This window comes from Diceros bicornis, chromosome 7 (genome assembly GCF_020826845.1).
Source record: "Diceros bicornis minor isolate mBicDic1 chromosome 7, mDicBic1.mat.cur, whole genome shotgun sequence".
In the NCBI taxonomy this organism is placed as follows: domain Eukaryota; kingdom Metazoa; phylum Chordata; class Mammalia; order Perissodactyla; family Rhinocerotidae; genus Diceros; species Diceros bicornis.
In genome coordinates this window covers 67,399,574-67,677,828 of record NC_080746.1, presented here as the reverse complement: position 1 = coordinate 67,677,828, position 278,255 = coordinate 67,399,574, and the positions used below count along the sequence as shown (strand labels likewise).

Below are 278,255 nucleotides of genomic sequence, written 5' to 3'. Positions count from 1 at the left end.
ATTTCCCAGAAAAGCTCCAAGACAGAAACCTGAGATTTTCCCAAGATAGCTGCATGTGTTAGCTGTGCGTGTGTCTGGAACTTCGGAGCCCCAGCACTAACAGTCTGTGCTGCTTTCTTTTAAAAACTTGTAGGCAATTTCTGCACACACGTCCAGCCTCCACCAGGCTTCCCGTCTCGATCCTCTTCATTCCTGCATTTTTCATTCTATCACTCTGTTGCGTTGTGGTTAAATTTTCTTCTTTGAATAAAAGAGAATCATATTTAAATGCTACTACATTATTTAAATGCTATTACATTAATTGGTGAACTTTTTGGAAATGTTCAACAGAAAAAGCTTCTCATCAGAGCATCTCCAGAGACACCAGGCTCTTTTTCCATGAATTATGCAAAGTCTTGTTAAAGCCGAGAAACTTTTAATCACCTGTGGCATATACAAATTACTCAGATTTCATCTGAGTCAAGATTTAAGATATTATTAAAATTATCTGTCAGGGGTAAAACCATACCCAAGGAATTCTTGTGTGTAATTGGCTTTGATGACATTGGCTATCCTTGTTGGTACCCTGTTGTATCAGTTCTGACTTGTTAGCCATAGGCAGAAACAAGGCTCTGCTGTTCTCAGAGATGTAGTAATACCGGCTCCATACCCATTGTACCATCATTTTATAGTTTCTGCCATAGATGTCCTTTTTATCTCTTACCCTTTAGAATTCCTGGCTTGGGAATTTCCTAACTCTTTTCTCTCAGCAACTCTTTTTTTTTGACACAATCTTGGCTAGTTTTTAATCTGCCAGAGATTTTTGTTTTATGTTAGTTATTTTAGGCCATTTGCTCAGTAATTTGGAATCTCTCATATCCTGTTCCTCGGTTTTGATTGTTAATTGGACCCATCGCACTTATCTCATTCCCCCACGCCCACTCCCTCTATTGGGAAGAGCGTTTCCTGGCATTTGGTCCTTTTCCAGCCTGTTTCACCATGACTTCTTATAACCCTCCCCACCCCTCACTCTCCCTGCTCCTCACCCCTACCCCTCCTCCCCCACCCCCTCCTCTCCCACCCGCTCCTGTACTTTCTGTTTTCAGTCATCGTCTTTTCAGTGGCCACGCTAGATAGGATAGGCTTTTCACAAGAATTGTAATAAACTTTATCACTCTTGAATTCTGTTGCTTAGAGACTGCTCCTCTTGTTACATAGTGCAGCCTGCAGGGTTTTGCTGTGCTCGGTTGAGAAGCAAGTGCCAATGTTATCTAATCTCACCATAAACATTAGGGCTGGTTTTTGTGGAAAAAGAAAGACATATTTCCTTCTTTTCTGGAGGCCCACAATTAGATTTCGTGTTGCTTTTCCTTTTCTGTTTCAGGTATGTTCTTCATCTCTCAGCAAATCCACTTTGGATAGATCAATGTTTGATTTTCCAGTGTGGGGAAAATATAAGCCAGGTTTTCTATAAGGTGCAGTTTAGGAAAGGATGCTGCACAAGTATTCATCTGTTAAGAAAGGAAAGAGGAAAAGAACTAATGCCTGGTGCATTATATATTTTTTCATTTAATCCTCACAACCACCCTGCAGAATGGTTAACATCTCAGCTGGACATAGGAAAAAGCTGGAGTTCAGAGAGGTTAAGAAACTTGCCTAAGGACACACAGCTAAGGAGGGGCAAAGCCAAGACTGAAACTTGAGGGTGTTAATGACTGAAAGAAAAATACTCTTTTCCTACAGCACTTCCCCACCTCCTAGTTAACTGGTTAAACTGCAGTGTCCCTGTAAAATGTGTTGTGACTACATTATTACAGTCAAAGGCAAAAAGTAATGGTGGTTTAATAAATGAGATGGATGCAGACCTATTCAGAAAGAGGAAATGTGTTGGTGTGGGACCTCTTGGGGTATAATACTTTATCCTTATGTTTCATTTAAAAAAAAAAAACTAAATACAGATGCACTTTACTCAATATATTTAAAATTCTAAGTAAAAATATATATAATTTTATTTATTTATTTTTTCTCCCAAAGCCCCAGTAGATAGTTGTATGTCATAGTTGCACATCCTTCTAGTTGCTGTATGTGGAACGCAGCCTCAGCATGGCAGGAGAAGCGGTGCATCCGTGTGCGCCCGGGATCCGAACCCGGGCCGCCAGCAGCAGAGTGCGAGCACTTAACCGCTAAGCCACCGGGCTGGCCCTAAGTAAAAATATATAAATTGACTATGTTTTAAATGTGTTAGGGAAGTTTCTCATTTAAAGCAATCTTAAAGTGAATTTTTAAGAGCAAATGACTTCTTTCTCACTTTTATATTCAGTTTTGCCCCTGGCATAATAAGAAGGCTATGCCTGTGAGATTGCATGATCACCAAGTAGTTTGTAATTTCTCCAACGTGTATTTGAATATTGTGGTGTTTTAGTGTTTCCCAAACTTCATTATTTGCATATACCTTCACAACTGTCATTATATCAGTATTCCACCTGTAGTAATATTTACTTACTATTTTTCTTAAAATAAATTCACTTTTTTTTTTTTTGGCTGGGAAAGATTCGCCCTGAGCTAACATCTGTTGCCAATCTTCCTCTTTTTTATTTTCCCTCCCCAAAGCCCCAGTATGTAGTTATATATTCTAGTTGTAAGTCCTTCTAGTTCTTCTATGTGATCCACCACCACAGCATGGCTACTGACAGATGAGTGATGTGGTTCTGCGCCCAGGAACTGAACCCGAGCCGCTGAAGTGGAGCGCACCAAACTTTCACCACTAGGTCATCAGGGCTGGCTCTAAATTCACATTTTTTACTGAAGTAAATTTATTTTTAAAAGAAATTTTATATCTCTACTGTAAATGTGAAATCAGTATAATTCACAATAAATAGAAATTAACAGTAAAAATATTATTAAATTCTAGCTAGATACTATCTCTTGTTGAAGGCTTCCATCTGAGGGGGATTAGGAAGCATTATAGTAGCGTGAAGACACATTCTCACCAGACTAAAGCTGTATCTTTGTCATCACAAGAATTGAAAGAAAACTGAAGGGGAGTAACTTTCTCACAAGGTGATTCAATGTTATTTAATGCTGCTTTTGTATACCATCAAAAATCTTCTCTCTTACTACCCACAGAATATTGTAACCCCATCTAGTCTTCTGAATGAGCTCAGAAACTATTCATCAAAGCGGAAAAGTCCTGGGCCGGCCCCATGGCTTAGCGGTTAAGTTTGCGCGCTCTGCTGCTGGCAGCCCGGGTTCGGATCCCGGGCGCGCACCGACGCACCGCTTCTCCGGCCATGCTGAGGCCGAGTCCCACATACAGCAACTAGAAAGATGTGCAACTATGACATACAACTACCTACTGGGGCTTTGGGGGAAAAATAAATAAATAAAATTAAAAAAAAAAAAGCGGAAAAGTCTTTAAAACATTGATCTCTGAGAAGGCCAATGAGATCTGTTCTCTGGCCAAATTAATAAGCTTGGTTTTCTTTCTAGGTTAAAGAGGAAATGATGGACAATAGAAACCACTCTAATCTGCCAGACAAACTGCCTGTCTTCACTGATTCTGCCCACTTGCCACTGACTAGGTCCTTCTATCTGGACCCCATGGTCACTTTCCACTTGTACCCTGAGGCCCCAGTGCCATCCCCTTACTCTGAAGAGCTGCCATTGCTGCCTTTTTCCAGTGACTCCTTAATCCTGGAAAATTATGGTGAACCTTGCCCCTTCTCCTTCCCAATGACTTATCCAAATTACAGAAGGTGCGAATACTCCTACGGGCCAGCCTTTATCCGGAAAAGGAATGAGCGGGAAAGGCAGCGGGTGAAATGTGTCAACGAAGGCTATGCCCAGCTCCGCCATCATCTGCCAGAGGAGTACTTGGAGAAACGACTCAGCAAAGTGGAAACCCTCAGAGCTGCAATCAAGTACATTAACTACCTGCAGTCTCTTCTGTACCCTGATAAGGCTGAGACCAAGAATAACCCTGGGAAATGTTCCTGCATAATGGCAACCGCCAGCCTCCACACTGACCCCATTTTTAGAATCATTTGATTGTTTCCAAATAGAAACAAATAATTTCACAAAAGGGGATCCCTTACAGCATCATTCAGTAGTTTTTCCTAAATGTAATCTCTGTGTAAGCAGATAACAGCTCAAATGCTAACCTATGCTGGATATTTCTTACCTGGGTTTCAGATGTACTAAACATTATCTTATGTAGATTGAGACAATGCTTCTTAAGCTTTGGTGATTTCTTTCAAGAACTTTAGGGGAGCAGGAGTCCCCAGGATTCCCTGTACCTCTCAGCTTGCCCTTCTCACTCACTTGGCTAGACTCTCAGCTGCAAGAAACTCTCACAAAAGTAAAGTATGACTAATGACCATTCAATGTTTGTTTGTTATGCACTTTGCAGACGCTTCACGCTAAGCAATCACAACGAACCTCCCCTGATTTGTCAAAGTTTGGTGGTTTTTATTATTTAGGGTTGACAAGAAATCTATACCTTACTCATATCATGATGGGAAAGTATCTCAGGGTTAAAGCAAAAGTAATTACCAAAACCTTGTGTCGTTTGAAATTATTTCAGAGTCATCTTTTTCCTGCACACAGGAGACTTCCTCAGGTAGCTTAGTAGAGGCAGGTAGCTTAGTAGAGGGGTTATGGGGGCAGGCTCTGGAATCAAACTACCTCAGCTTAAACTAGGATTCTGCTACCTCCTCTCTCTGCCTTCTCAGTTCCTCATTCACAGAATGAGAATAATGACAGCAGCTATCTGTATGTTTATTATGAGGATTAACAGTGCCTGCCTGACACGTAATAAGTACTCATAACCATTATTAATTACTATTATTATCCTCCTCTTGTTCTGTCCATAGCGTCACCATTCTCCAGGTTCTCTAGGCCAGAAAACGTGCAGCTGCCAGGCCTTTCCTTCACTCCTGGGAAGGACAGTCACTGCCCCGTATCTTGGAGTCTGCCTTCAAAATGACTCTATTTTTATTCCCATGACCTAGCTTCAGCTCTTCTTTCTCTCTTAACTCCCAGGTCCCATCCGTCACCACGCCCAGTCAGGACTTCCTATGCACTGTCACTGTCATGTCTCTGGGAAGTCTTCCCACCCCAGCCATTACTTGTTCCTTTAGGTAGTATACATATTTCCTTGCTGTTCCTATCCTGCTGTCTTTGCACGCCTTACACACCTATCTTTGTGTTCAGGGGACTGTAAGCTCCTTGAGGATAGGCACCATTCTTATTCATCCTATATTCCTAGCACCCAGCAAAGAGCCTCAAATCAGGGAAGTGTCAGTAAATATTTGGTGTTGTTATCTTCCTATCCAATCTTGTCACTTTGTGTCTGGGTCACTGTTAATAGTCTCCTCTCTGGCCCCTGGGCTCTGTTCTCAACTGGCTCCAGCCTCACTCTGATGTTCTTCCGTAAAGCATTTCATGTCACTTTGTTGCTCAAAACCCATGACGACTCCCTTTTGACTACCATGTTGTTTACATTTATCTGCTTGGTTTTCAAAGCTCCCACCGATCTGGCTCCTTCTCAAATATCCACACCATGATCTTCCCATGAGACCCCATTTCCCCCAAAAAGAAAAGTTACAGTCTTGCTGGTGCATCCTTCTCTCTTAGCTCTTGCTTCCTACCTAGACTGGATGGAATATTCTCCTTTTTCCCTTCACCATTGAAATCCCATCTGTCTTATTCAGGAATCCTTCTCTTACTGCCAGAGACTTCACTGGCCTTTCTTGGAGTCTGACTTTGCGCACCAAACAACTCAGCCTTTAGGGCAACAGTCGTTCTTCTGACTACAAAGTTATGCTCTGTGAGGGCAGTCATCAGTTAGGATGCTTTTGGTTGCAAGTAATAGAAAAAATCCAATCCAAATTGGTATAATCAATACAGGGAATTTATCAGCTCCCATAATGAAACTGCTAACAGTAAGCCTGCCTTCTGTCACCAAGAACCTGTTTTCTTTAGGTCTATCCTCTTTGCCTTTCTCTGGGAATAGCATTAGTGTCCCAAAAAGTCTGTCAGAAGCTCCCAGAACTACACAATTTCTTATTTATCTATAGGAGGAAAGAGAAAGTCTACAACCCAGGAGTCACAACAAAAGTCTTGAGATGCATTCTGAGAGTCTCGGGAACGTGCCCATGCCTAACCAATCTCTGTGGCCAGGGCATGGGATGTGCCTATTGACACCTGTTCCACCCCGGGAGCTGGGAGTACAGTCAGCCTCTCTGAACCACATGGATCCACAAGCAGAAACAGAAACTGGAGGAAGAAGGGGAATGGATGTGGGAGAGACACTCACAAATGTCCCTAGATAGTTGTTTGGTTTTCTCCACTTAACACAGTGCCAGGCATCAGATGCCTCCTCCTATAGATGTTCAAGTGAGAGCAGAATCTAGGCTTCTGTTTCTTTGGTCACCATTTTCCACTCCCACCACCCCAGGTTGTCACCCCCACCTCTGCTCCTCAGCAGAATCCTGTCTGTTAAAGACAAACACGCCCACACTTTTGGTTATTTTGTTTTAAACTACTGACAAATTCTATCTTAGGGTGCCTAGGCCAGCCAGTGGCTCCCCCCACTCCAGCCTCCTGTCTGTACAGCATGGAGGCAGATCAACAGCCCTGAGTCTCTGCAGGGTCTGCTCCCTCCCTCACAGGACTCTCCGGGGATCCAAGAGGGCTTCCCACCGACCTTTGGGGAATTGAGGCTACACTGACTTCCTCTCCCCCTCTTCAAAGAGAAAGATGGAGAATAACCCCCACCTCCTCCCCCTCCCATGCCTCCCAAGGCCTCCTGTCACCCCTCTGCACATGCTCAGTACACTCACTCGGCCCACAGCCTTCCTGCTGGCTCGCATCCATGGCAACCTGCTTGGCAACCAGGAGTCAGTTGGGCAGAGGCCCTGAGCCCCAACTGTCAGAAGGGCCGAGGCTGAGGTGGAGGAGTTTGGGGGCTGTGGGTAAGTGCGCTTGGGGTCAGACCTGTGGACTTGGGCAGGGGCAGACTCTAACAGGGCGCCGGTGGGCTGGGGCAGCCGAGTGATCTTGGGCCGTGGGTGGCAGCTGTCACCTCTGAAGGGTCTCCGGAGGCCGAGGCTCTGGGATCTCAACTGGGCCTGGGGCCAGAGTTAGTCCCGGAGGTGACTGGGTTAGGAGGAGAGTCTGGGACTTGGGTTAGGGGTCAGTTTGTCATCAGGGTTAGGATTTGGGAAGGGAAGAATGGTCTTTCCCCCGAGAATCCCTACTATTGGGGAGGAGGAAGGAGAAAACTAACTATATTGAGCTACTTATATGCCAGGTGCTTTCCGTATACTGTCTCTCGAGCGGTAACTGAAGCGCGGAGGTGAGGATTTACAGCTGGCTTTCTCTAATCGCAGCTCTGGCTCTTTCAACCCCTCCCCCATTTCCTGAGCTGAGGTTCCCGGGGCGGGGGATTCAGAGGACACCCTGGGCGGCCGTGGGGGCGGCTGGGGCCCTGGGAGGCCGCTGACCGCCGAGCTGAGCCGGGCCCCAGCCAGGCGCCCTCTGCTGGGCGTGGGCTGCAGCTCAGTAACGGTGGTGCTCGTTCTCAGGTGGTTTCCCCGAAGACCACGGAATCCTCCGCAGGGCCTGGGATGTCTTGGCCCAAATACTGCAGCGTGGCCACGACCTTGAAGGCCCCTGCCTGGGCCGGCGCTGCTCCTCCCTGGGACCTCTCGTTCACCTGCCCCTTTGTCCTCCGGGCGCCCTGGCTCACCTGGCACAACCCCCTCACCAGGTACTGGTCTCTGCCCCTCTGGCGGAAGTGGTGTGCTCCTTCCTTTTTCCTCTCTGCTCTTGGCTCTAGAGGGTGTACCATGAGGGAGAGAACTTGCTTCTTGGGAAGGCCGAAAGGGTCTTTTACTGTGTGGGCTATGATTTGCTTGGGGTATTATATTATCCCTGTTTAAACTGTGCTCCCCGGGGGCCTCAAGCGTTGATCTGGCTTTTGTCCCCCCTTGCAGCAGAGTGGCAGATGTCAGAGTTGGCAAGTGTGAGAGAAGGCAGTCAGGCATCACCAGTTATAAAGTTTCTAGATCATTTTACCATCACCTATGAGACCTGCCCTGGCACCACGTGAGAAATTAGGGTTTCTGCAACCAACAGCTAGGATGAGGTCTCCAGGCCCCTCCTCAGGTTCCCTCAGTTCCCTCAGTTATCCTGGCTTTTCCTGAATATAGTACCCTCAGTCAGCTGTCTAAAGTGTGGATACAAGAGGAGAAAGGAGGCTCAGCCTGAAGCACAAGCAAGTTGTTTAAATCCCGGGGATTCATGTCCATGCTACTCAATTCGTCTGCCCAGGTTAGGGACATGCTGGCTTGAACCCTTAATAGCCCCCTTTCTTGGTCCTATGTGGACCATCTCGTTCAAAGCCAGAGTTAAGCATCCCTGTATCCAGGCTTGCCCACAAATAAACACCTTCTTCAGAAACCCAAACCCTAACTCAACAGTTCCCACCCCCGCCCTGGCCTCGGCCCTGTCCGCAAAATTTTCCGGAACCAGCTTCTCCATTTTTCTGTCCCACAGCCCCTTAGTCAGCTCCTATGTGCTACCCCTGCTCAAACACTTCCTTCTCCCTTCTGATCCCACAGTGCCAAGTGTTCTTACAATTTTTTTCATCTGAACCTCCACGCATCATCCTGGAATCCCACACACCACCTTAGGATTCTCCTTCCTGGTACTCTTTCGTGGTCTGCTGTCTAGTCTCAGAACCAGCATTAATTAACTTGACTATATCAAGGCTAATCACATTTTGATTATCTTTAAACAATTCCCAATCTTCAAACGATGGTTGCCTTCACTGTCCTCTCCTTCTGCCCCTTCTAATAGTTTACCTTATCTTAGCAGAAGTCATAGATTGCCACTTTTTACATGGATTTCTGTTCCACATAGCCTTGTATGTCCTACACATGCTGTGGTGCTGCTCAGACCTAACAGTGAGAGGTGTTTCTTGATGTTTTTAGGGCTTGGTCTTCTCCACTGCCTAACTCCGTGTGCTTTTCTCCAGATACGCATCTTACCACCCGTGTCTCCACATTGCTGACCCAGCATGGCAGGGGCCTGGCTGGCTGGGAAGAGTTGGAGATGTTGCTGACACATGGGTCCTGGCAAGAAGGGAACCAGATGGCTTTTATTACCGGGCTCAGATCAAAGCTGCTCCAGAGGCAAGTCCCTAACTCCCCACATCTCCCGGGCGTGCTCCTCTGGGTGTGGGTGGCCCTGTCATACCTGATACGCCTCGGCTGTGTGCGCCCAGCAGTTCAGTTTCTTGGATGAGCACAGATCTTCCATGGCCAGGTTGTAGAAGTGAAAATGTAACGTCTGTGAGTGTACTGGTTTGCTAGGGTTGTGTAACAAAGTAGCACAAACTGAGTGGCTTAAATAACAGAAATTTGTTGTCTCTCAGTTCTGGAGACTGGAAGTCCAGGTGTTGGCAGGGTTGGTTTTTCGGAGACCTGTGAAGAGGAATCTGTTCCATGCGCCTTTCCTAACTTCTGGTGGTTTGCCGGCAATCTTTGGTGTTCCTTGGCTTGTAGAATCATCACTCTGATCTCTGCCTCATTGTCACATGGTGTTCTCCCTTTCTGTGTTCAAATTTCCCTGTTTTCTAAGGACAACAGGCGTTAGATTAGGAACACACCCTACTCAGCCATACTTCAGTATGACTGTCTTAACTAATTATATTTGCAATGACTCTATTCCCAAATTAGATCACAATCTGAGTTATTAGGGGCTAGGACTCCAACATATGAATTTTCAGGGGACACAGTTGAACCCATACCAGTGAAGAAAATGTACAGTAAAAGTACTTTGTTCAGGAAAATTCAATGTGTCAAATTATGGGCACCAGGCTATGGAAAGAGGAGCAAAATGTGTTTGTCCACGTGCATGCCTGTGTGCCCGTATACACAGAAGCACGGTCCCCTCACGCTGGGAGCCAGGCCGGGGCTTTACTTCAGTGGCTGCTGACTTCTTTGGGATTTTTCTCTTCTTTTCAGAGTCAGACTTTATAAATATGGATCCACAGAGGGAAGACTAATGTGAATTCTAAAAAAACATGAATAATAGAATTTGCAATCAGAAGTCATTTTGTCATTTTCAAGTAACTAATATGTGAATTCAAATGAAATATTAGCAGAGTTTTGCTCGAATATAGGTTCTGTCTAGTGATTTGATAAAAGTAATTTGTAACCAGACTTTCTCTTCAAAATCATATTGAGTTCTCAAAACAGCTCATGCTTTAATTAGCGTAAGTACCTCTTTTGCCCTCTCCTCTCGTTGATGCTGTTCACTTGCTTAGCCAAACCTTTCCTCACTGATATAACGGCAGTGCTGAGACTGCCCTATCGGCCACAGCCACTCCTTCCCCATGTGGGCCTGTGGATGAACACGCCATCCCTAGTTGGTCTTGACACAGGGACAACACTTCTTGGAAGTGCTGGGAGGAGGGGGAATGCATTGGGGAAAGATCCAGAGGACCCAGGTTACTCCTGGGAATTGCTGGCCAAAAATATAGGTAGGAGAAAAGAAAAACAGGAAAAGGAAGCGAACAGGAAGGGAGAGGCAAGAAGCGATCAAGGAGAGAGGCCCATGGCAAGAAGAGGTGGAGGGAAGAGCATCCACACCACAGCCTGCCTGTCTCTGCCATAATCGGCGCTCAGCAGCACCTGTCCCTGCCCCTTGAGGAACCCCCTGGGCCTGGTTCTAGGGCATTGTAGGGAACCCTGTGCTCCCTGTTGTACCTCCTCATGCAGGTCTCATTCTAAGTGTTTTCCTTCCTACAGCTGGAGAGGCAGGGGGCCCTGCTTGTAGAATTTGAGGCTCCCCTTGTCACAGGCCCAAAGCTGCCAGCCCAGCAGCAGAGCGTGGTCTTAGAAGAAGATGTCATTCTGTTCTCGCCATCCGTGGAATACTCACTGCAACCTGGGGACAAGGTGCTGGCACCCTGGGAGCCAGACCAACAGCGGTATGGCCCTGGCACGGTTCTCTTGGGCTTGGAGGCAAGAGACCCCGAGAGAGGTAAGGGAAGCTTCTCTGACTTACCAGTCCCCAGAAGGAGCCGGGCTGGTGATCAGGCCAGGGGAGAGAGCAAAGGGTGTCTCTATAGCCTAGGAGTCTGAGAGGCATTAAAAAAAATCCTTACCCCCTCACTTGCAGCTTAATCCTGGGGGTTATATGAATATATATATGAGATATATGAATCATATCTTTAAGATTATAAAATATTTTTTATCAGGGCAAGATAGCCTAAAACTACCATGTCTATGTTGGTTAGCTAACCTATGGTGTGTGGGGTTATCCTGGGGTCTCACCAGTACTCATGAGCTGTCCCCCACCAAGTTGTCCAGGCACTGGGACAGTCCCATCCTGCATGGCTGGCCAGTCAGCATCATTGTCATTCAAAGAATGACAGAAGGAGGCTTCTCCTTCCCTTCCCCCACCTGAGGATGCATTTTGGTTTTGACGGGAAAATTGAGACAGGGAGGCAGGTGCAAGTGCGCTGGGAAATGGTAGTAAATATGGAGCAGGTGAGGGAATGTTCCTGGCAGGCTCTCCAGGGAGAGGGGTGCATGAGGGGGCAGGCAGAGCAGAGTGGCTCACTGAGGCTTTGCTTTTTGGCATAGGAGAACCCTTATGCCATGCTACAGAAGAGGTAATTGTTACAAAATGTTGATCTTTTCTGTCATGTAGCATCAAAAGAAGAAGAAATTACTGTTCACTTCTGGAATGGCAAGATAGCTACAGTGCCTCTAGGTGGGGCCTGGTGGGTGCCCCCAGCTGTCTGGAAGAAGGCTATGGAGAGGCTGCACAAGCCTTTCACCAGGGAGCACCCCAGTCCCCTTCTCTGGGCCCCTTGCTGCCCTCTGCTGGGGCCAGTTGCTGGGTATGTCACCAACGGGCTTCCTCTGGGCACTCCGTTCCTGTGCCCTCCCTCCTACCCCTACGCCTGCTGCCAGCTGCTGTGCCAGGGCTGCCTCTGCTGCTCCCCTTTGGTTGGACCCACCTGGTGGCCTCTCACCAGGACCTCAGGGGTCACAGCCACAGAACATCCAGAGGCCGAGCTGAAGCCCACAGCACAGCTTTTGCCCCTAGAGGGTCCTAAAGAGGAGGAAGTAGCAGTGCAAGCTCCCGTGGCTGTTTCTTCCTCCTCCTCCTCTCCTGAAGAGGATTTGGAGAATGATCTGGAGATGGGCCTCCCCCAGAGGCTGATGGTGGACAGCACAGTCAACACAGACCCCATCCTTCTTGAGAAGTCTCCAAGGAGGCAGAGTGGCTTCTGCCAGCCTGAGTGGAGGTACTGGAAGAGAAACAGGTCTGAGCCACATCCTGGGAAGCCAGGTATTCTTTCTTCTAAGGCAGGGCAGAGGCCCCTGCTCCTTCCCTCTCATGTGTCCCTTAGGAATCTGATGCACACATCCACTGTGCCGGGATTAGAAGTGACACTTAGGAGTGTGGTCATGTCGAAGGGGAGGCTGTGATAAGAAGGAAATGGTAGTTTCCACTTAAGCAATAACACCCAACAAGAAAGGACAAGCTGATCTTTGTGCTAAGGTTTGCATCTGCATTTAACGCCTGTCTTCTTCCTCACTAGTCTCCACTGGCAGGGCACTGCCACTGTCTGTTCTGCTCCCTCCCTTTTTTCTTGGAGGCCTTGATTTTTCTCTAGATGAATAGTCAAAATGCCTCCAGGTGTGGATTAGAGTCTTCAATGCCCCGAGAAACACAGAAACTGGTCTTTAAACATTGGTCATCAGGCCTTCCTCTCCAGGTGGGCCCTTCAGTAAGTCAGAGTGGGAAGAACAGGGCACTGCATTGTGCTGCTCATCCTGTACAGCTAAGCGGGGAGGCAGTGTTATTGTCCTTGGCAATCTGCAGCCGTCTCCAAACTTCTTTACCTTGAAGTGGGAGAGGTTTCTGGGCTTCTGTGAAATAGGTCACTCCCATCTCACAGTGGGAGTTGTTGGCCGAAGCTACTTGGAAACAGCTGTTTCAACTAGATATGCCTGCCCAATAAATGATGATATAAAGAAAATGGTGCCCAAATCTGGAGTTTTCATGCTAACTTCTCCATAGCTTCCACCACCTCCTGCTTCAGCACGGACTGGAGAAAGAAAAGCTGTACCTATCCAAAAGAGAGGAGTCTGTGGGGAGCAACTGAGAAGCACCAGGCCCAGCCTCAGGGAGAGGAACGCCAGTGGGTAACCAGAGGGGCCCTGGTGGTCAGACATGCCCCAGACAGCAGGCCTGCCTTCCTGCTGCCATGGCTTGCTCCATAGCATTCTATCTAGACTAGTTCCAAACCTGATTCAGTCCAAACAAATTTTCCCTGGCCTTGAGCATACACTGCTCTTATCTCCATTGCCCAGTCACCTACATTTAACATTCAGTCTCTCTCCCCATCACCATATTTAAACAGACCCACTCTAAATTTTTTCCCCCAAAATAAATTCTAATAATTGGTTATAAAGAAGAGAAGTATAGTACCTTCAGGTACTTGGTCTGGCTTTCCTTCAGGTACTGGATCATTTGTTATGCTTCAGGCAAAGGCTAATTTTTGGAGCTAAACCCTGAGAATCAGTGGATCTGCCCTCTGCCAGGTCCCAACCTTGTGCCCAAAGTTATGGAGAATATGCCCGAGATGGGGTGTGGAGAAAGGGGCCACCCCTAGCCCTTGTCACAGATGGGGTATCGAGTGCCACTAGTGAAGGGGAAGTGCGTAAAACCACGTGTGCACCAAGGCTGGAAACCATGGCAAATACCAGAGCTGTGCTCTTCTCCCCTCCAGATTTTGTGTCCTTTTAAGGCAACGTGCTGCTCTGCCTCTCCTAACTGGGCTTGATAGCCATCAAGTGCTGATGCCTGACCATCAGCTTTAGGCTCTGCCTCTTAAGAATCCTGCTGCGTGGGGCCCTCTGTCATCCACACTTTCTGCTACTTTTAGTTACAGGCAATGAGGCTACTGTATGATCCTAACCTAACGATCCTAGAGAGGCCCGACTGTTGGCTGCCAGCAGTCATGTTGCTCTCCTTCCTTCCTTAGGACTGAAACAGCATTCAATCTGTAGTTTTAAAAGTCAGGGAGGGGATGGATTCTTTTAAAGTATTCCTTCCTTTTTATATTATTGTCCTTTTCCTCAGGAAGTCACATCTCCCATAGTTTTGTTTTGCCTCATTCAACCTGTGGGAGATCAAAATTGTCCACCTCAAAATATGTCTCTTTACCTTATGTTTTCTGCCGGACATTTGACCTTCCCCACTAACTGCCTAAATGAATTTAACTCTGGGGATGGATAGACTGGCAGGGTCCTCGCTAAGCCCATTCTTATCAAAGTTCTGTTTACCAAACATTTACATTTGTAAGGGAAATCTCCATTTGTTTAGGTATCTCCCTTTCTGTACTGGGAAGGGGGGAGGGAGGATGACCCTATCTCTGGAAACTCTCATCAGTACGGAGAAGACTTAAATCTGCATACTCTTGATTGCTGTGCTTTCTGGTAATGTCCCATAGCTGTCTCCCTCTGCACCCCCAACATCCTCCTTTGTCTACCTGAGTATGCTATTTAAGGTGAAAACCACCATTTGTCGAGAAACTCAGTTTCCCTGGTTTCTCCCATGTATACATGTTATTAAACTTTGATTTTCTCCTCCTATTCGGTCTCATGTCAATTTAATTTGTAGCCCAGCCAGAAAGGACTCAGAGTGGGTAGAGGATACTCTTCCTCCCCCTTCAAACCTCTTAAAACTTGTTTTTCCATCAGCTTACTATCTCTTTGTGATCAGTGTGATTTATAAGCTCCTTCGACTGGTGGCCGTTGGTTACCTTTGCTTCCCCTACTGGCTGTTTTGAAAAACACGTCTGATAATTTCTCCCACCCAATTCCAAATCTGGTTATCAGATATAGCCTTTCCCAAAAGCATAATGGCCAGAAATGACTAACAAACTTTATTTCTCTTTAAAAGCAGAGAACAATGCTTGGAGCTTACAGATAAGAGATTCTGTGATCCCTGATGTAGTTCTACTTAAGTTATCGCGACTAATCTCAACGAAATGGTGGCATACTTAACATAACTAACTGAATTTTGGGTTTAGGAACAAGATGTTGCAACATCCAGAAAGAAAAGGGCAACAAACCACAGCGAGTACAAACTGTAGTCGTGGGGAACACCAAGGAGCTGATCCTGGAAGCAACCAGCACTAAGCCACTGCAGATCCTGCCAGAAGAAGCTGAACGCAGAAAACTGAGCCAGGTACTCTGACACATCAGAGGGGCCAGAATTCCCCTTAGACTAAAAGCCCTGAGGATCTAGATAAAGCAGAGTGACTGGGAAGGAGCTTCGTAAGGACTCCTTACATGGTTCTTTGACCTTTTGGGGTCACACCCCTTTTGAAGATGATAAAATCCATGGCCACTCTTCCCAGGAAAATGCACATACCCACAATGTTGCATACAATTTCAGAAGGCTTCCAGAACTCATGAAGTTCATCATAGGCTTCCTGGGGGTGCAAGGATCCCTGTTTAAATGGCCCTCTTTTGTGGCCATTTGATAGGCATGGGTCTGCTTTACTAGGCCCTCTGTCGGTGGGAGTCTTCCTCACTAGGAATGCTAATATAGCTCTATTTATAAAATCATCATATAAAATACTGGTATTTTTCCTGAGGAAAGACTTGTTATGTTCAAATGAGATGAATCAATCACCAGTCAACTAAACTGAGAGATGCAACAAGACTGTGGGTTTGGTAGCTTAAAGAAGTTCAGGACACATCAATGACTTTTTAACATCAGTGACTTTTGATCCTTAAAATTTTAGTCAGCATAAGACTCTCAGGATGTTTTTCTCTTACAGGAGGCTAAAAAGTAGTGGTGGTAAATACCTGAGGAGGAGTCACACAGTGGCTGACAAGACCTCTTCAATGGAAGGAGGTAGCGTACAGGCCACAGATGACAGCTGAATAAGCAGCAGCATCTTCACCCCACTGGGACTTCCCTGCAGATGAGCGGCAGGAAGGGGCACAGGAGCATGGCGGCCCTGGCCAGGGCTCCCTGCCAGGAGCCTAGTCAGATCTGCTTGAGGATGCCTCTTCCACAGAAGCTGCAGGGTGTGGTCGGCCTGCTTTGGACAAATGTGTCCCCAGCCTCTCTGCCATCTTTTCATAAAGCCTACAATTGTACATGAGCGATGTTTGGTTTCACCTCTTAATACCAATAAAAAGGAATTCTTGGGCCAGCCCTGATGGCCTAGCGGTTCAAGTTTGGCACACTCCACTTTGGCGGCCCAGGTTTGATTCCTGGGTGCAGAACCACACCACTTGTCTGTCACTAACCATGCTGTGGTGGTGGCTCACACAGAAGAACCCGAAGGACTTACAACTATGATATACAACTATGTACTGGGGCTTTGGGGAGGGGAAAAAAAAAGAAGATGGCAAGACATGGTAGCTCAGGGTGAATCTTTCCCAGCAAAAAAAAAAAAGGAATTCTCTTTATTTCCAAATCTCTCCCTTTATTATCATAATGAACCTTTACTTGGAAAGCAAGCTGTAAAAACTATTCAGACAGCATCATTACATTATTACTTTCAGGCAAAAGAGGGTGGGGGGACTTCTACACTTTCAAGTTAAAATAGGCACCGAAAGAGATGAACTCCAGGTCCCAGGAAGGCTGACCCTCTCCAGTCGGCACTAAAAGCAAGATTAATGTGTAAATATTAAGAGAATCATATAGTGGCTTTATTCTTCTTGCTACTTAAAAAAAAGGTGATGTGATGGCTGTGATGGTCAACCTCACACGGGGAAGACCAAGTCCACACTTTGTCCTGAATCAACTGCGACCACATGAGTCTTCTTGGTTAAGTCATTTGCACCCACAGTGACAGAATAGGTCCCTGGATATACTTCTATGTAGAGGTCCTTAGAGATGTTCTCAGCCTAGAAGGAAAAGCAGATATTAGCAGTTTAAACATTTTATATCCCAGTGCTGTCAGGACACCTCCACCAGGCTACCTTTGTGTGCCAGAGGTGGGATGGAATGAAGCACTCGTGGGAGATGGAGGTCCTGCTCGAAAGCTCAGCTTGGCCACATAATAGGACTGTCATTTGGGTAAGTCTCAGCCTCTCCTTACGTTTGTTTCCTTATTTCTAAAACTGATAATACCTACCTCACAAATAAGCATGTATGTGAAAACACTGTAAATGCTAAAGTGTTATAGGAACATGCAAGGTCATAAAAGGAGCACTCTAGTTGGAGTAGAAAGATAAGAATTAGGTAGAGGGAAGGGCTAATGACCATTGTTTTGGGGACCAAAAGCAGACAGTGGCACTTGTTAGCACAGATTAGCAGTAATGGCAAGGCACGGTGGAATAACGAGAATCATTCTTTTTAACTGAACTTCGCTAAATTCATTATTAGGAAGATGAAACACTTCTTTTCTCCTAAAGCTGAGACGACTAAGAGCAGATTCCATTTTATCATGCAGCAAGACAGCTGGTTGGCAAAAACTTTCCCTTGGAGGATTGGTTCTGCTATAGTGCAAAACTGGAAGCTGGAGCTATTGGAAAGATGTTTACAGCTGAGCTGAGCACAAACCATCCTCCAAGGACAGACTTCACACATGGCTGGGAAGTGGGTCATGGCAGGTGTGCAGGCAGAGGAGTTCAAATGGGAAAAGAGAAAAGTCTCAGACCAGAAAAGAGCCTGTAATTAGCCAAAGCTCCTACCCCACAGCTAGGATACCACTACGTGCTTACTCAATGCTCAGGAGCCACAGGCAGAAGTTGTCGTTTCTACCACCACACTAGGGGGAAAAACCAAACTACTGGCCAGCAAATTCCACTATGAGGAATAAATGATAATATTTATACTGTTATGAAACTTCCTCCCCTTTCACCTTGCAGATCTGAAGCCATTTTTTCCAAAGCTGCTTCATGTTATATCCTTTCATGCCCAGTTACTACAAAACTGGAGGTCTACTATCATTTAACTAACATGAACGTAAGTAACAATACCACAACTATTTCTTGGTCATCAACTATGAAAGTGAACAAAAGTAGGTTTCAGAAAATACAGCTATATCAGAATTGCAGAAAGCCGATGCTTCATTTGTCTGCATAAAAGGAAACACTGGAGGTACGACTGGCATTTGTGATTCCAATACCATGAACATCAGGAAGATTAGCATGAGCAAAATCTAGCACGTGTTGGAGGCATCTAAGCCTAACAACTTACATTTGTACTAGAAGCAGAATATTCTTAGTTGCTATTAATTCTAGTATATTCTGAATCCTGGCTAGTAGCACACTGCATACCAACAAAAATTAAGCAAACTACTGCAGCAACATGCTGGAGTTCCTTTCCACAGAATTCCAGCCCTTCCAAGTTCCAGAAGATTCCCTGGGTTCATGAACTGATAAGTACTTTATCTTAAAAATGAAAAACTCATCACTATATGTTTTTATAGAGAAACATTTGTGGAAAATGGGAACAAATTCCTTCCAATGTTTTGGAACCCGATCTAACCAAATGTATATGTTTCAGAATTTCAGCAATGGTTTTCACTTTGTAAGCAGGAAGGTCAAGCCCCTCCTGCTGCTTGAACAGACAGTGGAATTCCAGCAGGACCCAGTGCCAGCCCAGCTGAGCTGTAGGAACTGAGATGTGAATACTTCACATTCTTTCCAACCACAACTATGAGTTCATGCACAAAGAGTATCCCTGAAGCTTCAAGCGAAGGAAGGAAAAACATAATTTTACACTGAACCAAAATGTCATACACTCTCCCCAAGGGTAGAAACATCCCAGCTTAAAAATACTACAGATCCAGTACCAAGAACCCTATAAAACCAGGTCAGCTGGTTCATGGAATTGCAAGGGTGGTGAAGCCCAGTTTACTAGAAGTTCTGTACTCACAGGCTGGGATGCCTCTGGAGCATACTCTGATGCTTGATAGATGCTTCCAAGACCAGAGGAGGTGTCTTTTCTCTGGAGAGACAGAAACACTGATTAGTGTCCAAGCTTTGACTGCTGGATTGTAAAGAGAAATTTTCTCCTACCTTATTAGGAACAAACAATTGTTCTGTCAGTTTTTTCTAAGTTGTCACCTAAGTTATTAAGACTTTTAGTGAATTCTGTGAAGTATTTTTAGTCAGATGTTTACCATAATTACTTTTTATCCTTACATGGGCTTTGCAGTCAGACAGACCTGAGTTTGGATCCTATCTCTGCTATTTACTGAGAGGGACAGATGAATTTCTCTAAGGCTTGGTTTCCCGCTCTATAAAATGGATATACTAGATCGTAGGGAAGATTTAAAGGACAAAAGTGACTGACACTTTACAGACTCTCAGAAAATAGAATTCTCTTCTCCTGTGCTTCTCCCAGGAGTGGGGGTACTAGAGGGAAACAGGCTGAACTGATAAAAGTCAATTTCCCTTAGAGGCACCAACTTATACATATAGGAAGGAATGGGAGGGATGGGAATGACTCTAGCCCACATGTAACCCCCTTAGGGTCAGGCAAACCTAAGAGAGCCCTAGGCCAGGCCAGAGAACGGAACCCAGGATTCGGGCTCTGGTGTTGCTCCTCATATCCCAGGCCAGGGAAACAGGAGGGACTTTCAGCATGTGTCCAGCCCTTGCTCACAGCCCTGTAGCCACTCTCCCATTCCTCTCCCTGAACCCACAGACCAGAGAAGTCAGGAATCCAACTTGTGGATTAGACTCTGGACTTAAGTTTGCTCTCTTTGAGTACAACTAGAGGAGTTTAAAAACAAAAAGAAAAACATCTCACAAATAACAACAATGAACAACTCTTGTTGAACCAATTCAACAAGTAGAATCTTTGGCTTCCCCAGAATGACATGTGGCAAGAGACAGGTAAGTTTGTAGTGAGAGGCCTGTAATTGTTATTATCTTTAGAAAAAGTATTTTGTTAAAAGAGACCCCCTCTTTGCACTATCTTTTTAAAAATTACCGAAGACATGTTGTCACTACCTTAGAGTAAAATGTATGATTATGAAAAATCTCTTTCCTATCCTAGATGTAGAAGAGGATATTTGAAGCTCTTTTCTTTAAGCCTGCCCAAGAATCCTGTGGCCCAGGACTGCAGGTTCAACCAAAGATCCTACAGTGGTATAAATCTTATACTTTGGACAAACTCTTATTTCATGTTCATTGCTGTAAGTTCTCCAAGGCTCGGAGTTGATGCATTTCCATTGAGCACTGTGATGCTGAGTCATGCAGGCATCCAGTAATACAAATCCAGCAGGAGCTCCCGAATATAGACTCTCTCATCTTGGGAGGCTGAGGGCACAGCACAGGACAGTTGGGGACACATACCTGACCATTCAGCTCTGACTTCCCTCTGTGATAACGATAGACATGGGTTGCCCCTCCTTCCTCTGGCACAGATGCATAATATTTCTAGAGAAGTAATGTGAAAGATGTTGAGTAGCCAAATAGTCTGGCCAAATTTTCAAAACACTCCATGTTACTTGGGCAAAGTGTGGCTAAGGCGGGAGGCAAGAGAGCAAAGGTAAGTTACCTGCCCTCTTGACAGACCTATGAGTCATAACAAATCTTTGCCCGTGTAAAATCTGCCCAAGAAGGAAACTACATTTAGCATTACTTTGCTGCCATCTGCTGCCTCTGTAGGGCAAGAACTCTGGCCAACTAAAGCTGGGCAGGACCATGCTCTCTGCCAGGTTAAATAATTTTCACATCTTCGCCCCAATGTCAAATACACATGCCCTTTCATCTCCTCTCATGACAAGCAACAGTTCCATGTTTATTGTTCAAGTCTCAGACAAAGACAAGGGAAGAGAGGGGTGCATCTCCTTGAGATTTAGAAATACAACAGGAAATGTAACATAAACCCAACAGCTATGCAGTGCTCTCCCCATGTGGAAGAAGGCAGGGAGAGGCCTCCGATTTAAGGAGAATAATCCAAAGGATCAGAAAGCAGTTACATTTTTCTTGTCTGCTTCCTTCCTCCCCCCCGAAGTTAACCTTAGACTTGCCCTTGATCGTGACTAATGATGAAAACATCACAAGCCTGCTTGTTTTGGACATAGTGTGGGGACAGTGTTTAAGGCATGAGACTGAAAGAATAATAAGCTGGGGAAGGAAAGCACTTCAGGACATGGATCTAATGATGTTTTTAGGGGATCCTTCAAAACTGTGAAGGCAAACTCAGAACGCTGTTCTTAATTCTATCTTTAGAAAGCCAAGGGGTTCTGAGGCTCCATTCCATGATGGAGACTTGAAGCGTGAACTGAAAACCAAAATGAAGAACACCAATCTGCTAAACCTCAAACCAAAGACAAATATTATTGCTTTTACTGAATCATGAATCAAAGGGTTTAAGTTGATCACTTTACAGTAGAGCCAAAGTTATGGATTTTTCTAAAACCATTTAACAGAATAAGAACATAAAAATATTCTCTGAACCATATCTCATTGGTTGGAATCCTGTTCTTGGAGTCACAGGGATTTTATAAAAGATATAGAAAGATTAGAGATTTTTTTGAAATCTTAATATATGAAATTGAAAAGCAGGACAGAAACAAGGTATTCTCTTCCTTCACCCTTATAGAGCAGCATCCTTACAACCACATAAGAATCACAAAATGTTAAGGCTGGAAGAGACAACAGAGTTTGCTGTAATTCCTAGAAGACAGAGTACCTTCCATGCAAGTGATTTCCTTGAGTGTTGGCTGGCCTGCCTTCAACATTCCCTCCAAGTACTTAAAGATGATCTGAGTATATGGTTTTGAGAAGAGGGCCCTTAAAACCTTGTTCACCCACTTCAATGAATGGTACCAAAAACCTCACAAAGGTCCTTCATGCTACAGTTTATGACAATTTTCTGGGATTCATCTCTCAGTGGAAACCAAAGAAACAGACTGTAAAGGCTGGAAAGGACTTGAGAGATCTTCATTTTACAACGGGGAAGGTAAGGCTGAGTGACTAACGGGCAGAAGGCATTACAGCCAGTAAGTGGCAGAACTTGGGTCTGCTTCCTGGGAAGCTGCTGCTGCCACTGAGCCACACCACCTCCAATGAAGGTGCTGCATCTGTTCCAAATAACCACCTTTGTGGCCAACAAGTGATATGGACCCACAGGGACATACTTAAAAACTACATTCCCAGGGACTTGAAACTACAGTTAAGATTTAATGTAGGGATTTTGTTTCAGTTTTTGTTTCAATACATTTTGAAAACAGAAAGGCTCGGTTCCAGCTTACAGTGACCCTACTGATTTTTTGAAAACTTTAGTCCAGTTCAAAGTTTAAAAAAATCCTAATATTTGGACTTGTTTTGGAATTCAGCAAATAAGCTTTTTTTTTTCCCCCCACTAGTTTGAAAACAATAGTGAGGGCAGAGACCTTTTCTGGCTTGTTCACTGCTGTATCCTCAACAATACCTAGAGTTAGGCATTCAACAGATATTTGTTGAATGAATTCTAACTTGGATTTATCACCTGGCTTAAATTACAATCTGCCCACAAAGGCAGGGCAGAGAAAACAGGTAGTCTCTAGCTTCTCCCTAAATCCCACAGAGATCCACTTTGTGACCCATCTGCAGGTCGATCGGGGGCATGGCTTTGGCTCACACAAACTTACCCCACACTGACTTGAAGTATAGTCCATGAATTCAGCCATTGTTCTGAAGGAAGCACTGAGGGTTGGGTATCTTTCTTCTCTCTATTTGAATAAACAGCAAGTCACTGGTGAGATCTGGCATTCTCTACTGGAGAATGAAGTCATTTTGAGTACAGCTTCCTTTTTACTTTTCGAAAGGCCTCTGCAAGTTTAAGTCAGTAAGAAGGATCTTACTGAGAAAGAATTCCAACTCTAAAAGGAATACACAGACATATAATTTATCTAGGACAAATAAAGGTTTGCAGGCTTTCCTCTAGTATCAGATGGTAGCATGTAACAATTTTTTTAAAAAGTAACCAACCAGGGCCGAGCCCTAGCAGTATCCTAAAGCTACCCAATAAGAATCTGTCAAATGTCTAGAGTTTTCAAAGGGCTTTTCTACACTGTCCTGATACTTTAGAGCTTCCGCCAAGGTCAGGATCCCTGAGATGCTTCTGTGTGGCGTGCCCTGGTTCCCGGCAGGCCACCGCTGAGCGAATGAATGGGCTGGTCCCCCAGCACAGGGCCCTCACCTCTCCCGGGAGAAGGCGCCGGGGGCCAGCTGCCGGCCGTCTTTCTTGGTAGGGCCGTTCCCGGCAAATGACCCCCACGCTGCCTTTGGGAAGCTCCAGCGAACGCCAGTCCACCGCCCTCCTCCTGGCCCGCTCCAGCACTTCTTGACCCAACCTAGCCGAGCGCTGCAGAGAATGACGGTCCACCCCGTTCAGCGCCGCGGCCACCAAACAGGTCTCCATGTCTCCCTGCGCAGGCACATACACACACACACCGGCGGGTCAGCAGGCCGCCGCGACCCTGCCCCAGCTCGGGGTCTGAGCCTGGGACTCGACCTCCATGGCGACCACCGGCCCCGGCTCCGCCCGCAACCCGCTCTCCAGCGGCCACGGGGTCAGGGGCGAAGCGGCGCGCCGTGACCCCTTCCCTTTCTGTCTCCCCCTGCCCTCCGTAGGAGGCCCTCACCCGGCCGGCCTCTCACAGCGCATGCGCTCAGCTCTCTGACGGCGACGGACGGCTGGGCCTGGGGCACCCGGCGCCGGCGCCGCAGGCCATTGGCGGGGGGGCGGGAGAAGGGGCGGGGCGGGGGAGGTGCGTGGCCTGCGCCGGCCACGCCCCGGGGGAGTAACTGCTGCAGAGCAGGGCCCGGGGCGGAGCGTATGGCCGTGCGGGACGCGGGGTCTGGTGTTGAGGCAGGGGCTGAGGGCACCAGTCCGCGCTGTCGGAGGAGGCCCTGGGCTCCGGGCCTGGCCTTTAGAGGTCATCTCCGCTGCTTAACGTGACGAGCCTGCTGCAGTCAGGTGTTCTCCAGTTGGGCTAAGAAACTGTGGGGAATAAGACAAGTGCGCCCAGGCGCCTTTTTCTGCATGGTCGATATTTTGGGATATTGCTACTCTAAAACCTCTTTTGTTTGAGGAGATGACTAGGATAGGCTGCAACAGTGCAGCTGCCAAGGTGGCGTTTGCAGAAGGGAGTCTGGCCAGCAGGCTGTGGGCGGTGGGACGCGCGGCCCTCCGCCGGAAGGCAGGTGTTTCTGGCCCACAGGGCTTGAGGAGGGACTTCAGTTGTCTGTAGGGTCTCTCGTAATCCCCTCGGGGCAGCGTCTTCACCCCTCCAGTGCGAAGTACAGACTCACACATTTTTGGAGGCCTCGTCTCTGGGGGTTTGAACCCACTTCCAGAATAGTTGCAGCACCTTTAAGGAGCTGTGCATCGTTACCTTCCACTCCACTCCGCTGTGTTATTTGATATGAGATGGCGCCCAGGGTGTCACTGCGCTTTAGTGACTCCGCTACACCACCCTGCGCGCAGCAAAGCGCTGATGCTCAGGAGGGACCACTTTAAGGGACACAAGGAGATCCTCAACGCTGAGCTAGTTTCCTCCGCAGAAGGCTTGATTAGCAGTGCTGAGCTACCAGGTGTGTATGAGGATACTCCCACAACCTCCGTCTGCACTTTTGCTCATTTCCTGCTTTCCTCTCACAGAAATTGAGTGCAAGTCTTCATTCCCAACTACCCTTGGGATATTTTTCATTGTAGGACTATTCTAAAACTTTTCCTTCAGTAAGTGCTTATCAGGTGCCTCCTTTAGAACATAGTGGTTACGGTGCAAAGGATCCCCAATGTCCGAAGAGCTGAGTTCCCGTTCCGGCTCTGCCACTTTTTTGCTGTGTGATTCTGGGCAAACAAATTTCTTAACATCTTTGAGCCTCGCTTTTTCTCATCCCTTCACTCAGGGCTCCAGCCTCCCTAGACTGTGAGCTTCTTGAGGGCAGGGACCGTATCTGTCTTGTTTACTGAGTTTAAGGTGCATCTAGTATTTTATCTGTCCCAGAGGAGCTAAAAATAGTGCTTGAATGGTGAATTGGGTTACTGTAAGGATTCTGAGAGAGAATTCCTGTAAAATGCTTAGCACAATGCCTTGCAAAGAATAAGTGCTGCATAGATTTAGCTACATTATTATGTGCCAGGCACTGTCCTAGGAGTTGTGGAGAATTGAAACTGGATCAGACTGAAGGAGAATAAAAGGAAATGACACATAAAATCTGTAATGCTAGAAACAAAATATTAAGACTTTGTTCATAAGCTGTTTGCTGTAATATTGATACAGATCAAGTTCTATGAAGCTTAGAGGAGAAAGATATTGTTCAGTTGGGGGGGGATCAAGAAAGGCTTTGTAGAGAAAGAAGCATTTGAACTAGGCCTCAAAGGGTGGCCTAGGAATTAATGAGAGAAAGGGTAGTTAAGATACCTGTTAACCTATCTTATAATGAGTGTGGTTGGGGGGAAGACAGAATTTGTTCTTTTTTTATTATTTATGGATTTCAAGATCCTGGCTCCATAAGTTTTAGCTGTGTCTGTGTAACCAAGAGCAGATTACTTAACCATTCTACACCTCAGTTTTGTCATCTATAAAATGAAAATAACAGTAGTACATTCCTCATAGGGTTGTTGTGAGGATCAAGTAAGTTAATAGGTGTAGAGTGCTTTAAATAGTACTTGGCACATGGTAAATGCTCAATAAATATTAGCTAGTAGTATTATCTTAGTCAGACTTCAGCCTTGTCTCCCGATATGTCCTCACTAACCCAATACTACAGCCACATGTCACCTCACTTAGCTCTCTTCCCTAGGATTCTATTACTACCCCCACCCCCAATTCCATTCCAGTTGAAGTGTTACTTTCTTTTTGTCAGGTCAACTTTTTGAAATCTTCTCCTATTCCCAGATGCAGCCTCTGTTTATATGGCTTTTTTTTTTTTTTTTTTAATATTGTGGTACTTATCCCAATCTGATTTAAATTATATGTAGTTATGGTTCATTCTCTCCCACCAGTTTATGAACTCCTTGAAGGTAGAAACTGTTCCTTATTTGTCCCTAAATATCTAGGGCCTATTAAGCAGTAGGTGTTATATAGACATTTGTTGAATTGACTGATTTAATTTTTAAATTAAATAGATCCTTGTTAGGCAAGATTAGAGTTGGCTTCTTTTTAAAAAAATCTACCTATGGGGGCCGGCCCGGTGGCGCAAGTGGTTAAGTGCGCGCGCTCCGCTGCGGCGGCCCGGGGTTCGCTGGTTCGGATCCCGGGCGCGCACCGACGCACTGCTTGGTAAGCCATGCTGTGGTGGCGTCCCATATAAAGTGGAGGAAGATGGGCACTGATGTTAGCCCAGGGCCGTCTTCCTCAGCGAAAAAAAAAAAAAAAAAAAAAAGAGGAAGATTGGCGGATGTTAGCTCAGGGCTGATCTCCTCACCAAAAAAAAAAAAAATCTACCTATGTACACTTTAATGAATGTAATGAATATTCAATTGTAATTGAATTTCCTAGAATTTAACACTTAGAAATATATGGGAAGTAAGATGCTTGGAATGCAACTGAAGCCTAAAGACTAACACGAAATTAAATCTCTGTGTTGGGGCCGGCCCCATGGCGTAGCGGTTAAGTGCGCGTGCTCCGCTGCTGGTGGCCCGGGTTCGGATCCTGGGCATGCACTGAGGCACCACTTGTCAGGCCATGCTGTGGCGGCGTCCCACATAAAGTGGAGGAAGATGGGCACGGATGTTAGCTCAGGGCCAGTCTTCCTCAGCAAAAAGAGGAGGATTGGCATGGATGTTAGCTCAGGGCCGGTCTTCCTCACACACACAAAAAAACTCTGTGTTTATTTTTATATATAAATATATTTATTTGTACATATATTTTTTTTTTTTTTTTTTTTTTTTTTTTTTGTGAGGAGATCAGCCCTGAGCTAACATCAGCCAATCCTCCTCTTTTTTTGCTGAGGAAGACGGCCCTGGGCTAACATCTGTGCCCATCTTCCTCCACTTTATATGGGACGCCGCCACAGCCTGGCTTACCAAGCAGTGCATCGGTGCGCGCCCGGGATCTGAACCAGCGAACCCCGGGCCGCCGCAGCGGAGCGCGCGCACCCAACCACTTGCGCCACCGGGCCGGCCCCTGTACATATATTTTTAAAAAATAATTTCAAGGTTTGTACTGTATACCACAGATTGAGAGAAGCTTTCTTCTCTTTTTTACGATTGGATGGGACTAATGATGGAACATGATCTACCATCAGGGCCCTTGTGGATTAAACACCCCCCAAGCCGGGTACTTCTGGAAGCCAGTGGTGAGACTGGGAAATGGAACAGCAGATGGAGGCAGGGCATATTATCAGAAAGGTACCTGGTCATCAACGGAGAGAGAAACTGTTGGTGTAAGTCTTCTGTGATTTCTCGCTTCACAAGGGTAAATTCATTCCAGAGAACACATAGAAGTTATTTGTCTAGGGTGTGTTTTGGGGAATAGATGAGTTGGGCGAAGTCTTTATTCCTCAGATCTGAGGAAAAAGATTGGTCCTATGTTTGGGACTTTTTGAGGAGAACAAACAAGTCTAGTGAAGAGCAATGTAAATTCTTTTTCTCTATGTGAAGGGTACAAAAAAGGGTTAAAAACCTAGGATGCGAGAGTAGGTATCATGCCAGAATTAGACAATGATTTATACTCTACATACCAGACAATGTATAAATCATTTCATTTGACAGGTGGTATTTTTATTTCTTCGGCAGACTTAGGGAGCTTTAGACTCATTACAGCTTTGTGAAGTAGTATTACAGTCTGAGCCATTAGATCATTCATTTTGCCTGATTACATCAACTCATTGGGTTATTGGGGAATGAAAGACACTCATCAAAATTGTCATCTTGATTATATAAAGAAAATGAATCAAACTTCTGAGAGTTAGTTTTTACAACCTGTTAAAAATTGACTGGAAGTTAAAAAATTGGTGGCAGCGCAGGAATAATTAGGGAAAAGATTTTTCATTTTAAAAACTATCAGAGGTAAAGGAGTACTAATTTTGGAAGATAAAAATACCAGTTGGAATCCAAGTAGAGTTTTTTAAAAACTGCTTTATTGAGGTATAATTTACATATCATAAAATTCACCTGTTTTAAGTGTACAATTCAATAATTTTTAGTAAATTTACAGAATTATGAAAACATCACCGCAAGCCAGTTTTGGAACATTTTCATTACCTTAAAAAATCTCTAGTGTCCACCATATGCGTGATTCTCAGCTCCCACCCCTAGACCCAGGCAACTACTATTCTGCTTGCCATTTCAATAAATTTGCCTTTTCTGGACAGTTCATGTAAATGAATCATACAATATGTGACCTTTTTTTGTCTGGCTTCTTTCACATAGCATAATGTTTTTGAGGCTCATCCATGTTGAGCATGTATCAGTACTTCGTTCCTTTTTATGGCTGAATGATATTCTATTATATGAATATACAACATTTTGTTTATTCATTCAATTGATGGCCATTTTAACTGTTTCCATTTTGGGCCTATTATGAATAATGCGGCTATGAAAAGATCAGGTTCAAGACTTTGTGTGGATACAGGTTTTCATTTCTCTTGGGGAGATACTTAGGAATAGAATTGCTGAGTGGTGTAGTAAATTTATGTTTAACATTTTTGGAAACTGCCAAATTGTTTTCCAAAGTGGCTGTACCATTTTACATTTCCACAAGCGATGTATGAAGTTCCAATTTTCCACATTCTCCCCAATACTTGTTACTGTTTGTCTTTTTGATTATAGTCATTCTAGTGGGTGTGCAGTTAGTATCTCATTGTGATTTTAATTTGCATTTCCTTGATGACTAATGATGTTGAGCATGTTTTCTTGTAGTTATTAGCCATTCCTATTTCTTTTTTCATGAAATGTCTATTCATATCTTTTGCCCATTTTTAAATTGTTTTGTTTTGTTTTTTGTTTGTTTTTTTTGTGAGGAAGATCAGCCCTGAGCTAACATCCATGCCAATCCTTCTCTTTTTGCCGAGGAAGACCGGCCCTGAGCTAACATCTATTGCCAATCCTCCTCCTGTTTTCCCCTTTTTCACCCCAAAGCCCCAGTAGATAGTTGTATGTCATAGTTGCACATCTTTCTAGTTGCTATATGTGGGACGCAGCCTCAGCATGGCTGGACAAGCGGTGCATTGGTGTGTGCCTGGGATCCGAACCCGGGCCGCCAGTAGCGGAGCGCGCACAATTAACCACCAAGCCATAGGGCCGGCCCCCTGTTTTTTTATTATTGAGTGATAAGAGTTCTTGTTCTGGGCAAGAATTCTTTTCAGATGTATGATTTATAAGTATTTTCTCCTAGTCTGTGTCATGTCTTTCATTTTCTTAATGGTGTCTTTTGAAGCAGAAATTTCTTAAATTTTGGTTAAGTCCAACTTAATAATGTTTTTCTTTTATGGATTGCATTTTTGGTGTCATAGCTAAGAAATCTTTGCCTAACTCAAGATCCTGAAGATTTTTTTCCTATGTTTTCTTCTAAAAGTTTTATATTTTAATTTTTATATTTAGGTTTATACCATTTTTCATTCATTTGTGTGTGTGTTATGAGATAAATGTTTTAATTCATCTCTTTACACTCAGATGTCCAGTTTGACATCAGTAACATTTGTCAAAAAGACTATACTTTTCTCACTAAATTGCCTGGGCACTTTTGTTAAAAATCAGTTGACTGTAAATATAAGGTTTAATTTTTGGACTTTTAATTCTGTTCCACTCGCCTATACGTTTGTCCTTATACCAGTACCACACTGCCTTGATTATTATAGCTTTCTAGTAAGTCTAGAAATTGGGAGCCACCAGCTATGTTCTTAATTTTCAAAATTGTTTTGGTATTCCAAGTCATTTGTAGTTCCATAAAATTTAAATTCAACTTGTCAACTTATGCATAATGATTATTAGGGTTTTGATAGAGATTGCATTGAATCAGATCAGTTTGGGGAGAATTGTAATCTTAACAACATTGAGTTTTTGAATTCATTCTTATTTTCAATATTTTTCGTATTAATTCATTATTTTTTATGCTGTTGTGAATGGAATTGTTTTCTTGATTTCATTTTCAGATTGTGTACTACTATATCGAAATATAGTTGATTTTGCATATTGATATTGTGTCCTGTGACCTTGCTGAACTCACTTACTACTACTAGTAGGTTTTTTGTGGATTTTTGTTTATTGTGCTTGAAGTTCATTGTGCTTCTTGAATGTGTAGATTAATGTTTTTCCTCAAATTTGGGAAGCTTTTGGCCATTTTTTTCTTTAAATGTTTTTTTCTGCCCCTTTCTCTCTTCCCTCCTTCTGGGATTCTCCTTACACATATGTTAGTATGCTTGTTAGTGTCGCACAGGTGTCTGAGGCTGTTCATTTTTCTTCATTCTTTTTCCTTTCTTTTCTTTAAATTGGATAATCTCTGTTGATTTATCTTCAAGGTCACTGATTCTTTTTTCTGCAATCTCAAATCTGCTGTTGAGCCCTTCTAGTGAATTTTCATTTCAGTTATTGTACTTTTCAACTCTGGCATTTCTGTTTGTTTTGTTTTATAATCTCTCTTATTTTTTATTTTTTTAAATTTTTTTAAAGATTTTATTTATTTATTTATTTTCTCCCAAAGCCCCAGTAGGTAGTTGTATGTCATAGCTGCACATCCTTCCAGTTGCTGTATGTGGGACACGGCCTCAGCATGGCCGGAGAAGCGGTGCGTCAGTGGGCGCCTGGGATCCGAACCCGGGCCGCCAGCAGCGGAGCGCGTGCACTTAACCGCTAAGCCACGGGGCCGGCCCTATAATCTCTTTTAATTGATATTCTTTATTGAGTCATTGTTGTCATACTTTTCTTTAATTTTTAAAACTTGTTTGTTTTTTCAGTTCTTTGAACATATTTTAACAGCTGCCTTTGAAATCTTTGTTTCCTAAGTCTAACATTTGGGGCCCCTGAGAGCTAGTTTCTAACTGCATCTTTTTCTGTGTATGGGTCTCACTTTCCTATTTATTTGTATGTCTCATAATTTTTTGTTGAAAACTGAACATTTTAGATCAGGAGCAAACAAAATTTTTCTGTAAAGGACCAGACAGTAAATATTTTAGGCTTTGCAAACCATGTGGTCTCTCTTGTAACTACTTAACTCTGCTGTTGTAGTATGAGCAGACGTAGACAATATGTAAATAAATGAGTATAGATGTCTTCCAATAAAGCTTTATGTAAAAAACCAGGCAAATGGCCATAATTGGGCCATGGGCTGTAGTTTGCCAATCTCTGTTTTAGATTTATATTATACCAACTCTGGATTCTGATCGGCAGCCCCCCTTCGCCTGAGGGTTGTTGCTGCTGCTGTTATTTGTTAGTTTATTTGTGTGGTAACTTGCCTGGACTAATTCTGTAGAGTCTGTCTCCCCTCCAGTGTGTGGCCACTGATATCTCTCCTCAGTTTTTTTTCTCTTAATTCTTGCTTTTATTCTTAAGCCTGACTTCCTAGGGATTGTCAGCATAGCTTAGTGGTCAGCTAATAATTGGCAAGAGACTGTGTTTATATATCTTGAGCCTAGTAAGCCTTCTGCCCTTTGCGGATGGAACTGTGTATGGGTTGGGGAACACATTTAAAGTTCAATCAAGTCTGCCATGACTTTTATTTTCTGTGTGTGCAAAGCCTCACATTCAACCAGTGCCTAACCTTAGACACGTGCAAACTTTCCAGACCACCAAGGATTTGGGAGAGCTTATCAAGGTCCACTATGGCTAACTTGTTCCCTGGATCTCTGTTAAATTTATGTCTGGTCTACTGTTTGCCCCAACCAGCGCTACAGTCTCAACCAGCTGTGATGTTGATTTTTCCAGATTGTTTACCACTTGCTGTCTAAGATCACTTGTGTCCGAGAATACCTTGGTCACCAAATCAAGTCATCACCTTCCAGCAGCAGAGCTGCTGGGTTTCATGGCTTGTCTTGTCCTGACAGGATTACCATATTGGAGCTGGGGGTGGGGGATAGGTAATGAGAACAGGCTCTGATGCCCCAGATTCCTACTTTTCTTACAGAAGTTCAGTAGTTTTTTGTTTTGCTTTTTTTTTTTTATAAATGCTTTTCAATTTGTTGTGTACCTCTGGTCAATTTCCAAAAAAAAAAAGAAAAAATCCTGAAATGATTATTTTGACGATTTTGTATAGTTTTATTGTGGCTTATTGGATAGATGATTTGCCACCCTCTTCACTCTGTCATTCTGGAAATGTCCCCTATGTAGTGTTTTAATGTCCTAAAAATTGACACGATACATCCTGACAGATGCGGCAGCTTTTTAAAAATTAATGTATTGATCTTCCTGTTCTCTTCCAATTTTATATCCCTCCTAACCTCTTAAAACACAACTCTTGACTCTCTTAAGGTTTACTTTTATACATTCTTTTAGGATGAAATTTATATTTATTCCTGTCATCAATGTTTTTTTATTTATTCAATGTTCATTTATTCTTTGTTCTGTATTGATGTTGGATTGATGTTCCATTCCAGGAAGCTCTAACAAGTGGAGTAGGAAGCCAGATTTCCAAGGTTAGAATTACACCGGTTCTAGAGAAAACGTTAGTTATATCTTCTTATCTGTACTCAGTTTACCTGATTAGATGTGTACCTCATTGTAAGAAATAATGGAAATAAATTTTAAAATTTAAGAAATCATAGGGTGATTATATTATTTAAAATATACTGTTTACACTCAACTATTTGCATCTTTCAGTTTTGTGACTTTTTTCCAGTCACACACCATCCCTTTCGCATTTTGTGCAGCGAAGATAAAATGATCTACACACAAAGTTTGTTTATTTTCCCCACGATGCCCAATAGTAACTAAGACAAAAAGATGTCCTGTTTGGGAGCGAGGGAGCAGATTGGGTGGATATTGGAAGTAATGGCTGGTGGTTGTGGAATATGGAGAAGTACTCAAAAGTTGAGGTGGCTCAAAGTGTTATCTGAGGTGCTGTGACTCTAGGATGAAGTGTGGCAGGTAGACAGTTATGCCACCTTCTGTATTATGTTGTTCCTTGGGCCAGAAAAATTTTGCTCCTGTTGTGGACTGGGCAAGATTGGGCATAAGGTGAGTGAGGCAGAGGATGCTTTCAGTGTGAGAAAGGAGGAAGAAAAGATGAGTGATTGGAATTGTACCCAAATAGAACAGGTAGGCTAGTGGAGAGAGGAGGTGCAAAAAGGTTGACTAGGCTTTACGCAAGGCAGAAGATTTCTCTGGCTGACAGTAGGAGTTCTGAGTCAACACCTGGATTGTCACCATCCTTTTTGCAGTTTAAGAAAGTAAAAGTGAGGGGGCCCAGCCCGGTGGTGGCCTAGTGGTTAAGTTTGCGAGCTCTGCATGGGGTGCCCAGGGTTTGCAGGTCTGGATCCTGGGCGCAGACCCACGCACCATTCATCAAGCCATGCTGTGGAGGCATCCCATAAAACAGAGGAAGATGGGCACAGATGTTAGCTCAGGGCCAATCTTCCTCAGCAAAAAGAGAAAGATTGGCAAGGGATGTTGGTTCATGGCTAAGCTTCCTCACACACACAAAAAAGAAAGTAAAAGTGAGATGAGGTCAAAGGATTATTTTAGTAAATATGATAGTAGGATTTTTGGATCCATTATCTGATAGTAGGGACAGAGGGAAATGTACTCGAAAATGTTTCAGACTAATTGGTTTTAGGTCTGGACCTCTAACTAACTTAATCTTTGACTTAATTTTTGTTCTAACATCTCTTTTTATAAGTGCTAGCTTAGCTCAGTGCTAGCATTTATAAAATGAGATGTTAGAACAAAAATTAAGATAATGAATGTAAAATACTTCGAAAATTTCATTACTATATAAATGCAAGAAAATAATTATCATTGTATAATGCTAAAATGTTAAGAGCTGCTGCCAAATGAAAATTTCTCATAAAGCTCCACCAAGATAATGATGAAAATTAATGGAAAGATTTAATTTACCACAAAATTTCAACAAGCAAGTATTGAGTATACACTTGTTGAGCAGCGAGCTTCCTGTGTGTTAAAAGTGAAAGACAGGGGCCGACCCCGTGGCTTAGCGGTTAAGTGCGCGCGCTCTGCTGCTGGCGGCCCGGGTTCGGAACCCCGGATGCGCACCGACACACCGCTTCTCCGGCCATGCTGAGGCCGCGTCCCACATACAGCAACTAGAAGGATGTGCAGCTATGACCTACAACTATCTACTGGGGCTTTGGGGGGAAAATAAATAAATAAAATCTTTAAAAAAAAAAAGTGAAAGACATCACTTAATCGTCATTGATTCATAGGTACCATCATTTAAAAATCCTCTGTGCTCTTTCTGCTTATTGTGTTTATGATGCTAGTTAAACTCAGTATATTTGCTTTGTAAGAAGTCAAAGGAGAATATTTTCCAAAAAAAGATGATAGTCTGTTTATCTAGGCCCTCCAAAAGCATTTCCTGCCAGGCAGTTGACATGTAGCCTTGGCACAATTTCAAGAAACTATTTGCTTCTGTTTACCCTTTCCAGATACAGCATCTCCTAGGAATTGGAATGAGGAATCTCCTTTAACTCTTGTGAATTTTAGAAGCATACTTTATATAACACTTTAGAATCTACTCTTTATACTAGCACAATGAAAATTCTTGTCTTGAAAAGAAAAATGCGTGTGTTTTAGTAATTTGTTAGCAGAAAAGTCAAAGCCTTAAAGTGAGTTAACCCAATAAAATGTACTTAGAATATTCCTTTCCCATAAGATTAAGATAAGTTTCTTCTTCAGAAGACTCAATGAAATTATATGTGAATATATAAAACTTGTTAATTATGGTAAAATTGTTAACATTTTCAAAATCTTTCTTCACTAAGAATCCACCACTGAGTTTCTTTTGAAGAGTTTGCTCTACTTAATTCATTTATAATATTTTTCTTTTTATATAACATTTGAGAAATGTTTTGTGAAGTGAGGTAGATACTCTATTTAAAAAATAAATTACTCAAAATTCTTATTCCTGGGGCCAGCCCAATGGCGTAGTGGTTAAGTTTGCACGCTCTGCTTTGGTGGCCTGGGGTTCACAGGTTTGGAGCCCAGGTGTGGACCTGTGCACTGCTTATCAAGCCATGCTGTGGTTGTGTCCCATATAAAGTACAGGATGACGGGCACAGATGTTAGCCCAGGGTCAATCTTCCTCAGCAAAAAGAGGAGGATTGGCAACGGATGTTAGCTCAGGGCTAATCTTCCTCACACACACATAAAAAAAATTTATTCCTTTTAGGGAGCTAATTTGTTTTTGTGTGTGTGTGTGTGAGAAAGACTGGCCCTGAGCTAACATCTGTTGCCAATCTTCCTCTTTTTGCTTGAGGAAGATTGTCTCTGAGCTAACATCTGTGCCAGTCTTCCTCTATTTTGTATATGGGATGCTGCCACGGCATGGCTTGCCAAGTGGTGCGTAGGTCCGTGCCCGGGATTGAACCAGGAACTCCAGGCCACCAAAGCGGAGTGCATGAACTTAACCACTGGCTGTGGGGCTGCTAATTTGTTTCTAAATGTTTTTAATACTCATAGTTCGGAATGCAGTAGCATGTTATAGCTTTATTGTAATCCCAGAATGCATGTTATTTTAATTGAGTATAAATATATCTTTGAGGGAATGTAGTGGCAAATGTATTAATTTAAAGATGAGAAACTTGAGATACAGAAAGATACTGACGTACATACTGCAGTTAAATGTGAAGGAATTTAGGTCCTCTCTGCATACTGTTGTTAAATAAACTAATTGTTACTTATCTCTTTGTCCTACCAGAATGAGCTAAAAAGGATTCTAAAATTCTAGCCAGTACCAGAACTATAGGCAGTAATGGATGGGGAAGCAGGACAAGAAAGCGTGATGAGACTGAAATCAAGGGCATGGGAACAGGTGGCGAGAGAAGCAAGTTTGAGATCAGGCCTGGGCCAGTATCTGGAGCCAGATGAGTATTTCAGATTGAGAACATATCCATGATCCAAGATCAGAACAAGGCCACAGATCAGAACCAGATGACCTCTGAATGGCAAGGATCAGGGCAAGCAACAGATCAGAGACAAAAAGTACAGGAGATTGGCATATAAACACCAATGGGATGGGTAGGTGGGGAATGATGAGCACATGTGCAGAGTTTGGAGTCTCAAATGTAAGGTCTGCCATTAGAACCTGGTCCCTTAATACTTCTGGACAACATAGGTCTCTCACTTCCCACCCTCTCTCTGTAATTTACAAGATTTCAGACTTATTTGGAAGACATGACCTTGCTTTCACACACTGATCCTGGAGGCTTATGTGCTGAGGTGAATGGCTCCCTGCTTTAGGGGAATCAGAAGTCAGCATAGCTTGCTAAGGTCCAGAGAGTTCTGCCTTAGAGGCTGGAGTTGTAAGGGCAAAGAGATTCAGCAAACCTAGGGACACCACTGGTATCATGCACCACTGGTATCATCTTGGTCTTGTGAATTAGTGACTTTGGTCCCTTCTGTGACTTCTTACTTATGTCTTGAAACCATACTGACTCCTGGACTGCCTGGCCTTGTAACCATCTGTAACCACTGAGTGACTGCCTTAATCCAATCCTGTGCATCTACACTACCTTAATTTTTAGGACTTTCAGCTATATATTACAGAGGAATTAAAGAATAGGAAATCCAGAGTCACGGTGAAACAAGCAGAATGACTGAGACAATCCTTTCTTCTAGTCAGGAAACGAGTATCACTGTCCTCTTAGGGACCAAGCTCATCGCCACCCTCGCTGCATTGCCTGTCATGGAGTAGGCCCTTAATAAATGGTGGCTGAATATTGAATTATGGGGTCTGCAAGTGATGGAAGTAACTGAATGGGGGGAGGAGTAAGGGAGTAACTCCTGAGATAGGCACAGAGCCTGAATGCAGCTTTCACATGTAAGAGAGATGGAACTGTGTTGCTCTACAGGAATGTCTTAGAGATAAACTAAGGCACAAAGAAATTATTGACCTATCCAAGGCTATTGAACCATTCAGGCCAGCACTGGACATTAACTGAGTGTCTTCATTCCTAGATTTATGCTGTGCACACTAAACAAATGGTTTGTAAAGATTCAAAACAGTGCTTAGACCAGCAAAAAAAATTTTTTTTAATTAATATAAAGTTTGAGTAAGTGAAATTTTGAAGATGATGGAATCTAATTGATAACTTCCTTACTCTTTAACCTGTAGATAATCTCCTTTTGTAAAGGGCTCATTATAGTAGTGATTATGCAGAGAAAGAGCCTGTGATGAAAATGTGGTATAAAATTGTGTTCTTTGTTCAGCAAGTTAAAACAAGCTGGTCTGTAAGCAATTATTATCTTCATCAAAATTCCTAGCTCGAATGTTTTGGCTTCATTCGCCCAGCACGTATGCCTTCTCAAACAATTGGATAGATTTAAAACACTTAGGAGATGTTTGTGCTTATATCTTAACATAGCATCAGTTCAACAGGAAAAAGAAAAAAATGTGAGATTTGGCATTAGGGCATAGTTTAAAAAGAAAATCAAACCCAAACTAAAGTAAACACAAGCCCGCAACAGTGCTGAATCCCCGGCATGCAGATGAACATTCCTTCTTCCGCCTCGTAGTGCCCGAGTAGCCCCGTTCTCGTTAGGGCTCAGGGATGTCTTTCTTTTCCTTATTCTTTAATCACTTAACATTTCTGGAAAAAATTACCAGAGGGTTGGCTACCCATTACTAACATTTTTATATGGGTGATACATTCTAAAGAAATCTCTTTTTATCTTCTTTTTTGTTTTTTGGTTATTCCAAACAACAACAACAAAAATGTGTTCTGTATTCTAAGGAAACTGTTTAGGTGCCTGCTTGGCTGAGCAGATAATTTAAAAGTGAATTTACTTTTTAAATTCTGATTTTGCATATGTGTGAGTGACTATGAAGAATGTGCCTTTGGATAAGATTGGGAATATTTGGTTAAAAAATAATAATCTTTTGATAAAAACTAAACTATTGGTGGTGAGCATGATACTGTTTATACATAAAATTGAAATATAATAACGTACACCTGAAATTTATGCAATATTATAAGCCAATATGACCTCAATAAAATAACTAAAACAATAATAATAATAATCTTTTAAGATTAAAAATATCCACAGGTACATTATTTATTTATTTATTTTTGCTGAGGAAGATTTGCCCTGAGCTAACATCTGTTGCCAGTCTTCCTCTTTTTTAGCTTGAGGAAGATTAGCCCTCAGCTAACATCTGTGCCAATCTTCCTCTATTTTGTATGTGGGTTGCTGCCTCAGCATGGCTGACGAGTGGTGTAGGTCCATGCCTGGGATCCAAACCCGGGACACTGAAGCAGAGCGCGCCAAACTTAACCACTATGCCACAGGGCTGGCTCCCCTACAGGTGCATTTTTAAACTTATGTAATTTTTTCTAGTGGGTTAGGTTTCTGGTTATATTCTTTGCTTAGTTAATGACTACATAGTCAAATATTTATACTATATATTCATTTGAAATTACTGTAATTCAACAGCTATTTATTAACTGCCATTTGCTAGAGGTTGAAGATGGAGACAACTTAAAGAGATGCACATTCTGGTAGAGTCAACAGAATGGGTCTTGGTGAACGATACTTGTGAACAGGTGTTATGGGCTGTGAATTGTGCCTTGGGTGCAAAGAGAGGGAGTAATTCATTCTGCCTAGGGGTGGGAAGAAATCAGAGATGGCTTTATTGAAGAGGTGACATTTGAGTTGGGCCTATCAAAGGTGTTAACTTTCTTGATATTTTCTGGGAATAACAAGTTATTTATGAGATTAGAGCATAGGATGCCTGAAGCCAGCAATAAGATGTAAAGTTTGGGGTGTCTTTGATACATCCAGGTGCAAATATCCACCAGGTAATTGTAAGTTCAGGTCTAGAACTCAAGAGAGAGAGGTTGGAGCTAGAGATAATAGTTTGGAAATATCAGCATATTTCATTGAAACCATGAAGCAGATAAGATCCCTAGGGAGAGGCTGTATGTAGAACAGGGCCAAGAAAAAAAATCTTCCAATTAAAGCGTATGCAGAAGAAGAGGTAGTAGTAAAAGACACTGAAAAAGAGTGGTCGTAGAGATAGGGGAAGGAGTTGATGGTAATGCTGGGACTGGAGAGAATGTCAAGAAGGGAGCTCAAGATGCTACAGAAGAAAGGAAGAATCAGAACAAGAAAGAGCATTTGGAAAGTAAATGTATAATAGTTGAAGTAAAAAAAAAAATGATAGAAGAGTTAGAAGGAAAAATTTACAAAATTTCTTATAAAGTAGAACAAAAAGACAATGAGATGGATGGACAATTAGGAGATCAGTCTAGGAGGTCTAACATATAAATAATAGGAGTTCCCGAAAGAGAAATTAGAGAAAATACAGGGGAGGAAATTTATCAAAAAAATAATATAGGAACATTTATTGGAACTAAAGGGACATGAGCCTCCAGATTAAAAGAGCCCACCAGGTGCCTTTGAAGAGTGTTTGAAAAAGTACCCATACCAGGGGACATCATCATGAAATTTCAGGTAGAAAAGATCCTTCAAGATTATAGAGACAAAAAAATATGTGTTATATTCCTCAACCACAGTATTAGAAAGTATATGACAATGCCTTCTAAAATCTGAATAAAAAATATTTTATACCTAGAATTCTTTACCCAGCCAAACTGTCAATTCGGTAGGAGAAGAGTGTTAAATCATTTTCAGCCTTGCAAAGTATCAAAAAAAAAATTCACTTCCTACACACCCTTTCTCAGAAAACTACATGAGGAAGACATGAGGTGCAGGAAACTGGAGATCTGACGTAGTAGAGGCTGTTCTTCAAAGGGAATAGGCATGCTTCTGAGACAGAAGGTAGGAAAGGAGATGCATTTCTGACAATAGAGGAATGTTGAGGGAGTCACACCTCTGTTTTCTCTTTGGTGATGGCAAGGTTACTTGCTGACAGTCAGTAGTTAGAAGTTTTGAAAATAGGCTTGTCACAGTTTCTGTGGGGAGCAAGGAAAGGATTTAAATCACTAAGAATTAGTAAAAGGATTGTTGAGCAGTATTCAGTATTGGGAGGAGGTTTGTAGTGAATCCTGTCAATTTCTTTTGCACCTTGCAATAGGGTTTCAGAGATGATAAAGGCACTTTTTCTGTGAGTCAATTTCAATGCTATTTATCAGAGATCACTTTTTTTTGAGATACTCTGAAGATTTGTTTTTCCAACACAAACTGACTTATGGTCAGCAAAGGATGTATTTCTTCACAGTATTACAATCTCGATACTCTAAGCTGAGGCTCTTAGCAATTACATATAATAGTCACATTTGGTAGTAAAAACCAAACACACACACACAAGAAGTTTAGAGTGACAGCTTCCAATGCATCGGTAACCGAGACTTTTTGAGCCCTTAACTCTTGTCTCTTCAAGTCTTGATAAATTAAAAGCTGGCTGATTAGATACTCAGTTAGGAGGAAGGAACTAAGGACAGAATGGAATGCTAGTTATCCTAAAAGAAAAGAAAGGAGGAATAAGATAGATGTAAGTGCTGGGAAGAGCTTGGCCTTCCAGGAGACTCAAGATGGCTCTGTCCTCTGATTCTAGTGTATCAACCATATTTCCTAGCATGACAGAAAAGTTGGAGTAGGCTACCACTTAGCAATAGAGTAGATGCACGCAAATTGCCATCCTCATCTTACCGATGTTTAAGTTTTCAAAGTCATAACTATGACTATACAAATGTTAATGTGAATAACCTTTTCATAACTTACTATTTTAACAGAAACTCCATAAGCATTTATCATTCCATTTATCAAGAAAATAGTTATTTTATTGTACTATTTGAATCCACTAAGCATGTAAATTTGATCTTCTCTGAACTAGACATCTCCTCCTTGAATCTAACCTGTATTCTAGAATTTCCCATTGAGTTTTTTCAATTACAGGTGCCTAGACCCTGGTTCAGATATCCTGAACCAGAGCATTGCATTTTGAAAAGTTCCTCAGATGACTTTTTTTTCCAGAAGACAAATATTTTATTCTTTACAGAAATATAAAGGAATTGGAAGATGACTACAGTTCTCCTCAGGTGATGTCTGATATTCTCCAAAGGTTGAGGATTACTTTTGTTTCCAATTTACTCTGCACATTGCATCCAGAATTATTTTCCTCAAATGCACATCATGTTACTCTTCTCCTTAAAAAAATTATCTCTCCACACCCTTCAGAATAAAATTCAAATTTCTTAATATTGCTTTCATGGCCTTTCTAGATCTGATCCTATATCAGTTAGAGTAGGCTTAGCTTATGGTGCAATAACAACCTGTTAAATTTCAGTGGCTTTAGACAACGTAAGTGTATTTCTTCTCATGGGTCAATAGGGAGGCACTAGTTTATTCAGGGATCCAGTCTGCTCCATTGTCTCACATGGCTTTGGATCCATGTGGCAGAGAACAGAGGCACGGATATCTCTCACCCATTCTTCAGTACTTTGACCAGGAAGTGACGTGTCACTTCTGCTCACAGCCTGTTGGCTAGAACAGTCATATGGCCCTGCCTAACTGCAAGGTGACTGGAACATACACACTTCTGGGGATTGGGAAGGATATTAGTAAGCACTGGTAGTGTCTACAATAGACTAGTGATCTACCTTTTTAAAAAAAATTTGAGGTGGAATTCATACAACATAAAAATTAACCATTTTAAAAGGTGCAATTCAGTGGCATTATCTAAATATCTAGTTCCAAAACATTTTCATCACCCCCAGAGGAGACCCCATACCCATTTCTCCCTCCCCCCGGCCCCTGGCAACCATTAATCTTTCTGTCTCTATGGATTTACCTATTTTGGATAGTTCATATAAATGGAATCATACAATATGTGACCTCTTGTTTCTAGCTTCTTTCACTTACATAATGTTTTCACTGTTCATCCACATTGTAGCATGTATCAGTACTTCATTCCTTTTTGTGGCCAAATAATATTCCATTATATGAAAATACTACATTTTGTTTATCCATTCATCTCTTGATGGACACCTGGGTTATTTCTACCTTTTGGTTATTGTGAATAGTGCTGCTATTAATAATCATGTACCAGTATTTATTTGAACACCTGTTTTCAATCTCTGGGGTATATACCTGGGAATGGAATTGCTGGGTTATATGGTAATTCTGTGTTTAACTTTTTGAGGAACTGCCAAGCTGTTTTCCACCTAATCTACCATGTTAGCCTCTGTTAACTCTAGACAAATGAGGACCAGTCATTTTTCTTAAAACTAGTATTTCACTTTCACAGCTCAGGCAATTCCTTTGGTTTTGAATTATCTCCCCTTCTTTTCTATTTATTGAAATAGAAATTCTAACAATCATTTAAGGTTCAGTGGCAACCCTCCTTCCCTCAATTCTCAGTAAGAATCTCCACTACTTCTGCAAATTCCCATATTTCCTCCTCTTTATCTCTTTTATACCACTTATTTTATTCTCAGTTTTTTATATATACCTTCCTCAGTAGATTTTAAATTTGCTTATATGACTTATTTCTCTTTTATTCCCCATGATGACATCATGACCCCATGATGTCAAAGGCAGGTTTTTTTGGTAGATGTTTAATAAATGCTTGGTGAGTGAATAAAGAAATGAATAAATAGCTATAGATATATAATCATTTTTTTCTTATTTGCTATAGCTCTATTTTTTTGGCAAATAATATGGAAAATGACTAGAAGATATTACATTCTCACAATTCTTATTTCAGGGATGCTTGTTGGACAAAATTCCGTGACTTTAGTGACAAGGGTAAATCATTCGTTAATCTAGAGCTATTTGATTAGATCTAAGGCTGATCCCAGTAGAACAAAGATTGATAACTAGTGTTTCAAATCAGTAAATTTTTAGACGTTAATTTCTCCCAATGAAAAATTATTTTCCAGCCCCTGAGAGAAGGAGAAAGGACAGATGAATAAGGAGACCTTCCAGGCTTAGTGAGCCTTTCTGAACCTGTTCTTGACTCCTCTCCATCTTAAGAGCACCTGGCATCTCATCTTATTCCCTCCCAGGTCCATCCTGCCCAGCATCTTCAGTCAAGCTATCCTAATACTTTCTTTAAATAAATAATAAATAGCCTAGTATTTGGAATAAAACCCCAAACAGCGTTACAGATCAAAAAAATAAATGGACCTACATCAGACTGAACCTTTTTGTAAGCTGATTATAGAAAAAGAACCTTGCTTTTATGTATTATGTTGTTCATGCACTTTGGCAGGGAGAGTGAAAGGTACAACATGGTATTCAGGCAAGGAAATAGATTCTACTATGAAAACGGGGATGAGTAAAGCAGTTCAGTTCAGTTATCCCTTAAATACTTTAACAAACTAATAACTTATTTGTAACTTTACATTAAAATCCCAATTATAACACTTAAGAAAGTAATAATCATTGAAATACAAGTGAAACTTACCATCTTGACAAAATTAGTGTATATCTTAAAGGATATGGTTCTTAAGATCTTTATTAATAACCCTGTAACTTATGTTAATTATTTCTACCAGGAGTACTAAGTTAATTTTCCCCCTTTAAATTCTGTGTAGATATAAATAAAATCTGTCTTTTATCCCAATAGAAAATTTTCAGGTTGTGAGAGAAAAATGTCTACTTTCTTTGCGTATGTATATACCAGAATTTTCCTACAGATTTTCATTGTCAGCCAGTCAACACAGTAACAGAAGGAACTATTCATTGGAGGGATCGTTTGAGAAAACCATAAAAATCAGGAAGTTATTTACAAACAAGTGTGGTATTTTATAACTACATCTGCATGTTAACATTGCTTGTTGAAGCTATTTTGTAGTCTGGAATTGTGCATAGTAATACTCACAAGCAAAATAAAGGTTGCAATTCTGCTAATCCTACGAATGGACTAGGGCAGAGTGTGAACCTTTAGCCTTGTTCTAGAATGGTGATTCTTACCTTTTTTGAGATCATGAACCTCTTTGAGAATCTGTTACAGACTATGGATCTCCCCTCCCAAAAATACATTATGTGCACATAAATAATTTTGTGTTCCCTTTGAACATCTCTGCAAGAATATTCAAGAAACTGCAATGATTGCCCGAAGAGAGGGGAACTGGAGGACAAGAGTGGGAAGGAAGACTTCTTTTTCTGTATACATTCTTTTATATTGTTTTTGAAGTTTTTAACCAGGTATATATATCTTACCCATATATATATTTTTTAATGTGTTTTTTAAGTCACAATGTCAAAAATTTTTGTACACAATTTTGGGTTCTGTACTTCTTACTCCCTACAATTTTTAAAATTAAGTAGCTTTTAATAGAATATATTTATATTCTATTATTATTTATATTCTATATAGAATATATTATATTCTATAACATTTATACAGTTATTATTATGGATTATTTTACTTGATTACAAAAGATACAAAACTGATCCATAGTTTTAGTAGCCTATTAGTGCTATTACGTTTGTATAACAAAGGTTGCTGATTCCTCAGTGATCTATTTAAACATCTTATTAAACTTTGTTTAAACTTTATTTAGTTGGAATAGTTTTTGTTTTTTGTGCTTAGGAAGATTTGCCCTGAGCTAACACCTGTTGCCAATCTTCCTCTTTTTGTATGTGAGCGGCTGCCACAGCATGGTCACTGACAGACAAGTGGTGTAGGTCCACGCCTGGGAACTGAACCTGACTGCCAAAGTGGAGTGTGCCAAACTTAACAACTAGGCCAGTGGGGCTGGTCCAGGAATAGTTGTTTTTAAACATTCAGTTTAAGGATTTTTCTTCTTTCAGAGGTAGTCTGTAAATGTAGTTGTGCCCAAGTAAGTTGATTATTGTGAAGGAAAGAACTACATTATTTTCTATGCATATATCATGCTTGATTCCTTTTGGGAAGCCTGTGTGAGAGTGTGGTTACAGAGGGGCTTTCTTCTAGGAGAAAACTGCCCTATGTAGAACTGACAAAGTAAAAGGCTTAGAATTAATTTAGTCTAGTGTTTCTTAACCTTGGAGATTCTAATTCAGTAGGTCTGGGAGTAGGGCCAGAAGCTGTGTTTCTGCCAAACTTCTTAGATGATTCTGAAGGGCTATCGGATTTAGGAACTAGTGACATACTATTACGCTTTACTGACCGCAAAAACTAGTCACGAGGATTCATACTACTGACTTAGTTGCATCTGTGTGAATGTAAGCCCCATTTGCCTTTTGAGGGGCTTGGAGAAGGGGAAAATAAAAAGCCAAAGGGAGTAACATAGGTCATCCCTTTGTGCTCCTGATAATTATTTCTGAGGTATGCGTGGCTCATAGAGATTACAGATCAGAGGTGTGTTATGTCAAAGCTGGCCCCAAATCTTAGGGCTTATGGAAAAACTTCAAGGGTGAATATGAGGTGCTTTAGCAATGAAGTTCTACTCAAATCTAGGGAGAATGGAAAACAGGACTGGATTAAATAGTACTTGTTGAGGTTATGGATTAGTGATTAATAATTATTTTCTTTAAAAATATCTTAGGATGATTTCAATCTTTAGCATTTAAGTTTATCTGTTTAAACAAAACATACTATTTTTATTAAAAATTAAAAAAAGGTAATGATATGTGGAAAAGCATGACCTAGAAAATTTAAAGGTCATCTGGGCCAACCATCTTTCCCAGTTACATGCTTTAGAGAAACCTGGTTATTTGGATCATGAGGCATAAATAAGCCCCCATTGCCCCTTTAATGACCACATATAATATTACAGGCAGAGTACCTAGGAAGAAATAACTGCTTCATGAGTACTAGACCTGAAAATCTGAAAGATTTCCTTGAAAATCTCGACTCCATTGTCCCTCAAAGAAAAAAAACATACCAAAGCAAAATCCATGAACCAGAAAACCCAAACTACTCACCATGCTTAAGTGCAGGATTTAAAATAGCAAAAGGAAGTAAAGCCCATCTCCGTGATGTCAAGTCTATTTTGGTATATAACAAAATAGTGAATTATAAGTCCCCCAAAGTTAAAATATTAAACAGACCCTTAGTTATAAGATGTGTTGCCAGGCATCTGTATGGAATATAACCATGTAATCAGAGTGTATTGTACTTCTCCACACAAAGAGAACCGAAGCTACTGCTTCTAAAGATTAGGAAACTTCATTAGACTGACAGAAGACAGTACAGAGGAAATGGCTTGGGGGTGGAGGAGATGTATGAGAGAGGATGAAAGGAACAGTATTCATACTATCCAAATTAGAGCCAGGATGTTTATGCTCAAATCTTGTCTTGGCTCTGTGTTGAGGGGACTGAATAATGGGGACATGGGAAGTGTATATCTGAGATCCCTAAATTAGGCACCAAATACACCAAATTCCTGCTATAAACGTTTCTTATTTGCAGCAGTCTCTGTACATTTCTGAATATATATCACGATTCAAGTCCAAAGCCAGCTAATGCTAATTACCCCTTCCTCTTTTTTGTTGCTAGTATCCTTCCTAAAGCTGTTATTTTATTCTGGTGTTTACAAGTCGCATGCCTCCACAGGACTGTAACTTTATGAGGAGTGTTTTTATTTATCTTTTGTTTATTCAAACAGCATATATTTATTGTGTACCTGTTTCATGCTGGGCACTGTGCTAAGCACATACGATGTAATTATTAGCAAGATAGACCTGGTCCCTGTCCTCATAGAGCTTACATCTCCTCTGGCACCTTATACATAGTTGGCTTTGTGTGTCAAATGATGTGAACATTAGCTTAATGCAAATTACTAAATTAGCACCATTGAAAATAGCATTAAAAACATTTGAGATGTTAGTGTCTCTAATAAATCTGGCCAGTATTAAGATTAACTGACTAATACTGACATCAGTAGAGTTTAGACTCAAGACTATATTTAGACTATATTTAGAAAACTTAAGGGATGTTAATTTTCTTTCTGAAAAAGCAGATCTAATTAAGGTTTTTCTTAGAAATTAAGAGAGTTCCTAATGCATAATTTGCAATAGCATTGGCAAACAAAAAGAACAACTATTTATGTCTCATTATTGTCCTCTCACATTGCTTTAGCACACATAAGAGGCAGCAGCACGGTCCTGGGTCTTTTTTTTTTTAATTTTTTTTAACAGATTTATTTATTTATTTATTTATTTATTTATTTATTTATTTACTTACTGACTTACTTACTTATTTATTTAGTGAGGAAGATCAGCCCTGAGCTAACATCCATGCTAATCCTCCTCGTTTTGCTGAGGAAGACTGGCTCTGAGCTAACATCTATTGCCAATCCTCCTCCTTTTTTTTTTTTCCCCCCAAAGCCCCAGTAGATAGTTGTATGACATAGTTGCACATCCTTCTAGTTGCTGTATGTGGGACGCGGCCTCAGCATGGCTGGAGAAGCGGTGCCTCGGTGCGCCCCCGGGATCCGAACCCGGGTGCCGGTAGCGGAGCACGTGCACTTAAGTGCTAAGCCACGGGGCCGGCCCTGTCCTGGGTCTTAATAGAGAAAATCTTGATGCTTTCTGTTGAGTTAGCTTTCTTAACAGATGTCACTCAAGAAAAACAGGATTTTAATAGAAGTCTTGGAAGTGGGATTTGGAATAGTTTGGAAAGTGGGAAATTTAAGAACCTCCTTAGAGAGCTTAGGGAGCTGCAGGTGGAATTTGCCTGGAGCATTGTCAAATTCTGTGGCTTGTGTTCCCTAAGGATTCTTCTACAGGAGTTCTCTTGTTGCTTGTGGAGGGTAGAACCATCCTAATTTGAGATTGGAGAAGGCTAGGTCCATCCAAATATGGCCTAGGTCTCCTGAAGGGTTCTGGGACTGCAGTGAGCTAGAGTAGAAACTCACTGTTAGATTTCGAGTTGGTGTAAAACTTATTCTGATTTACCTGGTTTCAACTTGTCTCCTGTGTTTTCCAGTTTGCCTCAACAACAATGGAAATCTTGGTTTTTCCTAATGTAGAACCAATTCACTCTACCAAGAATTGATATATTTTTCACACACAGACAACTGTGTCACACTGTATATAATGCCTTCTGCTACAAAGGCCAAACATCCTCTGGCACTAGTATTAGTGAGATAAAGAGTTAATAGTAATTCACTTAATGATTCATATTAATATCCTTTTTTGGCAAAAGAACAATAGATTTTACCAGTTTCGTTCTTGCTGCTATTTCTGTTTGATCATGAACAAGTTAAATTATTTCCAGGATATATCTTAAACTCCCTATCATTTTTGATGCTTGCCCTGCATTTGAGTAAATACCTCTTTAGGATATATGACAATTGAATTGGCTTGGGCTTTGAAAGACGTCTTAGTTTTAGAGCCTGTTTATGTTCATTCATACACATTTGTTCCTTCAAAATGTAACTAGGTTTGTGAAAGTCAGTTTTGTGCATTTCAATATCAAGGTCTATTTATAGGATGAGAAATTGGGTTACATGGCTTCCTAACATCCCACCAAGTATGTATGCGTTTGGATTTTAAGTGAGTTGCATTATTCTTTTCCAAGTGGATTGTCATAGTGGGTTACCAATTTCTTTCAGAATTCTACCAATAAATCATAGATTCTCACTGCTAGTATTCCATTGCTTCTTATTTAATGACACCCTTTTCTAGTTTTTGGTTTTGCAAACTAATGGAGTATTTAAAACAAACTCGCAGAATGCCCTTGGAACTTTCGGTTCAGACCAGATTACTTGGAACCCTAGTGCTTTCAGAGTTCCCCTGCTACTGCTGCAGTACCAAATGCAGCTTCTTTAATGTCTGTTGGGTTTTGCAGGGCTCCCCCAGGCCGCGGGCTGGGAGAACGGAAGGAGCTCATCCGTTTGTTTGAAGGCTGGCTGCACAGGCAGCTTTTCCCAGACTCTCCCAGCTCCGGCTTTTCATGCATACCAGTGGAGCCGCTTTTTTCCTCCAGTGATTGAAACCATCTGGACTGCAGGGGGGTCACGTGTGTATGAGAAAATGACATAAAGTTTCAGACCTCCTTGTGCTTTGCTCCAGACCCAGACAATTCTTGGTCGGACGGTGCCGAGGTGAGGGCCGTCCAGTTTGAGGGGCAACTCCTCATCCTGCCCCCAACCCCCATCTTCCCAGCCCCAGTCCCCGCCCCCCTTTGCGCACTCTCAACGCGGTTTTCTTGTTCCCTCCAGTGCCTCGGAGCACACCCATCGCCCGGCTCCAGCAGCCCACCCTTTCAGTCTCGGGTGGAGGCACACCTCCTCCACGCCCCCCTCCACTCAGATCCGTGTTCCCTCCCTTCTCTCTCCCTCCAGCCCGGCCGCAGCCCCGGGCGCGGATGCCTGCCCGACAACCGCCCTCTCTCTCGGAGCGGCTCCTCCTCCGGGCTGCGAGGCTGCAGGCAAGCCCCCATCTGTGCTAGCGCCCAGCCTGGCTGGGGAGCGCAGAGGTAAGTGCCTCCGGCCACAGCCCTGGCTTTCCCTGCCCGTCTTCCCGCCGGAAGGTCGCCTTTTGCCCCAGTGCCCTTGCTCCGGGCCGGTGGCGGGCAGGAGGGGCGCTGGTCCCCCCCCCCCCCCCGCCGCTTTCACCACTCGTAGCCCCGGGCGGTGTTCCAGTTCTGTGAGTATTTGCGTCCGGGCGCCCAGACTCTTGGGGGCCTCTGAAGGCGCAGAGGAGCAGGGCGGAGGGGTAGCTCTACCGGGCTGGTGGGGACTGCCCTCCGGGCGGTTGTGGCAGGCTCTGCTTTCCGGCCCCGGCTGGGGCCGCGCAGTTGGGGGCGGGGAACGTGGAGCCGAGGGTCTGGGGAAGTGCAGAGCGGTGGTGTGCGGAGAGGAGGCTGCAGTCCCTGCGGCCCTGGGAGTGGGCAGTGCAAGCCGCCTTCTCCCCTGGACGTGCCCAAGGTGCTCTGCAGGCTGTCGACCTCTTACCTGGAGGTGCGGTCGCTTGTATGTAGGCTCCTTCGAGAACACCCCCCCCCCCCCACACACACGCACGGAACTCAAACAAAGGAAAATCAACTTTGCACTCTATCACTTCAACAAATTAAACTGTTTATTGGTGAATGATTGCCTTTCCTTTTTTGCCTTTTTTCCTGAAGTGCACTAATTATTAAAGATATATTTTTTAAGTGACCCGGGACTGAAGGAACACACTTTAGTCAACGTTTATGCTGCCTTATCAAAGAATTTAGTAATTTAGTAGAGTTCAAGAGACTGAACATTTTAAAGTGTTTCTAAAGAGAGATTATTGCATTTTCCTGGGATCTTTATATGAATGTGGTTTATAATTACTTGAATGTGAATAAAACAACTTCACTGAGAGAATTTGCCTTAATGCTGCCTTAGTCCTGCTCTTGCTTTTATCCCCATGCAGGTGTTTCTGCTGTTTGGACAGCAGGGTCTTGGGAATGGTGACGAGGTCCTTATCCCATCTCCAGCACTGTGTTGAGCCAGTTGAACCAGTCTAGGATCTCTTATATGCACACACTTCAACTGGCCATCCTAGGATAGGGCCACAAGGTTAAAACTCAAGTGACTGCAGGATTGCTTTTTTTCTGCAAGTAATATTTTCAGAAGGTGAATCCCTTCATTGATGAGATTTTTCAGAAATAGGGGTTTCCTAAGCATCAGAGATAGGCTAGGTTCCAGAAAGCTAATCAGAGGTAGAGGCCAAATTGCTGATTGTCTGTCTCCCATGCTGAATTAAGGACAGCACAAAGCAAGAGCTCACGAACAGCTTGTTGAATGCATGAGGGAAGTGAAGGCTTCCTGGGCTCTGCTGACTTGGCAGACGGTTCCCCTGTGACTGCAGACATTTAGGCTTCCTTTTCATTTACAGTAAATATTACCCTTGGAAAAACTCCCCAAGATATGGTGGAGATTTGTTCAAGTGTACATGGGAAGTGGTATTATCCCCTAATTGGGCCAGAAGGGGTATTGGTAGACAACTCTAAGGCAACTCTATCTCCAAAGTATTTTTTATTGAACACAGATTGTGATTGGCTTCACAATTAGTAAAAACTTTGCTCATAGGTTTGTGGATTCATTGGGGAAAGATGAGTGACACATAAGAAAAGAATAAAAATTTCAGATTGATTGGTTTAGAATATAAGAATTATAGAAGCTCAGAGGAGAAAACGGTTATGAACCAGGGAGACTTCATAGAAGGAAAGGGATTTCAGTTAGGCCTTGAAGCAAAGTGTGGTTCTGAATGGGGAGAGTTTTAAAGAGTGAGAGAGTAGACCATTTGGATTGGAGCTAAGGAGAAAAGTAATACTGAGCATCTACTCTGTGCCACATGCCATGCTCTCTCTCTCTTCCTCTAGTGTTGTGAAGCAGGTATTGTTATGCTTGTTTTAAAGAGAGGGAATTCTTGTTTTAAAGAGAGAAGATCAGAAAGATAAGTAACCTGCTCAAGATCATACAAGCAGTAAGTGGTGGAGCTGGAATTCCAGCTCCCCATCTCCTGATTCTAAAGCTCATGCTTCCACAGCTGCCTTCCGCAGTGGAAGCTTGAATTCTGGCTCAGGAGCTGGAACTTATCCTAGATACCTTGTCTAGCTTTTAAAGATTTTTGAGAGAAGGAGCGATTGGCAAAGCAATGTTTTTAGAAGATTAACGTGACATCTGTGTACAGGAATGTGACACACGCTCATCACAGGTAATGTGCAAGATGTAGTTCTTAATGAGGAGGTTAAAAAAAGTGAATATAGCCAAGATGTCTGGGTGTTTAAATTCCTGCCCCATTGACCATACCGTTCAATAGCTTGGTTCACTGGGTGAGAACTAGTTGCATTGACCACAGGGTTATTGGGGGTCAGAAAAGAGCTGGATCTGACCAGGCGAACACTGAAATGGAATGTGTATGTGGAGCAGCACGGCTAGTGGTTTGTTCTCTATGGTCCCCACATGTTTCGTAATGCTTTGGTGAAAGTTTTCTTTCATGACTACACTGGGACATAGATCAATGTTGTAATTTGTTTAAGAGCCTTTATTAAGTGGCAAAGTTGAGCTCGAAACCAGGGCCTTGCCCTAAAGATCTCGTTTAAGTTGACGTGCCATTTTCCTCTCACGTTCCCTTGTTTGTTAAAAATGCTCAACTTTAAAACTTGGTACTGGCAAGGTAAAAATGAATTGAGATTACCTTTCTTAATCATAAGACCAATTAAGAGAAAATGTACATTTATTTCACTTTCTGTTATGGAGGGAGCAATAGGATGCCTTTGGAGAGTTACCGTGTGGGAATTTAGAAGGGATGTGAAAGCAGGGATTTGGAGATGTAGAAAGCTCTTCTCACCCTTCCACATTTCTTACCAGTTAATTGTGTTGTTCATATATACAGCTAGGGAGCTTACAGGGCCATTGAATACCCAAGTTTATAGCCAGACCCTTTGATTCTCTGCAGATAATGGGCTCACGAAGACCAGCAGTGGAGCCATTTTACTAGAATTGTCTCCCACTTTGAATGCAGTCTAGATTTCTTGCTCTTCCTTGTGCAGCCTCTAGGCCTTTTCCTCTGAACTTGTCAGCGCTCTGAAGACTTGGTACCTTTTTTTTTTTTTGTGAGGAAGACTGGCCCTGAGCTAACCTCTGTCAATCTTCCTCTTTTTGCTGAGGAAGATTAGCCATGAGCTAACATCTGTGCCCATACTCCTCTATTTTGTTTATGGGATGCTGCCACAGCGGGGCTTGATGAGTGGTGCATTGGTCTGTGCCCGGGTTCCAAACCTGAGAACCCCCCCCCCCCACCGCCCCCCCCCCCCACCCCGAAGCGGAGTGCGTGGACTTAACCACTACAGCCTGGCCGAAAGACTTGGTTCTTAGGCCAAGGACTTGGTTCCCAGGTAGCAGGAGGTTGTGCAAAAAAGGGCAGCTGACAGGTAGAAAAATCAAGTTTGTCAACTAGAGAAGTTTTGTTTTATTTTAATTAATATTAAAGTCAGCTGTGGTTTTTTTGTAAAATAAAATAATGCAAAACCAAAATACGACCTCAGTTCTCCATACCCATTTTTACCTTTAAGAGGCTCTGACTGGAGCACTTGCCCTACTGAATGGGGCTTTGATATGTGAAATTCTCAGGACCTTGTGGCGCAAGGGTAGCGTGGCTGACTCCACATATGTGAAATTCTCCCAGCACCTCTGTGTCAGGACATGACTCAGTTTGGGTTTTGGACCTCTGAGGAATGTGACCTCTCAGTGTAGGGGATTTAGAGTCCAAAGATATAGGTTAAAGTTCCAGCTTTGCCATTTTTTTAGAAGTGTCTGGAGTTTGGTGTTGGAGGGATCTCTTAGCTCAGTTTTTCTAGTTCTTCTATATCAGGGTAACCCCTTAGGACCAGCGGAGTTCATATCCTGATTAGTCCCTTGATTCCTTCTCCCATTTTGTATCTTCTGTCACCTGAAGGCCGTTTTGTTTTATCTGTAGCCTGTGGTTATAGATCAGAAAGAAAAACCATCTAGGATTTCCTCCAGAGAATGACAAATCTTAGTGTTAGTTGACTGGTGATCTTTTGGTGTGAGTTTCTGTGAGAATGCTCTTGAGGTTAGTTTTGAGAGTTGGGGTCTCAAAAAGAGACTTTGGCAATGCTCTTATTTAAATGTCAGAGATGTTTGGTTGCATATTTGGCTCATTGCTTACTCGCACAGTTGTTAATGGTTTCATATTTGGTTAGCATTTGTCATTATTGTAATTTATTGAAGGAGTGATTTAGATTTTCTAAGACAGCTAAAAGCTTAGAAAAATAGGACTGAAATATCCTTTTGGTACTCAGATGTAATCTAGTATAGTAGAACCACTTGACTATTTTAACCCACTCTACCTCCACATATCCTTAAATCTTTTTCAAGAGATCTGCTTGCTCTCAAGAGATTTCACAGCCTCTCTAGGAAATATTTTCTGAGCTTTCCAGGATGATGATCACAGATTATCTCCTTGTAGTTAGCCTAAGTTTTATTTTAGTGTTTCTTACATTTACTGTTTTCCCATTCCTCTTCAACGCACGGATGTTCACAGAGTAAACAAATTGTCTTTCCTTGACCCCAGTGGCAGCTACCAAATGTATAGTGTCCCTTCTGTACCCATCTTTTACTTTCCTTTTTCTGGTTAAACAGCTGAGCTTTCTCTATTTTTCTTTATAAGTCTCGCTTTTTAGACCTATGATTATCCTTGTTGCTTTGTGTTTTGTTTTTTGCAGGAAGTCAATATCAGATATGTTGGCAATTAGAGATTTCAGATTGAAGGGAGCCTTTTGGAAATAAAATGTGCTTTTTTTCCCCCTATCAGCATGAGTAATTGTGGAACATATGTAAACTCTGGAGTATGATCTTTTAAAAAAATTATCATCAAAAGAATTTTGCTCAAGTCCTTTAAGGGCTTAAAAAGAATCCAGCCTTTGCAAGATTGCACTGAAAGTAACAGACTAGCCCAATTAAGGCCTTTTTAAAAGTGTGGGAATCATTTGTTTAAACCAGAATTTAGGATCCCCAAGCAAATATGATAGAAATAATCTGCTTAGCCGTTTGTTAATAGCATGAGAAATAAAACCCTTTTATGGTCCACTTGTGATGAAGGGCCATAGTGATTAGAATATGCTGGGAACTCTGTCAGTGTTCTGGAAACGACTTTGAGTGGACACGTGTCAGTGTTGGTGGCTTTCTTTTTTTGATGTGAAGTTGGGATCTTGGATGTTAATTTAGCTAAGGACAAGTTTGAATCCAGATATTTGGGGATTTTTTCCCTCCTTCTCCCTAGTCCTATTCCCAAAGTCTAACTGGAGTGGGGTTGCAAGTGCCTCTAATCCAGGAGTCAGTATCTTGGGAGGTTTTATAGACGCTGGTCTCCAAGGAAGCGCTCTGTATTACTGTCATTCATACACTCTTTCCTGTGTTCAACATTTGTTGAATTTCCACTATGGAAAAAGCACTGGGCTAGTGCTTTCAAGCATCTGTTTGTTCTCTCATTATTTTTCTTCAGTGAACATGCTTAATATTAGGTGTTTGATGAATCAATGAGTGGGTAAAGTTAAGAAATTAGATGGGAAGGTATTTCTGGATATGGGTGTTGGATACCTCCTGATTCAACTACTGCTGTTGGGAAGTGACTGTTTATACATCACTCTGGCCTCTGCTCTAGGTGCTGAGATGAGCCCTGATAAGGAGGCTCAACATGTGGGGACATATTTCTAGTGAGTGAACAGGGCCCAGTTGGTTATTTTTTTTAATTTTTAATTTTTTTTTGGTGAAGAATATTCGCCTTGAGCTAACATCGGTGCCAGTCTTCCTCTATTTTGTGTATGGGTTGCCGCCTCAGCATGGCTGACGCGTGGTGTAGGTTCACACCCAGGATCTGAACCCGAGAACCTGGGCCGCCGAAGTGGAGCATGCCGACCTTAACCACTACGCCTTGGGGTTGGCCCCTAGTTGGTTATTTTTGCTATTAGTTGCTTTAGATTCCATTTACTGTTGCCGGGAACTCCACTTAGCATAATATCCCCTGCATTTGAAAGTGCCCAGTGGTTAGTAGTAAGGACTGCCTGGAGAGGTTTTTCCTGAAAGTCTGGTCTTGCCACTTGAGTCAGGGATGGATTCTAGGTGTTTAGACGCAAAGGGCTTCTACACAAACCACAGTGATGCTAACACTGGGACCCAAGGGGAATGGAAGTTCTGTCGAAATTTTCTACTGGTATGGGAGGAGAATCAAAGCTTTTTCTTCTCAGTGGACACTAGAATCTGTACCCAGACCTACAGATGAAGAAAACCCAGCTTACAAATGAGTATTTAGTGCTCTGTAGGGTTAGGGAGAGCATGGAAAAATGAGATTTAAGGTCCAAGTATTCATTTGAGTTCTTAATGTCCAATTAATCAGAGATATCAGTTGTGAGGGTTTTGTTTTGCTATTTTTTTCCACGTCTGTGTTTTGAAAGGTCACTGCCTTGAATCAGAATAGTATTTAGGGCCAAAGTGTTTATACAGAAAGTGATAGCAGAGTCATGGGAGATGGGCAGAGGCCACTTTGTATCTTATTTCAGATGGACCATTTTTAAAACCCCCATAAGTAGGTCAGAATTAGTTAGAAATAGCTTTACCGAAAGGTATTGGTAAAATAACGTTTAGCAGCCTTTGTCTATTCCAGGTTTAGATATGAGCAAGAAAGCCAATTTGGGAGCAGTATCATGTGCCCAGCTCTGTCCACATTTAAGTCGCCTACATAATTCCCATGTATTTGTCACCATCAGTGGTCCCTGGAGGGCCAGGGGTAGATCTCAGGATATGAGGCTCAGACTTGGTTGAAGCCACATCAAGAGCTGGTCCTGATAGGTCAGCATTATTTTCTGTGGTTTATCGCCAGGGCTGGGGTGTGGAGAGATGGTGGGTGGGACAGGGAAGAAAAACAGAAGGGCATATAGTTCTGTGGAAATTGAGTAAAGATTTAGAAACAGAACTCTTTTTTTCCCTCTCGCTGACTTGGACCTTTGTTGTGTTGGAAACTCGTATCACTGGAGGTGATTTTATAAATATTCATAGTAACTAGCTGAAGGCACTGTGACTCCTGTACATTGGTGGGAAGAACACTCCTAGATGATTTTCTGGATATGTATTTGGGTTATGCCCATTTTCTTTCCCTCTTTTCCTCCTAAGTTTTGATGTTCTTGTTTTTTAAGGAATATTCTGGCTTCAATGTCTAGGTTTTTTAGGGCTATGTGGACTAGGGGTGGGGGGACTGAGTGTGACATGTGGCCAGATTTGAGAAGCTTCTATACCTAGACAAATCTCCAGGAAAGAAGAGACAGAAAAGTTTATACACAAAGTGTAAGGGTTGAGAAGTCAGAAGGGAAAATGGCATGGCAGGTGGTGTGACTGCTTTGGCCATTGTGACTATCTCTGCCAAGATGGTCTTGATGGTTGGATGATGGAGTGGTGCTGAGGATATCTTATAGTCCACATCATTCCTTGAAGAAGATGAAGTTTAAGAGAAACATAGTGCATTACGTTGATTTTTTTTTTTTTTTTAATTTACGTGACATATCCACAAGTGAGTGTTTGCAAACACCCCAATGTGTGTCTAACTCTGTGCCAAGCCTGGTGGTGGATATACAGGACAAGTATGTGGAAAAAACCCCTGAACTTAGAACTTATAATTGTTGCCTAAAGAACTATATAAAGTATTAAGTTTTCAAGCTTTAAATTGTAAGTTACATACAGGGGATTTGGGGCCCCAGACAAAGCTTAGGACATGCAGGCTTATGGCAAAATCTTGGGTTGAATGGAGGCCTTTGGAGATGTTGGAGTGCTGTAGGGCTCAGGCTTCGGCCTCCTTTTCTCTATCTGCACTTTTCCTAGGTAATCCCATGGCTTTAACCTACTAGCATTCATGGAGTGTTTACTCTGTGCCAGCCTCTGTTCTAAGGGCTTTACATGCACTAGTTTAATCTTCCAGACAACTTTATGATGTAGGTACTATTATTCTCACTTAAAGATGTGGAAACTGAGGTACAGAGAAATGAACTTTCTTGAGATCACAGTTTATAAGCTGAATAGTTAGGATGTGAACCTAGACAGTTGGAGATTGGATGCCAAGCCTTTAACTGGGTCTGTAAAGCCTCCTAACTGGTCCCGACTCCTCCACTCCTGTCCCTTTACAGTCTCTTCTCCATGTAGTAACCAAAGTATTATGTTCGTCCCCTACTTTAGCCCACATTTGGAATCCCACCCATCACACTTAGAAATAGAATCCTAAGTTACTACCAAGTCCTTAAGTGCTCTGACCCCCAGCCCTCCCACCTGCTCTCCACCTTCATCCCCATCTCTTTTGTCTCAGATGTTCTTGAATATTGCTAGTTTGTACCCTCTCTTCATGCAGGTGGTGGTTCAGATGCACCTCCTCAGGGAGGCTTTCCATGACCATCCTGTGTAAACTGCTCTTGGTCAGTCTTTAATCCTTGCTTTGTTTTTCTTTTTAAAATTATATTACATATTTTTGTGTTTTTCCTGTCTGCTTCCACAAATAAATTAACTCCATGAGGTTAGGGAGTTGGTCCATCTGTTTACTGGTATCTTTATTTTTTAGAACAGTACATGGAAAATTTTCTTTAAATATTTATTGAATGAAAAGTGGTGTCATTTGCATTTGATGTTTGTGTTTAACGTGACTTCAGTTAGATAAAAATAGTGGAGAGGAAAGGGATATAGGGGTGATATGTACAGATTGGGGTCTTACTTGGCTTTATATTTATTACCAAGGCTTTGCCATAATATGTGGCCAAGAAAATGCTCAGAAAATCTTAGTTGAATGAACGCAGTGTGTGATTTGTTTTGGATTCCAGACATAGGAGTTCAGAAAAGGGAGAGAATAGTGTAGACTGGAGTGCTAAGAGAAAATTCCTGGAGGACTTGTAGACTTTGAAGGAGAATTGGATTTGGTTGGGCATGTAGGAATCATAGTGTAACTTTTTTTTAAGCTGGAAGGACTGTTAAAATGATCTAGTTCAATCTTTCTGTTTATGGATGGGGAAACTGAGCCCAGAGAAGCAAAGGACTTGTCTGAAGGCACCCAGCTAGTTTATGTCAGAACCATGTCTGGAATCCAGGTATTTTGTTTCCTAGGTCAGTTCTCTTTCCTCCATACAGTGCCGCCTTCAGAAGCAAGGAGGACACTTGAAGGGGTGGGAAGTGACCAGGAATAGCATAAGCAAAGGCCCAGAGGCAGAAAAGATGTTGGCTTGTGTGGGATGGAAATTAGGCCGTCCTAATTGAATCAGTAGGTTTAGAAAGAGATCCATTGGAGTTATAGTAGGCTGTATAAGGTGAAGACCAGATCCTGGAGATCTTGAATGTTATCTTGAAAACTTTAAATTTGGAATGACAGGGAGGCATGTGAAAACACTTTAAATATTCTTCTGTCATTTCTCTCCAGTGAAGGTGATATATCATTGGTAGTATGGAAAATGGGTTGGAATTGAAGAAGAAACTGGAGCCTTGGAGGAGTTAGGAGGCCCTTGTAACAATCCAGGTATTAGTGTAGTTAGGGGCCTAGTAGCATTTCAGTTTGTTTTTGGAAATTTCTGATGGTTTTTGAAGATGACATATAATTCTCTGGTAAGATGTGTGTACCCAGATTTCTAAGAGAGTTACTTTCCCAGATTTCTAAGGAGAGTAACTCTCCTTACTCCAGGAGTAAGAAGCCTGGAGAACTGGTATTTTACCTTAATTCTGTATATGGTTGTAAATGACATTTTAGTATGTAAGTGATAATTCCTCTTAAGAAACCCGGGCCATGTTAGGAAAGTAGGGCTAGAAGATAACACTGTACTAGTGTGAGAATTGTGATGGAGGGGCTGGGTAGAGGCAGAAGGGGCAGAGGAACAGTGAATGGGAGCAGCTTCCAAAAGAGGGCGTGGACTTCTCTGTCAGAGGAGCTACATTGTGGCTGGGGAGTCAGGCATCTGGGGAACCCAACCTTGCACTGTTTTTTTAGGGAACAAGAGCCCAATGGAAGTAATACCTGCCTCCTGGGCCCACAGATACTTAGGAGGATGGGTTATGTTAAAGCCCAGGCCCATTCACGTAGTCCACATAAGTTTTCCACCAGAGCTGATGAGAATAGGTTGATGCAGCCCTTACTAGACCAGTGAATTGGCACAGGGTATGATACTGTAAAAGTTTTTTCTGTCTTCAGGAGTCTTTTTCCATCTCTAAGGAAAAACTTTAAAAGTCAGCATAAAAGTGAGAACACAGACCTTTAATATCTCACACTGGATCTGAGAGTTTGGGTTGCAGAAAAAATCCTGGAGCATTCAACGTTCAACAAATACTTATTGAGCAGGATCTGTTGAACGCGAGATGCTGTGCTGAGTATTGGAGCTTTAATCTTTTGATCGTATTGCATCAAATGTTATTAATAGAATGTTAACATTTGGTTCTATTTCACATTAAGATCTTTTAGCCCCCGAGGTTATATAGCTTGGTCCATAAACCCTCAGCGAGTTCAGACTGTTCACTTCTGCTGACATTCATTTGTTGAATGTTTACTGTGTAACAGGTAGTATACTGAATGCTGAGGCAGTTTTGAAGCTGAATAAGAATTGGAGAGGGTCCTCAACTGGTTGGCTGGAATTTACCAGGTAGATCTGACAGCTTTCCAGTTTGCTGGGATTCCTAGCCAAGAGGAGAGTGTTGTCAGCAGTAGTGTATCCCCCTTTACTTGTTCTGCTCACACTGGGCCTTCCCCTCTCCCTCTTACCGCTGTCCCCAAACCCCTTCTTTACATTTAAGAGAAATGAAAATTAACTCTTTTGCATTAAGTTTGGGAAGTTCCATTAAGGGAGCACTTCCCTGATGAAAGCTTTAAGTTTGAAATCTTTCCAGGAGAATCCTGCCTATGTAATCCCAAAGAAGAGCCTTCTCCATGGGATCTTTCCTCCTCCCTCTGAAAGTTGCTTTGCCTACAGTGCTGATACCAGGCATGCAGTGTTTGGTGTTTCTCAGGCTCTTCACTTCTGCTGCTTCGTTGGCTCTCTGGGGATGCTGGGGAGGGACATGGTGTCTTGTTTTCTAGAATGAATGACACAAATGAGAGGGAGGCAATCATGCAAAATTTTCCCATTATTTGGAAAGGCAGCTGCTCAGAACAAACGAAAGGGAAAAGAAGATAGGTGTAGAAGAAGAGTCTTGTATTGAGCCTTTGGATTGCCAGCTGGATTGAGGTTGTTTCTCCCTCCTTTGCTTGGTGTCTGGAGCAAGCTTGTATACTGTCTGAGGTTTACTCTCCTTTCTTCATGTCTGTGGGCTCCTTTAATAGAAAACTACAAAATGTAAAATTATCTTTATCTTCAACATCAACTTTAAATTGGTTCTTTTAAAAATATAATATGTGCATTGTAGTACAATATAAAAAAATTAAAAGCTTCACTTTCCCAGCAGCCAGAGATCACCACTGTTAATATCTTGGTGCACCCTCTTCGAGATCTGTCTCTAGATGTATATATGTACATATTTGTGTTCTGTTTTTTACCAAAGCAAGATTGTACTATACATACTGTTTTTCATTCTATCTTATTTTTCAACTATCTCCACTTTTCCAGTGCAGTAAATTTTTATTTTAACTAATACTTGGACCATATTTCAGATTTCCCAATTGACCCCCAAGTGTCCTTATCATTGTTTTTTCCATACCAGCATCAAACCTGTAACCACACACTCTATCTGGTTGTTCTGTCCCTTAAACTTGTTTTAATCTAACCCAGTCCCTTTTGTACGATACTGTCTTGTTGAATTATCCTTAATAGTTTCCTTCAATTGAGTGCTGGCTCTGTGACCTGTGTATTGCTAAGGGGTTTATAAATGTCATCTCATTTAATCCTTGCAACCACACTGAGAAGCATACTTTATTATTGTTTATTTTTGTATGCTCTCTTCCTGTGGGATCTCAGTTATCCTCAGGGCTTCAAACTATTTCCTTTATGTCAGAGATACATCACTTGTATCTCAGGGGTTACCTTAAGAGCATGAACTCTTGAGCCAGATGGTCTGGGTTCAAACCATTTTTTTTTTTTTTACCACTAATTATATGTCATCCTAGACAAGTCACTTAACCTGTCTATGCCTCAGTTTCCTCATCTGTAAAATGGGGTAATAACAGTGCTTACCTCATAAGGTTTTTGCAAGGTTAAATGAATTAATATATGTAAAGTACTTAGAAGACGACCTGGCATATAGTTAGTGTGTGTCATTATTGCTGTTGGACAGCTGGATGGTCCACAGGCACCTCAAGCTTTCCGTGTTCAACACTTATCTGTAAAGCGACTCTTTCTTCTCCTGTAGTCACCAGCTCCTTTGTTGATATCAGAGTTATTTCTGATTTCTCCTTCTCTCTCAGTCGTCACACCTCTAAAGTCTTGTCAGTTCCAGGTCCCAAAAGTCCTCTTTACTGTCTTGCTGCCTCCAACCCAGTTAAAGCCTTCACCATCTTTTTCCTAGAGTGCAGGCGGAATGCCTGCTCCTGGATGTTCTTCAGTCTCCCAGGCTGCTCCCAAAAGTGAGCTTTCTAAAATACAGTTTAATTATGGTACTTCCTTGCTAAAAACTCTTTTCTTTTTATAAGGAATAACAGCAAAGTGCACAAATAGGAAGCATATAGCTTAATGGATTTGTGCATTTGTATTCGCTCATGTTACTACCACTCAGATCAAGATAGAGAACATTTCCAGCACCCCAGAAGGTTGCCTTATGTCTCTTCCTCGACAGCCTCCGCATTCCTAGCCCTAAGAGCTCTTCTATTGCCATTGGTTTTGCCTTTTCTTGATCTTCATATAAATAAATCACAAAAGCTCTTATTGAATCTTTGACAGGATAATTCCAAACTCATTTAACATGACATACAAAAATCTTTGTCATCTGGCTTTTACTTCAAGTCCTTCACACATAGCCTGCCCTTCCTGCCATGCTCAAATTGCACGTAGTTTACCAACACAATAGGCTCTTTTTCCCTTTCATTTTTTTGCACTTGATATTCTCTTGCTTGGCCTTCTGACTTCATTCCCTGGCAAATTCATCCTTCAAAACTCAACTCCAGGCAGAATCAAGCCCTTCTCTGCACTCTGGAGGCATGATTATTATAGGCAGATACTTATTCACATGTCTTTCTCTTTGAAGAGCCCATGGATAGGGCATTTCCCCCTAATTAGTTGAATTTTACACAAGTAATTCATATTTTATCTAGAAAAATTAAAAAATAGAGACCAAAAAAATCACCCACAATTCCACGACACAGAGATGACCATTGTTTGCATACACACCAAAATACATACCAACACTGTAAAACAAACAAATTCAGAAAATACTAGATATTTATCTACTTTATTATTTATATTTAGTTTTTCCCCCTACTTTTTGCTGCTATAAAAAGGCTGTGATGAGTATCCTTATGCCTATATTTTAGTGATGAGTATCCTTATGCCTATAAAAATATATGCCTGATTATTTTTGAAAGATACATTAGTAGAAGTAAAATGGATAGATGACAGAGATGAACATTTTCAAGGGTTTTTGATGCACTCAGCCAAATCCTCCTCCAGAAAGTCTTTAACCTGTGTACACTTCTGCTAGGGTGAATGAAAGTGCCTATTTTTAGCCTTCCTTGCCAAACTAAAAAGAATGAAAATAATATTTGCAAATCTGTTAAGGTAAAAACAGTATTGCATTGCTGTTTTTTTTTTTTTTTTAAAGATTTTTTTTTTTTATTTATTTTTTTCCCCCAAAGCCCCAGCAGATAGTTGTATGTCATAGCTGCACATCCCTCTAGCTGCTGTATGTGGGACGCGGCCTCAGCATGGCCGGAGAAGCGGTGCGTCGGTGCACGCCCGGGATCCGAACCCGGGCCGCCAGCAGCGGAGCGCGTGCACTTAACCGTTAAGCCACCGGGCCGGCCCTGCATTGCTGTTGTAATTTCCGTTTCTTTGATTGCTATGAGGTTGAATATTTTCTCATGTTTAATGCCATTTAATTTATATTTTGTGATTTATATGTTTGTGTATTTTTATATTTTATATTTACTGATTTTACCAACTCTTTTAATATTAAGAATATTTACTCATCATATATACTACATATATTTCCTTCAGTTTGTCATTTATCTTTTAATTTTGTTCTCTGCACATAAACATTTTTAATAATTTAGTGTAGTGAAATTTATTAGTCTTTTAAAAAAAATTTTTACCTGTGGTGTCATTCTTAGATCTTCCCTCAGCAAGAATATATAATGGACATTATATGTCCATTGTATATTTGTCTCCCTCTTTTATGATACCATTTTTTGCATTTAAATCTTTACTAAATCTGGAATTTATTCTGTTATGAAATAATAATAGCTAATATTTTTGAGTGCATATTATATGCCAGGCACTAATACCAAGCACATACTTATACGTACTGACTCATTTAATACTTGCAACAAACCTGTGATGTAGCCACTGTTGTTTTCCCTGTTAGTATCGCTGTAAATTGATTTGCTGAAAGTTGCCCAGCAGTAAGAGGCAAAGATAGGATTCAAGTTCAGGTAACTGAGCCTCAGAACCCATGCTCTTAATTATTCTGCTAACTTTATTTTTTCCAAAGAATTGTCCTAATGTCATTTGTTAAAGAATCCATTCTTTCCCCACTGTTTCAAAAATACTATATATATTTTTTTTTGTGAGGAAGATTGTCCCTGGGTTAACATCTGTGCCAATCTTCCTTTCCTTTTGTATGGGACGCCATCCCAGAGTGGCTTGCTGAGCGGTGCCCGGGATCCGAACCTGCAAACCCCAGGCCACTGAAGCGGAGTGCGGGAACTTAACCACTATGTCACTGGGTGGCCCCTCAAAAATACTAATTTTAATCATACTAAATTCATATATATACTTCAGTATGTTTCTAGACTTTTGTTCCATTGAGCTATCCGTCTGTTCTCATGATAACACCGCACTGTTTTAACTTGCATAGCTTAAAGACTGTTCTCACCTTTGCATCCCCAGTGCCTAGCAGTGACTGTTGCCTTGCAGGTGTTTAATGAATATTTGCAGAATGATGTAACCCTTGGAGGTTCATGGATGGAATTCAGAGGGACTACAACTTGGATAGGAAAAAACTACATCATCAGTTTCTCTGACCCCTGACTGAAATTTAGTATTTCTTTCAATTATGAATAAAGGCAATAAAGCACAGTAGTAATAGCACTACTTGTGGCTTTGTCACTCACAGAAGTCATGGATGTTTGCTGGGGTGAACCCTAGGTTAAGAACCCTTGCTTTACTGTGTTTCTTTCTTGAGGCAATTTTATCTTTGTGTCTAATACCTAGGCAGTGCCTCATATTTAGTAGATGCCCAACAAATATGTTAATTTAAAAAACTTCTAATTTTCAAACATGCACAAAAGTTGAGAGAACCGTATAATGAACTTCCATATATTCTTCATCCAGCTTCAAATATTATCAACATTTTGCCAATTTTGTTTTATTTATCTCCTCATTTCTGGATATTGTGTTATTTTACCCAGTAATAGATCAGAAAGCAGATCTAACTGATAAGGACTTAAAAAATATATAAGCACTCTCTTATTATATTTAACAAAATTAACAATAATTCCTTAATATCATCTATTACCCAGGGCATCCTCAGATGTCCTTAATCTTCTCAAAGATGTCTTTTACTTAAATTAGATGTTTGAGTTGGGATCCCCACAATGCCCACACTGTGCATTTGGTTGATGTGCCCCTTCTGTAAATGTTAATGACATTGTATAAATTGCTTGTTAATTTATCTTCATGTTCTGCTACTCCTCCTCCCCTCCTCCTCTGTTGCTTCTTACTTTGTTATGTTTCACTAATAATTTACTTTTGTTATATTTTTACTAATAATTTATTCTTGACAATTGCTCTTTCCCTATTTAAGATTTGTTGGTTTTGGTTATTTCATCTTATTTTTAAACTTAAAACATTTAAGTCTCATTTAATGAAAGTTGTTCTTTCAGCCACATTTTGGACAGAGGTATGTGATGAGTAAATTTCTTAAGAACAGAGCTCTAACAGACATTTCTTTTTCGTTTTCTCAAGGAGTCTTCTCACCTTGTTAAATAATTTTAGGTAAAAATACTTTCTCTGAGAGTTTTGTATACATATCTGGGCCTTAATTGTTTCATCTACAAAATTGAAAGAAATTCAAATTTGGGTCTTCTCTACATGCAGGGTTTTTTCTTTTCTTTATATTTAAAAAATATGAGGATGTCACAGTGTTAGTCCCTGGTTGTTGATTTTGTTCAGGATTCTGTAAATCTTTTGTATTCAGACCAAACTCTTCTATCATTTATATTAAACTTTTAATTATAGATTTGAGGCCATTTGTTCAAAGACTTCTGGTATTTGCAGAGTGGTTTTCTGAGCTACATTCCTTCTCGTGATAGTCATCTTGTGCATTCTTTGAATGTCTCTATTTCTTTCATTAAGAAAAAGTTTCTGTATATTATATCTTTTTCTGATTAGCTTTGTCTGTAGCATCACTTCCATTTTTATTACATATATCTATTCATTGATTTAGTATGGACCTTATGTTTTTACTATTTTGCAGCCTGTAGTTGTATAGTCATTATGATAGTCTGTTGCATCTCCTTGAGAATCAATATCAACCATTCTGTAAATTTGATTGATTGATTGATTGATTGATTATTTACTGTGAGGAAGGCATTCCATTACAGAGATTAGCTTTGTTCTTCTTTTCTATTGTAAGTTTTTTTTTCTTTGCTTATATCTTTTTCCTGTTTATTCATTCTTCTAAGTTTATTTGTTGATCCTCCTTTCAATGGTTTCAGACTATTTTGTTTGTGCTGTGTTTACTGAGATTTGTGAGAAGTCCTTTTCAATACACTGAGATCCCATTTCAGGCTCATTATAAAGGGTTAAGGAATTGAGGCATTTTTTTATCTTGTGATGGTGAGTTTAATTAATGATAGCCTAATTACGCCCCCCTCCCATTTTGGAAAATGACTTTGTGTAAGAGAAGTGAAGTTCCGAATTCCCATTTCATCTTTGTTAAGATTAACTTGAAGGAAGAGCCCTCCCACTGAGAGAAAGCTTTCTACTAGGACGCAGTCTGTCCTTGAGAGACACCATTTAGTCATGTTTCTGGAGAGCTGGCTGATTGGTGTGCTACAGCCTCCGGGTCTGTGAATACAGTTGCACTCAAGGTGTCCCCTGTCTCAATCACTCTTCTCCCACTTTACAAAAAGAAGGCATAACCATTACTTATCCTGAATCTTACTCTTTGTGTGCCTGATGTGTGGAGACTTCTGGGTTAGCAAGCAAAGGAACAATTAGGAATATTTTTAAGAAAGTGAATGACTCTTGGGGCCGGCCCTGTGGCATAGTGGTTAAGTTCACGTGCTCTGCTTCAGTGGTCTGAGTTCACGGGTTCAGACCCCAGGCATGGGGCTACACCACTCGTCAGCCAGGCTGTGGCAGCGACCCACATACAAAATAGAGGAATATTGGCACAGATGTTAGCTCAGGGCTAATCATCCTCAAGCAAAAAAAGAGGAAGATTGGCAACAGATGTTAGCTCAGGGCAAATCTTCCTCAGCAAAAAAAAAAAAAAAGAAAGAAAGAAAGAAAAAGGAAAGTGAATGACTCTGAGTAACAGATCGTTTTCCTTATCAGATGGTTTCCAGTTTTTGCTTTCAACAAAATTGAAAGAGTTGTCAGCTGGTAGATAATTAAAAATAATTTTTGATGATAGATGACTGTGTAATTTTGACGTATAACTCAGAAAGCATGCAAAGATTGACTGATATTGCTGTAACAAAGTTTCTTTCATTCCTTTATAGTTATTTATGTGAACAAAGTTTCTTGGTGCTTGCAACTATAAAAATGGAAAATTAATGCATTTATAATAAAATTTTACTTCTATATTTAATAATACAGATTTGTAATATAATTATGTTTTGATGAATTGCATATTAAGAATAAAGATAATGAAAGCCCAACCCAAAAGAAAAAAATTTTTTTAATGTTTAGAGCTTATATGTCATAGGAGAATTAAAAAATTTACGTACAGGGCCGGTCCCGCGGCTTAGTGGTTAAGTGCGCGCGCTCCGTTACTGGCGGCCTGGGTTCGGATCCCGGGCACGCACCAACGCACCGCTTCTCCGACCATGCTGAGGCCGCATCCCACATACAGCAACTAGAAGGATGTGCAGCTATGACATACAACTATCTACTGGGGCTTTGGGGGGAAAAAAAAATAAAATTATAAAAAAAAAAATAATGGATACTAGAGAATTCGTTTAAAAAAAATTTATGTATATCTATTTATGTATAATAGTTATATTGCAGAGAAGTATCATAGGTTGATCAGTAAAAAATTTTCAAGCATAAATATTAGGATAAAATTCTGAGGAGGAAGTAAAAAGGAAAGGAGAGAAAGGAATGGTATAAAATTTCCTATTTTTTTAAATGGGTGATGATTGATTTTAAATCATTATGATATTTAGATTTCATTGGATTGATTTGGATTCATTTAAGAGAGTAACTTAGTAGTTTTATTTTAAAAAGTCAATATTTATAAAATGCCAATATTTATAATATGCCAGAAAGTATATCTTTACTACTATTTATGATGCAGAAATATAAATGTTAACTTAAATATATGGGAAGAGTACTTGTTTTGTAAAATTCATTTAGGGCATATATGATAAACAGGCATTGACAATAGAGTATGATACAGGTGCTTGACCAGAGGAAAGGGAAGAGTAATAAGGAAAAGATGCAAAGGAAGCCCCAGGATCAGAGAAAGCAACCAGAGGAGGTGCTGTGGGAGCTGAATCTTGAGGGACTGTGGGAGTTGGCTGGCAAAATAGAGGTGGAAAGGCATTCCAGGAAGAGGGAACAGTATATGCAAAAGGCCTACAGGTATAAAAGAACATGAAAACTTTGGGCGAGATGGCAGGAGTGGCATGAGCAGGATGCTATTCACAGCCAGCCTGACAGTGCACTTTGATGGCTCAGAAAAGAGAGGCGATGGGGATGGAGGTCTGTGGAAGGAGCTCTTGCCAAGGGCCTGGATGAGATAGTGAGATGGAAGCCGGGCCATTAATGGTGCTTCCTTCCCAGTGACTATTTTCCATATTAGTAATCTTATGGACAGTCTTACAAATATAGAGGTTCTTATTTACATTCTGCTAGGGGAGAAAAATGAGGCCCAGCCAGGGTCTATTCCTCTCACAGGTTTTATACCTTAGTAGCGGTGGGCAGACTGAGATTGGTGCTGGAGTCCAAGGGTTCTTTCCACACATTGGCCACATGCTTGGTTGAGGCCCTCAGCCTGTCATTGAAAAGGGTGACTACAATTATGGAACCAAAATTTGAGATCCTTGGACCAATAAAGGATTTTTTTCCTGATGTGTGAATTTGTTTATGTGAAAAATTTTTATAAAATTCTGAAAATTAAATCAAACTTAACATATACATGTACTGAATTACCCTTATAAAGAATTCAACTATATAAAATTTCTGTGATCCCAGAGAAGGTAGCACGTAAGGTCACACTTCTGGTGGCCCGTCTGGTACTGGGAATTCTTTTGCTTTCACGATGGAGAGGCTTCCATTAATAGGGATGAAAACAGGGGTGCTGTAAAATAAGACCATGTGTAGTCCTAAAAAAATTGGTTACACTTTTTTTGCCTGTTTGGAACATTTATTCAGCAAACTGATAGAGACCTGATTGAGTGTTTGCGTAGAACAGATTGAACGAACTCCAAAAGGAAGCCATCAAAGGGTTGATTCGATACCACACAGAAACACGAGGCGGTGAGATGAGCTGTTTTTCCATATTTTAATATTTTCCAAGATGACACTGAAAGCCTTGCCCTTAGGGAACCCTGAGCCACCTAATAATTCATTCTTCTAGGCTCTTGAGAGGGAGAAAAGGGAGAGTTATACCATTAAATAGAAGCCCTGGGCCTTTCCTAGGAGAGCCTGGAAAGGAATTGAGGACAGCCGTGGGAAGGTAACCAGCAAGGCAAGGTAAGGAAAGCCACATGATTCTGATTTCTTGTGGGAAAATGTTGTATTTGGTTTCAGTATTTCTAGGTTTTTGTTTTCAAAAGTCTCTGAAAAGCCTACCTCTTGAGAGCAGTAGGAGAGAATGCTGTCAAGGAAGCGCTGAGTCAGTGCAGAAGACCTACTCTGTGCCATTCACTGCTTGATACTTTCATAAATCTCACTAATTGTCTCAAAGAGGAGGAAATCACGACATGGAGAAATCAAGTAACTTGCCCAAGAGCCAGAATTTGAACCCAGGTTCATTTGATTCCAGAGCCCATTCCACTACATTGTGAGGCTTCCTCGTTCTGAAATCATGGAAAATGAGCGCTATTCTGGATTGAATTAGGGAACTCATGGTATCCAACTAACTGTCCTGAAAAACTCTGAGTTTGCTTTATTCGGAGGCATTTGGGGAGAGGAGTAATGCTGGCTAGAAGAGAGGAATTGAGGGGGAAGATACTAGGAGTTCTTCAGACTGTTTCTTTTCCACGGAAAGGGATTTTGTGCTGTGGCGGCTAGACTTTGGTGGTTTGGAGGAAGTGGCTCCGGAGTTCATTTGCCATGAGTTATCCCTGTGAAGGAAAATGGGAGAAGACCAGCACACTGTAGGGATATGAGATTTCACAAAACACAGTTATTGTTTGTTTGTTTATTTGTTTTTTGAGACCAATGTAAGATTCCCAGATTTTAAAATTTTTCCCAGAGAAAGTGACTAAAAATAAACAAACAAAAACCCCAAACCTCATATCATATAAGAAAGGACATTTGAGGGCTGGCCCGTGGCTTAGCAGCTGAGTGTGCGTGCTCCGCTGCTGTCGGCGCGGGTTCAGATCCTGGGCGTGCACCATCGCACCGCTTCTCCGGCCGTGCTGAGGCCACGTCCCACATACAGCAACTAGAAGGATGTGCATCTATGACATACAACTATCTACTGGGGCTTTGGGGGGAAAAAATAAATAAATAAAATTGAAAAAAAAAAAGGACATTTGAAAACCAGAATAATAAATAAATTAAAAACAAATAAATAGGGCCGGCCCCGTGGCTTGGTGGTTAAGTGCGCGCGTTCCGATGCTGGTGGCCCGGGTTCGGATCCCGGGCGCGCACCGAGGCACCACTTCTCCGTCCATCCTGGGGCCGAGTCCCACATGCAGCAACTGGAAGGATGTGCAGCTATGACATACAACTATCTACTGGGGCTTTGGGGAGAAAAAAATAAATAAAATCTTAAAAAAAAACCCAAAAAAACAAAAACAAAAACAAATAAATAACATAGGATAATAGGCCAGCCCTTTCCAAGAAAGCCCCGTATACTCATCTTTTTCAAAATTAGGTTAGATTTAAAATATTTTGAATCAAGAAAAATTTTACAACATAAAATTTATTGATGTGTTTGTCAATTTGGGAATTTTTATTTGATAGCACAACATTAGGAGAAGCTTGACATCCATCCAGCTTATTTCATACTGTTTTTTTTTAAATTTCAGTTACTGTTCACATGCATTTCAACAGGTATGTTGATGAAAATGGTATCAACAATCAGTGTACTCAATACGGAATATTCTGGTGAATGGAGAGAAAGGGAGTCAGAACAGTTCTTAGGCTCAGTTCTGTGGCCAGGCCAGCAAGAAAGCAGAAGTAGCAGCTGTGGTGTCTGACCCGTGAAGGCTCCAGGAAGAGTGCTGCAGGGACCTGTCTGCCACTGAGTCATAGGCGGGGTGGGGCGAGGGCTGCGCAGGACCCTTACTGCCCAGCATGAAACAGGTAGGAATTGATTTGAGAAGGATGCTGTGGATGGTAAAAAAAACTTTTACCATGGCCTGGACCAGTATTTAAGAGAACCACTCCTCTAAAGGAATTATCCTGTTTGGTTCTCCAAGATAATCTAAGGGCAGAGGCATAGACAAAGGCCCATTGTTTTCTCCAGGGCAGCTGTTTATTGCATTGGTGCTAAAGAGGGGTGTGGGAAGCCCGCAAGACTGTGGCCTAGGTGCTGAGATTTGGGGGTGGTCCTGCTGCTCTGCCTGGTTATTTTCTTCTGAGTCTCTCTTGTGGGAACTCTGGGCAAACTGCATTTTCCTCCAAGCAGTAAAGTCTTGGCTTCACCTTCCACTTGGTCTCCGTGCCTTGGAGTTTTTGTGAATGCTCTGAGTGCCTGGGAACAGAAAAAAAGCCTAAAAGCATCTTGGGAATTCCCCAGCTCTCCTAGCCTGCTTCTCTTGTCCAAGGGAACACCTGCCTTCTACATGTCCAGGGCTGTGCTGGGGAAGTGTGTGTTTTGGCCTCTCTGGAGCAGGGCACATTAGCTTCCGGGGCCTGTTTACATTAGTTTGGTCCTTTCTGCCTTTGATTACAAATGAGGCCTTGGCTGGGGGGTTTCCCTGCTTCCATGGCGGTCATTCCTTCCTTTTGTCTGCTTTCTCAATTTTTCTACCTGAGGAAGAGCTGCCCCCCCTGCCTGCCTTTTAAATACTTTCCTTGGCTTAACTTCTTGTCTCATAGACGTTGCCTAGTGAGTGGATCAGTTCATAATTAGGAAGCAGTTCATCTATCTCCTAAAATTCTCGTTTGCTGCGTTCTGTGACTTTTAGACCTTTTCTCATTTGCCAGTCATTGCCTTAGTTGTCATTGCTCTCCCCTAAGAAAGGGAATGGTCTTCCAAGCCCAGAGGCTAGACTGCCTGTTGGTGCTTGTTGAGCTAAAATGTTGATGCAGGATTTCCCAGTTCTTTGGAATGTGTGTCTTGGCTGCTCAAGTAGAACATAAACCCTCTGAGGTTAAGAGCTCCGAGTTCTTTCTTTCCCTTTCCTCCAGGCTGTAGCATGGCAGGGGAGACAAGGGGCGGACCTTGTGGGGAGGGTGACCGCCGGTAGCCGAATTTGCTGGTGACGTTACCTCACCCTTGCTCTGGTGTCAGCCTGCCTCCCTCAAGTGCAGGCACCTCCGCAGCCTCTCTGAGGCTGACTTCACTGTGTGCTGTCTAAGACTAGGGCTTACAGTAGGTACGGGAGGAAGCCCTTTCACCCCGAGGGGCAGTGGTAGAAGGCCTGCCTCAGACCTCTTTGTTCTCTTGTTCCTTTGAACAGTCCTGATCTCAGAGCCTCTGATGCAGTTGAGGGATCCTATCTGCCCTTTGAAGCCTTTTCTTTCTTAAAGGTCCTTGGAAAGCTCAAGTGAATTTTACTGGGTGGTAATAACTTTTCCACTCTCTTCACAGCTTTCACACTGTTTGGGGAGTTTCTCTCTTGGATACTTTAGGTAGGGTTTTTTCCTTAAACCAGTGGACCTAGTTCTGTATAGTGACTTCTTCAGTCCCCCAGCCTTCCTCTAGCTGCTTGATCTTGCTGCTTTTCCTCCTCTTGGAAGACCCTTATTAGAGTCCCTTGGGTTCCCTTCCAGTCCCACTAATTGTGCTAGTGGTAGGGCTTCTCTTCCTCTAGCCTATCTACCCTTCGAGTTCCAGGCGTTCCCACCCCACACCCATAGATTCCTGTTTACATTACTTGGTATTGTGATACGTTTTCTTCCAGCATCTGTTTGGTCAGCTCTTAGATGACAGTCTATTCACATTCATATTTAAATCTAGAATCCTATTTTTAAATCTCAATAATTAAAAAAAAAAATCTGATTCCTCTGTCCCCCGCTTGTCCTCAGTTAAGGATTGCATTTTTCCTCTTTGTGCCCATCTGCTGGCCTTTGCAGTGGTCCTCTCTTCAGTTTCCCCGTTTGCTGTGCCTACGTCACTGCCACAGTCTTCCCCTCCAGCGTAGATCACAGAGGAAATATTTAGTTAGTCTCTGCCAAACATTCTGGCTGTGTTGTTTTGCTTAAGAAGACATGCAGATAAACTGTTTTGATTCTTGGTCTTGATGCTCTAGGGCAGATGTTTCTCCTATAACGGAGGTATTGTGGTCAGTTGGAAAGAGTGCTGGACCAGAGTTTGGAGAGTTGGATTCTAATCCTTGCTGTGCTCCTAATTTGTGGTGTGATCTTGCGCAAGGCACATTTCTATGTCTCAATTTCCTTTTGTCAAAAGGGACCTTATGATAAAGAAGACAGGAATCTATGGATGTGAGATGGGAACCCAGAGAGTAGGCCTGGCGTGGTGGTGGTGGGGGGGTCAAGGAGAGAGTAGCTGATAGGCTAGAGGCAGAGAGGTATTACCATGAGTATCATTAGTGGAATCAGAAACTCAAATCCAAATACAGATACAATTAATATATATGGTCACTTTGAGAAAGTATAAAATGTGATAACAAAATTGTGAAAATTCTCTGACAGGGATGACTTTAGGACATAACTGCCTGGTCTACACCTGTTTGCTGTCACCCTTGGGATGTGGGAGGCTTGGCCTTCTGTGAGTTCAGTTCCAGAATTCTTCTTCCCACTTTCCACCTCCTTCATAAACCCAGGAATATTTGAAACTCAGCCCAGATCTTCACCTGGCTTTGATTTCCCCATCCTGTGGAGTTTGGTCCTTGGAAGTTGTAGTTTCCAGAAACCTTAAATGTTTGCTAACATGTCTAACTTATGCGTTTGTTGATCACTCCTTCTGTGTGTGGCTGTGTTCCAATTCTTATGGCCTGAAGGTGATATGATTTGGTTCCAGCAAAGAAGGGGGGAATTTTGGGGGGATTCTATCACCAGGAACTAGGAAATAAAAGTAGACAAAAGAAGTAAGAAATGCCCCCTTGGTGTTCATGAGAGGCAGGTCTTGGAAGAAGAAACAAAGTGGTTTAATGTTTGCCTATGTAAACCACAGCTTTCCTCCCCCACATACACATACACAGATAGGCAGAGCTAAATTTTTTCCTTATTCCTGTCCTCTTCTGAAATGATTCTGGGATTTAATTAGATCTTGCCTAGTTTATACTTTTTCTTTTCAGTTAAAGATCTGCATTGGTTTCCTCCAGTGCAGAATGAATTAGACAAAGACAATCTCCAAAGTCTTTTGCTGCCCTATTATCCTTTGTCAGGCATAACTAGCAGAAACTTTCCTAAGTGAGTGCAGAGGGACACCTCTCTTTGTGGGGTTAGTGATAAGGACCTGCACTCACTATTGCTGTGCCGAATGCTGGGAGGCTCTCAGGCTGCTGAAACTTGCTAGAGAAAGTCAGGGAACTGGGTAGAATAGTTCTGGGGAGAAGAGTTACATAATTGACTCTATATACTTTTCAACTGAACTTTCTTTGCTACTCTGCAATACTTTTATATTTCTCTAAGTCTCTGTGACATACACCACAGTGCTCATCCCATATTTTTTTGTACTCCATAAGCCAAGACTCCATCATGACCATACATCACCAATGAGGGTGCTTTCTACTCTGCTGAGACTGGTGGAGCTAGGTGACATAGAACTCTGGGATATTCCTCTTCTTCAGATAGCTAGGTACTCCAGTTCATCCAGCTCCAAGAGAACAGGCAGTAAGCATTTCCTGGGGGCTCTATTGACATGTTCGTTGTGAATGCCAACGTTATCTGGGTGAAATAATGGTTTGACTTGGGGCTTGATATGAGTTGTGAGCCCATGTCTGGCTATTTGGTACTTTCACCCATTCCGCTTGGTCTTGAACCAAGTTGTCCTAGGCAGATGGCCCACTTGGTAGCTGTGACGTATTGCCTAATGTGTCTTTCCTGCCAGGCCGTTTCTGGGTGCTCATGAACCCTCTGACTTCTGTCTCTCACCAATCATAGCTCATACAGTTCTCCTGCAGGTGGGTGGTTTTCAGATCCTGCTCACGTCCTGTTTAACCTTCTTCTTCCATTTGCTCCCTCTCCTACCTATTTTCCTTAGTTAGCTCAGGAAATACCTTCCTTGTTCCCGTCCCTTTTTTTTTTTTTTTGTGAGGAGATCAGCCCTGAGCTAACATCCGCCAATCCTCCTCCTTTTTTGCTGAGGAAGACGGCCCTGGGCTAACATCGGTGCCTATCTTCCTCCACTTTATATGGGACGCCGCCACAGCATGGCTTACCAAGCAGTGCGTCGGTGCGCGCCCGGGATCCAAACCAGCGAACCCCGGGCTGCCGCAGCGGAGCGCGCGCACTTAACCGCTTGCGCCACCGGACCGGCCCCCCTTCCCTTTTTGATTGTAGGGTAAAAGCTGGCCCTAATCATAGCTGATAAGCGTGGCACCAAGACTGCTTCAGAAAGGAAAGTCAGACATTTGGGATGAAATTAGACAGTGTGAAGGATCAGTGCTATCAGTCTTGTCCTTGTGAAAACCTCTAAAAATACCGATCTTTTAATTAACCTGTCATTTTTCCAGGACCACAATTTGGGATATGTAAAAATAATTTGATTTTATTCCTCTTACGTTTCGTTTTATTGCTAGTATTTACAAAAGTTTTTTTTTTTTGTATCTTTATTATATATAAACAGTATTTTAGCCATGTTATTCATTAATGAGCTTATTTGGGCATCTACCTACCACGTCTAATGTTGTTTCTTTGGAAAAATGTCTTCAACTTATAAAAGTGACTGACTGATAAAGGAGTGTTCAGTGAAAGCACAGTCTTCACCCTGGCTCCTACTGGTGATGTTGCTCTGGAAGGAGACTCTTCCTGTCATATGGAGAGAGGAAAAAGAGTGGGTCTGAGGAGTGCCTGGAGCTAGATCAGGAAGGCATGGTTCTTTCTCCTGTCTGAGTCTAGGTGGCAGCTGGAGGTGCTGGGGTGTGCTATGTCTGACTTTGCCTGAGCTCTTTTCTTTCACTGTGTGTCACTTCAGGAAATATTTTAGCTTAAAGCCTGAAGAATTTCCCCCACTTTAAAAATCATGATCTAATTAGGACAGGCCCACATTCTTTAAACATGTTGTTTAGTAGAGTCAATTGAATTATCTCCTCCTATTTTTGAGTAGGAAATAATACATTCTTGTTGTGATGCTGTATCAGGTCTTAAATGGAAAGCGTCTAGTTTGAAGCTGTGTATATTTCCACTGGGATAAATCTGCTGCCAATTTAGGAAAACTGAAGATGTCCCTGTACTCTGTCTGTAAACTGCAGCATCTCCTTGTGGAATGAAAAATTCAGGAAAATAGAACAATTTTCTGAATAAAATTCCAAATTCTACTAGGTTCCAAGTGACTGAGAATTTCCTGTTAGAGTGGGACAGCTTATCCGTATGTTTGTGCCTGGGGATAGTGTGTGTCACATAGTACCAAAGAAGTATGTTCATAGGTGATTACCTCTTTCTGTGGTGCCCAGAAATGGTTAGAGCTTGTCTTTGGTCTCATCTCTTTGAAAAAAGCAGCATGCATTTTGATCAAGGTTTGGGAGTAAAATCTGTGGCCACAGGGCAGGGTGAAACTAATGGTTTTATAAGTAGCAAACCTTTCACCTTTGCTTCATTGGCACCAGGCTGTAAGTAATTGAACTAACCAGCTACAGACTCTTATTGTGCAATTTTGAGGTGAAGGTGGGCAAAATCCCAGGGGTTGGGAGGCAGACATGTGGCTACCAGAGAGATGACATCAGCTAGTTTACTGGTGCCTTGGAGGAAGGGGAGATTCCAGGTGCTCAGCCTCCTTCCTGCGTGTGGGGGTGTCTAAAACCACCCCCAATCCTCTTGGCAGCCAAGGCCTTTGCTTGCGAAAAGCCTGCGTCTAATTCTTGCCTCCTGTTCTCCCCAGAGGGACCTGAAATTGGAAAGGACCTTGCAACCTTGGCTGTGGGAACAAAGGTTTGAGGAATGAATAGACATGTGTGTGTCTGTGTGTGTATTTTGTGTTAATGCTCACAACTGGTGAGGGTTTCCAAACTAGGGGCTGGATATGAGGTGAGAAGGGAAAGCATTGTCTGGGTTTTCTGGAATCTGTATTAAGAATTGCCCTTTTCTTGGAAGGGAAAGCAGTTTATGATTTAACTCATTTTTTATTAAAATTATTTGATTATTTTCTTTTGATACTCTTAATGTGGACACCTAGCATACAACTGGAGGCATTTCTAATAACTTCCTTTTTATGTTCTGCTCCATCTCTTTGCTTATCCTAGAACACAGCCTTACAAGGCCATAATCTATGAGAAATTGGAGAAAGCACTTCTGCTGGGAACATCTTCCTCTTTGCTCAGCCTTGCCTTGAGTGCAGACTTCCGGGAAGTGTGGTGGGGCTTCTTGTGAAGCCTATAACTAATAGTAGGAATGGAAAAAACTTTTGACCTCTGAAGCATGACAGAGAGAATAGAGCTGGGAGGCACTGGAGCCCGTGAAGCCCATCTGCTTACCGGCTTTGTTTTCCTGTCAGATGTTGGGCACCCGCTCTGGTTCTACCCACCTCCCTCAAGACGTGGAAAAAAATGAAGCCCCTGCATGGAAAGCAGGTAATAAAGCCACCAACAAAAGCTTATACTAAGAGGTTTAGACATCCCCATCCCAGGCCTGACTTGGGTTTCTTTGGGGCCAGCAGTAGCTTAGGGTTTCTTGAAGACTCTTACTTACGTTCAAGTACAGCCACTGCTTACTTGAAGCCACCTTGAAGCCTGGGCTGCTTACTTACACCTTCAAGTAAGCAGCCCAGGCTTGTTCTATCTGGGCATCTTTCCACCACTGTACTTTTCTCTTCTTTTGGGCTTTCAGATATGAGGACCTTCAAGATCTCTGAGCTGTCCAAGTCCTTCTTCTGAGAGTCTAGTTCCTCCCCTTCTGGGCCCAGGAAGCTGTGGTAAGCTCTTGGTTTTTTTCTCAGCTGGGCACTTCTGGGAAGCTGTCTGCATTCCTTTCTGCCCAACTCTCTGCCTCTGGGGCTCTGTGGGGTGCGGTTGCTTCATAACTCTGTGACGCAGAATGCTAAGGCAGTTCCAGTGAGACCAGTCACTGGAGATAATCAGGAATTTGAAGGTGGAATTGCCTTTTCTTGCAATCCTGGAACCAGGACCTAGCATTTCATGGGGTGTGGTGTGGTATTAATTCTTCTTAAAACTTTCTCCAGCTTGCTTGCTTGTCTCCTTGCTGCTGCTGGAAGGGAGGGGGTGAGGAGGAAGGATACTGCTCAGTTTCCTGTGATCTTTCTTTGGCACTGGAGGTGGGTGCAGCAGATGCCCTTTGTGAGGAAGGAGCTTAGAGTCACGTGAGAGAATCTGTCTTTTGGTCGCCATTTAACTTGGAGTCTTTCTAATCTGGGTATGTTGACACTCTGAATGGTTTGTGTAGGCATTCCCTGGCCTGTGAAGGCATTTGCCACCTTTACCTGGTTTAAAATCTTTCAGAGGGTAGCATCATCAGCTCCTGTAAAGTAGAAAGGGCGCAAGAGAACATTATAAAGCATGAACACGCTGGGCAGATGAGCCAGAGGGAGGCTCCTTGCCCTAGATACTACCCAAAGATGTGTGTGTGTGTGTGTATTTGCGTGTGTGTGTGTGTGTGTGTGTGTGTGTGTGTGTGAGAGAGAGAGAGAGAGAGAGAGAGAGAGATGGCTGGAAGTGGAGGGTGAGAGTGAACACTTCTAATGAATAGGAAAGAGTAGTCAATCTGGAGAGGGAATGGAGGAAGCTGGCTGTGGAAAGCATGGAAGCTGGGAATTTTTGCAGAGATGGATTCCAGAGTGGCTAGGGGCCAGAAGTAGTGGGGAGGAGAGTTTGGGCATGCTTACTTCTGCTTGCATTGCTGAGTACCTTGGATATGATGGCCATGAATGCCTTCCTCTGGGAATAGGGCTGGTCCCCCAACGGCCCTCCCCACCCTGCATCCATAATATACCTATGTGATTCTTGCCTGTCAGGGGTCTTGGCCTAGAGTGTTCTGGGGCAGAGGTGTTAGGTCTGAGAGTGAGGTGACCAGCCAGAGTCCTTGCCTCCCAGTTTGCTGGCTCTCTAAGAATGAGAAGCTTCTTTAAGGCTGCCAGTCCTTGCTGGCGTGGCCTGTAGAGGTGTCTATGCCCTGGCAGGTTACAGAGGTTTCTCATGGATGCCCTACCTCTTTGGGGCTTGAGAACAGATGGGGCTTAATTTAAAGCAGACCTACCTCAAGGGCCCAAATCTGAAATGTATGTTACAAAATTACCGCTAGTCTTGGCTCTTCTTCCCTCTGTGTCTCTTTTTTCCCTCTGTGTCTCTTTTTTCCCTTTATCTTCCCATCACCGTCAAGGATTGTGAGTGGCCGCTGCTATCACACAGACTGATCAGGACATTAAGAATGGAGCTAAATATAACTGTCTGCACGCTGCTCTGATGTGCTCAGGCTGGTCCTTGGAGAAGAGGTTGATTTGAACCTGTGATAGAGGGGGCCTTTCCACCCCAAACAGAGCGGGTAAAAGCAGGGAGGAAAAGGTGGGAAGGTACTTTAGGAGTTGGGAGGGTCTTGATTCCACCCCTCCCCTCTCCCCACCTGCACCACCAACATTTCCTGTGAATGGTCAAGGGCTGGAGAGAAAACCAAGATGTTGCTTTTCAGCCATCAGGCAGTCAACAAGTACTTGCTGAATTTTTCAGGTTAACCAACATTGTGATTCAAATATTATAAAAAGCTTGTTTTCTGGCCTAGGGAATTTATAATCTATTGGGAGAGACAAAATTTGTTAAACAATTAGAGAATATTGAAGATCTTAACTGTGTTGGGTTACTGTGAATATATTTATAGTTCAGAAATAAAGTTGTGTCTTAAAACTATAGGAAAACTTTCTTGGAGGAGGCAAGATCTTTTCTGGTCTTTGAAAGTTATATCAACTTTATATAAGCAAAGGAGAGGTGGGAAGTGTTCTGGACTTGGAGAACAGCAAGAACATAGAGAGAATGTGGCACTTCGAGGTCACTGCAATGATTTGTTGTGGGAATGGTAGGTCTGGCAGAGCAGAGCTGGAAATTTGAACTCTGGAAGTTCTGCCTTGTTGCATAGGAGAGGGAAGTGATGAAGCAAAAGTGGAATTTTGTGGAACTCAATCTTGTAGAAGAAAGTAGGGTAATTTCAGAGAAGACAGAGACTGGCAGTAAGGAGACTCACTAAAGAGTATGGGACATCAGCAACAGAAATTGAGAGGAAGAGGGTGAATCCTAGAGAATATTCAAAAGTAGAATAGGTAGAATCTAGACATGGGATATTAAGGATGAGATTGAGGGGAAGGACAGAGGATGCCAAAATTTCTGCCCTGTGAGAGCTGAACATTACTGATAGCTTATGTTTATGAGGTGCTTTGTACTTTTAAAAGTGCTTTTTCATTCAGTAAGTATCTCAGAGTTGTCTGGGCTCTTAGAGCTCATCTAGTCTGGCTTCCTTTTCCAGATGAGGAGATTAGAGCCAAGAAAGAGGAAGGTACTATTCCCAACTCACACAGCTGTTCACTGGTAAAACGGGACTTCCAGTCTTGGCCTTCTGTCTCCTAGGGGAATTTTAAGGGAGTAGCACGGAGGAAGGAGTGTGGGGTCAGAGAAAAGTCCTGTTTAGTTGAGTGACGTTAGGTGATTACCAATCTCTCTGAGCAAAATGAAGCTTATTCAGAAGCATTCAGACCAGATCAGTGGTTCTACTACAAGATTTTTTTTTTTGAGAGCCACTAGAAAAGGAAGATGGACTTCTTGAGTCCTTTTAGTTTTGAGATTCTTAAGAGTACACAAAAATAATGTAATAAATGTATGTATATGAGAAGTATTGAATAGGGTTTCCTGAGAGACTGTGGCTGGTTTCCAATGTGGTGCCTTTTAAGGGAATTTCAAGAGTAATTTGACTTCATGTGATTTTTACCTTATGTGCTGACCACAGAACCTAACTACTGAGGAGGACACAACTCTGTCGTTAGTAGGCTATGGCCAGTGATAGCAGCCAAGAACTCAATATTTGCAAAGTTACATTATGGCTCTGTTTGTGTTATCCACTTACTCTCCCCACCTCCTCTTAAGACACACACACACACACACACACACACACACACACACACACTTTTCCTCCATTCACCTTTTTCTTTCTCCTTCCTTTCCTCTTTTGTTCTTTCTTTTTCACTATTTTTCTTGTCTCATTCCCCTTTCTCCATCTCTGTCCTCCCCTACTCTTATCTATTTTATTGTCTAAATACTTCCTCTGTTGGAGTAACTTCCCTTGTTGGTTAAACTCAGACATGACTATAGCAAAGCACCTTGGAATATTCTGTTTTGTCTGTATTCCCTGATGTGGTGGCTGGTGCTCAGTGATCCAAGCCAGAATCTGAGAGCCTGGACCCTTCTGGACCCTTCTTCACCACGGTCAATCATCCTTCAAGTTGTTTTTTTCTATTAAAATAGCTCTTCATCCTCCCTCCTTGTGTCCATTCTCATTGCCCCATACAGCAAGAGAGAGAGCAGAGAGACAGAGATCATGGTTGAAGAAACAAAACTAGAGATGAGGGTCACCTCAGTGTCCTCAAAAGCATTTTGCAAACCTCCAAATCCCAATTTAGAGTCTCCATCTTTGCCTCTCACAGCTCTTGCAGCTCTCTCTGGGTCTCTGACCTTCTGTGTTGGCTGGTGGTGATGCTTCTGCTGGCTGTGTTCGGAGAAATCCTGAGTCTGAAAAGGAACAATAATTTAATAAGCAGTGGTAACTCTCTTGGGTGTACATAGATGGAGTCAATCCTTATCTTCTTACCAAATTTTCCCTAAGGAGACTTACCCTCCTCAGCTCCTGTGGGCGTTTTCCTTGGAAGAGGTGTGTCCGAGCATTACCGAGTACAGATGTTATCTGCACTGATGATGAGTGGCTGCAATCTTTCATCTCTTTGAGGACTCTCAAATGATTGACTTCCTTTGCTTGAGAGCCAGTGTCTGCCAGTTGCAGCCTCTGGAGTCCCACGGCTTGTGAGAAAGAAGCCTTCTGCTAGCATCTGCTTTGCTGGGGACAGTAGTCCTGACCCTTTGTTCTTTTCACTCTGCCCCCCTCCTTCCCAGTCATTAGCAGCGTTAGCCAACCAGTTACATGGGGTATAGGCAATCACATTAACCCAAGTAAGGAACCCTGACACTAAGAGAATAATAGGCTTTTCTGAATTCTTTCTTTCCTTCAAAAGGTTAAGTGGCACTCAGATGTGTTCCTTGACATCCCTGGGAGTAATGCTCAGGAATTCCCCCAAATATGCTGTTCTCAGCCTTCCAAACAAGCTTCCTCCTGTTTCTGTCCTTCAGGATCTTAAATTGCTCTCTCCTCTCCTTCCAGTTCCTCTGTTTGTCCTCTCATCTCACCCATCTTCCCTTCCTTGCAACCTGGGTTCTAATTTTTTCCCCTATTGCATAGGTTTCTCTATGTTCATGTCTAAGTGAGTGAACATTTATAAGCACTTCTCTTTATACAAAAGGCAAACTAGCTCTATTCTACATAAAAATGGGTTACACCTAGTGCATGTATTGTTAAGGAAGGAGCTAATCATTGCATAAATTAGAAAACTCTAGGTTCCTATCCGTGGGGAAAAAGAATGGTTTAAAAAATGGCATCTTCTACCATAGGACATTGAAGTTTATTTAGTATGACACTCATCTCCTAGGATAAGAACTGGATTTTGAGAGGCCACTGCTCTTTTCTCTTCCTGATTCTCCTTAAGTCCCTAGAAGAAGCATCATAGTTTCCCATTATGGGAGATAATCTGGTACGTATATATCCCAGCAATGCTTGATGGAGCTAAAATGCTGCGTTCCTATGGTCTGCTGTTTCAGTTACAACAGTCAAACTCGAGTCCTTGCTCACAAACAGCTATCAGATGACAGCTTAGTAGAGAAGTTTAAAGATCCACAAGAATTCACTGATAGTTAAAAATATCACTTTCTAATTCTCATCATGGTGAACCATGGTTTGGGGAGATGATGGGTAAGAATTGTTTGGATTCCTGAGCTTTTCTGTGTCCTCCCTAAAGCTCAGATGGTCAGAGCCCCAAATGGGAGGTCTGATGTGAGTAGCAGGAGGGACAAAGGGCAGATCAGGCAGGGCTCAGCTGTCTCTTCTTTCTGTGAGCTTTCCTTATCTCATCTAGCCACAAGTCCCCAGAGATGATTCTGTGGGCATAAAAGTGGTAGTTTTCTATCGTCCTGTTCTGCAGGAGGACTTAAAAGCCTCATGAACCAGCCATGTTACCTTATTTCTCAGGTGAAGGGGCTCCACAGACTTGGTTTTCTTTTTTTCCTTCAGTAGACTTGCCTGAGATGTTATTAAGACTCCATTTGCCCCGGGGTCTGCAAATATAATGTGTGTCCCCTGGATACACTATTGTTCTAACCAGAATGGAGCAGAGTAAGACATGGACCTCATTTGATCTGGGCTCGATATTTCAGTCAGTGAAACTCAAAATCACATTGACTCATTAACTGACTCATATTGAACCATTCCTCATGTCTGTTTTACTTATAACCATCTTTATCTTGTTGACGTGCAATTTTTTTCTAAACTTAAGTGTAAAATGATATCTTTTAAAATTTTTATCTTGTTATATTTACCCTATGGTTCTAGTTTATGGAGGCCTTTTTTCCTGGTTACCTCTGGTATATTAGTTATCCCTCCCAATTAGTGTGTCATGTGCATTTTTGATAAGCATGTCTTACTCAAGTCATTGATAAAAAAGGTGACCATGATAGGATCTAGAACAGATGGGAAGTGTCCAAACGTCTAGGAGTTCCAGAGCACTTCTCCCTAGTTGATATTGATCCATTTTGCAGCACCCTTTGGGCCCAGCTGTTCTGAGTGACCAGACCAGCTGCCAGTGTATTTCTATCTTATCCACAGGATCAAGACAGATTTTTCTGGAGCCAGCCCTGTGATGGTCTGGTAGTTAGAGTTTGGCACTCTCAACGCTTTGGCAGCCCAGGTTTGTTTCCCGGTTGCAGAACCACACCACCCTCTCAGTTGCCATGCTGTGGTGGCAGCTTACATAGAAGAACTAGAAGGACTTACAACTAGGATATACAACCACGTGCTGGGGCTTTGGGGAGAGAAAAAAAAAAAAAAGAGGAAGATTGGCAACAGATGTTAACTGAGGGCGAATCCTTCCCAGCAAAAAAAAAGAAAAACAAGAGAGAGATTTTTCTGAAGTCTAGACAAATTGTGTCCCTGGTGTTTTTTGATATATGTGTGTGCATATATATGTGTTTATTTATGTGATACATAATATATATCATATATAAATAGATATCATGGAAATATGTATGCATATTATTTCTTACACCCCTAAACTATTATTTATAGACCGATTGCTATCTATTGCTGAGTGTTTTACATATATTATCTCCTTTATTCTCCACAATAATTCTTTATTAACTTCATTCAAGAAACGTAATGACGTTTTTTAGCGTGATTTGTACTTACTCTCCAGTGGTCAGTGCTTCCTTCTCTATGTGCTTGCCGCTTTTCACGTTTCATTCACTCTCTTCTGGAGTTTTGCCTATGATATTGCTTATTTAGTAAATACTTCTTGAGCACTTGCTGTATATAAAGAAAGCACTGCATTACAGCCTGTTGGAAATTCAAAGGCAAATAAGAAATGGTCCCTTTGCTCGGAAGAGCTTCTATGTAGTTAAAAATATGAAGACATGAACAATGGCTTTGTGAGGGAAAGAGAGAAAGCAAAAGAACCACAAAACAGAGAGTCCTGAGCGTGAATGGAACACTGAAACTAGCCCACGTACAAAGTTCTAAATGGAAATCTTCAGAAGCCATAGTGGTGGTGTATTCCATGTTAGAACCTCTTTATGAAGATGGAAGGTATCCAGCTGACTGACAGTGTTAAGTCCTATCCCAGCACTTTGTTGGAGTGTCTTCCTGAGTTTGAGGGTGAGGAGAGGCAGGCCTGGAAAGAGGGTCTACTTAGGAAATCTTTCATTTAAAAAATGTTATTAAAATTATTGAGAGTATATATATTTTTAGGGGCTGGCCTGGTGGCATAGCAGTTAAGCTTGCGCTTTCTCGTTTCAGTGGTGGCCCAGGGTTCGTGGGTTTGGATCCTGGTTGCATACCTACGCACTCATCAAGCCATGCTGAGGCGGTGTCCCACATAGAAGAGCTGCAACTCTACAACTATGACACACAGCTATGTACTGGGGCTTTGGGGAGAAAAAAGAAAAAGAAGATTGGCAACACATGTTAGCTCAGGACCAATCTTCCTCAAACAAACAAACAAACAAACCCACTTGAAATTTACCAATGTAGTAATGATTGACATGGAGGTTGTTTCTAATTTTTTATTATTATAAGTAATACTGGGAACATGCATTTTCTTCCTCATACTTTGGAATTTTTTCTTAGGATAACTTCCCAGAAGTGAGGATACTGAGTCAAAGGATATGAGCATTTTAATTGACCTAGCCAAGTTATTTTCCAAAAGCTGTGTCCTATTTACTGTTTAATAAATGCCATCTGTACTTTGTTCAGCATAGATTATGTTTAACACATTTTTCCTATGCGTTATATATGTGATTCATACTTTTTTAACAAAATGGGACAATTTATTACTTTTTCTCCCAGTAATATAACGTGAACACTTCCCTATTCTACCAAATATCCGTCTACAGCCGTGATTCTCATTCTGGGGGCAGCTGTTCTTGGCTGTAGAGTGTGAAGGGTGACTACGCTAGTGCTTCTCAAACTTGTCATCCTTACCCACCTTTATGATTTGTACCACATTTACTTTTATTTATTTGTCTTTAAATTGGCTTTTTTAAAGCTTTCTATTTTTAAATAATTTTAGACTTAACAGAAAAGTTGCAAAGACAGTACAAGTTCCCCTGACTTATATAACTATGGTACAATTATCAACTAAGAAATTAATGTTGGTATAATTCAAACTGTAGACTTAATTTGGATTTCATTAGTTTCTCCCATTCAAGGTCCTTTTTCTATTCCAGGATCTAATCCAGGATCCCCCATTAGGTTTAATTGTTGTGTCGTCTTAGTCTCCTCCAACCTCTGACAGTTCCTCAGTCTGTCCTTGTTTTTTACGACCTTGAGACTTTTGAGGAGTACTGGTCAGGTATTTTATAGAATGTCCTTAAGTTGGCTTTGTTTGATGTTTTCTCATAATTAGATTGAGGTTAAGGATTTTTGGGAAGAACACCACAGAGGTGAAATGCCTTTCTCGGTGCGTCATATCAGGGGTCCATGATGTCAATATGTCTTATACTAGTAATATTAACTTTGATCACTTGGTTAAGATAATGTTTGCCAGTTGTCTCCATTGTCAAGTTAACTGTTTCTGCCTTTGTAATTAATAAATATTCTAGGAGAGATATTTTGAGGCTGTGCAAGTATCCCATTTCTTTTTAAACTTTTACCCACTAATTTAAGCAAAACAAAACTAAAAGCAAACAAAAAACATATATACCTTCTTTAGCATTGGTCTCATCAATGAGATCAGTGAAAATGGGGTTACTAGCTGGTTATCTTTTTTCTTATGCACATTAAGATAAGTATAATAAGTATTAAAATTTTTAAAAATGTTTGACCATATACCACTTATAATCATCTTGTATACACACCACACCTTGGAAACCCTGGACCACTCTGAGTTGCTAAGCACCAAATGGTTTAGGTTCTGTGGTGATATTGTTGATCCCTTATTAATTAGATTGACTAGTTGGTTGATTTGTTTCATTAGTTCATATATTAAAAATTTATTAATTGTACTTGGTACAGAGCCCTAAACTAGGATTCAGAGATAAGACATAGTTCTTGCCCTAAAGAATATTACAGGCTAGTGGGAGAGTTAAGGCGAATAAGCCTTGGTGCACTAAAATACAAGGCAGTGAGCATGGCTGACGCTGGAGTAGTTGACTCTTTGTTCCAAGAAGTACAGGGCGTAGGGGTAGAGAATCCAGTCTAGCCAGGGAAAATCAGGGGAGATGGCATGGAGGAGGTGACACAGTCTGGGTCCACACTTCTGCAGCTTTGCCTGTCTTATTCTGGGGGCTACTCCTCTCGCAGGCTCAAGGTATTTTCTTGGTTATATCATGGAAAAGCCATTTGAGTCCACATTCCTCTTATTCCCCCATCTGCCCCCATCCCACCCCCCAGTTTGTACCCTACCTCCCCTATCCTGAAGGTTCAGTCTTGCCAGGTTCAAATCGTGGTTGAGCGTGGAGTTCAAAGCCAAGTAAGCATGAAAAGCTCATTCTGGAAGGATAAAGTGGTGCTTTTAGAGAGGGTCTGGGATATTGCTTCCTTGGTCCAGTCTTTCCTGGCCAAGTCTACGTTTATGTGGCCCAGTGTTAAAACGTTCAGACTTAATAAGGGGTAGTGGTCAGGGGCCTGTGGATTTGAGAGATTCCAGGAAATTGGCCCATATATGAGCACTGTGACAGATACTCCAAGAGACTGAATCAAACCACTCAGTACCTTGTGCCCTGGAGATCTGAACTTTCTGTTTCATATTGAGGGTTGTAAGCTGAGTGGAGGTGAACTAGGGCTGGAAGGTTGGCAGACCGAAGGAGAGTGCGCTCAACCCAATATGAAGATGTGCAGTAGTTGCTTCACCACAGGGCAGTGGGATCTAGGATAATTATAGGCTGAATCCCATACTTTCCTAGTTCAGAGCCTTAGGGTTGGGGGATGGGAGATAAGTGGGAGGCAGGTGGGGTTAGGGCAGGAGTAAGGACCTGGGAGAATTTCCTACCATAAAATGCTGGGACTTGAGCATAGAATAGGTATTTCTCTGTTTTCCCAGGAAGGCTGTGAAAGCAAAATATGTGTAGCAGTGGCCAGCACACTGGAAGTCCTGCCAGAAATGGCTCCCAGGCAGAGGAGGGCTGGGATTGCCATCTGGAGGGAGACATTTGTTTTGTTGATTTAAAGGCCCTAGTAGAGCCTGTGTAGAGACTGCTTGATTTGCAGTAGGCAGATTGTCTTCCAAGAGAACTTTGTTAGATATTGCCAATTCTTCTGCTTTGTAAAGGCGGCTTTGTCTCAGACTGATGGCTGGGCCTAAGTCTCTTGGCAGAGCCTCAGTCTTCTTCCAGGCACTTCCTAGGCCATTTCCTAATTTCTCCATCCTGTGTTTGGTGCCTTTCTTCTCTCTCCAGCCTTCCTTAGGCAGGAAGCCCCAGTCTCCTATCTTTTCCTCCAGGAAAGGCTGCCTTTTGTTAGTGACAGTCTTCTGTCTGATCCTAGGCAGATGACTCCAGAGCCGCAGGCCAGTGGTTCTCCTGAAAGGATTAGATGGAGACTCTGTAGCCCCTGAAACAAGAAGTCTTCCTGCCACTTTGGACTCAGTCAGAAAGGAGTGGGACTAGGTGACTAGGACAGAACAATAGGACTGGGCGACTGCAGTAGAACAATGCAATAGAACATGCAAGCTAGAAGCACTCTTGGAGAATGGCTGGTTACAAGAGCCCTCTCATTATATGCAGGAAAAAGCAGAGGCCCTAAGGGGGACAGGGACTTGCTCAAGATCTCACCAGCCCAGAAACCAGGACCTGGGCTCCAATCTGCTGACCCTTTCTCTACTCCTGGATTTTTAATTTTTCTCTTCTTAACCACATTGCTGCTCAGAGGTAGAAAAGGAAAATTATAAAGCCCTAAAGGGCTATTGCGTAAACCTGCCTGCTCGCATGGCAGCCAGAGCCCAGTGTAGGAGAACTGGGCAGGACACATCCCTGATTCCCGGTTACTGGGGTAGAACTGGATGTCTTCAGTGGAGATGCTGCTGGACCTGTATCTGGTGGGGATTGGGAGCTAGGCACCCCAGAGGCATCTGAAGTTATACTGTATCTCTTGGGCATTCTAGCATCCTACTAGTAATATCAAAACAACAGCTCATTTTTCTTGAATTCCTTTGATCCCAGAGTAAGGAGTGACTTTAAAAGATTTACTCTGCTCCTTTGTTTTCAGATTCGGAATTTCATTTGTTTTTAAAGAGACAAGAAAATACCATAAACTCTTCTAGTGACCAAACCTAGAATCTAATTATCACACACACACACACACACACACACACACACACACACACACACACAGACATTCTCTTGGTACAATGTAGATCTGTCCACTCAAATTCCCTCATCTTATGGAGGGGACAGCTGTTTCTCTTTTTGTTTTGTTTTTTTAAGGAGTATTTTTCAATGATTCGTTTACCCCCCACACATTAATTGATTCCCCACGCTGAATGAAATGCTAAAGTGGATAGACCTCAAGAGGCTCACAACTGTGGAGGAGACAGGGGTGCAAGTAACAGTGATAAAGTGATATAAATACCATAATAAAGGCATCTTCACACTGCTGTGGGCTTGCAGAGTAGACAAACAGATTTTGCCAGGAGGTCAAGAAATATGTCACAGAGGAGGTGATAACTTAGTTGGGCCTGGAAGACAATAAGATTTTGCTAGTGGGGAAGGAGAGGCACTCAGATAAAGGTAACAGCATGAGCAGTGGGAGGAGGGAGAGGAAACACAGTTTTCAGAGCACCAGGTGGTATGCTGTGGTTGTGCCTGTAATGAGATGGTGGCAGCAGGGGAAGTGTGGGCTGGAGATGAAGCCAGAAAGGATTCCCGATTTTGGTGGTAGTGTACATAAGAGGGGGTTGGACTTAGCCACACTGCCGTTGCTGTTATTTGGGCCTTCACTATTTTCCCCCCCGACAGAAGTTTTTAGTTTTTTTTTTAGTAATGGAAAAACATTTCTTTCAAACAACATTTTACACCCATCTCCAGATTATAAAACATAAGATGGTTTTTTAAGTAAAAATGTATTTCCCATGAGCAGAGTGACCTGCACAGTGGAGGTGAGAGAAAGCGTTTTTGTCCCTGAATGGAGCTGACCTGAGAGAACCCTCGCATCTGTGGGAGTTGGGCCATGCCTGCATCCCGCTTGGTTTGGCAGTGACACTGGTGGTGGAGTGCCTGTGAGTGAACACTCTGGTAATGGGAGAGGCTGTAAAACCCTGGAGCGCGTCCTCAGAAGAGTGACCTTACGGGGAAAGTTCTGGGAAACAAACCACACGGAGACTTTACAGGAATTTTTGGTTGAGCCCACAGGCAAGGCACATGAGGAAAGGAGATGTAATTATAGTTTGTAAGTCTGTCAAAAGATACAATGAGTGACATGAAATAGCTGTTCTAAGTTTCTTCTTCCTGTAGAACAGGAAGAAATGGGTTTTTATGCGTTCATTCCATAGATATTTATTGAGCGCCGGCTGTGAGCTGGGCCCTGTACTAAATGCAGGGAATATGGTGGTTAGCAAAACAGTCAAGGTTCCTGCTCCTAAGGAACTCACAGAGGAAGCCTGACAGCAAATAATTGCACAAATGTGTGATTATTGATTATGGTGAGCGCTGTGAAGGATAAGTCCTCATTTCCATTGGAGGATCATGGAAGACTTCTCTGAGGAGGTGAGAGGCAAGTCAAGGCAAGGAGAGTAAGAATCAGCCAGGCAAAGACTAGGAGGAGTGTCCTGGGGGAGTGTCCTAGGCAAAGGGAAACCGCCTGGAAAAAATCCGGCACTTCTGGGGAACTAAGAGAAGATCTGAGTGGCTAGCACACGAAGGGCGCTGAGAGGAGGCTGGAGAAGGATCATGCTGGGCCTGACAGGTCCTGGTAAGAATTTAGGTTTTATCCTAAGTGCAGTGGGAAGCCATTGAAGTGTGTGAAGCAGGAAATGACATGATCTGGTATAAAAGGGTGATTTAGACAGCTCCGAGGAGAATGGAGTTCTGAGGGCAAGAGTGGAAGCTGAGATGAGTAGGAGGTTTTTGTAGTAATTAAGGGGAGAGACTGGGGTGGCAACGGAGGTGCAGAAAAATGGACAGATAAAAGATATTTTGAAAGTAAAATTATTTGGAATTGGTAAATAGATTGGATGTGGGGAGAGAGAGGCAGGGAGATGCAAGGATATCTCCCAGGTTTCTGGCACAAGTACGCATGCAGGCCTCTCAGCAGATACTAGACCACGTAAGGCTGTAAAAGCCCTATCCTTTGGGAAAGTAGGATCAAGTAGGATTGATCTGAATCCAGCCTTGCAGAGGCAACAGAGGGGTTCAGTTGTCCTCCTGCCCTGCCCAGTTCAAGGAGCTCACACACTATAGCAGCACCCAAGCAGGGATGCTAGTTCTCCTTACTCTTCCCATGTCCCTTCTGCCTAAGGACAGGGCTCTAAGGAACCTCTATAACTGCAGCATGCCACTAGGGGGAGCGTGGCCTGCATTCTGTGTCTCTGGTCTGGGGGGCTTTTTGAAGTTTGGATTACTTTAGAGACTGACTTGTATCAGCTTCAGTACTCAGCCCTGGCCCCTGGTCCCTCATGCTTAGAAGAATGCCTGACATATGGTAGGTGCTGAATAAATGTTAGTTGGTGTTAATGATAACTGTGAATATTATCTTATTGTAGAAGTGGCTGATCATCACCTCTTCTTTCTGAGTATGGAGACTGGGCAAGTGGAATGTGCATTGTGAGGGACAGGAGAAGAGCAGAGGGATGCCTGTTGGGAATGGGCAGAGGGAGAAGTTGAGTGATTCGATGGTGTTGCACATGCCGTTTCATCCTGTTTTCCTTTGCAGATTTGGGACACTAGGGCCTAGGAGGGATTCCTGAGCTGGTGCTTGGGTGAGGTTGGGCATTTATGGTGGGGGATTGGGGATGCCCCCTTTGAAGCTCTGAGTGCTTCACTGAAGCAGTAGTGACCATCACTTAGGATTTGTGCCATCCTGTTATTTCCTGTTGAATCTAGAAACATTTCTTCTACTTTAGCCTCTAGCACATACGTACCTTTTAAACTCAAGTCAATTAAAATCTTGTTTTGAGAATTTTGCGATATATTGGAAGTTAATCAAAAACACAAAGATTCTGCCAGGGATTGCTGCGTTACAGATTCCATCAGAACCTCTCGAGCACTGTTTTAGGAAGCAACCCATTGAAAAATGTCTTCCTTGAGCCTCTATGCCCTTTTCTTGGGGAGATACCAACTGCCCCAGGTTTTTGTTTGTTTGTGGTGAAGAGCAGCTGAGATGAATGCATTCTTTTTTTTTTTTATAATTTTATTTATTTATTTATTTTTCCCCCCAAAGCCCCAGTAGATAGTTGTATGTCACAGCTGCACATCCTTCTAGTCGCTGTATGTGGGACGCGGCCTCAGCATGGCCGGAGAAGCGGTGCCTCCGTGCGCGCCTGGGATCCAAACCCGGGCTGCCAGCAGCAGAGCGCGGGCACTTAACCGCTAAGCCACGGGCCGGCCCGAGATGAATGCATTCTTAGCCCAATGCCTGATTTAAGGAGAATGCTTTCACACACATCATCTCTTTTTATGCTCATCCCAGCCCTATCAGTTCCCCAGGGGATAGGTTTTATAGGTGGAAACTGGAAGGTTAGGTGACTTGCCCAGGGGCACATGGCTAGTTAGTACTGGAGCCAGGCACTGCCAAGGTCTTCTGACCCCTGCTCTGCCTGGTACACTTGCAGCTACTCTGCTGAATATATGGACGCGAGTTGAAAGGCTTGGGTACTTTTTCTAAATCTGTTATTTTCCGGTTCTGTGACCTGGGGCAAGTCATTTGACCTCTCTTTTAAATTTTTTTTTAATCCGTTAAATTAGTATGATAATACTAGTCCTAACTTTCAGGCCTGTTGTGTTGAACAGATGAGCCAAGATTTGTGAGAGTATTTTGGAAAAGCATAAGGTAATTTATAGCTATAGGGCAGGACTTCTTTTCTCTAATCTGTGCACCAGTACAATTGATATCTTATCAATGCTATCATAGAGTCTTCAGGCTAAAAGGATGGTAGTCAGGCCTACCTCACCATGACTCAGGGAGATTCTTTACCTTCCCCTGGGAACCCAGCCTTGTAGCTCATAACTGGTTATCAAAAAATTATTAGTTTTTAAGATCAGATGGCAGTATACTTTAGTGGAAAGTGCACCAGACTAGGGGGCTGTGGACTGGTCTCTACTCTTAGTTCTTCAACTGCCAACTAGGTTATAACTGCAGACTAAACATTTGGTCTCTCTGAGCCTCACTTTTCCCATGTATAAAATGGTGATAATAATATCTGTCCAGTGTATTTCAAAAGGTTTTGAGGATCAAACAAAATAGTGCATGTAAAAGAATTTACAGAGCAGAAATGTCCGTGGAGGGATTAAACTTAGAGGACCTGCTGTGTCCCAGGTACTGTGCTAGTTCTTGGACAGGAGTGATATTATTACTGGCTGTGACAGCAGCTCACAGAAAGCCTGGGCTTTGGCTGCAGGCCCTGAGCAGGGCAGAGAGACGAGGCTGTATTTGTATCACATTTATTGCTTGGGCTGTGACTCTGGACTTGCCCAGGACTCTTATTGGTCCTGACCCAGTGTCTTTCCTCTCCATTGCAGGAAGATGAGAGACTGCTTGAGCACCAGCCCTAGTACCATGAGTCCCTGCACTGGTTAAAGCCATCGCCACGACCTGGGCAGGCAGCAAGGTAAGCAGAGAGGCCAGTCCAGGCGAGCTCCTGGGATGTGAATGTATTTCCGCCTCAACTGCTGCCCAGAAAATCCCAAGTGCACAAACAAGTCAAGGCAGTGCATCTGGGTCCTCCTACCCGCGCTCCAGGACCCAGAGGAAGGGCTTGCTTCCCCTCCAAGTGCTCCAGCTAGTTCCCTCCCCCCTGGCCGGGATTCTTCCAAGTTATAAAAAATGAGACACTGGAGGGGAGGAAAACAAGTCCACTCACTGTCTTCTCCCCTCTCCCCTCTGAGCTGTTCAAGCAAGTTCCCAGGAGCAGCCCAGAGCCCTTGTTTGACTGGGAGGTAGGAGGAGTGGAATGCGTGCAAAAACCGAGCTGATCAAAAGACAGTGCTGTTTCATGGAAGCCTCCCAGAACTGAGAGAGCGAGGGGAGAGAGAGAGGGAGAGGGAGGGAGAGAGAGAGAGGGAGAGAGAGAGAGGGGGAGAGAGAGAGGGGGGAGGAGAGAGAGAGGGGGAGAGAGAGAGAGAGAGAGAGAGAGAGAGAGTGTGTCTGTGTGTGTGTGCGCGCGCTGGTGAGAACAGTGTCTCCATGACAACTGGCCTGGCCGGCTAGCAGTGCTCTGCTCATTTGGCTGGAAGGAGCGCCACGAAAGGTCAGAGGAAGGAGCTGTGGGAAGCTCGCAGCAGGTATCGGAGCTTAAGCGAGTGGATTTGGGGGCCCTGGGCTCCCTAACAGACTGTAGAGTGAGCCAAACTCTGCCGAGAATGGAGTGGGCAGGAAAGCACCGGGACTTTCAGGTAAGGTCAGCTCCGGGCTTAGATTGTTTTTCCTCCTTTCCTGGCCGTAGTCTTGGGCTGTTTTCTGGAAGGCAGGCGAGTGTCTGTACTCTCTGCTCAGGGTTCGGGGCTCAGGAATGATGTCATGCTCCAACAGTTGGATTCTATTAGCTTAAGGAGGAGGGAAACAGCCAATTTTCTTGACTTTGCAAATCACTTTGCTCTCACTCTTGCTGAACCTGAGGTGTTTAGACTTCGCTACAGAAATCATCTTACTTGTATTTAGCACAGAGGCTCAGGGTATTTTATAGGAAGAGTCTTTCATATAGAAAACACGTTATCATCACTCCAGCATTATGCTTGTAGTTCTTACAGGGAAACTCCAGTGTCTTTTGAGTGGCTTGGTTTGTTCTAGTGAATACTGTCTGTTTGTCTCTTGGTGCTGCTATGTCTGACCTGTAATGAAAAGAAAAAGCTAATTAACTCAGCTAGGATCCTGTGGTGAGTTCCAAGTCTCGCTGGAGCAGTTATTAGGACAGAGGGACTGTCTTAGGGATATCTGAACAGCGGTCGGTCTCTCTCTCTCCCCCAGGCAGCTTGGTAAGAAGTGAGCTGTCCTCCTTCATCAATAAGGTCTGTCACAGGCTTTCGTAAAAAATATATGAGGTGGAGGTAGGGGAGTGTCTTCGGGTTAGGGGGTCTGCTAAGAGGTTTCTTATCCTGATATTTCAGTGTGAGCTCTCAGCGGCAGCTGCTAAGAGCTAGGTTGCCTGAGGAGACATGAGGTACTGTGGTTGTGCTGGGTGGATTCCTTGGGTTAATATTTTAACCAAATCTCAGGGCATGCAGTGTCCACACTGGGCACTCCTTCTACTCTGTTTGCCCTGTGTTTTGATAAAGCTTGTTCTGACCTAGAGGAGTGGAGTGTGGTGAGCTTAGTGTGGCCCAGGAGAGGAGATCCTTCCAGAAAGGCACTTTTATAGGTGATGGGCTAGCTAGGTTGTCAGTAATCTTATTAGGAGGATTAATGCAGTGGATACTCCCTGCAGTGGAGACCCATAGGAGATGTGCTGCTGCTTCAGCCGTGTTATATCTTACACTTACTCCTAGGCCTCAGGGAACTTTGTGGATGCCTTTGGCTTCTCTGTGGGATGAGGGAACAGCTGCTGTCCTGGCTTCTCGGTTTTTCTTCTTGAACTTTCTGAACAGAATGTCTTTTGTATTCTGGCAAACAATGAGGGGGCCTTCTGATTAAGTTCGGGTCAGCCTGCCAATGAGAGCACTGACCAGGTCCCCAATTCGGACTCCCTGAATGTGTACATGTAGGCATGAGTGTTGTGGCCTGAGGGTCCACAAGGGTGAACTCAATGGCCCTGGACTTCAGATGGGCCCCTTCTAAAGTGGCCTCCTTTTATTATACCCCAGGGATCCTCTGCTTGGCTGAACTCTGTTTTACTGGGGGGATGTGGCATAGCACTGTTGGTTGGGATTAAAGTTGGGGGAGGTGAGGAGGAGGCATCTCTGAGTCAGTGGGCCCTTTGGTGGGCAATGCAAATCCAGGATCTCAGTTCTCCTCTACTTATGTGGATGTGGTTGGGGCTTCTCCAGTTTTATTGCCCCCACACATGTGAAGAAGGCTAGCAGATGATGTTTCCTTTTGTGTAGCAGAATGAATAATGGATTTGGGGTTGGGAGACTTGAGTCCATGGCCAGGTTCTGCTACTTGCCATCAAGGTGGCCATGGGCAAGACCCTTAACCTCTGCGACCTTCAGATTTATTAGCTATGAGATGGAGATGATAACTACTTCACAGGACTGTTGGGAGGAGCAAAGGAAATAATTTCCATGAACATAGTTTTGAATAAGTCAAATCCTATATAATGTAAGATGTTATGAGTTGAAGCTTGAAGGATGGCCCTGCTCTCTTCTGGAAAGTCACTTTGCCTCTTTGTTCTGGTTTCCCCATTTATAAAGTGCCCTCTTCTTTTCTGCATTTATAAATGAAAATGAGAAAAATCTTAAAAACTTCTTCAAGATGTTAAAGGAAACAAATAGTGCTTTCTTTGGGTCGGGAAGTTTAAAAAGAGTGATGTTCACGGTAGACTTTGAGCCTCGTAACTGATGCTTCAGAGATGAAGCTTTCCTTAGTCACCTGACTCATGTGTTTTCCTATAGAGGAGAGGGATTCCAGGGACCCTTTGCTCTTCTAGTGTCCCATAGCCACCTGGCAGTTACATGTCATAAATTTTAGTGGCTGGAAGAGAGGCTACTGGTTGCTAGGCAGGTTCCCTCAACCTGGTAGATTCTGCTGGGGAAACTGTTTTGAGTGGGCAGAGAGACCTTTCTCCTCTGTTCTGGGTTTGAAAGGCAGGGTTCTAACAGGCAGGAAGAGTTATTGCTCTGAAAGCCTCCTTGGGGGCTGGGCAGCTCTTTAAGGAACCCGTGTGGCTACAGCTTAGAGGGAAACAAGAAAGAAAGAAATAAGGAAGTGGGAATTCCAAGGGCAGAGAAACTTGATATGCCGTGGGACTGTGCCAAGGAACAGAGTAACAGGGGAGGGGAGACTCTAGGCCGGGGCATCCCAGATCAGTCCTCAGGGAGTCTGCAGGGCTCATGGCACACACTAAGTGGGTACACAAGGAGGGGCTGGGCACCCCACCCGCAGCCTCAGCTCTTGTTCTAGGACAGGGGAAAACCTGCCAGCCGTGCGCTGGAGTGGTGTCTGGGCAGAAGCCCCTGAGAAGATTCTAAGTAGGCAGATTTTTTTTTTAACAACAGAGCCGTTTTTCCAGGTGAATCATGTCACAGCAGCCTCTAAGGCCTGAAGGAGAAGTTGTCTACAGCTTCGACTGGGGCTGCAGCTGTTCCCCACTCCTCATCGGTTCAGCTTCCCAGAGCTGAGTCACAAATTGGATCCCTCCATGTTCCTTAAGGATTAAAAAGTAACATTCCTGTTCTCACTCCCTTTCTCCCCCTTCCTCTACTCCCTTTCCTGCACACTCTCCCCCTGGACTCCCTCTCTCTAAAATTAGAATAATCAGTTACCCAAGGAAGTTGAAACTTTGCAATACCTTGGAGGACAGGCCAAGGGCATCCTCAGTTCCGCTGGCTCTGCCCCTGTCCCTGGAATGAAGGCTTTGGGTGTACGTTTTGGAGGGGCACTCCAGACTCCATATATCATGGCCACACCGCTGGCCTGGAGCTAAGAGAGGCTGTGCTCCATTCCCCATCGAGTCTGATTCTAAGAACTGCTTTGGGGAGATCCACTGGGCACCTGAGGGAGGTGGGAGGGTTTGAGTCCTGGGCCTTCCAAAGCACTTCCCTGCAGGCAGGTGGGACTCAGAGACCAAAGAGCATGTCTTCCTGTTGCTTCTGTTAGCTGTTACCTGTCACTGCTCTGGAGACTCCTGGTTTCCAGTATTGGGCCCAAGAGAGTTTGCTGAGGCAGCCAAGCAAAGGGAATGCATACCTGAGCCTGGAGGAGGCCAGGCAGCAGCCCCGCAGAGCTTTGGCTGGATCTCCCTTCTGCGCCTCTGCACTAGCTTGGGAGAAGAGGATGTTTAGGGCAGGGTGGGGGGAGGGGAAGGGGAAATCTGCTGGCAGATAATTGAGTTCTTTGAGTTAGAGGAACCATGGAAAGTGGAGAAGGGGCCAGGAGGGCATGAAAGGAAAAAAAAATGACCATCTGGCATAGTCTGCGGAGACTCCTCTTCAAAGCTCGTGGGAAAACGTGCTAGTGAGTGCCTTCTGGAGGTAGGGAGGAAGACTGCATCTCTTTTATGCTGGGGAGGAGGCGCTGTGGGCCTCTGTCTCAGTGAGTGTGTGGGGTGAAGTGCTGGGTGCATCTGTCCTAGGGGAACATGCCACGTAATATTGTCTGATAGAAAAACCCCGCTGGGGTCTCCATTTCTAGCTGTAGGCCCTATAAAATGCGCCTGTGTGTGTGTAGGGGACAGGAGGATGTTAAATGAGTCTAGACTACCTTATTGAAGGATTTCTTCAAAGATCCTTCCTCTTTTTTTTTTTTTAACTCTGATACACCGTTGTCGAGAGGCTGTTGAAATTATCACAACACTCTTCTCTTCTAAAAACTGCCTGGACGTTAGATTGCACTGTCTTTATAAAGGTTGAATTATGTGCAATTAGGGCATGAAGGCTTCTTAACCAAAGCTGACCTATTCCTAAGGGTTTATCATGAAACCACTGGTTTCTCAAAGATCCAGACTCTTCTGTGTGACTTGTTGTCACTGAAGGATTTGTGTATGAGCTGGAGATTGACTAACAGGAAGCAGCACAGTGAATGAAGGACTATTTGAATGTGGGAAAAATGAGATAAACAGAGGGTTGTGAGAAACAAGATCTGAAGCAGTTGGAAGACTACTAGAAGGTAACAGGAGAGAGTCCCTGGGCAAGGGGACTGAGGAGAAGGTAGTTCTCAGGGGCAGCTGGGGTGATAGATAGAAGCGGGTACCTGGGGCTGACCAAGGAGGCTTTACAATTTAGCAGAAGGCTGGCCTGCCCCCAGGGGACTCAAGGAGACAATGTTGCATAGGTCCTAACAAATACTGGGAGGGCGAGGGTGAGTGGCAGTGGCTGGCATTGGGGTTGACACCCCTGTTCATTTGCTCTTGGGCTCGGAGGCATCTCTCATGCCACTGTGCCCTCGTGGTCTGCTCACCCATTTAGTCAGTGATTACAGAGGGTCTGGGCCTAGGGCTGGGGAGAATCTAGAAAGTATCAGGTGTGGGACTTATCTCATATATGTTGTATTAGATATTGTATTGTAGTTATTTCCTCCCCACTGTGAGCCGCTGTCTGTCTGTGTGATTGAAAGAGAAGAAACGTAGACCTGCTGAAGTTTTGGGTTTTGGTGGTAGGGTTATTGACTTTCTCATTCTTTAGGCTGGGAAAAAGGAGGAGGGTCCAACTTTTAGACTTGGATATAAAGCACTGTTTGAATGATAGAAGAGAGCCAACTGAAGGGCTGGAAATAGGAGGAGACTGAGGGTTCTAGACCTGTGTCGAAGCTTCTTTGAGAGTGTCAAAGGGTGGGGTGTGGGGGGGATAGGAAAAGGGAAATGGGAAAATCGGAAAGAAAACTATGAAGTCAGCTAGTTTTTAGAACTCTTTAGCTTTGTTCGAGGAACTGAATTTTGGTGTGCTCACTTGTGTTCTTGGAACACAGGCTCCCTTATGGAGGTAACTTTTATAGATTGCTTTTTTTTTTTTTTTGTGAGGAAGATCAGCCCTGAGCTAACATCCATGCCAATCCTCCTCTTTTTGCTGAGGAAGACTGGCCCTGGGCTAACATCTGGGCCCATCTTCCTCCACTTTATATGGGATGTCGCCACAGCATGGCTTGATAAGCAGTGCATCGGTGCACACCTGGGATCCAAACCTGGGCTGCCAGCAGTGGAGAGCGCGCACTTAACCGTCGCCACGGGGCCGGCTCCTATAGATTGCTTTTAAATGAATCAAGCTGTAATGTATTTATTCAACTATCAGTGACTGTTAGATCCTCAGTGAGTGTATGGTGCTGTCTTCGAGCAGCTCTGATGGAACCATTTGTACTTAATATGAGACTGTCACATCTAGGGTAGTGCCGTGAGTAAGAGCTGGAGCTTGGGTCTTACAAGCCTACGTTTAGAACCTGAAATTATGTTTACTAGCTGTGTGACCTTGGGCAAGTTATATAATCTCTCTGAGCCTCAATTTTCTTCGAGGCATCTTTAAAATGGATATACAGTCATGCGTCGCTTAACGACTGGGATATGTTCTGAGAAATGCATCGTTAGGTGATTTCGTCCTTGTGCAAACATCGTAGCGTGTACTTACACAAACCTAAATGGTATAGCCTACTACACACCTAGGCTATATCGTGCTAATCTTATGGGACCACCGTCTTATATTGGTCCATCATTGACCAAAACGTCCTTATCAGGCCCAAGCTTGTTATAGTTGTGGTGAGGATTAAATGAAATGATACACCTAAAGCTCTCAGGCCAGTGCCAGGCACGTAGAATGTTCAATGTTTTCCATTATTATTATCAACTTAGAGCAGCATTTGAAGAGAGTAAGGCTGGCAACTCTTAATCAGGTTGTGGTTTCTACGCTAGAAAAGTCAAACCAGATTCTTCATTTAGTAGGAGTTTATACTTTGCATTTTATTCATCTTTCTGTCAAGACCCCAGGAGAGTTTCTGAGGTGGTCCTTCTCAACCCAGCTTCATAGTCGCAGCTTTACCCTCCTGGTAGGATGCTTACCCTTCACAGTGACGGGAGACTAGAACTGCCTCTTGCCTACGCCCTTCCTGCAGGCCAGCCCAGGTAGGGCCCCTGTGGGCCTCCTTAACCCAGCATTGGAGGCCCTTCACAAGCTGCTTACAGTGCTCTGGACACAGGCTACCCCAGAACTCTTCCCTCCCACTTCCACGAATTCTGCCTATGTATTCCTCAAGACCCAGCTTGGAGCACAGGCTTTGTGGCCAGCTCTGGAGGTTTGTCGTCTGGCTCTTCCTCTTACTGTCTGTGGACCTCTGGGGAGTTAACCTCTGTTAACCTTAGTGTCTTCATCTGTAAATTGGGAGTAATGTTACCCATCTCAAAGATTTGTTCTAAGGGTTAAATGAGTTAATTTATATAAAGCACTTAGCTTCGTTCCTGGCACAAATATGTTCCTAATAAATGTTAGCTGCTGCTGTTGTTAGAGATCTCTCCCTCCTATGAATTTCTCTGCCCTGGCCACATAGTCAGCAGACCTGAGCTTTAGTGCTGACTGTATCTGTCACTTGGCTGGGTGACTTTGGGGAAGTAACTTGGCTTCTCTAGGCTTCAGTTTCCTCTTCTAGAAAGTGGAGGTTTTATTGAGTGTTTTCAATCAACATTCTGACTTGACTCTTCAAATGGGTATGTCTTGTCTTCCCAACTAGATTCCCTGAAGTTCTGTTTAAGTATAACATTTTATACATTTTATTTCCTCAAATTGGCCAACATATGTAGTTTATGCTTAAAAAATATTTGAGTAGTGCTCGCTTCAGCAGCACATATACTAAAAATTGGAACGATACAGAGAAGATTAGCATGGCCCCTGCACAAGGAGGACACTCAAATTCGTGAAGCGTTCCATATTTTTAAATTGAAAAAAATATATTTGAATAACTTTTTTTTTAACCCCACCAGTTGGATTCCAGGAAGCATTTCGACTTGGTTCTCATGACTTGGAGACTGGGAACTTGTTCTCAGATGCTTAGGGCGTGGTTGCAACAACTTGCAGAGAGGCTCTAGCCCTTAGGAAGCTAGAAAGTCTACCAGGTCAGTAAGAAAGGAGGTGGGTTTCACTTGGTACCCCTGGGAAAATTTTGGTCTACAGATGTTGGGGGTAGTTGTTTGTTGTGCTGTATAGACTGAGACCAGCTCTGGGAATAAATACTGCCATCACTGTTTCTTCTCTCAGTGGTAAAAAATGTCAGTGTTTTCTGACCAACCCTCTCTCCTTGAGAGTTTGGAGTGAGCCAGTTATGCTCAAAGACACACCTGTGTGTTAGGGGAAGAGCCACCCAATGAAAAGAGTAATGTTGAGAGCCTGGGCTCTGGGGTTGGACTGTTGGGGTTCACATTCTGGCTCTGGCACTCACTAGCTCTGTAACCTTGGATAAGTTCCTTAGCTTGTCCATGCCCCAGTTCCTCTTCTGTAAAGTGGAGGTGGTAATAGTACTATTTCATAGGGTTGTGTTGAGGCCTAAATATCAAGTGCTTAAGAACAGTACCTCATATCTAGTGCTGAGTGAAATGTGAGCAATTATTGTTATATTTATTATTCCCTGGTAAGCCAAGCAGAGTTTGTGACTGAGTGGCTAGTCTGTCCAGTTTGTTCTGCTGAGAAATGTGAGGCGATAGTTCCTTCCTCTGTGTCTTGGGCAGATATCTAGTATCAGCAGAGCAGTAATAAGTGTCCTCTAATCAGTACATAGATCATAGCTCTTGTACCGTGCTTTTGTAAAGAAATATATAAACCAGAGTGGGAATCTGGCTGAACCAAAGGAGCATCTAGGTTGAAAGGACCCTCTCTGATGAGTAACGTATGTTATATGGCGCTGGGATAGGCACATGGCAGAACCCTGTGTGCAAGAGCGAGATGGGAAGTGGACTGAGGGAGATTGTGAACTCAGAGATAGTGAGAGTGGCGAATATCTCTGGGCAGGTGGTTGTGGCTAAGACAGTAAGCTGTATCAGGATGCTCCTGGCACTTGATCTTCCAAGAGATGTGTTGACTCCCCAGCCCCAGGTGAGACTTGCCCCAGCAGTGATCGCTCAGACCACTCTCAGAGGAGCGGTGGATCTGTTCCTAACAAGAATGAGTAACATGAGTAGCTTGGTGCATCTTATCTACAAGTGTAATTATAAGGAGATTTCCTCTTTCAACTGCAAGAAATAGGAACTTTTGCTGCCAAACTTAGCAGCGTGTTTTAAGTCCTTCAAATCTCCTTTGAGTGCTACCAAAGCTCTCAGCTTTGTTGTTATCTCTTGTTGAAATATAGCCTGGAAAGGTCATATCAACAGTGCCAATTTATGGGCCTGCTGAACCCAAGCAGGCCTAGGGCAGAATGGGGAGTTCCTGGGAGAAGGTGCTTCACAAATTTTCCCTTTGAGTGAGGCCGTTTATAATTTAAGGTTCCTTTTGCTTTAGAAGACCAAACTCTGCAGGTTAGGGTCGAACATTTTATTTCTTCTGCAGTTTTGCTTCTGTAGGCTCCCACAGGCAGGAACTCAGACCCTACAGTAGCTCCCTGTACAATCGGGGGAAGCTCAGCCTTGACAGTATGTAGAGCTACCAAAACTATGCCCGACACTTTTTATTGGAGATAAGTTTTCTTGGCACCAAGTTATGCTAGAGTCCCTTACCCCATTTAGTTTATTAGCAAATTTTGACCTACCATGCATTCTGTGGAGTGATTAAAAGAGGTGAAGACCACAGGGTATAGAAACCACACATTGGGCTTTGTACTCATTTATAAAGGTCTGAGGATAGGAAGATCAGACCCATGTGTGCATATACTTTGTCACTTAGCAAATGGATGCAAATAGGGAAAGGAAATTAAAGAACCTGACTGACCCCAGCAACTCTAAAGAAGTGTGGTACTTGAGTGCAAGAGGAAAAATACCTGGGACAGCGAGATGAACTAGGCAATGGCAGTGACCTTGGTTTGTAGTCTGTGACTTGACTAACTCTGCTGCTGTGTTCAGAGAATTGAGGCTTTGGAATCTAGAAAGGAAAGAGACACTGAGGGCCAGCCCCAGTGGCCTACTGGTAAAGTTCAGCATGCTCCGCTTTGGTGTTCCAGGCTTGGTTCCTGGGTGGGGACCTACACCACTCCTCTGTCAGTGGTCACATGCAAAAAGAGGAAGATTGGCAGAGGATGTTAGCTCAGGATGAATCTTCCTCAGTAAAAAAAAAGAAAAAGAAAGAGAGCACTGAAGTTCCTTATTTTCTTTGCTTCCCTCTAACCCCGATTCACTCAGCCCTTTGGCTTCAGATGTAAATGGAAAGACTGCCAGAAAAATTGGTGTTTTTGAAATGGAATGGGCAGCACTGTCCTCTCTGGGTCCCTGTCTCTCTGGGTTTGAGTCATCACTGCTGCTCAGGATTGGGTTACTGCTCAACTGTGCTGGGAGAGCCAGCTGTGAGGATTCTGGTGGTGAGACGGGCGGTGGGTTTTGTTAGCTCTGAGTAAGTGCCAAGGGAAGTGGCAGGGAACAAATTAAAAAGAAAACAATGAGGAACAACTGGAAATTTTTGTTTTATTTAAATCTCATATTTAATGAACAATAGAATAGCTTTTTCGTCTCAAAACTCACATCGTTTGGTGAACCCGGATGGGTTTCAAAAGCAGTGCTATCCAGACTTCTTTTCACCTGAAAAACACCCAAGGTTAGATGTCTGCGTAGCTTTGCTGGAAGAAGTTGAGCCCTGGGAAGCTCTAGAAACTAAAGGAGAAAGCCATGGAGTTATGTGTATTTTACCAAAATAAGAAAAATTGGTGGGGAAAACAAAAAGAAAGCCATGGAGTCTGTAACACCTGTGCCGTCCTCCCAGCCCCTGATAGCAGTTAATGTTCCTCAGAGGGAGAGTTGGGATGACTTGATCTGTTTGTGCTCCGCAAACTCAATAAACAGGGTTTATTCCTCCTCAGCCTCTTCTCTCTTTAATTTACCCTCTTTCCCTGAGATCCTATCTTCTACTGCCACCACTTAGTCAGAGAAAAGGGGGGTGGTGGTGTCCAACTCTGCCTCTCTTGTTTAGAAACTTTTTATTTATTTATTTATTCATTCAGTACATATTTATTGAGTATCCATTCTGTCCTAGGCACTGTTCTATATGCTGGGGATGTCAAGATAACGAAGACAGCCAAGTCCTTGTGTCGTGGAGCTTAGAGTGGGGGAGCAGTCAGTAAACAAGTAAGCAAATCAATAAATGAGATAGAGATAGTATGAGCTGTGAAGGAAATAATGGTGATGTGAAAGAGAGGGAGTAACAGGAATTTGAAAGCTATTTTCAAAAGAGAAGTTAGAGAAGACTTCTCTGATAATAGGACATTTGAGCTGCAAGTTCAAGGATGAGAGGAAGCTGTGAATGTGCGGATTTGGGGAAAGTACATTCCTGCAAGAGGGAGCAGCAAAGGCAAAGCCCCTGAGAGAGGAAGACGCTTGCTTGGCATGTTGAAAGAACATAGAGAAAGTCATCGTTGTTAACATATAGTGAGCCGGTGGATGTAGGGGTATGAGATGTTGGTAGAGGCTAATTCAGGTAGAGCCTTTGGCCATGGTAAGGAGTTTGGATAACTAGTATGAGGGGTATATATTCTAGGTCTGTTGCACGATTAGGGATAAGGTGTCAAAATTTGGAGGAATGGTTGGCTAAGATGAACATTGAATTTGGTTGTCTAAGAATCAAGAAAAAGAATATGGGGAAATAGAAGGGATCTGGAGTGGGGATAGGCACATAGCTAATTAGCTAAAGGAAGGGGAATAAATATAATTCAGTTCTGCATAATTCTTGGGATCAAGCAATATGTGTTTTAAAAATTTCTATAGATTCTAGGTCTGTGTTATATCATTCGCAGAATGCTTAGTCTATTCCAGGCATTGTGTTATACTAGGCATTTTCACTTGCATCATTTTAGTAACTTCTCATAACAATCTGTGAGTGAATTTGTTGGTGTTCTGATGTCTACAGATGAGCAACTCAGGGGGGCTAACTTGCTTAAAATCCAAGTCTAAGTCTGTATGAGTCCAAAGGATGTGCTCTTTCTATTTCCCGGTTGTAATTGTTATACCACAGGCACCTCCTCTTAGTTATCTAGAATATTTAATGAGCATTTTTTTCCTGAATTGTTGTGTGTTGTTTACTGTTATGTTCTCCTTTCTATCCATTGAGAGATAGGATGGATTTTGATTGATTGTGGAGTTGAATGCGTTTTTTCCAGCTTTCTTTGAAAGGAGTACCTGGTTAAATACTGAGAATGCCAGTCCATATCAAAAACTGGGAAGGGTAGGGGTATGTGACAAGACTCAGAAACAGATAACCTGAATCACCTCTCTATATCTGGGTGGGAAGAGTGACAGTCTTTCTCATTAATACTCCACAAGTAGTTAGATATTTTAGATTACGATTCCTCCTATTTTATAGAAAGAAGATGGAATTTGTTTTGGAAAATTTAAGTAATTTGTCAGTAAACTAGCGTTTGTAAATGAACTCTGATTTCCTAGTTTACAGGTCTCTTTTAGAGTCTCCAAGTTTGTTGGAAATATTTGAGGAAAGAAATTTATTAGGCCACAACTTTCACTTGCTGGAAATTGATCATTGACTAGTTTCTGTTGGTTGGTACTTCTTTTTTGAGGGACTGGTCCTGTTTGGATTCTATAAATCAAGGGTCAGGATTCTGAAATGAAAATGTGTAGGGTGTTTATAAACTCATTCCTTGGTGTTCATGAGATCTGTGTTCAGCCTAGTCAGTCGGCTTAGACGGAGTCATTTGTGAAGGGCAGAGCAGGGTGAGATTGAATTTCAAATTTAGCATAGGTTCCTGACACACAGAGGAATTTCTTTTGTAAGTAATGGGATTCTGCTTTCCTGCCTCCTCTTTCCCTGTCTATTTTAGTAACTACTTTGCTTCTGAAGGTTAGGAAAGATTCCTTTAGATGATGTTTTTATCTTTAGCATTGATTCTGGAATAGACATTAGATGGTCGCCTACCATGAGCAGGGACACAGATGAGTTAGGACATGAGGCTGAAAAGATTGGTTGAGGTGAGATCTTGAGGGGCTTGAACCCTCTAGGAATTGAGGAATCGTTCTGAAAGCAGGAAAGGAACACAGTTGGACTTGGTTGGTAGAACAGAAAGCTGTGAGACCATGTGGAAGATAGAATTGGAGGGGGAGGAACTTGTCTGTCTTCTTGGGTATAACTAGAGAGGTAATATTTCAGTCCCTCAAAATGCATTGAAAGCAGAATATAAAGGAAATCTGGGAGGTCTGAACTCCAGAAGGCAGAGCTCTCTGGAGCCTTAGAGCAGTGGTTTTCAGACTTCAGCGTGCCGCAGACTCACCTGGAGAGCTTGTTTCTGTTCCCACTTCAGTAGGTCTGAAGTGGGGCCTGAGAATTTGCAATTTTAACAAGTTTCTAAGTGCTGCTGCTCTTTGGGAACCACTGCTTAAGAGGCTTCGCAGCTGAGACTCAAATAAGGGTGGGAGGGCCAGATGTTAATTGGTATGCCTTCTTTCATTAACCTAGAATTTCACGTCTATACTTCAGACTCTCTTGGGTGGCTTACCCTATAACATCAACAAAGCTTGGTAGAGGTCTGTGCCCTCAGTCGCAGTGACTCTTCTCACGATATCCATATCACTTCTGGATGAGGCTTCCAGCTGTGTGCTTGTGTCTAAACAGCTGTTTGACTGATTTTTGGAAAATGCCCATCCTGGGCACTTAATTCTATTAGGACAAGTGACATTTATGCCAGGATAAGCTCCCTCCTGCCCTTTAGCACAGCCTCCTGATTGGCAGGACTATTTCAGGGACGGCAGGCAGGCTCAACATTGAGTGTGTTCTGTTGATTAGCTAGGTTTACACAGGACATGCCTGGGAGATTATCTCTTTAGCCCAGGAGTTGAATTTCAAGGGCAAAGTCCACAGTTGGCAGTTGATAGGCTGAGAACACCTGGAAGAAAGGATTTCACTGGGCTTTCACTGAGCCAGGCCTCAGTGCCTCTTCCCACAGAGGTCAGGTTTTCTCCTTCTCTGCTACCCAAGCAGGTCACTTTGGGATGCTTCTCCTGGAGCAGCATGGCTCCAGGCCCTGCCCCATGCTGTCTGCTTCAGGACCTGTGGCTTCAGGTGAGACACTTGAGTTGGTAAATACAAGCTGCCTGCTCTTCCCTGGCATTCTCATTTCTTGAATCCTTGTCTATGCTTGCTTCTCCCCTTGGGGGAGGATCTTCATTTCTTTTTCGTGGTCAGTGACTCTTAGATTTTCCCTAAAGCTCTCCTTTTCTTAGCTTCCCTCAAGCTCTCCTTTTCTTAGCTTCCCTCGTTAGTTCAGCACAATCAGAGAATTCCGTTTCAGTGTGGGAAGGGATATTAGAGGTTACCTGACCTAGCACTGTCCAACCTTTTTCCTATCCCTACACACACAGAAAGTGATCATTTTTGTAAGGCACACTGGCATAAAAGGAGGAGGCTGCTGGTAACACTGAGCCCCAGTGCTGTCCCAGGGGTTGAAGGAGTCAGTGTGTTTGCACAGCTGTAACCCATTACTGGCGTGCTGGTTTAGAACTCTGATCCAGTCCCAGGTGCGTCAGAGTTTAGAGATGAGAAAACTGAGCGCCCAAAGTGGCGGAACTAGGATTGGGCCTCAGATCTGTTCGCTCCTGCTGATTCAGGGCCTTGCTGTGTACATAACACAAGGACTGTAATGTGTTACAATTTCTGATTAGCAAGCATGCATGAAACTGTCTCAGGCTGATTTTTGTTTAAGATTTTTTTCTTTTTTTTTTTTTTATAATGAAGCAATACATTTATTCTAAAACTTTTACAAAATAGAAAAACTTATAAGTCGGAATATGAGCCTCTCCTATAAACCCGTGCCCCAGAAATGTAATCATTGTTAACCAGTTGGGTATCAATGGATCTTTTTTTCTATAATACATTTATATATACATTTATTTTATTTTCACAAGATAAGATTATACTCTAACCAAAAGATGAAAGTAAAAAGTTTTGGTGAGGATGTGGAGAAAGTAGAACCCTCATACATTGCTGGTAGAATGCGAATGGTACAGCTGTTGTGGAAGCAAATTCTTTTGGTTCCTCAAAAAGCTAAAACTTGCCATGCGACCCACTCCTAGGTATAAAACCCAAAGAGTTGAAAACGGGGACTCAGATGCTTGTATGCCAATGTTCATTGCAGCATCATTCACAGTAGCCAAAAGGTGGAAACAACCCAAATGTGCATCCACAGATGAATGAGTAAGCAAAATGTGGTGTATACGTATAATGGAATATTAATCAGCCATAAAAAGGGATTAAGTTCTGATACCTGCTACAACATGGATGAACCTTGAAGACATTGTGCTAAATGAAGTAAGCCAGACACAAAAGGACAAATATTATATGATTCTGCTTATATGAAATATCTGTGATAGGCAAATTCATAGAGACAGAAAGTAGATGAGAGATGTTCAGAAGCTTGGGGAGAGGGGAGAGTGAGGAGCAGTTGCTTAATGTTTACAGAGTTTCTGTTTGGAGTGATGCAAAAGTTTTAGAAATAGATAGTGGTGATAGTTGCACAACATTGTGAATGTAATTAATGCCACTGAATTGTAAACTTAAAAATGTTTAAAATGGCAAATTTTATATTATGTATATTTTACTATAATAGAAAAAATGATTATACTCTACTGAAAATTTTCTTACTTGATAATTTACCTAGGCTATTTTTCCATGTCAGTACATTACTTTTAACAGCAGCGTTGTGTTTCCTCAGGTATATGTATCATAGTTTATTTAACCAAACCCCTATTGATGGACATTTGAGTGGTTTCCAATTTTTCCTGTTATGCAAAACAGTGCTGCAGTAAACAGCAGTATATGGCTGTCTTTGCCCAAGTGTTCTAGTACTTGCGTTACCTTAGGCAAAGTTCCTAGAAGGGAAGGTTTGCTGATCAAAGGGTATGCTCGCTTAAAATGTTAATACATATCACCAAACTGCTTTCCAAAGAAGTTGCGTTAATTTATTTCTCATCAACAGTATATAAAGGTGCCTGTTTCCACCACATTTTTGCCAACATGGGCGTTATAGATCATTTTAATCTTTGCCAATCTGATAGGTGAAAAGGGATTTATTGTTACTTTATTTAGGATTTCTTTAGTTATTACTGAAGTTGAACACTTTTTATGCCCGTTGGCAGTTGTACGTATGTGAATTTTCTGTTCAAATACTTTGTTCGTTTTTCTGTTTGATCATTATTTTTTCTTGTAGATTTTCTTGTAGTTAGAACTCTTTGCCATATGATATTTTTTCCCCAGTTTTTTTCTTTTATTTGAAAAGTTTGTAACTTTTGATTTTATGCTAATTATTTGCCTTTCACATGTTTTAAATTTTTATGTAGGCAAATGTGTGGTATTTTCTTTCATGGCTTTTTTCCCCCCCTTAATGTCTTTTGAGTTGAATTTTGTGTCATACTTTGAAAAATTTTCTTCACTCATTAGAATTATAAAAATCATTCGTGTTTTTTCCTAGTGTTTTTATGGTTCTATTTTTTTTTTTTTTGGTGAGGAAGATCAGCCCTGAGCTAACATCCATGCCAGTCCTCCGCTTTTTGCTGAGGAAGACTTGCCCTGGGCTAACATCTGTGCCCATTTTCCTCCACTTTATATGGGACGCCGCCACAGCATGGCCTGACAAGCGGTGCGTCTGTGCGTGTCCGGGATACGAACCTGGGCTGCCAGCAGCGGAGCGTGTGCACTTAACCAGTATGCCACGGGGCTGGCCCCTATGGTTCCAATTTTTATATTTAAACTGTAATTAAGTTTGTAGTAAGGACTAAAGTAGGAATTAAACCTTATCGATTAAAAAACTCTAAAATAACCTTTTTCCTATAAAATTTGTAAACTTCTGTTCACTTTAGTATTTTTAGTGAGTGAGGCTACCTATATTCAAATTCTTGTAATGGTTCTTATTTTAGTGTGTACTATACCATTAGAAACATTTTCTGCAACATTTATGGAGGAACATTTCTGCATTAGTTTAGAAAAAAAAAAGCCTTTAGTGATAGGCAGATCAAGAAATCGCGCCCAAGTCTTCTGATTCCCAATCCTGTGTTTTGTTTGTTTTCTGTTATCCTTACATGTTAACAGCCAAATTCCTTTTCTTTAAAATATATTTTTTTAAAGATTTTATTTGTTTATTTATTTTCCCCCCAAAGCCCCAGTAGATAGTTGTATGTCATAGCTGCACATCCTTCTAGTTGCTGTACGTGGGACGCGGCCTCAGCATGGCGGGAGAAGCAGTGCGTCGGTGCGCGCCCGGGATCCGAATCCGGGCCGCCAGCAGCAGAGCGTGCGCACTTAACCGCTAAGCCACGGGGCCGGCGCCAAATTCCTTTTCTTGATGTTTGGGGATAATTGTATCACTCTCCTTCTGAAAAACTTTACAATGAATCCTATAAGCAATGGTATTTGACACGCTAGACCTAGGTAATGTGACGTAAAAGCCTCTCTCTTAAATTATACCTCGTTTGATGCAATCAGCCTGTCTGAGTTGGGAGCAGGGAGGCAATTGCATGTTAAAGATGCATAGTTTGGTGCTGAGGAGAGTCAAGGGCCAAAGTCTAGAGGGATGTTAAGATCTGGGAAAAGTGTGGCTCTGGGGGAGGGGAGGAGCAGGAAGAAGTGTGAAGAAACTTGATTGCTTAGGAGACAGATTAAGGAAGATTTCTGAAGTGAGAAAAGGAAGAGGAATAATGTTTATTGAGGACCCAGTTATGTCCCAGGTAGTAAACTAGTAGGTCCCACCTAATTGTATTTTAAAAGTCAGCTTTTAGTGCTGGGTCAGTGTAGGGTTGCTGCTCCTAAGAGTCGTGAACCCAGAAAAGAAAGCTTTACCCAAATGGTCGAGTAAGTAAAATCCTGGAACTGGACATTAGGGTTTGAGAGACTAAGGAGAGCAGCATTGGCTCGGCATCGTTCCTGCTCTCTTCAGCCAGGAGCTTAGAGGGAAATGTTTTTAGTGGAAATAGGCTAAATAAGGAAGCAGAAGGAGAAGCTACTTCAGATCAGCAAAGGTTCATTAGGCCCCTGTAGGACAAGCTGCATACAGACATACAATCCCTACCCTTAAGGAACTTAATAGTTTAGTGGACAAGACATAAATGGTCAGTACACTGTAGTGTGATTTATGCCGCCATACAAGTGGCACTGGGAGGAAAGGATTAATTCAGTCCCTGGTGGGAAAGGAGTGAGGAAGATGAGGACAAGGTTTCACAGAGGAAGTGGTGCCAGTTCAGATTTTGAAGGAGATTTTTTTGTTTGTTTTGTACCTTTTGACCACTATGAATAGTTATTTATTTATTTATTTTTTAAAATTTTTTGTGAGGAAGATCAGCCCTGAGCTAACATCATGCTAATCCTCCTCTTTTTTTGGCTGAGAAAGACTGGCTCTGAGCTAACATCCACGACCAATCCTTCTCCTTTTTTTCCCCAAAGCCCCAGTAGATAGTTGTATGTCATAGTTGTACATCCTTCTAGTTGCTGTATGTGGGACGCGGCCTCAGCATGGCCGGAGAAGCGGTGCGTTGGTGCGCGCCTGGGATCTGAACCCGGGCCGCCAGTAGCAGAGCGCGCGCACTTAAGCACTAAGCCACGGGGCTGGCCCATGAATAGTTATTTTTTAAGTGGACAAGGCAAGGAGGGGCATTCCAGGTTGAGAGCTTAGCCTGTGCAAAGACAGAGAGGAGTGAAGCAGCGTGTGCAAAGTTCTGTGTACATAACTACCAATTCGTCATTTTTGCTGTTCATAGTGGGGCAGAGTGAGCAGTATCAAGATGAGACTACAGAGACAGGTCTCAGGGACTAACTCGTGAAAGGTTGGATCTACCGTTGTTCTCCTAACGCCCCAAAACATAGTGGGTGTTTAATCAACAATAATTTTATTATTATCTCTCATGGTTTTGGAGGTGTGTTCTCATGTAGTATTAGACGGTGGCTGGGGCTAGAATCGTCAGAAGACTCACCCCCATGTGTGGTGCCTGAGCTGGGAAAACTCAAGCAGCTGGGGCTCCTCAGCTCTGTGCCCTCACTACCCCCCCCCCCCACATTTATGATTTCCTGTTGTCCCTCCAGTGTGGTGGCCTCAGAGGTAGCTATATTTCTCTTATCAGGTGACTCAGGACTTGAAAGCCAACGCCCCTAGAGAGACTGGCAGAGGTTGCGTGGCCTTTATCTAACCTGGCCTTGCAAGTTGAGCCCCCTTGGAAGGTAACCCTTCACGTAGGCCACATTCTGTTCCTGGAGGTAGTTTAAAGGGGCCCTTTTGGTTCAAGGAGAGGAATATCAAACAGTCTGCAAACTTGTTTTGAAATCACCACAATCATACAGAGAAACTTGAATTTTATGCTGTAGGGCAGTTTTTCCCAGACTTAATTCATTGTTTACCATCTTCACAGTATTACCGTGGTCTCTTAATACCTGAACTGTTATTTACATAATGTTTAAATCAGCTCACTTTTGAACTTAAATTTATTTTAAAAGGAAATGTTATCTCACTTATTTATTTATTTTTTTGCTGAGGAAGATTCACCCTGAGCTAACGTCTGTTGCCAATCTTCCTCTTTTTTTCCTTGAGGAAGATTCACCCTGAGCTAATATCTGTGCCAGTCCTCCTCTATTTTGTTGTATGTGGGTCGCTGCCACAGCGTGGCTGCTGACAAGTGGTGTAGGTCTTCGCCCAGGAACTGAACCCGGGCCGCCAAAGTGGAGTGCGCTGAACTTAGCCACTAGGCCATGGGGCCGGCTCCCAATTGTCTTACTTTTTTAAAGTGGAAAATCAATATTACTTGCCACAGAAGGTGACTTTTAAAGTAAATACAATAAAAACAAAAAATAACGTTTTGAAAGTTTAGCCAGACACGGCTGCCTATGAAAATCTTTGCTCTCTCTTAAGAGATTATCAACTATTAGAGAAATAAAGACAGCAGCAAGTGGAGACTTTCTTCTTAATCTAGAGAGAAGGTTTGAAAGAATTAAAAAGTGAATTATTTGATCACCTTGTGATTTCATGCCATTTAATGCTGTGTGATATGATGTTGAGTGCCTGCCGTGAAATTGCTGACCACGTTTGGGAAGCACTGCTATGCACAGTGGAGCTGCTGAAAGCATTTGAGCACTGGAGTGATATCGTTAAATTTGCATTTTAGCAAGATCACTTTGGCGGAAGTGTAGAGAGCAGATTTGAAGAAAGTAAAACTAGGAGCAAGGAGGTGGTTTTTAGGAGATTATTGCAGTAAGTCAAGCAGTTGATAATAAAATCTGAGTTAAAGACTGGCAGGGGAATGGAGGAGGTGACTCTAAGACACTAAGAAGGTAGAATTTGCAGGACTTAGTGATAGATTGAACTAGAGTAAGAAGGAGAATGAAAAGGCAGAGATGACTTGTAGAAGCTTGGGTGACTGTGGAAAAACTACAGGAGGGGAAAGTGTTTTATTAGGGGTGGAGTGGGAAATGATTTCAGTTTTAGGCATTCCTTTTTCTTAAAATTTTTAAGATAAATTCACTTGCCAGTATGGATTTGTCATTGTTTCTTTGGGGGATTGTTTAATTTCTTCCTGTCTCCCTTATATTTTCTGTAAACTGTAAGTTAGATATAGAGCTTGCGTAGATTTAAGTTAAACATTTTGTGGGGGAAAAATCCTTAAAGGATGCAGCAGATCAGAGGCACGTAATGTCTGATTTTCCCACTATTATTGATGTTACATTTGGTCACTGCTTAAGGTAGGGCCAGCCAAATTTCTCCATTGTAAAATTATAGTTTTCATTTTTTAACCAGCAGATAATCTGTGGGTGACCTTTGGCACTGTTCCCCATCAATCTTTCACTTAAGTGGTTTTATTTTTTAAACTTTATTATGGAAAATGTCAAACATACACTCAAAAGTAGAGAGAACAGAAGATGAACAACCCATATATCCATCATTCCACTTCAGCTGTTATCAACACATGGACTAGCTTGTTTTTTTTTTTTTTTAATTTTATTTATTTATTTTTCCCCCAAAGCCCCAGTAGACAGTTGTATGTCATAGCTGCACATCCTTCTAGTTGCTGTATGTGGGACGTGGCCTCAGCATGGCCAGAGAAGCGGCGCGTCGGTGTGCGCCCGGGATCTGAACCCGGGCCACCAGCAGCGGAGCGTGCGCACTCAACCGCTAAGCCACGGGGCCAGCCCTGGACTAGCTTGTTTTATCTCTATCCTTGTCCATTACCCCTCCTTCTTCTCCATTGGAGTTTTGGAAGCAAATTCCAGGCGTCATACCATTTCATCCATAAATACATCAGAATGTATCTCTAAAAGACATTTCAGCCATGTTTTAAACTTTAGTGGTGATTACTGACCAACAATTTTTAGTTGCCTTCAAGAAGAAACGGAGAACACTGATGATTGAATTGATCCAGAGTTAGGGCTTTACAAGTAGGTACAGTGGAAGGAGAAACAGGCTAGAGATTTGAGGGTGTGACAGATCATGGATTCTTGCCTGGAAGGATAGAAAGGTGGTGGCTGCTGTAAACTAGAAAAAAGAAGGAGGGCTGAAGTGAAGAGTGACCTGGCCAAGGTCAAAGAGCAGCTGTTGCATAGTAAAAAGGTCAAGAGCTAGGCAGGAAGGGGAATTGTAGTCAGGGAGTAGGATTTTGGAGGAGAAGATGGGGATGTGTAGTTTCAGGCAATGACAAGGCCCAAGGTTGTCCATAGGTGTGGGTGACTAAAGTAAAATTGAAGTCAGGGATTCAATCGTGAGAGAAGGGTTTTGAGTGGACCCATCCACATAGGTATTGAAGTTGCCAGGGTGAAGAGAGAGCTGTCAGGGAGAGCCCGGTGTGTGGAAGGGCAGGAGATGGTGCATGCATCTCTGAAGAGTTTGAAGATGTGGAGTAGTTCCTTTACGGCAGAGCAGCAGCGCTATGGGATAGGTTGAAAGCGCAGTCAGTGATAGCAGAAGGCAAAGTGAAAAATTGCAAAACATCATTTAAACAGCTTTTAAGCCTTTTGTGCTCTAGTAGACATTGCTGTCCGCTGGTTGGAAACCAGTGGGGTGGGGGATTAAAACAGAACAGGAAGCAAATTGTGATATGTTGGTGGGGTTGAAGCAGGAGCCCTCTAGAGGAGACGCATTTGGTTGCCCAAGTAGTGCCAGTATTAGGGGAATTGGCCTGTGAGTCCCTGCTCACTGTTTTATCCCTAAGGGATCCCCTTGTGTAGTAGCCCCTGATGCCTTTTTGATGGAGGTTTGTTTTGTTAGCCAGTCTTTGTGAGGATTTGTGTTGCATCTTTACACTTTGCTTACAGGTTTTGGGTAGGGCAAGCAGAGGGAGTGCCTGTCCCTGCGTGAGGCACTGGTCCAGAGAACTCCCAGCGTTTTCTTGCTGGGTGACCACTTGCCTCTTAAACTTCTAGAAAGACATTGATGGCTTGGGACTAGAGGTAGAGTGTCCTCTTTTCTGACCTTGTCTATTCTGAACTTCGTCTCTAAAATACCTGGGAAGGCATATATATCTCTCCTGGGTTATAGCCCATCAAGCTTTTAGGAAAGAAGCATATTGTAGGTTTCAAAATTTTGAAGAACTTTGAGCTAAAGACATGGACTTGGGAATGAGCCAGAAATGAAAACTTGAAATGATAATTGCTCCTCCCAAAGGTAGTATCTCTTGAAATAATGCTTATAGGATGATTGTCACTGAAGGAGAAGAGATTAAAGGGGAGTTGGGAGAAAAGAAGGCCTATCAGGCTTAATACCAGCATATCCTTGATTCCGAAGTAAGCAGAATCTGTGCCCAGGGGAGGCTACAAGTGGGATGATTTCTCACTATCTTGCCAAGCACCTGTGTTTAAGGGAGTGGCTGACCCAGATGCTTACATGGTTTTATATGTTTTAATGTTGAAGGAAAAGTTTTTCTATTAGGCTGTATTTGGAGTTAATTTCCTGCTGACTTTGCTGGTATGTGTTGTGTGTGTGTGTGTAATCAGAAATGTCAGCTCTGCTTTATGCATCTTTTCCTGGAAAATAATGATAGTTATTTACATATGAATAATAACTTACAGCATATAGAATATTTTTACATACATTATTTCGTTGGTTTAATATTCTTTCTTTTCAAAGAGGAATTGAAGTTGCTGGCTACAGAAGACATAATAAAAACAGCACCTTACTGTATTTTCCATGGTAGAAGGAACAGGAACTTTATTTTTTTTATTGCAGTAACATTGGTTTATAACATTGTATAAATTTCAGTTGTACATCATCATACTTCTATTTCTGCACAGATTACATCATGTTCACCACCCAAATACTAATTACATTCCATCACCACACACATGTGCCTAATCATCCCTTTTGCCCTCCTCCCTCCCCTCTTCCTCTCTGGGAACCACCAATCCAATCTCTATCTCTATGTGTTTGTTGTTTTTATCTTCTGCTTATGAGTGAGATCATATGGTATTTGACCTTCTCCCTCTGACTTATTTCGCTTAGCATAATACACTCAGTGTCAATCCATGTTGTCACAAATGGCTGGATTTCATCGTTTCTTATGGCTGAGTAGTATTCCATTGTATATATATACCACATCTTTTTTATCCATTTGTCCCTTGATGGGCACTTAGGTTGCTTCCAAGTCTTGGCTATTGTGAATAACGCTGCAGTGAACACAGGGGTGCATGTATCTCTACGCATTGGTGTTTTCATGTTCTTTGGATAAATACCCAGCAGTGGAATAGCTGGATCATATGGTAGTTCTATCCTTAATTTTTTGAGGAATCTCCATACTGTTTTCCATAGTGGCCACACCAGTTTGCACTCCCACCAGCAGTGTATGAGAGTTCCCTTCTCTCCACATCCTCTCTAACACTTATTGTTTCCTGTCTTGTTAATTATAGCCATTCTGACGGGCGTGAGGTGATATCTCATTGTAGTTTTGATTTGCATTTCCCTGATAGTTAATCATGTTGAACATCTTTTCATGTGCCTATTGGCCATCTGTATATCTTCTTTGGAGAAATGTCAGAACAGGAACTTTAAAGTCAGACCTAATTTGGCTTTTCCTTTTACTAGCTGTATGACCTTGAACTTTAGTTGTCTTAATTGGTAAAATAGAATTGATAACTTTTACTTCATAGGATTGTTTTAGAGTAATATTAAATGAATTAACATAATTAACACATGGGAACAGTGCTTGGCACACAGTAGATAACTGGTAAAGGGAAAGCTTAGTCATGTTAATAACATAGAAACAGATTGTCAACACCAAGGAAAAAACGAGCATGCAAATGTCTTAATTTTGTTAATTAAGACGGTGGCTATGAATGGCCTTCACTTTGACTCGGAGTTTCTTGGCAGTCTGGGAAACTGACCTTCTGATACCTTACCATTAGGAAGGAGAAAACATACCATTTTCTCAGGGCAAAGTTTGTTTTTTTATTTTTATATTTTAATGAAATTTCTTATGTGGATATCTTTGTTAGAGATGTTGAATTATATAATAGATAGTAATTTTTACCATTTTCTTTATCGAGTTATGTTTTATTTATTTTTTTCTTATTTTTACAACCACGAGGACATTTCTTTCTCATTTTTACAACAAATGCTTATGTGATTTCGATTTCCTATAGCTCTCTTATAGTGACTGCTGATAAAATACGAATGTATTACATGAAATTGCAACTCAATGAAAACCACCCTGTAAGGAGCTGAGCTAATGGTGTATCTATGTAGCTTTCCAGTGATCTAACTGATAGAAAAATGGAGCTTAAAATACCCAGGGGCATAGATAGTCATTACACCCCTTAGATGGTCTTCCTTAAGACCTCTTCGTTTTTTCAGTTGGAATTTTGTAAGAGTTGGACAGCAATCAATTCAAGGCCCTGAGTTCTATATTCTTTACTCTGTATTCTGTATTTCCAGCTGAAGCAGATCTGTAGACTTTGGAAAACAGGTGGAAGGATTGATTTCCTGCTAGAAAGTTAGAGCTGTGTAACTTGTGCTCTTGCCTGTAGTAAAACATTATTTTGTTTAATCTTTATAATAGCCTTGGGAGGGAAGGGAACTGATCAAACATTTAATTCTCTTTGAAGTACCAGATATTGGGCTTTTCCTCCATTTACAAATGGGAGGCTGACTGAGTGTTGAGAGATGAGGTGAATAAGCCCATTGCATTCCTCCCCTCTCTTCTCCTCCATCTCTTGGGTCATAAGTGCTAGAAAGGGATTGTCCTTTGCTTTGTCTGTGTGACTGCTTCCGACCTGGAAATGACTATTATCACTTCTAGATAACACTAGTCCTGGGCAATTGCTGAATGAAGCTCACATCACAAACAGATCATGGGATTATAGTTATAGACCAGGGAGAGATCCTAGTTGGGAGTGGGTGACTTTTCCAGAAGATGAAGAACAACCACAGGGCAGGCAGGTGACTGCCTTCCAAATGCAGGGAGTGCCCCTTGCTCTGTGTTACCTTGTTGGTCAGAGGCCGGTAGAATCAGGGGAATTTGAGTCACAGAATAATTCGCATGTGTGTTCTTTTATGCTTTTGTACCTTTTCCTCTTTGCAGCTGTGATCCTAGAAAACAGGAAAAACTGCTATGATCATAATCAACATTTAATGTAAAGAAAAACTGATCATGGTTTGTCACTGACATAGGGCAAATTCCGGCCTTGGGCCTGGAGATGAAGCTTGTGGAAATACAGGCAGCTGGCTCCTTGGATGAGATCCACAGTCTGAAAGTACAGAGTGGCTTAATTTCAGTGGATCCCCATGGAATCTCAGACGTTGTACCTTCCTTTCTATGCTTTCTTAACAACTCCTCAACCCTCTGGGGGCTTGTGTAATAGGGGGTACCATACCCAGAAAGAAGATATACATGCCAAAAGAACGTCTGTGCTGGTTCGTAGATGCCGCACAGCCGATACTTTCTGGATTGGTTTTAGGCTTTAGAGGTTTCATATTTGCCTAAATGCAAGACTGGCTTGTGATTACCACCTTGCTCACTGGCCCACTTTCGTCACTGTGCCCTGAGCTTCCATGGCCTTTGTTTTTTTTTTGTGAGGAAGATTAACCCTGAGCTAACATCTGCCAATCCTTCTCTTTTTAGCGGAGGAAGATTGGTCCTGGGCTAACATCCGTGCCCATCTTCCTCTACTTTATATGGGACGCCGGCACAGCATGGCTTGACAAGCAGTGCATTGGTGCACGCCTGGGATCCGAGCCTGCGAACCCCGGGCCTCTGCAGCGGAGTGCGCGCGCTTAACCGCGACGCCACTGGGCCGGCCCCTTTCCCTAGCCTTTATCTCCTTAATTCTAGGGAAATAGAATTGCTGGTTTTGCAGATGAGACCAAGGCCACTATGAGGCCATTGCTTTTGTTGCCTCAGTCACCCTCCTCATCACAGATAGGTCAGTCATAACTGGTGTTTCCTTAGGGCTTCTGAGTGTAAATAAGTGGTGGGGTAAGGGGAGAGTTGAATAAAGGAACGACAGTTTGGGCCGAAAGGTCCTCTCCTCGGGGGGCTGTTCTTCTGACAGACTTTGTACCCAGGAAGCTTCACCAAGAGTCTTCTTTCGGTCACTCTTACTACCCAAAAGAAGGTGGTCTCCACAGTGGGTTCAGAATCTGTGAAATGGAGAATGAATTATTATTAACATTTTGTGTGGAATTTGGGAACTGTGTAGTTCTCCCTGACCCATACTCTCTGCCCTGCAATCATGAACAACTATTTCCAGCTGACTCCTACCTCATGCCATCTGCATCTTGTTCCTGAAGATTCTCACCTGCATGAAGACCTCTAAGCCCTGCTTTCCCAACTCTTTGATTTTTGTAGAGCTTTTGTTACACTTCTGTCTACAATATCGCCTTCTTTTTCTGCTAACCTCTTGCATTATTCCTGGTAAGACCCTTGTGCTATTGGAAGACCACCTCGACCTTATTTCTTTTTCCTTTTTCTATTCTTTCATTCAAAATTAACTAACTTTATTGATTTTTTTTTTTTTTTTTTTTTTTTTTTTTTTTTTTTTGGTGAGGAGATCAGCCCTGAGCTAACATCCGCCAATCCTCCTCTTTTTTTGCTGAGGAAGACGGCCCTGGGCTAACATCGGTGCCTATCTTCCTCCACTTTATATGGGACGCCGCCACAGCATGGCTTACCAAGCAGTGCGTCGGTGCGCGCCCGGGATCCGAACCAGCGAACCCCGGGCCGCCGCAGCGGAGCGCGTGCACCTAACCGCTTGCGCCACCGGGCCGGCCCTATTGATTTTTTTAAATAAAAGAAATACATGCTCTTTGCAGAATATTTGTACATAACATAAAATATTAAGAAGGAAGTGAAAATCACATATCATTCCTCTACCAGAAATAGCATAATTACTGTTGATGTTTTGGTATATACCCTTTTGGATCTTTTTTCATATATATTCTAGATATGCTTTTTTTAAATACAAATATAGCATTGTTTTGTAACTTTCTTTTTTGACCAATAATGTTACATGGATATGTTCTATGGGCAGTACATATAGAGCTACTCTGTAATGTTTAATGCTGCATGGAATTCCACTGTATGGATGAGTCTTTATTTATTTAATTAATTTCCTGACAGTGGACTTTTGGGTTGTTTTTGTTATTTTGCTATTAAAAGCTATGTGGTGGTAAATATCTGCATATCTATATATCTATCCCTACTTGTATGAGTCTTAACTTCATGATAAATTTCTAGAAATGGAATTGCTAGATCAAAAAGTATGTAATGTGCTTAAATTATTTAATAGTATCTTTTAAATTTTAGGTATATGGAAAAGAAAAAAAATTGATGTAATAAAAACCTATGTACCCGTCACTCAAATTTAGTAAACATTAACATTTTACTATATTTGCTTCAGATCTCTTATTTAAAAATTTTTTTTTCATATGACAGATATGACTATAAAGTTTTCCCCAGTCTTTTCCTCCCTGAAATTGATATGCCTTATTACCATGCATATCTTATCCTTTTAAATATGTGTCCGTAACTAATGTATGGCATTGTGTTTTAAAATTTTATACACATGACACTATTCCTGCATGTAGCCTTTTACAGCTTGATTTGTTTCACTCAGTGTTGCTTTTGAAATGTATATATGTATAAAATCATTCAATTTAATTGGTGTTTGATGCACCATTGTATGATAGTGAGAGATGGTTAAAGCCTTTCTACTTTTTGTGTATTACAGACAGTGCTGTGATGAGCATCCTTGTTCAAGGAATGTACACGAGTTTGTGTACGCTAGCTACCTATAGTGGGCTGCGTGATTCTTCAGATTTATGAGGTCCTACCAGATTGCTCTGTATAGTGGTTGTATGTGTTTACCAGCAATGTATATGAGTTTTCATTTCCCCAAATTTTTGCTAACACTTGGAGATTCCACACTTTTCAGTATTTTCCAATAAGATGAATATGAAGTAATATCTCACTGCTTTAGTTTGCATTTTCTGATTTACCAGAGAGACTGAGCATTGTTTCATATGTTATTATTTGAGTTTCTTCTCCTTTGAATTGTCTGTTGATATTTTTTACTTGTTTTTCAGTTGGGTTGTCTTTTTCCTACTAATTTTTGAAGTTCTTAATATATTCTGATTTTTAATCATTTGTCAGTTATGTCCTTTGCAGTTATTTTCTTCCCGTCTGTGGCTTGTCTTTTCACTTTATGTAGGATATCATTGTGAGCATAGATTTTTCAGAGCTTTCGAGATATATGTATTCCTAAATTGACCTCTAGAAAAGTTGTGCTGGTTTACGGTACCTCCACCGGGGTATGAAAGTGCCCCATTCGCCGCACCCTGCCTGACTGTAGGAATAGTGTTATCATCTTGCCTGATCTGATAGACAAAAAGTGGTATTGCCTCTTGTTTTTCCCCTTGAGCATTCCTACCTCTTTATTGTAGCTGAAACCTGGCTTTTCCCTGAAGGTCTCACTTCCCTTGTGACCCTCTCTAATGAAGTGACTTCATCTCCCCACCTGGCTTTCGCTCTGTAGCCCCTGACCTTGCTTCCCGTCCTGCCTGGCAACCTTTCCCATTTGAAGTCAGTCTCTCCTTTCACGTATATCCCCTCTCCTCATTCTTAGTGCTGACTCCCTCTTGACTTCCCTGTTAATTGCTTACAGCCTTCTTCAGATGTCTCTTTTCTGGTATAATCAGGACTTGAGAATTCATTCTGAGAATTCTTCAATGCTCAGGCCTCACAGTCCTTCAATCTTTTTAATTCTCAAGACTTCATCTTCATTCCTCTTAAGAGACTCATAGCATGGCCATACCTTTGTCCTCATCACTTGGAGCTATTCCACTTTCAGGTTCCTAAACTCTGAAATTCCCTTCCCTCCCCAATCTCCTGAATGTTTACACCTCCCACTCTTTCACTGCCTCCTCTGGTCAGCTGGATCTCTGGCCTTTCCCTGCTTGTTGTATAGCCTTTGAGCCGCCCTCGGGACTGCCCACTTACTTTCCTGGTCAGTCTGAACCTCAGAGACAAGAATTCCAGTCATGCTGTTGATTACCTGAGTTCCCTCCCTCTCTCATCCTTCCTGTGATCTTCAGTCCTGGTGGACTACATGATCAGATTTTTCTGCTTTGGCCCCTAGATTTCTGAGTACTGCTTCATCTGTCTGAAGCACAGATCCTGACCCATCATTCCTTTCTCAGAAAATTTCTAATTTCCCAGAGAAAAGATAAGATCTTTAATTTGGCTCTCAAAGGCCTCAGATCTGACATTTCTCTCTCTTTCCAACTCCAGTTAAACAAGACTGAACCTCTTGCTGTTCTTCATATGTCTCCTACTTTCCTACCAAGACTTTGCTCATGTAGTTCCATCTGCCCAGGATTGCCCATTTATTCTTTTGCCATTTGATCTTTGAAGCCCAGTGCAAGGCAGCCCTCTCTATGCCTCTTCAGTTGGAAGTAATACCGCTCTATCTAAATTCACAGCATTTCATCTCTTTAATGGCACTTAATTTCATCTCTCTAATGGCATTAAAATAGTCTTCCTGGTATTTGTTATATTTATGTATCTGTTGTATCTACCTTACTATATAGGCTCTTTAAGGATGGACCCATGCCTTATGCATTTTGGTGTCCCAACCAGCACTAAGCACATTAGTTTGCACATGGTTGGTATTCAGTATGTTTTAGCTGAATGCACATATGATCGTAAGTGTGAATGGAAGGAGAAGAGACTGTTGCCCTGGCTTATCAGAGACTGTACTTAAAATTTCATATCCCTTCACCTGCTCTAGTGAGTAAATAATCAGACTTAGCTTGACCTGGCCCAGCAGAAGACTAGATCAAGCTCCTGACCCACATTGCAACTCGGGGAGCGTGAAGTTTGTACTATTTTAGGAGCAGGAGCCTTGATACCAAGAGCTCCATCAAGATGTTTTGGGGTTTAGGGAGTTAGGCTGGCTACATTCTATGCACTGTAGGGGAGAGGATTTCAAAGTAGTACAGGAAAAGATAACACTGAGAATGCTTTGGCAGAGGTAGGAGTGGAGGGACTGGAGAGCATGGTGACCCTGAGGTGAGAGTTTTGTTTTCATTGTCAGGCCAGTCTCTTTCCTCCTTACCTCCCAGGGCTGAGCCTCAGTTGGATATGGGAGAACACCATGGGCATGATATTTGCCATTCTTCCTGCTTTGGGGCCTTGAGTCACAGTCTTAACTCTTAATCTCTAACACCTCCTCTCTCATTCTATCCAACTACTGTTTGTCCTTTAGGGTCTGGCTCACATTTTCTCTCCCATAGAAACCCTGTCCTGAGCCACTGCAGCCCCTCCACCTCCACTCATTGTACTTGAGAGTACTTTTAGTCTGTATCTCACATTTAATTATTTCCTATTGTGTCTTGTTTCCCTGAGTTAGTCTGTGAGCTCCTTGCATGCAAGAATCACATCTCATGTTTTTTTTCTCTCTGCTGAAAACAAGGCAGTGATCATTAATTACTATTGGTTTTAATGAGGAGCCTGATACTAAAACTTGGAAGATTATCAGTAGTAGAAAAACTGAAGATGGGAAAGGACATGAGGGTAAAACTTAGCCTTGGGCTGGTTCTCCAGAGTCTGGATCTGGAAAGGCGATGCCTGTGCATCTTAACAATCTTCTAGTATATGGGGGAGGAGAGTAGGTTTCTTGGATTCTGGCTTTGAAGCTCTGCCTTCCAACAGTAGTCAGCATCCAGGCAGGTGGGGGAATGAGGTGTTCAGGATGTGGCCTCCAGGGAAGAAGAGATAGGGCTGATGGCTGGGACCCCACACAGCAGTGACGGACTTGGGGTGAACTGGCACCATGCCGCTTCCCCTAATGCGTGGGAGCTGAAGGCACACAGGGTAGATTGAAGTTCGAAGGATCCTTTACCAGCCCCTTCCCTGAGCTGGAATCAGGATGGGGAGCAGCAAGCCAGTTGGCTGACTTGCCTTTTCTGCCTTAAAGTACTTTGTTTCTGTTGCTAACAACAGACATGGGTAGTGTAAATAAAACGCAGACACTCAGGCACATAGACACATATGTGGAGACTGAAAATTTGAGTTGTCAGGGGCAGGGGGAGGGACTGAGGTGGAAGGGGACTGAAAATGTGTAGCTAAGTCTCTAAAGTTACTCAGTGTGCCCTGGGTCCTCCTTCCAGCCTTTGGCGATGGGCCTACCATTAGGGGTAGCTGAGTAGGGGGAGCCTGGCTGTCGAGTAGGAGATGATACTGTCTGGATGTCACAAGTTTCAAAGGCTAGGTGCGTGTTACAGTTGGATGCAAAGCTTTGCTCAGGCAGACCCTCCTCCAAGCTAGATGCTGGTGATCTGAGGGCTGATGGCAGCGTCTTTCCTTCTGTCCTGCCTTTTCTTTCTTTTTTTTTTTTTTAAATAATTTGATTTATTTACTTTTTTCCCCCAAAGCCCCAGTAGATAGTTGTATGTCATAGCTGCACATCCTTCTAGTTGCTGTATGTGGGACACAGCCTCAGCGTGGCCGGAGAAGCGGTGCGTCGGTGCGCACCCGGGATCCGAACCCGGGCCGCCAGCAGTGGATCACGAGCACTTAACCGCTAAGCCACGGGGCCGGCCCTGTCCTGCCTTTTCTTTAAGGCTTTGCTCATTGATTCCTGTAGTGCTCGTGTGTGGTGTACATTGATCAGCAGCAGCGGTGGTCTTTATAAAAGTCCCCTGAGATCTGCACACCTAAAAATGTGACTGGTGTTTTGAGTAAGCTCCTGAAAGGTATAGACTGAGACCGTTTAGCCTTGCTGAGAAGGATGGTCTTACTAGCAGGAGGCTGAAGAGTTAGTGCTGTAAGACGTAACAGTGCATCTTATGTGAGATGAGCTTATTCAGAGACGATCTGTGTGTGATTGGCAGTTAAGGAGCCCAGAGGAATGACATGATGATATTGATGTTCCACGATGCTTAGTCTGTCATTTATGAGTAGAGAGGACAGGAGATGGAAGAATAGAGGGAACTAATAATGGTAATAGTAATATTTCACATTTATGTAGTGCTTCCCGTGGGCTGGTACTCAATAAAGTGCTCTATTTTTAATCAGAGACCATGGTAGTAAACTAGGTATGAGACGATGAGCTGGAGAAAAATTGCACAGAAGATGACATAGTTAGCTTCTTCATTTTTGGCTATATTTGGCTATTATTTGGTTAAATAAGAAATGGCTCCAAGGACATCTTCTTCCTGGGCTCTGCTTCCCAAAACTTGTCCTTGAAGCCGCTGAACTGGGGCTGTTATCTGGCCCGGTTGGGCTGCTGAGCCTTTGCATACTCCCTGCCAGGAACTAATGTCCTTGGGGCTCAGCTGGGGTGTGTCCCCAATCCAGCCATCTGGAAGGTCAGAGATATTAGCCGCTAGAATGTGCCCATTAGTGCTTCGAGGGGTTACAACCTGTCAGTGGAATCCTAAGCCTGGGAACTGCTGCTCTCACAGGGCTTTTCAGAGTTGGAACAGGCTAACTATTCTAGCACTGACTGCTCCCTTATTTGGACACTAGATTTTCAGGGTGAGATTGGCCTTCTCCTTTGGTTTAGGAGAGTGTTTTAAGGATCGGATATCTTTGCAAGTGATTTTCAAGGAGATAACATGACACCAGAGCCATACCTCTCTTCATCTGATTCTTTCCGTGGCCTCCTGCACATCCACTTATAACACCAGGGTGGGGGCCCTGTCCACTTACCTGTTCACTGTCCCCTCAACACAGTCTTCCTAGGGGAGAAATGGATAACACATCATGGAGCCAAGTGTCAGGGTGGCTGAGGCTCAAGAGTCTGGCTCCAGGGGTTGAGGGAGACTTCATGCCCAGCCTTGGGGCTTGTTTCTTGGGCATCAGCCTGTGGGGATCTTACTGTGCCCATTGACTTGGTGGATTTGCAGTTTATCAGCCCAGCTGCATGTGGGGCTAAGGTGGGTGCATGGAGGAGTGTGGGTGGTAGTGGTGGCGGATAGTGGTGGTAGGTGATAGTAGTGCTGCCAAGGGTAAAGAAGGTTTTTTGGCAACTTTGAGAGCGTACTCCCCTGCCCACCCTCACTGTGGATAGCCAATTATACTGGAAGCCCAGCTCTGTCAACCTCTGGCTTTCCTTCTGGTTGGCTCCTGTGAACTTCAGGAAAGTAATTCAGCTCATGGCAGTGACATTGGATCCTATTGGAGGAAGGGAAAGCAGGAAGGAGAAGAACGTGTTTCTGTCAACAAAGGTGTGCTTTCACTAGTTGGAACTCGCTGTAAGGCAGCCTTCAGCCTTTTGGGTGATTACTGTGGGCTTAAAGTGTAATGCCATTACGTGGAAGAGGCTGTAAATCCCAAAGACAGGTAGGGCTGTGGAGTGGAGGTAGGGCCTCCATCTGCAGTTGCCAAGAACCCAAGGTGAAGGCTGATGGAACTGAGAAACTGCGACTGCCCAGAAGGAAAGCACGTTTGCCGGTGGTAAGTCCTTTGCATGCAATACCTTATGTAATCTGCACAGCAGCATTTCATGGTTGGAACTGTCGTCTCCATTTTATAGATGAGGAAACTGAAGCTTAGAAAGGTTGGGTAGCTCATCCGTGGCTTCATAGCTAGTGGAGGCAGAGTTGGAATTTATACCCAAGATGGCTCTTTTCCTGTTATTCCTTGTAGAGGAAACCATGACAAGCCATTACTTTTTTTTTTTTTTGTGAGGAAGACTGGCTCTGAGCTAACATTCATTGGCAATCCTCCTCTTTTTGCTGAGAAAGATAAGCTGAGCTAACCTCTGTGCCCATCTTCCCCTGTTTCATATGTGGGACGCTGCCGCAGTGTGGCTTGATGAGTGATGTGTCAGTCTGTGCCCGGGGTTCGAACCTGCAAACCCCAGCCTGCCGAAGCAGAGCGCGTGAACCTAACCACTATGCCGCTGGGCTGGCCCCAACAAGCCATTACTTTCAATAAACTTTTTATTTTAGGATAGTTTTAAAGTTGCAAAGATAGTGTGGAGACTTCCTGTAGAGCCCACAAGCCATTAATTTTTTCCTACTCTTCTGGTCCATTTTATGAGGATTCTTTGGGAGTGGGGCACAGATTTGGAGTGAGGACATTTTTTCCAAAGATTCCAACTTGGTGATTTTTCAGCTAGGATTTTTGAAAGTCTATCAGATATATCATTTCTTCCCCAGTTGCACTCTGTCTCAACTCTGCTAGACTAGGCTAGACCTGCCTTTGACATCTAGTTTCAGAGTCAGTACCCTACTTTTCTGACTCTCAATAGAGTTGGATAGCAGCTGAGTTTCAGAGAGTTAGGGAAGGCAGGTAGCTGTGGGGAGGATCCTTAGCAGCTTGGCCTCTGGACATACTTCTGTCTGAGGAGGCTGTGACAGGGGAGTGTTAATAGTTTCAGCTGATTTTTTGTGACCTGGAGCTAGAGCCTCCTGAGGGACACAGGGGGCATCTATGTGGTGAGACCTGTTTGCTTGGATGTTGTCTTGAGTCAGTCCTTGCCTGGTGCAGACTGGTTTGTGGTGGCTGCCCCTCTGGACCCAGGCCTCGGTCTGCAAGCAGGCAGGCTGGCTGTGGGCAGGATAATATCCGTGGGCAGCTGGTGTGTTTCGCTTTGGGCCCCAGGCACATTCTCCATTTAAGGGAAAGGGGTCTGTGATCTCCTTGGCTCTGGGTGTGAATGGGCTGGCCCGAAGTTTGCTTATGGCCTTTGCTGGATGTGCTTTTTCAATGAGATCATTCCAGAATTACATTCCTACAAAATTATGTTTCACTCAGGACGTGAAGCTGGATTTGTGTAAAAGCATTGGCACTAAAACTCAGGGCTCAGAGCGGGGCAGAAATGAGAATAGGGATAAACAGCTCTTCTTTAGAAGAAGAGGAGGATGGAAAGAGAGAGAAAACAGTTGTTAAAGGATTTTGCATTTAAAGTTGGTACACTATAAGCATAGCCATGGAGTCGAGACTGGCGCTCAGTCCATGGAAAGGCAGACGTGACGTTTGTTGTCCCAGCTGCTTGCCACCCCCAGGCAGTGTGGGCTTGCCCTCCCACATCTAATTTTTCTCTCTTCACTTTTTTTGTCTCTCTCTGTCTCTTTTTCTGTGTTTCTCTCTCTCTGTCTCTCTTTCTATCTCTGTCTCTCTTTCTATCTCTGTCTCTTTCTTTCTCTGTCTCTCTGACACACACACACACACGTGCGTGTGTGCACACAGCCTCTCCATGCTGGCAGTATGAGATTATCTCACTCTGTATGATTCTGCCTTGTATCCCTGTGTAAATGCTGTTCCCTTAGCTCGGAATGTTCTTTTCTCCCTTTATCTGCCTAGAAAACTCCAGTTGCTCTCTAAACTCATGTTAGCATTGCCTTCTCTGAAGTTTGTTGTGCTGCCCTCAGACAGAGTTATTTTCTGGTACCTCTGTGCTATCACTCCCCTTGTACATCTGACTCTTCTGCACTTCTCATTTGGTATATTTGGAAGGCAAGGAATATTTCTTCCAGTGCCTAGTACAGTGCTTGGTAAAGAGTAGGTACTCATTAAATTATTGTTGAAGGAAGGACCTGAATGAATGAATGAAGAATTGGATATAAGTAAAAGTTGGGTACTGCAGGCAGGGCAAGCCACAGAATGGTGGTTCACATAGCGTAAGTGACATCAGAGGCCAGGGGATAGTCAGACTTGCAGAAAAGGTAGTGTAAGTGTGTGCGCGTGTGACTACAGAAGTATGGAGAAGTTTGTGGAGTGGTAACATAGAGAGTCTAGTGAGTTCTAGTTGCACAGGCAAATTACAGGGATTGGGGCTGGACTCACTCAAGGTTAGATGAAACTACTTCCTGAGTAATCTTTGCAAAGCTGCAGCAGGATGGAGAGGAAAGAGCTCTATAGATTTGGAATTGGGGATTCTGGGTGGTAGTGGTAATAGTACTCTTAACAACAACAACAACAATAACATAGTCCTTACTATGGACCAGATACCATTTTGTATATTGGCCCATTTATCCTTACAGTAAGCCCTATGAGGTAGCTACTATTAATTACTGACTTAAGAACTGAGGTCACACGGCTACAAAGTAGTTCTACATGTGGTTCTGCAGTTGCTAGTTGAGTAACTTGGGGCAAGACAGCCTGCCTGAGCCTCAGTCTCCTTCTTTGTAAAATAGAGAAAATATCTATTGCATTTAACCTCTTGCACTTGTTTGGTAAAAGGAGATAACATGTGAAAGTGTTTTTGAAAAGTATAAAGCACTCTGAAGTGCTTTGGAGCCAGTGTTTGGGAAGAAGGGAACCTTGCAAAGTAATTGTGGTTTAGATATTGGGCTCATACTTAATGTGTGGGCCACAATTGTACTTCACAGCTGCACTGAGCTGGCTAGTGGTGTATGTGATTATATTTAGAATCAGGATTTGAGCTGCCATGTAAGAATCAAGAAACCAGTTTTTATTGGAGCCAAATGTGTATGTGAAATGTCACTAGGGATAGATATGTAGGGCTAGCCAGCCCTTCCCTCCTATCCAGGGAAGTAGTGGAGAAGCAGGGTGGTGGGCATTTACGTAGGGGGAATTACTCTGTTGGACCCTTGGTGGCAGAGAGGCTGGTTTGAGAGGAGGCCCGTGTCCGCTCCCACAGTCCAGCTGCACAACAGCGACTGCAGGATTCTGTGGGCCACTGGGTGTGACCTGTTTTTCTTCAGGTGAGAAATTTTGGGGAGTTCTAGAAGTTGCTTTACATTGCTATTGCCTTGGTATTGGAGACTGGGTCCAACGAAGTGGCCCATTTTTGTGGGCACTGGACCTACAAATGTGCCAACACTTGGGCTTGGGAGTGAGCTGTGCTGAGCCAGGCAGTGGATGAGGAAGATGGTTGAAGGGAATGGAGGGGGAGTGTCTCTGTGTGCAGGCAAGGAGGAGCAATGTGGCTTTTCTGAGGCTCATTGCTAACCAGTATTCCTTGGACCTCCTTAGAGCCAAGCACCCTCCTCTATGAGGTCTGAGCTCAGAGTGCCTCCAGCCTGATAGTTGTGTGGATTGGCCATGATGCCTGTGTGAATAATTATAGGCCACTGAACAGAACCACCAGTCAGCTACATCCCTCAAAAATGCCTAATTGTAGGCTACAAACATGAAAATATACAAGAGCTTAGATACGTGTCATACCTCATTACAAAGAGTGATGGCATGAGTCAGATGTGACTTGGGTGGCTTTTAGTATGTTGGGAGCTGCTTGGTGAGCACACCCGCTGGCCTAGAGGAAGGGAGGAGGCGTATTACCCATGCTTCCCACGGGGAGACCGGAGACTTAGGGAAAGGGGAGAAAATACATGCTGTGATCGTAGCTTGCTCTTCATGTCTACACTTACACAGCTAAACCAGTGTGGTTCCCTGATGGTAGACAGTTCCTCTTGGGGAATTGTCTCCATCACCAGTTTGCAAACCACATTAGAAAATATCACATTTGAATCTCAGGACCTTGGCTTTTGCCCGTCTGATATTTTTGGATTTAACTATTTCTAACACTCCTGAAGGCCCATGATGGGTAATAGTTTATAAATCCAAGTTTGAGACATAGTGCTGCCAGGACTCAAGGAAGCAGGGTGCCTTGTTGCAAGTGAGCCTCTCAGTGCCCAGCGTTGGCATGTCTGCTGAGCTCGGTAAGCCTCCATTCAGAGTTGTCTGTGCATTTATGGGGAAGGTAACATGAGTTAGGACAGCGATTCTTAAAATCAGGCTATGGAGGAACTTGGGGAGCTTTGAACCCCCTAAAACAGTAGACAGAAATTTATGTTCTTATACATTTTCTGTGGCGATTTTGGGGTTTATTAGATACTCAAAGGGCTCTGTGACCTCAAAGTGAGTAACAACTGCTGAACTCTAAAAAGTGGAAATTTGGGGTAGTCTCAGTATGCATCCCCTTTGGTATCAAGGCTCTACAGTGTACTCGACAGTTACTGCTTATTCTGGCCTAAGATGCTTTTCTCTGCTTTATACTTTTTTTGTCATATGGCTCTGAATGAGGTAGCACCTTGAAGGATGGAGATTTTCCTTCAGAGAAAATTCAGATAGTCTTCCAAACTCTCTGAGGGCAATTTCCAAACGGGAATTTCAGGAATGTTTTGAGAATATATTGGAATAAATGTTCAGGCCTCTAAGGACTACTTTGAAGAGGATCATGTCTGGCAAATTGTGTATCGTTATTGTTCAATCTGTTTTATTACCTGTAGTTATACCCTTATGCCCTCTGCAGTTGGAACCAAGCCTATGGTCTTTTTCATTTTTTTTATTTTTTGTGAGGAAGATCAGCCCTGAGCTAACATCCATGCTAATCCTCCTCTTTGCTGAGGAAGACCGGCTCTGAGCTAACATCTATCACCAATCCTCCTCCTTTTTTTTTTTCCCCCAAAGCCCCAGTAGATAGTTGTATGTCATAGTTGCACATCCTTCTAGTTGCTGTATGTGGGACGCGGCCTCAGCATGTCTGGAGAAGCGGTGCATCAGTGCACGCCCGGGATCCGAACCCGGGCTGCCAGTAGTTGAGCGCGTGCACTTACTTGCTAAACCACAGGGCCGGCCCCAAGCCTATAGTCTTAATAAGGCCTAGGCACAAAGATCTTGGAATTATTTCTTTGAAAATTTCTCTATAGTAACTGTGTTGTCGTTCAGATGGCTCCTAGCAGGATAATTGCCTGAGGCTGATGGGGATATTTTAAGTTCCTTGGGAGAAGTGAAGGTATCTGAAAGACCTCATTTTACCTTACTGGACCATACTTATTTATTGCTGGCCTGAGGGAGCCCAGGTTCACATAGGAGCCTACTCTGTCTGGTGGTGGTGGTGGTGGTGGTGGGGCTTTGATAAATGCCCAGCCTGGTTGCTCTGGTCTGGTCTGGTCCAGCACAGTGCTCTCTCAGCATGAGGCCTCTCCTCAGCTGAGAAGGCAGTCCTAGCGTGGTCTAGATTTCCAGGCTTGTAAGTAGTACTAGTGGTGGTAGGTAGGGTTGATCTATGGCCTTTGAGGTCCTCTTTCCTCTCAGTTTTAAATTTTTTAGTCAACTCTAAGAGTCAAGGAATCTCAGTATTGGAAGGGACCTTACATGCTACTTGTGCTAATCTACAAAGCAGGAGGGAGGGGGAGACAGACTAACCTTATCTGCCTCTTTCACTGTTGTATCTCCAGCATCTTAACTGAGTGAGTGGCATGTGGTAGGGATTCAAAAACTGCTTACAGAATGAGTGACTCCCTATAGACACCAGCAACTTCAGCAGACCATTGTCACGGCTGCATTTGTTCATTTATTTGACTGATATTAATAAACTCCTACTATGTGTCACTTCCTCTAAATTCTGGGATATACTATAGTGAACAAGACATTGTCCTCAAGAGCATAGTCTGTAATTGAGGAGTAAGGACTGAAAAAGATTTTATAGTCTCGAATTGGAATTTAAGAATAAAAGGTTCCCCCTCATTTTGGCCATTCTGGATATTCTCATTGTCTGAGGTCTCTTTGGGGGACCATAGAAAACACATTTAATCCCTTTTTCACATGAGAGCCTCTCAGAATTCTCAAGGCAATTATCAGCCTCCCCCATGCACAGCCTTCTCTTCTCCAGGGTAAACATTCTCAGTTCCTTTAGTCATTTCTCCTGTGACATGCCTCTGGGTGCCCTCTCCATCCTGGTCACTATCCTCAGGACACAGTCCAAACTGAGTCTGTCCCTCTGACAGTGTGGAGTCCAGAACTCAAAACCATATCCCAAACATTAATTTCCAGGGAATGTTGCAGCCTGGAGCCTTTCCTACGCTCAGCTTTTCTCTGCTTACTCTGGGCTCAGACGATGGAGGATGGAAAGAGAATGTCCTGGTCTTGGCCAGACTTGAGAACATCTTCATATTTGGCTAATCCTGGAATTGAAACCCCTTTCTTTTGTCTGCTTTCTGCCCTTGCCCCTGCCCCACCCCTCTCCCTTACTATAGAAGAAATCTACACAGAGCCCTGCTGCCAGTGGCTTGCCTTTCCTTTTCTGAGTCACTGCCCTTCATTACCAGGGAAATTAGCATGAAAAAGCGAATTCCAGTTCTATAACTTTATTCTTTTTCAGCCCTTTGTCACATTCTCTACCCCTACCCCCCACTGAAAATGACAAAAGTTGAGTCTTGTGACATCACAACAGTTGGCTATTGTATCAACAGCTCTGATGTCACCAACAGAGGATTATGACTTAAGGGAAGAATGGAGGGAGGGAGTTTATCAGGCAAGAAACCCCTTGGGAACAAAGGAGTTATTTTCATGCAAATCTTCACCCAAAAAGCCCAGTTGGCCTTTCAGTGTATGTGCTGTCAGTGGAAGCCCTCTCCCAGATTCCCATCGCTCCCTCCCTCTGTGGATTAATGGTTTGGTTTGTGGACGTTGCCCAAGTCTGAGCGTGTGTGGAAGTCCCCTGCTGGCCAGCTGGCTTCTGGGCTGGCTTTGGGTTTTATTCATGAGGTCCGTGCTGAATAGAACTTTTCAAGGAGGGGATTCAGAGGAGAGCTTGGGAGCCTGGGGTGAAGCGGACACAGATGCGCACAGCCTCTGGGCCAGAGGGAGCTGGTGTGCAGCCACTTCTCTTCAGGCGGAGGGGCAGATGTTCTTCAGCCACTGTGGGAAGCCTTGAGTGTGCCGTGGATAAGCCTGAGTGCTTGCTGCCTGCCTGCTTCTGGGGCGGAGTTGGGCCTGTCCTTGGAGCTCCTTGGCTACTTGACACAGAGACTTAAGAACACCTGCTGCAGAGGATCCCAAACTTTCTCAGTTCATGGGCCCTTAGTGTTTCAGTAATTTTTTTCACAGTGCTCATAGGCCAAAAAAAAATACCTAAGTTTCATTTATTAAGTATTAGGTCTAAACAATTTAGTAAGTGCTTATATCCTAACAACTGAGTAGCCATTTGAAAAAATTATACACATTAATTGAAAGGAAAATTTTTTTTATCTCATTCTTAGATAACCACAATTACTAACTAGCGGGATGTACTGGGCACTGCACAACATCTCACATCTTGGAATCAGATTGACTACTGCCATCCTCATTCCTGTTCCACATTGCTTTTTACACAGTACTTGCTTTTTATCACGGCAACTGCTGAAAACCTAGCTTCACAAAGAAATGACCTCATCAAAAAGAATGTAGTGCAATCTAACGTTAAAACTGTGAACTCGTGGGATGTCCAGCAAATGTTGAGTATTGCTCTGTTTCCCTCAAAAATTTAGAATATCTTGCAGCAAGCCTGTCAGTTCACTGCAGCGCTCTGGGGCAACTCAACACACAGTTTGAGAACCACAGACCTGCAATTGCCAAGGAGCACTTGGTTTGTTTAAAGGAGGAAAAAGAGGCAGATTCTATCCCCATTGTGACCCTTAAAGAAGTTGGACAGAGGAATGGACAGCCTCGCCATATCTGCAGTCTCAGCTTCAGCTGGACTGCATTGTTAGGGGAAGGCCTTTCTTTGACCAGGGTCTGTGTTTGTGAGCACCTCTGTCCCTCAGTGGGGAATAAAGATGAAGAGAAAAGGCCTGAAGAACAGCAGGAAAGGAACATCTCTTATATTTATTTTGTGTTGATTCAGGGCCCTCTGAAGTAGATGGCTTAAAGAAAAACAGAGGTTTTTGTTTTTCTTTGTGGTGAGGAAGATTAGCCCTGAGTTAATGTCCATTGTCAGTCTTCCTCTTTTTGTTGAGGAAGATTGGCCCTGGGCTAACATCCGTGCCCATCTTCCTCTATTTTATACCGGATGCCGCCACAGCATGGCTTGACAAGCGGTGCCTCTGTCCGTGCCCGGGATCCACACCTGTGAAGCCCGGGCCACCAAAGCGGAGTGCGCGAACTTAACCGCTACGCTGCTGGGCCGGCCCCAAGGAAAGTGGAGTTTTAACACCAAGAATTTGGGGGCCAGGCATGAGGCCTCTGCCAATATCCTTTTCTAACTCTATCCAGATGGAGCTGGGCCGCAGGGGTGTACTTGGGATGGAGGATGGCTTCCTGACACGAGATATGACAGAGACCAAAGGACTAATGTGCTCTGGTGTCAATTATAGAGCTCAGTGCCAACCTCTCCAGACTCTGGGGTCTGCCGCTTACTATGAAACCCTAGGCAAATTACTTAACCTGAGCCTCAGTTTCTTCACCCATAAAATAGAGATAACGACTGCTAGATTAAATGAGATAAGTGCATGCATAGAACTAGCAGAGCCTGGCTGTATACATGCACTTCCTTCTACTACCTTCCAGAATTAAGGAACAAAGTGCTTTTCTCCAAAGGGAAATTCAGCCTTAATGATCTGGCCAAGATCTGCAGTTTGAGAGTTACTGTACTTCTTGGTAACTGTGCTCTGTATATATAGCTAATGTTCCAAGTGCTGAGCCCAGTAACCTGTTTACCCACTCTGTAGGTTCCTTTTTCCCTCTCTAAATGGCATTTTTTAATGAACAGAGTTCTTATTTAATGTAGTCTAATTTATCAGTGTTTTCCATTATGGTTATTGCTTTTTGTGTCCTGTTCAAGAAATCTCAGCTTGCTCCAAGGATTCCTTGGCTTTTGCTAATGGTTTTTCTACTGCTTGCAATGTTCTTCTTCTGCCTTCTTTTATCTTCCACAAGTCCTGCAAAACTCAGCCTAGTGTTACTGCTTATCTCTTCCAGAAGCCCTCCCTGTCCACTTGATTAGTGTCTTTCTGCTTGCTTCTAGAGCTCTGTGTTCATCCTTCTATCTCAGCTCTTGTTACATTGTACCAGGATGTCTCCTTTACTTGCCTGTCTCAGGCAGGATGGGGAGCTGCTCAAGGGCAAGGACCAGAATATAGCACAGACGCATGGGGGCCTGGCTGGGAAGATGCCCTCAAAGGGTTCGTGTAAGTAAACAAATGAAAGCCTTAGGCGCCCACACCTGTCTTCCTTTCTCTACTTCTCCCACAGTATTTCCCAACCTTTCTTATCCTGTGCCCCCTTTTGATGAGCATAAAGATCTTCCAGGCAGGTTGTGAAATGCTACCCAGAGGGAGTGTGTTCCAGATTGAGAGTTAACCACATTACAGTGCTTCAGAGAGGGCTGATCAGTAGTGTCCGAAATATTAGACATCAGGAAAGGAAGGTCCTGTAATTCATTAAGCCCCAGACAAAAGACCTTTTGCATTTTACAATAGGAAAGTCACTGTAATCTTTGCGGACAACAATTTCAGTTAAGTTCTTGGGTTGAAGCCACCCCTGCCCTGAATCTCTGGGGTACGCAGGGGGCGTGGCCCCCTTTTGAATTTTCTGAGTGAGTGTGATTTCTGCGGGTAGGTCCAACTCTGAACTGGGAAGGCTGATGGGGTTGGAAGATGAGCCTGGATAATGGATCCCAAAGCTGTTCACCCTGTCGAGGGAGGGCCTCTCCGAGCTGGTGGCAAATGTTTTTTCAAAAAATATTTATTGAGGGTCTGCTGTGTGCCAGGGACTGTTCTAGGCACTGAGGATACAGCTGTGAACAAAACACAAAAATCCCTCACCTCATGGAGCTTATATATAAACATAATAAATAAGTGGAAAAGAAAAGGAATGTGTTAGATGGTGATAAATGCCATGGAGAACAAAACAGAAAAGGGAGACTAGGAGTGCAGAGGGGTAGCAGGTGGAGGAAGATTTTTTTCTTTTTTGTGAGGAAAAGTGGCCCTGAGCTAACATCTGTTGCCAATCTTCCTCTTTTTGCTTGAGGAAGACTGACCCTGAGCTCATGTCTGTGCCCATCTTCCTCTATTTTGTATATGGGATGCTGCCACAGCACGGCTTGATGAGCGGTGTGTAGGTCTGTGCCCAGGATGCAAACCTGTGAACCCCGGGCTGCCAAAGCAGAGCGTGTGAACTTAAAACTGCTATGCTACTGAGAAAGATTTTTTTTAGTAGTAATTTTTTATAGTGTGGTCAGAGAAGGCCTCACTAAGAAGATGGTGTCTGGTGAAAGACCTGGGAGATGTGGGAGCAGGCTCTCCTTGGGGAGTACATTCCAGTTACAGGGTACAGCAGGTGTGAAGGCCCTGAGGTAGGAATGTGCCTCATGTGTTTGGGGGAAGTAAATAAGGAGACTATGTGGCTGATGTGGAAAGAGTAAGAGGAAAGAGTAGGTGAAATGAGGTCAAAGATATCACAGGGACCCAGATGATGAAGGGCCTTGTAAGTCATTGTAAAGACTTTGGCTTTTACTTTGAGTGATTGGAGCCATATCAAGGTTTTGAGCAGAGAAATGACAAGATCTGGACTGATGCTGGTGGTGGTAGCTAATGGGGGGTATGTTCTGGTTGTTTTTGTTATCTCAGTGAAATAGGAAATAAACTCAGCTAAAAGAGTGAGGACAAGGGAAGAGGTCTTAAGGCTGAAAGTTGGGGAAAGCTAAACCCTTGGCCCAGAGACTCAAGTGTGTTCTCCCTTGGCTCTGAGTGCCCTCTATTTTTCTCTAGATGGCCTCTCATGGGTCTTCATGTGGGGTATTTTCCATGTGCTACAGGCAGGAAAACAGGTATGACAGGAAAACAGAGGTATTGAGACTTGCCTCGTCCCTTTAGCCCTTACTATTTCCTAGTCCTCTTCTGAGAAAGTCGGCTTGTGGGTGGTGTGTTTTTCTAGAGCAGGAGAAACATCTTGCCAGCAGTCAGGTTGAGTTCAACTAGATCAGAGATCTTGGGAGGAGTGAGAATGAAGTCGAGATTTAGGATCAGGAAAAGCTTCAGAAAGAAGTTGACATTTGAACTGGATATTTAAGAAAGAATGGGGGTGCAGGACATCAAGATAGAAGGAATTGGTTGAACAAAAGCTTGGAGGCATGAACATTTCCTGGCATCTGCAGGAAGTGGCAACTAATCTGCTGTGGCTGGCCAGAGGGAGCTCTGGCGTGAGATAGGTCTGTGGCCTTTGAATCTTCATCATGATTACGGGACCCACCAGGTTCTTCTCGCCGAAGTGGAAGAGGGCAGTGGTTAGCCCCTAGGAACAGGGCTCTTTGTGGGGCCAGCCTCCATTCTACTTGCTTTTTCCAAGTGGTGGGAAGTCATCGGGCAGAGTGGGCTCCATCTTCTGGGCAGAGCTGGGTTAAGGCGCTTGCTGAGAGGCTGAGTTTCCAGACTGGCAGAAACAGCTGTGTCTACGTTTTTAAAACTATCTTGGAAACAACCAGATTTCCTTTGGCCTGGAATTGCCTGACAAGCCCTCACCCCATTTCAGGCTTTCAGGAAACGTTTAAACCCAGCTTCAAACCTCCACAGAATCTGCACTGAAGTGGAGAAGGACCATCTGGCAGGAAAAGGGACTGAAAATGGTTGAAGTTGAAAACCCAAGCTTAAAGCCCTCTTTGAGGAGGAGGGTTGGGAAAGAGGATGTGGGAGTTATAAGTGGACAGTGAAGAGATGGAAAGAGAGCTGAATTTTTTTCTGATCATTCAACAACAACAAAAAAATCATCTTTTCCCGCGGCTAGTTGAAGACTTCAGCCTCACAGGGACCTGTACAAACACCCGGCAATGCTTCTGACTTTCCAGCAAAACAAATCTTGGTTTCTCTCCACTTGACCAGGCTCGTAATCCCCTCAGCATTTTTGCTTGAAGGGTTTTCTGGACCTAGAATCCCAGAACCTGGGGCTGGAATGGAAAAGATCCAAGGTAAGAGGTATGTAGAAGTAGTGTTGGAGAAAAGGGGTCTGGTATTTTGGAGGGAATTAGGGGATAGACTTGAGAAAATCCTTCCTGTCTCCCTTTCTAAAGCTTTTGATGCCCGCCCACCCGACGTCTGAGCCCACTTTCTCCTCTTTCTCTTGTAATCCCTTGTTTTTAGGCACAGCAGAGTCAAAGACAAGGTTGTGGGCAGATAACCAGTGAGAAATGAATCAGGAAAGGAGCGGAGGAAAAGAGGGATGAGGAAGGAGAAAGCAAGAGATGAAGGCAAGTTTCCCAGGAACAGCCTCTCCTTATGGGTGTGTTGGATGGGAACCTGTTACTGCAGCAGAGTTCTGGAAGATAATAGGGACACTTGTGAGGAGATTGAAAACCCTGAAGTAGACAACATTGGCTGAGGGGTGGGAGGAAAAGGCCTGCTGTTGACAGTCTGGGTGGCAGCTACAGTTGGAAAACTCCCTGTCATCGGTTTTATAGCAGTTGTGACTCTTGGAAGAGAAAGAGTGCACCTTAAAGGACCTGGCCAGTGCTAGAGTTTCTACGACCCTTTGTCATCCTTGCCTTTGACTCTTTGGGGGCCCTCTTTTGTCATCAGTTAACAAGTCAATTCACATTTATTTGAGTACCTTTTATGTGCAGAACTCTCTGCTAAGAGAGTACTAAGGATTGTTCAAAAAATGGAGAAGAACTAGCTATCACTGCCTACAGCTTTCTCAGCCATGTGGGGACAGAGGAGGCCAGGATGTCAGGAGACCAGTGGGTTGGCTGAACTTCCTAGGAGTGCCAAAGAACAGAGAGGCTGTGCAGGTGAGCTGCTACAACAGGGCCTGGAGCTGTTGGTCCTGAAAAGTAAACAAAGCCCTTCCCACCTTAGCCCAACCCAGGAACAGCTGTGGGAGAGAAAGGATGACTCAAATGCTCACACTCTTGAGAACTCAGGTTCAATACTTAAAAGAAACTCATTCTACTGAGGACCCTCCCTGAAGCTCACAGTGCCAGTATTGGTGGCTGAGACTCTCAGAGGAGGAAATTAAAGACCTAGGCCCTCCTCTGGGGGAGCTGCCAGCGTTGTTCCTTCTCTTCTTGGCCAGGGCCTAGGGAGCAGGAAGGGCTACAGGAGGGAGTCAGTGAGAAGGTAAAGAGGGTCTGAGTAGGTGCTCCCTTGGCAGGGTGAGTAGGCAGGTTGACCTTGGGCCAGTCAGACTACAGCTGTACGGAGCTGTACAGTTCTGGGCTGTAACCAGCTTCTCAGGGCACACACAGAGCTCAGTTCCCTTTCCCACCTTTTCTTTCCCTAGGGCTGCTTCCTAAGCTATTACTTCCACGTGAGAGATTGCCTAAGCGATTAGTGGAATGTGGGTATCAGCGGAAATTCTCTCATGTGGTTTAGAGGTTTCCTTTGTCGGTGTCTCGACTTCTTACCTGGACTAGTAAAGCAGATGCTTGGCAGTGTTTGTGTTTCCTCTCAAAGGCGACTTTAACCCCAGCAGAATGGGAGGCTTCCCTCCAAATGCTTGCATCTGTTCCTCATCACTCTCAGGGTTCAAACGTCTCCTTCTTCGGGGGCAAGGCAGGCATACTGTCACGTCCACAATTAGGCCTGTGGAAAAGTACTAAATAGACATTTAGAAACGTCACCTACACAAGAGGAAATGGTTTTCTGCTCTAGGATAGGAAGATTCATTCTTAGAGGCTGGGCATCCCTCAGAAGGAGCTCCCCTTCAGAGACTGACCTCTAGTGGGTCCTTTCTTGGACCTTGAGGGGAATGTCTGTGGATTGGGTGATGGGATTGGATTGTAGGGAGAGGGAACACTAAGGGAGCTGGAGAGAGAGTTGCAAGCTGAAGGCTGTCCTGAGCAAGAGCAAAAGCAGGGAGCCTTCCAGAGGGTCTTTCCTCTAGTGACAGTGAGGGGAATAAATGGGAGGTTTCCAGGGGCCAAGAGACGGTGCCCTGCACTAGAATAGGCTCTTCTTCCCTGCACTGCTCAGGCGAGCCATACGGGAGGCTTGATGTGGCTGCTCCCAGTGCAGTGCCTCCTGGCTCTTTCCTGCTGGGACACAGGCTAGGGCTGAGGACTCACCTGCTGACTGGGAGAATCAGGTCACAGAGTTGAGTAAAGCAGGCCAGCTGTAGGCGTTGCATGGGGAGGGACAGTGGTAAATTGGAGAGAGCTTGCTGCTTCTAAATGGGCCACTTCAGCTCAGGTCTGGCTAACTGTTGCCATATAGAAATGCGGACAGTGATGGCAGATTTTCTAATTTTTCAAGAGAAGCCAGAATCTGAATTTTTATTTCTGCTCACCCAATTTCTTAAGTGTTTGTAACTAATTCAGATTTTTTAAAAATAAAGAGAAGGCCAAATGAGACATATTTTTGCTCTTGCAAACCACCGATTTATGTCTTTGGCTATAAACTCTTTTTCCCAGGAGTTTGGAAGTGAGGAGAAAGTGAGGAAAGCGGTTGTTAGCTACCAGAGGTGGGCAGTAGGAGGAGTGCTTTTGAGAAACGAGAACTCTGAGCACACCCACAGACTGAGGAAACTGTCTGGAGGAGACATTGATAATGCTCGCTGGATCCAGTGATGTACCTGCTCCTTTGTCATTGAGGATCAGTGGTTCTGTGCAGGATGGAGGAAGCTGAGGGCTGGGAGGAGGAAGAGGGACCGAATGTCCATCGTTTATTTGCTTACAGCTGGGCAAATTCTTGGGAAGATGGTCAATGGTGACCTTTCATACCTTTCTAAGTCCTCAGAGAGCATGTTATAGGACACAAGTTTTCACACTTACTGGTGTATGAGACTAGCCTAAAGTGCTTACTGAAAATGCAAATTCCTAGGCCCCATCCCCACAGATTCCCAGTCAGGAGGTAGAGGTGGGGCCTGGGCCTCTTCATTTTTAACAAGCACCCCATCAACGTTAAGGAAAGTAAGTGGACAGTGGAGTCACACAGAGCTGAGTGCACCTTCTTGCTCTGTTCCTTCACTGGGTGAGTGATCTTGGGCCAATCATTTAATCTCTCTAAAACTAAATTTCCTGATTGGAAAAATGGGTCTGTGTTATCACTACCTCGTAGAATGGTGAGAGCTGAATTAGAAGATGACTGGAGGCCATGGAGAGTCCTGGCTCGGAGCTGGGGCCCTGGTGCAGGCGACCTGGGCTCCAATTCCTGCCTTGCCACTTTTTAACTGTGTGACTTGGGGCAAGCTATTTAACTGCTCTGTGCCTTGGTTTCCTCAGTAATGTGTAAATAATAATAGTACCTACTTCATAGGGTTGTTACAAGGGTTAAATGATTTAATACATGTGAAGTGCTTATAATTTTAGCTATTAGAATTGTATAAGAATTTAGCAGCCTGTCTCATAATAAATGTACCTTTGCTTTTCCTTAGGTCCTCTCGCTATGGGTCACAAAGAGGTTAAGGCTTACTTCAAACGTCGCCTCTCTATGAGGCCTTCCTGGAGTCCACTTTTTACTTGGCTTTTCTCCCTTTACAGTTAGCTCCTCCAGGGCAAGGACTGTGTGTGTCCATTTTTATATCCTCGTACCTTGCAGAGTGCCTAACATAGAGTAAATGGATTGAACGGCAGTGCCAGGGCATCTGAAAAATGACTCAAGCTCAGGAATGGAGAGGTTGCCTTCGAGACACCTAGAGAAGCATGATCTGGAAGGAAAACCATTAATGAAGCTTCTGTGTGTCAGACATGACAATCATGTGAGATAGGTCATGTTATTATTATTGCTCATATTGTCAGAAAGTTGAGTCTTTGAAACTCACTTGTGCGATGCCACTTAACTAGCAGTTGTTAGAGGCAGGGTTGGACTTAGTTATCTGACTCTAAAAGTCAGGTGTTCTTCCTACTACACCTCAAGTACCTGGGCCTGTGGTCTCTTTGTCTCAGTGCAGAGTTTATAGAAAAGTTCTAGAGGTACCTTGTTAGTTCCTTTCTCTGGATTGTAACTCTTCTCTTCAGATAGTTGTCTGTAATTTGTCAGAGCTGGGTTTTTGAGCAACTCTTGATTGGTGGTAGATGCTAATTGAACAATTTCATTTTGCAAACATGCAGTTTCTACCTGAACTTTGCCATTGATGGGCCTAGGAACTAGCAAAATAGCCTGTCATCCCCCTTGCTTCTCTGCTCTATTCCAGTGGGTATTTCCTCTGCTTGGGAGCATCTTCTCACCTTGCAGCCAGACTAGCCAAGGTATCAGGCTGAAAGCATAGATGAGACCCTGGGGTTGCTCTTAGGGCCAGGGGAGAAGCAGAGTCCCCCAGGAAGCCAGCCATGTAGAGTGCTCAAGTCTGAGCTTCAAGTGTAAAGGGTTAGCCTGGTCCTCAGTTCCACAAGCCCCTAGATTATTCACTGACCCTGACAGACCTGGCCTAGAGAGAGCAGGTGGGAGGGAGGATGGTGAGTTGGCATCTCTGTTCTTCTGACTTGGTGGGCCCTTCTGGGGTTCTCAGCAGGGCCTGCCCAAGATGCCTTAACTCCTAGGCCACTCCTGAGAATAGCGGCTGTGCTCTTGTAGAAGTGTGACGAAGGGTCCCTGGTGTGGGCCTGGTAGCAGTTTTGATCCACTCCTCTCTTGGTTACATCTTCACAGGACTTTTCTTCTTGGCCCAAGCAAATGTCAGAGTCATTTACATTTTTCCTTCTTACTAAGTTAGCTCTGTGTTCTCATATTCAACTACATAATAGCATTTTAGAGCAGTGGGTCCACTCTCTTTAGACCGGAAATTCAGGAAAGGAAAGAATACATTTTTTGTCATGTTCTTTTAATATATTTCAGTTTCTAGTTTTTCCACAAATCTTCTGCCCTTTCCCAGAGGGCCTGCCCTGGAGCTGCTAGAGCATGTCCAGTGTTGTTTTGATGGGTTACGATGGTTGTTGTGACCATTGTTACCATGGGCACAGTTGAAAGCTGATGCTTAGCAAGTTGATTCCTTGTGGCACTGTGCTCCCTGAGGACTCTGAGAACTGGCCTGGGAAAGCTTCCAGAGGCTGCCTCTTCTCTCCCTTCTTTCTGTTGCACACACAGCCATATGCAAAGCACTTAACTTGGCACTGGGCTGATGCAGATGAAGAATATCTCACTGGAGCCGGTGTGTGTAGATGCTCTGGTGGCAGGATTGACTCCTCCTTCTCTTCCTCATTATCATCATCATCGTCGCTAACATTGTGCTGTATACTTAAGTTTATAAAGATTTTTTTCCCCAACAGGTAGGGAAGGCAGTTTTCTCCACTTTGTGAAGAATAAAAGTGAGGCTCACTGTTGGTTTCCTTTTTTCAAAAGCATCTGCAGTATCACCCTGGGGGGAAGTTCCGTTGCTATCACCGTCACATAGTCGCCCTTATGCCTGCTGGCTGCTTCCTCCCTTTCCAACTCCACTCCACCCGCTACCACCATCACCAAAACCACAGCCCTGAGAGCTTCCATGAAGTTAAAGAAATCAGAGGTAGCACATTTCATGTTGAAATTAGGAAAGAACTAAAAATGATATCAAGAATTAGGGTTTGGCTTATTTTGTCATCGAGACCAATCATTTATTTGCACCAAGGTAATAAATAAGATGGCCTCCAGGCTTCAGGTCATTAGTGGCCATGAATAAGTATGTTCAACTTTCATATCCAGATATACTTCATATTGGTCAATGTGATAAGAATGCCAATCAGAGTGAGAGAACTGCTGTTCCTGAACTGTTCAGCTTCCGTGAAGTGGTGTTAGCCCAGGCCAAAGTGCATATTCACATTGGAAATATCCTCAGTATAAGTTGTGTTGTCTCTCATATCTACTCTCCAGGGCACTTAAAAAGGTGTTTTTTTACCCAGGTTTTAACATCTATGTTGAGCTATAATTCACATAACGTAAAATTCACCCATATAAAGTGTACAGTTCGGTTGTTTTTAATATATTCACAGAGTTGTGCCACCATCACCGCTATCTAATTCCAGAAGTTTTTTTTTTACCCTAAAAAGAAACCTCGTACTGATAACAGTCACTCCCCATTCTGCCACCCTCGACCCAACCTTAGGCAGCCACTAATTTACTTTCTGTCTCTATAGATTTGCCTATTCTGGACATTTCATAAAAATGGCATCAGGATTCGTCCATGTTATAGAAACTATCAGTACTTCATTCCTTTTTATATCTGGATAATACTCCATTGTATGAATATACCACATTTTGTTTATGCAGTCATCATTGATGAGAACATTTGGGTTGTTTCCACTTTTTGGCCATTATGAATAATGCATTTATGAACTTTGTGTACAAGTATTTGTGTGGACATAGGTTTTCATTTCTTTTTTTTTTAATATAATTTTATTTATTTATTTTTCCCCCCAAAGCCCCAGTAGATAGTTGTATGTCATAGTTGCACATCCTTCTAGGTGCTGTATGTGGGACGCGGCCTCCTCATGGCCGGAGAAGTGGTGCGTCAGTGCGCGCCCGGGATCTGAACCCAGGCCGCCAGCAGCGGAGCACGCGCACTTAACCCCTAAGCCACAGGGCCGGCCCGGTTTTCATTTCTCTTAGATATATACCTAGGAGTGGATCATGCTGGGTCATATAGTTATTCTGTGTATAACTTTTTGAGGAACTGCCAAAATGTTTTCCAAAGTGGCTGTACCATTTTATATCCTCAGAAGCAACGAAGGAAGTTTCCAGTTTCTCCACAGCCTCACTAGCACTTGTTTTCATCTGTTTTTTTGGTTGTAGCCATCCTAGTGGGTGTGAAGTAATACCTCATTGTGGTTTTGGTTTATATTTCCCTAATAACTAGTGATGTTGAACACTGTTTCATGTGCTTATTGGCCAATTTTATATCTTTGGGGAAATGTCTATTCAGATCTTTTGTCTACTTTTTAATTGGGTTATTTGTGTTTTTATTATTGAGTTGTAAGAGTTCTTTATATATTTTGGATACAAGTTCCTTAGGAGACAGATGATTTCTCCCATTCTGTGGGTGTCTTTCCTTTCTTGATGATGATGATGATGTGTGTGTGTGTGTGTGTGTGTGTGTGTGTGTGTGTGTATATATATATATATATTTTTTTTTTTGGTGAGGAAGATTAGCCCTCAGCTAACATCTGTTGTCAATCCTCCTCTTTTTGCTGAGGAAGATTGGCCCTGGGCTAACATCTATGCCCGTCTTCCTGTACTTTATGTATGAGACGCCAGCGTGGCTCGATGAGCAGTGCGTAGGTCTGCGCCCAAGATCCAAACCTGCAAACCTCAGGCTGCTGAAGCAGAGTGTGCGAACTTAACTACTATGCCACTGGGGTGGCCCACTTGATGGTATTTTTTACAGCACATATAGTTTATGTGTTTTTTTTCTTTTGTTGCTTGTGCTTTTGCTGTCTTATCTAGGAAAACATTGCCTACTCTATTGTTACAAAGATTTACCTCTATATTTTCTTCTAGGCTTTGCTTTTGTAATTTTAACTCTTACAGTTAAGTCTATGATCCATTTTTACTTAACTTTTTTGTATGGTATGAAGTAAGGGTCCTACTTGATTCTTTTGCATACGAATATCCAGTTGTCCTAGTGCCATTTGTTGAAAACTCTTCTTTCCCTATTGAATTGTCTTGGCATCCTTGTTGAAAATCAATTGATCATAAATGTGTGAGTTTATTTCTGGACTCTCAATTCTATTCCATTGATCTCTGTTTCTGTTCTCATGTCTGTATACACTGTCTTGATTACTGTGGCTTTGTGGTATGTTTTGAAATTGGTAAGTCCGAATCTTCCAACTTTATTTTTCTTTTTCAAGATTGTTTTGGCTGCTCCGGGTCCCTTGCATTGCCATAAAATTTTAGGATCAGCTTGTCAGTTTCTGCAGCTGATGAGTATTCTGTTCAATCTGTAGATCAATTTGAGGAATATTGCCATCTGAACAGTTTTGAGTTTTCTGATCCACGAACATGGGGTGTCTTTCTATTTATTTATGTCTTCTTTAATATCTTTCAATGATGTTTTGTAGTTTACAGTGTACAAGTCTTGCACTTCTTTTGTTAAATTTATTCCTAAGTATTTTATTCTTTGTGGCTATTGTTAATGGAATTGTTTTTCTTGATTTCATTTTCAGATTGTTCATTGCTAGTATGTAGAAATAAAATTGGTTTTTTAAAATATTACTCTGTATCCTGCAAACTTGCTTGACTTTATATATTAGTTTAAGAGTTTTGTGGTGGGATCCTTAGGATTTTCTACATGCAAGATTATACCATCTGCAGATAAGAGATAATTTTACTTCCTTTCTGATCTGGGTATACCTTTAAGTTTTAACCTTTTTCTTACTTTCATTATTTTAGCATAAAATAATGTTCCCTAAAGGATAGTGATATGTTAGCTAACTGTATATGGTACATGAATGGATATTTTTCACTTTGTAAGTACTTAAATACCTTTATGTATATTAGTTTTATTTTAATGAGTATTGGAAAAAATATGATAGTTCATAATTTTATGGTGTTGTTTCAGATGCACTTTATCAGAATGTTCTTCCTTGAACATCCTGTTTAAAATAACAGACATTCTTCGCTCTTTCTCTACCTTGCTTCATTTTTTCCTTCGTACTGCTTATCATCACCATACATATTATACAAAAATGTATACTTAGATGTCACATACATGTGACGTGTGCATGCTTTTTATCTATTTCTCCTTGCTAGGATACAAGCTCCATGAGAGCAGAGACTTTGTTTTATTCTTTGCTAGATGGCAGCGCCTAGGACACAGATGCTCAGTAAATATTTGTTGAACAAATGAATAATTGTTTAGAACAAGGTTAAATACTTTAAGAAAATCAAGTCAGTTTCAAGTTGATTAAACAAAAATATTGAATAAATAGTTATTCAGCAGGTATGCAAATATGGCAAAATTCATAAAGGCTGTCTGGCATGCTAGAAGTTTGGGAAACTCTAACTTAAGAAAGGAGAAGAGATAGGATGGAGATGGAGTTTTTGATCATTTTCTGTGAAGTGATGTTACCTTTTAGCTCGCAGACTCTTTCTCCAACCCAGATCAGAGGTGAGGCTCCTAAGCTATAATACGTGGAATTAAATATATGTGGGAAAGTGGTTCCTACCACCCGCCACAGAAACCCTCTTGGCAGTTGTGGAGGTCATCTGGAAATGTTTGAGGTGCTTCTGGCTGCCCGTGGAAACTTGGCTTATAGGCCTTGTCTTCTTTGCAGGGCTCTGGGTTTGCAGAGAGCCGAAATGACCATGACTGCCAACAAGAATTCCAGCATCACCCACGGAGCTGGAGGCACTAAGGCCCCTCGGGGGACTCTGAGCAGGTGAGTAGGGGAGCACTCCTTGAGGAATGGAGCTCACTGGAGGCTGGCATCAAAGGACAGCCAGAAGGCCTGGGTCCTGGGTAGGATCCTTGCCAAAATGTAAATGATTGTCATCATGACTCTGACAGTCATACAGCTGAATGATCTAGGCCCAGCTCCATGCTGACCGTGAAAAGTCATCTCTAATATATATGCTATTTTCTGGTTCTGTAAATCTCCATAGGAGAGAGCAAACAGGGACCCTAAAACAAGCTTTGCTTTATGCTGTTGGAGGAGCCTAGAGCTCCAGGAATGGAGCCAGCAAGAAGTAGCTGATGTTCTTCTGGCTGTGTTCTGTTCCCAAGATGGGGACAGCTTGGGGGCTATGCCTGAGCTAGCCTGCACTGTAGTGAAGGAGGCTGACCACACGGCGGGTAGGGGTGGGGGGGCAGTTATGCGTATTAGCACAAGTTCCAAGCAGAAGTCCAGGTTCTGTAAGAATTTAGGCTGGGCTGCAAACAAAGCAGCTTGGGGAATTTTAGTCAGTGTAAGCTATAATCCACTTCCCTGGTTTTGTCTTCTTTTTAAAAGTGGGAATGTAGACCCATAGAAAAATCACGGATTTTGGAATTACATAGAATTGGCTTCAAATCCAAGCTCTAACTGCTTACCAAATAGTGAGATTTCAGGGCGTTTTCTTATGCTCTCTAAAATCTTGGCTGTACATCTATAAAATAATAATAATAATAATAATAATAGAACTTATCTCACAGAGTTGCTGTGAGGATTAAATGAGATAATATATGTCAGTTTAGCATAAGGCCTGGCATAAAGCTACTCAATAAATGTTAGCTCCCTCCCTATGATGGCATAAAAATTTCCAGAGCTGGCAAATAGATGTACTGCTCTCACCAGGGCTTCTCAGGTCTGGGCCAAGGCTGGATGCTGATGTTCTAGAAGAACTTCCAGGCTCTTTTATTAAAGCCACGTACCTCTCATAGCCCCTTCTGCTGAATCTCAGGGGGGACAAATTTGGCTTTTGGGACCTGAGCCAGTAGAGTGAGTAGCTATGAGAAGGATGCTCAGCTTAGGTTGGGTTAGGGCTAATTCCTTCCTGGATGTCTGGGCCATGCAGTACCAGGCTGAGTCCAGCAAGGTGTGGCACACTCAGGTCTGGCTAGAGGTTCTAGTAGATGTTTGGTTCATTTAGAGCTGGAGTCCAGATATGGTTGGTAGAATGGGGTGCAGGACATTGCCCCTGGAGAGTAACTGGCGTGAATGAGGCAGCAGGAGTTCCCTACACCACACATGCAGGGTTTGGTCCCAGTGAAAATGGTCTGGATGGACTGTGCCGACTGAACAGAGATTGGTAGGTTCTGACTTGTTAAGTACATAAGTGCTTGAGATTTAGACAAGCAACTTGAATATCCACTCTCTGGCAGCAAGACCAACATGAACAGCCTCTGCCTTCTGCCCACACACCCCCTGTAACCTGGACTAGAGTTGCTTGCATACTTGCTTCCCTGAACTGGGTGAGGCTGAGAAGGGCAGGGACCAGCAACTTCTTGAGCAAAACAGATAGAAAAACTGAATTCTCCCAGGGCATGTTGGAGGCCAAGGCAGAAACAGGTGTAGTCTTTGTCTCCCATTGCTTCTGGGGAACTCCTTGGCTGGGCTGTCACCAGTCTGGTGGCATGTCTTACTCCTCAGTCTCACTATGACTGAGTTGGCAGATGGAGATTGGGAACTAAGGTTTCAATTTTTTTTATGTGAGACTGTAGGGGTGAAGTAAGCTTTGTATGTGATTATATAGTTGTATTCTTAATTTTAAAGAAATAATGAATTCAGAACCTGAATTAGAAATTGTCATACCCAGCAGCCCTCAACTCCTTTAAGTACTATTCATTTTTTCTTCTAATTTCCACTATTTTGAGGGTTGGGTGGGAGATGCAGTGTTTACATCAAGTCACAAAGCAGAATCAGGACTGCTGACGAGTACCCCAGTTTCTATTTGGAATACATACCTACATTTAGAAATTGCTCTTCTTTTAGCTTCCCAGCATGCTTGCCATCATAACGTGATGGATGGTGTTTGTAAATATCTGAGCCTCTGATGTGCCTAAAAAAAGCGTTCTTCTGGCCTCCCTTCTAAGTCTTCACGTCCCTTCCTTCCTGCCACATTTCTGCTTCCCTTTTTCCCTCCCTCCTTTCCTGGGCCTTTGGCGTGGAGTCCCAGGCCTCTATGGCTAGCTACACCCTTCTTTCAGAGGCTACCGCTGGCCTATAGGTGTTATTTCGAAATTGTCATCTGTGGTTTCTCTGGCTGCCTTCACCCCCAGCCACATCTAGGGGTTGTTCTTTGGGCTGAGTAGGGCAGTAAAATCACCAGTTCATTTAGGAAGTCATTGTCCGTGAACTCTGAGGGCTCTCCTCCTAGGTGCCAGGCTCTGTGGTAGACAATAGGGGGCAAAGAAGGACGATCCATTCTCTTTCTTCAAGGCATTTACAGCTGGTGGGGAAGGGCAGATGGAACCCTGTGGAACTGTCAAGATAGGTATTTGCAAGGCTATATTCTTAATTTGAATAAGACTTCACCTGGTGCTACCACTCAGCCAGTATGGGTTAAAGATTCTGGATTCCATTCTATTATTAGGCTTTCCTGGGTATTTTGTTAATGTATTCTCTTCCTTTTCCTTTGCAGCTCAGTCTTGATTTGGCAGGATATGTAGGAGGAGGAAATCTAAGCCTTTTCACTTGACCACCAGACTTTTGTTCTTCGCTATGTTTTGGTCTCCTAGAGCAGGTTTCCCTTTCTCTTTGTTGATGAGGCCCGTGGGTGCTTTTCTTCACCCTCAGCTGCCAGGTACACCCTCCCCACAGGCTGAACCCCTACTGCTCATAAGATTTGGCTGTGTCCAGTTCTGGGGATGGGAGGCGGGATTCTCAAAGCTTCTCTGAATTCTAGAGGTCAGGCTTCATGATGTTGGTATTAATGACCTGGGATGGAACTAGAAGCAGCTCGGTGACCTGCAAACAAGGAAGTGTTATGTTTAGAGCTAATTCAGCCACCTAGATGGGGTGAACTTTGCCACTTTTTGCTCTCAGGAGATTTCACTTGTGCTGTAAGACCTGGCTGGCAATAGGGGCTGTTCTCAGAAGACATGTCATGCCTGCTAATTTCCTCGACAGCTTCTTCACTATGAAACTCCAGCACCTAGGTCATAGTGACTTGGAAATACAGGCTGTCAGTATTGTGTTTGGGAACCTTGCCTCTGAATGTAGGTGCGGGAAACCTGGGTGCCTGTAAAAATGTAGACTTTTTGGCCTCAAGGACTTTGACTGACTTCTTTCCATCTCTTGCAAACCTGGAACAATGCCTGGTGTGTAGAAGACAGTAACTATTTGACCAGTTGACTAGATGGCTGGGAAATCAGCCTCTTAGAACACAGGCTACTGTACCATTTGAGTCCTTATAGTACCTTCATAATGGGTCTTGTTAACTTTGGACTCTCTTTCCGTTCAGTCCACAGACTCTTAGAAAGGCAGAGCTGAAAAGGAACCTTAGAGCTCATTCAGTCTAACCCACTTGTTTTACAGATTGGGAAACTGAGACCCAGAGAAAACGGAGGTACTCCCAAGGATACAAAGCTAATGGGAGGAAGAACTCAAGCCTAGCTCTCTTGATCCTTCTGTTATTTCATTATAGCACTACATTCGCCTCACAATAAACATTACTGGGATCTCTCGGCTCAAAAACTACTGTCATCTATGATATGGTCAAACAGCGTGGCTTGTAAGGCTTTCATAAAAAGCCCTGGTCTTTCTTTCTACCCTTATCTTTCACTGCTCTCAAATGCAAACCTTACATTTCTGCCAGTCTGGATGCAAATGTTACTTCCTTTCCAGTGCTTGTCTTTACTACCCAGCTAGGAAGGATTCCTCTCCCCTCTGTATTCGTTCACTCTCAGAACCCTTGGTTCAGAGCCTCCAAACAATCCTTATGATATAGTACATCATAGGGTAGATATTTGTGTGGGTCTTATTTCTACTCAATTGGAACTCTTTGAAGGCCCAGCATATACTCTCTTGGAATGTTAAAGTTGGAGGGGATCTTGGGATTCATTTGGCTCAGCTACTTGATGTTACATATGAGGAAGCTAAAACCCATATAGCTAATTGACAGTGGAACCATAATTTCAACTCACATTTGCAGGTTTCTGTGCAAAGAGAAGCCTTGGTTTGTGATATGGTGAAATCCAGAGAGGTCTTAAGGTCCCACTGCCAAAGTGAGTACAAATTTGGACCCCACGCCTTAGTTTTCAGAAAGAGAGTAAGAGCTTGAGGAGAAGAGAAATCTCCTGAGAGTAGTGGCTGTGGGTAAAAGATAATATTGCAGAACCTGTCCTGGCAATGGCAGAGGGCCTGTGGCCTTAGCCCTCCTCTTACCTGAGATGCTTCCTAGAATCCAACCAGGATGTCAGTCAGTATTGGTCTAGTTATTTATTGCTATGTAACAAGTCACCCTAAACTTAGTGGCTTAAAATATTAACAGTCATTTATTTTGCTCAGAAATTGCAATTTGGGTAGGCTCATTTGGGAAATCTTGTCTCTGTTCCTTGTAGCATCAGTTGAGACGGCTTGAAGGTTGGGGGTGACTCAATGGCTAGGGGCTGGAATCATCTGAAGGATTGTTCACTTACATGTGTGACTGTTGATGCTGGCAGTCAGCTGGGACCTCAGCTGGGGGCCACCTACATGTGACCTCTGCGTTTGGCTGCATGCTTTCACAGCAAGACGACTGGTTTCCAAGAATGAGCATGTCAAGAGAACAAGGCAGAAATGCATGGCATTTTAATGACCTAGCCTTAGAAGTTGCATAGTGTCTTTCTATTTTATTCTATTGATTAAGGCAATAGCAAAGTCTGCCTAAGTTTAAGGTAAAGAGCTCTGTACCCCAATTCCAATGTAGGGGAGTATGTGGGGTTTTCCCCCACACCAATAAGCAGTTTTCCAACACGGGCTGGGTGTCCTACAATTCAACTCAATTCTGACACTATCTACCAGAAATAGCATCAAATTCCACAGGTTAATGGCTCAGTCCCATAAGACTGCCCTCTACTTCAGATGCCAGCTGCAAGCCCAGGTTGTTACCAACTGGCTATTAGTCAGAGGCTCCCATGACCCCCTCTTTGGGTTCATTAATTTGCTAGGGCAGCTCACAGAACTCAACTCAGGAAACCCGTTTACTCACTAGATTACCGGTTTATTACAAAGGATATTAAAGAATACAAATCAACAGCCAGATGAAGAGATATATAGCGTGAGGTCCTGAACAAAGGAGCTTCTGTCCCCGTGGAGCTTGGGCCTAGCATGGTGGCACAAGGAAGCATTATGATTCACCAACATGGAAGCTCTCTGAACCCTGTCCTTTTGGGTGTTTATGGAGGCTTCATTACTTAGGCGTGGTTGATTAAATCATTGGCCATTAGTGATTGGTTCAACCTCTAGCCCCTCTCCCCTGCCTGGAAGTGTAGAGGGGTGGGACTGAAAGTTCCAACCCTCTAATCACATGGTAGTTCTCTTGGCAGCCAGCCCCCAATCTTAGGTGTGGTCCAAAAGTCATTTTGTTAACATAACAAAAGACACCTTTATCTCTGACATCACTTAGGAAATTCCAAGCGTTTTAGGAGCTCCATGCCAGAAACAGGGATGAAGACCAAATATATATTTCTTATTATAAATCACAGCATCACACAAGGGGAGGGAAAATAGTTCCCAGTCGATGAGAGGATCAGATCACATTGTGAGAAGGGCATGTGAGATTACATGCATGGGATATGTTGTGGTCGCTATCTTTGGAAAGTACAGTCTGCCAGTCTGCTCTCTGGTCATAAAAGTTCATATCCTTCCCAAATGCAAAATACACTTCAGTCTCTCTCCTAAGATCCCAAGTCTCATCCTGTTAATGGCATCAGCTTGAAGTCTAAGATCTCATCATCTAATTCAGATCCAGGTATAGATAAGACTCTTTGGGTGCAGTACCTTTCATTGTGTACAGTTCCTTGAGTGCTATTACTCTTGACGTGGAGACCTATAAACTAAGGAGAATATATATCAGTCACCCAAGATACACTGGTGGGACAGGCCTAGGATTAACCACTGTAGATACTTTTCTATGAAATTGGAGGACACTGGAGGACGCCCAGCAGTTACTGGTCCATTGTAATTTTTATATTCAGTGAAGCACGTGTTGCCAATTTCTTGATTAGGTCTTACTTCTGTTGCCTGGGAGTCATTTACCTTGCTTCTAGCTCCACCCTCAGGGTTATGATTTTGCCCTCTAAATCATCCTTCCTTTTCCAAAAAAAGTAGCTCATTTTTGTGGGTAAGTAGTTTTCTCCATCTCTTTATGCACGTAATATTTGAAGGGTCCAAAGTCTTCCCTTCATTTTATACTGTCTGTATTCTTTTCAGTCCCAGCTGATACCCTTCCTTTAAAAACTTTGTGGGTTTCTTATAAATCACTTTATAATCTATTGCAGTAGACAAAAGGCACATGTACAAATCACTTCAAGATGAGCCCCTTTCTACTTTGGCTTCCTTGTGACATTGCTATGGGACAGTGGTTCTTAAGAGTCTTAGAAGCCTTATTATTTACAGAGGATCTGCGAGGCCCACCCTTAAGATCCTTAGAAGGCCTCTTGTCTGTCTATCTGTAAGAGTCTATGAGGTAACAGTTTAAATCTTTTTTTAGATCTTGACAAAGGACCTTTCAGTCCCACTCTAGATTTTTTTTTTAAAGATTTATTGAGGGATAATTAAAGTACAATAAACTGTGCAATTTAAAGTGTACAGTTTGATGAGTTCACACCCACCCACCCACACACATACACACCCTCTGTAAAACTGTCACCACAATCTGGAAGCTGTTTCTTATTTTATTTCATTTTTTTTGTGAGGAAGATCAGCCCTGAGCTAACATCCATGCTAATCCTCCTCTTTTTGCTGAGGAAGACCGGCTCTGAGCTAACATCTATTGCCAATTCTCCTCCTTTTTTTTTTTTTCCCCCCAAAGCCCCAGTAGATAGTTGTACGTCATAGTTGCACATCCTTATAGTTGCTGTATGTGGGACGCGGCCTCAGCATGGCCGGAGAAGTGGTGGATCGGTGGGCCCCCGGAATCCAAACCCGGGCCGCCAGTAGTAGAACGTGCGCACTTAACCGCTAAGCCACGGGGCCGGCCCTGGAAGCTGTTTCTTTTTTTTTTTTGAGGAAGATCAGCCCTGCTCTAACATCTGCCAATCCTCCTCTTTTTGCTGAGGAAGACTGGCCCTGGGCTAACATCCGTGCCCATCTTCCTTCACTTTATATGGGACGCCGCCACAGCATGGCTTGATAAGTGGTGCGTAGGTGCGCGCCCGGGATCTGAGCCAGTGAACCCTGGGCGGCGGCAGCGGAGCGTGCACGCTTAACCACTTGCACCAGGAGGCCGGCCCCAGAAGCTGTTTCTTAATTTGAGAATTTTTTCCTGTCTAGAGAGACTGAGAATGAAACGAGTTTTATTTTCTAACCCAGGAAGCCCTTTCTCATTTGTGTTTTCTTTAAATTTTGCTTGAAAACTGAACAGTTCCTTTTTTTGGCTCATCTGTTTTCTCTTTTACTGTTGGCAGCTAGGAGAAGTCAGACGGCACCTTCAGCACTCTGCCTGGAGATATCTTGCGCTAGTTCATCTAATTTATTAGGTCTATTTCCTATTTTCCATGTTACCACAGGTGACAGAGTTACAAACTTTTCAACATCACAAGGGTCCCCTTTCCTCTAGCTTCTAATAACATTTTCTTATTTTCCCCTAAGCGCCTTCTGTTAGCCTGTCACTCAGTCCCAAAGTCAGTGTTTGAGGATTTTGTTTCAAAAGCACTCCACTTCTACGTACCAAAATCTGTTCCAGTTATCTTCTGCTACATAAGTACCCCAGAATTTATGGTGTAGAACAACCATTTTATTATGCTCCCAGACTCTGTAGATTAGGAATTCAGACAGAGCACTGCAGGGATGGCTGGTCCCTGCTCCACGATGCCTGGGACTTTGGCTGAAAAGACTTCAAGGCTTAGGGTGACTCAATGGCTTCGGGCTGGTCTTACATGGAGGCATCTTACCTCACAATTCAAGAGTAGATACTGGCTGTTGCTGGGACAGTCAGTCAGAACACCTCCATGTGCCCTCTCTGCATGGCCTGGGCTTCCTCACAGCATGGGAGACAGGAAGTAGAAGCTGCTGGTTTCTTGAGGCCTGGGTCTGAAAAGTGGCCCATTTCTACCTATATTCTGTTGATCAAGCAGTCACAGAGCCCAGATTCAAGAGAAGGGGTCATTTTAACAGGAGACTTGTCAAAGAGTTTCGGGACCATGTTTTAAAACCGTCACAGATGTCTTAGCATGGTTTCCTGGAGCTACATTTCTCTCCCTCTTGGCTTTGCACAGTGCCTGGTTCTGCTTACATAGCAGTCCCACTTTACTGGACTAGGGCCTTGGGGATGTTCCTGGAAGGCATCATTTCTTACCTGCCTCAGAGAGGGCTTCTGCTTATAAATTCTCTATGTTCATTGCTGCTACTACTTAGAGGACTTGGGGTTCCCACCCAGAGAAGAGCTCGCCAGTCCTTTTTGTGCTTCCCTGGAAATCAGCCGAGGGGCAGGCAGGTTTGGCTTTGGTAGATTCTTAGATGTGCTTTCTGGAGGTGGAAAGGTGACTCCATTTCTGCTCTGACCCTAGCCACCATTCTACATACCCTGACAAGCTGTGATTGACCTCAAGAGTCTCTGTAGGTGGTGGCCCAGATGTAGTCTCACTTGGAGGAAAAGGCTGTCCTAGACCCTGTTGTGGGCTTTGAGCCATTTTTTTTTTTTATAATTTTATTTATTTATTTATTTTTTCCCCCAAAGCCCCAGTAGATAGTTGTATGTCATAGCTGCATATCCTTCTAGTTGCTGTATGTGGGACGCGGCCTCAGCATGGCTGGAGAAGCGGTGCGTTGGTGCACACCCGGGATCCGAACCTGGGCCCCCAGCAGCGGAGCGCGCGCACTTAACCGCCAAGCCTTGGGCCCGGCCCTCTTCCAGCCATTTGAGATGAGGTTGCTTTAGGAGCGCTAAGGAAGGCTAAGTTGTGAGTGTCAGTCACCCTGTCCTTTGGCTTTTTATCAGGACTGTCCCAGAGGAGGATGTCAGTGGGAGTTACTGAGTTGAGCTCCTCCTCTGGCCTGGGGAACAAACTTTTGGACTTGCTGATAGTACTTAGGCAGCCTTTCTCCCTTTTCTCCTCCTGTGTGCCTCAGAGTATAGCCTTGGCGGGGTACAGTGAGAATGCCATCTCCAGAGTTGGGGCAATTGCTGAGTGGTGGGAGCATGCTGATGCCCACTGAGCCGACAGGGCCAACCTTAGTTTAGCAGCCCTAGAATGGCGAATGCCCAACCCCCAGGCAGTTTCATTTGAGAGCAAGCTAGACCTCTGCTGAGTTGGGATGGGAGCATATTGGAAGCTGGGCCCTGTGTAACCTTAACCTGCAGACAGGCTTACTTCATGGCACCCACAGCCCATCTTGGAGCCTCTGGGGATATTTTCTGGGCTCCCAGGACCTTCCCCAACTGTTCTCAACTGGTCCTCTTTGATACTGACACTTTTAGAAGCACTGTGGCCAGAAAAAAAGCAACTTTGGACACACTGAGTTCAGAACTGTCTTGTCATCAAGGACTAAAGATAGTCTTCCCTTCAAAAAAGTCCCTGGGTGCACTTGACAATATATGAGGCGTCCCTTAGCACAAATGCTTCCTGCTGTGTTACTTGAGAATGGCCCTGTTACTAACTCAAGGGTTGGGTTGTGTTCTTGTGAAAAAATACTAGAAGGAAGGGTGTGTATTTTACACTTTAACTCGCACTTTCCGTCTATGTGCTCGCACGCACGGTGCTTTCTCTTTAAATGTGTTTCTCTTTCCACACCTTAGTTCATACCGTTTCTTTCCTACTCACTTGTCTTATACATTTGTCTGTGAGTGTGAGTGTTTATGTTCCCCTGTTTGTTTTAATTTCCTTTGTATTCTCCCCCTTTTCTTCTCTCTTTCTCCTTTTATCTATCTTGCTTTCTCTCCTGTAAATGTTGGTTTTGGCCGGTCATATGCTGCAGTGTTGGCATCCACGTCTGTGCTGAGCAGCAGGACTAGCTGCCTGCTGACAGGCAGTGGCACAAATGCCCAGTTTCACAGTGTCTGCCTCCCCAGGGGCAAGCTCTGGGGCTTTAGAATAAAGAGCGAGAGATGAGAAGAGCAGAGTCTTAGGTGTCTTTTAGCTGCTTTGTATTTACTTCTCTTTTATATTTCGTCTACCTTCATGTAACTATTTATAGTGTTCAAACACTTTTAAAATTTACATCATCTTAGTCACAGAGCTAGTATATGAGGATGCTCAGAGCAAGTGTTTTCCCCTTGTTTTATAGATAGAGAACCTGAGGCTCAGAGAGTTTAGGTGACTTGCCCAAGAGCAAGTGATGGAACCAGGACCAGAGGAGAACCCAGGTCTCTAGACCCTTGGTCTAGTCTATGATTTTTTGCCTTATGAGAGAGGACTTAGGGGACCAACAGCCATGTTGCACTGCTCTAAGTGCTTTGTGTACCTTTCTGTGTTGTTCTTCAGGTCATATGGCACAGAGAGGGAGGCAAGGAAGTCTGAATGATGCCCCGAGCAGGCATAAGGAGACCTAGGTTTTGACCATTTATTTTTTACTCATTCAACACAAATATATTAATTCCTACTGAATTCTAGATACAGTGCAAAGAGTAGGGGATACCAAGATTAACAAGACACTGTCACCACCTTCAAGTAGGTCTGCTCATAGTCTAGTAAGGGAGATGGGTAAAGAAACAATATAGTCCAATAAAGTATTATAAGTACCCTAATAGATGTGTTTCCAGGCACAATGAAGGCGTCAAAAATTGGCCATCTCCACCTGAGTGAAGAGAGTAGGGTCAAGAGAGATTCCATAGAGGAGGTTATACTTCAGCTGAGCGACAGAGATATGTAAGTGGACAAGCCAGCATTCCAAGCAAAAGAAACGAATGTGTGAAGGCCTAGAGGTGTGGAAAGCAAGGAGTTTGTTGTGGCTCAGGGTGGGATGCTGGATTGTATGGAGGAAAAGACAGTATGAGCCAAGGAAGTAGCAGTAGCGGTGGGGATGGTGAGGAGAGGGACAGATCTGAGAGATGTGAAGGATGCAGAGTTGATAGGATTTAGTCATCAGGTAGATCAGTGTGTTTGGAGAGGCAGCTGGATCCAGATCCTTAAAGCCAAGGGGGATAAAAAGAACAAATCAGGACCTTTTCTCCCCTCTGTGGAATGAGTTGGAAATACAAGCAGCAGTAAAAGCCAGGAGTGAAGGAAGCATAAAAAGCATAGGGATGAGGCCATGTGAGAAGACACTCATCCCAGGTGGATGGGAACGAGAGCAAAGGGGGTTCCCCAGTGTAATGCCAGCCTTTCTAGATGGGCATTGGCTCCCCATCCCCCTCACTGCCTGCTCAAGGACGTTGCTCCTGCATTTGTCCCCTCTTGTCCTGCATCAACAACTTTTCCCTCTCTACTGGATCATTCCAGTCATCATTCAAGCATGCTGTAATATCTCCTAGCTCAAATTAACAAACAAAATGCTTCTATTACCCCACATTCTCCTCTAACTACTGCCTCATTTCCTTGTTCCCCTTTTTAGGAAAACCCTTTGGAAGGGTTGTCTGAACTCTTGGTCTTTACTTCTCTTCTCCTATTTTCTTGAATTCTTTCCAGTCAGGCTTCCTTTCCTATCTCTCTACCAAAATCTCTGTTCTCAAGGTCACGATGACCTCCATGTTGCCAAATCTAATGAGCGTTTCGCAGTCTTTCTCTTACTGTATTGGCAGCACATTTGACTCAGTTGATTACTCCCTATTTCTTGAAGGTCTCAGGACATCACTCTTCATGGTTTTTCTCCTTCCTCACTACGTGCTCTTCTCACTCAGTCTCTGTTGCTAGTTCTTTCTTCTCCACCTGACCTCGAAACACTGGAATGCCCCAGGGTTCAGTCCTTGGACTTCTTCGCTAGCTACACTTACTCCCTAGATGACCTCATCTGGTCATATAGTTTTAAATAGTATCTGTATACTACTGATGACTCCCAAATTGAAATTCATAACCCTAACTCCATTCTACCAGGTGCTCAGGCTAGTAATCTTGATGTCATCCTTGACTTCTCTTTGTCTCTCATACCTTTCATCCAGTCCATGAGCAAATCCTATTGGCATAGCCCTCAAAATAGATCCACCTCTACAGCTGCCATTCTAATCCAAGCCATCCTAATCGGAGGTCTGGATTGTTGCAGTGGCCTGTAAATAATCTGTGTGCTGCCACCCTTGCATCCCTATACTTCATTCTCTGATACAAAGTCAGATCATGTCATTCTTCTGCTCACCCCTTCAAGAGTTTCCTTTCTCTCTTAGAGTAAAAGCCCATGTCTTATTGTTGGTCCATGGGGTCCTCCATGATGTGGCCTGTGGTGACTCTCCGACTAATCTCCAGCCCACTCCTCCTCTTCTCACTCCACTCTGGCCACACTGGCCTCCTCGCTGCCCCTGGAATACTTTAAATATGCAGTTGTCTCAAGACTTTGCCCTACTGCTCCTTCTGCCTGGAACATTCCTCCCATGTATAAATACATTGCTAACTTCCTTAGGGTTATGTTCCCATGTTCCCCTGGCAGAGAGGCCTTCCCTGATTGCTCCTCCTATTAATCTCTATCCCTTTATTCTGTTTTATTCTTCTTCGTTGGCGCCTTAGTGTGTGTTTATTTATTGTCTGTTCACTCTAAACAAATAAAGCCATGCTGTCTCCCTCCACCAGAATGTTACCTATAGAGAGAAACTTTGTCTATTTTTAGTCTCTGCTGATCCTTAATGCCTAAGATAGTTCTTGGTATATAGTTGGTACTCAATAAATATTCGTTGAATAGATAGAAGGGCCAAGGTGTGTCTCAAGCCTGGTGCAGCTGGCACACTTCAGCCTGGGCAGTAGGTGGCTTCTTTGTTCCCATGGTCAGGGTTCAGAGAAGGTTGGCAGAGAGCTGTCCTGGGAACCCTGAAGGAGTGAAGCTGGAGACTGTCAGTGGCAGATGGGAGACCAGAACCAAAAGAGGACTTTGCTCAGATGGTTGATTTCCTGAGAATGCCTGCATCCTGGCACTACCATTCTCTTGGCCATAGTTTCCCCTGTCCAACAGGAGGCTTATCGTTCTTTCACTCCCAACCTCAGTTTGAAAAACTGGGAAACAACTAGAGAGTGAAACTAAAGCCCAAGAGTGAGCACTCTCTGCCCTCCACGCCAAGGAGATGTCACCTGCTGTGCAAACTCTTTGTTCCAAAGAACCAAGCATCCAGACTGCCAGCCCTCATTGTGTTCCTCCTTAAGCTTCTCTGTTCTCTAGGTAACAGATCCTCCTGAGCCCTCCCTCAACCTGAGAGCAAAGACTGATGAAGTTGATGTTTGGGGTTATAGAACTAGCTCCATTTCCAAGGAAATGGGAGGCTCACAAAATAGTGCCAGAGCCTCTAGTAGTGAGTGAGAGAGAGATCCAGTCCAAACATCAAGACCGTGGAAGCTGGTCTGTGGGGAAGTGATGGCGAGACACATAGGGATGGAAGGCCCCAGGACAGTGGTTCTGCACTGAGATGGGCTGGGCCAATTATACGCAAGCCTGGCCTCTCCCACCTGTATCCTTTTACTATTGCGGTATAGCCTACCACCCTAAAACTAAGTGACTTGGAACAATTAATTATTTCTCATGTTTCTTTGCATTCACTGGGCAGTTTCGTACTGGTTTTCCCTGGGCTCACTTATGTACCTGGGTTCAGCTGGGTTCAGGATGACCTCACTCACATGGTGGCTGGCTGTTGGCTGAGGTGCTTTGGTTATGCTCCACATGGCCTCTCATCCTCTAAAAGACTAGACTGGCTTCCTCACATGACAGTCTTAGGGCACCATTCCAAGTGGGTGAAGGGGGAAACTGCAAGGCCTCTTGAGGCTGCAAGTTTGGAACTCGAAAAATTTAATTACCACTGCATTCTGTTGATCAAAGCAAATAACAATGTCATCCTAGATTCAAGGAGCAGAAAAAGCTGCAAAGAATTTATGGCCTTGTTCAATTTCCTCATTATTCTCCTCTCCCCACCCTGAATGTTTAGAATCCAAGGACAGAGGTAAGCTGTATGAAAAAGTTTCCCAAGCAGTTATTCTAAATAGTTAGCCCCTTGTTAGTATTAGTAATTATCAAGCTAAGATTGAGCACTATGTGTTAGCCGCTGAGCTCAACACTTGACATGCCTTGTCTCTATTCCTTACAACAATCCTCCGAGATATGTGTTCTTTTAACCTCCATTGTACAGATAAAGAAACTGAGGCTTGGAGAGAGAAGGTTATTTGCTCAAAGTTACATAGCTTGTCAGTGGCTGCACTGAAACCTGAACTCTAAGACAATGATGTTCTTACCCTCTATTGAGAATGACTGGCCTAGCATAACCTGGTGAAAAATAATACTAATGATAATTAACAATCCCAGTGAGTTACAGTGTATGACATCATTTCACATCCATGGTCTCATTTGCCCATTATGACAACTCTGTGATGTAATTAGAACAATTTTGAGGAACTGAAACTGGAAGCTAAGAGCGAGGGAGTGGCTTTGCCCATGGTCACGTTCCTAATAATGGGTAGAAACATATGGAGAGTAGCAGTGAGTTCTACCCTTGAGTGAGAATTTCAGCCCCATGAGGCAGCGCCTTATCTATATTGTTTGCAAATTTATCCCCAGGACCTTGGAGTGAGTGAATGTTGCCTTCTCTGTGATGAACCCAGGGGTGCCTGGGCTCCAGGTCAGCATGGCCAGGCCCCCTTTTCCATCATGAGTTGCTGAAATGCATTGGGCCTGGCCTGTGGGAGTCTGGGCAAGGAGCAGTTGCAGCTCTGGGCCACAGATCAGCAATGATGTGAAGACTAGGACCTTAAAAGGAAAGGGCCGGTCTCTTCTCTATTTTACCCTTCACAAGAGTTAAAGCAGGCTAGGCATTGAGAGAATTTCTTTGCTTGTGGGATGCTGGAACTACTAAGGGAGGTTACAGAATCATTCTTTCTGACAGCATGCTGGAATCAGGCCAGAGGTCCTCACCCTTTTTCTATCCCACCTATGGGAGCCGTGCCACACCCCTCGTAAGTAGCAGTGGTTCCATGGACTGGTGAATTTTCACCTTGGGGGTTGAGGAGACACATCCCTAGGGAGCATATATCAAAATGTCTGGAGAGGGGAGGGATATATAGTTTGAAATGGCTTCCGAAGAGATTCAGGGTCTCATTAGGTGCCTGTCATCTCCCACTAGAATGTAAGCTTCACAAGGACGTGAATTGTTGTCTCTTGTGTTTATTCTTGTATCTAGCACCCAGAGCAGGGCCTGGCACATAGTAGGTGCTCACTAAGTATTTGTTGAGTGAATAAACAATGATAAGGTCGTCCTCTATGAAAGCCATCTTCTCCCATCTCCCATTGAGAATAACTGAAACATAGAGCCCTTTGTGCAGCCCAGACACTCATTGGCTTACAGGGCTGGACTGATGGCCTTTTGCATCCATGGTTCTGTAAAATAAATGAGGGATCTAAGACCTCTCTCGATTGTGAGTAGGTTGAGATCTCCCCAGGCTCAGCTTGGCGCATTGCCCTGCTGCCGCCTCCCCTAGGGAGCGCTGAGGCTTATTCTTTTCACACCTCCTCACTGAGCAGTCTCTTTGGTCATCGGCTTGGCTGGGCACTGAATTTCTCTCATCTGTGCCCGTGTACACGTGGGATGGCTCTTGTTTGACTTGCCCTTTTAAAAACAACTTAAGCATGTTGAGGTTTCCTGTTGATCAGGGGCAGCCAGAGGCTATGACCCAACAGGGAATTATCGGCCAATCCCTGACTCACCCGAGCTCTGGTTTTCTGTGTGTGAGCAAGCAGTGACAGCAGCCTGGCTCAGGGGCAGCTGGCTGCCTTCCTGTGGGTGGCATGGCACTCTGGAGCCTGCAAGGCTGGACCGCCCAGCTTTGAGGGCCATGGCATTAGGGTCAGGTAGACCTTTGTAGCATGCAGTGCTGGCGAAACCCTGCTGTCTTTGAACTGAAACTGTTTGGGAAGAATTCTGAAAGTTGACAGTGATTACCCTAGTAGACAACTGCAAGAGTGTACTGAAAAGGAAGTGTGCTCATGGTTCTCTTCAATAAACTCACCTTTACCTTTTCCTTTCTTTATTTGTTCATCGTTCACTGAGCACCTTCCAGATACTGAGTATGTGTCCCTCTACCTGGAAGAAATCATGGTCTGGTAGGGAAGACCAAGAGGTCCCCTGACACTTACAAATGCTACATTTGAGACAGGGCTGTGCCTGATGCTATGGGGTTTTCTGCTGAGCTACGTCTGGGGGCGCCGGGTATTTTGCAAAGATGGCAGAGGCCACGGCTTCCTCTTTAGAGAGGCAACATAGTATAGTGTACTTTCTTGTCCTGGCTTCACCGCTTACCAGCTGTGGGACCTTGGATGAGATATTTAAGCTTTCTATGCCTCAGTGTTTTTCGTCTGTAAAATACAGATAATAATTATAGAGTTTTTGTGAAGATTAAATGAGTTAATATATGTAATGACATTTATTTAGAACTATTCCTGATATTCAATAAGATCTGTATGTGGATTTGGAGCTGGGAAATGACTGGTACTTATTTGATGTGATGTCTACTGGAGGGTGGAGCTGCCTAAGGAGTTGGTCTCCCCTCCCCGTTAGCCTCCTCAGTGAGTAGAAAGGACTCTTTCTTGGGCCCTCCTGATCCTTTTGAGACCTTCAGGGACCTGAATTCTGGCCAAGACTCAAGCTGAGGTGCAGTATCTTGTGTCCAGTAGCAGAAGTCTCAGGGGTGGTAGGGGCTTGTTAAGGAGACAGATCAAAGGGCTTGAGTGTATTTTTGGGGCTACTTCAGGAAGTGTGAAGTGCTGGAGATGCTTTGTAGCAGCTCATGAGAGCTGATCGTTAGCATCTCTTCCCAACTTCACATTCCACGAGGTCACATTGGTAGCTTGAAATCAGACATACTGGGAATATTTATACTGCGGAAATTGGCAAATAACTACAGATCTGGGCTTTCTCCCCCAGAGAGCCGATTGTTAAACATTTAGCAGCACACCACTGGTCTTACTCTTCTCTAGTTGGTAGGTTTAGACTCTTGGGATGCTCTTGCCTGTCACAGAACTGGCTTCTGTTCCGGACATTACTTAGGATCTCTGGGAATGAATTGGGCAGAGAGCCCCATTGAGTTTGGCCTGCTGTGGGTAAGGAGCTGTTTCTTTCCTTGAGGATAGCTTTGAAGGTGCATTACTTGAACAGAGTACTTTTAACTTGAGAATCCTACAGGAAAGAGACACTGAGCTCTCTAAGAATAAAATATAGTGCCTCTGATTATCAGGCCACTCACTATCAGTTTCTCTTGCTTCTAGGTCTCAGTCAGTCTCTCCACCTCCAGTTCTCTCCCCACCGAGGAGTCCCATCTACCCCCTCAGTGACAGTGAAACGTCAGCCTGCAGATACCCAAGCCGCTCCAGCTCCCGGCTGCTCCTCAAGGACTGGCACCCCCGTGATCCTTCACCCCAGAATCCTCAAGCTCCCACCCCAGACACTTCACCACCTGTCTGTCCCCTCAAGGCTACCAGCTTCAGTTCTTTGGACAGAAGCCCTTCAGTGTGCAAGAGAGAGGACCAGAAGCAGAATGTCCAAGGGGCAGCCCAGGATGTAGAGGGAGTAGCTGCTTGCCTCCCCCTTGCCCAGAGCACTCCATCCCTGGGGCCAGCCGCTGGCTCACGGAGTGTCTTTCTGAACCGCACTGGCGCCCGTGCCCACAGCCTGGGCATCCGGGAGAAGATTTCAGCATGGGAGGGTCGCCGAGAGGCTTCGCCCAGGATGAGCATGTGCGGAGAGAAACGGGAGGGCTCTGGGGGCGAGTTGGTGGTCAGTGAGGGCTGCCCCAGTGTGGGCTGTCCCAGCGTGGTGCCATCCCCCTGCAGCTCAGAAAAGACCTTTGATTTCAAGGGCCTCCGGAGGATGAGCAGGACCTTCTCCGAGTGTTCCTACCCTGAGACCGAGGAGGAAGGAGAGGCACTCCCTGTCCGGGACTCTTTCTACCGGCTGGAGAAACGGCCAGGCCGGAGTGAGCCCAGTGCCTTCCTCAGGGGGCATGGCAGCAGGAAAGAGAGCTCAGCAGTGCTGAGTCGGATCCAGAAAATTGAACAGGCCCTGAAGGAGCAGCCAGGCCGGGGACTGCCCCAGCTCCCCAGCAGCTGCTACAGTGTAGACCGAGGGAGAAGGAAGACTGGGACCTTGGGCACCTTGGAGGAACTGACAGGGACTGCAAGTGTGAGCGCTGGCAGCCGGGCAGGAGGAGTGGCTGGAGTTGGGGGGGAGGCGGGCCCACCCCCAGAGAGGGAAGGCAGTGGCTCCACGAAGCCAGGGACCCCTGGAAATAGCCCAAGCCCCCAGCTGCTGCCATCGAAGAGCTCCCCTGACCCCGCTGTGAACCCTGTCCCCAAACCCAAGCGCACCTTTGAATATGAGGCTGACAAGAACCCCAAGAGTAAGCCAAGCAATGGTCTACCTCCTTCGCCCACACCTGCTGCTCCACCCCCCCTGCCCTCCACCCCAGCCCCACCAGTCACCCGGAGACCCAAGAAGGACATGCGTGGTCACCGCAAGTCCCAGAGCAGGTAACAGATGCCCCTCCGGTGTCTTGTAGCTGGGCACAGTGGCTTTCTTTTCAATGGAAGATGCAAAAGCAGATTGTGGTTGTGAGTCACAGTCAATAGTGCTTTGTAAGTTCTGAAGCACCAAATAATTGTTAGGTGGTAACATGAGTTAGGTGAAAAAGAGATTGTTCTTCTGCTCTTGCAGGATAAGGATACTTAAATGTGAGTGGGAGGGTGAGAGCGCTTCTTCCAGATGCTGTGTACTGAAGACGTTGGCTGGTTTGGCCTTTGGACTAGAGTCAGGCTGCATTACGAGCCCTGTCGAAGCTTCCTCAGTCCTCAGTGCGAAGGGTAGGGCTACCTTACTTTTAGATAGAATAGGCAGTCCCTTGAGGACTAGTAAGATCTTCGCCTCATGACTACCTGAAATGCCAGCATTAGAAGTTGATTTGAGTGAAGCATTATCTGTCATAATGTTGTCATTAACACAGTAGTGTCAACACATTTAACGTGATTTCCAGTTTCCTGAGGGCTGCCCAGCCATATAGGAACCCTGGGCCTGTATGAAGAGGGGATCCTTGGATCCTGAAAGGGAAGACTGATGGAAAAAGGAGTGAAAGAACATTTCACCTACCCCTTGGCCATGTCCAAGAATGACCTGTTCTGAGACTCACATTGGTTTCCTGGTCAATCTCGCATTCCTGGCCCTGGACTACCCGGGCCATCTCCACAATTATAGTGACTTGAGAGCTGGAGCTGCTGTGGTTGGTGCACGTTGACAGGCATCTTGTTTTCTGAATTAGGGTAGGCTGGGAGCCAGCTTCCTTTGGAAGCCTTATTCCTCAACCCCTCATTGCCTTTGTCTTCTAAGTGAAAGTCAGGTGGGCATTCAGGTATGTTTCATATCTGGGGGTTCTTCAACCTGACCCCATACTTCAGACTTCATCTAGCATAACCCATTTCATACAGAAGCTTTCCTGCCATGTGCAGAGAGGGAGACATCACAAAGCTTGAGACCTATGAGCCAGAAGAGCTCTTGGCTAAGGGTAATCTCATGTTTTGGCCCACCCCAACATGCTCACTGACTCTCTAAGTCTTTAACAGCCTGCCAAGTGTGTTTGCTTTGTCCTTATTCATCCACTTCTATAAACATCCATCTAGACCCTGCTGTGCACTAAGCCTTGTGCTGGTGAAGGGGACACAGGCAAATAAGACATGGTTCTTCTATTGGAGGAGTTCGTGATCTGGTGCAGGAGATAGATGAACAAATAAATCATAGATGCTGTGCTATGTGCCGTGATCCGTGTTAGTGTAGGATGCTGCAGAGACCCAGAGGAAGAGACGTCTAAATTAGACTGGGGACTAAGGGAAGCCTCCTCGTAGAGGGAGTTGCTGAGCTAAATTTAGAAGAGCAAAAAGCAGTTAGCTAGGTGAAAAAAGGGGGTGGGGGAGAGTACATCAGCCTGAAGGGTTTACATATACTCCCACACACATTACATTTATATATAATATATACACACACACATACCGTATATGGTGGAGTCACTTCATATAAGAATTAACTTAGCAAATTTAAATCTGTGCTCTTGGAGAAAAAGAGAAAAGTACAGGCTGTTTTATTTGCCTTTCCACACAGTGAGCATGTTCCTCTGAGGAGCGTGAGATGGTAAGTTTGTATCTGTTATGCCAGGTATAAATCTTATATTTAATATGCTTTTTATTTTACTATAATTTTTTTTTTGATGAGGAAGAGTGGCCCTGAGCTAACATCTGTTGCCAATCTTCCTCTTTTTACTTGAGAAAGATTGTTGCTGAGCTAACATCTGTGCCAGTCTTCCTCTCCTTTGTATGTGGGAACACTGCCACAGCATGGCTTGATGAGTAGTGCGTCGGTCTGCGCCCAGGATCTGAACCCACGAACCCCGGGCTGCAGAAGCAGAGCACACAAACTTAACCACTACGCCACTGGGCCAGCCCCTGCTTTTTATTTTTTAAAAAATACAACCAAATATTTCTTCTGGTATTCAACCAAAGAAAAAGAAATCTGTTTAAAAATCTGGGGGAGAAACTGACTATATTAGTCTTAATGAAAGACAGTGTGTTGGCCCTCAATGTCGGGGTACCTACCTGAGGGATTTTCAAGGATAATTTGGCTGAATGTGATTTGTGTTTTATTTGCTGACTTGAAAACTACCTGCATAAGGTGTTGGCTCCACTGTATATGTCAGTGAAGCTTGGTCTTAGACCAACAGTGGTCTGTGGGCCAAGATTCAGGAACCACTGCCCTCAGCTGTTGGGTATTTAACTGGTTGAGAAGTCTGGGCCAGAGACAGATTTGGGAGTCCTCATGGTAGAAATGGTAGATATGGTAATGTCCATTAACATTTGGCCCCCAGAAAGAACAGAGTTAGAAAAAGAGTCCTGAAGACTGAACTCAGAGAGACCCTGGCACTTAAAAGGCAGATGGAAAGAGGGAATCCCTCACAAGAGCCTGAAAAGTACTTGTCAGAGAGGCAGTTGAAAACTAGGAGGGACCGTGTCATCGAGGCGAAGGGAGGAGAGTGCCAATGTAAAGTGTTGAGTTGTGTTGAGTGCTGCAAAGTAGCCAGGCAAGCTGAGAACAAGCTGCGGCCGTTAGGACATTTTTGTCCTCGACTTGCACCCCAGGACTCTCAGGAAGAGTTCTTCCTTAAACAACAAAGGACTTGGTTGGCTGAAAGGTCTAATGGTTCCCAAAAGAGGAAGGAGGTGTTTATTGGGTGAGAGGAGGGATTCAGTCAGTCGTTTCCTTCTGTCCCTCCTCAGAGCCTGCTGGGAGCTACCTTGGCAAGGGAGAAGATGCAGCTGGGGTCGTCTTAGATGAGGGAAGTACCTCCCTGATGAAGGAGAGGAGTAGAGAGTACCCTGGGCTCAGGGTGTCTGAGGAGCTCACAAGCTCTGGTTGTGAAATTCTACAGGAGAGGGGAGGGTTATTTGAGGATAGAAAGGAGCAAGTGACTAGCTGAAGGGAAGCTTGATTTTAGAAGTAGCTTCTGGTTGCAAATTGCTCTCCTAGTTCCACCTCAGAAGTGGTGTGATTTGCTTTGTGGGCTCAGCCCTTCCTGTTTCAACAAACCACCCACCACTAGCTGCTTTCCCAACCCCCAAATACCGCCCTGGGCATCACCCATCCAGTGTTGAGCCTTTATTACCTGCTCGGTGCTGTATCCTTGCTAGGACGCAAGCATGATGCGAGACTCTGAAGGCAGCTCCGGCGCTCAATTCCTGTGGTAATGGCGGATACTTCTCAAGGAGGATATTCTCCAGGACTTGGAGGCCCAAGTCAAAAGCTCAGACCCTGGAGCCAGACAGCCTGGGCAAGTCTTGCCTCTGTCACTTCATCTCCCTGAGCCTCCATCTCCTCGTTTGTGATATGGCACAGTACCTAGTAGCAGCGCTGTGCAGATTAATGAGATAACACATGTGAAACATTTGACACAGCATCTGACACACAGCACCCTTTTCAGCTGTGGTAGTTGTTATTGGTATTATTTGCAGGCACCCAGGCTGGGGCCTTTCAGACCTTCTGTCTCTTCATTTCAGTGGTAAGTTTGGATCCATCTTGATGCTTTGTTCAGTAGCTGGTTTTGTGAGGAGCACCTCTGATCTTTGCTGTTGCCCACGGCCAGTCCCCAACAAGGCAGTGGGAATCTAGTTCAGCTGGAATGACTCTTGCTCTTCTTATTCACAGAAAATCCTTTGAGTTTGAGGATGCATCCAGTCTCCAGTCCCTGTATCCCTCTTCTCCCACTGAGAATGGTACTGAGAGCCAACCCAAGTTTGGATCCAAAAGCACTTTAGAAGAGAACGCCTATGAAGATATTGTGGGTAAGCAGTGGCAGAGGCTATGGGCTGGGTTGTCTCTGGGGGCTGCAGAAGAACGGGAACAGGAGGGACACTCCCAGGTTCCACTTCATTCACCATGGGCAGACATGGCCCAGCTTCTGGAACGGCTTAAGGAAATGGGCATCAGAGAGAGCAGCTCAGCAAAGATGGAGCAGCTAAGAGATTAAAGCCCGGCCTTGAATGAACTGAAACCCAGAGGGCTTCTGGGACCACAAAAAGGAGGAAACCACATCATTCCTTTCTTTCAATTTTGGAAGGCTTTGGAGTCCAGCAGGTGCCCTTCCTTAGCTGTGTGTCCTTAGGCAAATCACTTAACTCTCCTGAGGCCTGTTGTTTTCTCTTATAAAATGATGATGATGATGTTAACAACAACAATAATAATAGTAATAATACTTCATAGGATTGTTCTTAGGATTAAATGAGATAAAATATATATCAAAGTACCTAGCACAGTGCCTCTCCTTAATATCTCTCTCTCCTACTCTTCCCTTAAAGTGAGTGGTGTCAAGAATTGTGAAAGCATCTGAGATTTACTCTGCTTGCAAGCTAACAGGTTCGGCCTGCCTCAGTTTCACAGGTGCTGGAAGACTCTTGGATCTCAGACAGAGGACTAATTACTCATGGCACAGGAGGCAGCATGAGCTTTCTGTTCACATGGGTTCCCTTGCTCTCAAGTCCCATGGGGCAGTGTGGAGGAGGTCCCAGTAGAGGCTGCACACACAGTGGGTCTGTGTTCCCAAGCATGGGAAACCCCAGTCTTTTCAAGGGGCTGCTAGCAAACCTGCCCAACCTTTGTCCCACAAGAAGACATTATCCTTATTATTTTAGTCAGGAAACAAATCTGTCTCTGCCCTGGGGCAGTCACTATCTCTATCTTCCAAGGCTGTTTGCTATATAGATATCTTCGAAAAGAGAGTCTAGAAAGGTTAATTCCTCTTGCTGAGAAGGTCAGAAATATACGACACCATGGAGAATTGTCATCTAACAACTGGGAGGACTTGGTGTTGGCAAACTTGTATTAGAGGATCAACGAAAACCAATAGTCTAGGCTGAGTTGGGTTTATTTTTGGCTTTCATTTCATTCTCTTCAGTGGGGGCTTCCATTCTGTTCAAATACAGTGTGTGTTGCAGTGTAGGTCACTGAAGAGAAGGAAAGCAGTGTGCTTGTGTGCTTGACCACTGCCCCTCACCTCTGTCTCTGTCTTAGCTCTGTCTTGGGCCTTGAGGCTGGAGAACATGGTCTTAGTTAACACGTTAGAGAGAAGTGGCCCTACTGGAGAACACTCCAGATTCTCATGAGACTGGAATCTTAGGAAGAGAGGGTCATTTGACCTGAGCCATCAGTTTCATAGTTTTCTCCTTACAACTAACTGGGCCAGCATTTCTGGCGAGACAGCAGCAGTGCTCGGATCCACTATCCACGGGCACTGCTTTTCCAGGAACAGTGTGTAGAGTATGTAGCCATCCAAAATTAGGTGGTAACAGGAGGACTGAGGGAGTGAGATCCCTAGAACAGTAAAAGAGTTTGGGGAGGGAGGCCTTTTCTCTCACCACTGGGAAAAGCTTTGTACACATGAGTCACTAGAATTGAGATCAAGAGCTGTGGGGATCAGAGGCACAACTCTATCTCCTTCTGTACCTCTGTTACAGGGTACATTCTTATTTCCTCTAGTTTGGAAGAAATTGTAATGTGTCATTGCTGCCCAGGTCCCAGTGTGGCTGCTGCAGTGGGCAGAAGAGGCTATAGTTTTCAGCTCTCCCTCTCACAGTATGTCAGGCACTGCCAACACTGTGGTCATCACTATTCTCTCTCCTCTGAGAAGGCTTCAGCAGCCCTTTCATGCTGCCCAGGGTTTTCAGGTGGGGGAATGTTCTTGCATCTACTGAACTGAAATAAGAGAAAGGGATGCTTCTACCATTCCATCCTGTCCAGAGTTTCACGATTCCAGAATTCTGTTTGGGGGCAGTGCCTGGTTGGGGAGGGTTGAGAATTTTGGAGGCACTGTCCTGGGCAGCAGAAGTGTTCTCTGGGCCTTCTTAGGTCAGGTTAGAGAGAAGAGAAAGAGGGAGGCAAGTGTGTCTGGGCCTCAGCCTCCTCACTCAGTGGAGGGGACTTTCTGCCACCTTGGGATGTTGTGTGAGGAGGCAAGAACAGATGGGAGCAGCGTGGATGCTTCTTGGATGGATGAGCTAGAGCTAGGGGTAAGGGCTGGTACGGGCTGAGGTTGGAGTTAGGGCATGTTCCTTAGCTGCTCACCTAGCTTCTGGACCTTTGGAGCTTGTGCAGAGAGTAGGGGAAGAGTAATGGGAGGGCGTGGGAGGGAGGGCAGGGAAGTGATTCAGGCTTTGTGGAGTCGGGGTGGGGTGGGCTTTAGCGCCTGTAGTTAGTGCAATGCCCTGGGCACATTTTCCTAGTTTTTCTCCCCCACAGCAGCCCTGCCTGAAGTTCTAGACCTGACCAGAGAGGCTAGAGGGAAGTACAAGGGAGAATGTCCCTGTCTCTCTCTTAGATTCTAGTTGATTTGTCCCTTTCTCTCTCTTCTTGGCCCAGCCTGTGCTCTGTGAGGTTAAGATTGTTTCTGGTTCCGTTTGGATTATCCAGCTCTTGTGCTACCTCACTTGCATACGAACAGAAGGAGCTTTGTTTTGAGTGTGTGATAATGGCGCTGTTGAGGGGCAGGGACAGCACCCATGCTAAATCTCCATCTTGGGGACCAGCTGACTGGACTGAAGTTCCTGCTCTGTTAGAGGTTGAGGGCCAGTTGGCCCAGAGACTAGCGTTTCTTCTCCGTGAGCAGTGGACTTGAATGAGGGGCCTTGGGGAGTTTGCTGGCCTCCCGCCCACACAAGGCATGACGCCTGGGGAACTGGGGTGGGACACTCCAAAACAGGCTGAGGTTCATCCTGCTAATTTGCAGTAGGGGGGGTTCAAAAATAAAGTTACTGCCTCACTACTTCCTGGGGCTGTTAATTCTCGCCTGTCCAATTTGACATCTGCCCCTGGAAGATGCTGCTATTCTACAAAGCCTTAAAATCGTTTGCATTCTGAGCCTGACACTTAAAAATGCACCCAAGGAAGCAGCTTGTTAGGGAGTTATGTGGAGTGGCCTCGGCGCCTGCCCAAGGAGCCTGGGCTGCATTCCTGCAGAGATTCCCACTCCCATCAGCTAGCTAGGGCTGAAGGAGAGTTTCCAGGAACTTGAGCAGGATGGGAGCTGGGGACAGGGCCAGTCAGCCTTCCTGCAAAGCTTTTTGAGCCTCCGCTTTCTCTACCTTCTTTCATTTGTCCCCAGGCTGGGAATCAGTAAGGAACAAAGGGCACCTAACAGCAGAGAGGCTGCAGCCCAGAGGTGCAGCCTGGGAATGGTGCCCCGGCAGCTGGGAAATGGTGTCCAGGCTTGGAGGGTGGGTAACAACTGGCCCCTTAGAGCTCCGCATGTGATATGCTATGCGTTGTGGGAGGAGTTGGGCCCTTATCCTGACCCTCTCTCCACTGTGTGAGGGAGGGGAAGAGGCTGAGAACCAGGAGAAACAGCTGGTTGGAACGGGGAAAGAATTGGGGAAAGAAGCTGCAAACTCAGGGCCCTAGCCATGGGTGTGGTCCAGGAAGCTTAGGATTCTGTTTGGAGAAATTCTCCATGGCTGTCCATGCCTGTACACACACACACACACACACACACACACACACACACACACACACACACACTCCCTCCCTCCCTCCCTCCCTCCCTCCCTCCCTCCCTCCCTAACTGGTTGTTGTAGTTGTGTGTGTGTTTTGGGAGTAAAGGGTGTTTGGCACATGTGGTTAATGACCAAAGGAGCTGTGGGGAGGAGTGGGGGCAGGGCTGGGTAGGGCTGGATTCTTCCTTCAAGAGAATCAGTGTGATAAATTTGGGCTCTGACAAGCTCCTTTAAAAGAGTGCAAGGCAGAAATTCTTGGCGATGCCCTTGTCCCTTATCTCACCAGCAAAGCTGGGAAGGGTTGAGACCTCTGGATTCCCTAGCTGTGCTTGATGAGATGGGGCTGCTCAGGGCAGGCCTCTGGGGAAGAGGGCCTACTTTTTCTCTCTCTCCAAGGGCAGCCCAAGAGTGGGCTGCCCTCAAGGAAGTTGTGTGGGTAGAAATGCAGGTGAAGGTCTTGCATTCTGCCAGGCTTCCTCTCTCCCATCCATGCCCCTGCTAGATCTTCACCATGTTTCTCCACTCAGTTCTAGCTTCTCCAGCCTTGCCATAGCTCTGCTCCCACAGAGGGAATTCTGAGCCCTGTTCCCCAGCCCTCCTCCTCTCCCAGCTGTGAGCCCTTGCTTTGGTATTAATTTGTTCTCAGCAGGTTCAGTTTAGTGGCTCTAGGACTCAGGGCCAGCTTGGTCTCTGCACATCTGCACCCCCTAAGCACCCTTCCTACCTGAGAGATGACTGGGAATATCTCTGAGATAGCTCCAGAAAAGTAGTTGGGAACAGTCTAGGAAGTTGAGCATAGCAGGTGAACTAGGGCTGTGAAGGGCCCAAGCTCAGGCTGAGAGACAGGGCTTGGGCTGGGGCCAGCAGTTATTTCCTGGAGAAATTATTAGTGGCCTGGTTAAATCAGAGAGGATGGAAGAAAGAGGCTGATGTTAGGGCTGGGCAGCCAGGAGGAGTAGGCAGTTGAGGCTTGCCTGAAATTTAGTTCCCAGAGGCAGTACTAGTCTTGAGAACCTGGTGTTCCCAACTGTTTTCTCCCAGGTTGTCACTGATGTGCATCAGCATCATACGTCTTCTACTTCCCTGGGCCTCCATCACCTACATCTGTTTCTTGGAGCTTTGATTTTGTATCAATGTTCAAAGCTCTGCTTATGGGGAAAGAAAGAATGGAGAAAAGGAAAGAAGGAGGGAGAAGGAAAAGTGGGAAGGATGGAGGAAACGAGGGTTTGCCTTGGGACTCATGTCATGGCACTCAGAAGCTATTAGGAAGTTTAAAAACATCTATCTAAAGCAGTGGTTCTTAATGGGGGGGGATTTATCCATCCATCCATTAACCTGTCCACCCATCCACCCACCCTTCTTTCCTTCCTTCCTTCCTTTCCTTCCTTCCTCCCTCCCTCCCTCCCTCCCTCCCTTCCTTCTTTCCAGCATTCATCTCTCCATCCATCCATCCATCCATCCATCCACCCATCCATTTGCTCAGGGGACATTTGACAGTGTCTAGAGATATTTTGGGTTGTTACGGCTGAGGAGATGCTATTGTCATCTAGTGGATTGAGGCCAGGGTTGCTGCTAAACATCCTACAAATGCACAGGACAGTTCACCACCACAAGAATTATCCAGCCCAAAATGTCAATAGTTGGAGAAACTCTGATCTAAAGGAGTTGAGACAAGGTCATCCTGTAGGTTAGGGGATGATGATAAGGACTCCGGCTGGTCATCTGGCCCAAGGCAGTTTGGATTTGATGAGCTTGGAATAAATGTTCTTCCTGCCCCCATCTGAACAGTGACGCTCTGGTCCTGTTTCACAGGATCAGGAAGACTGTGTCCTGGCATTCTCCAATGCTTGATTCCCCCACCTCATCGCTACAGGATATATGTTGGAGAGGGACCAAGAAGTACAGAGTCTATCCTGACTCCTCCCTAAGTAACCACAGTGGGGTAGGCTGGAGAAAACATGCAAGGGATGCCAGGTTTGATATTTGGCTTCTTGAGGCAGGGTTGCTGGGCCAGCTCTGCTTAGTCAGGGCTCTGGAATGGAGACAAGTCATTTTCACAGCATGACTGTGTTACAGGAAAACGTCTGTTCAATTGCTGGGGACTCTGCTTGGTGTTGGGAATCGCTTCATCCAGTCCCAAATCCTTTCTTGACCCACCTTTGACTCATACAGAGAGAATTGTATTGTTCCCATGGCAGTCTAATTAGCAGTGACTGAAATCCTCCTTTCACACCTCCCCTGCCCCCTCCCCCTACACCTCTGTAAAGACATTTCCTAAATTCATTGTGGTATTTCATGAAAGTAATAAGTAGATACCACAATTTGGGGGGATCTTGACTTTGGAAATTGAGAAATCTGTAAACATATAGGGATTGGTTTTTCTCCTGTGTCCTATCCTAGGAATTATACTCCCAGTGGCCTTTGTTTCTAGTCCTATAGCTCTTTCTTCTGCCTATTCCCTGAGAAGTGGCGTCTGAACTCCCCTGGGGTGTGAAGCACTTCCAGGCATCTATGGGGCTCAGTGGTCACCCAGCCTTAGTCCTGATGCTGAATGGAGAGAAGCTGGAGTGAGCCCTGCCCTCACCGTGTGTGCCTCCTCTGGCAAAGCCTTATTCTTGTTACTGGTACCTAGGTCCCAAGTCTCAAATAAGTGGCATTGATATGGAGGGGAGCATATGGAAAGACAAGGGAAAGGGGAGCAGAGGGCTGTATTTACTTACAGTCCCTGTGGATGTTGTCACCACCGTGATTCTGCTGCAGGGTTGAGCCAGGACTGACCTGGCTCGTGATATTATTGTATGTTAGAAAAGTCCAGGTATGTGTTGGAGGGAAAGGGGCAAGAGGGTATGGCTTATGGGAAGGAGTTGCTCTTCAAGGGCAGGGACTGTGCTTTGGACTTTCTGAGATTTCTGGCAGTGCCAATACCATGCCTACTGCCAGGGATTTTAGAAGTTAGTCCTGAGAAGCAAGAGCTCCCTCCTACCCCAAACCCTTTGGCCCAGACTCCTTTCCAAGCTTTCACACCTGCCCTGTGTCACAGCAGGAGAGTTTATTCCAAAAGGGGAGTGATGACCATTCTCTTTTTGCTGAGATCAGTGGTCGAGGAAATAGAGTGACACTAGTAAGAGCAGTTCATTGAACAAATAATTACTGAGCACTCACTACTTGCTAATCACCGTTCTGGTGCCGGGGTTACCTCAGTGGACCAGATGAAAGACCTGCCCTGAAGGAGTTGTTGAGCAGTGTAACAGGTGAGAGGGAGGCCTGGGCAAGCCCCGCTCCCTAGAGTTCTTTAGAGTGCCTCCATACCCAGCTCCCAAAAGTGGGTCCTCAGAGAGCAGTCGGTCAAGGAACAGCCGTGTGACCTCTGAAAGCTTTTGCTACCTTGAACTGTATATCTCTGGGGCTTTTTCAGCAGAGGGACTGGAGCCAAGGAAAGACGCCTGCTGTTGGCTTTGTCCTCTGGCTGGGCACAGAGAGGGGTGGCTGAGCCAGTCTTGTGCAATCCCTGAATTTATAAAGCAGAGGCCAGACAAGGCTGAGCTGAACTGGGGGTGGGGGGTTCAGCTTCTGGACTCGGAGCCAGGATCTGTTTGTAGCCTCCCCACTGCAGACGGGCAGCTGCATGACTCATGAGCTGAGGGGCCAGGCAGAAGCCATTCTCTTTGGTTCACAGGAATTTTGCTTGTTTATTTGTGTGTGTGTGAGTGCGTGTGTTTCCTTCTCCTTTCTCTCCCTTCTTTTAACTTTTCCTCCTCTGCAGGAGATCTGCCCAAGGAGAATCCATATGAGGATGTGGATTTAAAGAGCCGCAGAGCAGGACGAAAATCCCAGCAACTGTCTGAGAACTCCTTGGATTCTTTGCACAGGATGTGGAGTCCTCAGGACAGGAAGTACAACAACCCACCCACGCAGGTAATGGCATCCCTGACTGGGGCTGGTGGGGTTAGCACGAGGGCCACAGTGGGGGCCTGTCCTGCCAAGGCTTGGGCCAGCTTCCGCTCAGGCTTTTTCTCTCACTAGTGCTTGGCAAAGGAGGTGACCTCTGGAAAGGGCTCTGTACTCAGGAACTTCCACCATGTCGAAATCTTTGTGGACAATTGAGACATGCTCTGAGGGGCATCCTGTCCTACCTTCTGCCCTTCTCTACTCAAGCTCTGAGCTGCAAAACTAAGGCAGGAGCCCCTGTAGTCTCCTGTCTTATCATTATTCCTCCTCCCTTTCTGTGGGAAACAGGAAGACAGGGCCCTGGTTGGAGTCTTGGTATTCTGGCAGAAATGGTCTCAGAACTGGCATTTGGGGGCCAGGCATAGGCCCAAGAACCAGACTTGGAGAGCTACACGGGTGTCTCCGAGACCTGGAGCCACTCCTGTTGGAGGGAATAAGAAGGAATGGACTGATAGAAGGCAGAATGAGCAGAAAGGTGAAGAGTCAAAGGAGGTCCTTAGCCTTTAGCACATTCTAGCCTTGTCCAGGGTGGACAGGAGGCAAGAGACGGGAGATGTTTCTCGGACCTACCAAGGCAACTCTATTTCTTTATGCAAATAGAGGGACCAGGATATTTTATAACATTGGCTAGAGAATATAAAAATTATTTCTTCTGGCTTTGGGATGACGTGACTGTTTTTATAAAAGATTTACCTTTCTACTGTGCTCTGTTCAAACAGGCTTCCTTTGAATTTGTATTGCTAGACTGATTGGGTGGGAAGAAGAAATTGGGGGACGGGGAGGAAGGAGGACTTGCTGAAGAGTGATGAACGGCAATGCCAGATCCAGACAAGGGGTGGGAGGCACACCAAGTTTGCAGGACGTGCTGCCTTCCTAGCAGTGAGCAGGATCCACTGAGAATAAGGTGCCCTGTGCCAAAGGACATCAATTTAGACGGTGGGAGGCAGAAAATAGATCAGGGCTGGGGATGGGGGCAGCCCAGGACCGTGTGGGTGAGGGAGCAAACTGGCTATGGGGCCTGCCTTGCTAGGCTTTGGTGGTCAGAGCCTGGAGACCTTGTGTTCTCCCTGGAAGAAGTGAGCAGGGCCAGGCTGGCGTGTAGATTACGGCCTCTGCTAGAGAAGCCTCTTAGGACTGGATCAAGGGCTAAGGGGGAAGACGGCTCCATCAGCCGCGCTCAGTAAGGAGCAAAAACTAAGTCTTGTCCCAAAGCTCAGGAGGAGCCCCCAGAATTCTTGCTTGGCCTTCTCCTTCCACTCGCACGAGAGCCCAGTTTTCTTAACCTCTGTTTTCTTTTTTCTGGCAGAAGTAGTTAAGTTTCCTTTGTGAAAGCAAGTGTCTAAGCTAGCCCTGACCTGCTGATTAGCAGCTGAGGTTTTAAAAGAGGAAACCCCGGCAGATGGAGGTTCCAAGGTGGGATTCAGGGGAGCCAAGGATGTCAGCCTGTGGCTTCTTTGTCCCCAGCTGACGGGTGCTGGCCAAGGCGTCGGTGGTGAGTCCTCTCCCCCATCCTCTCCCCCATGCCAGCTCTCCCTGAAACCCAGCAGCCAGTCCCTACGCAGTGGGAACTGGTCAGAAAGGAAGAGCCACCGGCTGCCACGATTACCCAAGAGGCACAGCCATGACGACATGCTGCTGCTGGCTCAGCTGAGCCTGCCATCTTCACCCTCCAGCCTCAATGAGGACAGCCTCAGCACCACGAGTGAGCTGCTGTCCAGCCGCCGGGCCCGCCGCATTCCCAAGGTAGCCCAGATGACTGGGGCTGGGCAGGTGCGCGGTCAGGCAGGAGGCTCTTCTCTCCCTTCCTTTCCTAATCTGGGGCTGCTTCCTCACTTCTCCTTGAATAAATTCTGGGTCCATGCCCTGGCCTTTCTTTTTCATCTGGTTAATTCCCTTTTCTTATTAGTGAAGATGCATTAAGTGATTAATGGTGCACAGGTGTTAGGGGAGGGACAGGCTAGCCCCTGCCCCCAGGGAGTGCTCCATGCTGCTGGGTGGTTGGAAACCAGTCCGTAGGAGGCTCCTCATTAGTGAGTGTGGGGTGTGCCTTTTGAGTTCTCTGTGCACACATAAGCATTTCCAGGCTTTGCAGGACCTAGGACTCAAACATGGGTCTTCCTTCCTGTAACTCGCAGATTTGACAGTTTTCAGCCGTGATTTGCACACATAGGGAGCCAGGCCCAAATCCCCAGCCCAAAGCAGCAGGATTTAGCCAACTGGTATTTTTAGCCTGCGAACAATGCTTGGGTATATTGGGAATTTCGCTCCTTCCTGTCAGGGCCCCAGGTTGTGGCCCAGAGGGGAAAGGCTCCAATCCTTGTTCCTGTTATTGCATCTGAGGAGCTCTTTGTCTCAGTTGGTTCAGTGACTCTTGGGACCCAGGAGCTCCTATCCTGTCTAGTGTGATCACAGTTCCTTCCTCTGGGGAGCTAAGTTTAACATCCTTGTCTTGGGGCAGGAGACCACTTAGGGGGCTAGGTAGGTGGAGAGCTACCAGACAGTCTGCACTGGGGGTCGGTGCAGCAGGGAGACCAGCCCTGGGCCCAGTGTGGGCAGGGCAGAACGCTGTGCCAGTCAGGGAACTGCTGATCAGTTCTTGTAAGTAGGGGCAGCTGGTGTTAGGGTTACCTCACCCTCCCTGCTTTTCTCACCCAGCTTGTCCAAAGAATTAACTCCATCTACAATGCCAAGAGGGGAAAGAAGAGGTTAAAAAAGCTGTCTATGTCCAGCATTGAGACAGCATCACTGAGAGGTAGGCCTTGATGCCTGAGCTGGTTCAGGTGTCTGGGGCCCTTGGGCATTAGGAACGGGGAGAGGCATGGACTAGCCTCAGTTTACCCTTCTATGGGCCAGTCTCGGCATCTTCTTGCCTTCTGGAGCACATAGAAGGGGAGGGCCAAAGAGAGAAGAAAGCCCTGGGATGGGTTAGTTCAGGCTTTGGGCTGTGAGGCCCTGAGTAGGGAGGTGGGTGTGGGAATCTGCTTCTGGCAAAAGGAAAGGCCATACTTACTGAGCGCTGTGGTCTGTTTCCCATTTCAAATCTTGGCCTCCTGGAGGCACTGCCTGGTATTCTAGGCCTGTAGGCCTCTCAGCTGGCACAGCCTCCAGCTCGGGCCCTCAGCTTCCCCCAGATCAGGACTGGATGGATAGGGGTTTGTATATAGATTAGCACCCGCAGTCTGAGCTGTGAGGGACCCTGGCCCCAGGCCGCTCAGCGCCTGGCCATGGGCCCATAGGAGCCCAGACTAGATACAGATCCATCCTTCATGAGAAGAGTTGGGAGGGGGACACACAAAACATTTGCTGTGAGGCAGTGTCTCAGCAAGCATGTACTCCTGCTGTTACTTTTCCAGATGAGAATAGTGAGAGCGAGAGCGACTCTGACGACAGATTCAAAGGTGAGGCATGGCTCCCCAAGAGCATGGAACCCTTTCCAAGCCCTGGCTGGAGGGAATCAGGCTTCCCTTCCTCTGCATGTGGAGTTCCAGTGTCCCAAATTGGCCTGGTTTGGAGAGGCAACAGGCAGGCAGGATACCAGGCCAATGGAGCAAGGAGCTGTAGGGGAGTCCATTCTTCCCGTCGCGCAAGCTCAGCCCTTGCGAGGGTCAATTCAGGCGTCTCCGTTTGCCCAGATTTAAGGCTGGTGATCCTGTCCGTACTTTCCCAAGCCATTGTCCATGAGAATTGGGTGCTAGAGTTGTCTGGTCAATGTTGTGAGGGTGAGAGGTGGGTTCAAAAGATTACGAGTACCTCTTCTGGTTGCAAGAAATGTGCCATAGTCTGAGGAAACTGGTTCTCTGGAGGCCCTGAGGCCACTCATCTCCCCATCCCTAGAGAGGTGGACTGCCACCCCCCTGAAAAGGTTCTGGGACCTTCACATTCCAGGGGCCTTGGTCAAATCTTGGTTTTTTCTCTACTGAGAAACCCTGCCTAGACCTTCCTGGATGATTCAAGTATGTGGGACTAGCTCCCTTCTTCCCTCCTCCACTGGTCCCCCAGGGAAGTGGGCAAGTAGACTTTGGGCCTGGGGACAGGGACAAAGGGTCCAAGTCCAAGGACTCTGTTAGGGGCCCAGGATGAAGCCTTCGTGGATGTTCATATTTTCTAGTCCTGTTGACATGGGCAGAGGTGGGGGTGGGTGGGTGCCAATGATACATGCCTGGGTTTGGCTGGCTTAGGGACCTACCCACCAAGCAGATGCCTCTTAGGCAGTCGTGTTGGCCCTGGCTCAGCCTCCAGAGGCTCCAGGAGGTACAGACCAGTAGCTCCCGGTGTCAGGGCAGAGTCATGGTGTAGGCGTAGACACCTTGCTCCTGCCAGACCTAGCTGGGTGAGGGTGTCAGACTAGGCTCATGCACTTAGAGGTGATCCGCAGAGATGGAGCTGTGAATCTGGGGTGGAAGGGGGCTAATGTGGGATCTGTGAGGGTGCAGCCTACCTGTCCCCTGATGTGTGACCTGCCCTCAGCCCACACGCAGCGCCTAGTCCACATCCAGTCGATGCTGAAGCGTGCTCCCAGCTACCGGACCCTGGAGCTGGAGCTGCTGGAGTGGCAGGAGCGGGAGCTTTTTGAGTACTTTGTGGTGGTGTCCCTCAAGAAGAAGCCATCCCGAAACACCTACCTCCCCGAAGTCTCCTATCAGTTTCCCAAGGTGAGGCTATCTCTCCCCCTGCCCCGCTCCTCCACCACCTCCTGTCTGCCTGGCCCATCTGGGGAAGAAGAGAGATCCTGTTCCTGCCAGAGCCACTTACCTAGCTAGAACAGCCCTGAGCATGGCTCCTTATAGCTAAGAGGGAAGAGAGGGCTTCAGAGCTTGTGGGTTTAGGCCAGTGCTTATTCGGAGGACGAGAGTGGAGGGAACACATTTCCAGTGTGCTTAGAATAAAATCCCAGTCATTTACCAGGACTACAAGGGTCCTGAGGAAGGGCCCCCAGCTACTTCTCCTACCTTATGTCTCTGTCGCTCTCTTTTTTAATTACTTTATTGAGATATAATACACATACTATATAATTCACCTATTTAAAGTGTCCACTTCAGTGACTTTTGGTATATTGTCAGAGTTGTACGATCAATTTTAGAACGTTTTTATCGTCCCAAAAAGAAACGCTGTACCCATGAGCAGTCACTCTGCATTACCCCCATTGACCTTATCTTTGACCACCGCTTCCCTGCTCATCACTAGCCAGCCTGGCCTCCTTTCTCTTCCTTTAACACTCAAGCCCTTTCTTTCTGCCATTGCCTCTGCCTAGAATGTTCTTTCCTCAGGTCTTCACATGGCTGCCGGCTCTTTCTCATTCTTCATTTTCTGCTCAGATAGTACCTCTTCTGGAAGATCTTTCCAGATACCCTGAAGTAGCCCCTCCCAGTTCTTTCTGTCATGTCACCCTGTTTTTTTCCTTTGTGGCACCCTCTTCTGACTCCTGACCAGAATGTGCAGGGATAGGGACCTTGTCCACTTTGTTTTCATCAGTAGCCCCAGCACATGGCATAGTGCCAGGTGCCACATAGAAAGTGCTTGTTTGGCATATATTGAATGAATAAATGACTCAGCCCACACCCAGATCTCTCTGTAAGAATTGGGAGTGGGGGCAGGGTTGCTGAGAAGTGTGCCAGTTGGCAGGATGCCATCTAGTGCTCTTAGGGGAGGAGATGCTTTTCTGCCACCCCCCACCACCCCCAGCTTCCATGTCTTGTCTTGTCTATCTCTCTCCATACTCCTCTTCACTGCAGCTGGACCGACCCACTAAGCAGATGCGGGAGGCAGAGGAAAGGCTCAAGGCCATCCCCCAGTTTTGCTTCCCTGATGCCAAGGACTGGCTCCCGGTGTCAGAGTATAGCAGGTGAGGCCCAGCCTGGCCTGGCTGGAGGGAGGAAGAGGGCATAGCCTCCTTTACCCCCATAGCAGTGGGCAACTGAATAGGACCTACCCTAGTCCCAACCTCATCTCCTACAGCAGCCTGGCCCTAACCCCCTTCCCTGGGATGACAGTCCCTCTTCTTGGGGGCCGTTTCCTGGGTCCTCTGATACTTCCCTGATGCCAGACCTCTCCCTGTTCCAGCGAGACTTTTTCTTTCATGCTGACTGGGGAAGATGGCAGCAGACGCTTTGGCTACTGCAGGCGCTTACTGGTGAGTAGGGCCATTCAGTCCTCAGGGTTTGTATGTGTGTGTGCCCTCCTCAACTTGAGCTTGTATGAAATCCTATGTTCTGCTCCCTTGTATGCTCCCTGAGGCCACCGCAACAGGCACAGACACACTCACTCCTGGAATGGCAGGACTCGAAGTGGCCCCTCTGATTGGGCCCCAGGATCTAAGATAATCTGCAGGGGAGAGAGTGGATCACCTTCTCCTGGGCTATCATCTGTTTTTAGCTTTCCTATACTTTTTCTCTTCATTCATTTTCCTCCGGCTTCTGGGATCTGATTGCTGATCCCAGATTACAAGATCATATCACCCCAGCAGTATGTATATGTGCATCAGATTGGATGGAGGACAACTTTTCTCACCCCCATACCTGGCCAGCCTGATGTAGGGAGTCATCCTGTCCAGGGTCTGGTAGGGCTGGAGGCTGAGCAGGGACAGAGTAGTACCTTCTATGGGATTCTGGGAGCGATACCTTGAACTCATGGGAAAGGGAGGTTTTTGAAAATATAAGCCATGTTGTAGAGAAAGAAGCCTTTCCCCATCTGCCTTCCCGTTTGTCCTGGGAAATAGATTGAAGTAAAGGTAAAGAGAGTCCTGTTGCACTCTCCCCTGGAGCTCACCAGGGATGTTGTTGGCTTGGGTTGTCAACAATGTTTTGGGGTTCCCAGGACTTAGTGGGAGAAAGCCTCACTAGATGCCCATCTAGGGGCAGATGGAGGGGATCCTAGGGAAGGGTAATATATAGCGGGGACCCCAAATGAAGGATTCTGGGCCAATCATTCATTCATTCATTCATTCAGAAACACATACAATACACCTATTGAGGGTTAGGCAATGTGCTCAAGGCGTGCAAAGATGAGTTAGACATGGATCCTGTCCTCAAGGAACTTAGTCTAGTAGAGGAGGTAGGATTTTCAATGTAGAAGGGAAGGCAAAGGGAAGAAACTATTATTAGGACCTATTATGTTCCGTGCTTTAAGTACGTCATTTTCTTAATCCTTGTAATAGCCCATGAGGTATTTTTATGTCCATTCTATAGATTAAGAAACTGAGACTCAGAGGTGGAATGACTTGCCCAAAGTCACACAGCCAGTGAGGGGCAGAGTCAGGATTGACTCCAAGTCCTTTAACACCAAGTCTGATATTTTTGGGTCACCCCAAAGGATAGTCTAGGGAGGAGGGATATTTGGATGTAGAATGCCCAGTGAGGGGAGCTAAGGGAATGTGGAGCAGTACAGATGCCAGGTGGGGAGCCAGGCAGAGGCCAGCATGCCCCAGGTTCACCTGGGCCTGGAAGGGAGAGTTCCGAAGGCTGCCTTTGCAGGAACAGAGATGGAGCAGAGCTGCTCCTTTGCAGCGGGCTGCTGCCCCCAGGGAAGAGTGTGTTTGTCCTGGCCTGCTCAGAGAGGGCCTGGGCTGGGTCCCTGCCAAAGGGGCTGGCACTAGCTCGGCATTCCTGCAGATTGGACACAATGATTCTAACCCAAATCCCACATACTTGATTTAATCACTTGGGGCTTTAGGGGAGGCGGGGGAGAGGGAAAGAGAGAGGAGTGAGTTTCAGACCTAATATGGACAAAAACAGATTCTGCCTTCTCTTTAGATCTGTGACGTGTGGCCAGCAGGTTTGGAGACTGAAATAGCCCCATCTGCATTTGCTTAGCAGCCTGCATGAGGGGCCAGCACCTGCTGCTCTGCTCCCTCCCCACTCAGCCTTGCCAGGCACTCCAGGCCTCTGAGCCAGAGGCAGCCACAGAGCCCTGCCAGCCCCTGGCTGGAGAAGTAGACTCCTGTGGACTCATCCCCGCCTGCATTTGGAGGCTCCAGGACTGAGGAGCTCTCAGTGCACATCTCCTCCAGCTGCCCACCCTTTAAATCTCATTTTCTCTTTCTTCTCCTCTACTCTATAACGCACCTCTATCCTGTGTCTTTGCGTCCCTTTCCCTTCCTTCCTGTCAGAAGGAGCATGCTTTAGAGGTAAGACAGCGGCCAGTCAGAGGCCAAAACAGACTCCTGGCTCCATACCTTCTAGATACTTGACCTTGGGCAAAGGCTTAATATTTTTGAACTCAGTTTATTCATCTATAAAATGGGGATAATAATGCCTATCTCACAAGTTTTTTGTAAAGTACCAAGCCCAAGACTCAGATATGGCAAACTTTCAATGAATAGTAGTTTGCTTTCCTGATCTGTTTTCAGTTTGCCTTCCTAGAATGGGGATGGATCAAGGAAGGCAGAAAAGAGGAACTGAGAAAAGGAATGTTTTGCAGAATGTCCCCTGTTGGGGGCAGACTACATGGCCTGTTCATAAGAATGGACACAAGTCCCTCTCATTACCATTGTGTCCTCCAGGGTCCCAGCCTTAGGGATGTAAAGCCACAAATCACCCTATAGCCTCTGCCAAACTGTTTTGTCCTTTGCCAGCCCCCCTCAGTGTCCTCCTGGGAAGAAAGGTGGAGCCTGTGTAGAGCTTGGCAGGAGCCTGACACCTTGGGCTAGAAGGCCCAGCAGAGGCTGAAGCCTGCTCTTTTCCTCTGGGGGCTTGCTTCAGCAGAGGTTTAGAAGAGGCTTGGAGTCTTCTTTCACTAGAAGAGCCATCCTTAGTCCTCAGTTCCCAGGGAAAAGGAGCCAGATATAGTAATCATGCATTCTCTGTGTCTGTGTCTCTCTCCTCCTCCTCGTCCCGCCACAGCCGAGTGGGAAAGGGCCTCGGTTGCCAGAGGTATACTGTGTCATCAGCCGCCTTGGCTGCTTCGGCTTGTTTTCCAAGGTAAGAGGGCTCTGGCTTACTTCCCTCCCTTTTCCCCCAGCTGACAGCTCCCGTGGGAGTATCTGCAGCCAGCTTAGATGAGAAAACCACCTGTGTGTGTGTGAGAGGGTGCGAGAAAGAGAGAACGCGAGAGCGAGTGCGAGCGAGCTCTCTGACCCGCTCCTCATTCCCAAGCCTGACTCCCCATTTAGCCAGCTGGCATCTCCCCAGCTCCTGCACCAGCAGTGTCTGCTAGTGTTGCAGTCTACCCTGAGCCGTGGGCAGATCCAGAGTCCTCGGGGACAGAGACCACCTTGAGGTAGCCAAGTACTCAGGCACCTGGCTCTCAAGTGGTGTTTCCTTTACCCGGCTGCTCAGCTCTTGGGGTCTGAGGCAAGGACTAGTTAGGGAGCAGGGCAGTCAGTGCCAAGGGAAACAGGAAGGGTGAAGCTCCTGGCAAGACAGTCTTCCCATCTCCCAGCTTTTGGCCCAAGCTGGTCAGGTACCAGGCTGCCCTCTTGTCTGCCCAAGAGGTAGGGAAGGGTAGTGCCCTGACACCCTTCTCTTTGGGCTGCTGGTGGTGGGCACAGGTCCTAGATGAGGTGGAGCGCCGGCGTGGGATCTCCGCTGCATTGGTCTATCCCTTCATGAGAAGTCTCATGGAATCGCCTTTTCCTGCCCCAGGGAAGACCATCAAAGTGAAGACATTCCTGCCGGGTGCTGGCAATGAGGTAGGGATTTCTGCTGCCTCTTCTCTCAGACTGTGGACTGGGGCTAGAGTAAGACCTGCCTAGCCAAGGCTGCAGTCTCTGGGAGTCGCAGAGCATGACCCCTTCCTTGCTCACCACGTTTCTGCACCTAATCAATAGGGACTAAAAAGGTGAAGGACAGATCTATCACTATTGCCCAACTCTCTGCAACACCTAGGGGCCGTCCCTGATCTCTTTGCACTAAACTGCCCTCCACCTGCCCTCCTTTTATTCGTTCATCAGATATTTATTTAATATATGCTCTCTCATAGTCAGGGATCATGCTAGACCTTGGGGCAGAGTCATAACATTAAAGAGGGGCACAGCTCTGTCCTTGTAGACTTCATAATCTAGTGGGAGGGACTGATATTAAACAAATACTTCTACATGTAAATAGATAATTCCTAAGTGTGCTAAGTGCCAAGTGAAAGCACAGGAGTGAGAGTATGTAACGAGGCTCTGCTTTAGGTTAGGGGGCCAGAGAAGGCCTCCTCTGAGGAAGAGACATTCTGCCAGGGACCTAAGGTAAGCAGAGTCAACTAAATGAAGTGGGAGGAGGGAGACTGAAAGGGAGGGCATAGGTGGGAGAAGATTATTCCAGGTAGAGAGAACAGCACATGACAAGGCAAAGCTGGGAAAGTGTATGCTTGTCAAGGAACTGAAAAAAGTCTTGAGATGGTTGAAAGGGTAGTGAGCAGGGGTGGACAGGCAGCAAGGGCCAAATCCCAGTGTGCCCACTAGGCCAAAGCAGGGTGATAAGATCTGAGCTTTGTTCTTACGAGTTCACTCTGGCTGTTGTGTAGATGAGGGATTGGAGTGAAAACACGGAGACCAGCTAGGATAGTGTTACAGTAGTACAGGCAAGAGATGGTAGCTTGGATTCAGGTGTGGTAGAAAAGATGAGGAGAAGTAGGTGGATTTGAGATGTGTTTTAGAATTAGGATCGCTAGCATTTTGTGTTTGATTGAAAATAGGGAATAAGTGTTACAGGGATTTTAAGGCAAACTCCCAGCTTTCCGGTTTGAGTGACAGGGTAGCTGATGGAGCCTGTATACGGAGATGGGAGCACCTAAAAGAGGAGCAAGTTACGAGGAGGAAGAGGAAGAGTTCGATTTTGTACGTGTTATGTTTAAGATACCTGTGAGACAGCCAAGAGAAGATGTTTCATAGCAAAGAGTGTAGATATGGAAGAGAAGAAAGCCCAGGACTCGGTCCTTGTCAGTCCTGAGGGACTCCAGCATTTAGAGGTCGTGCAGATGAGCATGGATTTCAGAAGAATGTGGGGCCAGGGGCCCAGAAGCCTGAGTGGAGTGAGTTGAGAAGTGAATGGGGGGTAAGAAAGTGGAAATCACCTGTATAGACATCTTTTCAAGAGGCTTGGCTTGAAGAAAAATAGGGAAGGGAACAGTGGTTGAAAGGAAATGTGGAGCCAGGGGAGACTTTGTTGCAGATGGTTGTTTGGATGTTGGGGGGAATGGCCCAGCAGAGGAAGACATTAGAAGCAAGAGAAGGAGGGTATAATCAGACTGTCACTGCGAAGGAACTGGGCGGGCAGTAGGATCCGTGAGGGACCGGCTTTTGTTAGGAGAGAAGGGCCCTTCCTTATGTAATGCAGGGAAGGGCCGTGGCTTGTAGATTTTGGATTTTCATCTGATGGCTTTGGTTTTCTCGAAATAGGAAAGTAAGTCATCCTCTGAGAGTGAGTGGTGGGTGTTGGGTTCTAGAAGAGGGAAGAAGAAATAAATTAGTTGTTGCAGAGAGTGGGAGAGGGTCTGACTAAAGAAACATTGGGTTTGCTGGGAGTGACGAATACCATTTAAGGCCTTTCTCTTAGCCTCTTTTCTCCCACCGTTGTTTGGAGGGACTTGAGGCTTCATGAGCGGTCTAGGGGCGGGACAGCTGACCCTGCCCTGAGAGCCCAACAGCATACCTGGGAGTTCTTCAGGACAGGGCCCTGGCCCACTCCCCAGCCTCATTTCTCATCACTCAGACTTGACTTGCTTACTCTCCATAAACCCTGCTTCCTTTTGCTTAGAAGACACTTCCCTTCTTCTCTCCTTGGGCAATTTAAGTTAAGCATTTTGTGCTCTGAGCTGCTGCCCCAAATGAGGTCCCCGCCCTTCCTCAAAGCCCTCTCAGCCCCTGTGCAGATGTCAGTCGTACCTTTCCTCTGTCCTGACACCAGTCTCAGGGGCTGTGACTGTTTGGGCTCATTCAGCCCCACTGGACTGTGATCTCCTTGAGGGCAGGGATGAATGAAAAGAGGACCAGGTCACGGGAGCTGCCTGTGTGAATTCTCACTCCCTGGAAGGATCCCGGACCCTGGGGTAGTGGGAGTGTGGGGCTGTGTGCTGCAGAGCAGAGCTATTAGACTGCACCCAGGCGCTCAGGAGGGAGGGTTGGTGGAGCTTCACTGTGACTTCTGGGCTGGGGCAGGGACAGGAGGGGTGCAAAGGCCTCTGGCATCATTGTAGTATGGGATTCCTTCCGTGCAGATTCACTGAGCATTTTGGGTGTACCTAGCATCATGCTAATCAGTGGGCTTTCTGGGAGTTCATCATCCAGTGGGAGAGACAGAGTGTAAACAGATCATTAGGACAACCTGTGACCGTCTTGCTGCTTCTCTGGGGCCCAGAGGGATGAGTCCTGAGCTAAGAGTTAGACCGTCACTTGCTTAAACCCTGAGGAACAAACGAGATGATGTGAGGTAAAAGCCCCTTGAAAAGAGCTCTGCTAGTGCAGGGCTGTAAGAGGGAATTCATTTTCCACCTAGTTGTCAGGAGGCCTGCACATCCTCCTGCCCACATACGCTCAGGGACCAAGGGTAAGACAAGGCAGGCCCCAGGGACAGCGGCATTTCCTCCTGCTCTCACTGCTAGGGTCCCTGCTCATGACTGCCCTCAGGGAAGCGGCTCTCTGCGCCACAGCACTGACCTTGGGAGTGGCCTTGCAATCCCTTTGGAGGGAAGATGGCTAGGTCTGGCCCTGATAAAGCAAGCCCTGCTTCCTGGCAAGGTTGTGGAGTAGCCAGCCCTTTCCTTGTATTTTCTTTGTCCCTGGCACAGGGATTAGACAGGCTGATAGAGATAGAGGCCAGGATGGTAGGACAAACATAGCCTCTGGAAGGAAACTCTTTCTAGCAGGAAAGGGAGGGGACACGGCAACAAGGACACTAGCATTGCCTTTCCAGAGATGGGAGAGAATAGAGTCCTGGGATGTGGAGATGTTGCTCTTCCTATGGCCTAGGGGGCAGTGATCAGTAGTGGGGTCTGGTCAGTGTGGGAGCCAAGACCTTTGCTTGGGAAGATGGGCAAGAGGGCAGGGAGGACCCTACAGCTAGAGCTGTGTGGTTCCCTCATTCTCCTTATCTGTAGAGCAGTCAGCTCTCCTCCTCGCTGTCCTGAGACTGATGGATGGGCCCTCAACTCTTTCCTTCTGGAGGCTCCCCTACATTCACAGTTAGCCCTCTTGCCCGCAGGCTGGGTATCTGAGTACAATGGGAACAGAGCTGTGGTCTGAGAGGAGGAGGAGACTGGGTCCTATTGCATAGTAGGATAGATTAGAGACCCTAGAAAAGAGAGGGTGGGAAGGGAAACCAGCATCTGGTCATTTTGTGTAGGGCTCGGGAGTGGCACTCACTTGACCTGCTGCCACCCGCTTTCTCCATTGCTCTCCTGCAGGTGTTAGAGCTGCGGCGGCCCATGGATTCCCGGCTGGAGCATGTGGACTTTGAGTGCCTTTTTACCTGCCTCAGTGTGCGCCAGCTCATCCGAATCTTCGCCTCACTGCTACTGGAGCGCCGGGTCATTTTTGTGGCAGACAAGCTCAGGTAGGGCCCAGCAGGGCAAGGTGAAGAAGAGGGGAAAGGCACACTCACTAAGTAATTCAACATGTATTTACGAGCCCTGGTGTATGCCAGCTACTGTGGTATTAGTATATAGATGTGCGTGTGTGCGCGTGTGTGTGTGAGGTAAAGATCAAATGGAGAAGGTAAGGTTCGCAAACCTGTGAAGAGAGGATAACTGAGGGAGCAGGGCTTGAGAGCACACAAGATGGCAGGATTGAGAACCTAGTGGAGGACTTGGCCTGAGGGGAGAGAAGGGACACTTCTTCTGCAACAGCCACGGTTGTACTGGTACAAATATACTTATATGGAGAAAGGTAACAAAGTAGGGAAATTTCTGGCTGATGGCTGCGTTTCCTCTGGAGGAGGAGGCAAGGCCATCTCTGTGGCCTGCTGAGTTCGAGAAGAGTCACTGTAGGAAGAACCACCATGAGGAAGGGGCGATGGCACTGACTAGGGATAGTAAAAGGAGTGCTGAGCCATCCACTGTGGGGGCCAGTTGCGGGTGTCACCTGGAGAAGGCAATTGATGAGTGACCCAGGGTCAGGCACTAGGGGATTTGTGGAGAAGGACGAGGTGAGGCATTGGGGGTGCTGGGGAGGAGAGTGGTTGGAGGAAGGTTGGCCAGTCAAATTAGGAAAGGGAAAAAGAAGATGTCCTGGGACTGGAGGTGCCAGTGAGGCGGGGGAGCTGGTTTAAAAGGAATAAGAAAAGAGCTGGATAGACCATAAGTCTTGGTGCAGAATGTTGGCATTTATGATTTTAGAAGCAGAGGAGTTCCCGATGCCAAGATCTGGTTGTGGGAGTGGTGGAAGAAGTGTTTCTGGGCATGAGGCATTCTGGAAGAAGCTGAGCTCTTCTAGGGCAGCCAAGGTTTTAAAAAAGAGTGTCTTAGTTTGTTCCAGCTGCAGTAACAAAATACCACAGACTAGGTAGCTTATAAACAACAGAAATTTATTTCTCATAGTTCTAGAGACTGGAAGTCCAAGATCAAGGTGCCTGCATGGTGGCATTCTGGTGAGGGCCCACTGCCTGGTTCATAGCCACACCTTCTTACTGTGTCCTTGAGTGGTGGAAGGAGCGAGGGATCTCTGTGGGGTCTCCATTCTAAGAACACTAATCCCATTCCTGAGGGCTCCACCCCACGACCTAAGCACCTCCCAAAGGCCCCACCTCCTAATACCATAACATTTGGGGGTTAGGATTTCAGCATATGAAATTTGGGGGACACAAACATTCAGACCATAGCAAAGCATATTTCTGAGTGATGGGCCAGGCAGGGAGAGGATGAGATCTTGGCAACAGATTGTATATTTTTTGGTCAAAGAATCCATCACAGGAAGCAGTGGTTTCTCTAGAGTGGTGGAATTACACTTATTAAGCTACATGCTGTGTGCCATACCATATGCCAGGTGCTGATATGAGGGGTAGAAAAGAAAAATCATCTTTCTAGTATGTCCCTCAATAAGCCCAGGATCCCTAGGGTATTTCTTTCTGTATGTATGAGGGGGTAGTGAGGGGAACAAAAGAAATGGACTCCCAAATGCCCTTATAGGGCACTGAGGCAGGAACCCAGGCCCACCTTCAGCCCAGGAGAAGGAAGAAGGAAGAAAAACCAGAGCTGCTAACTTTTTCCGGAGAGTGTCAGGTTTAGAAATGAAAATTGCCCATGCTCACTTTCCATTCCAGCCTCAGTGTTTCTGTGTCCCACAGTTCTATGTATTTCATGGGGCCATAAGGCCCTCATGAAGGGACTGAGCCTGGCAGCTGGAACTGGCCAGGTATGGCAGCTCCACGGTGCCCCTGTCTGCTGCCTCTCTGCCATCCACGTTCTCTGTCTGCCAGCAAAGCCCCTGGCTACCCAGCTGTGAGGCTCTGGTCTGGCCAGACCTTGGTGCCTTTAACAGAGCCTGGACCCTGAAGGTTCCATTCCCTCACTCAGGGCAGAGCCTCATCTTTGCCATCCCCACCCTTAGCCCAGCTTCAATAGGGCTATGAATACAGCTATTGTTTCCTGTGTCTGCAACTGCCTCTGAGCACATTCCAGGACCGTTCTGCGAGGAAAAAACCTCAGGACCCTGTTCTTGGCCTGCCTCAGCACTCAAGTTCTGCCAATCTTGGGCCTTAGAAAAGATGTTCTCCCTGCTCAAGATCTGCCTCTGACTGGAGAGGGCAGAGTAGGCAGCCCAGTGATGGCACACACGCTTGGACTGGGGTCAGCCAGCTCGTGTTCTATTGCTCATGTTTTAGGTTTTCCACAAGTCCTGTGTCCCTCTGGCCCAGTTCTGATGTCTGGGTATGTGGGGCAGGTGTGTGTGTGTGTGTACACACAGGCTCTGCAGTGATCAGCCCTAGGGGTTGTACAAAGCCTTCTGCCTCCCACGCCCCAGTCACATTGGAGGATATTGTGGTGATCAGTGTGCCCCTTGACACTGAGACAGCCCTTTTCCAAATCTTTTTCAGATGGCTCTCCTCAAGGTGTGGGAGCTGCTGTCCCCAGGGAAAGGGCTGTCAGGACCAGGACACCTGTCTCTGCCTCAAGGCCCAGCAGTATTTTAGGTGTCCATAGGGTGGCAGGACAGCCATGCAAGGCACTGGCTGACAGAACATGTGTGAACATCCAGAGGTCCTTCTAGGAAAGGGGGTTTGTTTCTGTCAGGGATCAGAACCATGTTCTCTGACTGGTGGGGCTTTAGTCATGAAATAGTGAGAATCCCTGCTGGGGCTGATCATCAGATCCCAGGGCTAATAGGTGGGACAATAGATGTGGAGGGACAGGACGGGAAAGTCAAGCGTGAAAATGAACTTGACTGTGGCCTCTGACTCCTCATCTGTAGTGTGGTCCGTAGAGGAGGGCCTTTGACTCTCCTCCTGACGAATGGGGCTAGTTCAGGCCAGGTGTGTCTCCTGTGTTCACTGGTGCCCTGCACCAGCCCTCGGCACACGCAGGGAGTGTGCACTCCCTTCTGTGCCCTTGAGCACCCCAGGGATTTCCTCCCTGTCTCCCATTGGTCCTTCTGCTTGGACAGCCAGCCCTGTAGTGCTGCTGGGTTTGGAGGCCTGGAGCCCCCTCTAGGCCAAGAGAGGGATGACCCCACTGAGACCCGTGGCTATTTTTTGGAGCCTGAGAGGAAAGACAGGAATGGGCACCTTTTTCAGCTTGATAAGAATGATGCCAGCTTCCTCACCTCAGTCAGTGGCCAGACCACTTTTTCCAATTAAGGAGAGGAAGGAATGGATAGAGGGCAGAGCAGCAGAAGTAACGCTGCGCTGGGAGACAGGAAAACTGGTTGTGTCCCAGGTCAGCCACTTATGACCAAACTGACCCTGGGTATCCATGGTCCCAGCTGTAAAATGTAGGATTCATCAGATGACCTCTTCAGGGCTTTCCAGCTCTTACACAGTATGTGTAATCAGCTCCTACTCAGCTTACCTTTGTCTTCTCTGGCCAGAGCAGATACTCCCACACTAAGTCAGGCCTGCCTGTGCATTTGGGTTGCCTTTGGTGGGGGGTGTATGTGAGTCTTTTGTGTGTTGCTACATACCTTCATGGCTATTTCTAGGTAGAGACCACCAAAGAGAGTGGTCCCAGTATCCTGGAGGCCCTGAGCAGTGGGAATGTGGGGGCTTCCCCAGTCTGCAGGGTCAGACCCAGGCCTGAGCCTCATCAGCATTTTTGTTGCACTGGGAGGTTTAACATAAAAGGATGTCTTGAACCCTCAGCAGGCTCTAACTACCCTTTCCAGAAAGTGCTGGGCCTGGGCTCAGGTGCTTTGTCTCTGTCTACCAGTACCCTGTCCAGCTGCTCCCATGCTGTGGTGGCCTTGCTCTACCCCTTCTCCTGGCAGCACACCTTCATTCCCGTCCTCCCGGCCTCCATGATTGACATCGTCTGCTGTCCCACCCCCTTCCTGGTTGGCTTGCTCTCCAGCTCCCTCCCCAAACTGAAGGAGCTGCCTGTGGAGGAGGTAGGCTGCCTGGGGAACCAGCTGGGGAGAAGGGTGGAGGAAGGCAGGGACAGATGGAACAGAAACCAGCAGGAGGAAAGGGCAGAGGGGGATGGGAAGGGAGAAAGGCTGCTGGGAGCTTCTTATTTGTGGCCTCTGGGCCTCTCTACCCAGCTCTTATTCTTTCTCCCTGGGAGGTCTGTCCCTGGCTGGAGTTATTCCTCTTATCTGACCCTGGGAATTGCGAGGTCTGGAGGCCTGAGGAGGGCATAGCAGGGATTCATACCTGGAATCACTGCCATTAATGACTCTTTTTCTCAGGCACTGATGGTGAATCTGGGATCTGACCGATTCATCCGACAGGTAAGAGCAGGGGGTAAGAGCGGGACGCAGTACGTGGCCTGCCCTAGGGTGGGTGCTTGTTGGATGAGCCTCCAGAGCAACCAACACTGTCACACACACTACTCTCACAGCCTGTTTGTTGAGCTCTCTGGGTTCCATATTCACAGAATAGACAAGAGGGGGGAGAAGCTGATCTGAGAAGTCTTGACTTCAGCAGGATCTGCCTTTCTGGTTGGCATCATCAGCTTCTGGAATGCAGTGTGGGAGTGTGAAGAACATGGCCTGGAAGTCCGAAGACTTGACCTCTGGGCTCTGCCACTTTGAGCTATGCAATCTTGGACAGGCCTCTGAACTTCTCTGAGCCAGAGTTCTCATCTCTAAAACAGGCATGGTGGTAACACCTGCCTTGAAATGTTGCTGGGGGATTACACATGATGCATAGAATGCTATGGAATGTAAAGGTTTGCAGTCATTGTTGTCAACTTCAAAAAGCCTTTGTTAGTCATGGAAATCCTCCTTGTTCTCGACAAAGGAGCACAACCCAGTGCGGTACCCTCTGGGAATGTATAGTCTGTTGCACACCACTGACAGAGCTACGACTCCTGGGTATAAGGCATCAAGGTATGGGCACTGAACAAGAGTGTAGAGGCAAGACAGACAGTCTAACCTCATACCTGAGACACAGGCTGGGCCACAGTCTGCCTGCCCCAAGCCAAACTCTGCTGCCCACCTGGAGCTGAAGATGGAGGAATTGGGGAGACTTCATCAGGGTACTGGGTGAGGAACCTCCTGCTGGTCCTGGACACAATGGGCAGTGAATGCCACTGGCCCCACCACTTTTTATCTGTGTGACCTTGGACGAGTTTCTTAACCTCTCTCTGAGCCTCAGCTTCTCATCTTAAAATGAGGTTGATAATAGTATCAGAGTTATTGGGAGAATTAAATGAGATTATATGTTTAAGCTCCACAGACAGGGCCTGGCTCATAGTAAGTGCTCCGTTAGCATCAGCTATGGTTATCATCACTGCATATGTTCCTTCTCCTGCAGATGGATGATGAGGACACGTTGTTACCTAGGAAGTTACAGGCAGCTCTGGAGCAGGCTCTAGAGAGGAAGAACGAACTGATCTCCCAGGACTCTGACAGCGACTCCGATGATGGTGAGTGAAGCCTGCCCTGGGCAAAATCATCTCTGGTCTCAGATTCCCTTTGCTCTTGAGTCTGGGCCTTATGGGGCTGGGACCCTGTTTCTATGCACTAGACCCTTCTGGTGGATGAGGTTCCAGGTATAAGACCTTGGTCTCATTCTAGCCTAGAATTCTCTAACCTCACTACCAGTGGGGTTTGGGAAGTTATGGGCTTGAGTGGGTCTGAGGGGAAGAAGTATTGTGGTATTTTATCAAGAGGGAGTTCAAAACGTAACATTGAGGCTGCTTCTACGGTGGCCCAGGCTACAAAGCTGCCCTCTTCCCTCTAATTCTTCTCTACCTCAGGAGGTTTGGGAAGGAAAACCCAAAGACATGTGGCAACCACAAAGACTCTTCCTGCTGACAGGAAGCTAGTTGTTCCTCCTTCTCGGGGCCTGCCTTGAACTACTGCAAGAGGTAGAGGGAACTTTTGTGAAGCCAGGAAAACCACCAGGGGTGCAGGGGGTAGGGAAAGTGGTCCTCTGGTCTGATTTCCACTCTCATTTATCTATCAAGGATTTGCCAGCTACCATGTTCAGAGCATTTTCTGACCTCCTGGTTCATGGGCTAGTTACAAGCCCAGGAGCACAAGAGAGAAAATTTCAAGAACAGATAAGTGGTTCTGGCTGGAAGTTTTGTTGAGGAGAGGAACACAACACTAGCTGGAGGTTGAAGTTGCAGGTTGGAGATTGCAGGCTGTTGACTTCAACCTCAAAGATTTTCTTTTCTCTTTCAGAATGTAATACCCTCAATGGGCTGGTGTCGGAGGTGTTTATCCGGTTCTTTGTGGAGACTGTTGGGCACTACTCCCTCTTCCTGACCCAGAGTGAGAAGGGGGAGAGAGCCTTTCAGCGAGAGGCCTTCCGCAAGTCTGTGGCTTCCAAGAGCATCCGCCGTTTTCTTGAGGTTTTTATGGAGTCTCAGATGTTTGCTGGCTTCATCCAAGACAGAGAGCTAAGAAAGTGTCGGGCAAAGGGTAAGGCCAGAAGAGCTTGGGGTTGGGGGCGATGGGCCCCCTTCTCTAACTTTTCTGCTACCAGGAGGGCTGAAAAGCTAGGCACTATGATGGAAGCTCTTGGGTATCGGCTAGGGCCTGGCCTCCTGATATCCCTTTTCTTCTGATAGAAATTTCCAAGGGCGCTTTCTTCTCCTCCTGTCCCAGTAAGTGCCTTCAGAAGGCTGTGCACAGGCTGGAGCCATGTGGCTCATCTCCACCAACAGCAGCATGCCATTGGGTGCCTATCTCCTTCTCAGATGCCCTACTTATTCAGAGAATAAGACCCGACTGAGCAATTTAGGGGGTTCTGAGAATCCAGGGGTTGGGAAGGCTCTTGAAGAGAATTGAACTAGCTCTTTGTCTTAGGTTGGTGGCAGTCTGCATTCAGAGCAGATCATCTTAATCTCTGGTTATTTCATCAGCTGTTCTCACTCTAGGGCTTTTGCATCTCATCAAGATCTTTCTGTCTAACCTCAGGGCTATTATTCTGTCCACTAATATCGTGCATTTAGTCTAACAGAGCTTTTTGAAACAACGTGGTAGAGTGGTCTGAAAGGAACTAGAGAAGGTGTCCACCCAGGGGCAGCTCTGAAATGAGGAGTGGCATCTCTGACATGATACAGCTCAGGGACGTGCCCCGGGGCACGAGGTATCGAGGGCCTACTGCTGTCAGCAGTGAGCACAGTGAGATGAGCCAATCTGAATTGTAAGATGCTCCTCTAGATTATAATCGCAAATCCTTGGTTTCCCTTTCTGGGATCTGTGCCCCATGGTCCCCCTCAAGTAGGCCCACTTTCCCTTTCTCCAGTGACTATTCTCTTCCCTGTTCCTGTTTCTCCTCTTCCCTAGGCCTGTTTGAGCAGCGAGTGGAGCAGTATTTAGAGGAACTCCCAGACACTGAGCAGAGTGGAATGAATAAGTTTCTCCGAGGTTTGGGTAAGTAGCCTTGTCACTGATGAGACAGATGTTCGGCAAGAAGGGTTGGGCTGGGGGATCTGTACCCCAAACTACTCTAAACCAGTGCCGGTGGGTATTTATACTGGGGCTATGGACAGAACAGGAAGAGATTCTTGGTGAAGAGGTTCCCAGCCCAGTGCTCCAAGGGCATAATTTAGCACAGCATTTACCAAACTGCAGAACCAAGAGAAACCACAGATTCCTCACGTAAGTCAGGTCTTTTGGGGTGCACTCCTTCCCGAGTGGATACTAGGGCTGTTAGGGCCAGTGAGCTTTCCTCTAGGCCATAAGGGGTCTTCAAAAGTAGCAGTGCCAGAGTGGCCTTCTCTGAAAACCTCCACCCCCTTCAAAGAGCTCAGCCAGTTCAATCACAGAATCATAGCATGTCTCAGTTTAAAAGGAAATTGAGGCCAAAGAAGTTAAGTGGCTTACCTAAAGCCACATGGTGATTAATACCAGTGCCCTAATTAGAGCTCTGGTGTTTTCACTGGCCTGGATCAGATCTATCACAGCTGAAATCCAGTCTTTCTAATCCTTTCTCTCCCGCTGAGAAGGTTAGGGCTGTTGGAAGAGATGCTCCTGAAACATTCTCATTCTTGCCCTCTCTGGCCCACAGGCAACAAAATGAAGTTTCTCCACAAGAAGAATTAAGCCCCGTTCCCAGTAATGGAGTCCAGTGCCTTGCAGAGCTTGGAGCCTGGAGAGGGGGCCCAGCCTTGGGACCCTCTGGGCTGCTGTGGCTGCTCTGCCCCCACAGACCCCACCCTCCAAGCCAGCCCACCTCTGCCTTCACGATATCCCAGGATACTGTTTGTAAATAATCTGCTGTAAGCTTTCTTATCTGTTTTTGTAACAAGCAAAGAGAATCTGGTAAATATTTGTATATTCCCAAGGGGCCGGGTGCTTTCCTGCCTGCCCGAGCATGGATGAAGTTTTGCTGGGTGCTGGTGACTGGCCAATTATGTGCAGCTGACTGTCTCAGCCGAACCACTGATCTTCCCCTGGAGGCTCCTGGCCTGCCTGCCTGAGGCCCCTGCTGCCAGTCTCGGGCCCTGGAGAGCAGACGCTGTCTTGTTGTGTACAGGAGGATGATTTTTTTTTTTTAATCTTAGAGTTTCTATTTTTTTCTAGTAGTCCCCCTCCCCTAACCCTGTTTTTGAAAGGCAAAAGCCAATAAATCCCCATTTACGGCATGGTACCAGGCTCTTGGGCCTGGCCTTCTCTTGTTCCTCCCACCTTTGTGATGGTCAGTGAGTCATGGGAAGCCCACCCCCCAGCTCTGCCAGTGCTCTCCAGGCCCGGCTCCCAGTCAGTGGTGGCCATGATGCGGTACAGGGCATCCCTCCTTCCCACCATCTACGGGTGTTCTCAATAAACAGTGTACAGTTGTCTGGGCCCAAAGCCCCATGAGTTCCTTGGCTTCGTTATCTAGAGTTATTTCTCCTGGGAGATGGGTTGAGATAGGCCAGTCAGGGATGAAACACCATCATGCAGGGAATTGAGTACTTGATTAAGAGTTTAGCTTCAGTGTGGGTCACTGGCCTCCCCTGAAATCGAGTTCTCTGGCTTGAGTTATATGACTGGTCTTAGAGTTAGAAGATACCTAAGTCATTGTTCTAGCTCAGCTTGCCCTTTCCAGTAGCCAGCCTTTCAGACTCTATCTAAGTGTCTCCAGCGATGGAAAGAACGCTCATTGCCCTTTGGCTCCACTATTAGGTGAATCTCAACATTTTCCTGTTCAGTATGAAGCCCTTAAGACATCATTGGGTATCCTGACAATGGTGGAATGAAGCCCAGCTAAGGCCAACCCAGGGCTCGCTCATAGCCCTGGCCCATTGCCTATAGCTCTTCCATGTCACTCTGTAAACAGTTTTTTTTGTTGGAACCCTAGGTTTGAATACAGAAAGTTCTGCTACATTCTATGGAAGAACAAGGAGAGAGAGAAGCAGGGTGGGGAAGACCTTCAAAGAGCAGAGACCTTGAAAATTCCCAAGATGAGGCATTAAGTTGCAACTCTCTTCCTTGGTATTGGGTTTGGGTCTGGCCAGATTTGAACCGTGGAGTCATGTTTTCCTGTTCTTCTAACCTAGCCTTCTTAAACAGGAGACTATCACATCCTGAGTTCCCCTCCCTCCTTTTTCCCCATCTGCATTGAGGCCTGCGCAGGTCCCAACCTGTCTTTGGTTTGGGGTTGCTATCTGCCTCATAAAGCAAAGTAAAGGATTTGTCTTCTGGGAAGACAAAGTCGTGTTCTCTGAAAACTCCTCCTACATAGTTGGCTTTGGCGTCTTCCAGGAATAGGAGGGCAGGGATTGAAGCCTCATAGGTCTGGGTTTTCAGTTGAGGTAGAGAAAAGACAGTGGTTATAACCAGGTGTAGTTACCTCCAGAACTCGTCACTGTTAACACAGCCTGGGCTTCATGACAGTCATAGAAGTGGATTCCTTAATAATAAAATAATATAGTTTCCAAAAAATGCTATTTCTTTCTCCTTTCCTCTCCCTCTCTTTTCTAATGTAGCTCTAAAGAATTCTCAGACGTGTGATCAGACCGCAAGATATATTGGTATCAATTCTTTTTTTGTAAAATTTGAAACTTTTATGTATCTTTAAAATCTTAAGATACCTAAGATTAACCCTAGGGATTCCTTCCTCCTGCTATGGCCACAGCTCTCTTCCCAATTCAGAAAACTGATGCTGGCACATAATGGCTTGGAATGGGTTGCAAGGGCCCCTGCAGTGACTGCTATGGGCAAGGCACAGAGTCTTATGAGGAAGGTAGAGGAGGGTGTGTCCAGGGGGCCTGGTCTGGGGTTGACAAAAAGTGTTCAGGGCTTCTTTCCAAGTTCTGCTTTCACATGATCTCTGGACCCCTAAGCAGATGGTTCTCAACCCTATCAGATCCAGCACTCTCCTTTTCTATAGCAAATACTGTAACTCTCCCCTTTACTATCCTGAAATGAAATATATAGATAATATAACCTACCTAAACACATTTTAACTGTAATATAAAAGGGGAGAAATAAAAGGAAAGTATTTCCTTATAAAATAACATGTATTTAAATATGTAAATACTTGGGCAGAGCTATACTAGAAGATACAATGAAGTCAGATGCTTATGCCTGTATGTAGAATTACTGTGAATGCAATGCTACACATGCAGACAGATAAAAGTGTGTTGTATTAGCAACTCAGATTCTACTGAGTAGGTTGTTACCATGGGTAAGAGAGGTTTCTGAAATGAACAGTTTTTGGTAACATTCTGAACAAAATACAGTATGAGCTTCCCCTGACTTAAACATTATTTGGAATCCTAGAAAACTGAGAAGCATATGAAAACTAAAACAAAACAGAACCTTTTGATTATGTGTAAAATGGAGTTAGGTTCTAAGCTAGATTTTTTCTCTGTCGTTTAAATCAACCCATACATTGCAGGACATCTAGCATCCCTGGTTGCTTTTCCATGATAGTGACAAACAATGCCCCCAGACATTTCCAAAATGCCCCCTAGAGGACGGTATTGCTACCATTGAGAACAAGTGTCCTTAAACAGTGCCTGACAACCCTGGGGCAACTGCTGAGGGGCAATGCAGTGTCTCCTCTAGCAAAAGTCCCAGTGCCCGTGGGCTGTCAGCCCTCTATTCTGGAGCTAAGAAAGGCCCTGGGTTTTCTCCTGTAATCAGTCTGATAACTTTTAGGGCAGGGCGGGCTGCCCCATCACATCTTTCTAAATGCTCTTTTCAGTAAGTAACCGTGCTCTGGCAAACTGTAGTGCTGAAATGAGGAGTCTAGGCTTTTTAAAGGCATTATTTTGAAGGCGTGCCCAGGGAAAGCAGTATTATTCCAAATCTGGTTCACATTGGATGGTCTGTGGAATAGGGCCCCAAGAAAATAATTCTAATTATAATCACAGCTCAGTTAAATTTTTGTTAACAATACCCTTTATTTCACATGTAGACTTGTAACCTACCTTGTACAGAAAATGACTTATTTATCAGGGTACATAAACAGGATATTAAAAAAAAAAACAGTGGGAATGACAGTAAAACAAAAATTGGGCTTAAAATAGAGCTGGAAATGAAACATACACTTTAACCTATATTGTTACTAAGAGTGATATACAAAATTAGTTTCTAGAGCCAGACAACGTGGTGGTATGCGTTCCAAAACATCTTAAATTTATTTGCTTATGGAGGTGTGGGGGTGGGTCTAAAAGGTCATGAAAACTCTAGAACAAGAGAAAATATTACTTTCCAGCACTGGCAAGTTACTGGTAACTCTTTATTTTTTGTCCATTTATATTGCCTTTTAATATGCAAGTAACATGCATTTGGCTAAGCAAGAAACTCAAACTGTACCAAAACCTTCATCTCCCTCACCGCCCCAAACTCATGAAGAAATCCCTTCTCTGTTTTATGTTCTTCCAGAACATTTCCATCTGTGTACAGGCATTTTTTTTAGCCCAAGGTGCCTTGAACATAATTGGCGCTCATTCTTTTTGACAACTGAAACAAAGTTAATTTTGAGAGGTTTGGAAATTCCCATCTTGAAAGTGTATATAAAGACCACGCCTCCTGTTCTCAAGCGCAGCCAGAACGTGATCTGGAGTGCTGCAAGGGTGGCGGAGACCTTCGCTCTGAAGGGGCCCACGCCGCAGGGGAATCGGCGCCGAATTAAAACTCCCGCCTCGCCCGGGCAAGTATTTCCGCGCGCCGGCCCCGCCCCCTGCCGGAAATGGCTGGGCTGAGAGCTGGAGCCGGCGCCCATAGTGCTTCCGGCCGTAGGACGAGGGTGTTGGGGAGAGGTCAAGGTGACCCCGGAACTGGAACCTCACGCCCTCCGGAAGTGACTCTCGGGGGTGGAGACGAGCTGAGCAGCAGCGGGCGTCATATATCGAGGGTGGCTGTGGGAGTGCTAGGTTATACAGGCCTCCAGCCGCCGGAACCCGCATAGCCTCCCACCTTCTAGGGTAGGCGAGCGCTGCACATCCTCCGCCGGTGGTGCGTGCCTTCTGCTTGTTTTCATTCCCAGGAGCTGGCTGCTCTTGGGCTAGCCATCGAATAGGAATGTTTATTTTAAATCCGATTTAGCCGATTTGGACAATGAGAACTGATTTTGCAAATTATGTGGCAGACATTTCCCATAAATCGGAAATTACAGTTGCAGCACCAAGATTTGGATGAAAATATATTTAAAGCACATTAAGCCAGAAATTGTATCCTTAGCAATGCAAGCTTATAGAACATTTCGCTGTCAAACTAATGTGCTACATGATACCATTTTTCACATTTTAAAAGGTACATGAACAAAAAGTTAAGGCCGGGCCGCTCCCGTGGCTTAGTGGTTAAGTGCTCACGCTCCACTGCTGGCGACCCGGGTTCGGATCCCGGGCTTGTGCTGATGCACCACTTCTCCGGCCATGCTGAGGCCGTGTCCCACATACAGCAACTAGAAGGACGTGCATCTATGACATACAACTATCTACTGGGGCTTTGGGGAAAAAAATAAAGAAAAAAAAATTTGACTTTCAAAAGTTAAGGCCACTGAGTTAGTGGGGCATATGATAAAGCTCTGTTCCCCCGAATATGAGAGGACTTCATTAACCCTGTCTACTTACTGGCGACTAGAGTGGCAGTATGGGCCTGTGTGTCTACAGCACAGGCTAGTCAATGCTTGGCAGTCACGTGAAGTTTTCTGTGCATTGACTATGTTTTGTATCTCAGCAGTGGTACCTTTTACTCTCGACTGAAAATCAAAACATATCATTTGCCATTGGTCCCATAAAACAAATGATCCATCTAGTAGGTCAGTGTCCTTCATTTATTTGGGACATGAACGTTTGGCTTTTCTCCAGTCACCCAGCTTCCTCTGGCAATAGTACCACCTAGAGAGCAATCAGTCAGAGCATCAGCTCAGCTATTAGCTGTCATACTGGTGAGTGAACAAGCTGGGACCAAGGCAGCTGAAAATACATCACAAGCTAGGATATAGGATGGCATGGTATCTGGGGCATCAATTCTATTTAGAATGGCTGTACTAGTGACTTTCACATTTAGCATGTCCATCTGCACCACCATATAGGGTTGGGATGAGTATTATCTCATCCAACCCCAATCTGTTTCTGGACAGTTATGCTACCACAGGGTGCCACCAATCAATTCCTGGGGAACAAGCTGGTCATTAAGGGATGAGTGATCATCCATCTTCCCCTAAACTCGACCCTTACAGGCTTAACCATTTTGCTGTCAGCCCCACTCCAGTCAGTAACCAAGTCCTGTCTTCTTCTGAATCCTATCCCTTTTCTGTTCTCATTCCCATTTTCTTGGTCCTGCCTCCAGGCTGGCACTGTGGCCCAGTCCCTAAACTACAGCCTGGTTACCGAGTAATCGCTCTCTAGGCCCATCTTCCGCATAACACCTTCCCCTATTTACTTAACCTTTCCAAACTGGTTTCCTAAATGCATGTTTTGCTCTTCCCTCTGCTTTAACCACTTTCCCATTGACTGAATCACACCAAGGAGGTTGACCTGTCTGCTTCCATAATAGTTCACATTATATAACAGTTAGTAAGGGTCAAACAAAAAGGTTTAATAAATGCTTTTTCCATTTTACTTAATCCACACAATCCTCAAGTAGACACCTTCACCTAAATGTTAAAGATGAGAAAATTGGACTAAGTATAAGTCACACAGCTGTTGGGTTTGGATCTAAATTTCAAACACCATCTGAATCTTAAGACACAGTATTTATATATTTCTGTACCTTCAGTGTCAAGTCAGAATCAATGAAACGCCATTAAATCAAATTAAATGTAGTCTCTTAATTCTTTATCAACTACTGACCATCTGAAGCCTCAGCTTCCATATTAGAAGCTCTCCAAAAAACACTGAGGGAAAACCCATCCTTTTTCCCCTTCTCCCTTAGCACCATTATGGAAGATGCAAACCAACGTCCCAGTTATCAGTTTGTCCAACTGAGTAAAGCCTTCCTGACACCTTATAACTCTCCGTTATCCAAATCAAGTAAGCTTCCTCCCTTGTGCTCCCTATAACTGATGGTCTCCAATATCCTCTAAAGAAACAACCCTTCACCAAACTTACTGTGTAGTAGACTGGACAATCTAGGTTTCTGTTAAGTACAGTCTATGATGTTAACACAATGATGAAATAAATAACTTAATGCATTTCTCAGAACATGTCCCTGTCATTAAACGACCCATGACTTTAATGGTTTTAGTAGGTTTAAGTGCTACCTTAACTATTTTTTTGGCCAGGGTTCTATACCAGACTGTAAGTTTTATTTTGGGTCAAAACATTTTCAAAATTTGGGGAACCACTATAAAAACTGTAGCAAATTATAATTTACCCTGAGATCTATGAGGGTCCTATCTGCATGCAAGCATTAATCATCATCACGGTTTTGCAGGAGATAACAAACCCTAGAAAACCTGATGCCAGTTTCTAGCCTTTAAGATTCTCAAATTTCTCTACTGGATACATTTCAGACTAGAAGAAAAACTGTAAGCAGTTCATGACATACTTCTATCAGCATTAAGACTCCTGTGTACAGTGATCCATAAATCCTGACAAGTGCTCTCTAGAATTCAAACCACTTTGATATGTAAAAGCCCTGGTGTGTTTAAAATTCAGACTGCTGGGCCCCATCTCAAGATTTGGGTTCTAACTAGAATGGTTTCGTCCAAGATGAGGGAGCCAGGTGGAAAAACCTTAAATTCAGGAATTAAGTCCCAAAGACCTGCCTCAATCCCATCACTCTGTCCCCTTTAACATGTGACCCATCAAAATCCTGTGAAGACCACGTCCCATCAAAACTGAGTCTTCAGCCCTTTTGAGCCTCATGGAACAATTAAGGGCACATTCTCCCACTGATTGTAAATTCCAAGTATACAATGCAACTATAAGATATCTATGTCATAAACAGGTATCATTCTTACTTTATAAATGTAAAGGTTCAAGTTAGGTAACCTGCCAAGACCTCTAAGCGTTGGTGCCATCTCTTGCACACTTCTCTTAGGGGAGTTAGCAGACAAGCCCAGGCCCTCTTACCCTTACTCCTAGAACCTGTTAGGTGGGTTTCTGATGTACAGATAGAGGTAGAAGTGCCAAAGAACCTACACTCAGACTAGAAGAGAAAAGCACTTGCTAGCATTTAATGAATCTCCCTCCATGTAGCTTCAAGCTACCAGGACACAGGCCCCCCCAACACCCTTAATCTTCTCCTCAGCTCTTCTGCTGAAGAATTTGGCCTTCACGATGACAGGCTGCTTGGGGAGCTTTCCCTTTCCCAAAACTTTGTAGTAGCCCTGGAAGAAGAGAGAAAAGGGTTTTTAATACACCATGGCAAGTACCAACTCCCTGATGGGTATGGGAAAAGATGCCTGCCAACTCACTCCCCCTAGGAGCCTAGGAGGGCATGTTTCTGATCTGGGCACTACCGGGGGCACTGACTGCCCTCGCCAGTGAATCAAGACCAGTAGATTCTCTCCGAGGACTCTAGCACACCAGGACAAGAGCTGTGTCAGGATGTGACTCTAGTCTCGGGCAAGCATAAATCCCGCTCTCCTACTCAATTACTATATAATAAGCAAAAAAGGAAAACCACATTTGCAGCAATGTTCCAAAAGGTCTTGACCATCAAAATTGCTCAAGGGATGTTAAACAGGCTGGGAAAGGGGATTTAAAACTTAACTAACAGCCCCCTCAGGGTTCAAGCTACCTCCATAGCAATGGGATATAAGGCTGACACAAGGACCAGAACTCCAAATAATAAACAAAAATGCTTGGCAGAGGGGCAGCTCTTCAGATAATGTACGGCCTTAAACAACAACTGAACACATTAGGATTTTATTCTGTAAGGAACAGGAAGGGTCAAGAGCTGTGCCTCACGTAGGCTTGTGTAAAAGAGACCAGAGCCAGCTGAGCTAAGATATTACCAATAGCTCAGGCAAGAAATGCAAATCTGCACAATCAGGCCAGTAACAGTAAGAATGAGAAAATTACTAGTGGGAAAAACATTCAAATGAAAATGAAGTAACTGAATGAATGAGGAAGTAGAAGGATTACTCTTCAGATGTTTTGCTTTAATCACAATTAAACTAAAGAATTACGTGTGGAAATTCTACCAAAAGGTGGAACTGTCTGGTAGGTAAGTGGGTATAGACTTCAAGTGGGAGATGAAGCAGACTAGCTTACCCAGAGTTTTGAGAGGCAAACACCCAAATAAAGGCGAAAAATATTCATTTACTCACCGATCGCACCACATCAATGATAGGAGCAGCTCCAGTCTTGTTCTTGGCAGCATTTACCCGTGTCTGCTCACTGACCAAGGTCCACAGTTTATCAAGGTTGACAGTTGGGCAGAAGCTCTGGTTCCTCTTTAAGTGGTAATGCCTCATACCCACTTTCCCAAAGTAACCTGGGTGACTGGGAGGAGAAGGCAACCACTTTCATAACCTCACTCCATTAAGACACTATGTTTATCATCTTTATAGTCCATCTCCCCCCACTACAGTGTAAGTTGTTCATGGGTGTAGAACAGTGACACAGCAGGTACTCCATTTGCTGAATAAAACAAATTTTTAAAAAGCCACCAAAGACTTTCAAAAGGAAAAGACTGGCCTTATTTCATGAAACCAGGATAAGTCACTAAGACAGAGGCAATGCCAAGACTAGAATTCAGGTCACTTGACAGCATTTTTTGGAAATAAGAGAGTCCTACAATAGAGGTCTTCTAAGCAAATAGTTAAACTACCATCCCCCAATTTGTGGGCATAAGCGAAATCTAACAGTTGTATAGGTCAATCGGATGCCTGTCACTAACCTGGTGACTGACTATGCCACGAGGGCCACAGCCAGTGAATAAGGTCAGCAGTTACTCTTCGAGGACTCTAGCACACTAAGGCAACAGCTGATACCCAAGCGTGACTCTAGCCTCGACAACAAGCTCTCAAGTCACGACAAGTGTTAACTCAGTAAATGCCAGCAAAACATAAGGTCTGTGAGTGGTAAGAGGCTTGCTTCCCATTAAAGATGTTCTGAGCCAGCCCTCTGCCCCTAACTCCAAAATTGTCAGTGTCAGTAAAAGCAGTCCAAGGAACACTCACTATTTGTCAAAGTTGATCCTGTGATGATGCAGGCCACCAGCATTACCCCTGCCTCCCGGGTGCTTCCGGTGCTTGCCTGCAGGAATACAAAGCTACATGGCTAACACAGCCTTCTCCAGCCCCTCAGTATTTCCCACAAAAACATTTCCCCACGCTTCGGTGCCTTTGCCAGTCTACAATACCTCTTTCAGCATCGCTGTTCCTTCAAGACTCCGAGTTAAACATCTCTTTGCAGCACTACCACACTACTCCATGCCTTCAACCAATTAAATACTGTGCCCTGCTCAATTCTCATACCCCCAAATGATGTGAAATTCTCTAAAACTGGAACACTAGAAAATTCTCAAAAAGAAAAAGCCAACAGCTAACGGCCAAATTCAATCCGACTCGGACGCATAAAGCTGTTACCCACTTCTAAGCTCTTACCCACATGCTTTCCAAGTAGCTGAGACCCTGCAGGGAGAGCCCAAGGCCGACCAGGATGGGAAGCCGGCACTTACCGATGCGGCCGTGGCCGTGGCTCACGTGGCCCCGAAGTTTCCGGGTCTTCCTCAGTCTGGACGGCTGCGTGGAAAAAGGTGCTTGGTGATAAAGCCTAAAGAAGGTGGCGAAGCCTGCCAGTCTGCGAAGGGCCTGGAGACCTGGGGGTCAGGGACCTGCCTCGTGGCGCGTACAGCAAAGCTGGGATTACGAACTGGCCCGGGGCCGTGCGGCCTCATGAGGGCGGCGCCCAAGCGCCCCGGCCCGCGTGTCCCAGAGATCCGAACCCCGGGTCCAACACGCGGCCCCAGGCTACCGGGCCCACGCCGGCCCCTCAGCCCTGCGGCCGGCCATGCGCGGCCCGAAACACCGGGCTAAAGCTGGGGGTAGGTGGCTTGGGTGTAAGGCAAGTGGAACTCACGACACGCGCCAGGAACGATGCAGAAACCCGAGAAGAAACACCTACCATGTTGGCGGCCGAGACGAAAAAGGGAGGCCTCCCCGAAGTCTCGCGAGCTATCGATCACGGGGGCGGAGCCAACGCCTCACTTCCGGCCAGGGAGCCCCGGCCTCGGGCGGGGCCTTTTTAGTGTCCCGGGTCTCGCGCGGCTGCGGGCTTCGGGGTTTTCTCTTCCTGCGGGTTATCGTCGCCCTCGCAGCGAAGGTGGCGGCGGCGGCGGCGCCCGGGAGGCCATTCTGGTGCCGCCCGTCGTGCGCTCAGGCTCGGAGGCTGAGAGCTGTCGTAGGAGCCGGGCCGTGGGGCGCTGTGGTGCACGCTGTGGCGGCCCAGGTGGGCCGGGCCCTTCTCCCTGACGTCTTGACCCAGGAAGCTGCCTAGAGCACCGTATTTCTCAGCTGCTCACCAAACGCCCCAGCCCCGAGCAGTCCCGCGCCCCTCGTTCTGTTTTTAGTGGTCTGCTCGGCCCCGGCGGTAGCGGTTGCTTCTTTGTCCCTTGGCCGCAGTGAGGAGCCACGAGGCATTGTTTGACCTCAGTGTGCCCACCGGTGTCTCGATCCGGTCGCTTTGAAGTCCCTACCTAGATGTCTTTACCAGCCTCCGGGACCCACGCTCCTGAGAGGGCGCTCGGCCTTCCTTTCTCCTTTGCCTTTGTGCTGTCGTCCTGCGCGTCCTCAGTTTGAACTCTGCTATGCTTCAGGGACCTATAAGCCTGGTTACTTTACGGTCCTTTTTATCCAAACCTTGTACATTTTCTAATCGCCACGTTTTAATTTTCACCTTAACCTATTTGACATGCCCATGACTCCTTCCTCTCCTGGACCGGAGAACCCGTGCTCAACCTGGACCAGATACAAGTGTCTCCTCTTTTGTGAAACTTCTATGACCTACTCAGTCATAGTTGCTCGCTTCCCCCACTTGTGCCTCCACAAAATCTAGTACATAGCTCAAATAATTGTTGATCCACATTTGTTTTCCCCACTAGACCAAATTCCTTAAAGTCTCAATAATTACTTGTTTTTTATCTGTGCACTCCCAGTTCCTGGCATGCAGTATATGTTCAACAAATGATTGTTAAGTGAATGAATGAACCTACCCTCCGCTCCCTTTCTTCACTAATGGAAGAGGCATCCCTCCTGTCTTAAGTCTCAACCAGTATTCACTGTCTCAACTAGTGTTCAAGATCCCATTCCCTCAGTTTCCGTGTGTGTGTGTATTTATTTTCTCTGCCTCTGTCCCTTCTATTCCCCAGCTAAAATATTTTAGCTAAAATGTCCTAAATTCTCCCTGTCTGTTTACTGCCTTTGCTCCTTCCTTTACAGCCAAGTTCCCCAAGAGTAGTCTGTAAATCCTGTCCATTTGCTCACTTCCCATTCTTTGTTTAATCCACTGCAGTCTAGCTCTCAGCCCTGCTATTTTGATGAAATTGCTCTTACCAAACTCATCAGTTAACCAAACACCAAATTGGATGGACTCTTCCAGTTCCTCATACCACTTGTTCTCTCGGTTGTGCTTTACCCCTTTGACTTCTTTTTCTAGGGAAACTCTTGCCTTCTTCGTATCTTTCTGGCTACTTCTCAGTCTTCTTTTCAGGTTCTTCTGACTTTGTCTGCCCTTTAGATGTTGATGTTCTTCAGCCTCCTGTCCTTGCTCCTCTTAACTTTTCACAGTACACAGTCCTCTTGGGTGAACTCATCTTGGGTGACTTCAATTCACATCTCTATTGCTGAGCTCCACACTCATATATTCACTTAATTTCTGGTTAGTATCCCTTGGACATTCTACAGACAAACTAGATAAACATATCTGAAGACTTCAATCTTCCCTGCTCATTGGTGCCTTCTCCTTTATTCAGTATCTTGGTGAGTGGCACTGTTGTCCAACTAGTGATGTCAGAGACCTGAAAATTGTCCTCAAGGCTTCTTTTTCTCTGATACACTGTCACCGTATCCTTTCGTTCTATATCTGTCTCACAAATGTGCTTCCTCTATAGCCCTTCGCCACTGCCTTCGTTAAGGCCCTCATCATATCTCATCTCAAGTTCAACACCCTCCTGTGATCACCCTGCCTGCATTCTAACCCTCCTCCAATCCCTCCATCCTTCACACCTCTGCAAGGTTAATCTTCCCAAAACATGACTTTCATCCTTTCACTTACTTGATCAAAAAGTTCAGTAGCTCCCTGTTACCAACAGGATATAGCCCGTTTGCCTTTCTGATCTTTCTCAGCTTCTCCCCACACAAGCTTTCTACTGCAGCCAAACTTGGTACGTCCCTTCTGCCTTTTTGCCTGTGCTCGTGCCATTTCTCATGGCTTATGTGCCCTTCTTCTTTCTGACCAGATATCCTGGATCTTCCTCAGCCTTTAAGGCCCACCTTATGTTCTGCTTCTTCACAGAACACTCCAGTCCGCAGTGATAATAGCCAAATACACCTTGCAGTTTACAAAATGCACCTGCCTGAGAAGTCAACACTACCGGCCCCATTTTATGCGTGAGAAAATTGAGGCACAAATGGTTGAGTGACTTTCCGGAGCCTCAATGCTGCTAAGATAGAGAGCCGGGGCCTAGCCTTTAGTCTTTTCCCTCTAGATCTCCTGATTTTACCTCAGTGACCATTCCCTTTCTGACTTCACAGCATTATGGTCTTCATCACTCCATCAATCCTTAATCACATATTGCCTGTGACCAGCAGACAGGGGGACCTTGAGAATTGGGGGCAAGGTCCAAGAAGAGATCATCATCTATTTGACATCAAAACTAGCCAGTAAGTGCAGAAGGGATGAGCTGAGCTACCTGGAAACTACCCTTGAAAATATGGTCTGTGAATGAAGGTAAGCTGGGCAGAGCTTTGGGAATTAGAAGTAACCATCAGGTGTCCTGTAACTAGGGCCTGGAGCAAGGACCAAGACTATCCAGGGGGTGGAGGTAGGGTTCTGGGTGATGGGACACTGCTTCTCGATAGTTTTGCCAGGTTCTTTGGTTATAGAGGAGCTACGTCCTGTCCCTCAGGCCACTGGCTGGATGGGAGTCCTCCCTGAATGCATCAGCACTCTGTGTTGGGTTCTGTGCTCACCTCACATTCTTCTCATTGGTGGTTTGACCTCCAGGGTGCGGGGAGTGCCCTGGATGTTTCTCTGGCTCTGGTTTCCAGCCAACTCCCTTTCCTTCACAAGGCAATTATGTAGCTTCAACATAAGGCTCATGTGGGGATTGTCAGTGTGGATCAGTTTCCCTAGGTTGGCCAGCTCTGAGAGAGCAAACAAAGCTGAGTTCTATATCTGCAAAGTTGAGTATCAGCCAGACATTAGGTATTAGGTAACCTGTTCCTCCCCATCAGGCACACAGGGCATGTCCCTGGATGTGACTCCTGAGAAGCTTCCTTCTCTGTGACATCTGTTCTGAAGTAGAGCATGGCCTTGTGACATCTCAGGCATCTGGGCACCCCCAGAGAGTCAGGGCCTCAGAAGATACCTGTGAAATGAGCAGAAGGGGGATGACACCAGGCAGCAGCCTGGCGAGGCAGGTAAATATGACACCGACCTTTTTCGAACCCCGGGCCACTCTCCAGATGGCCTTGTGAACACACCACCACTCTGAAGAGGGCCCTGGTGTCCCTCTCTTTTACTCTCCTGTCTGGGTTCCTGAGTTCATCAGCAGTCCGTCAGACAGCAACAACAACATGGATGGATCCAGCCTTGTTTTCTTCCTCTCCATCTTTAGATTTGGACATTTGGAAATATTATATTGCTTGTGTTTTTCAAGTAAAGGATTGTCAGTTTAAGATGGGAAGAGCCAGTTCTTTGCTGAGTGAGAATTAGAGAAAAACTCAGAAATCCAAATTTATTTCAGAAAGAATTGAAAAATTTATATTTAATAGAAAAGACAGTACAACATGAAAGAAAAATTTTGAAAAAATGTAAGTATAAACATTTCAAATCATAATACCTACAATGCTGTTTTATTTCTGAATATTACCTTCCGGCTGTCTACATGGAGACATAGCTATCTGCAAAGCTGATGATTATAATATAAAAATCCTTTTGTATTCTACTTTTCCTTTAATACCATGACATTTTTCTGTATCATTACCCAGTCTTCATGATTATTATTTTTAAGAGCTGAAGAGTAATTTATCGTAAGCATGTACTATAATTTACTAAGCCATTTTCTCGTGTATTTTGTTTTCATTTTTTGTTGTTCTTATTGTGTTCTTTGCTATTAGAGACAACGATGCAGTGAACATTTGTGTATATGTAGTTTTTTCTTCTTCTATTGAATAACTTGTCTAGGATAAATTCCCAGGAGTGAGATTGCTGGATTATAGGGTATGAACATTTTTATGATTCATTTTACGTTGCTATATATTTTTTTCCAAATGGATTGTACCAATTTATGCACCAGCAGCATGTGTAGTTTCCAATTTCAACTACACCAGGCCAAGGTTTTTTTGCTTTCGTCAGTAGTTTTTGATATATGGCAATATGGCATTTAGGGGAAAATCCACAGGACCATAGGGTTTTCTTCAGCACAAAGTAAAAATAATCTAATTCGAGGATTAGGAATTTCTAGGAGTCTTTCCTTTTTGTGTTGGATAGATTTTTAAAAATCTCATTGTACTACACGGCAAATGCATTTCTAGAAGCACTTCATGGGAAGCTAGGATGGAAAATCCTGCTGCCATTAAACTCAGAACAGCAAAATGTGAAGAGAGGAATTCTAGGATCTTTGAGGGCAGTTTATCCAATAGCACAACAAGGAGAGACTTAACTATTTGGATTTTAATTTAATTTCAGGTGATAAAATTAGTGGACAGAGCATAGAAGCTTGCGTTCCTTTTCTACCTCTATTTTTACTAGCTGAATGATATTGAACAAACAGCATATTCTCTTTGAATCATAATTTTCTTGTCTGTATGCAGTCATGCGCCACATAACAACTGCATGTGCGATGGTGGTCCCATAAGATTAGTACCATATTGCCTAGGTGTGTAGTAGACTCTACCATCTAGGTTTATGGAAGTACTGTAGGGGAGGAAGAAATTTTCCTCTACCCTTCTTGGTTCTTCTGCTGGTCTAAGAATTAAATTGACATGAGACAAATTAACAGGAGAAAAACAAATAAAAGTTTAATAATATGTATACCTGGGAATAACTCAGGAAAACTGAGTAACTCGCCCAAATCACGGAAGCCCTCACCTTAAATATCATCCTCAGCTAAAGACAAAAGAAGATATTGGGGCCAGGGAGAGTCAGGAACTTCAAAGGGAAGGAAAGCAATTCACAGGTAGGTGAAAAGGAGCAAATGTTTGGAAAACAAGTGTTTGGCCACACAAAAACAGAAGAACACAGAGGGGAGCCCAACAAACAGGCTTTTTTAGGTTCCTTCCTGTCTATCACCTAGTTCATGTTATGCTAAGGTGATAGCTCGCTTCCTGAGACAAGTTTTTTATCTGAATTCTTTTAGGCAGTTAAGGGGGGATGTGACAAGAAAAACTTTCTAAGTCTTTTGTTTTTTAAAGATAATCAGCCTAAAATAATCCTCATGTTAAAGAGACATGTTTTGGAGTGGCAAATTTTGTTCGCCTTCAGTATACTCTATGATGTTCGCTTGACAATGAAATTGCCTAGCGATGCATTTCTCAGAACATATCCCCATCGTTAAGCAACACATAACTTCAATACTAAGGTGTTATTTGCCCTTTTCACTGAGTCGTCATTTGTACTGATGGTGCCAAAGCAAAAGCCAAAGATGGCGTGTAAAACTGCTGGTACAAGTCATTGCGTTCCTCACTGTCAGACATTTGCAGTAAAAGAAAAGAAAAAAGCCAGTTTCACTTGAGAATGTCGATGATAGAATAGTAAATATTTTATTAAATCTCAATCCTCAAATACACTTCTTTTTAATATTCTGTGCGAAGACTTCGGAAGTATGCAGAAAGCCCTCTGCTACTTCTCAAAGTGAGGAACAGCCCTGGTGATACTATTTGAATTACAAGCTGAACTAGCCTTTTTTTTTTTTGGTAGAACACCAGTTTTACTTGAAAGAACAACTGACAGACAAACTGGTCATTCAGACTTGGGAATTTGGTAGATATTTTCTCAAAAATGAAGTGAGCCTGTCACTTCAAGGAAAAAAACTGACAGTGTTTGCTGTCAATGACAAACTTTGAGTTTTCAAGCAAAAATTAGAACTCTAGTAAAGTTATAGCTGCCTCCATGAGTTTGACAACTTCCTAATAGTTAAAGAATTTTCCAATGAGATTAGAGGTGATATTAAAGAATGTGATTTTTTGTTATTGTATAATGAAATGTGTCAATATTTGGAGCATCTGCATAAGTCATCAAACCAATGTTTTCCAGATGACCAGTACTTGGTGTTATAAAATTATGCCTGGGTAAAAAGGGCATAATTTTGCACTTTGCACTATCTTGCAAAGTGCAAGATAGACCAGCAGATTTTAATGTAACAGAGTAAAAAAAGTTCATTAATGTAGTTTCAGATTCCACGTTATGACTAACCTTTAAGAAACTACCACTTGTTGAATTTTAGTGTAGTATCAAAGAAGAATATCCATAATTATCTGATAAGGCTATTAAAATACTCCTATCTTTTCTAACTGTATAGCTATGTAAGGCTGGATTTTCTTCATGTACTATAAACAAAACAACAAATAACAGATTGACAGCAGAAGCAGATACGGGAATCCAGTTGTCTTCAGTATTAAGCCAGACATTAGTGAGGTTTGCAAAAAGGAAAAACAGTGTCACTCTTCTCACTAAATTTATTTTTATGAAAATAGTTAATTTTTCCTAAAAAGTATATTATGTGTTGACATATAATGGGTTTATTGTTTTTAATGAATTAGTATTTTAAAATTATCTCAGTTTTAATTTATAATATGGTAAGTATCAATAGATATAACTCATGAAAACACAATCTCTTTGGGGTCCTCAATAATTAAAAAATATAAAGGAGTTCTAAGACCAAAAAGTTTGATATTCTCATAGACTAATCAGCCACACTGAAACCTTCTAAGAGAGACTGCCCTCTCCTTCACTAGGGCTGCTACTGTGGCTGCTCTCTGAAGAATAACTGCCCTGAGAGCCCCAGAATGGATTAGAGGTGAAAGTCCATCCATTATTTTATGTAGTGGCATCTTGCTGGGCCCCCAAGCAGCCTGGCCTCTCCCAGCCCCATCACCCTTCATCTTTAATGGGCTTGGCTCCTAAAGACTGTAGACAGAAGTGAAAGTTCTTTCAAACTTGCATGATTACATAGCTCCAGATTTGAATTGAATGATTTTTGTTTTGTTTCTTAAGTAGATATGAATATAGAACTAGGTACACTCCTTTTGCTCTTGTACAATTATAAAACTGAATACAGTTTACAAATTATACAAAACCAAAACAATCAAATTAACAATATTAATTTCATGTGCAGATGATGTGTTGCTAAACTAAATTGCCAGCACAGCTTAAACGTGGTGCTCCCTGTTGTGGCTAAGTTTGGCAAACTTATGCAGCAATGATGATGGCCCAATTTCCCCACCTCCTTTTTCTATTCCAAGTACTGTGAGACATTCATTATCATGTGCCGCAGTGTCATTTAGACGTCATGTGGCAAGAATGCCTCATTCACATATAAAATCCACCCCTTTCTCTTCTCATTAGCCTGAGACAAAGTAATACCACTTGGTGTGAACTAGATCCTAAACTCTTTTAACAGTGCCCCTAAAATCTCATCATGGTGGATATATAGATGATCCAGGATGTTTGTACTTTAAAAAACTCTTATCGACTAACACACGACTAACACACGGACAGAGAACACTGTGTGGTGGTTACCAGGGGCAGGAGGATTAGGGGGTGGGCACAAGGGGTGAAGGGAGGCGTTTATAACATACAAACAATAACATACAACTAAGATTTCACAATGTTATACACTATTAAGACATCAATTAAAAAAAAAACTTATCAGAATGAAACACTAGGGCCGGCCCCGTGGCTTAGCGGTTAAGTGCACGCGCTCCGCTGCTGGCGGCCTGGGTTCGGATCCCGGGTACGCACCAACGCACCGCTTCTCCGGCCATGCTGAGGCTGCGTCCCACATGCAGCAACTAGAAGGATGTGCAGCTATGACATACAACTATCTACTGGGGCTTTGGGGGAAAAAATAAATAAATAAAATTATTAAAAAAAAAAAGAATGAAACACTAATTTAAAAAAATTATTGGAGAGAACTCATGAAAATATGTGTGTGGACCTGCAGCTTGAGAAAGTCAAGTAATTAAGAGTGTGCCGTCTGGAATCAAACTGACCTGGATTTGAATTTGCATTTGATCTCTGCTATTTACCATCTGTCTTTGTGCAATTTCCCAACCTCTTTGAGTCTTAGTTTCCTCAGCCTGTCCCTCATGGTTTTATTTAATTTGTAAAAGTATCATAATCCCCATCTCCAAGGATAGTTGCAAGGAGTGAGATAAAGCATATAAAGCACCTGGCATAAACTTAGTGCTTAATAAATTTCCTTGTCTTTTCCAAAAAGAAATCTGGGATCAAGCTTGTCCACTAGTAAGGAGAGGCACAGGTAGGTCTGAGACACTTTTGAAGACGAACAAACCCTGTAAGAAACACACAACCTGGGGGACCCCACCAGGCTTTGTTTTCCACAGCAGAGATGCTGGATTCTCTCTTTGGGCCCAAGTGAGAAGTTGAGGCTGTGCCCTGCTGTGGGGCATGAGCCTCCAGTTCTCGGGAGGGACGTGGCCTGGACTTCTGAGGCCTTGGTCTCTGAGTTCTCTCTAGCTTGTCCAGAAACATCCCCCTTCCAAAAGAAATAAATCACTCTGCTTTGTGCTTCACTTACAGGGAGTAGAGCTTGCTCGCTCTATGCGCTGCTTCACGCCTGAGGATGTCAGTGGAAAAGCCTTGGTCCTGGGCATGGGCATGGGCATGGATGTGGGCATGAGCTTTATGGGGCTGCCATTAGTTGACCAGAAACACAGGAGTGGACAGATGGAAGCCGTGGTACTCACCTGCTCATTGTGCCAACAGGACCTGCAAGATGTGGGCACCCGGCTCCTACCCTGCCAGCATTTGCTCTGTAAGGACTGCTTCCAGGGCTTGATCCAGGAGGTAGGGCAGGATGCCAAGGCTCATGGGACTGTCCCAGATGGTAAGTGCAAAAGCACCACAGGTTCACCTCCTTCTACATAACAGGTCTCTTCCTCTTTCACAGGAACTGAATTTCAGGTATAGAAAGAACCAGAATTTAAATGCCCAAGGGACGCTCATTGCCGAAAGCAACTCTTTGGGGAATCTGTGAGACAAAGCAAATCCTCTTGATGCCTAATATATCTGTTTTGTAAGCTGGGACTTTTCATGTTCGGGATTTCCTTAAATTGGTGGCAGACTAAGAAACCTGGGAAGGTTTCTGATTCAAGGTTTGGCTGACTCCCCAGATGGCGAGGACGTGTCCTGGCTCACTAAATTTCCAAGGCAAGGGGAGAAGGCTGGCCTCCTAGAGTTGGTCAGGAACAGATTTTGAATGGAATCACACTGACTAGTGAACAGTTTCCTATTTAAGCTGCTGCCCTGCAGGGAGGAGCCTGTGTCTTGCTCCTGAATGTCAGGTTTCCTAGGAAACAATCTTGGTGAGAACTGTGAAATCCTTGGAGACTGGAACCAGGTCCTTTCATTTCAGTATTCCAGCACAGGGCATGTAACAGAGGTGCAGGAAGTATGTTGAATAAACTTGTAGGATGAGAAAGTCAAATAAGTTGGCAGCATTTAGAAACATCTTTTTTGTTTGTTTTGTTCTCTGCAGTATTTTCAAAGTGATTTATAGCACAAGTCCGAGCCCTCTTTGAGGCATTATAACATTGCAGTTGACTGGGCTTTAGATCTGAATTTTGAGCCCTCCAAACCATTGGGCAAGCCACCCTAACCTCTCTGAATCTCTATTGAGAATTTGGAGCATAGAAAAGATGTGGTCTACTTTGATTTTTTAAATTAATATCTGAATTTTAAACATATAACTTAAAGTTAGGTCTCCCTTAAGCTTTTAATTTTGACTTAAAAATCTTATTCTATTTATAAATGTAGCAAAATTTAACAATTACTTTCAAAGGGCCTTTCATTAATGTTTGAACAGTTAATATTTGCTTTTATAAATTAAATGTATTTTATTTTCTTTTTAAGTAATTCAATTGCCTGGCAAATAGGTGTTCCTAATTCCTTAAAGAACTCTTTGAAGTCCAATACGTTAAATTTATAAATATGGTGAACCTTAAATATGTCTTAAAAGTTCCAGCACTATTGGGTTAACTTCCAGAATATATAAAGAACTACAACTCAATAATAAAACACCAAACAACCCAGTTAAAAAATGGGCAAGGACTTGAATAGACATTTCTCCAAACAAGATACACCAATGGCCAATGACCACATGAAAAGATGCTCAATATCAGTAATCATTAGGGAAATACAAATCAAAACCACAGTGAGATACCACCTCACACCCATTAGGAAGGCTACTATTAAAAAAACCAAACAAACAGAAAATAACAAGTGTTGGTGAGAATGTGGAGAAATTAGAATCCTTGTGCACTGTTGGTGGGAATATAAAATGGTGCAGCTGCTGTGGAAAATAGTATAGTAGCTCCTCAAAAAAATTAAAAAGAGAATTACCATATGATCCAGCAATTCCACTTCTGGATATATACCCAAAAGAATTGAAAGCAGGGACTTGAAGAGATATTTGTATATCCATGTTCATAGCAGCAATATTTGTAATAGTCAAAAGGTGGAAGCAACCCAAGTGTCCATCAAAAGATGAATGGATAAACAAAATGTGGTATATACATACAATGGAATGTTATTCAGCTTTAATAAGGAAGGAAATTCTGACACATGCTACAATGTGGATGAATCTTGAGAACATTATGCTAAATAAAATATGCCAGTCAGAAAAAGACAAATATTCTGTGATTTCACTTACATGAGGTACCTGGAGTAGTCAAATTCATAGAGAAAAAGTAGAATGGTCATTGCCAGGAGCTAGGGGGAAGGGGGAATGGGGACTTGTTTAATGTTACAGAATTTCAGTTTTGCCCATTTTTTAATCAGGTTTTTTTTGTTGTTGAGTTGTAGGAGATGTTTATATATTCTGGATACTAGACCCTTATCAGATATATGATTTGCAATTATTTTCTCCCATTCCATGGGTTGTTGTCTCATTCTGTTCATAGTGTCCTTTGACGCACAAAAGTTTCAAATTTTGAGAAAGTCCAACTTACGTATTTTTTCTTTCATTGCCTGTGCTTTTAGTATCATATCCAAGAAGTCATTGCCAAATCCATTGTCGTGAAGCTTTTCCCTTATGTTTTCTTCTAAGAGTTTTATAGTTTTAACTCTTATGTTTAGGTCTTTGATCTCACTTAAGATTCTTAACAGGAACTAATTATGCATGTCTCAAGGCTTTGTTCAACTCTAAAGTCAGAAAACTAAATTCATATTAATGACAATGATGAGAATCATAGTGTTTTATTAGAATCATAGTATTTGTTGCCAAGTTATTCTAAGGACAGTGGAGAATAAAAATGTATTTTTATTTTTGGTGTTAGTACATCTGGGCGTCTGAGTATGAGTCCTGATCTGCCTGACACTTAATAGTTGTGTAGCTTGGGCAAGTTTTCTTGTCTGTAAACAGGGATGATAGTAGTAATTAACTCATAGGATTCTTATGAAGATTAAATGAGAACATACACATAAAACATTCTGTACTATGCCTACGATATAGTAAGAGACCAAAGAAATGTGAAGAAAATACTATTGTTTAGACACCTGTGAAACTGAAGTACAAAAAAATCTATTAGATGCAAACATGCTTCATTTGGAACCAGAGAGGCAATTTCTTGAATGTGTGGCGTCTTATATCCTTTAGTATGTCCTATAATCCGGCTAGGCCATTGTTACCTTGCATATTTGCATTTATTGGTAAACACTGGAGTAAGCTTCCTCTACTACGTGGAGATTTTAGGACTCTATGCTGTGAGGTTTTGTTGGTTTGTATGTCTGTCTCCTTCACAGGTAATTACTGACTTCTGTGTACCATGCTCTATGGCATTTAGGGTACAGAGGTGAAAAGACGGGGCCCTGCCTTCAAGGAACTCATATTCTATTGAAGGGCAGATAACTAAACAGATGATAATAATACAGTGTGGTAAAGATGTGAGGAGAAGATTGTTTAAAGTTCAGACAGAGCAGCAGTACCTCTGGGAAGTTCTCCATGCACCAGGACTGGTAGATGCAGTTGCTCACTGAATATTTTCTGAAGGACTAAAAGAATGGCACCCAAATAATACATCTGATGAAAAACAGAGCTGTCACCTGTCTCTGGCAAGTCTAGAGAGATACCCAATATCTGAACTTAGATTTCTGGTCCATAATTTGAGAAGCCATGCTTTGGGAGTCTGGTTCTTTGGAAAGAGCTTTTGACACTGCCACTTTAACCAGCAGAGTAGGAGCACACACTTGCTAAAAGGCTCATTGTATTTCCGCCAATCTGGGGTTTTCAAAAGTAAAATATGGGAGCAGGTAAGGGTTGGCAGGGGGGATGGTAGATGCTGAAGAATAAATAGGTCCCTAGCATCGACGCCTCCAGCCAGATTTATGATGGGGCCACATTGCACAAGAATGAGTCCGTTTCCATAAATCTGTTTCTCCTGGTTGCTGGACAGAGCTGAGTAGTTGCTGTGTTGAATGGAAGAGAGGCTGTGCCTGGGTTCAGGGTCTGTCCAGCTGGTTTTCAACTCTTATCCCTCAGTGGAGCCTCCCCAGGCCTGTACTCCTGCACTGGGGCTCAGCACTGGGGGAGGACATGAGGTGGGCATCTTCTCATTTAACTAGACTGTGCCTTTCCTCTCTACAACCCCACAGCCCAACACAGAACCTGACACAGAATAGGAGGGCTTAAGTGAATATCTGTTGAACAAATGATTTAATTAGTGAATCCACAAAGATCTCCCATGGATCTTGCCGGGAAGGGAGACTTTCTTCACTTGTGAGTCTGCCCCTTTCCATTCCTCAAAAGCATAACACATTTATCAAGCACTTACTGGTTGCCAGACACTGTACTGGATACTTGTGCCTGTATTATCTTTTCTAAACTTCACAACAACCCTATAAGGTAGGTATTATTCCCATTTTACGGATGAAAAATCTGGGGATTGTGATTATGTAAAGTCTAAGGTCTAACAACTACTAAGTGTCAGGTCAGGTTAAATTCAAGTCCACCTGTCTTCAAAGCTTGTGATCTGCTCTATAGCACTTTGCTCAGAGGGAGAGTCCGTGCTCACCTGGAATCACTGAACTAACAAAGAGACACCGTGGAAAGTCTTTGAGGAAAGAACCAACCCTGCAGCCTGAGCCATCACGTGCAAATCTTTAATTGATGCAGCCAGAGCCTAGCTGAGATTCTCCCCAGCTACTCCACCACACTAGGAAAATGGGTTTGCATCAGATCGCCAGCCCTGAGGAGATCAGCTGGGCAGGGTCTTCGAAAGCTAGTGATGGGGACCAAAGCAAAGGCAGTAGTGTGCTGAGCACATAACAGCTTAGCCATGAAGTGGGATGACTAGAGTTGCAGGCTGTGTGCAGAAGGGCTGGTTATTGAAAATGGATTTTCTCAGCCAATGAGAATATCTGCTTGGGACTATTCACTTTTAAGCCTAATTGAAAATAGTCCCAGGTCAAATTCTATCTGGAAAGTTGGCCTTTGAGTCCCAAAGTGATACTTTAAATAAGTGTAGTAAGCTCTGAAGGGAGCTGGCATGCCTGAAACTGACATTTACTATATGCCGGATCTGTCTTGAAAATTCTAGGGTCCTATGGTTCTATTTGTTGTTTTAGGGGAGAAAGGCCATTAGTTGGATATTTCCTTCTCCATGTAAGTAAAAGGAACATTATTCTGTCTTTTCAAATCTATAAGACAAATCCTGGCTGGGAGACCTTGATTCTGAGATCTAACTTCCAGAATCTACTTGTTTAGTATCTGACTTTTCCCATTATCAGTGTAGGCGATGTGGTCGAGATGTGGGCAGAGCCCTGGTCTGCAAGTCACAGCGCTAGAGCTCGGTCTGGACTCTAGCACTAATTGACTAGGTGATCCTGGATCTTGTCTGGCTTTCAGCGCTAGACTTGACAAGCTCTAAGAACACCAAATAACCACTATGGCCTCATGCTTCCTGAAGCTAGTGAAGGGTCACCCTTCACTAAGCATAGCCCTTGTAACTACAGATACTGAAAGGGGGAGCAATCTTGATCCCTCAGTGGGCAGGCCTTGGGGCTTTGGGAAGATCCAAAGAGAGGGAACTGATGCAAGATGCTACAACCTCAGAGTCAGAGAGGGAAATGACGCTTATCTTAATGAGCAGCTCAGCTGGAGGGGCTCTAATGGCCTGGGGTGAGAGTGGGAGGCAGGGGGTGACATCTCAGCTACAGGAGCCTGGCAAGCGAGGTGACTGCTATTTGCTCATTCCAGGTGCTGTACAGTGTGTCCAGCCATTGTGGGGTCTGTTGTGGGCAGGTGGAGGGCAGGCTGCTGAGCCGGGCTGAGCTGGGTGTGCAGCAGGTGCAGAAACTGGAGCTCCAGAGCCCTCTCAGTAGGGTGGCTTTTTAGTTCTTGAACAATTTCCTCACCTTAATTGGCTCTCTAGGGCCCTGGGGGTAGCACTGGCACCTCAGAACAGTCCCCGTTACTGGGAGAGTAGTTCCCCTGGTAATGGGAAGGAGGCAGGCTGTGTTTAGGGGGATGTACTTGCTGCTGCCAGTACTACTTGGAAGGCTAAAGCTAGAATAGATTTACTGAGGGAGAGAGTTCGAAATAGCTGTGATGGATGGACGGGGTCTTGGAGGGGCCTTTTATCTGCTGGAACTCTCTCATTCAAGGGGGACCAGTCATGGTTGACTGCTGTGGAGGCCTGAGAGCAAGAAAGGCCCTTGGAGCTTATCTCTAACCCTTCACTGCATAAATGGGGCATCAGGAGTCCAGAAAGGGCTAGAATCCTGCCGATTGTCACATAATTGATCACTCACAGAGTCAGATAAAAAAAATCCAGCTCCTTTGCCTGCCAGTCCAGGACTTGCCTGGGTTTGAAGGCCAGCAGGACCTGCAGACCTAGAGTCTCGGTGCCCTACTGTCTCTCTCTCTGCAGGCCCAGTTGGAAATGGGGTCAGTGGCTTTGCGTGGAGGCTGGCAGTCCATCAGTCCCTGGATTGAGTCTTGAGATTTGAAGTGAAGAGATAGAGGTACCACTCCATCAGATGAAATGAGCCTGGACTCATCCTCCCTGTACCTTCCACATTCCACTGTGGTACTTTCTTGGCACAGAAACTTGTTTTACAGTTGGGTCGTTCCTAGGAGCAGGGGCTCTGAAGGTTGTGGACCATCCATCTCCAGCCTCAGTCTGTCGCCTGGCTCTCATGCCGAGATTCTGACTCTTGGCTCAGATCTGCTGCCTGGCCCTGCCCCACAGTCCCTGGATCTCCCTGCCTGACCTCACTTCAGGTATTGCCTCTGTGGGTTATACTCCCAAATCCTCTGGCTTCAACCCTGATCACTCCTATTCTGGGCTTGCATTTCTAGCTACCTAAAAGGATCCCAATTGCTTGTAGTTCAGAACAGAAACTTGGCATGGCCTTCAAGGCTCTTCCCAGTCTGAACTCAACCTAATTTTTGAGCCTCATCTCCTGTTGTTCCTCTACATGTACTAGCTTTACCAGTCTTTCCTTGAGAGATCTCACATTTTGATATATGTAATCATCTGTTTATGATGTTCCTTCCTCCTAAAATGCCCTTTCCTTGTTAGTAACATCCTGCCCAAAACTGAAGGTCCAACTCAGATGTGACCCAGTTATCGAAACTAGAGCACACAAGGATGGGGGTTGACTAGAAAACAAGCGGGATCCCCATTACCAGAACTGAATTCCAAAGAGTGAGGCTAGAATAATTTAGGTAGTTGCTGCTTTAGGCTAAGGATCAGCAAACTTTTTCTGTAAAGGGCTAGATAGTAAATATTTTTGGCTTTGCGGGCCACACAGGCTCTGCTATAGCTATTCAACTCTGCCATTGCAGCACAAAAGCATCCATAGACAATGTGGAAATGAATGGGCATGACTGTGTTCCAATAAAACTTTATTTACAAAAATAGGCAAGCTGTAGTTTTCTGACGCCTGTTTTAGGCTCTGTCTGGGGATATTAGGTAGGTTTGAACCTGTGGGTGGCATCAAGTAAGAATAGCTGTGCAGGAGCCAAGCAGGGCCAGAAAATATGGAAGGGAATCGCAGGTAGGGAATAGCGTTAGGATGAGGCACATGGAGGAGAGAGCAGGAGGAACAGGATGGAGTTAAATTTGGCTGGAATAAGCGATTGCTTGAAGGAAAGAAATGGGAACTCTGGAAAGGAAATTTAGGGCCGAATTGTGAAGGGCCTCGACTAATTTAAGCTATGCTGTAGACAGTGGGGAGCCATTGAAAGTTATTGGTCAGTGGAATATGATCAAATCTGTATTTTAAAAAAGTCATTCTGGCTCAGTGAGAAGAGTGATTGATTGGACGAGACAGGACTGGATGCAGGAAGACCTGCTGGGAGGCTACTGCAATTGTCCAGGCCATTGGTTCCAGATTACTGGCCCTTGAACCAGTGCTGGTCTGGATGCCTAAGAATTATTTGGGAAACTTGCTAGAATTATAGATTCCTGGTCCTACACCCACACCCAAGAGATTTGGATTTAGTAGACTCAGGATTTCTAACAAACCCTCCCAATTTGAGAATCGCTGGTCCAGCAAGTCAGGATGAGGCCTGATCTTCAGGGGCTATGGATGTCAGAGAAAGTAGGACATAGGTAAGATGGGATTTGGCAACAGCCCTCTTCCTTCTCCTGTTACCTGTCACTGTTCATGATAGCCCATCCATTTGACTCTTTTTTTCTTCACACACCACCACTCCCCTCAACATCCTATTTTGGTCATGTCCTATCACCTCTCTTTGAAACAACTCTTCTGTTGTTTTCTGTTTCTATCCTCATTCAGGATCCCATTAATGCTCAACTGGACAAGGCTCCTCCATGACCCCCCTGTCTCCGGTCCATCAAGATAATCATAAAGCCCAGCTGTGTCACTTTCGAGAGCCTTTTGGGGCTGCCTTTGCTTTTAGGGTAAAGATCAATCTCCTTAGCTTAGCATTCAGGGCCCTTCAGGAGCTTACTCTCCTGCCAGTCTTTCCAAGCTCATTCCCTGCCACTCCCTGTCTGTGCTTCTGAAATTTCCCTGTACTCTGTGCTCTTGCAGTTATCCTGTACCTGTAGCCTTGCCCCATCTTAATGTCTTCCCTCCAACTCGACCCTGTTTTTTCTTCTCTTTTTTCTCCCGGCTTGTGTGTGACTGTCTCTCCCTGGGGGGTAGAGTTAGCTACCAAGGGACACCTCCCAGGACCTTTGTGCATCAGAAATGTGTTTCTTCTCCATCTGAAGTCCTAATCCTCCACTTGTGACGGACAATTGGTCACTATGGCAACTGACTGTGACGTCACAGGATAAGGACTTCAGGTGAAGTGGCAGGAGCAGGTGAGTGTGTAGGAAACAGATTTTAATGTCTGTCGAAGGCCCCCCCGCACACCCTCCTTCAGCGCCGGGGGCACGGAGGGATGTCTCGGGCTCCTGCTGATTTTTAAAATGATGCGGTGAGAGTGTGTGCCTGGCATCTGCGTGCTGCAGCAGTGTGGGGCTGACAGAGTGTGTCAACTTGCGCTCTGGCTGTGCAGGCACCGCTGCTGCGTGAGCCTGTTATTCCATTCTGGATTGCTATTTTGATACCCAGATTGCATCATTCTTCCTACGTATAAACAGGGGGTCCCCAGGGCCCTGCAGCTACTCACTTCTCCACCAACACTGTTGTTGTGATGAGCTCTATTTAAATGAGCTGCCGGATCGGGGCAGGTTCCAGCCATACATGAGCATTGTCATTTTGGGGAACATGGAGGGCTGAAGGATTTTTGGATCGAGTCTTAAAAGGCTGAGAGTGATGGCCTCCTGAGCCGTGCAGAGGGCGACAGAGCTAGTTCCTGAAAGTTGAAAATCTCGTTTTCTTCCTTCTGAGCTTCTATTCCAAGGCACCCAGAGGATTAGGAAGGAGATGCAGCTAGGAAGAGAGTCGCCTCTTTGAGGTCTCCCTCTTGCTGTTCAGTTTGGGAAAATTGCTGCAGAGCCTTCGAGATAAACAGGAACAGGAGGAGTCAACCAAGCCCTTTCTTGCAGGAGCATCTCAGGTGAGCTGGAGAAATGCAGTCCTGGTTGAGGATGCATCAGAGAAAGGAAAGGATCCAGGCTGCTCCCCCTTCCCCACCCAGTACCCAGCTCCCCAAGGTTTAGGCCCTGCAGCCCCAGCTGGCTGCAGCATGCAGGGCGGGTGTTCCTGGGCACTTGGTAGGCACCATCCTCTGGGACTGGTGGTGGTCTCATCTCGCACTCTTCTGACTTCTCTCCCAGGTGTTGCTGTAATCACAGGGCCGCAGGGGCCGCAGGTAAGCCTGCTGGCAGCCAGGGGCAGGAGCAGCAGTCACCTTAGCATCAAAATCTGTCTTTCTAGCAGGGACTGGGCATCTGGGGAATGGGTGCAATCTGTTTCTCAAAGGTGGTGCTACTTTAAGTTATGGGCTAGAGGAAGGCTTCAGGGGCTTGTGTGGTGGGGGCCTTAGCTATGACGCCCAGTACCCTAAGGGCTGCCCTTGCGTGGGAGGACAGGAATGGTTAGTGAGGATGGCCAGCCTGCCAGAGGATACAACTAGAGTGCTTATTCTCCTTGCATAGTGACTGACAGAGGCATAGGGTGGTAGAATGTCTTACTTGTGGATACAGAGGTGATCAGGGACTACTCAGTGGTGTAAGGTACCGCCTATGTTTTACAAGTGCTCTGTGGTTTTTAGCTAAGTCCCTCGCTCTCTCTGGGCCTCCATGTCATCATCTGTATGGTGAGGCAGTTGGCTAGATAAACAATGAAAAAAGCTAGGTCTGTCCAGCTTTGGTTCTACAGGTGAGAGCTGGCAGAGGAGCATCAGGCGGCTTCAGAGGGTGCCACTGCTCTGTTGGAGTCAGAGCTTGGGCCCCAGCTACAAAGTTTCATGGACCCCTGGGCAAGGGCTGTAGAACGAAGGGCTTTTTAACCCTCAGAGTGTCGCTTAGCACTGGGGTCAGGCTTATGCACCTGGGGTGTATGTGCCCTACCTGGTGGGCTGAGCTGATTCAATGCTGGCTTTCTGAGACCTCCTTGGAATTTCTCCCCCACCCCAGTCCTCTGGTGCTCAGGATGCCTTGGAATTGCTGTTCATGTCTGAAGGGTGGACTCCCCAGTCTCAGCCCCCCTCCCTTGCTACCTCACTAAGTCCTGAGCTCAGCATGCTCTGTAGGCCTCAGCAGTAGTTGTTGTAGTGCCAGATCTCATGCTGCACCCTAAGCCTGCTCGTGGGTCCTTCAGTGGAGATGGGAGTTCAGGGAGGCAAAATGTGTCCTCTACCTCACCACCAACCCCCAGGGTACCTAGGTATCAGGACACCCTTCTGTCTGTTGGGAATCTGCCCTCTTCTCTTCTCTGCCAGAGGGGAAGTACATCACAGCTATGTTCAGAGTCTTTCTTAACTTCTTGGAGCCTCTTTACAAGTGGGTGGGCCTCCTTTCTCAGCTGGATGATACAGGGGACAGAGCTATCAGGCTCAGCCACAGGGGCAATGGGTGCTCTCTCTAAGGCTCTGGTCCTCAAACTTGGTTGTACATTATAATCACCGGGGGAATTTTTTGAAATACTGATGCCTGGATTCTACCTCCTGAAACTCTGATTTGATTGATATGGATGTGGACTGGACATCAGGATGTTTAAAAGCACCCCATATGATTCAAATATGTAACAAGGTTTGAGAATCACTGGTCTATAGAATGAAAGTGCCTCCAGATTTATTTTCTCCAGGAGAAAAACTGCTTTACTTGCCTTTTGTCAAAGATCGTATTTCTTAAAACTTTAAGCACAGGTGGGGCTAGCTCCCAGCTCCTTCTGTATTCCCAGAGTCCAAAGCAGGTCCAGGTTGTCATTATTATGGAATATTTTACTGATAATCAAATTTTCTAGTTAATTAAAATAAATTACCTTGTTTATTTACACTTGAATTAGAGAGCAATATAGCGTGATGGAAAGGGCGGGGTTTTAGAGGCAGAGATACTCGGGTTCCAGTCATAGTTCTGCCTGTGCTTTCTACCATCTTTGATGGGTGACAGCTTGGAGCCTCAGTCTCTCCAACTATGAGATGGGGGCAATGCCTACCTCTCAGAGGTAGTTCGATGATTAAATGAGATAAAACATATAGAGTGCCTGGTGCAGGGAGTGGTGGTAAAAGAACAGTCTGTTCCACGCCTCCCAGGGACCAGAAGTGCTCACTCTTATGACAGATGGACTGAACACCCTCGGCTCTCAGTGCTGCTCTCCCAGGCCCCTAGGTCCCCAGGAGGACCTCTGGTGCCTGTGACTTCTTCAGGAGGCAGAAGCCTCACCTCCTCTGGGGATGGTTGTGTGGCTTTTGGGTCCTGGCTCGACATTGCTCAGAACTGATGTTCCTGTGTATGAAATAAAAGCTCTAGGCTGTTGCTTGAATAATTCAAATAGAAAAAAAGCAATATATCTAAATAGTATTTTCTGTAATATGTGACTTAATTATGTATTAATAACTAAATTAATGTTAAATATTATAAGTAGATGTTTGGTTATTTTATGTACGTCCACAGCCCTAAGAGTTCATGTATTTCAATTGTCTTACACAAAAACTTTGTTGTATCCTCATTGAAAAATGGAAAATCCTCCTAAAAAAAAAAAAAAGCTCAGGGTTGACTTAGCTTGATGGAGGTTAGGCAACTCTTGAAGGGAGATAAGAATTTCTGGGCAACGGTATGGTGGCACAAAGAGAGCACAAGTCCTGTGTCCACTCTGGCCCACAGCTCCATGGGACCTGCCAGTACCACTGCCCTGGTTCTCCACCTCTGCTTTCTGCCGCAGCAGCCCCTCCTCAGATGGGATGAGCTTTTAGATCCAGGCCTCCCCTCAGCCACCAGCCTATCCCCTGACCTGCTGACAAGGGTGACAGCCAGGTCACTGTTTGGCTGTCTGTCCCTTCCCATCTAGCCCAGGGGAATATTCCTGAAGCCTGGCTGCACTAGGCAGAGGAAGAGGGTTGGATAATCCATACTTCCCTGCTATTCCCATTCCCCTCATTTTAAGGATGTAAAAAGTAAGATTCAGAGCAAGGAGGTCACTTACCTAAGGTTACATAGATAGTGCCATTCCTGGGCCTGGAAACCACACCTCCCAATTCCCAGCCTTTCCCGAGCACCACACCTCTGCTCTGGATCAGACCTGATTCTTTTATCATCCCGGGCTGGCTTTTTTTCCATCACCCTGAAAACTTCCAGATGGCTTCTTACTGCTTTCAGTGGCCGTGTGTGCAAAGAATGCACATGGAATACCCAAACCCAAAAGAAACGTAATTGTCCAGTCTGCTGAAAATCACGCAATAGCCTTTAGTACCAATTTTGAAATATTTTTGTGTGCAGACATATGACCAGATAGTTAAAATGCGCTGTGGTATTTGTTATACTAGAAGGATGTTCAGGGTACTGTGGGAACCCAGAAGAGGGAATAACCAACTCATCCTGAGGGAAATCAACCCTGCTTCTCAAAGGTAGAACATTTGAACAGGTTTGAAAGGATGAATAGGAGATTATTTGAAAAGGAGGGGAGCTAGAAAGAATATTTCAGGGAGAGGGAACAGCACTTTCACAAACACAGGGTTATGCAAAGGTTTGGTGTATCCGGGAGACAGCAGAGATATTTGGTATGGCAAGGACAGAGGGTGTGTGGCAGATGAAGCTAGAGATGAGACTAGAGAGATAAGCCAACTTGGAAAGGGCCTTGAGCAGCAAGCTGAGGATTTTAGCCTTTAAGGCCGAGAGAGAGAGAGAGAGAGAGAGAGAGAGAGAGAGAGAGAGAGAGAGAGAGAGTGAGAGAGAGAGAGAGAGAGAGAGAGAGAGAGAGAGAGAGAGAGAGAGGATGTGTGATGAGGCCTTATCTGAGCCATTCAGTTATTTCTCTTTTTTCATGATGCTAATGAGGCTGTGTTACCATGACTAATGTTTGGGCTTGTGGTACCAGGGAGTTGAAAGCCTTGTGGAAATTATTTTCAACAATTAGAGCAGCATTTCTGACCTGGGGGTAGATGAGGAGGGTCTCCCCAGGGCAAGCCAAGTGGAAGGGAGGGACAGTCACCTGATTGCCCTGGATGATGCCTCTGTGGAGAGCATGCTTCTCCACCTATGGCCACTGTTCTACAGGCAGACGAATATCTAGAGGATTCCAGATCCAGTTCTGTCATTAAAGTCCATGGCACTGGGAAGGCTGGGGGAGGTTTTTTTTAGGGGGGGTGAGAGGAAGAAGAATATTAAACTACTATTTTGCATGATTTTGATTTTTCTTTTGCTGCATAATAAGCCACTCCAAAACTTAGTCGTTAAAACAACAATTAAACTTTATTTATGATTCGATAGGATGGCATTTTCTGGGTGGTTCTTCTGGGCTGGGCTTGGCTAATCTTGGCTGTACTCATGCCTGTGTCTGTGTTCAGCTGGTGGGTCAGTTGGGGCTAACTGGTTTATGATGGCTTCAGGTGGGACACCTGAGACAACTGAGGCCTCTCTGTGCATGGCCTCTCATCTTCCAGCAACCTAACCTGGGGTTGTTCATGGGGCAGGCTTAGAGTTCTGAGAGCAAGAGCAGAATCATGCAAAGCCACATGAGGTCTAGGCTTGGAACTTGTTCAGTGTCACTTTTGCTGCCTTCTTTTGGCCAAAGCAGGTCATGAGGCCAGCCTAGCTTCAAAGGGTGGAGAATAGACTTCACGTTTTTAGTGGTTAGGATTACAAGGGCATGGACGCAGGGAGGGGAAGAATGTGTGGCCATTCTTTCAATCTACCTCTCAGACTCTCTGACTTTCATAACCAGGGAGAGTTGATAATTGAGGTTATTGCCTTACCATGAATGGGATATGAGAAATCTTTTGAATTCAAAGTCAACGTTCATGGAGGATCATGTGCTTTCTCAAATATTATCTAATTTAAACCTCACAGCAACTCTTATCTTCCCTTCTTATTTTACGTATGAAGAACCTGGGGCACAGGGAGGTTAAATGAGATTAAGTGACTTGTCCAGCCAAGGTCATTGGGTGGTAAACCTGGTGTTTGGACTTAAGCTTATCTGACTGCAAGTCTAGAGCAACTACCATTGTATCATTTTGATGATATGAGACAGAGAAGACTGTGGTGGTACTGCTGCCTTCACTGCCGTAGCCAGCCTCTTTCCAGGTTGTCCTCATCCCAGGGCACAGGCATCTGGCCCTACTCAGGAGGCTCATTTCCTTGCACCCAGTGGGCCAACTGCTCTTGGGGTGGGCCTGAAGAGCACTGTAGTCTCCAGGGTGGCTGTCTCATGCTGCTTATATAGTCCAAGAGCCCACTATGCTGAGGAATGTGTAGGAGACTGTTGCATTTCTCTGGGGAGAGGGAAGGACAAGATGTTCATGTTCACAGGTGAAACATACATATATGTGGTGCACCCAACATGGACTAGGTGGAGAAGGCCCAGGAAAAGCTCTCTGAGCTCCAGGGGCAGACCGATTGGCTGTAACGAGAGAAAAACAACTCTTAGATGAGCAGGCAGAGAGGCCTACCTTTCTCTGTCTAAGCCTCCTGGAAGCTCTAGCTTTGAGATCTTTAAAGTAATTCTGCTACGTGGTAACCTTAATGGCTGGAGCTGTGCCCTTGGCTAAACTGACCCCTAGAGCTTGGCCAGTAATGGGAGCTGGGCTCTTAGGGCTGTGGAGCAGCAGGAAGGCACCAATTATCAGAACCAGAGCAGACTGGGCCTGTAGTAGCATGGCTTGTGGGGAGGAGAGGAAAGTAGAACTAGGCAAAGATGAGGATGTGAGGAGGTCTGTAGGGCAGAACCCTAATGGAATGGTCATGTCTAGAGTATCTAGATGGTAAGTGCAGGCTGTGGCATCAAACATAGATCATTTTGGCACCAGTGGTTTTGGCACATACCTTTTGTTGTGTATTAGAAAGCCTTGTGTCTAGGCCTTATGCTATGTATAATCTGCCGTGTTGCCCTGACTCTGCTATCTTTTCCTCCCCTCCCAGAGCTCATCTCCTGTCCTGGGTGTAAGCAAGTGTACCTTACCAGGGATGTAACTGAACATTTTTTTCTGCTTTGCTTTTCTACTGGGCAACCCAAGATGGCCAGGGTAAGTCAGGACAAGCAAAGAAGCAGCTAATCCTTTTCAGAATTCTGTGGGGCCCCTGTCTATAAGTCTGTCTATCTACCCATCACTCCATCTAACTTGTTACCCCTCCATCAAATTTGCCTAATCATCCATCCATCCATCCATCCATCCGTCCGTCCGTCCGTCCATCCAGAGAGAATCAAAATGTTTGAGTTGGGGAAAGCAAAATGGGGATGTTTTTCTCTCCCTTCTAGCTCTTACTGAAAGATATCAGTCCTGAGCTTTTATTTCCTTCTTTCTCCCCCTGAGTTGAAACTCATTCAGCAGCCTGGATTAAATAGGTTCATCAATCTTGCCTATATTTAACAAGGAATATGTTTTTCCTGAGTTTCTGAAATTTCACATCACTTACTGACTGGTGCCCCTTTTGTTCCGCTCTCCACTAGGATATTTTTGCCATTACATTTTATTCATTTGTCAATTTACTTGCTTGCTCCAGTATCTACTTCTTATTGAATGTCTGACATGTACCAGGCCCTGTGCTGGCTGCTAGGAAGACAGAGACCATGTTCTCTACCCTCAAGAAATTCATAGTTTAATTAGTAAAACTTGTATTTCTCCTCCTTTTTTCCCACTATGGTTTGTCAGTTGCCAGTATAAGGACAAAGCTATCCAGAATCCACATCAGCTTGGTGCCCTGTATTATTCAGGCACAGATAGGCTAATTTTTCCCACATCGCCTCTTCTCCACACGCGTTACATCAGCCCTGCAAGATATTTGCTGACCTACTGCATGAACATTTGGACCAGGAGAAGACTAGGTACTCTTGGGCCTGGCAAGCCCCAGACCAGGTCTTTCTTCATATCTGATCATCTTTCTTTGTCCTCCCCCAGCTGCAGCTTCCTCGTCTCTGCAGGCACGTTGAATTTTCTGCTTTTGCCTGCATTTTCCCATTTTCCTCCCTTGTCTGCCTGGTGAACTTCTACTTGTCATTCCATCTCCAACTCAAATGTCACCTCTTTATGAAACTTTCCTGCTCACCCCTAGACCGAGCTCCTGGAAACCTCCCTTGGCTTCCTTAGCACTTGGTGCATCCTTTTATCACAGCATCCCCCATTGAATGTCTGTCTCCCCATCCAGGCTGTGTGTGCCTTGAGAGCGGATCCTTGCCTTATTCATTTGGGTGTCCTCATCTTCAGCACACCACTTGTGTGAATAGCCCCTGAGGCCACTATTATTTTAGTCACAAAGGGTGCTTTCCTTCACAAGCCCCCACATGTCACTCCCAGGCAGCTCTCCAGAATTGACTGCACTCCAAAATAGTGGAGGAACAGCCCTGCAAAACCCCAGTCCCTAGAGCATTTACCACTCACAGAGGCAGGCCCAGGTGAGGATATTGTCAGTAACTCCAGAATTCTCTGCTTCCAGAGCTGCTCTGAGTGCAAGGAGAAGAGGGCAGCACACATCCTCTGTACCTACTGCAACCGCTGGCTGTGCAGCTCCTGCACGGAGGAGCATCGGCATGGTCCTGCCCCTGGCGGCCCGCTCTTTCCCCGGGCCCAGAAGGGATATCCAGGTATCACTCCCCGCTCTCCCCACCAGCTCACATGCCCTTAAGTGCTGAACCCTAAAACCCTGGAGAATAGCTCTCTGACCTTGTTTCCATGCTGGGGGTGAGGGTAGAAGTGGTCTCAGAGCCTTTCTCAAACGAAAGACGTCTCTGGCAGAGTCACAGTCACAGTGTAAATCCATCCTAGCTCTCTCTATTGGGGGTGGGAGTGGGTGAGTGTGGGGAAGATGGTGCAGAGAGGCATAGTCTCGAGTTATCATGGAAGCTAGCTGAGTTCCCTACTTTCACTTCTGTTTAGAGCAATCATGCCTCACTTCTGTTTAGTTACTTGATTAATTAAATAGCCTGGATCAGGGCCTGTCCATTTGTCCATCCAGCACCCTTTGTTTTAAATGACAATCTTTTTGAGAGTCTTTCCCAAGGCCCTTGAACCATGAGACGGGTTTTTCTCTTGTCATACCCACAGGAACCAGCGTTAATGATCCATGTGATCTGGCTTGGAGCCTGGCAAGGCTGGATAGTTAGTTTCAGCCCCACCATAACAGAGTCCTGGTAAATGAAGAGGTTTAGGTCGAATTTTAGAGGATTCATTCTTCTGCAGGAGATCATGTGCTGCCATAGCAAACACCTTCCTCAGCCTCTGGCAGGTGGTGGATGCCTGGGGCTTGATGGTGTGTTATTTCTGGACAGCTGGGCAAATCCAGCCAGGCTGAGCCTGCATTCCTCCTTGTGCTCCTGCAACCTCCCTGGCCCAGAGAGAGGCCTCTCCTGTTTGCACCACCTTTCCTCAAGCTCTGTGTATCCCCTGTGTCCATTGAGGGCCGAGCGTTGCTCAGTGGAGCTTAACTGAGAGGTCTTCCTGAGCAAGAGAAGCCCATGTTCTCCATTCTTCTCTGGCAGGAGTGAATGGTGGTTCTGGGGACTTCGCCTTGTACTGTCCTCTACACACACAGGAAGTGCTCAAACTGTTCTGCGAGACCTGTGATGTGCTCACATGCCACAGCTGCCTCATGGTGGAACACAAAGAACACAGGTGGGGCTGGCTGCCCAAAGAGGGTTGGGAGGGCTCTGGGCTCCCTACTTGTGAGAGCGCTGGGCTCCCGGTGCATCAAAGTCCTCTCTCTGCCCAAGCTAACCTTGGGTTGAAGTTTTTCTCTGCTTCTGTTGTGGGGCTTCTCTGGAGAGGCCTAAAGGGCCAAGAGCCTGCAGTATCTCTGACTTTCCCTAGATAATCCCAGCCTCGCTGGGCCTGGCTGAGACAACGCATTGTGGGGATTCTTGCTTGACTGGCATGCTCAGAGTAAGACAACGCCCTCTTCAGCTTTTTTTCTGCCTCCTCCTCTAGGTGCAGACATCTTGAAGAAGTTTTGCAAAACCAGAGGATGCTTCTGGAAAGTGTGACTACACAGGTGGCTCATAAGAAATCCAGTCTACAGACATCTGCAAAGCAAATTGAGGACAGGTAGCACAGGCTAGCCCCTGGCCAGTGCTGGGAATGCTCTGTTCCTTCACATCTTGGATCCTAATACAAGGCTATCAGATGTAGTACTTATTAAGAGGATGTGCCATTAAGCAGATGTGGGCATATGTCCCAGAAGGCATATGTCCCGACCTTAGACGTCTCAGGGCCAGGGAAAGAGCTTGGGTCATCACTGGGTAAGTGGGACCAAGCTAGGTCAGGATGATCAGAGTGAATCTGGGCCAAACCGAAAGTAGCCATGAAATAACCAGGAGTAGGTGCTTGAGAATGAGAGTACAGAGTAGATACTGAGGCAGAGAGTGCTGTTTATCAGGAGGGTGCAACAAGTCAGTGGCAGTCTGCCTTTTGTTACCCCTTTCTCAGTGTTTTCTGTATAAATCTGCAAATGATAAGAAATCATCTGTATTTTATGTAGGAAGAGGAATTAGTAGATATTGAGAGCTCATCATGTGGCAGGCACTGGTTCAGCATCATACATGCATTATTCTGTTCAGTTCTTATAATTCTGTGAGTCAGGGGTTATCTCCACTTTGCTAATGAGGAGACTGACGTTCAGAGAGGTTAGGTGACTTGCCTGAGATCACACAGCTAGTCAGTGACTGAGCTGGGTTTGGAAGCTAGGTCTGTGTGACTTCAAAGCCCATGTTCTTTTCTTTTTTTACAACTTTAATGAGATATAACTTACATACCATAAAATTGCCCTTTTAAAATGCACAATTCAGTGTTTTTTAGTAGATTCATAGAGTTGTGCAACCATTATTACTGTCTACTTTTAGAACATCTTATCACCCCAAAAAGAAATCACATACACATTAGCAGTCACTCCCCATTCCCCCCAACACCCCCAGCCCTTGGCAACCACTATTCTACTTTCTGTCTCTGCCCATGCTCTTTTTACTGCATGGCACTGTTCAGTGGAGCATCCTCCTTTTTAAGACAGCAAATTACATGAAGTAATACCCATACTCACTCTCTCTGTCCTGCGCCTAGTGCTGTGTGAACTGGTGAGCTCTGAGTTGACCTGGGTGTGGACCTGAGGTTTACCTAGAGAAAAGCGGGTTGAACTTTGTGCCATTGGCCCACTTAGGTCAAGTGGGATGGGTTGTACAAAGGGTGGGATGGTAGAGGAAGGTTATGGTATCTTTATATTTAGTCCCTGCTGGGCCCTGATCTCAATAGGCAGCCTCCAAGTTGTTGGCTCTTATGTTGCTGTCTCTAGGCCCTCATAGGTTTGGAGGGAAGGGATCACCATGCTCTGTCGCATCCTGTTTACAGGATTTTTGAGGTGAAGCATCAGCACAGGAAGGTGGAAAACCAGATCAAAATGGCCAAGATGGTTCTGATGAATGAGCTGAACAAACAGGCCAACGGGCTCATAGAGGAGTTGGAGGTATATGTGGACAGATAATTCAGATGGATGGGTTCTGCGCTCTTACTGGCTCGGAAACCAGGCACATATCAAACTAGTCTTAGGGCTCAGAGCTGCCTGCACTGGAATTCAGATGTGCAGTTTCCATAGCTCTCTGCTGCTCCCTATGTCTTAAAATGTCCAGTCTGATTTTGGGAGGGTGGCTCATTAATGGGGCTGGAAAATCAGTTCAAACTCCCATCAATGCTGTGGCTCTAAGGCAGCTGCCTTCCTGGACTGTGCAGGGTTATAGCCTTGGAAGAGAGTCATGAAACAAGTTATGCCCAAGAGAGGTAGACAGTCATTCATTTATCACCCATTCCATATTTGTACTCTTATCTACCTACCGTCCTTCCTTCCCTTCCTCCATCCCTCAGCTGCCCATGGCAGCACTTTGTCCTGCTCTCCTCCTCTCAGCGTGCAGTCTCATCTGATTCCATCAGTGTTCATACTGATACAGGCCACTAGACTTCCCAAGCAGGTGGACTGCAGTCCAAGAACAGGATCAGAGATTCTATCTTCTCTCTCCATACCCAGGGCATTACTAATGAGAGAAAGCGGAAGCTGGAGCAGCAGTTACAGAGCATCATGGTCCTCAACCGTCAGTTTGAGCATGTGCAGAATTTCATCAATTGGGCTGTCTGCAGCAAAACCAGTGTCCCTTTCCTTTTCAGCAAAGAGCTGGTAAGAAGAACTCCAACTCCTCAATCACTGCTTTTAGTAAGTGTTAGTAAGTGTAACCCTTTAGTAAGGGTTAGTAAGTGAATGCCATATTTTACCAAACCCCACAGTGCAAAGGACCCAGGTGCTGAAATGGTCCTGCCTTCCTCCAGGCTACTCAGCTGGGAAATTCTATAGTTCTTTGTCTTAGGTGATGGATTTAGGCATTATCCTGGATGCTAGCAGTGTGCTGGACATCCCATAGAAAGTTATTTGGGTCTAAATGGGGGGCTAAGACGAAAGGAGGAGTTGAGGATTTGAAATGTTGGACTTGGGAGGATGGTGATGCTCAGGAGAAGGATCAAGAATTTTGAAAGAAGTTGATGGGGTTTATATTTAGATACGTTGAATCTAAGATGCCTGTAGGGCATCTAAAAGGAGATGTCTAAAGTCTGTTTTGATAGATAGGGTTGGAAGTCAGAAGGAAAGTCAGGGTTGGAAATAGAGGTATGGGAGTCACTGGGATATCTGTGGTCTCACTTGGGAAGAGTCTGTGGACTCCTCCTGAGAGGGCTGCCAGGCAAGTGATATCCTGAGGGAGAATTACAAATCATTTGAGGCCTGGAAGAGATAAGAATGTAGGGGTTCCAGAAGCCTCGATAAGAGGAAGGGGATCAACGGAGGGAAGGAGGGGGAAGAAGGATGTGAAGATAGTAAAGTGCGAGGAAATGAGCATATGGGGGAGGGCTAGAGGCTAAAGAGTTATGGCTTTGAGCCCTTCAACCTGTGACGACATGTGAGGGACAGGGAGTTGTCATTCAGGTGCAAGATGCCCAAAGAAATGACCTTTGGTGCTGCTGTCAGATTGTGTTTCAGATGCAGCGATTGCTGGAGACAAATTGTAACACAGATCCTGGCTCCCCTTGGAGTATCAGATTCACCTGGGAGCCTAACTTCTGGACCAAGCAGCTGGCTTCCCTTGGTGAGGCAGGGCCCACCCTGTGGGCTTTTACATAATTGCTAAGAACGAATAGAGAGCATCTGCTTAGCTTACTGGATAGGTCAGCATATGCCTGAGAGAGAGAGAGAGAGAGAGAACTCCCTGAGACTGCCAGAAGTCATGGAGTTATTTAGCAAACGTTTTTCGTTTTTTGGAGGGGTTGGGGGGGTGGGTTGGAGTGGCGGGGCGGTGGTAGTGCCCAGCTTAAATAGCAATGGCAATACAGGACTTTTGTAACAGGACCAGTTGAAATCTGAGCTTTCCATTCTGCATGATTGTCCCTGTTACCTTGGTTTCATTGCTGGAGAGGAGACAAGACAGTGGTCCTGCTCTCCAGAATGCTGTATGGCAGTGCAGGGGAACCTGTGTCTCTGTGGTCATACAAGGGTATATGTGTGCATGGGCACAAACAGGGGATCTCAGCAACAGTGAGAGAGAGGGAAAGAGTGAGAATGTCATGATGTCACACACACCCTTTGGAGTTGAGATGTAGGTGGGTAATTCATGACCTTGTGTATTTTCCTTCCCTGCTGCAATAATTTGCTGGCACTCAGTCTTTAGGCAGAATGTTGACACAGGAAGTTGTGCCTACGTTGACAACCTAATGGTAGGTTTGTTAAACTAATGGCCAACTACTGCCTTCACATGGGTTGTTAATCTCATTGAAAGTTTTTTGAACTTGACAGAGTGATGAATGATATTTAGGTTTATTTTTTGCTGCCCTCTCCCTTTTGATTTAATTCAACAGACCTTTGGTGGGCCCTTGCTCTGGGTCAGGCCCCTATGCACTAAAGGACCAAGGTGAATAAAACACACCTCCTGCCCTCAAGTTGTTCGGTCTTCCCCTAAGTAAGCCTCATCAAAATGATGAGCTGGAGAGGCCATTAGACTAAGCTAACAATAGGTATCATCTACTCATGCATGAGGGCCTGGGGACCTCAGGACAGTGCTGATGCCTGGCACTGAGCTGGCACTGGAGCTTCCCCATTCTCTTCCTTCCTACTTGCCCCACACACAGTTCCTCAGACCCGTATTGAAGACTTGCTCATTTGTCCTGGGGATGACTCTCTTTCCTTTGCTACTTTCCAGCACACTCCTTCTCCACCCCTAACATTGATTTTTTTTTCTGAGTCTCTGTTAAAAACTGAGTGGGTGCTATTTGAGGGAGCCCCTGATTTCTCTAGGGGATACAAATAGAGTCAGGACTGAGTATCTGGTGAAAACTGAGCTAATTTCTCAAATGTGCCAGGTCCCCAAAGCAGGTCCATATAGGTTCTATTGCTGGCAGTATTCTAGACGGAGTCTTGGAGATCAGGGGTTGAATTTCTTAATCTCTGCACCTGGTACAGTTTGGTTGTCTTTTGGTCAGAGCAGGAGATAGCAGAGGGGGAACAACCACAGATTACCTTTGGAAACACTCTCTATGCTGAATTTCCAGGCTGTATAACTACTGAAGGTGGACAGCTGTCCCGGGCAGATACTCCTGCTTATGGAGGCTCACAGGGACCATCATCCTTTTATCAAAGCCGCCAGTCCCCAGTGGCTCAGCAAGAGACTCTTAGCCACCCATCTCACAAGTTCCAGTCTCCAGCACTGTGTTCCTCGTCTGTGTGCTGCTCCCACTGCTCCCCAGTCTCACCTTCCCTCAAATGCCAGGTCCCCCCGACCAGCATACACCCAGCGCACAACTTTAGGCAGCCCTCTGAGGTGGTACCCCAACAACTGGGATCACTGCAGTGTTCCACCCTGCTGCCCAGGGAGAAAGAGCCGCCTTGCACTCCTCATCCGCCAAAGCTGCTGCAGCCCTGGCTGGATACCCAGCCCCCCGTGGAGCAGGAGAGCACATCCCAGCGGCTGGGGCAGCAGCTCTCTACCCAGCCGGTGTGCATCGTACCTCCGCAGGATGTTCAGCAAGGAGCCCATGCCCAACCCACCTTACAGACACCCTCTATCCAAGTCCAGTTCGGCCACCACCAGAAGCTAAAGCTTAGCCACTTCCAGCAGCAGCCACAGCAGCAGTTGCCGCCTCCCCCACCTCTGCCACCTCCACCCCAGCAGCAGCCACCCCCACCTCTACCTCCATCCCAGCATCTGGCTCCCAGTCAGCATGAGAGCCCTCCTGGGCCTGCCTGTTCCCAGAACGTGGACATAATGCACCACAAATTTGAGCTGGAGGAAATGCAGAAGGACCTGGAGCTTCTGCTTCAGGCTCAACAGCCCAGCCTGCAACTGAGTCAGACCAAATCGCCTCAGCATCTTCAGCAAACCATTGTGGGCCAGATCAACTACATTGTGAGGCAGCCAGCACCCGTGCAGTCCCAGAGTCAGGAGGACGCCGTGCAGGTGAGCCTCAGGGTGGCTTGGGGCACGTAGTCTCTCCATCCTAGGATTGCTCAGGGAACACAGCCTTCCCAATCACAGGGTGGCACAGAACACAGTTTCTTCCTCTTAGGGTGGCCTTGAGCTCAGCCCTCACATTTAAAGACTGCCCTGGCCTCCACTGCCCATCTCAGGAAAGCTCCAGAGAACATAATACCTAGTCCCAACATAGAGCTGGGCTTAGTACTCTCCAGCATGGCCTGGCTTAACTCTGTCCTCCCGGGTGACACTAGGGACCTTGCCCATGAATGGAACCTTCTGAGCTGTGCTGTACTCCTGCCAGTGCTGGGGCAGAAGGGAGGCTGTCTCTTCTCTTTGTAACTTCCTCATATCCCTTGCTGGAACTTATGGATCTCAGACAAGGGGTAGGGGAGAGCTTAAGGAGTGGAGGGAGGGTACACATTAGATGCTTGTGGGCAGCATCTTTATAACATTGCACAGATATAGACTTAAAATTTATTTCAAGCCTGTTAAGGCTAGGTATGTTTTATATGCACTGTATCATTTATCCTATCAACAACGTTGTTAAGTAGGCATTACCATCTGTATTTTATAGGTGCAGAAGTGGAGGTCAGAGAGGGCAAGCAGTCTGCCTAGAGATCATAAAACACTGAGTGTAGAGCCAAGACTTGGAGCCAGGCCTGCTGACTCTAATGCCGCAGAAGAGGCCTTGTTCTCTCCCTAGGGGGATGATGAATGCCACTCCTCTCTTTTCTCAGCTGAAAGCCAATTGAAGAGGTACAATTTGTACCTCTAGGATCTTTGCTGCATTCCACATCTTCATTCTTAACCCTTGCTTTTTTTTTTTCCAGAGCTTCCTGTTCCAGCCCCTTCCTCTACCCCCTCTCCCTTTTCCCATAGTGGTGTCTCCTTTATTTATTTATTTTTTTTATTATTTTCTTTTATTATTTTTTTAAATTTATTTATTTTTTCCCCCAAAGCCCCGGTAGATAGTTGCATGTCATAGCTGCACATCCTTCTAGTTGCTGTATATGGGATGCAGCCTCAGCATGGCCGGAGAAGCGGTGTGTCTGTGCGCGCCCGGGATCCGCCCGGGGCCGCCAGTAGTGGAGCGCGCGCACTTAACCGCTAAGCCACGGGGCCGGCCCATGGTGTCTCCTTTAAATTTGTAATCACATTTATATCTTCAAAGCAGCTCTATAGACTTTTATTTTATTACAAAATATAAGGCCTCACATTTATGCTTTAGCACTGATAACTTCAGACCATGCTTTGAATGTCTTTCTCTGAGGCTCAGTTCCTTTGAGGGGATATGAAATAATCCCCATGATGGCAAAGAGGAGTCTAGGGTTCATAGAGGACCACAAACTAAATGTAAGTCAAAACTGTTGTGATTGCTAAGGTGAATATGACAGAGTTGGCTCAGAATTCTCAGTTTGGGTTCTATCCTAAGATGATCATATTGGGATATAGTTTTAGGAAGAGTTTAGATAAGAGTATCTTTCTTTTTGAAAAATTTTTAGGCAGTTCACAATGTGTAGGTGGTGACAATGGGCAGTGTGGGGTGGGCATTAGCCCTTGCTGCTGCTGCTGTTACTCTCTGCAGCGAAACCCACCCAAGTTCTTATTTTCTTCTCCAGGCTACAGATGAGCCCCCAGCATCTGAAGGCCCAAAGCCAGCTCTCCCTCTTGACAAGAATACTGCTGCTACCTTGCCCCAGGCGTCTGGGGAAGAAACCCCTCACAGTGTCCCCCCACTGGACAGCACCATCCAGCACTCCTCTCCAAATGTCGTGAGAAAGGTACTAACGGAGCCTGCTTTCCCCGACCGCATGGGACCCACTGCGAGCCAAGACCCCAGGGACCTGGATGAGGATGAAGGGGTAGTGGGAGGAGTGTCCCTGTTCCATCCCTGGATGTTACACGGCCCTGACTCATGCCTTCTGTCCTAATGAGTCGGCAACATAGGTCCTCCTCCACCCCAATTTCCACTCCCACATACACACTTAAAGTGAGACCAACTGGGCTTCCTGTGGAGTGGATGGGGAAAGGGAAAGAGCGCCAGTTTATTGAACAATTCTTCTGTGCCTGCAGCTATGCATGGTACTTCACAAGCATTATCTCACTTAACCTTCCCAACAGTTTTGTGAGGTGGGCATCCCCATTTTATAGCTAAGGAAGCTAAAGTCCGGAGCCCTATGGTTAGTAGATGAGAGGGCTGAGGTTTATTTAAAAGAAGGTCTGTCAGAATCCAAAGCCTGAAGTTTTTCCTCTCTGCAATGAAAATGGGGAAAATATTTTATGTAGCCCCACAACCCAAAGTTGATTGGCCTTAGAATTTGGATCAGTGGAATTTGTTGGGCGGGAGGTCTGTAGGGCTGTCCTGCAGAAGTAGCTGAGCATCTAGGGGCAATGGGATCTCTTGAAGATAAGCTATTGGAGGCCTTCCTGTCCACCCACCTACCTGCTTGCTGGAAGTGTTCATTTACTCTGGCAGTAACCCAGAACCCCACACTCCTCAGCTGTCCTACTCTTACCCCTGCCCATCACTCCCACCTGTCATCTTCGTAGCTAGAACCTCAGCACTGTGCCGTGCCCTCCACCCAGCACTCTCTGGGTCTCTTGGCCTGTTCGACTTACCCTGTTGCCATCTCTAGTCTTGTACCGTCAGCCCTCCTGGTGCCTCCACTCAGCCCCGTACTTGAAGCTCTGTCAGCTATTCTGTATGCTTCCAGCCTGCACACTCAGCCCTGCAGCATCCCTCTGGCCCTGCAGCCCCACTTCCAGTGGTTATTCTGTGTACTCACCCCTCACCATCTTTCCCCCAGCAGCACCATTGCCATATATGTCTTAGATCAGTCTATCTCAGGGATTCTTGAGAAGAGAGTTTAGAAAAGTAGGGAATGGCAAAAATGAAATGTTAACTTGGAAATCCCTGGTGACTCTTGAAGTCTGGGCAGGCGTCTAGTATTAGTGGCTTTTGTCTATGCCTGTCCTGTCCTACCTTTTGAAAATGGTTTGGCCTAGGAGCGATAAGGGTGCTGTAAATAGACCCTTTGTGGCTCTTAGGGATTTGACTTCTTATACCTGGGCCGGATACCTATCCCTCCAAACATTTATTTATTCACTCAATGTTCAGAACCTATATATTAATCTCCTAGTATGTGCCAAATATTTTGTTAGGTGCCAGGCACATATCGGTGAGTAAGATAGTCTCACATTGGAGCTTACAGTCTAGTGGGAGAGAGAGTTAACCAGGCAACAACAATCAAGTATGATGAAGTACTGTGCTAGTCACTGGGGTGTAGCAGGAGCACCTGACCCTGGGAGAAGGACTGTTCACAGAAGACTTCCTAGACGACATGCTGTTAAGCTGAGATTTGAAGAAGAAGTTAGGCTAGTGAAGGGGCCGGGTTGTGGGGAGCAGGGGTAGAATACATAGTCAAAGGGAATGGCAAGTAGGAAGGTCCAGAAGTGAGAGAAAGCCTGGGGCACTTAGAGGGTTGCAGATAATGTGGCTTGGTAGGATCATGAGATGTACTGGGGAACAGGAGTGATTGAAACCAGAGCGGTTGGAAGGCCTTGTAAATTATGCTCTGGAGTTGGGATTCAGTCTTGGGGGTTAGGAGGAGTGAATGAAGGATTTCCAGCAAGGAGGGACATGGTTTGAATTAAATTTTAGAAAGATCACTTTAGCTGTGGTAAGGGAGACCAAAATAGTACAGAGGAGAAATAGGAGAGGTTGAATGAAATCAGTAATGATGGGAATAGAGAGGAAGCAAGGGCTTTCAGAGTTCAGACCACAGGAGCTTTTGGACTTGGAGTCTTATTGGTGATGGGAATTGAGGGAGAGAAAGTCCTTTGGCTTGACACCCAGGTCTGTCTTCTTCCACTGGGTTGCCATTCACTGAGATGGGAGCATGGGAAGAAGAGCATATTTTGAGGGCTGAAAAGTTAAGTTTAAGTTTTAAATTGTTGATGTTCTCCTGTGGAAGCTACATGAGAAGATGACTGGAAGGCAGCCAGCTCCAGATGTCAGTAGTTGAGAAGGAAGCACGGGAATTACCAGTGCTCACGTGGTAGTGGAAGCCAGTCAGAAAACACCACTGCTTGTTTAATGTCTCAGTTCTGTTCCTATGCCCAGTACAGAGGAAGGGAGGTGAGCCACACGCAAGCATGGAGTCTCTGCTACCTGTAGGGGTGGCCCACAAGGCTCTCTGAGCAGCAAGGGGATGCTGCCCTCCTGTGTGGCTGCACGTTGGCAGCGGGGTTAGTGAAGGTCCTGGGAATTCTAACTTCTCATTTTGAGCTGCTCCTAGCCCTTATTAACCTCAGCTCCTACAGAAGTTTGGAGGGGCAGGTGGCCTGGCATTTTTCACTTGTTTTCTAGGCTTCTTCATGGCCTGGACTCCCAGGAAAAGGAACCTTAATGTTGCCATCCTGGCCCAGAGGAAGCTTTGGGTCTACTTGACTGACCAAGGTCTGGTTACACATGAAGTTACTGAAATATGAAAAAAGGCTTTCTTTTTGAGAGAATTCATTGCCTTTAAGCTGGGATTGGGCAGTGTGGAGGGTGTGAAGTTTGAGGCTACCAAACAACATTTTGAGCATTTTTCTACTTTTTTCCATAGGTTTTTACATGGATTATTCCATTTTATCTCTTTGTTTATCCTAGAAATACTATGAGGAAACCACTTTCTTATTCCCTTTTGAAAGATGTGGAAACTGAGACACAGAGAGGTTAAGTGACCCACCTAAGAGTTATACAGCTGACTGTTGGCAATGTTAGGACCAAAGTACGGGTTCCTGACTCAACCCTGTGTTCAATGAGTGGGTTAAATTGCCTCTCTTTGTGCACTCCATTTTGCCTCTTACTTGCTGGATTTTCCTGTCTTTACAATATCTGACGTAGCCTGAGGCCTTGCTGGGGAGAGTTCTTAGGACCCAGCCTACTTTAGTCTTGGTTATCTTTGTCTAGTAAAGGTGTTTTAGCCTCCAGCCCACTCCTCGGCTTGTGATGGCCTGTGAGAGCCAGGGAAGTCAGAAGTCTATCTGAAGGTCACAGACCAGAGGAACCTGTGGCACCAGGCACCTTTCTGTGTGTCCACAGAGACTCATTCATGCTCTGAGCTGCTCACCGGCCACAAGGAAGACTTTTGTTACAGCAGAGCAGCTGTGCACAAGTACCCAGGAGTTGGTACTAAATGAGCTGATGGTGAAAACAGATTGCTGCTGAAAATGAGATGTGAGAGTTTGAGCATTGGTTTTCTAGTGGCTTGAGCTCTGCAATCTCAGGAGCAGCTTATCCAACTACCCTCCCTGTGTCCAACAGTATGTTTTTGAATGAATTTTGACATTTGTCTGGCACTACCTATTGCCTAAGCTTCCTAATCTTGGTTTAGCCACTCTGAAGAAAGACTGGTAACAACTCTACAACAGAACTTCCTTACGTCCCAAGTGAAACTGGAAGACATTTTGATGGCTTCATTTCATACTTCTGAACTAGTTGACTGCTGAAAAATACACACACTCTTCCTCAAAGCTCTCATGGAATCAAGGCTGTAGGCATCACAGAGAGCCCTATCTGAGCCCCAATTCACCTGTAAGAGGGACCTCTCTTCTGCTCATAATGTAGCCCAGATCTTCAACGGACGATTTTAAGCCCACCAGGATGCTGCTTATGGCTTGAGAGGAGTCTTGAGATGTATTTTCAGTAAATGATACTGAAGTACTAGGCATTCCTGTGGTCTAGATTATTAAGAGGGATGCAGAAGAGTAAAAGATAATGACTCAGATGAATAGCATTTATACCATTATCAAAGCACTTTGATGCCTAAGCTCTTAATTTGATTTTTACAACTCAGTGAGATTTCTATTAGCCTGTGGAGGAGAAAATTAAAGCCCAGAGATGGGAAATGACTTGCTTAAACTTGTACTGTAAGCCTTGGCATAAGTAAGGAAATACTAGGTCTCCTGCCTTCATAGTCTCCAAATCCACTGCAATGGACCAGATCATGCGTTCTCAACCCCAGCAATGATCTTTTTCCTCATAGCCTGGCCCTGACAGCAGCTTTTGCTCAGAACGTTCCCAGGGCCTGGTGAGGTTTTCTCAGAGCACGGCCTGTCTCCTGATCAGCAGATGCAGAACTGTACAGAGATCTGCTCTGTCCTATTCAGGAATCAAGCCAAACACTCCGCAGGTCTGGCTCCCTGAATTTTGCACCTTTGAGGAAGCCTGTCTCCTTAGTTCTAGCCTGATTTCATGCACAGACCAAACCCAAGATCTTTGTCTCGGTCTCCTGGTCCATGAGAAACAGGTCCTTGCTACTAGGCCTTAAATTTCCTTACCCTGGCCTGGCCAAAATACCTCTAGCCTAATGCTCCTGAGTATCCAAGGTTTGGGTTTTGAGGGCTCCACTCATTCTGGCTTTCACTTCAGGTTTGCTGGACTCCACTTATTCCTTTCCTCTTCCTTCCACCTCAGACTCTGGGATCCTCTTTGCTTTTTCTGTCTTCCCTGGATCATCAGGGCACGGGGCACTCTTCACTTCTTCTCTCTTCACCCGCCCATGAACATTTTCCCATTTCACTCTGGTCAGGTAGCATATATCAGCATATCAGAAGAGCCTTAATTCGTTCAAGAGCTGTACATTGAGCTGGATGAGTACTCACTGTCAATAAGAGCAACAACTTCTCTATTAAAAATCAAATTGTGAAACCACTTGCCAGAAAAGTTAGTTCCTTCCTCAGCTATCTGATTCAGTTGTTTCAAGATCTACTACTGTTAAACTAGTCTGCCTAATCTGGAACTATTGAAGCACTCAAATAGTCCAAGATTTAGTTCACAAATCTATTTACCTCTGTCCTTGTCTCCTTATCTGTCTCCTGCAGCCAGAGTGAAGGCCTTCAATGTTTTTCCAAGACCTAACTCCCAAGTCATTGCTCCCTTCTCCTCTGCACACTTACATGGTGGTCAGTCTTTGACAGTTTTTTAACTATTGGAACAAAAACCTGCAACCAGAAGTGAGCTGGCAAAGCTTTGCAGCAGCAACAAAAACAGTTGTCACAAACCCCATGCATTATGTTCTCTACGAGATCGTAAGTCCACACAGGTATCTAGTCAGAGTTCTTGATCCAGCAAGCTTAGGTGCATGGTTTTCTTTGGAAAGTTTTAGTTTTCCTACATTGTAGCAGTAAGCAGATTTGGAGCAGGGAGTCAGGACCTCTATAATGGCAGCTAACAACAAGGGAGAAGACAAGGAACATCACCTGGACAAGTGCCACGGCGTGAGGTCATTCAGTGAAAGGACAAGCTAAGCCCTGCGTTCTTACAAGTTCCCTAAAGTATCACTGAACTACAGCCCATTCCAGCAACAGAGGTTCAGCAGAGTTCCTTTATGTCACTAAGAAGTGGTCTCATTAGGCTCCAGGTACTCTGTTTAATATGACCTGGTACTGTGTGAAGTGTTTTAGAAGTACTCCCCTTCAAAATAATATTTTAAAGCCAATTACATTTTGTTATTGAAAGAAGTATGTTTCAGATGTCTGGAAAATTAATTTCTGTGGAACACCCGCCTATCTGCTCTACTTTATCCCCAGCAATATTATGTTGCTGTAAGAACCTGAAATTTATATTAAACTCAGGGCATGTGCACTAAGTGTCTGTTTATTGACTTCTCAATCACGTCTTACTAGGACACTAGCTTTCTAGCTAATGGCACAAAATCAAGACCAGCCAGCAGATTTTTAAGGCTGGGCCCAGATTCCTAGTCTTGGGCCTATATGGTCTTGGGAAAGCTGGGTAATCACTCTGTGTCTCAATTTCCCTTCCTCTTAAAGTAAGAGAACAATGTTTTCTCTGAATTTTGACAACATTATATGACAATCATTAGAATAATAATGTAAGCACTTTGAACTCCAGAAAAAGCTCTGGGCAGTGAGGATAGGGAGAGTGAAGACAGCAGGTAACAGAGTACAGATCAAACAGGAGACAGGTTAGATGGGTGAAGGATTGCATAGGTGACTAGTAGAATAGGTTGAAAGTCAGAAAATTCAGGGAGATAGCAGGACAGGCAAGTTGAGGAGGCAGGTGGTTCAAACAGGTAGATTATATAGGTTCCAGGTGAGGTGATTCAGACAGTGCACGGGGTTAGGCAGGTGGCAAACAGAGATAAGGAGGCAGAGATAAAGAGATAAGAAACAAGACGAGGAAAGGGACAGGGACAGGAACATACAGTTGGGAAGAAGAAGAGAAAATTAGGGGCAAGTGAGGAGACGTTAGGTCAGGGAGGTGCGAGGGGGCTCTTTGGGCTCAGGGCAGTCTCCCCTCATACTCCAGAGGTGACCTGAGCTGATTATCAGAGTGATGTCTGTGACATTTTTGACTTCTCTTCCTCACTGAACTAGAAAAGCTTATTATTTTCACTTGCAAATCTTAAAATACATATTTTCCCTCATGAAACTGAAGGTTTTGTATATGAAGATGAAGTCAAGGTGTCTGTTTCATAGCTGACATCTTGGAAGTGTTGGTGATTGCCCTATACAGACGTTACAGCTGGCCGTATACTTTCACCTTCTCTCATTTGATCTCTGAACCATCCTGGTGCTAGAGAGGGAAGGCAGCATCATCTCCATTGACAGATGAGCTCCTCCTGTGTGTGAGGCACCGTATGTCAGACATGGCCACATTCCCAAGCCCTTCTCCAACCCTAGCATGCTCTCAAGAAGTCCTTTCCTTCCTTCCAGGCCCTAGAGACCCAGCCTGCTTTCCTGGCCCTGAAAGTTGGCCCTCCACTTGCCCCGCACTCATCTTATAGCACTGGTAGCAGAGTAGAATGGGGGTTCTCAACTCCTCTCCTTCTTCCCATACATGAAATAAGTTCCTTTTATTTTAATGCTTTGTAGCTCTTCACTCCAGAGAGCCAGATGAAGTATCAAAAATAACTAACACACGGCATACCTGGGTTCCAGAAATGCCACTGTGTTTGTGTAGCCTGTAGAAATGCGGCTGGGGCTGCCTTCCTCATTGCACTTTCTCTGAGTCCCTTCTCAGAATTCTCCCATGGAGATTTCCCAGGTTCTTCACCCCATCTCCTGATAGCCTTGGCCTCCTTGAGATTGGTTGTAGATGTGGACATGAAAGAGACCAGTCTAGTTTGCAGTATTTTAGGACATGTTACTGACCTCGTACTGTCTCCTTGGTGTAATGGGAGCAGGTCCAGCAGGCTCAGCTCAAAATATAGTGCAACAGAGTTTCCACAATTCTTCCATGGCCCCGTCTGCATGCCCTCCTTTCCTCTGTCATTACATTAACTCACATTTCATGATATGCAATAAGTAATCAGAACAGGGAAGATGATATCCTACAAATGTGATCTCTACTCCTGACCTGGAAAGTTTTGTCTTTGGGAATTTAATCTTGTGCATATCTTGTGACATATAGCACCTGACCATTATTACTTAGAATGGTCCTAGATGGATTTTGGTGCTCTTAATGCTTGGCACGAAGGGTCTCACTGAGAGCCATCTATGTCATCGGTAGATGAGATGAACACCAGAACTGCATTCACTATACATGTCAAATAGGGAAAAAGTGAAAGAATCCAGCTCAAAGGATTACCCTGTCATATATTACAAAAGGGAATGCAGTGATCATTAGATATTCTTGTCCGTAGGTAAGAAAATATGGAATATTAGAAAGCTATTGTAGTGCATAACCAGGACAAGGTGATGCCAAGGGATGCAGGCCAGGGCGTGTTTGAGATGGCCCTTGGTTTCTGCCTCAGTCCCTTAAGCTTGGCTCATGCCTAGTTTTTTTTTTTTTTTTTTTCTTTTTTTGTGAGGGAGATCAGCCCTGAGCTAACATCCATGCCAATCCTCCTCTCTTTGCTGAGGAAGACCGGCCCTAAGCTAACATCTATTGCCAATCCTCCTCCTTTTTTCCCCCCCTTTTTCTCCCCAAAGCCCCAGTAGATAGTTGTATGTCGTAGTTGCACATGCTTCTAGTTGCTGTATGTGGGACGCGGCCTCAACATGGCCGGACAAGCAGTGCATCGGTGCGCGCCCGGGATCCGAACTTGGGCCGCCAGTAGCGGAGCGAGCACACTTAAGTGCTTAGCCACGGGGCCGGCCCCTCCATGCCTAATTTATCCAATTTGATTTGAGCATTCCCCCCATCCCTCCTCTCCTCAACCTTTATCTTGGGACTTACACTATAGAGCAAACTGAAGCCTTTTTATTGAAGACTATTGCACTACCAAGGAACATATAAAAAGCAAGCTTTTCTTTGGAGAGATAAAGCCTATTTAGCTCATCTGCTTTTAAAATTGAGAATTAAGAATAGAAAATATAAGCTTTCCTAAAGCAGTTAAACAAATAATAAGAGAAAAGGGTTGGAAGAGAAAAGAAAGAAATGAGAAGGAAAAAAAGAGGAGAGGAAGAAAGAGAAGGTCAAGAGAGAGAAAGAGCAGGTGAGAAAGAGAAAGAGATTGAAGAACAGAGTATGGAGGGCGTAAGCACAGAGGCAGACAGGCCGGAATTAAGAGTATAGCTTTGCTGCCGGAAATCTGGATTCCCAATCTACGAAAATCCTACATCAAATATTATATTTAGTGTTGAAATATTGAAAGGATCTCCCTGAGATTAAGAATGAGACTAGGATGGCTACTGTCTAACTACTTCTATTCAACCTCCTACTGGAGGTCTTAGCTAGTAGAGTAAGGCAAGAAAAACAAATGTAAGGAAAGGAAGAAGTAAAACTTACTATTCACAGTGACATGATTTGTGTGCATGGAAAATCTCAAGGTGACATTAGCAAGGTCTCTGGGTACAAGGTTAATATAGAAAAATCAAGTGTATTTCTATATATGAGCACAAAGAGAAATGGAAATTTATAGAATTATGTTTTCAATAACAAAAAAAACTTCAGATGTCTTTCTGAGCCTCATTTTCCTCAAGTGTAAAATTAGGGCCACAACAACAATAACAACAATAACAATAATAGCAGCAGCAGCTAGGGTCTATCGAATATCTGTAATATGCCAGACAGTGTTCTGAATGTTTACATTGGTTATTTCTTAACCTTCATGACAGCCCTTTCGTGTTTTTTGTGAGGGTTAAATGAGGTAATTTATATAAAACACTTAGTAAATTGCATTGCGTATAATAAATTCTCAATGAATTTTAGCTATATAAAAACAACCATTATTTTAGAGACGCATAGACTCAGTGGTTAGTAGAACTAAGCTGCTTTTCACTTGGTGTAAGATTTGTAGAATAAACCGTATGCATTGTTGTTGTTTTAAAGAAATTTTAAGTAGCTTATTAATTCATTTATTCAGCCAGGCACTGCTCTTGGGTCTAGGAATGCAGTGGGTATGCAAAATAGACGAAATCCATGCGCTAATGGAGTTTACAATTTAGTAGGGGAAACAAACATTAATCAGATGGTATCATGGATTGTGCTATTAGAATATGAGCTGAGTTTAGAAGGATAGGTGGAATGGGGAGGGGTAGGAGAATATTCCATGCAGAGGAAGCAGTCTTTCTGAAGTGGGTAAGGGTTGTGGGTAGAGGGAGAGCTCAGCATGTTTCAGGAAGTGACTGGAAAAAATGGGTGGTTGGAGCTCAGAGAATGAGGAGAGGGTTGTTGTATGAACTATGACTGCAAAGCAAGACAGGGGACAGGTCATCAAAGCTTTGGGAGGCTTGGTAAGCATTTTCCCAATTATCCTAAAAACAGTGGCGTGCAGGAGGGTTTTATGCAAAGGAATGATGTGGTCAGATTAGGATTTTGAAAATATTTCTCCCCTGAGGAGGCTACTACTGTAGTCAGGGAAAATATGGAAGTGTAACTCAGGCTAGGGCACCAGTAGTAGAGAGAGGAATTAGTGGGAATATTCAAGAGATGTTTAAGGTAGAATTGATGATGTTTGGTATCAGCTTGGGTGAGGGAGGAGGGATGCCCCACTGAGGCCTCCCTCATAGGATCTGACTTGAAGAGCTGGGTGACTAGGAGTGACATCCACTAGAGGTGAGGATAGTCTTTTCTTCACTGTTAAATAGCTTTACTAAGTCTATATTGAAACTTCAGAGTGTATTTGAAAAGGATATATTTTTCTGTGGAAATTTGAATGTCTTACTCACGGGGAAAGGAATGACAGGTGTAAGATGCGGATTTTGGAAGCTTAGAGATGTTTACTCCTTGTTTCCCCTTTGACTTTCAAAAGATGTCAAGTTGTTATATCTATAGTCTTAAAAAAAAGGCAGGGATAATCAAATTTATAAATTCCTGAAGATCACATTTAGAATCCGTCTCCTACCCTCTCCCCTCCATCAAATCTGTTTCTCCAATCTGAAAAAATGAATGGATTCAGTACAGAAACCTGTATGACTTCAACTTATTTTTATCAACATTTTAAGTCTTTTCTCCCTAGGTCACCAAACAGTTAGACATGAGAAAAGAATTCTTGGGGTTGGAACATTATTGCCTCATCCAATGATTGTCCAGACTGGGTCAAATTAAGATTTAGCTGCTCTGACGTTCTCTGCCTCTGGTTTAGAATGTATTTGGCGGGTATTGTAGGGCTAGAAAAGACTTTCACATCTCTTGGTCAAAGCCTTCATCTGATGCTGGTGGTGCTGGAGTAGATCTGAGCAAGCCTGTGAGAAGGCCCTGGAGTTGACCCAGGTTCCCCAGGACTGACTGGGGCTCCCCAAGCCTTGGCATTATCTCAAAGAAGGTCTGAGGCAGATCAGAGTTTGAGCCTTCTGAACTTCTTCCCATTTTTATGTAGCAGAAATTATCCTGTAGACCCCCCAGAAGGGAAGAGAAGCCACTTCTCTTTAGTCAGAGGGGAATGTGAAATTGGGGGTAGTCTGACCCTTTGCTTAGGTACTGGACGGGGAGTGAAGGATGTGGCTGATGGTGTGTGTGTGTGTACCACCCTCAGGTCAGGTGGTAGGCTGTCTCTCACACTTACACACGCACACCAGCATCCTCAGCCTGTGCCTGTCTCTGTGTCACAGCCTACCAGCCTTCTTGGTGTAGAGGAATGGGAGCAGGACTTGCTGTGCTGTCTGGTTCCCTGCAACTACTGGACTCTGAGGCCAGAGTGAAATCTGGGCATGGGAGCTCTCGTGGGCTGCATCTTTCCTCTCCCTCCCACCATTCCCAGCCAACAGCCTGACTCTGCCCTGTCTGCTCCTGCAGCACTCCACTTCGGTGAGCATCATGGGCTTTTCCAACACTCTGGAGATGGAGCTGTCATCTACCAGGCTGGCGAGGACCGTAGAGCCACAAATCCAGAGCGTGAGCAGCCTGACATCTGGCCACCCCCGGGCAGTACCAAGCCTGCTGAGTGGCCCCCCCACAACAGTGTCCAGCCTGACAAGCAGTCAAAACCAGGCTATGCCCAGCCTGACAGCCAGTCACCTGCAGACCATGCCCAGCCTTGTGCGTGGCACACCCCACTCCGTGTCCAACCTGATGAGTGATTCCTCCCAGGCCATCACAAGCCTAGCAAGTGATCACTCTCAGGCTGGGCCCTTCCTGATGTCTGGTCCCACCCAGGCTATGCCGAGTCTCGCAACTTGTCCTCTGCAGAGCATGCCTCCGGCTTCTGACATGCAGCTGGAAACTGGATCCAGCTGCAGTCCTGGCTCTGGCCGAGCTGCAGGAAGCCTGTGCCCTGGGGATGGGGCTGACCCCTCCCTGGTGAATACCCTGTGTAAGGTAAGTCCTGGGGAAATGCCACTCAACTTCCTCTGCTCATCACTGGGCAAAAGGGTGGCCTCTGAAGGACTTATCCTGGCCCTAGCTTAACAGCTCTGTGACTGCTAACACAGAAATTTCTTTGATTTTTGTTGGCCTTTCACTTTTGAAAGATGGAAAGTGAGGATTCTGCCCGCTTCACTGACTCTCTGGGACAAGGCTCCATAGCCCCTGGTCTGGATGCTTCCAAGGACTTGGCTATCCCCTCAGAACTGGAGGAGCCAATTAACCTCTCTGTGAGAAAACCTCCATTGGTCCCAGTGGTCAACACATCCACAGCTCTGCAGCAGTACTGGAACCCAAAAGGTGAGACTTGAGTAAGCAGCTGCCTTTCATGCTGGCCACAGACTTGAGCAGATGGGCTCAGCACTTCCAGGTGAGAGAGGTCAGCAGGCAGGCTCTAAGCCTGAGGGAGCAGTGTTTCTCTCTCAGGCTACACTCACTTCTCCCCTCCAGAACTGCCTTACCGATACCTGCTGTATTTCCCTCACTGTAGCCATGGCCGATCCAGGCATGGCCAGGATTTAGCCTCCTTGTAACATTCCCCATGTAAAAAGTTCTGGGAGTCTGGGTTATAGGTAGGAGGAAACAGGAAGAACTCACCCGAGAAGAGCTAGCCTCGGCAAAATATTTTAGGGAAAAGAGCATGTCTGACTTGGGAGTCAGATAGATCTAAGTTAGGAAGCCAGCTCTGTCTCTCTATGTTTGATCCTTGGCAAGATACTAGTCTTTCTGAGCTAGTTTCTTTCTCTGTAAATAGAGCTAATCATAGCTGCTTCACAGGCTCCTGGGACAAATAACTACAGTGAAATCATTCGATGACTTACTCTGCAGCAACAAGAATGCGCCTTGCACTGGCAGTAACATGGGTCGGTGTTGTGTCTCATAGTAAAGGGAATTTGGACCGGGGGAGACTGGCTCTGATCCTCTTCTCAGCTACCTCCACCCCTTCTCAAATGGGGCTGGGCTAAGGTTTCTGTCTTCTGGAAGCTGAGGGCTAGTTGGGAAGTTAGAAAGCAACTGCCAAGGGAGCATTTGGGAGTTTTTCAGTTCAGTGTAGACTTTTTCAGTTTAGTTCTGTGTAAACCCAGCGTACAAACTGAGTTTAGTTTGTAATGATGGTTCTATTTCCTATATATTTAATAAATGAAAATGAAACAGTTTTTCTCCTTTTTTCCTCATACTGACTGAAAGACCAACTGAATGATCATTGGTCCTTATTAACTGCACAATAATATAACCCTGAATTTTAAGCAGTTAAATATTTGGGACAGTGCCCAAGACAGTGTCTGGTGCTGAGTGGGTGCTCAGTAAATGTTAGTTTCCTCCTCTATCCCCACACTGCCTCCTGCCCGTCTACACAGCCTGCACCACGCTGGGTAGGGCTCCCGGGAGCCTCTTGCCCATGGAGTGTGAGCTGGATTCTCAGGCAGTGCCAGAATCCCAGCACTTGGCTGAAAAGGCAGAGGCTGGACAGAGTGCCTCCTGAGGGCAGGTAACACCAGTGTACGTGGAACAAATAATTTCTGAGCTCATTTCCAAGGTGAGAAGCTGGCCCCTCAGCGCCTGACCCAACACTCACCCCTGGGCAGCCTCTGAGTGTCATCTGTGTTTATCTTTTTAAAAGAAGGTGACCTTCTTCCCCTCCTAGGAAGGAGAGCCACAGTAGGATTGTTACTACCATGAATGATTACAGTGTGGGTAACAATCATGTGACAGATGTGTGGCTAAAGGTATGAGTAGCAGATATGAGTGGGAGGTGTGAGTGACAGGGTATGTTGTCATAAATGTATGTCACAAGTATTTATTTGTCTTTTGCCTTAGAGTGTGAGAATTTTAAACAAGGAGCCCTAGAGCTGGATACAAAAGAGAACCAGAGCATCAGGTAACAGACTCTTGGCCCGACCTCCCTCTCCCACCCCCAACTTCATGTCCTGGGAGGTTGGCACAGGAAGTAAGGATCCTCGATGACTTAACCAGAAGCAGACGTTTACCTGCAACTGTTTTCTTCAACCCCTGGACCCTCAGGTGGGGTCTGTGTGGTTGGGCATCTGGGATGATTGGGGGAGGATGTCCTGGCTCCTGCACTGGGGCATGCGCTCTGTGTGCAGTCCTCTCTCTTGAGGGACCCCCCTTCTATAACTAAAGGGCTACCCAGAGGCTGACAGGGCTTGGCCAGGCAGAGCTGGACAGGAGGCCAGAATATGGCCCTGTAGAGGGTTGGACTGAGGAGATCTTGAGCAGCAATTCAGTTGTAGGATCATGGATGAGCCTGACTTAGAGGCTGGGCCAGAGGAGGATCCCATCAAGACCCAGGGGTGTCTCTCTTGCCATAGACCCTTCAACAGTCAGCCCAAGATTCCCTACGTGCGCCTGGAGCGACTCAAGATCTGTGCTGCCTCTTCGGGAGAGATGCCTGTGTTCAAGCTGAAGCCACAGAAGAATGATCAGGATGGGAGCTTCCTGCTGATCATCGAGTGTGGCACTGAGTCCTCCAGCATGTCCATTAAGGTACCACTTTGCTCTGCCTTGACCTTGAACCTTGGCCCAGCCTAGGAGCCTCTCTTTTCTCTCTGCTACTGCCAGAATTCTGGCTCTGGCCTTGTCCTGAGTCTCTGAGTGGGGCTGTAGCTTGGCCAGACTTTGTCTCATAGGCAAGGGGCCTGTGAGATGCACATTAAGAGTGAGCCGTCCCAGCATTCATGGGGCTTAACTGGCTTGGGGTCCTAGAATAAGTGGGTGCCCAGGGCTTGTTAGGCCCACTCCTCCCTCACTCAACAAGTTGTTGGTGCTATGCTCTGACCGCTCAGACTCACTGCTTCCCCAAGGTCAGCCCAGACAACCTGCCTGATGCCATCCAGGCCCCAAGTCTCGGGGGAAGAAAGGTCACTGTCACTTCTCTGGCTGGGCAGCGGCCCCCAGAGGTGGAGGGTGCATCTCCTGAAGAACACAGACTCATTCCTCGAACCCCTGGAGCCAAGAAGGGGCCCCCAGTACCCATAGAGAATGAGGACTTCTGTGCTGTGTGCCTCAATGGGGGAGAGCTGCTGTGCTGTGACCGCTGCCCCAAAGTGTACCACCTTTCTTGCCACCTGCCAGCCTTGCTCAGCTTCCCAGGGTGAGTCATGCCAATCCAGGGCCATCACCTGGATAACAGGGTGATCCCCTAGGGATGATTATTCTAGGCCAGGCCCACAGAGATCCCTCGGATGGGCTTCCTCCCCTCTCTGGAGGAAGGGGGATACAATACTTGCAGGCCTGTGAGTTAGTGGCTCTACAGCTGTCTGCCTTCTGCACACAGACGGGTAGATGTTTGAAATTTGGGTGGCTTCCCTTCCTCCTCTGTTCCCACCTTCCTCCTGGACGCAGATTTGTCCCCATACTACCCTCCCAGCCCCTTGCCAACTCTAATTTTTCTGGATTCTGAGTTACTGAATGTTTTCTAGCTTGTGGCTAGGAAGCCATTCCTACAGGACAGGGCTAGGGACTCAGTTTCCCTTGCCACCATCCCCCATGCCTGTCTTGGGGCAGAGGGACAGGGGAGGGGGCTGTGTGTGTGGGCAATGTGATTAGGTCTGACTTAGCCTCACCTGCCTCCGCAGGGGAGATTGGGCATGTACCTTGTGCCGCAGCCTGACCCAGCCCGAGATCGAGTACGATTGCGAGAATGCGCGCTATAACCAGCCTGGAGTGCGGGCCCCTCCGGGCCTGAGCATATATGACCAGAAGGTAGGGAGGGGTCTCCGGGAACAAGGTTCCCCGCCTGGGACAGCCTCCCTGTACCTACAGGGGCTGAGGCCTTTCCCAGGGGATGAGAACCTCTCTGGGTACCTCTCTTTTGGTCTGTGCCTGACAGCTTGGCCTATGGGGCTTTGCTCTGATTTTCTTTCTGCCAGCTGTTTTCCTCTGGCCTGGGAGTCTGAACTGTGCCTTAGTATGGGGGCTCGTACCCTGTGGGACAGAGTTATCAGGGTCGCTATCTTTAGTTCTTATTGAGGTGAGGCCAGAACAGGATAACACTTGCCCATTCTGATGTCTGCAGAAGTGTGAGAAGCTGGTGCTGTCCTTGTGCTGCAATAGCCTCAGCCTGCCCTTCCATGAGCCCGTCAGCCCGCTGGTAAGGAAGGCCTCGCTGTTTCTGCCTGCCAGTGTGCTTCCTGCTCACAGGGCCTAGGCCTGGGGGCAGGTCACGGTGGTGGGCTCAGAGCCTGGCCACCGGAGGTATGATAAATTTGTGGATGGTCTAGAGGACTCGGGGGGCCATGGCCACCACAGCGCCAACCCTCCCCGCCCCCCTAAACTGCTGCATCAGACTTAACTTGGCAAGTGAAACATTCCTCTTTTTCCCTTTCTCTCTGTCTTTTTCCTCCATACTTCTTTTCTTGCTGCCTTTCTCTTTCTTATGTTCTTTCACTTCTGTTCCAACTCACTCTCCATCTCTCCTTCCTTCTTATCTATATCTCCACTTCTTCTCTCTTCCTGCTTTGCTTCCCTTCTCTCCTCCCCCTGAGGCCCGGCATTACTACCAGATTATCAAGAGGCCTATGGACCTGTCGATCATCCGGAGGAAGCTGCAAAAGAAGGACCCAGCTCACTACACCACCCCAGAGGAGGTGGTGTCAGATGTGCGCCTCATGTTCTGGAACTGTGCTAAGTTCAATTATGTATGTCTTGCCTGTTTTCCCTCTGCCCTATTTCCCAGTGACCCCAAGACTGTCATGGCTGGATGAGGGTGTCAGGTTTGGTCCTGGGCTGCTATGAGGACCTGGGAGCAGACCTTCTGGGGCCTACCGTAGTGAGTGTTTTAAAAGCTCTCTCCCACACTTGGGCCTCAGCATGGACTCAGGAGGAAGATGGGGAGTGCTAGTGATTGGCCATCTGTGGGGACCTGTCAGGGTCACTTCTGCTTTAGGAGCTGATACTAAACTGGTTATCCTGAGTCCTGAGGAGAGAACATTAAGTTCCAACATTCGGGAGACCCAGCCAGGCTTTGAGCTGTCTGTATAGCTCTTGAGGGACCTGGAAGAGATGGGCTGGTGGAAAAGGGCCAGACCATCACTGCTCTCCTCCCTTTCAGCCCGACTCAGAGGTTGCCGAGGCTGGCCGCTGCCTGGAAGTGTTCTTTGAGGGCTGGTTGAAGGAGATCTACCCGGAGAAACGGTTTGCCCAGCCAAGGCAGGAGGACTCAGACTCGGAGGAGATGTCTAGCGAGAGTGGGTGTCCCACTCCCCAAGGCTTCCCGTGGCCCCCCTACGTGCAGGAGGGCATCCAACCCAAGAGGCGGCGGCGACATATGGTAAAGAGTTGCTGCCAGCTGGCAGGCAGGTGGGTGGGAGGGTGAGTGGGCAGGCAGGGGGCACCCGAGCAGCATGCACAGCGCAACCTAAAGTGAAGCTGCTCAGGTGGCACAAGAGAAAGTGCTGACAATGAACCCTCACTTCCAACCCCTTAGCCTATGAGGAAGACAGGGCAGTGGGGGCTTGTCAGCTCCAGTTACCACTGAGGCTCAAAACTCAGAGAGGTCAAGGTCACCTAGCAAATTAGCAGCAGAAGCAGCGTGAGAAACCAGGCCTCCTGACTCCCAGCTCAGTGCTGGTTATTCTACGCTGTGATCCCATAAGAAGAGAGGTACCTGAGCTCAGTGCCTGATCTCAACTTGGGTTTGGGAGAAAGGAAGGGATCTTTTCAGCCCCTTGGTATAGAGCAGGAAGGGGAGGTGTTGCTTGCAGCAAAGAGAGCTCCTCTGACGTTTTGGCTGGTCCCACCTGGGCAGACCTGAAACATCAATTCAATACTATTTAATTCCACGAAAGTGTATTGCCTGCCCACTGTGTGCCAGGGTCTGACCAGCCATCCCCAGTTGTTTATGACACTTAGCACACAACGCTTAGTGGCTTTAGTGAGTTTTACTGTTTTATTCCTGGGGTAAAATAAAACACTTTGAGGAATCCCAGTCTGGACACTGAGCCTTTCATGTTAATAAATCCTACATTTGGCCGCTCTAATTCCATATATCTTTTCTCTTTCAGGAGAATGAAAGAGCAAAGAGAATGTCGTTCCGCCTGGCCAACAGCGTCTCCCAAGTGTGAGAACGGGAAGGAGGCTGAGCACTCTGGCAGCTGTGTCCCGTCCTCTTGACCACTCCTCCCCACCTTTCAGCTCATCCTCTTCAGATTGTGGACGTGAGATGAGTCTTGTCGAGCTGTGTAGTGCTCTTCTTTGCCATTTGCATCTTACAGCATTTATTTGGAAGCCATAGTGCATCCACTTCAGAGAAGATTTCAGTAATAAACAGCGAAGAGGGAAGTATGCCCTATTACCAGAATAATCAGATGTGTAGGGTCCACTTGACAAGACCAAGCCTAGTCAGGCTCAGGAGGACCTAACTTCCTTGGTGAATTTTTTCTGCCGAGGAAAGCAGACTTTTCTCACCTTCCAGTGTACAGGGCTCAGGAATAATGTATATATTTGAATTCCTCCTGGGCCCAGAAGAAGGTAAAAGAAGGGAGAGAGGTTCTGACATATGGCAGGCCTGTGATCCCTGGCCTAGCACAGCCAAAGACTGTCACTGTTTGCCTTTGCTTGGCCTGCTGGGACAGAGGCACCTGCCCTGGGCAGGGTAAGGGAGGCTTCTAGAGGCCATAGGTCTCGATTGGTGCCTGTTCGGGTTCTAACGGTTTTCAGGGTATTTGTTCTTCATGCCCCCTTTCCTGTGTTGACTTAGGTGGCCGCTGTGAAAGTGCTCTGGATGGTATGGCATTCTTGACTGGGCTGGGTGGCTGTGCAAAAGACCACTTACATCAAATTTCACTTGCAGGCCTAAGAAGATATCAACTTCAGAGCCTGCCCTCTGTGCCACTTACTTTGGGCTAACAGCTTTTCTTTGGTGTCAGAACCTGCCTTCCTAGAAGTGATTGTTGGTGGCCATCCCTTCATTATCTCCATTCAGAGATCTGGATCCTGACTTCTTCTTGGAAAGACTATGAGGCACAGAGTTTCTGGGCAAGGAGAATGACCCACAACCAGGGCTGGTTGTGCTGGGCCTCTCCTCCTGCTTAGAGATCCTAGTTCTCAACCTCTCCATGTTCACAGAGCCAAAGATCAGAAGTGAGTCCTCTGACTGGCCTGCCCCCAGGCTGTCCACAGCCCAGAAAAGGTCAAGACTCTACTGGTAGCCCTTTTTTGTTGGAGGTTGGAGAATGCCAGTGGGACTGACAGGAGCCAGCCCTAAGTGTTCGTAGGGGAAGTTCTGTCTAGTGTGGAGAAGGGGAAAACTGAGAGGCGAGAAGTCAGTGTCCTTCGGTGACCTTGAAGCAACTTTAGGACTTTACTTTTCCTAGAACGCAGAGAGAAGTGTTCTGGAAGCCGTGGGAACAGGAGCAGTGCTCCAGGCCGCATCTTGAATGGATCTTCATGGTCCAAGCAGGTGTTTGGGAGGAAGAGGCGGAGGCAGATGCTGAGGGTCAGGCCACCTCACCAGCAAAGGCTTGCTTGAGAAGGAACCTCTTGCTGATATTGTGGGGGAGCTGCATTCCTGGCGTTTCAGTGGCCTGACCTGGAGACTCAGCTCTCCCTGGTCCTATCATGGTTTGGCTAATTTCAAGGGAGTCTTAGGTCATGGCTTTATTTTTGCTACAACATGCAGTTTAAGGAAGTTCTTGTTTGTAGGGCCTTTGTTAATGGGAACATTTTGATCAGAGAAAACATTTCTTCTCTCCATGTGAGTTGATGGTACTGCTCATTTCCTTCTCCACTGAGGCTGGGAGATCATCTTCCTTCAAAGCAAACTGTGCCCACTGACATGCCATTCTTTCACCAGCACTTGCCAAGCTCTCCTAAGCAGGTGGGCTTCCATAATTCCTGTTTTCTAGTTTGTGGTAACTAAGTCTTTAATACTCCAGTAGCCAGGCAATCTTTGAACTTAGCCCTCTGCTCTTTGGGCCTCACATGTCTTTCTGGTTTGGGCTCTGGCCACTTCCCTTTCAATTTTTGAATCTTTTTCTCTGTTTAGTTGGCTTGGCAAGGTTTCCTCTATAATTACCTCACTAATTCCTGCTCTTGGTCATCTTTCTTTCTTGTGGCCCACATTCCCACCTCCCCTGAGTGAGCTTCATGGTGCTTTGTGTTGAGCAGCCAGGTGAGGGCTGTGACAGGCTCAAATCTGATTGACATTCTTCCCCAGGACCAGTTAGAGACAGCAAATATGAAGCAGAAAGGCCTGGTTAAATGCTTGGGTTCCCTTCTATCAATGAAGCTTCCAGCTTGGGTGTAGCCTGCTGAGCCAGAGGACCTTATTGGTGTAGTAATGTGTCACATATTCCCTTCCCATCACAGAGACCCAGCATGCTGTGAGGCTCCCTTTAGGCACCTGAGCGGGGAGGGGTGGGAGGTAGAGCATTCTTTCCTCCAGAGGTGTGAGGCCCTGGCCCACCACACTGTCCCTACACTGGTTACCTCACAGCACTGCCCTCTCCCTGGCTTTTCCTGTGTACTTAGCACCAATGTTTTGAGTCAAGGTTATGTTTTGTTTTGGTTTTGCATGCATAAAATGGATCATGACTATTTAGAAATTTTTTTGAAAACTACCAGCTGAGTGGCTGACTTCGGTGGCTCTTTGCAAACATTTGAGCTGATCCTGCTTTTGATTTAGTCCTATAATGACCACATTTTGAAGTCAGTCAAGTCCTTTGGCCCTTGACAAAGTCAGGAAATGGAAATACAATGAGTTCTGGATTCTGTGATGCAGAATGCAGTCCTGAGGAGAAATTGGGCTTCTTGGGTGTGCTGAGAAACGAGAGTGGAGTGACTTCAGTTGATGATGCAAAGGGGATTTTAGTGTAAAACTTGGTGCAGGATGAACTTGCAGAGCTCTCTGCCAGAACATGGGTAGATTGGTCCTGCCTGACTTTTAGCAATTGCCAACTACACATCTTCTGTAGGTACCCTCTCTCTAGTGGCAGCCACCAGACTGTCTATAGGCTCTGCTCCATGCAGGCACTGCCATCAACCGCAGTGGACTCTGGCTCCCTGTACCCATTTCTGGTGACCCATCTTTGTCTTGCTCCTAAGACCTAGGCCCCTCCTTGTATCCTCCTGGACTCCACTCCCTCTCTCACTCCATAGTATCACCTGTAGTCTTCTCTTCTGAATTCCTGCACTGAGATTTTACTCCGTCTGGATCACCACCGGCTGTGTTTCCTCTCCTCCCACTCCCTCACTCCTATTTATTTAAATTGCCTGCTCCTTTAGCCCAGTTCCATGACCTCAGCTCTCTCTCGGTTCTCCCAACCTTTCAGCCTTCTCCTGGACTTCTTCCTCTCCCCAGCCTGAACCCGTGGCCCATCACACACTGACTTCAGCATCCTGAACTTTCTCATCCCCTTCAACTTTTGTTGAAACTGTCAACCATTCTCCATTTTCTGCATCAACCTATTTTCTGCTTCCTCTTCCTAGGCTGCTAACCATGGCAAATTCATAGTTGACAGCCTCAGTTGGGCTCTCAGTATTGATTGATATATCTTTGACTTGTTATTTCTCTGCTTTCCGTCCGTTCCCTTCGCCTTTGCTCTCAGCAAATGACTGACCCCAGTGCCCACTTCACATAAGAGAAGACCTAAAGCAAGAACTTCCCTGCCCACTTGCTCCTCTCCCTGTCCCATCTCTCTGTGTCTGTATCCCTCCTTAGCTCCTTCACTCTGGCTTCTATTTGGTGCTCTATTTCTTGATTCCTGCTGTATGTCCTCCAAGACTTTGCTGCGTCCCTATCCCACGGCTCCTACTTTCCAGGGTCTTCACCCTCCCTCTCCATTGGTTACCTCCACATAGCCTACAAACAAAGTTCTCCCCAAGATTAAAACAAAATTCATTAGAGTCTGTTGCCCCTTATACTTTTTCCTTGTCAGTCAAGTTTCTTTAAAAAAATAATCTTTTTCATTGATTCTTCTCAGTCACTCTTCAACCCTCTATAGTTTTTCATAAGTCACCAGTGACCACCCAGTTGCCAAATGAAATGAATACCTTTCAGTCTTCAACTGTCTTGAACTCTCTATAGCATTTCAACATCATCTACCAATTCCTCTTTGAAACACCCTCCTCGCTTGGCTTTTATGACCCCACAAGTCTCTGGGTTATCCTCTTACCTCTCAGCCACAGAAGCTGAGCCTTCCTTGAAACCTTGACAGGGGGATACATCTGTAGCTTCCTGTGGTCTCTCCTTTTCAGGAGTTTAGTAGGCAGGAGGAAGCACAGCCACCCCTGCTTCTGATCCTCTATTTCTGCCTGTTTTCTTTGAGTCCATTTCTTCTCCTGGACTCAGTTCTCCTCATGCCAAGCATGTTTTTGAGCTCTGCTGGGAGGACAGCATTTGTGAGTCCTTCTCTCTGACTCTCCCAGTGCAGCATGGAGACAGATTTTAGCCATGTTTGCTAAGAGGCCCATCTAAATCAGCCCAAGAGTGTGGATTGAGTCTTACCGAGAAGTATTTTGGCAAATGGATTACCAGGCTGATGGGTAGCTCATCACCATGATCTCCATGCCAGTTAAAGCCAGCCACAGTTGGTGAGGAGCTTGGGATCATGGCAAAACACGTTTCCATGCATGGTTCAGTGCTGCTAGCCAGGAGGAGAATCCTGGCAGGGGTGGATGTTGGCCACTGATAACATTCCGATGGAGGCAAACTGGGAAGCGCTGTGATTCATCACTTGCTTGGGGCTCAGCTGGGGTCAGCCTGGCCCCCTTTAGCCTGGTCTTTCCCATCTGTACTGATCATCACCACCTCTGTTCCTAGAGCTGGAGGCAGATGTTGGTTGTTTTCTTGGAGGTAGGGAGGTATAGTAGAAAGATATCTGATTTGAGAGGCTGAACACCTAAATTTTGGCTCTGCCATTATGAACTGTGTGACCTTGGGTACCGTTTCCCCATCTATAAAGTTGGAGGGAGTGTTGAAAGCAGTGATCTCTCAGAGGCTCTCCAGCTTTAAAGATGGTAATGGTGATTCTAACTCTAAAGCTCAGGCCACATAGGGAACAAGGGAATGCTGAGGGTAGGACACAGCTGGGGAGTCTTGGCCAAGGCAGAGCAACAGGATTCTCAGGCCACAATGAGCTGCTTTGAGGAAAGTCTGCAGTAGCTGGTGCTGCTTCTTGAGCCATATGCCCATTCCTCAAGCTGCACCCCTTTCATGGATATCTAGGGTGAGTTCCTCCTAGGCCTTTTCTAGAAGTGACCATTGGATCCAAAGTGATTGAGGGCATGAGGGAGAAATATTTAAGGAGAAGAATCACTTATCTTAAAAGGATCTACACATTCAAGAACAAATTAAAAAATAGCACTTTCCTTTACCAATAATTGTGTCCTGGAGTGTTTTTTCAGTGAAGATGGTTGAGCCTACTTCATGGTCTTCTTGCCCCTGGACTCCAACATCATTAAGAACACAAGGTGAGGAAAAATAGACTGGGAAGCCTTCTCTCCAGGGAAGAACTCAGCTCTCTGCTTCTTATTGCACAAACACAGCCTGTTCTTCAAAATACAGGCAGCAAGTCTGAGGCAGGGTTGGGGAAAAAGCATCTTATAAATGCCTACCACTTCTAGGCACTAAGCACTTCAAGGATGTCCTTTCTATAGTGATATTCCCCAGTCACCCAGCCTTAGCTCTCTTCACTGACCTCTCTGCACCAGTGGTTTCTAGCCACTTAAGGGTCAAGGACATTGTAATGAATATTTATCATTCATTTTGACTGTATAGAATCTGAACCCCTTTCCTATTTTGGGGAAATTCCCCACCTCAGGTTGGGAGGTAGAGCTCACTCCTCACTACAGAAGCTAAATATATTAAAATTGTGATTTCCCAGCATCCCTTGCAGCCAGGGTACAGTTCTAGTGGTAGTAACTAGAAAAAAAAGCCAGGACCACAGAGACTCCTCTGGTGGCAGTGTTGGTTGCAGCGAGGTGGGGTTTCCATGGCAGCAGTAGCAGCAGAACAAGTAGAAGCACCTGGTGCTTGATGACAGTGACGGTTTCTTCAGTAGACTAATTAGCTCTTAGCTTAATTCTCTGGCCTTCCCAACAATTCTACGAACTACGTAAAAAAAATTTTAATAAACTCATCTTCTGCTTAAATTAGCCAGAATTGGCTGCTTTTACTTGCAACTAAGCACCCTAACTGATGCAGAAATCTCAGAGAATCTGATAAAGTCATGGACCCACTTTCCGAGCTCCAGACTCACATGTCCTGGGCTCTGTTGGACACCTCCACTTGGGTGTCTTGATGTCACCTGACACAGTAGCCATCCCTCCCGCCCTTAACATACTCTGCCTTCATATTCCCTATCTGAGAAGCCAGGGATGTGGGAAGGAAGCCAGGGCATGTGGTGTCAGAGAAACCAAGGCAGTTTGGGTTTCAAGGAAGGATGATCACCACTTTTAATGCTTAAGATAAGACCTGGAAATCTTCTCTGAACCCCCACCCCTTCCCAGAGTGGCCCAGGTACCTGAAACCTTTCCTGTGCCTGCTCTGAGCTTTCTGTGTTTTGTCCTGACTAATCTTATTAGTACTTTCCTTCTCTATGTCCCAGGGACATACACCTCTCTGCTTCCCACTCCTCAGGTTCCATGGCAAGCTGCCAGAGCAAGCCCACTCCCTAGAGCAAGCCCACTCCCTAGAGCAAGCCCTGCTTTGGAGGCAGGTTTGCAGCAGACCTCCTCTTCCTACAGAGTATCCAGGGCCCGATAAAAATAAGTCCTAAAAAAATTAAAAGAAAAAACGGCAAAACCTAAATATAGAATTAAATGTCTATAAACTATATCATTTTGTTAAACCCATTAATTGTTAACTTTATAACAATTTCATAAAAATTTTATTACACTTGAAAACAATTTGTAAGTTCAAGTTTGTCACTTCACAAGAAATTCTACACAAGATGATTGCTGAGAAACCCGAGCCAATTGTAAATTAAATGAATTACTCCTAAACAAATAATTTAAAAAGCAAAATTATAAAAACAATTTCAAAATTTTGCAATAAAAACTAGATTTACTACAGATTGTAGGTGCATTTTTTTTGTGTGAGATCAGCCCTGTGCTAACATCTGCCAATCCTCCTCTTTTTTTTTTTTGGCTGAAGAAGACTGGCCCTGGGCTAACATCCATGCCCATCTTCCTCCACTTTATATGGGATGCCACTACAGCATGGCTTGCGAAGCAGTGCTTTGGTGCACGCCTGGGATCCGAACCGGCGAATCCCGGGCCGCTGCAGTGGAGCGCACACGCTTAACCGCTTGCGCCACTGGCCGGCCCCTGTAGGTGCATTTTAATGTTTGATGTGTGTTGTAGGGCCTCCTACAATAAGAATGCCTAGACTCTGGGAAGAACCCTCATCCATGGGCCCTGGAGCTGTGGGGGTGAGAACCTTGTCCTGTAGACATCAACCCCTGAAGGCCTTGTACAGGATATGGTTTGGAAACTGAGAGGGTGTAACCAGCTCCTAGAGGCCACTTTCCAACCTTGGCAGAGACTGCTAATTGTTGCTAGTATCCATTTTCTCCTTAATTTTAGTAATAACGCTTTCCTCACCTCCCCAGCCTCCTCTACAGCTGGATGTTGTGTTACGAATAAGTTCTAGCCAATTGACTATGAGTAGCAGTGATGTATACAACTTCCAGGACACAGGTTTTAATTGAAATTGCCTGTCCTCTACTCCCTCTCTCTCTCCCCTTCCTCCAAGACAGGAACACAGATAAGCTACTGGTCATCCACTTCAATCCTGCACATGAAGGTGAGATCCTAGAGAATGATGAAACCAGAAGTTAGAAAGGCCTAGGTTCTTTGATAATTTCACAGAGCGGAGCCATCTACCTACTTGAACTGTTGGCTTACCTCTTAGACTATTATCTGAGAAAGAGATACATTTCTGTTTTTTTTTTTTTGAGGAAGGTTAGCTCTGAGCCAATATCCACCGACAATCCTCCTTCTTTTGCTGAGGAAGATTGGCCCTGGGCCAACATCTGTGCCCATCTGCCTCTACTTTATATGGGACACTGCCACAGCATGGCTTGACAAGCGTTGCGTAGGTCCTCACCCGGGATCCGAACCTGCGAACCCTGGGCTGCCTAAATGGAGCACGCAAACCCAACCACTATACCACCGGTCCAGCCTCCATTTGTTTTTTTATTTACTTATTTATTTACTTATTTTTGTGAGGAGATCAGCCCTGTGCTAACATCTGCCAATCCTCATCTTTTTTTTGCTGAGGAAGACTGGCCTTGGGCCGACATCCGTGCCCATCTTCCTCCACGTTATATGGGATGCCGCCACAGCATGGCTTGACAAGCAGTGCGTTGGTGTGCCCCCGGGATCCAAACCTGCGAACCCCGGGCCACCACAGCGGAGCATGCACGCTTAACTGCTTGCGCCACCGGGCCAGCCCCTCCATTTGTTTTTTTAAACTGCTTTATTTTTGGGTCTTTTTTTGTTACAGCAGCTGAGCCTATGCTCTAATGTACCAAAAACAGAGCTTTATTTCCCCACTGGGCTGAGAGGATGTTCCTAAGCTTCCTGAACATCCTCTGGAGGGATGTTGCTGCCCCTGGCCCCCAGCTCTGCAAGCTCAGCATTCATGGAGGAAATAAGGATCTCTCCATGCTTGGAACATGATCACCCAGCCTCAGCCCTGCCCCAGTCTAAGGACCAAGCCTTGGTGCCGGTGGAACCGTTGTCCTCACCTAGGGCTTTGCTCCCCATTTGTTCCACTGAGTCACAGGTGTGGTGTGGCCCGCTGACAGTGGCACTCGTGGCAAAGGCTGTGCAGGACAGGGCCTCTGTGACTTTTCAAGTTTATTCATTAGCTTAATGAAGCATTCATCCTCTCTTTCCTATATGAAATGTATCTCTGTGTAACCAAATAGTTGATGAGGGGAAGTGTCTCTTTTAGAAGTATTCTAGCTAACAGCTGAAGGGTTGCTAGATTGGAATATCACTACTTTTCAACTCCTAATGAATTAGTGAATCTAGGCAATGACCATCCATAGCTAGCCATATCACAAAAAGAGAGACATCCGGACATCACATGTCTCTTGACTGAACAACACAACATCACCTATGAAGTGTTTCCAAATAAATAGAATCTGAATCTAATCAAGTGTCTAGATCTAACTACCAATTTACAGACGTAGCTTCCAGTTGACAGGAAATGCAAAGAATAGAGAAACACCTTCAAGGATATCACAAGGATACAATCAGCGAAATCCAGTCTGTGAGAACCCAGAGGACAAATGACCTGGTTCTTCAACAAATATATTGCAAGGGGGAAAAAAGTGAGATGGAGGGGAAACCTATAGATTAAACAGACTTGAAAAAAGTATATAAACCAATTGCAAAGTATGGAATTTATTTGCATCCTGGTTTAAACAAGCTAAAAATATCATGAGACAATTGGAAAAGCTGAACACTAAAAGGATATTTGATGATATTAAGAATTTACTATTTTTTATGCTACTTTTATGTTATTTTTAAATTTTATGGTATTTTTTAGATGTGATCAAAATTTGTAATAGTAAAATATTAGAAACTATGAAAAGCCTATAGAAGGTGGTTAAATAATTAATAGAATATAGTTTTAAATGATATTTAAGGAGTCTAGAGGGCATACTTTAAATGAGACAAAGACTCTCAAAGTCTTTGTTTGAATTAGGAATCCAACAGAGTAATGAGAGACATGAGGGAGAAGAAAATTCCAAAGTTCTTCTTCTGACTTGAGAAACCTCTCAAGTATTTCAGAAAGCAGCGACCTCAGTTTAAACGATTATCAAAAGAGGAATAAATTATTAAGACAAGCATATTTGCAGACTAGATTGCATTTTATAGACTATAACAACACTCTGAAGCACAGGCCTCTTGAAAGATGCTTTTGTGTGAATAATGTTTCCCGGCTTGCTGAGCAATCCTGCTTTGTTTTCTGTCATTACAAATTTTCACGCGGTCCCCACACTGGGCAGGAGGGTAAGATTGTCTAGTCATCAGTGATAGTTAGACTGGGCTGATGTGCACTAGCAGTTAGAATGGTCTACATTTTCAAGACTGAACACTGAAATTCTATCAGTTAACTTGAAGACAAAATTTCCTGCCTAGGAAGCTTCAAGTGTATAATATAGGAAGAAAAACAACAACAACTAAATAAAATACCTGGTCCTTGATTGGATACCAGATCAACAAATAAACCCAGTTACAAAAGACATTGTTGGGACAGGTGAGGAAATTTTGGTATGGGCTGATAGCTTATATTAATATTAATGTTCCTGAGCGTGATAATTTGAACTGTGGTTATAGAGGAGAATGGCCTTGTTCTTAGGTGATACTTGCTAAACTATTTAGGAGTGAAGGGTCATGATGCCTGCAAATAACACTCGAGGGTTCAGAAAAACTATATATTAAATTATTAGAGAGTAGTAAAGGGCCGGCCCCGTGGCTTAGCGGTTAAGTGTCCGCACTCCACTACTGGCAGCCTGGGTTCAGATCCCAGGCGTGCACCGACGCACCGCTTCTCCGGCCATGCTGAGGCCGTGTCCCACATACAGCAACTAGAAGGATGTGCAACTATGACATGCTACTATCTACTGGGGCTTTGGGAAAAAAAAAAAAAAGGAGGAGGATTGGCAATAGATGTTAGCTCAGAGCTGATCTTCCTCAGCAAAAAGAGGAGGATTAGCACGGAGGTTAGCTCAGGGCTGATCTTCCTCACCAAGGAAAAAAAAAAGAGAGAAGTAAAGCAAATGTGGCAAAAAGTTACCAACTGGTAAATCTAGATGAAGGGTATATAGGTATTTATTGCACTGTTCTTGGGGGGAAAAGGGCAAATAATTTTAACAAATGAAATATGAGGCATACAATGTTTGCCTCTAGAATAGCAATACGGAAAACACTTATGAGATGATGCTAAATTTAAAAAGCAGAGCACAGAATCATATGTAAAACGGAAGAAAAAAGATACAAATATATTAAATTGTTGCCAGTAGCTATATTAGGGTGGTAGCATTATGGGTAGTTTTTCTGTTTTTTCTCCAAACTTTGTGTTAAAGGGTTATACTACTTTTATACTTATACAAATACATTATATATATATATATATATATATGGCTTTTATCATGCTATATTTCAAATATCATTCTTTATGTTTAGCTCAAAACCCCTCTTCAGAGAGCTTTTTCTAACCACCCAATCTAAAGTGGACCCCAGGCACTCACTCTGTCTTGTTTTATTGTCGTGATAGCACTTACTGCTGTGTGTATTTATCCTTTTCTTTTACTATGTTCTTGCTCCTTGTCTGGGTCACCCCTCACAGAGTGTAAGCTCCTTGAGAGCAGAAATCTTGCCGCCACCCTAGAACAGTACCTGTAGTTGCTCAACAAATACTCGAATGAATTAACGAACTCAGGTCTTTGTCATCCAACCTCCCATTTTACTGGGGACTCTGAAATCTTGAGAATGGGAAGAACTTGTCCAAGGTTCCTCGTGAGTTAGTGGCGATGTCATAACTAGAACTCAGGCGTTGTGACTCAGGTGTTTGTAGGTTCTTCTTTCAAAATGTTTAAGGCTGAAATAGCTCCCGAGGACCAGACCGGCGGCAGAAGGAAAGAGAGGATGCACAGTTCATTCCCCTAGTTGCAGTGTGCCGGCAGCCCCATAGGTGGCGCCAGCGGCGCTCGTTTAGCTCCGGGGAAAGTCAGGAAAGAGTGGTAGGGGCGCTAACTAGGGAGACATTTTGATGCAGAGCAGGAAGGATATTTGCACAGTCTTAAAGTGACTCTCCACCGACTGCTCGTTAGTCGTGAGGGAGAAAAAATATACAGTAATTATACAGTGGAGAAATCAGACAACACCTTGACTGTGTGATCAAAATAACATCACCAATGAGGGCCAGATGGGCGTATTATGAGTCCAGAAGTGATACACTGAGAAGGACGTAACATCACTTATATGGTTTTGTGGCCTAGATGCATAACCTGAATCTAATAATGGAGAAACAGACAAACCAAAAATGAGAAATGTTATATTAAGGTCAGGGGGTAGGGGACTGGATTGAAAAAATGTCCATGTCACTAATGACAAAAGCTATGAAAATGTTCCAGATTAAAAGAGGCTAAAGAGACATAACAACTAAATGTAATACCTGAGGCTAGACCGGGTCCTATAGTGGAGGGGGAAAATGCTATAGAGGACATTATTGGATCAACTGACAAAAGTGGAGTATGGACAGTAGATTACATTATTGTATCAGTGTTAAATATGTTACAGTTGATAACTGTACTGTGGTTATACAATAGAATATCCTTATTTTTAGGGAATGTGCCCTGGAGTATTTAGGAGTAAAAGGCGATAGTGTATGTGACTGACCCTCAAATGGCGCAGGAAAAAACTACATATATATTTTTCTAATTTACGTATATAATTATATTTACATATATAATTATATATTTATTTTATATAAAAACTATATACATTTATACATATATATAGATATAAATAAAGCAAATGGGTAAGATGTTAATCAGTGAATCTAGGTAAAGGGTATACGAGTATTCTTTTTACTATTTTTTGCAACTTTTCTGTAAGTTTGTAATTATTTCCAAATAAAAATTTAAGAAGGAAAAACGAATTAAAGGATGGTGGTTCCGGGCACCTCCTCTGCCCACCCTTGTTTCTGTTGTGCAGCAATTCAGAGCTGGTGTCCTGCCTTACTGGGCATGTCTTCTGCTGTCCCCTTTGCTTCAGTCATTTCTCTTCGCCCATCCAAGTACTAACCAGGCCCGACCCTGCTTAGTTTCCAAGATCAGGTGCTTTAGGGTGGTATGGCTATAGACCAGTCATTTCCCTCCTGAAAGGATGATTGTATTTGGCTTCTGGCCTCTGAGGTCAAGGCCTAAGCTGGAAGGGTTGAACTGTTGTTGTCCATGGCTGGAAAACGCCGCTGAAGCCTCTGTAAGGGGATGTGGAGAGGCAGAGGAGGGCTCTGAGTCCAGTCTCCACCCTCACTCTGGCCCCCAGGAGCTGAGGGTATTTGTAGGGTCAGCTTATTGGAAGCAGTCAGGCTCACGCTAGTTTCCCCAGCCATTCTAAAGAGGCATCTTGTATCTGAGGGGCCCGTACTGTGGCAAGAGTTTTGGCAGTGCGGACACAGGGAGGGCTTAGCTATCCTTTCCCTCTGCCTACAGTTTCTTGGAAGTGACTCAATTCATCTTCTGGCCTAACTCTGGCATGCTGGACACCCCTGAATCCTTAGGAGTCCTTCCAATCATCTAATGATTTACTTTTTTTCTTTCTGGCCAATCAACACTTTATTTTTCCTGTCAACACCTGCACAGATGTTACTGTCTGCTTCCTGATCCTAGTAGGGAGTCCCACCACACTTGGAGCACCCATTGCCCAGAGGAGCAGGGCTCCTTATTCCTCCCTAGGATGGTTCGGAAGCCCCTCATCACAACAAGACAGAGCTCCTGCTCACTTAACGAGTGCTGTGCATGTGCTGTGGGATCCCGGCTCTCCTCCTGTAACATGAAAAGCTGGGATGGACTAGGGCAAGGGTGCAGTGGAGGTTACACAGGCTACAGTAACCTAAGTGATTTAATAATCAGCAAAACTGGATATCAGGTGATAGGGAGGTGGGACATTTGCTCCAGGTCTGACCCCGCACTTCTTCCTGGGATGCCTTCTCGTGGTGTTTCTGCTGGCTCCACACCCTTCATACGTGAGTAAAAGGGACTTCATCCCTCCATGCTGGAACCTAACTGGGTCCGCCCCTCACCCAGTCTCCTCAGAGGAGAGAGAGGTTGTTGGCTGCAGTCAGCTGGGGAAAAGTGAGGGTCTGGACTAAGGCTCCAGCTCTCTTTACTCACTTTGTAAGCCAAGCAGAAAGAGATTGCTCCCTCTTATCTGAGCTCAGTAAATAAAATTCTGGACTGTGAAATCCCTTAGATATAGCCAAAAAGTGTTTGGATGAACCCATCAAACTTCCAAATGAGTGGTGTTTCCATCACTAAACCATTGC

General features: G+C 45.0%; 6 protein-coding genes and 3 non-coding genes across 22 annotated transcripts; 5 read left to right on the top strand and 4 right to left on the bottom strand.

Moving 5' to 3' along the window:
• The first annotated feature begins 3,480 nt into the window (after positions 1–3,480).
• ASCL3 (achaete-scute family bHLH transcription factor 3) lies at positions 3,481–4,026 on the top strand. The gene has a single exon (XM_058544679.1). It carries the CDS (start codon positions 3,481–3,483, stop codon positions 4,024–4,026), a length of 546 nt encoding a protein of 181 aa, XP_058400662.1.
• A 3,543-nt stretch (positions 4,027–7,569) lies between these two features.
• On the top strand, positions 7,570–16,310 carry C7H11orf16 (chromosome 7 C11orf16 homolog). Its single transcript, XM_058545945.1, has 6 exons — positions 7,570–7,750; positions 9,020–9,176; positions 10,797–11,031; positions 11,704–12,351; positions 15,104–15,261; positions 15,860–16,310. Exons 1-6 carry the CDS (start codon positions 7,608–7,610, stop codon positions 15,872–15,874), a joined length of 1,356 nt encoding a protein of 451 aa, XP_058401928.1. The 5' UTR covers positions 7,570–7,607; the 3' UTR covers positions 15,875–16,310.
• AKIP1 (A-kinase interacting protein 1) lies at positions 16,201–23,554 on the bottom strand. Its single transcript, XM_058545944.1, has 5 exons — positions 23,182–23,554; positions 22,631–22,711; positions 20,346–20,429; positions 18,919–18,990; positions 16,201–16,940 (listed from the first exon to the last, which is right to left on the bottom strand). The coding sequence occupies exons 1-5, from the start codon at positions 23,401–23,403 to the stop codon at positions 16,797–16,799; spliced, it is 603 nt and encodes a 200-aa protein (XP_058401927.1). The 5' UTR covers positions 23,404–23,554; the 3' UTR covers positions 16,201–16,796.
• Positions 23,555–49,181: 25,627 nt separating this feature from the next.
• DENND2B (DENN domain containing 2B) lies at positions 49,182–201,979 on the top strand. 9 transcript variants are annotated; one of them, XM_058545933.1, is made up of 21 exons: positions 49,182–49,417; positions 93,751–93,839; positions 149,233–149,337; positions 166,897–168,156; positions 171,866–172,002; positions 179,465–179,616; positions 181,177–181,392; positions 182,305–182,401; positions 183,003–183,047; positions 184,117–184,301; positions 185,382–185,491; positions 185,710–185,779; positions 188,487–188,564; positions 189,134–189,274; positions 192,973–193,121; positions 196,927–197,104; positions 197,405–197,446; positions 198,474–198,585; positions 199,349–199,588; positions 200,459–200,545; positions 201,183–201,979. In XM_058545933.1, exons 3-21 carry the CDS (start codon positions 149,258–149,260, stop codon positions 201,215–201,217), a joined length of 3,414 nt encoding a protein of 1,137 aa, XP_058401916.1. In that variant the 5' UTR covers positions 49,182–49,417; positions 93,751–93,839; positions 149,233–149,257; the 3' UTR covers positions 201,218–201,979. The 9 variants fall into 9 exon arrangements, with proteins under 9 accessions (XP_058401916.1, XP_058401920.1, XP_058401922.1 ...); XM_058545936.1 differs by lacking the exon at positions 49,182–49,417 and adding an exon at positions 49,566–49,587; XM_058545935.1 differs by lacking the exon at positions 49,182–49,417 and adding an exon at positions 90,930–90,985.
• On the top strand, positions 101,626–101,733 carry LOC131409206 (U6 spliceosomal RNA). Its single transcript, XR_009220884.1, has one exon. It is a non-coding gene; the product is annotated as a U6 spliceosomal RNA (small nuclear RNA).
• A 6,727-nt stretch (positions 201,980–208,706) lies between the features above and the next one.
• On the bottom strand, positions 208,707–211,651 carry RPL27A (ribosomal protein L27a). Its single transcript, XM_058545943.1, has 5 exons — positions 211,633–211,651; positions 211,187–211,250; positions 210,687–210,762; positions 209,832–210,006; positions 208,707–208,886 (listed from the first exon to the last, which is right to left on the bottom strand). The coding sequence occupies exons 1-5, from the start codon at positions 211,633–211,635 to the stop codon at positions 208,758–208,760; spliced, it is 447 nt and encodes a 148-aa protein (XP_058401926.1). The 5' UTR covers positions 211,636–211,651; the 3' UTR covers positions 208,707–208,757.
• On the bottom strand, positions 208,995–209,125 carry LOC131409186 (small nucleolar RNA SNORA3/SNORA45 family). Its single transcript, XR_009220865.1, has one exon. It is a non-coding gene; the product is annotated as a small nucleolar RNA SNORA3/SNORA45 family (small nucleolar RNA).
• LOC131409187 (small nucleolar RNA SNORA3/SNORA45 family) lies at positions 210,391–210,520 on the bottom strand. The gene has a single exon (XR_009220866.1). It is a non-coding gene; the product is annotated as a small nucleolar RNA SNORA3/SNORA45 family (small nucleolar RNA).
• Positions 211,652–211,835: 184 nt separating the features above from the next.
• TRIM66 (tripartite motif containing 66) lies at positions 211,836–271,026 on the top strand. 6 transcript variants are annotated; one of them, XM_058545929.1, is made up of 22 exons: positions 211,836–211,956; positions 214,260–214,455; positions 220,678–220,798; positions 235,908–236,011; positions 237,420–237,567; positions 238,462–238,594; positions 238,907–239,023; positions 240,317–240,431; positions 240,987–241,133; positions 241,974–242,091; positions 243,548–244,452; positions 246,090–246,251; positions 257,660–258,181; positions 258,334–258,526; positions 260,045–260,105; positions 260,557–260,731; positions 261,049–261,338; positions 261,823–261,949; positions 262,263–262,337; positions 262,732–262,884; positions 263,298–263,516; positions 264,250–271,026. In XM_058545929.1, exons 2-22 carry the CDS (start codon positions 214,450–214,452, stop codon positions 264,307–264,309), a joined length of 3,951 nt encoding a protein of 1,316 aa, XP_058401912.1. In that variant the 5' UTR covers positions 211,836–211,956; positions 214,260–214,449; the 3' UTR covers positions 264,310–271,026. The 6 variants fall into 6 exon arrangements, with proteins under 6 accessions (XP_058401912.1, XP_058401911.1, XP_058401909.1 ...); XM_058545928.1 differs by having other exon boundaries at positions 220,492–220,798; positions 262,750–262,884; XM_058545926.1 differs by having other exon boundaries at positions 220,492–220,798.
• The last annotated feature ends 7,229 nt before the right edge of the window (positions 271,027–278,255 follow it).

What these genes read in the sequence shown, in the direction of transcription:
- TRIM66 (XM_058545926.1), top strand. An exon ending in TCATGGGACTGTCCCAGATG is followed by an intron (nt 220,799 to 235,907) that starts GTAAGTGCAAAA and finishes CTCCCCTCCCAG; the next exon opens with AGCTCATCTCCTGTCCTGGG. An exon ending in CAAGCAGCTGGCTTCCCTTG is followed by an intron (nt 242,092 to 243,547) that starts GTGAGGCAGGGC and finishes CTGAATTTCCAG; the next exon opens with GCTGTATAACTACTGAAGGT.
- DENND2B (XM_058545937.1), top strand. Translation starts at nt 149,258, where the DNA reads ATGACCATGACTGCCAACAAGAATTCCAGCATCACCCACGGAGCTGGA. An exon ending in CCGGTGTCAGAGTATAGCAG is followed by an intron (nt 185,492 to 185,709) that starts GTGAGGCCCAGC and finishes TCCCTGTTCCAG; the next exon opens with CGAGACTTTTTCTTTCATGC. An exon ending in AAGAAAGTGTCGGGCAAAGG is followed by an intron (nt 199,589 to 200,458) that starts GTAAGGCCAGAA and finishes CCTCTTCCCTAG; the next exon opens with GCCTGTTTGAGCAGCGAGTG.
- RPL27A (XM_058545943.1), bottom strand. An exon ending in AGGATCAACTTTGACAAATA is followed by an intron (nt 210,007 to 210,686) that starts GTGAGTGTTCCT and finishes TTCTCCTCCCAG; the next exon opens with TCACCCAGGTTACTTTGGGA. An exon ending in TCATTGATGTGGTGCGATCG is followed by an intron (nt 208,887 to 209,831) that starts GTGAGTAAATGA and finishes CTCTTCTTCCAG; the next exon opens with GGCTACTACAAAGTTTTGGG.
- AKIP1 (XM_058545944.1), bottom strand. Translation starts at nt 23,403, where the DNA reads ATGGAGACCTGTTTGGTGGCCGCGGCGCTGAACGGGGTGGACCGTCAT. An exon ending in ATACTTCAAGTCAGTGTGGG is followed by an intron (nt 20,430 to 22,630) that starts GTAAGTTTGTGT and finishes TTACTTCTCTAG; the next exon opens with AAATATTATGCATCTGTGCC. An exon ending in CTCCAGAGGCATCCCAGCCT is followed by an intron (nt 16,941 to 18,918) that starts GTGAGTACAGAA and finishes TTTTCCTTCTAG; the next exon opens with GCTGAGAACATCTCTAAGGA.
- C7H11orf16 (XM_058545945.1), top strand. Translation starts at nt 7,608, where the DNA reads ATGTCTTGGCCCAAATACTGCAGCGTGGCCACGACCTTGAAGGCCCCT. An exon ending in TGGCACAACCCCCTCACCAG is followed by an intron (nt 7,751 to 9,019) that starts GTACTGGTCTCT and finishes GCTTTTCTCCAG; the next exon opens with ATACGCATCTTACCACCCGT. An exon ending in AGATCAAAGCTGCTCCAGAG is followed by an intron (nt 9,177 to 10,796) that starts GCAAGTCCCTAA and finishes TCCTTCCTACAG; the next exon opens with CTGGAGAGGCAGGGGGCCCT.
- ASCL3 (XM_058544679.1), top strand. Translation starts at nt 3,481, where the DNA reads ATGATGGACAATAGAAACCACTCTAATCTGCCAGACAAACTGCCTGTC.